Below are 288,358 nucleotides of genomic sequence, written 5' to 3'. Positions count from 1 at the left end.
ATTAATGTTTGTTTGAAACAATTTTCTAACGATTTTGGTTATGTTGAAATACATGTGCGGATAATGGTTTCTCAGAATTTCAGCGAGAGATATCAAATCAATGACCAGTTACGGATTGTTTTATAGATTGTCTTGAGTGATAGTTTTTTCAATATAATCATTGGCAAAATTTTATTAAAGCCTATAATCAAGTTACAGTACGAATTTTCTGAAAATATCAATTAATTGAGATATACCGCAAAACACGTATTAAATTTGACTGTTAAGAATTATTTGAGCGGAACTTTCTACACTGACGAGGAACGATTCATACAAGACCTAGTTAATCCTTTACAAATTATACAGGGCTCTTGGGTAACGTGATATTACAAATCATTTGTCATATGATTGTCATTTATTACTTCACTTCGGCTATTTTTATTATATAAAGCGCCTTGTTAATATAACTGTAATGTACAAACCAATTGAGTAATTTAGTTTTAGTGCAATCTCTTATATACTTACTATAAACAATTTATAAAAAACATGTAAAATACTACATATAATATATAGTGTCAGTGACAGTTTGCTAATTTGAAAAAAACTCCAACGTTGTCTTGTGATAAACTACGTGTTAAAGGATTAAAAATTAGTGTTTTTAAGTTAGTTACAGCTCACGTAAAATATCTTTTAAAAATTAATGAGGACACCTGCCTACAACTCTATGTTGTATTGCACAGATTAGAACACTTATGCCTCAGTCCAACATGCAGTGTTATACACTCCACTGTTGTTTGCATAACATTTTCTGAGGTCAAGTAAGGAATGTCAATAAAGTGTGATAAGTTTATAGATAAGAATATTTTGTACTTTTTGAGACTCCTATCACTCTCCTTAGTTTTTAGTTATTGATTGTATATGTCAAAATTAAAACATTACAAAATTAATAATGAATTATACTGCTAAAATCTGGAGATTCATCAGATGAACATAAACAAACCTATGTAATAGTTCTACTTTAATATATATATAATTTATGGTATAGTCTATTCGAAACAGTTACGTCCTCATAAATGGTATCTAGAGGGAACACCCTACCATCATGGGTCTGTAAGGATAAACAAATGACTTCTACAATTTTGTAATTAATAAATTCATCTATGTACTCACTTGATAAAACGATTTTCTTCCATTGTACCTCATGTGTCTGGTAGGTAGCAAGGTTTGGTAGTGTTCAGAATTACTCTTAGTTTACAAAATTGAATGATGTGATGTGCGCGACCACACTATTTGGTTTTTTTCAGAAACTAAATGAAGAACGGGGCCCAATCGATGCACCAAAGATACCTTAGTAACACAACTATTTAATCCGTATGGTAGTTATCTACCTATTAATGGATTTGTCTATAAAGTATTAATTCCCAATGCTCTATTTTGGGCTGCATCATTTAACAGTTTATAAGCTCGGCCTCTATCAGTTTAATGAATATCTCCAAAATTGAATTCACTTGTAACCACATCATAAACGGAAACTTGTTATCTACCGTACATGAGGCACTTAAAAAATTTGGAACATAACTCAATTTTAGCGTTTTATTCTGCATCACCATACACGTATAATAATTTATCCCTAAAATGGTGCTCAAATAAACAATTTAACTAATAATAAAAGGATATCTTTCATAGGCTATCTGAGATAAGTACTAAAGAAATACGCAACTTTGCACTGCATTTAAAGTGGCAATTTACAACACAATAACACTCAAGCCGAGATTGTTTCTAAAAATACAATAACACTTTACATTTTATTCAGTATCTCTAAGGTAAGTGACATACGTTGGAGGAAAGTAACATTTCTTACTTGGAGGAAATCTATGTCGTCTTACTTTCTTTTTTAACCACCCACAAGCACTCCTACTTGTACTTGCATTTAAAATATTTTCTCAACATCTTATTTAAATTCGTTTCATAAGTTCACTTATCGGTTATAATGGGTATCTAAAATGTCTGGAATTATCAAAATATATTTTGTAATAAATAAAATAACTACAGTTTTAATACCTTAGGCATATTCAATATGGTTCTTAATTGAACAGGCGCCAATGAGAAATAAGTAAAGCTTGTGTAGTGTGATCATATAATAATAATAATAAATTATATGTATATCGACATGGATTAAATTAACAATTTATAATGACTATCCCCATGGCCGATCCTACCAATGTATAAATGTAAGAATCAATAGATAAACATTCTATCAACACATTTTACAAGCTATGATCATAGGTACTTCATAAATTCAATAGCTCGATAAACACAGTACTTGTTTCAATGAACATCAGTGCAGAAGTATTAATATTATTATCATTTTTGTTGTAATAGTTAATATATAACAATTAGGTATGATAGGCTTATAAAATTGCGTCTAGTATGTGTATTTAATCTGATATAATTTGAAATATAGTAAAATAATAATACAAATTCTATAGTAAAACATGTCGGTCTTCGATACTTCTAGGAATTACTGAGGGACCGTTTATATACGCTCTTGGCACTCAAAGGGTTATAACGGTTTTAAAAATATTGTGCACATCATGCTTTAAATTTTGATTTGTATATTTTTGGCTGTAAATATCAACCATATATAAGCCTTATATATGTTTTAAATATATAAATTTTTTTATTTATGAAATTTATAGGGACTATCACACCCTAAGACACACCACAGATCATCATTTTAACCTCAAAGACAATAGCTTGCATCAACCCTTTAATTACTTTCCTAGTAGATCTTTGTTATCTCGCTTTATCTTAGACGTTTAACATGTTTATTGATAATATAAATAAAGACTTGTTACTGTATTTATTTTATATACTGGTATTATTAAATTTATTAATAATATTTTGTTTAATATAAAACACTTAATGGTAATGCAGTTTTTATAATGTTACGTATTCTTTATTTCATTATAAGCAAGTAGAATATTTTATTTTTCGTGTAATAAATGACGTAACGTAATTAAGCTTATTAGTTTAATACTTGGTCACAGTTTAATGTACAAGTTGGGGAATTCATTACGGGAAGTGCCCTTTTGGGGATTCAGGTGCGGTCGTTAGGATGTAACTATAACAGCGACATTATTGATGACTAATTTAACAACAAAGTTCCATGGTTCAGAACAGTAGATATTTTTGGAACGATCACGGAAAATCTTTACTGGACGTAAACATAGCATGTATGTTATGAGTAAACTCACACAGGGCTAGTTATTTATTTATTTTCTTAATAACACAACCATTTTCAGCAATATATATATTTTCCATGATCGTTCCAAAAATATCTACTGTTCTGAACCATGGAACTTTGTATGTATATATATTATATATATATATATATATATATATATATATATATATATATATATATATATATATATATATATAATATAACGATAGTAACAACACAAAATCCAGTCAAAAGTCATTTACGTACGATTCAAAAACTGGAAAACGCTCCTCTTTTCTTTACCTAAAAAAAGTCCTAATTAGTGGAAAGTTCATTGCCAAGGTGTTGCAGTCGAAGCACAGTAGGATACTCATAGTTTCCTGCGACCAAAGCTGCCTATAGAGCGAGTTCCAGTAGGGATGCGGAAATCGATCCTGCTGAGGACATTCGATAAAATACTAATATGCTTGATCAGAAATGTGGCGTGCCGAAGTCATATTTCACTGTATAAGGACATGAGTTCAAGATAATTAGCAAGGTTAAAGGATACGATAATACAGGGGAAACCAATTCTCATTCCATAAAAACGCAAAAATCCTTTGTATCCACTCTAAAAGCGAAATATGTTCATTATAGTAATGAGCTCGGACCACACAACAGTTTTCAAGGATTTTCCACATTAAGGTGACGTACAGCATTACGAGTGTCTGTATACTAAATGCAATTAAAGGAAGTCCCTAAAGGAAGCTGAGTTTCCTGTTAGCTCTGGAATACACATCCTCAATGTACCTCTGTGGACAGATAGACGTATACAAATATAATCACTATATCAGGAACTTCAGAATTGAGTAATATTGTTACCGACGCAGGAATAATTACGAGGAATAGCCTCTGTCCACCTATTAACATTGTCAATGTTATGCTGAAGACTACTGCAGTCCCAGGTATGAGATACCTTATTAAAAAAGCCTTGTGTAATCAGCAATACGTCCACATCGACTTTGGCCACAATATCAATAAAAATTAATTAATTAATTAAACATTTCAAATCGGAGGGGTCCTAAACGTAAGCCTTTAGGTACCCCTGAGGTGACAATAATAGCTGAAGAAGTAGATGCAGCAACTTTGAACAGCAGTTGTCAATCGGAAAGACTCCCAAAGAAGAAGAGACTAAAGAATTTCATAAGATAGAAGTTTGGCTTTGAGGTATAGATGTTAGGTTAGTTTTAAGTCCTCATTATTCAGGAGAGTTACATTGTTACAGAGGGAAACAGATTTGAGAGCGCTGCTGGGTTTAGTTTAGGGGTAGTTCTTGACTCTGTGGTCCTCGGAGTGTGTGTCATATCTCTTTTGTGGTCCTATCTCTCCCTCTCTTTAACTAAACTAATATTTGGTCGAAAGAAAAAAATTACTGAAAGTAACTTGTACTTTTCAAATCTCTGTGTAAATGGTTATAGGCAAAGCCACATTTATGGATCCATCTAGAACATATTTTGTACTAGTATAGAGATACTAATAATATTTTAGTGCTTTATGATAATTGACTTCAGTAATAATAGTGAGGAAGTTAAAAAACAGTATTGTTTTGAAATAAAACGTATTGAAAATACAACACATTGCTCAGTATGCTACTTTTATAAGTTAGCTTTCATTTAATTAAATATACACGTAATTATTATATACCACGAAGAATTAATTTTCACTAACCGCAGCTCCCGGTCGGATAAGCACCACAATTCCCTAAGCTGACATTAACATGATCGTCTGTATTCGAATTATTAACAATAGATAGTTATTAATTACTCAATGTGTTTTTCCCTTTCAACTCAAAACGACAAAGTCACATGAATGTTTTAAAATTTAATAGACTATACAGTAAACATCTACTTTGTCATTTTAATATGTTATCTCCGGATTAAAAATCTAAAGGTGAGAAATTTAGAGTAATAATATGATGGCTTTATTTGATTTAACACTGTAGGATAATACTTTCATAGAAACGACTAAAATTTTGATGGGAACCATTACATAAATTATGTTACAGAAACATAACTATTAACAGTCTATTTTAATAATTTATTTACATTCAAGGAAGGTAAATAGCAATTTATGCCAAAAACTTCAATTAACAGAACACTGCAAATGGTCCTTATTTCGTTCCATTTGCGAAGAAAGTAAGAAAATATCTAAAAAAGCTCAGATACTGTAACTGTAGTATAAGATGAGAACAAGAACACATATTGAAGAATTATTATGTTATGAAAAGTAACGTCAGAAGTTGAGAAGCTCAAGAGGTCTGGGTAATGTTAGGCGCAGAAAAGAAGAATCCACAGATAAAAATACGAGTAATATGCAAAGATATGATATAGAAATATAAATTAAAGAATGTTTTTCGTGATCTGAAATATAATTTGAATAAAGAGTGAATAATCAAAAGTACTTGCTCCGCCTGGATTCAAACCCGGATCTCACACTTGCTTGTTGAGCATGGTACTAGTACACCATATACATTTAAAGTAAAAAAATTCAGGTATTTAACCCCTTGAGGCCGGCTGCCGATTATAGGACGACCAGATATTATCATAACTCACAGGACAATTTACAAATTAAAATTTATATAACTCCAGCCATACAATCCAGTTGAATCGAGTGTGTGTCCTAAGGACAGTATATTTAATTATACTCTATGAGGCATTTATTATAAAACCATGTCTCTCATAATACTTTTAAAAGTTAAAAATCAGTTATAGTGCTTATACACTGTAGGTACCGCAACTTTGCACTTAAATATAGTCTTTTTCTTTCTATAGTCCAGTAGAAAAAATAGTCTTTAGCTAGTCCTCATATAGAGAATTGTAATAGACCGTCCAGCCTAGCTTGTAACATTAATTGGATTTCCGATCATCAATCTTTATTATCGTCATCCTTTAGTTACAGATTTAAATTAGTCGTTATTTTTTCATTCTACTATTATATACCTCTATTATATATTTATTTTACACGTGTTGTTAAATAAAAAACTGCAGTATGATCGGAAGTTATTAATGTATATATTTATTTCATTTGTATAAATATTATGTTTTAATCAGTTGATCCACAAAAATGTTCAAATACTAAGATAATTGAAAAGTTAAAAATTTTTATTTTACGTGCAACATATAGAGAGAAATTAAATAAACGTATGTGTCTTTTAATTTCGTCTGCAGAATTGCTAAATATTACCAAATAGGTTTTTAAGTAATGTTTTTCAGGGAGTTTTTATAACAAAATGTCAATGGGCAAGAGGACAAAAGCTGCACAAGGGATTATAACTCCCAAAGCTCATTCTAGTTGGACAGTGTTTACAGTAAATATCTTTACTTTAGCTTTTGTCTTTAAACTGCATTATTTACATTTCATTGAATAAAACTTCAAATAATAAAACAGAACTTTTATTGGAAAATGTCAAATAAGTAGAGTTAAAATATTAAATATAATATTACTATGAAAGTATTAATATTATGACAAGGTGGCCAGTTGTATAAATGTCATTTCTGTTGAACAATTAAAGTTTATTAATGATTGCTTTTGAGCTTTCATGTAATAGTATCTGAAAAAAAAACAAGTTGAACTAAAAAACTTAGGCCTGAATATTTGTATATACCTTTCACTGTTATACAGTAGTTTTAGTTATTAAAACGTTTACACAAGCATAATGTTCTACTTTATATTTACCTTGTTAGTAAAACAATTGAGTATGCAAATGTAATGATAGTACGTTGTGCTACGCAATATAATTTTTTGGATATGTCTCCAAGGTGATTCATTTTTATATGTCACTTACATCTGGGCAATAAAATGGATATCAAGAAGCAGCACATCACAAATTGCAAATTTCGGAATAACGAGTTAACATGAGTTAATCGGTCTATTTTATTATATAGGAGGACTGTTTAGTGTGAATGTTCTTTAATTTTAGTGCGTTTTAAGCCTAAATGTGAATGATTGTGGCTTCTCATGCTTGCTTTGACTGAAAGCGGAATAGAACTACCTTCCCCTTCTTTGATAGTGACAAGACACAGATAGAGCCCGTTATCACTCCTCATGAGATCTCAGCATAAGGCAGCTCCTACCAACAACGTTAACCCATTCTAAATATGCTTTCACTCATGAAGTGGTACGAAGGTCCGTTTAGGACTAAGTGCAATGAGGGGTTTCCTCATCAAATGAACTGTAAATATGAAGTAAATCCTCTGTGGAGAAGTATAGTAATGCCTTTTTTTTGCTATGTCTATCAGTATTCAGAATGAAACCTATACAAGGTCATGATAATAACTAAATTCTATAGTACAGTTACAGGAGATCCTACATTTGTCTATTTTTCGTCTTTGTTTTTGTCTGTGTTTTGTTTTTTTTGTTTTTTGTTTATGTTTTTTGGGGGCATATAATGGATGCTGACCGTTATAATAATAAAGTTACTGTTTACGATATTAATTTTATATTGCTCATTGTGATTAAAATCGTTGCCGTAGATATCGTTGGTTTGCAATGTACTTCAACAAAGAATTACTGAATCTTGCACGTTTCTTTTATGCTGATTATTCTGTCTGTCTCACTTCAGTCAGAGATTGATTGAAAACTTTTGGCATGAGTGCCACGTAAAGTTTCCCATTTCTTTCAAAATATCTGGATTCGTAGCTTCAAAAAATCATCCTATTTTTCCAAAACATAAAGAATAACACGAATGACGTATAAACTGAGTAATCCAAAAAATGTAAAAAGTAAAAAAGTAAAAGTAAAAAAGTAAAGAATGTCTTATTTTACCAGGCGAAGTTAGGGCTAAGAAGCCCTCTCTCTAACACTTAACCTGGAAATTGTCAACGAAAATCAAACTGGAACAAAATTAACGACTCAACTAGCATTATCTGCAGCACGCAAAGTGCATTCTAATTCAGAAAATTAGAAAATTCTAATTTTAAAAAGACACATAAATTGTTATATAGTACCAAATTCTATTACAATTTTGAAAGAAGTCAATACATATTTACTTATGAAGACACAAAAATCAATCCTATCTAATGTACTTTCAATTTATTCTCCAAGGCCTTAAAATTTTAATAATACAGTAAATAATATATTATTTACACATTAAATAATATATTTCTGAAAATGAATTGTTAACTATAATATATTTAATGAACTATAATGAAGAATTTACATTAAAATATATAATGTCATTCCTCCTGAATCAGTTAATGTCTTAACTACTAAACCAAACAGTTCTGTAAACAAGACTGACCAAAAAGTTTTATAACGTCGTCGACAGGCGAGAAGACAAACGCAGCTCGGGGATTATTATTCCCTAAACTCATTATATTTGAACAACGTTTCACAGTAAATATCTCTGTTCTGTACAATTGTTGATATGTTTATTATAAATATGATTTAATGTAAAATACGATAAATACTTTTTTACTTCAAATATGATTATTAGTAATCATAAATATATTTAAAATTGTATATGTTATAATAATATAAAAAACTCAGAAATGGTGTTTTTGAGAATTGCCTTTTTGCTGCTTTCCAACAATCTCCTCTACAATGTAAACCAACTCACAGTCCTAGCGTAACCAGAAGTCGGTGACATCATTAGTGCCAGCATACCTATAATACTTATTTCTATATACTCCGATCAAGGAAAGTGGCACTTAGGTTATAGATCGAGTCAGATGTGCTTTTTCTGCGTAATAGTGAAATTTTTCTTGGCTTTCATTGAGTTGGCTTTGTTCTTTGCCATTTTTCTTCATTGTAGAAGTAGAATTATAATATGAATTATTAAATACAGGACGATTTTAGATGTTAATGTAGATATTCATCTTGTAAGGTTCGCAGGTTAGGTATTGTTGATCGTAATAAAATATTAAAAATATATGAAGCACACATCACAACTAGGAATGAAACCAATTATTTAAGATTATTCTTGTGTAATAAAACAAAAACGAAATAAAGTATTAATTTTTAAATTATCTTCCGTTAAAAGTAAAGATTTTTTTTTCAATTTACCAGTATAACATATACCAACTTAGTAATGGAAAGCTATAATTTCATGCAGAAGTATAGGGACGTTGTGATAAGTGGAGGTCGTCCCACAGGAGATCATTAATCTTACAGTATAATATTTAGGCCTAAAGTGTGTGCAACAAATGTCCCAGAGGGACAGATTGGTTTCAATGCTCTGTTAGGGACAACTTAATATGATTTAGCTATCTTGCCTTGGAAGTTAACTCCTGAAAATTTTGGCAATTTATATGTTATATATTTTACAAAAGGGTATATTTTACCTATAGGATAGGTAAAAAAAGAAAACAAAACACGTTTCTTCAACTCGAAATGCTTAATATTTTCGTTACTTTTCAGTATCATTATCAAAAAGCATGTAAAAATAAAATATAAACAAATATATGAATTGAAGGTTATATAATTCAATATAATAATATATATATATATATATATATATATAACTGTAACTATATTATATAACTATATACAATTATATTGATATTGTAATTGGATTATAAATAGTATAAGCGCAGACCGAATAACCAAAGTTTTTAATGTTATAATACCAGACTTTTTATCAAGCATCGGGTCAGGGAATACACCCCTTTTGAAAACCAAGCACTTTCTTGAGAAAAAACCTTTTGCAACCAATGATACATTTTAATTGATTCATACCACCAGCTTATAAATAAATGATTTCCTTACACTAGGTCCTAAATAAAATCTCTCCGTCAAAGTATACCAAAATGATACTGTTCATTGTAATAGAAATGTCCTTCGCTCACCTTCCCGTACAACCGGGAGACATTTACGTTTGGATATTTGGATATCTTTTGAATATTTGAAGCGTATCGAATTTTAAAATTAGACAGTAATGAATATGGAACTATTCAAAACTCACTATTAACACATCAATTGAAGTAAAACTGTGAGGACTCGACTGCTTTGGTATAAAGAAGCACAATCGTAACAATTTACTCATTCTGTTTCTCATAAATGCTATGAAACTACTTTATATTTACTTTAATGTACATTCGAGTATATGTCACAGCATTAAATTGGCGAACATTTCAAAATTTAATTGTATTATAGCCGTTCTGCATTAATTTACAATTGTGTAGTTCTAGTCTTGTAGTATTGAGCAGCGTTTTCCCTTATATAGTATTTACTATTACACGGATGAACAAAGTTAGCAGTCCGTAAAAAGGTTCCTTAATTAACTTCTATATGGCCATGGGGTAAGCATCGAACTCTTACAAATAGAGTCTGCTAACTAGCTCTACATTCTGAGTATATATGGCTCAAATTCTCAATAAAGTAAAATATTTATTTGAAACACTTGTCAATTAATGCACACAACATCAGGAAATGTATATATATATATATATATATATATTATATATATATATATATATATATGAATATAAAAGTAATGATTCTTTACTTTTAACTCGCGCATTATATTTAAATAATGATTGCATTTGAGTAGCTCACTTTTAATAGTATCAAAATTTTTACATTGTGTCAATAAAAATATTTATTAGTGAATTTGTATATACATAATTCCAGTATGCTTTGATCGAATTCCATTCCTATTTTCACTATTTAAAAATTATTTATTAAAAGCAACAGCAAAATCCTGAAACATGAATATCCTGACTATTATTTTAATTCAAAGTATTTTAAATCTATCAAAGTTATGTTTTGTCGAAAACCTGGGTAAATTAAAAAGAACTTTAAAATAATAATTATTTTTAAATTTATATTTTCTATAAAAGAATTAAAAACATTTGTATATAATCATTTGAAAATAATAGCCTAAATAATAATTAGAATCCGTTTTAGGTCGTAAAAGTTATTAACTACAATCATAGAACACCCCATGGTAGCCACTTTAAGTATCAAAAGAATCACACACACATATATATATATATATATATATATATGTATATGTGATTCTTATGGACTCTATGGACTCTTAATCCGTTAGTAACGTGGAAACTCTTCTTGAGGTGGTCAGTGGCTTATAAATGTACTGGAGTTAGCTCGATACCCTCTGTTATACTCCGTTAGTAGTGTAATGAAGAAGCTCTTTTCAAGGTGGTCCGTGACTCATCAATATACGGGTGTTGTCTCGATTGCCACTTTATATACTGTTAGTAGTGTAACGTGGAAGCTCTTCTCGGGGTGGTCCGTGACTCATCAATGCACGGGAGTTGTCTCGATTGCCACTTTATATCCTGTTAGTAGTGTAACGTGGAAGCTCTTCTCGGGGTGGTCCGTGACTCATAAATGCACGGGAGTTGTCTCGATTGTCACTTTATATGCTGTTAGTAGTGTAACGTGGAAGCTCTTCTCGGGGTGGTCCGTGACTCATCAATGTACGGGAGTTGTCTCGATTGCCACTTTATATCCTGTTAGTAGTGTAACGTGGAAGCTCTTCTCGGGGTGGTCCGTGACTCATCAATGTACGGGAGTTGTCTCGATTGCCACTTTATATCCTGTTAGTAGTGTAACGTGGAAGCTCTTCTCGAAGTGGTCCGTGGTTCATCAATGTACGGGAGTTGTCTCGATTGCCACTTTATATCCGGTTAGTAGTGTAATGTGGAAGCTCTTCTCGGGGCGGTCCGTGTTTCATCAATGTACTGAAGTTGTATCCTTCGTCCTATTAAAAAGGGTTTGTAGTCATAGAGAGGTTTCTTTGTCTACCCATGGATATCTGTCGACCCATGGAGACCCTGAAGATTTGAGTCGGGTTAACCGCTCCGTGTGCTTAGTCTGAACCGAAATAACATCAGTGATTTAGGTTTGCTCTACAAAACTCTCCATCCAACCAATTCAAAATCTAAATCCCAATTATTTTTGACCTTGAAGGACCAATTATGTGTTGACCTTGATCCTATATTAAATATAAGGAAAATTGCCACACCTCGCCCTTTATAATTTACTCAGTTAAATTTCAAGCTAATTGGTTGAATTTTTTAGCTCGGTTTGAATTGTAATCAGCAGAGCTGAAAATAAGTGGAATGACGTATATTGAAATAATGTATACAGTTAAATTGTATTTTATTCTATACATATTTGTATATTGACTATTGTATACAATTTGTCTTAATTTATGAACGCAATAAAGATTTGTTATTATTGTTATAAATGACTTTCCTTACAATCAATCTGGGCTCTTCCCTCCACTATGTTTTATATAATATAATAATTTAATGGTCTTTCGAATCGGATTTAACTCTTTTTTATTTTTATTATTAACTAAAAAAAACATATTATTCACGAGGCATGGTACGATTTAAATACGTCCATGTAGGACCTTTATTAGCTACAGGATAATTAATAAATTAATAGTTTTTATTTCATTTTCAGTAACTTTAAATTCACGTTCCTGGACATTAAACTTGTACTCATAATCGGAGCATAAACTTACCTATGATAATACCACGGTTTTGCATATAATATTTTCATTAATTACATACTTTAAATATTATTCCACGATTTACTATTCAATACATTTTCCACACACAGTATTGTTACGCTAAGAGTACACTATGACCCATCAAGTCGTTTAAAGTGTACACGGAATATTTTTTTTCAATATCATTCTGGGGAGTGAAATATTGACTACAGCTCACAAATGTTAAATATTAAAAATATTTCGAGAACATACTTTTGAGATTGTTTTAAAGTTAATACTACAACGCCAAATTCTTATTAAAGGAAAGTAAATTTTGCTTCAATGGCAGGAAACCCTTCAGAAACAAAGTATTTTTGTTAAATAAATACCCGGTGAAGTATGAGGCATTGTTAGTAGTATATCACATGAAACAGAAAAAACTACAGATAAAACTACATTGAATGAGAGTAGGTGGTTTAAGTGGCTTGATAGCCTTCAGCTGTAACTAGTTACTGGTGTAATTAACTAATGGGACTTAAAAATAAATACAGGTAACACATGTAAGGTACAAATAGGGTACAATATTTTCCGGCTAGACGTAGCATTTTCACTTTCGAGAAATTCTAGATCGAGATGTCCGTAATTAAACCTTTATGAATTCAATAAAAGTATCGTAGCAATTCAAAATTAAATAACAATTTAAGCGTATCTATTCACCACGTTACTTCGGGCTAATATTAGATGAATTTTGTTAGCGTGCAAAAATTAAAAACCCATTTTAAGATTCAAACCCATGTCCTTGTCACGGTAAATTTAAATAGTAGGCACTCAGTTTCTATTGATGGCTTTATAGAAATTCGTAATGATTGTCTGTTACAAAAAAGTACAACACTAAGTTTGCAGATTTAAACTCAACCTCTCCTTCCAAAGTAAAAAAACACAATAAAATAATTACGAATAATTATGAACTACCAAAGAAGGCTTTGGACGAACGGCATTAAGTCGAGACGGAAGAGAATAACCGAGGTGATATTACTGCAAAGGAGTCAGATCACAAGGGGAAGTAACCCATCAGCAGGGGAGTCAGATCACAAGCAACCCATCACATCCGAAGTAACGAAGGTGGAACACCGATGATTAATTAATTGTCAGAATTTTCAGTAGTATCGCGGCGCGTCACCTGATACAATGAGAACAGGATTATCGTCGGGATGGGGAGGGGTAAATTGCAGCCGGTGTCGACCTTCGTTGTTGACCTCAATGTTTATGGATTACACCATTAATTTTTTGTCGATAAGTAGATGAATTTTAGACATATTCTCAAGTATCCTTCCAGTATTTTAAGTAAGCTATAGTCTTATATTAAGATATGTGAATACAATATATTACCATAATTTGGTTAGATATTTTGAAAATCTGACATTTTGAAATATTTTTAAGGCATTGGAGAACATGCAAGAAATTTTCCCAGCTACCAGTTTTTATACCCTCAAGTTATTTTATAATTGAGTATAGCATATTATTAGTGCCATACAGATATAGTATTTTAAATTATGTTACGATGATGTAACCCATAATTAGAAATATAGTTGCCCAGTTTAAGAGTTAATTTATGTAACACAATATTATGTTCACATAACTGCATTAGTTAGGAGTTTTTAATACACCTTCAGCGACATGTTTGCATTATTTTATATTAGCCAACAATTGCGCAATAAAACTCTAACACAGCTGTTCTATTTGAAAACTCCGTTACAATTGTATTATCTAATATCTCCATCACATAACTACACTTTTTTTTAATTTATTTGTGATTGCGTAACCCACCATCAAGTCCACACAGCTGCACTATGTTCTTCGAATGTCATTAATATCTTTTACAACAGTTCCTGGTATTGATATTTAAAAAAAAGTAAGTTAAATAATCTCTTATATTTCGGATCATAAACAGTAAGATGTATGGTACTAATATGTGGGAAGAACGCCAAGTTCTGTCAGCCAATAAAAAGTCACCCGGGCTTACAGCGCAGTTTCTTGAGTGAACTTATTGGGACAGTTAAAAACTTTTAAGGTTGAAATAACGTTTGTAAGACAAATTGTTAGCTTTATTAAACAGTTCTGATAAAGTACCATTTCAGATAAAAATTAAAGCACGGGCCCTTAAGAAGATTAAAAGCTCCAAAGTAACTGAAGTACGTTTCCAAACTAAATGCATAATTTAAAATAAATAATGGATACTTATTAAAATAATACGATGATTAAAAGTATTTTCACGTACTCATCCATAATATAAATTATTGTATATGTTTATAAAACAGACGTGTAAAAAAAAACAACATTTATATAATGATTATATTAGCTTAAATGTTGGCAATCCTATTAGTCAACATTTCTCTATTTGTGTTGGAGCTACTGCCTCTGTATGATTTGATTGCGTATTGATTTTGTAAGCTAATCTACACTTATTTATAAATAAAAAAATTAAATCAATTTTTTTTGTCAAGTTAGCTTATAAAAGACGTGAAAACCCTTTGTTAACACGTAGATAATATGTAATAAACTATTACAGCCGTACATGATTTGGGTTTAGATACACGTAATGATAGTATATACCTATCTATTAAATAACAGTTGTCTAAATTATATAAATATGTAATATAAAAAAAGCTCTGTAAAATATTGACTTTCACAAATTTCAGTTTTTGACTTAACAAAGTAAAAAACCTGTTTACTACAACCTGACTTTAATGTGACCCAAACCAAACTTCATTACATATCAGTTATAAATATTGCAGTATTGTTAGGGTAACATGTCTCATTTATAAGAAATTGGTATAATGAGTAATTATTCATGGATAGTTTCGCAGCTCAGAGCGTTGTTTAGGCTACTTTGTTTTAACTACACGCAGTTGATTGTAGTAAAATATTATTAATTCATAACCTAGGCTTTCATGCAGCGGTTTAGAAACGTTAAAAGTTCGAACAATATTTAGTTTTAGTATCATATATACAAATTCAACTTGTATATTACTTTTAGTTGAAACGTTACCTGAAAATATAGTTATTTTTACTGTATTGTTCAAGAACTATAAACATAATTTACTCTACAGGTATAAAATATAGTTTTTTAAGAGTGCATATTCATAATACGCTTTTCCAGATGTTCCTAATAATTTCATAAAATAAATAAAATAATTGTTAGAGATGTAGCCTTGAAACGTTTTTATAAATATGTATAATACAATATAAATAAACCTTTTAACACTTTTTTAAAAATTTTAATTTTGTTACTATGTACATTTCGAAATCTGTGATTTCATCTTCAGGTATTAAGGTTAAGTTATGAAAATAAATAATTAAAACCAATTTGTCATGTGTTTTTTTCACTACCTTGGTGGCTAAATTTGTTGTATTTAATTTTATGTGTGATCAATGTATATTGTTTAAAAGTCTATCGAATAATACATTTTTTGTTATAAAATCTTTGCCATTTAATAATATATTATGATTAATCTTGGCACTTTTGTAGATTTCAAAATGTTCTAAAGTAGATAATAAGCGACTTTTTTGCTTGTGTGTAAAATTTCAAGATTGTTTTCGGTGTTAGTGTATGTATGGCCGGTGTTATTTAAATGGTCTGCATATTTTGAATTTGACGAGGTTTTCAATGCCTTTATGTGTTCATTAAATCTAATTTTGAAGGATCGGCCGGTTTGTCCTATATAGTGGGATTGACAATCGTTGCAATTTAATTTGTATACACCAATATTGTTGAATTTTGAATTTTGATTTTGGTTTGTTGATTTGCTTTTGTTTTTGATTAGAATTCCAAGGTTGTTCGAGGTTTTGAAAGCCAATTGATATCCTTGTTTATAAAATGATTTGTTAATTTTGTGACAATGTTTACCAAGGTAGTCTGATTGAATGTATTTGATATCTGTTTCTTCTTTTTTTCTTTCTTTCTGTAGTTCTTCGTTAATATATCAATTATACTTGGTTAATATCCATTATTTTTGGCTATGTATTTAATAATGTTTAATTCTTTATAAAAATCTTCAGTGTTCATAGGAATTTTGTGTAATCTGTCGATCATTGATTTGAATGCAGCCATTTTTTGGTGATGTGGGTGATTCGATGAGGAAGGAATAACTAAATCTGTGTATGTCGGTTTTCTGTAAATTTTGAAATTTTCTGTTGATCTTTGTTATAGTCAAATCAAGGTAGTTTATTGCATTATTTTCTTCAATTTCATTGGTAAAATTTAGACTATAATGAATTTGGTTTAAGTAATTTTTGAACATGTCCATTTGTCTTTCATTTCCTTTGAATAGACATATTATATCATCAACATATCTGTAATAATAAATGATTTGTGTTAGATGTTTGTTTTTATCGCATAGTATGAATTTGTCTTCTATTATGTCAAGGAATATATCAGCCAATATTCCGGATAGTGGTGATCCCATTGGTAATACTTCATGTTGTATTTAGTAATTGTTGTTAAATGTAAAGTAATTTTATCTTAGAGTTACTTTTGTGAGTTCAAGTATTTCTTCAATTTCTTGTGTACTCGTATTTAGAATGATCTGTTCTGTTAAATTATTTTTAATTATAAGCATTGTTTCTTGGATCGGAACATTTGTGTATAAATTTGTTATATCGAAGGATACAAACTTACTGTTGTTGGGTATATCTATATCATTAATTTTGTTTACTAGGCCATTGTTGTTTTTAGTCTTATGTCTTTTAATTATTTATTTTCATAACTTAACCTTAGTACCTGAAGATGAAATCACAGATTTCGAAATGTACATAGTAACAAAAATAAAAGTTTACAAAAAAGTGTTAAAAGGTTTATTTATATTGTATTATACATAAAATAATTGTTTTCGACTGCAAAATGTCAATACCCAAAGGAATTAATGAAAGTGTTTCTTTTTTCTTTTGTCTGTATGATCATAAGGTAACGTTTGCATTGTTTAAGTGTTTATAGCCCTAATAATCACAATGAAATTCAATAATTACTATTTAGCATTATATTTAACCTTTTTACATGGGAAGTCTATATTCAACTGTTCTCAAATTAAACTGATAGGTCCATACCGTTCATTTACATCATCAATTTAGTTTTTTTAAATTGTCAGGTACGTGATCGAAACAAATAATACTAATATGCTGTACAAAATACTAGAGGGTTTCGGTTGATATAAAAAATACACACAGCTACACGGTATAGGGCATTTTTGCCAACAAAACACAAACAATATAATTCGTTGTCACATCCAGTGCCGCCAATACAACGGTCAAGAAACGAAATTGAGTTTCCTTATATATTTAAAACTTGTAACAGCAACTTAAGTCACAACAGGATATACGATTAATTTATTTATAACTTAAAATTTACTCAAAATATATATAGTAGTATTAAAATGAATAAACATTTATTTAAAATGCTTTATAACTAATAACTCATTGTGAAGGGTTGTGCTTAAAATAATAATAGAAACGACTAGATTTAATTCGTATAATTATTTTTTAAACCTCAAATTATTTCACTTGCTTTCACCCCTGTTGATCATAAAGAGGCATTTATGTCTTGGCAACATTTCGACGTTGTTTTATCATAATGTTATAAATTTAAAACATTATAAATGTTACTCATGCACAAGCATTAGTAATAAATATAATATAACATTCACTTACCTACCAAATAATAGTGTTACGAGAGGCGCTTGCATTAATTAATATATTATATTACTTAAGTAACGTTACAATTGTGACACTATATTATGGTTTCACATAATGTGCTTATAAGATATCAAACAGATCTAGGAAGACACGGTGCTTTCTGATAGTTTTGCCATGTTAAACTGCGACACTTTTGTGTGGTATTTATGTGTAAAGCGAAAATGCAATTTAAAGATTTTGTATTTAGGGGAAATAAAAGAAAAACTCTGCCCTATATTTATAGCAAAAATATCTGAGTATATTGCCTTTATTGAATGTATTTTCAAATGTTTTGGATGACAAACATGAAACAAATTAGAAAAAAATTTTGATTGTAGAATAGTTATGAATAAATGTGTTCCATTTGTTTCGGTTTTCAAATATTTATAATGTTTTATCAACAGGCCGTGGAGGATTTTAATACAACTCAAAAATTATTATACAAAACAATGGAAATTTATGTTTATTAAATGAACGTACTTTGTAAAAACAAAACATTTATAGATGTTTTTGCGATCAAATAAATACGTACAAAACATTTACGGTATAGAGCATTGCAGGTTGGGTCACAAATTTTAAAAATAAATCGTAAATTTAAATGTTTAATTTATTGAAAATCGAGAGTTATTATTATACAGCTGTGCAACAATTCAGCTGTTACAGTAACTCGTGTATCATCTTTGGTTTGTACAGTGTACTTGTATTAATTCCCAAGGTTCCATTTACAAATCAAGAGTACGTAGATATTGTTTTCGTCTATGGGTATGCCAATGGAAATAGTAGAGAAGCTAAACGTGAATATAAAAGACGGTTTCCGTACAGAAGAACAACTACTCCTGTAAAATTTGCATTGGTTTTCAATAACTTAAAAACAAATGGAGCTTTTCCAACTGAATTGTTCAAGAGAACGTTATGTAATACAGCTTGTACGCGAACAAGATAATATCGTTGACATGATACAACGCAGTTCTAAACTTAGCATTCGCCGACTTTCAAATAGATTAAACATATCTCGTAGTACAGTCTGGATAACATTAAAAGAAATTTTATCCATATCACGTACAAGTAGTTCAAAATATTCAGCCAGGTGATGGTGCTTTACGATTAGAACTTTGTCGAAGGGTGTTAGAAAATCCTGCTACCATGAGGACAGACGAAAATAGCTCGTCCCTATAGTATCTATATAAAACATACGTTAAGGAAGTCACTAACAAAGCCTCAAAATAAATATATAAATAAATATTTGGAAAAAAGTAATTTGCTACGGTAACAAAAAAAAATATGTGTGAAATTGTTTACTTACCAGATGGTTAATTTAATCCTTACGGAACTCATCTCAGAATTATACTTAGTTGGTGGAAAATTTTGAATTTTATTTACCTGCCTGATAACAGTCATAATAATATTATTATTAGTTTTGTATTGCTAATAAAAATACTGCAGTACTGTCCTCTATATGTACAGTTCTTGAAAATATTTTAATATTAAGTGTTTTTTACTATTTGTATTCCCAGTTTATGTCATGAATTTTATTGTAACTCTAAAGCACCCAGTGTAAAAATAACTGTGTTTTCATTACAGAATATCTAAACAGCGTGGAAAGAATCATTTTAAATAATAGTATAGAGTTATATAGAATATTATGCAGAATCAATATTTCACTGATTAAAGCTGTAATTCGTAGAGGTCTGAAATTTTAAAGTTGGTTAATGATTTTTACAAACAATATTTACCGTTATCTTCCATGTTTTTTGTCCTGTTTGTAGTATTTTATTATAAGCTTGTAAAAGATTATTTATATTTAACTGTCTCATACGTTTTATAAAACTAAAATTTATACTTACAATCAGATTTACGTCACCAAACAGTTTATGATGGAATTTAAACGGTGGTGAATCATGAATATTTGTGTTCTCGTCACCATACAAAGCTATGCATGCATAAAATATCACACTGTTTTATGGTGCTTGGTTTTATCGTATTCATGTACCTACGTGCTGTATAGAACTCGTTAAAAAACATTTCGAGTATTATAAAATTCTACAATATAAGGGGATATAAGTAAAATTCACTCTTGTTGAGTTATTTTAAGAAACATATATAAATGCCACATAAATCAATAATGATTTGTAATTTAGAAAAAAATTACCGTTATTTTGTGAAATTTAAGCAACAATTGAAATATTGGATATGTATTGAAATTGCTCTTTTTATATTGATTGAATTTTAAAATTATTAAAACTAGAGATGTATAATTTATGACATTTACACCGAATACATACGACAAACTATAATCAAAATAGCATCTTTATATTTTGGTTTTTGTTTGATATACGAGTTTGTTTTGTTTTATAATACTATATATTTACCTAGAATAGACAATAATGTAAGTCGTGTACAGTTAATTACGTTTTTTTTACTGCTTAAAATACTAATCATTAATCAATATCTTATGCTGAAATTGATTAAAACTGTGACCGAAGATCAAATTGACTCATCTTACTTAATATGAGGGAGTAATTTATCTCATGAAAATTTTAACCCCTGTGCTGATGGAAGTATTTGGTTTAGAATTAATATGGTTTGTAACAATTTAAAATAAACCAAAGTATATAAATAGTCTATAATTTTACAAGTCGGGTAAATCAGTAAGTATTGACTTTTACACTATGGTTTATCATTAAGTACAAGGTACATTAGTGTAATTGAATCTATTAAATATTTGTGATGAGTCTTCGAAATTACTACGACTTATAAATTTAGCATTGTTATAACCTAGAATGCCACTTTCAGCATTTTATTTTTTTGAGGGCAAAGTAGGATTTATTGTTCCATAAGAGATGAATGAAGGAAACAGGATTTCTTTCGGGCAATTACCATCGTTCAGTGAAACAAAAAATCAGGAACACTACGTTTCGAGATCTGCTATATGATCTCTTCTTCAGGTATAAATAACTAACCTAACACTTCCAACTTCCATTGTAAAAAATAAACCTCAAACAAAGAAGAGATAAATCTTATTCCTTGGTTCAAACTAAACTAAAAAGACCTTGATGGAAAATTGCTCATGTTGAATGAAAAAGCTAACATTCATAGGAGATAAATTGAACAGTGTTGGCGTAAATTTCAAGAAAAAGAACACATTTGTACAAGGCTGATTTTTAGATTATTACAAACTGTTGAACTATGTCATTAACAGTAACTACTCATGTATTGCTCAACTACAGGAAAATTATCAGGCTGTTGCCATCCAATAACTCTTAAAATATTATGATATTTAATTCATTCGTTTTCATAACACTCTAGAACTTTTTTCTAATATTGGGACACAAGTCAAGTTTTATGTCCCTTAAATGATATTTTCTTATTGTTTTAATAGGCACCGCTGTTCTTATTTGTAAATATAAGATGTTTAGTTATCATAGAAATAAAAATAAATCGCTAATTGCTGCTATTGCCTAATCTATAGAAATATGGACCAATTCGGCTAAATATTTTTCCTAAATATACGTTTGAAGTGGAAGGAAGATTGTAGGAAGACAAATATTGGATAATTTTACCAGAATACTTTGTAATTTGAAAACATATTGATAGTGATTATGCTTCTCAATACAAATTTAATTGACATTTAACATCTGTGGACACTTTGAAAATTAATTTTATGTTTTAGTTGTAGCCCGTCAAATAGGCTGACATATTTGGTAACAATGTATTTTATAAAATATAAATATACAAATTGCCTGATAAATGGGTCAATGCAGATAACAGAAAAAGTCGAAAGAAAACAGAAAAATACATTTTTCTAGGTTGCGCCAATGATGAATAAAAATTGTCTAATGCAATGAATATTCTTTTTTGTTTCCTTTTGTAAATATTAATAAATCATTGCTATAACATTTATCTTTATGTGTGAATGCATTAAAGTAAGTCAAAACTGGTTGGTTTCCATGATATTTAAATATTGTATGTATACAGTAATAAAAAAAGACGGATTGAACACTAACGTACGTCAAAAAGTACTTCTTTATGTCCCAGAACTGTACGTCCGAAAAACAGCAAGACTTTTATAACGCAAACTTTATTAACTATGGTTATTTTTAAATTTTGCATGAAATTAGCAAGGATTTTACCTTTACATGGTTAGTAAATGATTTTTAATCGTAGTAGGCTTCTCAGTCTAAAGTATCTATGCAAGTTCCTTCATTAGGACATTAAGGCAAACTCAACCACAGCACTGGAATATCTTAGAACAATAGAAGATTGGAAGTGTCAACAATAGTCCATTTTTGGGGACTGAAGTAGATTTCCAATACCTCCAAATGAATTTTACAACTAAATAAATTACAGTAAAAGTAAATTCAAATACAATTTTTAACCACAGTAGGCATTTTATCTTACATGTATAAATATATTTTATTTTTTTAGAAAACATGGTAAACTATTCTATGGCACTGTATGTATCTTAGACAAAAGAAGATTAAATAAGCCAAAAGTAGGCACACTTTGACCAATATAGATCCTCGATATGTACGTATATTTTTCTTTATCAAGACAACAAGGTAAACACATATAGCACTAAGAATATCTAAGACCAAGAAAAGTATACAAGGGTTGGATGTGAACAGTTTTTTTAAGGAATATATGTATAATGTCTATGTTTATATCTTCTAAAGAGCAAAAAATTTTGAGGCAATGTTGGGTTGAAACAAATTCGAAATCCTTTTATAATGAGTTCGGTTTTATTCAGGTAATACATAGAAAATGTCCACATCTAACGTGCAGTAATTTAATAAATGCAAAGAGAAATTAAACTACAAATTGAGAGTATATTATAAAAGTTACTCATTCTTATTGATTACATTACATCCATTATTTTAGACTTTTGAGTTCGCGAACTTATGCTTGTCGCATGCAATGCAACAGTGATATCAAAACGAAAGTGTCCTTCGTTTGTTGGTCGTTCTGGCAATTTTGTATAAGTCCACTGTGCATTCCATTCCAATCCAGAGTTCTGATACCCTCAGTATGCATCAAATTATTACATGAATGAAATTGATGTATCTTGATAGTAATATGATCAGTATAATGGTCTCCATATGACCAGTATGACGTAGTACCCGATATTGGAAGCTCCGATGCTCAAATCTAGTTAGAAACATTTCAGGTTTATTGTTAGATGTAATAGAGGACTCATAGCCCTAAACTCGCTACGCCTATTGAATATGTTCTTCTTTGTGTTCAATAAAGACATCCTTTATTTAATTTTACAGGTAAAAATACTGTGTGTGAGCGAAGCAATTCTTATCAGAAACATCTTATTGATATTGCGTATATATAATATAAGAATATTATTACAGTAGTAAATAGAAATAGAAATAAAACTATATACAGATTTATTTCAGTTTTCAATTATTACCTATACAGTATATTCTTGAACGTTATAATTATAGTTTACCGAATTGCGTTACAAAATGAGAGAAAAGTATTAAGTTTTTTTATAGTTTATATATTTTATTGCAGTATTGATATAATGTAGAAATACAGGTATAAGATTGATAAGATACTACATTATCATAGATAAGATCCTCGCACAGACTAGTGACCCATGAGGACAAGCGATATATAGATTTTTACTTTATAATGTATCTTTAAATAGTTGTCGCCAAGCCAGCAATAATCCACCTCACAATCATCAGATTTAAACTCTTGTCTCAATGAGAATTACACAGATAAAAATTTAAATTAATGAAAAAAATTAACAAAACTAAACCCTAAATACATTCTAGAGCCGTCTGGAGTGTCCATTCTTTTCTAAAAAGCCAGTGGTAAATATGTTCTTGCAATATTCTGACCATGTCACCGCGTCAACTTCCTTATACGTCTAATAGAGGTCTTGGTTTTGTCCAATTTGAATGGCAATGGGTGATTGCCTTATATGATATACAATTTCTTTTTAATCTAAACTAACATTTCCAAACCAAACCTATAAGATTCTACATTTAATGAAACTTTGCGATTTGAGTTCGCTCATAGGCAGATAAGCAACTGGCCATGATTCTTTCTATGATACATGAGAGAAATTAGTTTTTTATCAAAGTTCAACTAAAGTTACCAGACGCTAAAGATTATTTCAGTGTTAATCAATGGATAACAACTAAATAAATCTCTTTGTATAAATTTATAAAAATAATTAAATTTTTCTCCCACGCGGGAGCCTATATCAATAAACATAAACGTTAAGAATCAAGAACATGGATTATAAATAAAAAATATTTATATAAGGTTTAAGTGGATTTCAGTAAATAAATCTTAATTTGTAATCATATATATTTGAGAGGATGTTAGTTTATAGCCAAGGCTCTAGCAAAATGTTGCCCAAGTGTTGTTATGGTAAACCCTAGGGATGTGCACCACTTCTCTTGTTATTACTGAACTAACCGCTGGGCACAGGTGGGCTACGACGGCCAATACAAACACTAAGCCTTGTCTAATGACGTCATTGTCTCGATATGTACATTTTACTTGTACTTACGATGACATAAATGTACTAATAATAACTGTAGGTGGGTTTTTAAAAGTCAATGTATAATTTTAAACAAAACTATGAAGAATTAATGTAGGAAAGACATCAAATATATCAAACCTTAATATTTGCTTATCTATTGGGAAAAATAAAATTTTCTTAAACTGCTTGCTAGGTATTTGCTTTTTAAAATTAAAAAAGTCATAAAAATACAATTTGGTTACCTAGATACTTGTGTAGACGTTTATAATTTCCTATTCTGGTCATAAAAATTATCAACCTAAAATGTTTTACTATACAATAAACCCGGAGCCTCCAAACTTTTGTTCGAGGACTAAAATGTAAGATCTTTGGAGACACGCAGGCCATGAAATTTTACAAGCATTTAATTGAAAGACAATGTTCTTCAGTAACTGGGACAATGTAGTTGGAGATTTTATAATATAAATATCAAAAATATTCATACTAAATACAATAATATCTCATGATGTATCAAAATTACAATTATTATTTGTTGAAAATATATTATTTACCACTTTATATTGAGTCATCACTTGTTTTTCTTGTGTTTGTGAGATATTTTACCTGTTGATTTTTAACAACAACGTCAGTCTATCTTAAATTTATATCTGCCTAATAACTATAATATACCCCGTGTCCCAAAAAAAACTGAACAACTTTATTAGATTGTAATTATTTTAATAACACACATATAAAAGAATTTTTTGATTTAAAGTAACACGCATAATCTTAAGTTATTTTGGGTACAACCTTTATTTGTGAACCTCAACATGGTTTCCATTGTTGGCAAAAAGATAGTCGATTCGGCTATCTAACTCTGCCCACACTCGATGACGCATTTCCTCATTAATTTTGGAAAAGGCCGTGATAATCCTTAGTCTCAATTCTTGAATGTTTAACACTTTAGACTTGAAAACCTGGTCTTTTACAAATCCCCAGACAAAAAAATCACATGGTGTTATGTCTGGGGACCGTGGGGGCCAGGCTATGGAACCACCGCGCCCAATCCACCGACGAGGGAAAGTGTCATCAAGTGATTCTCTTACAAATAAGTTCCAGTGCGGAGGGGCACCATCTTGTTGAAAAAAAACGTTGGGCTGTAGGTCTTCTAGCTGTGGGTAAGCGTAGTTTTCTAGCATGTCTAGATAAATGTTACCATTAATTGTTTTTTCATTGAAGAAAAACGGGCCAATAAGTCTGTCATAGGAAATAGCACACCACACATTAACTTGGGACTGTCTCGAACATGTTCCCGAACTTGATATGGTCTTTCTGTACCCCAAATACGCACGTTATGTTTATTCACTTTTCCACATACATGGAACGTGGCCTCATCAGAAAACACTACCTTCTTTAGAAAGTTCTCATCAGCAGTTAAACGATCAAGCACAGTAACTGCAAAGTGTTTACGTTTAAGTTTGTCATCTGGAGTAATTTGCTGCAAAATTTTGCAGCTTATAAGGTTTCATTTTCAAATTTTTCTTTAAAATTCTTTGAACACTGGATTTTGATAAATTTAACTCACGTGCTGCAGTGCGAATAGATTTTTGAGGACTCCGTAGAAATGTTTGTTGCACGTTCTCAATAGCTTCATTTGGCAGTTTAGGCCTACCATTGTTTTTTGAATGTTTTATGCTGCCAGTTAACATGAACTTATCATACCAGGCTCGAATGCTGTTCCTTGATGGTGGATGGCGACCATAGCGTGTTCTAAACCTTCTTTGCACTACAATATCTGATTTGGTTTCAATGTACCACTCAACACACTGCGCTTTCTCCTGTGCATTCATAGTGACTGCTTTATTGTAGGTTATGTTTTGGGGTTAAGCAGTTTGAGCAAACAACAATGAAACAGCTGATCTTTACAACTAACATTAAAAAAAAACTTTATAAACTCTACCTTCATGTGGTCATGCTTATAATAATCTAAATTTAACTTTGCGGATTTTATTAGGCTTTAAAGTTGTTCAGTTTTTTTTGGGACACGGTGTATTTTAAACGTTCATAGAAAAAAAAAATTATGGTTGCCTGTAAAGTCGGTTTTACGGGCGAAGATTTTACGTGACAACGTCTTTTTCTCGGTAGAATATTTATTGATATGAATATTAATTAATTACACAATAGGAACAAGGAATTGAATGAAAATAAGAATTGCACAAATTTTAACTATAGAAATATATTTTGTTTACTAAAACATTGTACATAATTTGAAATTAATTCAAATTTGTTATTGTAAATGGTAAAGTTGAATAAAACATTTACTTAAATTGGAATTTGAAATTCTTGCTAAACACAGTTAAATTCTAACTCCGCGCGTGGTGATTGGTCGGTTTAGTCCGTTTGTTTGGTCGCACTGTTATGACAGGTTAGAGGTTATAATTTGTTATTTTAAATGTTTGACTAGCAATACGCGCTGTTTCTTCTCAATCGACTGAATTACGATTGATTGCAGAGTGATTTAAACTAATAATTTACTTAACACTATCAACATTTGTCAATAGTATGACATAACCTATAAACTCAGTTTCTCAACTTTTGTGTCAATCTAACAATTAATCAATCAATCATAGTTTACGATAATGAAATATCAGTGTACAATTATTTACCTTTATTGTTGTAGTTGTTGTAAATGACGAATCTAAGCACTCCAAATTTTCACGAATAAACATAGTTATCTGCTTTATCCCGTGCGGCGGACCCACAGTTATCTGCTTTATCCCGTGCGGATCCCGTGCGGCGGACCCACTGGACGGGCATCGTAACGTTACCGGGCGTTACACTTTTTCATGAGTGACTCCGAGCCGCAACCTAATTTAAGACGTTGTCACGTCAAAAACCGCTTGAAAATCTGTAAAGTTGGTTAACAGATATGATACGTCTATCCAAATAGTTGTAAAAATCTTCTAAGAAAATACTTTTGTAACACACAATTCAATAGTTTACACGTGTTTGTGCGTGATAATATTGTGTATAGTATAAAATTTGATAAAAATGTATAAAAACACCTTTATTAACCAACAAAATAAAGCCAATTACTTGTAAAAATTCATGTAGGATTAGTTAAAACAAGAAATACAGTGATCATTAGAGCCAAACCCAGATCTATTCACGAGGATACCATATGTGTTACTGTGTATTTACAAGCTTGTATATGGACTTTTAATGGTTCCAGAGATGTCCTGGATTTCGCACCTCTGTTCCGAATTCAGGATGTCAGTTAAATAAGTATGTAATTATAGCATGAAAGAAACATTTTGTTATTATGTTTGGAGACCATGTTGTAATGGAGAGGAATCCATAAGTAGTTTTATGCCAGAAACTACAAACATTATTATAATAGACTGTCATCACCTCTTTATTAATACATGATGCCTAACAGATACTACAAAACATGACAATATAACCGTTCCATTTATACATTAAAGGAACGTAATAAATATGGTACACTTTCTCCATATGCAAAGCGTATGTATGTATGCATGAATAGAACGTAAGCAAAATATGAATATAGAACATGTATAGTTTTATTACTATAACAAAGATAATGGTAATTCCTATTTATATTCTCGCTGGAAATTTTGAAAATTAGCCTTTTTGTTGAAAACGAAGAGACAAAACACATAACAGAACCTGGCCCTTAATTCTTGAATTGGATTCCATATGTCATTTCAATTAATCAACTAATGTTTGGATATTATCTCACGGAATACACTACTACGAACTACCCTGCACCTTATTCGGTCCATTGGACCCTAAAGTTTATCCTTTTGTTGCTCGGCCGGTGCAGGCGTTGAGCAATGCTTGTGTGCGTGTGGTGTTTGAATGTGTGCTGTCTGTCCGCCTGCCTGACTTCCTGTCCGCCCGTCAGTTTATGTGCTTGTATGTCTGTTTATCTGTGTTAAAAGAAGTATAAGTAATGTAATTTTTATACTCATTAAATTAAATTGTGAAGGAATTTGCATTATTTAAGAGCTGAGTGGAAGAGTAAGTGTTCAAAACCTATTTTAATTTAATTATGCGTGAAGCTTATAACTTGAGGTCAATTACATTTTCCTCCTGATTAAAAATAAGTGACGAACTAGTTGTGCATTGGCTATTAGTTGATGAGTTCAGATTGTGTTACAAAGGTACAGTTCTATAGTAGCAATGAATCAATACCCTTAAACACTGCAGGAAAGCGGTACTTTCTTCAAATGCTTCTCTTGTCTTCTGTCTTGGCAGTATTTAAGAAACTGTGAACGTAGCACTACTAGTTGCCAGCAAGTCATGACGTGCGGGGAATGGTTTAGCTTCTGGCTGGCAAAAACTGCAATCTCCTGAAGTTTCATTTGGGTTTTCTATTTCAAAAACATCCGAGATATGTTTTTTAGATATAATTAATAATAAGCAATTTAGAAGCATTATGAAACCTTATAAATGATTGTATACACTCTCTTTATTTGCTTCAATAATCTTTAATTGTATAGAACTGGCCTATCCTTATGTTATCTCCATGAGGACAATATTAAAGCCTAGACTCTTTAACACCCATAGTTTTATTTACAAATGTATGGAAGGTACTGCATTTAATAATAAATACGGCTGATCATATTTTGATATGATTTATACATTTTATTATTTTTGGAGTACAATATCATAAACTAGCAATTACACTCCAACTTCAGGTGTAAAATAATTCCTCTTAAAAAAATATCAATTAGTAAATGCAAAACATTAGTGTAATTAATATTTCGAAACTAATATTTGTTCAATTTAAAATTTAGATGAAAGAGAGTACATTTTGTGTAGTGTGCCATATTTCTTGACAAACTAATTAAGACCATATTGATATACATAGCGCAAATTAGAGAAAAACGTTTTTTTATGCTTAACATATTTGAACTTTAAAAAAACATACAGAAGTAAGAGTTTTCGATACAATATGATTTCGATCCATACAGTGTTTACCTCATCTAAAGACAGTACATTTTCTCATTTGTCTGCCGAAATGTTTTCTCACCTACAAATTAACACTTTCCTTCATAACGATTATTAGGTATAATACATTTAAATTCTTCAAATTATAAATTTAAATTTAAATTGATTAACCTGTATTGAAAGTGACACATATTTTAATGCTACCCATTTTTCCATTACCGTTAATATCAATTCTTTTAAAGAATGGCTCCCAGATTATACATTTTAAGAACACTTGCTAAATATAACAAAAATACCATGAATGGTGATACGTGAGTCAGTTATGCGTGGTATTCCTAAGAGGATACAAAAAACAGTTTTGATTATGTTTTGATAAGTTATATGTTGATTAAACGGTACAGCCGAAATATTGAATACTCTGCTTCACCGTGCATCTAATTTGAGAATGGAAGTGCCGTAAATTTTACCCAAATAGTCCGTGCAGTTAATAAAATAGTACTTAATTAAACGATATAAGTACTAACAGTATTTGGGTATATCATTAATTTTGCAATTCATTTACCTACAAACAATCTTTATATTGCGGCGCCATTTAAGATAGAAAACACTTAGGCGTTGTTCTTAAGGTGTCTTAAATATCCACTGCAGAATCCGCAATGCAGCAGGTATTAACACTTAATGTAGTTACCTTAAATGCTGATAATCTTAACATTGTTTTGTTATATCCATAAAAGTAATACTGATGATATTTTCAGGCCTTAAACGAACAATATCTACAATGCGGAAGCAGGTATAAACACTGTCGTAATAGAAAAGTTGAATTTACATCTAAATAGTTTTTTCCTTCATACGTTTATTGGCTGAGCCGTTTGTACATCGTCACTACGCAATTACTCGATGAGATATATGGACGTACATTTTTAGTATTTAGCAACTTGTGATGCATTTTGATTAAAATTCATTGCTTGAAATGAAAAATTTCACTACGATTTTTATAGAGTGCAATTTTATCCAACATTTTTATGTTAACGGATATAAACACGGTGTTCCGCAAATACTCGGTACGTCTATGAGTAAATGTATTTCATTTGTAATAAGTTATGTAACAGATTATAATAGAAACAAAATTATGAATAGTGGATATCGATGTGGATTTTTATTTCATTGAAAACTGTGGATGTAGAAAAAATAGATAATAACTAATACTGATCTAAGTGTAATAGGCTGAAGTAGTGTAGACGGTAGGTTACAATTCGGGAGTAACGTAATTAATTAGGATAAATATAGGTTACAATAAATGTGTACAGTGAATAAATATTAATTAATATACAACAAAACTTTTTCAGAAATAAAACGCCCGGACTGCATAATATCTACATTACCAAGGTATCAATGAAATGATTTATTATCCAACAAAATAGCCAAATCAGTCATTTTCTTATTCAAAATTTTCTATTTTTCTCATACATATTTTAATATCTGCTTCCATTAGCTGTATAAGTTTAAAATAGCACGTAATATATAAACTTTAACGGATAACGATATAGATAACTATTTACTTTAATTAGGACAAATTATAATAGCAAAATTTAATTTCCATAATAATTTGATTAGAAAAAGTTTTTGCTCCACAGGGAATCGAATCAGGAAATGTCTCTTGCGCTTCCACTATACTACAGAGCCCTTATTCCTTTCGATTAAATTATTTTGTACTTAGACGTTTTTGCCACATATGCGTTTAAATAACCCAACTAAAAAGGTATGATCTGTATGACAAAATATGTATGAAATTGTATGACTATGAAATTTCAATAAACATTGAATTAAAAAAAAAAATTATGACCTGGGAGGAGCAAACTAATTGTAGGTTAGTTAATCAAGTGTGCACTTGGGAAGAACTTTTCTATTCGAATTAGGAGCAACGGCTTAATTTCTAACAATCAATATAACTATGGTCAACAATAATGTTTTTTTTTTACTGTAATTAAAGATAATAAGTAGGTACCCATTCCGTCAAATATCCCATTCTTAGGAAGCAAAATTAGGTAATATATCTGTATCTTTAAAATGTAAAAATTATAATTTTATTATTGCTTATATTGCGGTAGCTATGGTAGTAGTCCTGAAAGAATATGAATATGAAACTAAGATCAATAACTCATACTTTATAATTTGTATGAGTAGATTATACGTTTAAATACGTACACAGATTGTAAATTTCTTTAACCTGCTCATACGAGTTAACAATAGTGAAATTTACAGTCTAATTTTATCTTTTACTAACTAAATATCCCAAACCAATTTATAGAACTAAATATTATTTCAATAACAATAAACATGGTTTTGTCAAATTCTATACAAATATTACACTTAGAGACTATAATTCAAAGAGCAATAAAAAAACTATTTGTAAAAATATATAGGTTATTGCTTCAAAGATATTATTATTTAAGTAAATTTTAATAAATAACTGGTTTCTAATAAATGCCAAAATATTTTATTTTCATATGGATTCCTAGATTAAAAAATGAATTTAATACAAAATTTCGCATTTCTTTGTGCAGAGAGTTCGCATTTAATATACTTTTATGTTTATAAATTGGATGTAAATAAATTTCTAATCAAAAGTAGTATACCTAAAAAATAATTAACTAAATAACTAACTGGGCTGTTTGAATTATTTGTTTATGTCTAAAGTTATACTTTACGAAAAGAATAATCAATTCAAATGGAACACGTACAGGAAACTAATGAAACAGATGGATACACTTTTTTCGTTACTTTTTAATGATTTGTTTTTCCGTAATTTTTTTCTTTACACGTATTGTCTTATTTCATAGCCACTATTCTTTTTTTCTTTGGCTATACTAAGTAAAATATAAATACCTATGTATTGAAGATCCTGAAAAAGATATTACTTGCAATCTGAATTCAAAATTCTTCATCGAAAGAGATATCAATACTATTCTACAAAATGTTGCCAAAAAGTATATATCGTAGTGAACTAATTTTCAGAAGTACTCCAACATCGAGCCTTAGACTATACCTTTAGAATTTTTGTAACCGATTGAATTACCGTAGGCGGTAGCTATTTTACTTAGTTTCTACCTTCTTGCATAACCTACAAAGAGGACAGCAATCCATTGGGTCACCCAAACTTGAGTAACCCTATTAAGGCCCAGGGGTTGCACATCAGTAACCGCGAATGTAAAGTCGTTGGTTTTCAAGGGTAAGTGTAGTCTAACGCGGAGAATTAATTTTCGACTGGATGGAGCTCTTTTATTATTATATACATAAGAGCGTACTATCCCTGGCCGTTTATCTAGAGTGTCTCCTACCAAGGTGACATGATTGACAGATAGTAGATAGAGACACGTAAATCTCGTCGAGAGCTCTTCCTCCTAACCTCACCTCTCTTGAATATATTTCCACCCAGGGAGGTAATGCAAAATACCTATTAGGACTAAGATCAATGCAATGTTTCTTAGCTCCTTGTCAAAACAGAACAAATAAAGTAACAAAAATCACATTATTTTAATGGCATTTAGTTTAAACAATATTTTAGCAGCTTTATATCATTGAAAAAAAGAAGAAGAATAGAATATTTTGCACATGATGTAACAATTTAACAATAAAAAATATTACGTCATAGGAGATATAGAAAAAACATATACGTATTTGTTGACACAAATTTCTGCAATGCATAGAATAGATTTAAACAATCAACATATACGTATAGCTTTGTATCAGTCCTTACACACTGTTAAATTGGTATTCTAGAATTACATGATTACAGTTTGATTAATTTAAATATAAGAATTAATAACTAATATAATTACATATTTAATTTAAGATTAAAACTAAAAATTTGCCATTTTAAAAGTAACTGTTGTCGTCTTTGTGAAATCAATGCAGCAATAACGATAAGGGAATACATAAATTACATTTTAAAATCCAGTTAAATTATTTTAATTAATTTATTTCAATAACAACGTTACTACAATATATACATACATAAAGTGAGATGAAACGTTTTAGAATGTGATACAATATGAAGAGGTGTGAAAGAAAGAAAGGGTATCATTGCTATGTAAATATTCTCAACCCACCACGCCATTACCAGTGTTTATGACGGTCTCTTTCAACCATTGTAACTATGATACTATAGTATTATCTAAATTCTGCCAAAATAAGCTTTACTATCTTCCAAGAACTTAAAGTAACTATGTCTCCTACGTCACGCTCACTTTTACTCGTATCTATAGATTCTCATTTATGTTTTACCTTGTAAGAGGATATGTCAGGGCTACCCATTCTGACATTGTGTGAGAGCTAGCTTAGTCAGACTATAATCAGTCAACAAAGGGTTAAATTTTAATGGATATGTCCTCTTAAATACTTGTAAATTGGTTGCATACCGGACTGCTTAGTTTCTAAGAAACAGTTTCGAGTAGGAAGCACTGGAGTAAAAAAAGGTGGAATTTGTAATAAACGATATCATTGTTTGTATCGTTGTTGTTTGTAGGTTTTGTACAAGACATCTCTAGGCTCACTGGCTTGGGAGATACTTGTAACGTATTCAAACGAAGTTTCGTGCTCGGTAAAGTGTGTAAGTCCATCTGTATGTTAGTGGTATCTGTATGATACCTCGTGATAGACCTCGGTCGTAGAGGATGAAATTAATTACAAGGATTCCTCTTAATACAATGAAAAAGCCTAATTCTTTTGGGATCAATCAATCTTTGGATAGTCCTAATGTGTCATAATTTCGATCGTTAGTTCCCGAGACTACTGTAATGCCACTTCTAAACTACTGAAGGGCAACTTGAGTGTAAATTATAACAGGCATACATTGTGTATAATATTTTACTTAACGATTCCAAAATAACGCTATACCTATTTTTGCTGTATTTTGTGTTAAGGTGAACGTTCAATAAATGGTAGATTTCATGTAAACATAAAATTATTACTTTTAGTGATATTTACGTAAAGTTAAAAAACGTGTTTGTTTCCTATAACTAGTTCAAGTTTTCTATTTCAGTTTATAGTTACACTTTCCTTCCTAAACATAACTGAGTTTGTTTTCTACTTTAGGCAAACACTCTGCAGTAAAATGTGTTCTGTAATCTAATACTATTAAACTGTACGCTCTGGAAACATCCTTTGTCTTTTTGGTAATCACAAAGTGAACTAAAATGTAATTTGAATGTATTTGTCGAAATATATTATCGAAAACACAAACAACTTAACGTTAAAAAATTAAACAAAAGAAGGTTAGAAAGATTAAATATTTCTATATTCATAATTTATTATCATTTTCACAAGCGATGATATTTGGGGCATAGAAATACGATATAAAAAATATCTATTGCTAATTGCTATTTTGGGCAAAATTTATTTTTATGCCACTCCCGTAAACAACCGAATATGATGCAGTTAGTTGATATCGGGTAAAACCAAGGTTAGGACACATCGTCATTAAGCTATGCTACTAAAAACTACTAACAGTGCTATGATGCTTATGTAATCCACATACCCTACAGATGTGCACGGATAGAGGAGAAAGGTGAGATTATTGCTGAGCTGGCAGCTGCTCGAAATTTTACCACAGATGACTTTTTAGAGTCTGACCTAAAGTGGCTAAGAGGGGAGATGCAGTAAGGAGAATCGCGATATTCGGTGGGAGTGGATCTGCTCTTTTGTCTTCTAGGAAATAAGAACGGTAATAACAGTTCTCACACACCTGCACTAGTTTCAGTCACACCATTAACTCGGAGAAGTATCGCATGTTGAAACCTAAATATGCCTACATATTGCCTCTTAAGGTCAGAGTGGATTGATGTGGTCCAGATTAAAGCGGTCATTATTAAAGATTAACTATTGTTTAACATGCTGACTGCGGCATATACATCACAGTGTGCAACTTACCTGGGGTGTACCTACTCAATATTATTTGTATAAAGCTGCAATAAATGTGTTATACATATTACGATAATTATATTTTAATATTACTATTATTGAAAGGAGTAACTATGGCAATTAAATATTAAACAAAACTTCCCTAAACATTTTAAGTTTGACCAATTTACTTGTATCAAAATGTCAAAAGTGATCATCTTTACTAATCTCCACACAACATTATTACAAAATTAAACAACCATGAAATGCCTCCACTACATACTGACTGCTTAAAATTCTAAAAGAAATAAGCAATTAGATGTCTACAATTCTAAATTATTCATGAAAGAGGGATGAAATTCTAAAACGTCAATCTTTACACGGAAACAACTCTTAATGGACAAGTACCTGCAGTCTAGAAGTCATTCCAAGAACCTGAAATCATCAGTTCATGAAGCAGTTTTTGGGATTCCAATGCAACGAAAATATTTTAAGTCTCTGGATTATTTCTAAGGACCTAAGATCAGTGTGGTAAGAGAAAGTTTTTTACTCGATTACGCTAAATTTATTGACCAAGATATCACTAAAAAGTCCTAAACATCTAGTTTTCTTCTAGAAAATAATAATGGAAACATTTTTAAATCTACCTCGAATGCATCACAAATACCTAACCTCATAATTTAAAGAGGCATTTATATTAATCTAAATCATCTGAGTTGTGTTAGCCGCCTAGAAGTCTGTATTAAGAAAGGCCTGAAATTAAAAACGAATTAAATTAATTTGTATGAATTGTGCATACCATCAATGGTCAAAATGTCATACATAAGATCTCATATTTTCAAAGTAGGGAAACGATGTCACTTTAAACACCGGAAATTTTTATGGCAGCAAATAAATAATTCTTATACATGGCAATAACACTTAAATTCATTTCTCTGGATGACATTCCTTGACCTTGCATTGTTGATACTTATTATATTCTGAACAATGATTCTCAATTACCATCCTCTTAACCTAGTAATAAATCTTCATCTATATCCGGTAATAATTTTAAATATTTAAATATATTTCTTACAATAAAGGGCACAGACGTGATATAACACTTTACAATGTGATACTTTAACTCTTTTCGGAAACAACAACATAAATTGAAGTAGGTATATATAGAAATAGGCAAAGGATAAAAGCTGATAATCTATACTGACATTCTAATTTTATGTATTACAAAAATATTTTGTAACATAAACATATATTAATGATTGAAAACACCCCTTATTCAACCTAATAATTTTTTTCGCTACATAAACGCCAATACTATTCTAAAATACCACGAAAAGTGGTACAGACAAATTTGACCTATTGTGTCACAGTTATTTTTCTTTCATATGCTGGAGGATGTAAGTTTTCTGTATATAATTCTTTGACTCACTCTATGTCTTCAGAACATATAAAGACTGAAATGAGATGTATTTTAAATTCTGTACGTAAATTAAGCGAAGTCTGTAACGAGGTGTACTCCTACCTATTTAAAGTTAATTGCATATCCTAACTAAAATTCCTTCATGTAATGCTAATTAATAAAAGTATACTCCCTTAAGTATTATGAAAACAGTTGTATGTATTTTTATAATGAAAAATGGATTGTTAAGGTTGTTAGATACTTATTTATTAGCTCTGATGATATGAGCACTGGATACCCTTGTAAACTAGATATACCAAAACCAATTTAAAAAAATCAATTGTTGATTTACGATTGTAAAATAATTAAGTAAAAAAAACATACATTTGCATATTAATCGCATATGTGCTGCTTTCTGTAAGGCTAATGTATTATTTGATAGAAAAATGTACTAAGTCATACATGGTTTAAACGAAGTAAAGTATAAAAGTTTTAGAGGTAAAATATTAGTAATAACACAATTTATTTTTTAGATTTACTGGAATATTTATCACATTAAATTATTCTAAATATTTAATAATAAATAACAATATCCTTAATTTGAACAACTGTTTTTATCACTTAGTACTAAGAGTGCACTTACTACATAATCAAATTTATTGTAATGAGGTTTTATATCAGATTTGGAACTCAAAGAGTGGCGGCAAGATATTTGGTATTGTAATAAGCAACTACCACTGAAATTTCCATGGTAAGGACCTCACAGAGATGCATTTATTCATGAAAACTGTGTTCATTTATGTCTAATACTGCTCAGTTTCTTCTCAGTAGTAGCTTTGAATATCACTAAACAGTTTCAAAGTAAGTAGATCCAACAATCTCACTATTTCTGAATATTAGTGTACATCGCAGAAATGTTGAAAGTAGGAAGAATGTTCATTAATTTTGTAATGCTAAAAATATTGTAAGGACAGAATGAACAAATTGTTTGAATAAAATCAAATAAAAATTATAATATATTAAATTTAGATGTATATATAGAGAAAAAACTATAATGGAAGAGGCAAAACCAATGTAATAAATTCAAATTGAATATTTCGACTTAAATTATTTATATTATTATGTAACTGGAAGAAATAAATGGAAAGCATTATATTGAAATGGAAAATAAGCAGGGCAATTATTATTACTTTACTATATATCATTGAACTGTTTCCCCCTTATGTAATAATTTAAGCCAACCTCATGTATTTGTATACGTACATATTTAAATGTTATTTTTATGTGCTTACTTAGAGAGAACAAATTAATATGAAAATTCACATAATTTAATTATGTTTCACAAATTCAACTTGTTTTTGTCAATCAGTTTTTAAAAATAATTAGAAAATACTACAAAGTTTCTGAAACACAAAAAAATGTTTAGTAAAAACTTTCCAAAACATAAATAAATCGAGACAAGACGTTCCAAATCTTTGTATTTTTTTGTATACTTTCTTTGTGGATTGGTTCGTAAACTAATTGTTATATTCTTTGAAAATATTGTTCACAATTTAGTTTTTAATATGGCTAATTACCACAATTGAAGTTTCCAACTATGTTCTAGTGAAAGTGTAAGTAATTGTCCACAAACGTTTAGTTAAATTTTAGAAATAAGTACTCTATTATTGGTTATACCTATTATAAAGTGTGTATTAGCAGAATCGATATTCTCTGAAATTAATTAATCTTAAATTAACTACCATTTACCTTAACAATTTAGAATCACATTGACCTTCAGAGGCAGAAGACTTTGTTTTTGATAAGAATGAAGTAAATTATATCATGGACGAACTACTTCATCCCTTCACAGTAATATACAGAGTGTCATTTAAGTCCTGACACACCTGGATATATTACAAACGGGTTGAGATATCGATATGCAACCTACACCATAACTATTAAAATACTTTTTTTAGTTTTTTAATTTTAAGAAATCCCCCCTCTTTTCAAAAGGTGGTACTGGGGTTAACTTTACATTTTATAATTGCAACCCCTATCTTTTGACATGAATAAAACCACAAAATTACATGAATAAAACTTCTCTACGATGTTCCTAACAAAAGTTATGGGTAAATAACCCTTTACATCTCGGGGTGTAAATTGAGTCCTGGTACGTCTGGATATATTCCAAACATATTGAGATTTCGATTCTTACTGACATGTTTTGGTTATTTTTTATGATAGACAATAGCCATATAAACATGTCCATATAGACCGCAAACGAGTCCGAGCGTGCAGATAATTTGTCGGTTTGCGGCTGTAACTTAATATAAAAGCGTCATCTTAAGTGATGTCGCGTCGCTGCTCCCAGTCGAGAATCCAATTTAACAAATTTACACTTCACGGTTAAGCACGCAGCTTTTATTTGAAACCGCCTTTTCAATTACATTATACATCAGGTTATTCTGCCCATTTATTAAATAATTTGAAATATTTCATAAACACTATTGAAAGTATTATTTCAACATTAACACGAAAATTTCTGATTTGGAATTCATTGTATAATCTGAACTGCTTTGGAAAAGTTATTAGAAATCATTTTGTATATCACAGTTTCCGAAGTACTCAATAAAGGTTCTTCTGTATAAAATAGGATACAAAATATAAAACGTATTAAGTCAAATCTCAAAGGTTTCGAAAAAAGCACTATAACTATAATACTATATTTGATTTATTTGTAGTATAGTAAATATTAAATATTTTCTTTTATATTTAATTATTTTCTTAGTTTTGTGTTGATTACCAGACACAGTTTGCAATCCATTAACAAAAACTTTATAAATTTCTGTGTTCTTTAATAAACTTATTCATTTGAGGTATTATCAAACTGATTATCTGTATTTTATTTGCTTTAATATTATTATTTGAGCCATGATATCTCATATAATGGAAACAATATATTTGAACAAATATAAAAGAAAAATAATGCAAATTTTTCATTATTTTGTTACGAAACCAGCTACTATGTTAGTAAAAACCAATAGTAATATTCTTCTTTGCGTCATGTAGACAATTGATGTTTTTGTACTGTAAACTTCTGAGTTTCTCCCAGAACACGTTGTACTATTTATTGCTAGGTTTTTACTATTAGTCAATTTAATTGAACAGAATAGTATTGACAAAAAACTTGGCATGACATGGTGAGATTCACTCTGTATTTTGATATTTAAAAAAAAGTTATAACTGAATATTTGGTTCTATTTTTAAAATAATGTTTTATTAAAAATAAGCATATTTTTATAGATACTAACACTATATCAGTAATTAAATAATAAACAACACCTGTGAAAACAGGATGCGTTGTATATAAGTTATAATCGTGAAACATTGAGTTTATTATTAAATAAAACCACATACTGATTTCAAATTTTTTCCCACACGTAGCAAATCCTCGAAAAAATGCAAACTTTGTAGACTAAAAGTAAACTGGTGAACTAATACACCGATTAGGGGAGTTCAGTTCTACTTATTAACCGGAAGTTCTCTATCCACCTCACGTATCCGCTACAGAGATCACTAGCAGACCACGCTATCTACTTCTGAAACACCATTTACTCTATGGTACATTAATTATTTTGTAAAATGATCTATGAAAAATGTCAAAATTTCTTATAAACCAAACATTGATTCCATAAAATGCATGTAGAAATTCGCCCTTTAAAATTAGAAAAACTGTTTTACGACAACCTCAAATCCTTACTAAAATTAATTGAGTAAAATCTTATAAACTAAGTTACAGAAAAATAAATAGAAGTACGACCAGAAAAAAATATTTATTATCTTTATCTATGTGAAATTTTGTTGTATAATGATACATGTGAGCATCTTTGTATTTAAAAATACTTCAACCGGAGTTTTATTCCAGTTTAAATTATTTTTAAGCTATTTTTTTTAAATTGAATCATATTATTTCTTGTTTAGTATAATATATAAAAACATTTTATATAGTATTTCATAACCATGAAATTTGTATTAATAGAATTTTTAAATAAATGATAAAATTTAGAAAAACATAACACGACTATTGCACAATTACCTAGCCATATTAGCTATATATTAAACAAGCCTCTCCTGTGTTTCCGCCGAGAGTAGTAGGCCCGAATAAATAAATATTATTTTTATCATGAAGGAATTTCACTACCTAGTTTAAAGATAAACTGGTAGAAACGTTATACAAAATTTGGCGTAGTTTTATGGTAAATACAAATAAACACGGTGAGGCAAAAGCCCGACGTGAAATATATGTGCTAGAAAACAATAAGGACTTTTAAAATTGTTTGCTTGGAAAAAGAAAGCTAGACACAACTCAATCAATGCTTTTATTTGAAGAAACATTTGCGTTTGCTTCCGGAGTTATAGCATATGCAGGGTGGAAAGTTTGGGGAAGAGAGTAGGCATTCATGGTTTCCCAAATGCAATATTACATTAGTTTAAAACCAAATAATTCTTAAACATTTTATAATTTGAAACATTTTATTTCTCAATAGATATATGATCTCATAAATTTGTAAAACAATAAATGCTTATTGGTAATATAAAAAAATGAATTAATGTTACAATTAACTGTTTTTTTTTTAAACTTACAAAGGGTAATAATTTGTATATAAGGTTATAATTTGTAATAAACAACTGCTCTATAATTTATCAGCTGATGAGTTCAATATAAATAATAAAATTGTTTCTACGTAATTAGTTTTTTTGGTGTTTGCTGTTACAGGCACGCAGTAAACAAGAAGTGCTGTTAAAATATAAACAGTAAACAACGGTCTATTGCATTGTATATTTGTATTTTAGTTGTGGAAACACATAACCGTCCAACGTAGCTACAATATATCAACGCTTTTACATCTAAATGCATTTGTTTCGTAAGGATGATGTTAATAAATAATAAAAATAAATAACTTAAGTATTATATATAAGGTTGGAACTTATATAAAAATTATTTTTGTATAATTTGTAATAAACAACTGCTCTATAATATTACACTAATGTATGCGTAAAAACGCTTCTAGTTATTTATGTTTATTAATTATTAATTACTTATAATGAGTGTGCTAGGTACAGGTAAGGAAGATGTGCTGTTAGTTAAAAATCGATATTATTATAAATACAAATTTTAGCAACAGAAATCACTATAAGCAAATACGTTAATAAGAGTTCCCTTTTACAGTTGATGAAAATAATTCATAAACTAGAGATGGAGTTCAGTGCTTTTGAGCAAGCAAGTTGCATGTTATTACGTTAAACATAGTTCATAGTTTATTAGAAAAGTTAGATCGACCACGTTGTTACTGCCCCCAAGGTAGAGTTGTTAAAGCCGTCCAGTTTAATGTTCGCAGTGCATAAATTAAACAGCTTATTACAAACGGCATCCTGCGGTAATTTATGTTATTACACGTTAATAGTCCGTCAAATAAGTTTACGTGTGTTTATTAAGGAATAAGGAAATAGATTTAAAATAGGTAAACGCTTAAGTACACTTAAGTACTTATTTTCCTTACACGATTTAAAACTTGCAAACGACTATATAATTCCTGATAAAACTTTAGTAATCGGTACAATATAGTGTATGACATTACTCAACCAATTCAGCTAAGTAATCTCACGACAGGAATATAGAATCACTACAGTGCACCGTGTTCTACAATGTCAAGACATATATTGATCAAGCAACTTCGAGCGTGTCTATTCGAACCTGTCCTTGCAAGCATCCTGGCTGGCCGGCCATTGGTGGTCAAATTTAGACCCTTGGTTTCCAGTTCTTGTCTGAATAAGCCTCTTGGCGCTCACTAAATGGATATAAGACGGTCGCTTATAAGTTTGTAAACTGGATGTTGACTTCTTTGTTCAGTCTTCAACTTTCTCTTCGTTGGCATAGTGATCGGTAAGACAAATGTTCAAAAAATCAGAACTTGTTTCACCTTAAAATAAATGTTTAAAGTCTAGGACCACTCTATTAAGTGCTGTAGCAAGGACGGACCTATTCACAAATCGATACATATAATATGTATTTAAGTAGAGCCTATGGTATTCTTACAACGTAGTCCCGTCATTCTTTTATGATAAGGAAATATAGACATATACATATATCCATCTTATCATCTATTGAACTTGTATTGTTTTTAGCTTTATCAGTTAGTTTTGTACAATTATATATTTAATTTGTATCAAACAAATCTAGTTCTTTAGTAAAAGCTTAATTTGCTTCTATTAATGTGTTTGCTGCGATGATGGTTGATGCGATCAGTTATTGCAAATATTTACTGCAAAAGCAGTGAAGGCATAATACCTAGGCTTAAACCAATGCTGTAGAAAGGTTTATTCTGTAAAAAATCATAAATTTTTATTAGTAGGTACAAACTAAAAGGAGTTAGTTTAAAGATAGTTGTACTTAATAAGGTTATCATAAGAACTTCTGGTTAAATGGCCTATTTTAGATATTTCCAGAATTATTTCTTTCAATGACATGATTGGTAAAACCTACTTTTTATAATTTTGGCTTATTCATAAAAATTTCATGTGACCCCTCCAAAATAAATCTGTCTTTTTAAATATAAGTCCAATATATTATTTATAACGGAAATACTTTATATCAATAACGTATGGCCATTGTCACAGAATTGAAAACTATAAAAAAAAAGTTCGATCTAATATTAAATATAAGATTTAAATAAAAAATATATTAATATCTATACGAGTTAATTGCAAGTTATATAATTTATATATTTTTTGGGATGATAATGAATGCGAATAATAATTTCTTGTATCCTTTTAGTACATATTTCTAATAACCGAAAGCAACGAATTATCAAATAATCCGTCAAAACGAAATTTTATAGTTATCGAAGCACAGACAGACGGATGGTTACACGTTCGATTTGGCCTTTGATTTCGTACACTAAACTCAATATGATTCTTCTTGGATAACGATGAATCTATTTTCAGAGTTTCAAATATTTGATACATTTATACAGTGAGGTATCACATAGGCACTAAGGAGACAAAGGGATGGAACGCTCTTTAATCTTGTGTCCCTAAAATAATACAATTCTTCTTTGAACAAAATGGAACCTACAAACCAAGTTTTAAAGGTCTAGAATAATCATATCGAGATTTATAGTAGAGACGGACTTTTGCAAGGTTCTATAAATCCTGATAAAATTTTAGTAACCGGTACAATATAGTGTACGACATTACTCAACCAATTCAACTAAGTTATCTCAAGACAGGAATATAGCATCAATACAGTGCACCGTGTTCTACAACGTCAAGACGTATATTAATCAAGCAACTTCGAGCGTGTCTATTCTCTGGATGGGTGACCGTTAGGCGATCCTGTCCTTGTAAGCAGCCTGACTACCGGCCATTGGTGGTCAAATTTAGGCCCTTGGTTTCCAGGTTTTGTCTGAATAAGCCTCTTGGCGCTCACTAAATGGATATTTGACGTTCGCTTATAAGATTTTGGTTGTACGATGGATGTCTACTTCTTTGTTTAGTCCTCAACTTTCTCTTCGTTGGCGTAGATCTAGAATAATTATATCGAGATTTATAGTAGGGACGGTCTGACGGACAACATCATAGTCTAATAAAGCCTTAATAAATAATAACAATCAATTTTAAAAACTATAATTTTGTGTTGTGTAATTGTTTTGTATATATAATTGTGATAAAGAACTTTATTTCCTACACTATACTTTTGTATTGATAGTCACAAACAATCTGATCTCGGGATGAGTAATTTATTCCAAGTTCAAAGTTAAACGAAGAGCCAACTAAATTTCATTTCACGTGACCAGGTGCTCTGTTACCCTGAAAGCCTTTGGATGTAACCGGACGGTGAAATGGGCTGAGTAGTCAACTTGAAATGGCGCACTGTTGAATTGTATGGAATGGCCTCACAGTTACAAGTTACGTCACGTGAAACAAAATAAATGGCCTATAATTCTCTATCAGACAAGAGCAGGTGGTCTGAGTAGCTTGATAGCTCTATGCTGTAACTCAACAATAAGACGAATCTGATACATTACAGAGATTAATGTGCTACTAATGCTTCTTTAAAGTAGTACTAGTTACGTTTAAATCTTTATTTAGTAAATAATAAATTACTTTCTTTTATTTTGTTAACTCAAATATAAAAAATCTATGTATATCTATATATTTATATGAATATAATGTAAATATGTGGAAACTGCTAAGAAACTAATGGACGCCAATTCATTCGAAATGAAAATAGTACTATAAACTTAAATGGCATAAATTAAATCCATTACTAACAATTACATTATATTTAGTGTACAGAGTGTGGCAAAATTATAGAATATTTTTACATTTTATCAAACATATGAATACAAGAGCCCTGTATATAATTTTATAATTTAAAATTGTATAACAATATTACTGTATTTAATATAGATACAATTCATAAGACAGTCCAAGATAACATTTATTACAATTAAAGCATTAGGAAGCTTAGGTATGTATTGCATAAACATATTGGCAAATTTCACATTTCATAATGAATTGATTTATTAATTCAAACTGTAGATTAATACAATTACTTTAAACAGTTTAATACTAAATTCACTTTTTTGTAATAAATATTGATATCTTATTAATAAGATTTATCAACCACAAATTATACTATTCTACTGAAAAATAACAAAAGCGTTAGAAAATATCATATTACTTTTTAATTTTAAATACTAAATCTAAATTCAAGATGGCATATTTCAGTTGAACACAAATCAATCTGCAGGTAACTAATATTTTATGGACTTATAGAAACTAATATTTTGATTGCAGTTTTATGTTTAAATGTTGTTGCACCTGTTCCTTCATTTTGACACTCCGTCTAGAACTAAATGGTACCAAAAAAGTTTTTTCTATTAAGATTTATCTCTAACGCTACAGTATTTAGTTATAACTTTTGTGCAGTTTATAAGACTCGTATATAAACCACACGGTTCCGAAAAAGCCACACGACTTTACATTAGACTAACTCCGTAACACTGTAAACTTCCGTTGTTTTGGGGTTTTCTGGCCTGTCAGGTACTTGAATTAAAACTTCTTGAGTTACAGCCTCTAGGAGATTCTTATATTTGGCAGATTTCGGCATCAAGCAGGCACCAGCTTATAGTATATATGGGCAACAACTAAAAGCATTTAGCCTCTAGAACATCCTAGTAACTGAAAATTCATGGAGTCTACCAGTGCTAAATATTGAAAATTTTCTAAACTTTGAGTCTTTTAAGCTTTTAGATACACCAGGCCCCTAGATTTTCCAGTTCTTGGCAGAAAACAATCTCCAGACGGCCCGGGTTCTTAAACATTCTTCTCCTTTTGAAGCTCTTTGATTAAAAACCTACCAGACCCTTGTAAGTACCCTGGTCTCTACGAGATCCCCACTTTTTCAGTTCCTGGACTATATAAGCTCTCAGCCTCTACGAGATCCTGCAGTATGGCAGATCTTGGACTCTTGCAAGCTCCACTCTCTAGCCAGACCCAGTCTCCAATGGTTTTTTTAATCTTGTAGGTCACTTCATTTCGCAATTGCTAGCCGTTAGGGCTCCATATTCTATACTAAGCCCCGGCCTGCAGCATGCCTTGGTTTCTAATATGTGTCAGCCAATGGTACCTGTAAGAGTATGATAGCTCTCAAACTCTGGAACCTAGCCTCTAGGAGGCCTAGATTTCTGGCAGTACTCGAACTTTTGTAGCACTCAGTATCCAGCACAGTGTGGACTCACTCATGCTCCGGGCTCAATAATAACATAGGTTTTTTCTTCTCACCTCTTTAAGGCCCGGCCTCTAGCAGAACGTAACCTCTGGCAATCTATAGGCTTATGTGAAATACCTCCTCGTCCTGCTACGATAGAACTAAGACTATGACAAAAGTGGAACCAAGTCTTCGATCGTATCTTAACCTGTGATGAGACTTGAGTAAAATAAACTTTAACTGTAAAATAAAACGGCTATTTCTAATTTTGTCGTATATTTCAAAACCGTTTACTGGTGCAAGAAGATTATGTTTATAGTGGTTTTCTGATACGATGTTTAAAACACATCGAGAAAAAAAACACATGGTAACCAACTTTACCAACTACACTTTCACGACAAAAATTCTATAAAATATTCTGAGTCTTCCATAATCGTGAAATGATGACATAAACGGATTGTTTTCTTGATTTTCGCCACGAATTCATCACTCACATGACTTAGCCTACCACTGCGATGCTTATCGTAAATACTAATTATTAAATCTTTTTGAAATTATAGCACCAATGCCTCACTCTGTTTTTACTTATTATTTCTTGACCGAACGCATCACAAATATTAAGATAAACTTCAATTGGTTTGTGACATATTTCACCAACAAAACCCATTTCAGTACAAATCCCTCATAAAGATAACCGATACAACGAAATATCGAAAGGCGCGATAGAATTTAATGTAGCCTTACCAACAAACCTACTCTATATCAACATATAACAACTCATGGCATAGTTTTATATCTTTATGTTTGTAAGTATTAAAATATGAGTATATTTGTTTACATATTAACAGCCCGTCATTTGTTTATAGGTATTTTTCCATCACAATATTAGCAAATGTAGATCATGAGACGGATCTATGTAACTGATTAAAATATATAATAAATACATGGTTGTGCCAAGATTTAACTGTGAATTGCTGTGCCAATACTTATAGTAAAAATTAAATTAACATTGTAGAAATAACACTGAAAGTCTTCTCGGTACGATATTGTGTAAATAAACCTTAGTCGTAATGTTACATAATGTTATTAAACATTACGTGGTTGAATCTGGGACCCAGGTGTACCAAGATAACAGGGATTGTAGTTGGTAATGTATCGCAAAGTACTACTGCATACTAAGTTTCTACGGTAAGGACAGTGTATATCAAATACACATTTTCTACTGCAGATAGTTATTTAACGATGTAGGATTTAAATGTTTCTACAGCTAAGGACAATTTAGTTTCTTCATAGAGTTCCGTATCTTAGTTATTAAAATAAGTTACAGTATAATATAATGGAGCCCTCTGTTATTTTTAAAAGAAAGTAGTTATACATCAGGGACATACTACGTTTATGGTTAATACGATGAGGTAAAGGGAAATTGTCACGAAATCTTATATAAAGTTTAGGAGTGTTAAAGTTTTTCTATATGTATGAGGTATATTTATGATGCCAACCTGAGATTGATTTGTAGATCAAGATCAAGAAATATATAAATATATCCAGGAAAGAAACCTCGATCATATATAATTACTTTAGGTCTTGTAATCTAGTTACATACCAAGATTTAAAATATCTACATACAATAGCATAATTTACCTTACTGTTCCGATGATGAATATATATATATATATATATATATATATATATAATATATATATATATATATATATACGTATGTATGTACGTGTGTGTGTGTGTGTTTTTTTTTTATTAACTCACCATTACTCTACAGTATTTTTAGGAATTATGCCTTTACACGGCATGAGCCGAAAGTTGGCGCATTGCAGTTTCCATAACTTTTAACGAAGGCATGATTTGATTGAAATACTGAGAGCTAACACATGTTATAGCAATACATGTTATATTCTTTAATTATTGATAGTTGTAGAAAAAAAGTTGTATTAACTGGGTCTAAATTTATATATAAGTAGAAATTAATTAGTCTATGACTTTTGGAAAACATTACTTCTAGATATGCGCTGAAAGATTACTATTGTAGTGTGGGTATGCTACTTATAAACGACTTGAAAGTGATTTGAAACAAAAGTTATAAAAATAATTTGAAATCTCTAAATTTTAAAGAGAACATATGCAAAAAATGTTATAAATCGATGTTTTATCTTTACCATTTAATTAAAATATTTTAAACTCTATAAGTTGATATTCAACTTAAACCAATAAGGAAAATAAACACTTAGACATTTTTTTACTATTTAAATTTATACTAATACATAAATAAATTCTACATAGTAGCTGAACAGTTTAAGAAAAAGCAAAACAAACCTAACAAAGTGGGATTTATATTACAATCAGTATGTAGCTCTAACGGCCCTATTTCAGTCAAAACCCTCTACTTCCGGTTCTTGTAATCTATTTTCATTCTGATAAACTGAGATTGCAATAGTTTATTTTGCCTTGTGCTTGTTAGGAAATTGTTTCAAAAAAATCATTATGGATATTCGTTAAAGAAGTCTCGTTTTTTTTACGGGCTGTCAGTATTAATAAGAATAGCTCATTAAGTAGCTCATTAACAGCATGGTCGTGTTCATTCCACAATACCAAAATGTTCGCCGTAAAATTCCCTTATGAATTGGTCGTAGAAGACAAATAAATTGAATTACTTTATTAGGTTTCCTTTTTAATAAATCTGGATAATTGGTTGGATGGTAGGCCTAACTTATATTGTTGTATCCATAATACTATCCTTTTGTGCACTGCATGTGTAATATTTTGTAAAACATTGTACGTAAAGAAAACTTCTGGCGCTCCGGCGAACTCAATTTACTTCACAGAAATTAACCGCTGTACAACGTCAGTTAGCTTTGGATTGTAAAACATAAAACAATTACAATATTTTTTCAAATTTGAATTGTTTTAAAGACTTTATTTACCGCATGGTCGAAAGACATGGGGTTGGATACAGCTGAGGTCGTAGTAATGAATACTGGACTTGCAAAGTTTACTAATATGTTTGATTGTGGCAGATAAACATAAAAGCACAACTTCTAGAAGTTAAAAATAAAGTAATGTATTGCCACGTTGCTGCAAATAAAGTGATAATGAACTAAATAATAATCGATACATACATGCTGCAATATTATTCGTAGAGCTCAAATTTATAACATAACGTTTCTTCCTTTACTTATTCAATACATCCAGTATTCTTATAAATGAAGTGAGTACAGGTGCAATTCATTCAATACGTTCTTAGACTTTGATACTTTATAAATAAAAAAAAAACTATGTATATTACGCGATAAAAAAAACTATTTAGAAAACACTGTTTCACCCCGGCTGGAAATTAACTTCCATCCTAATACTACACTAAGAGTAAGGAACTATATTATGTTTAATTTTAAGACAAAATAAGAAATTTACTAAAATAGTGGAAAATGTTTTACCGAAAATAGTACTATTTTGAATTATATGTTTTATTTTTTTATAATTTAAATGAATTTTTTATAAAAATTGCTGGTAATGTTAAATAAATAATATTGAAATATTTTGTTCAAATGCATATTTAATTTATTTGTGTTAAAGAGGTTTCAGAAAGAAAATTTATTACATTCGAAGGGATAACATACTATACTAATGAGTGGTATTATTATACCACTGTATTAGAAATTTCCTTTTTTTTATGCAATGCTATAGTTTGAAAATGTATTAGTAAAAAATTTTTAATAGTTACATTAAAAAGTTATAGTGTCCATTTTTCTGGCTTAGTAATAGTTTAAATCAATTTATAAATATTTAAATATTTTCATTATTTTTACAGTTCTTTTAAATTTTTTAGAAAAAAAACTTCTTTATTAGATGCATTGGCTTAGGTGCTATGATTTACTAACGGAAAAGTTATAAAATTTAGGTACATTAAATTTACAAATTAGATGCACGAAAAACAACTTGCTTGTAGGTTGAACTGTTTATTTATCCCCATTTGTATAATATTATAAATATTTGAAAGGAATTAGTACGTATTATTAAAGGATATAGTAATTCAATTATATTAACTTTAAATAACACCTATCCTACTCGTTTAAAATATATTAAGTGATGTAAAATGTTACACAGTCTTTAAAATTTAGGTTGCCATATAGTTTTAAAACTTTTGTTTCAACGCACTTTCAACTCATTTAGTACAATCAATAGCATATCGAACCAGCAATATACTTTGTATAATAGTCTTGAAGATGATAGTTATAAGTGGTGTTTTTTCTAATAGTGTTAAAGTAATTAAATTATACTTATATGCAAATTTAGTCTAAGTTAATATAGTCTTTTATCCTACAACAATCTATAATAAATTCATATAAAATATATTTCTGTAACATGTAAAGCTCTGTGTTCAATCAGATCAATCCCTCTATAAACACACTGGAAACTGCAATGCACCAAACTTCCCCTCTTCCCGCTTAAGCAAATAATCCTAACAATACTGGAGTACTATCGTACAGTACTAACAAGCTCTCTTGTTTTCATTACACAGTAACTACAATGCAGAAATTCACTTTGTTGTATCTTTATAAAAACATTTCATTGCATTATAAATTTGACTTTACTTAGGGATGAGATGTCTTTTATCAAATACGATCTGCAAATTGTCTTTATATACATGCACATTCTTTTACTTTACAAAAAAAATTATAAAACACTTATAAGCCTGTTGGGTACACATAACATACCTAATGGAAAGATCAGGTTTAATAAAAATGTTGAGTTTACGTTTAATTATTTACGGTTTTCTCATTGTTTACAGTATTGCAATTCTACGTATTCTAGTGTTAGGACATTTTAATGACAAGTTTAGAGTGGTATTTTGTACTACTCATTCTAGATAGCTGACTATTTACTTATAAATATTACGTCAAATCGAATAGCTCATGAGTAAATGGAAACAGATTAGTAACCATTTCAAAATATTTAGGCCTAAACTAGTGCAAAAATATTGGGCCTGCTGAGTACAAAGTTTTGTTTGTGGGAAGGTTTATTTAAACGTCTAGATTTGTCCACTAATATTTTAGATTTAGTTATTGGTTTAAAATTTGGTGCTTAATATGTTCTTGCTGTAGGTCATGTATTGATAAAGTTTGAGTAATACTTATACTTGTCATGGTTGATTGCGGACTACTTACATAAAACATATTACATGTAATCGTGAGTTATACATGAAAATAGAAACGAGTTACAAATTTCATTAAAACGTATTTTGGCCTTTTATATTTTCATTCTGTATGTTTTGTGAAAATTACATAATAGTTATAAATCAACTGTGTAAATTTATTCGTACTTTATATGCTCTCTAGAAACAGTGTTTTCTACGACTATTAACCTATTTTGATTTATTCAAACCTCAGTTTAGGCAAAGTATTTCTTAAATACTAACAATCATTTGTGTCTAGCCTATAGTAGTGCAGTAAATTATGTTGTGATACAGCCTATAATCATCTACACGTATTAAAATTACAAAAAATTTCAGCCAATTACATATACTAATTGGATAAATTTCAAATTCATAAATATACTGCTTACTCCCCTTAGTAATGCTAGGAGACCTTTTAAATTTCAAAAAACATTTCCTAGTAACTCTCTGTGCAGGAATAAAACGAGCAATTCAATATAGCAGTCGAAATTGAATATAAATGGGGCTTTTATTCCAGCAGTAGTGGCTTTAACCGGTAGGGCAATGAACTATTTAACCATTATATTTTTTATTATTTAAAGTATCTCACGTTTTCCGAATACATTTTTAACATCAGGTCCAGTTAAGAAATAGCTGAAATATAGAGTGACATACATTTGAATTTATATGCAACTGATTATATATTTTACCAAATGCTTCCAAACTCACTAAAATATAAGTATGAAATTTATAAAAAAATTACAATTGTTAAGTATTATTTTGTTTCTAGTAGTGTGTGTATAGATCCGCAAAACCCATACAATTTCTCAACATAATTTTTTGATTAGTTTATCTACATTTATTTTTAGGTTATCTTACTCATTACCGATAACCAATTGATTAGCTTCCAACTACCTAATCACAAGGTTAGATAAATTAATTGTTAACTAAAAACCCCTGGTGTACCTTTTATCAAAGTTTATTTCTAAAAAAACTCCTGTCTTACTATCGGGGACCATTTCTTAAGAAATTGTATTATTAATTTTATCTATGTTTTGAAAAGAGTACTTTAATTGTAAAATAGGTTTTGCCATCATTAAGTAATTTTAAGATTATTAAGAGCTGTTTTAAGAGCAGCACGTGACCTGCCAAATATATTATTGTATTCATAAGTACTATGCGTTACACGAATACTCTTATGGTTATTGCAGGTATTGTAGAAGTACCTTTGTATAAATCCATTCATGTTTTTGAATCATAATCTTCAAATAAACCTTTATAAAAACAACTAATATACATGAATTAGTCAATTATCTACTATACTATTGACTAAGTTCATGTTGTTTCTAAATCTATCTTCATTTCAATTTGAACAGGTGTTTTAAATAGTCAACAGTGTGCAGTTGGTGTAACGTTTAGACAATACGAATAGATTTTGCAGGGAACGAAATGTAAGAAATACTATAATACGATTTGTATTACCCGGAAAAACAAATCAACTATTATTCAATTATAACTACTTTATTCAGCATATAAAATGATTACGATCACATTGAAATAATTAAATATGGGGTTATATTGTGGCAATAATTTAATTTCACAAACTTTATTTAGTTGCTGTATAGATTTAATCATATGAGTATTTTTTTAGGTTTTCTTCTTGAGATTGTTTAAACGTAGGCAAGATAAAAATAATTATAGTTATACATTATTTAAGTTAGTACGAAAATTCATGATAATTACTATGAACAGATTATATTGGAAAACGTTTAAAAATAATAGACGTTGGATTTCAAAGTCAGACAAACTGTGGTAGTCATAAGGACACATATACTGCTTCCGTGCTGAAATTTTATTGCGTGATATATTTTTTATATCTGGCTTGTATATTTAAACACAGTAACTGTCTATGAAAATATATTTTTAAGGTAACATAAACCATTAAGGCAACAATGGCTAACGAAACCAATGGCTAACATGTCGAATAGCCAATACGGACAGATTGACGTATAGACAGCGAATGGATTGCGTGTAGAGTGAGATGAAGCCCCAATACAAATGGAGGAAACGTGTTGCGAATTGAAATCGTAGGAATGCCTGTTTACCCTGATAAATGATGGATTGTAAAATTCGAAACTATAAAAAAGCGATGTGTTTACAGTGATTCCAAAACTACAACATTATTTTAAATCTTGACCGAAGTGTAGTGGGTAGAGTAGATTTTTAATATAAAAATATTATAACATTATTTATTGTTTTACAAATTCCAAAAGGATGCCAATTAATTCTCTGATTTTTTAAACTCCACCAATGAAAAAGTCTTATTAGAGTTTTATAATGAAATTTAAATATAATAAAATGATAGAAATATATTTTTGATAGGTGTTTAAAATAGTGCATATCAGGTATATAACACAAAACAAACTACCACCTAAATGTTTTAAATGTGTTTTTCATGAATCACCCAAAATATTCTAAAATAATATTTTGATTATGAAACTAGTTAGTTGTGAACTTCATGCTGCGATTTTAAGTGTGTCAACCTTTGAAAAATATAACATGAGGAACATTGACGGTTTACTTTTTTTTCTTGTTTTAATTCCCTCTTAATTAGATGAACATAAGAATTAGATTCACTTATTTAATTCAAATAAAATTAATCCTGAATGAAAGTTCAAAAAAGTCCATGTTCTTTACATAATAAGTAAAAAATAGCTCTTGGATTGTAGTCTTTTTTAGGCTTATATGTACAGAAAGTGCCAGGTTTTATTGATCAATAGTTTAGGAAATTTAATTATTTTAATAAAGAAAATTTATAAAATAAAATAATAACTAATAATATTTGTACAGCCACTTTAAATTTTTATAAATAAAAATCATTATATCTTTCTTCAGCCATCTTTCTTGCAAATTACATGAGATATATAAAACCTCATCATCAAACTTCCTTTTTAGCCTTGATTATAGATGGCTTGCAATTTTGATTTAAATGAGTACATCCAGCTTCTTAATGAATATAAAAAGTATTTTTTTTCTATTCTGAAATGGTTTTTGTAAAAGTTTTTTTAATAAAATCCAAGACACTTTTCCAACTGATATTAGATTTGCTATGCGCCTTCAGTAGATACGTAGTGTAAGGAACTGATAACGTGAGCAGTAATGATAGGTCACCGGGTACGTGCAGAGGATACAGATGCAGAAGTTAATAATTAGTCTACGTCTCTTCAGCAAGATGTATTTACTTTTTACCTTACTATATTTTACCTCTCAAATTAAACTCTAAATAAACCTTAATGTCTATATAATAAACATGGATTCAATTTCAGTGCAATTGGAATTTGGCTGAATATTATAGAAAGTTTAAAAAAAATATCATTGTACCTATTATGGAAACGTTCAAATCTTAGAGCAAATTAATTAGTAATTAAACTGAAAACAAAGGTACGACACTTTATCACGTGATACAAGACATACTACTTATGAGTTTAAGTAAAGTAAGTTGTAAACCCAGTTTGAGCATGGGTTACTCTTACCCTGCACGAGCATAGAGTTGCTTTGTTTTGTTGAGTTGGTTTGCTAAACAGTGCTAGTAACTGGGGACTTTTAGAGTTTTAAAAATTAGCCTTATATCCCTAATATTTAACTGTTCACCTTAGGACATACGTACATTTTGTGTCGATCTATTTCATCTATCACTATTGAAGGACGAACTTGAAATACGCCACGTCAAGTGCCACGTAAAAGAATCTGTGAGACTGTGTGCAACTTTTTTATCTGTAGCTCACTCAATTAATTCAATATTCTTTTTAATGGATAGGCAAAGAGGCATTCATAATGGGAAAGGAATTTTGTACATAACCTTTGCAAATAGAAGACACAATAATTGTGTCAAATTACTGAGTGATAGGATTCAGTGCCGCTTAGCTAAATTCTATGCATAATAATCGAAAACATTCTTGGGTATGTGAATGAATTTTCATAGAAATTTTAAGGTCTAATATGTTGTTTACCTACATAAAATAGTCAGCTACAGGATAATTTACCCTTTCTGTACTTCATTTAGGTAATTAAATTTATACTATTGCTTAAGTTTAAGTTCCTGTGAATTTATTATCGCGAATAAAAATTAACTACACTTAATGCATATTACCGCAGGAAATACACAATAATACAACGTTAGATTTCAACGGATCAGAATCAGTGTCTAAGATCTTATTTCATAGAGTAGCGTTAATAAGTAAATTCCAATACTCCTAACGAGAAAAGATAACTTGCAAGCCATGAATCAGTGCAATATCATAGATTAGATAATTTAGCGCCAAGAGACGATTCGGTTTAATCGGTATGCTGTCTCATAACATAAAACTATGTCCAATTTATATTGTACGTATTTTACGTTATTACATTTAAAAACATTTAAAATTTACCTGTTTATGTAACATTTTATTAATATGGACTAAGTTTGTTTGTTTGTCTACGTCTCAAATATTTTACAAGGACGTTATAACGTAAAAAAGGAAATAAAAAATCTCATGATTACCAATTAAATGTATTTTAAATAAGTTGTGTCGACACGGATACCATTTTTCATTAAGTAAAATGAACGCTTTTAATGAAAAATGGTCCAAACTGCCTTGCTAATATTTATTGACTTGCTCAGAAATAAAATACGTGGGCTTAATTAGAGAGCCACAGCCTTACATCTACGCTACAGTAATGTTCATATTCTATGCACTGACGGAATATTGCGCAAGAAACATGCCTTTAGTGCAATCAAGGATAAGCTTGTCAAATTCATAACGATATACATCCGATTACATCGGAATATAAGTTATTTGTCCTTGAAAGATTATGAAAATGATCAAATAGGATCTTATTAAAAATTTGGTAGTTCAAAAAATTTTAAAAAATTAATTTAAAATTGTATACTGATAAAATAAGATATATGATTGCTGAGAATAAAATATTAGAGCTAACAGTTTTCTAACTGTAATTTATGACCATTGTGAGTATTCAGAATGAAGATAGAAAAAGTCCTACAGGACAGATGTTTTTATAATTATCCATTCAAATCACTTTGTTTAAGCAGTTCTAGGATTATAATTTGAGGATTAGAAGTAAAAGTGCAAGATTTCAAAACGTATAGGTTATCGATTCAAGCGAAATTAGTAAAAATATAATGTGTTTGTATTATTGCAGTACATTTTAGTAATATTTTTATTTTCCATTCCTGAGTTCTCCTTGAAACGGTTCAATAGAACTTTACAATTTATAGTCTCTTCTGAACAATTATCAGTCAAGGCAAGGATGTTGCGTTTTTTACCAAAACATTCATGCATTTTATACCTGCGTTACTAACGTAAAAAATAACAATAAAATCCACTGAATCAGTTACTGCGAGATAGCTCCTACAACACTTACTAATGCATTGTAGCACAAAGAAATTAGTATTTATGTATGCGTTTCAGTGTTAATTAATCGTTTTCAATCTTAATTAAAATGAAAACATTTAAAACATGGCTGGCTCAGGTCTTGAATCAAAAGTTCCTTGTTTTAATTAAAAGTTGCAAAAATATCGTCTAGTTTGCAGGAATTCGTCGTTATTGCGTTTTACTTTGCATCTCAAGAATTTAACTAAAGAGGGAGAGAAGTTTGGACTTTTAAGGCTAGTAATACTACAGTTTTGTAATAAAATTGATTGAAGAAACTATGTATAAATACATTTTTCAGATTAAAATGCAAAAAATTTAATAATGTACGTAAATTTATTTATATATCAAAACAATTTTATAGGCATCATTAAAGAAAATTATCCAATTAAGTTTCTTATTTAAAACACTGTTATACCTATGTATATAAGGGGTTTGTGGAAAATAAAATTCTTTTTCAGTAAAAAATACAATGTAAAGATATTTTTTCTATTATATAACAGGAAAGAAAACATTTGAAATCCTAGAAAATTTACATCAGCTTTTATTATTGATTAATGTTATATTTTCCGAGATATTTTAAACACAATGCTAGTTTACACTATCTGGTCTAGTGTTGTTGAGTTCCTACGTCATAAATAAAGTTGCGGGACCCAAACTAGATTGAAATATTTTCTTTGTAATGCACTTGGTTGAGACTTCTTGGCATCTATTTAATAGTGTATAGTTTATTCATTTGTATAACGATTATTACCCTTCTTATTTGCCTAAACGCTTTTCTTTCATTACTGAAACAAGCAATTTGAAAACTCAACATGGAGCCTCTTTGTTATTTACTCCTGTTCATAGATATTCTATTTACAGTAAATCATTCACGAGAAGTTACATTATTTACGTTATACACAAGATTGTATTCGATTGATACCTATTGATTCCGATACTGACAATAGGATGGCAGTTTTAGATACGTAAAGAAATTTTAAACATTTACTGTCACTTTAATTTAAACTAAAATGCAGATAGAACTACCATGTCTTGTACAAGGAAGCAATGTAATAATTTACAGTTTCCTTACAAGCTAGGTTATCAGTATGCACAACAAGTAGCTGGTTGTAAACACAGGATTACCATAATACCCGGCTTTGCGGGTCCCACATTATGGTGTATACTCATAAAAGTGTGGGGGTATCTTATCAATCACTGATAACAAATTTTGTTCAAATAAAGTTATTGCATATTTCAAATTACCCCTTTTAGAGCTTAATTCATGTCATGATACAAAGTATAGATGGGTTAATTAAACTATAAAAGTTCGATTTCGGAAATATTTGGAAACCCAAATAAATACTTATTTAGTTAAGAAGAACATTCTACATGATGGAAAAAAAGCATTTTAAAATTAGTAAATAACTTATTCAGGTAGGAACTGGTTCTCATTTCCTTTATTGCATTGACGGCTGATTCAGTGATGACTGTATATATTCATTATACATAATTTATGCAAACACTCATTGCAGTTTCTTTTCAAAGAAATTTACAAGTACTCCTGATAGTTAATTTAATTTAAAATTTCATTTCTTTGTTTAAAATTAATTTTTAACGATGGAAGGGTTGTGATGGAAACAGGAATTTGCCATCGTTCAGTGAAACAAAAAATCAGTAATACTACGTGAGTCGTAGGTGGTTGTTAGGACGAATACAGACGTATTGTGACCTATATTCTGTAGTTCATGTTTTAATGAATTAGTGTTTTGTATGGTTTTTTATTAAGTGCATGTTTTAGAGTTAGTGAAGATGACACACAACATGGGGGTTGTGATTCCTGCCTTAGGCGTGCCACAACCCTTTGGTATGTTTTTGTATATTTTAACCTAGTTTGTAATTATGTATTAGGTATTGTTAGTTATTTACCAGAAGAATAGACCAAATTGCAGATCTAGAAACTTAAGTGTTACTGATTTTTTCGTTTCGCTGAACGATGACAAATGTGCGGAAAAATCCTGTTTCCTGAAAATTTCAAGTACATTCCAGAGCCTTATAAATGTGAAACCGTACTTTGTTACAATAAAAATTATTAAAATAATGAAAGAGTTGTAACGATTACAGTAACTATTAAAATTACGGAAATACCAACAGTAACAGGTATGGAAGAAAAGATTCAAACAATGTCATGCCCAAGGCAATTGCCTATCAGCCCAATTAATTATTAATAAAAACAACTTAAAATTAATTGATTGTACGTTTGATTACTCAGTAACAACATTTAGCTGACTAATTTAACCTATTTAGTCAACTGGAGTTAGTAATGATGTTTAGATAAACATAGTGCAAGTGATAATAATTAATAAGGGTCGAGAAATTTAACATATCATAATAATAATATATAAGCTGTAACATACACCAGCTGTTATATAGAAAAGTGTATCGCTTGTTGTACGTTGTGTTAATATTGCGAAGAGTGTTCTACTATTTTTCATATAATTTGTTAAAAACCTAAAGATATTTATTTGAAAATAAAATGACAGGTTTACTGGAATATTTTTTTTTACTCAATATATAATATCCACTCTCAATGTGTGACAAACATTACTACTGGTGCGTACTGTGAAATTAGGAGTAATTTATATCACTTAGCCCTGCGCTACTCGCGTGATGTTTTGTTACACCAATCCTCGCATGGGCTACAGTTGTAGCCCACGACTTTTTTTTTGTTTTTTGTACAAGGACATTTTAACTTAAGCACTGTTTTAGATTATTTTTTATTATTTAAAACATATATTCTTACTTAAATTAATATTTCAATGTATTACACAACAACAATTTTTAAATCAAAAATAAAATTGTAAAGTTACGTTATTTTGTATTTTGCTGGTTTTGAAAATTGCCTATCTTTAAGGTCGTAAAACCTAAAAAAAGGTTCAGGACATGAATGATGGAAAAATACTTCACTTATTAAACATGTTTATTACAAAATCAATAAAATATATAAATTAGTTTTAAATTGCTTATTTACATAAAAGTCAATATCTTACCATTATTTATGTACATTTCTGAATATTTTTCATTTTACAAAAAACTCTTGAATTTACATTATAAGGTTCATTTGTTGTAGACTATAACATAAAACTCTTCATTCACTGTTGCGACAGGAATGACAAACAAGCGAAGAGTGGTCAGGGCAAATCTTGTAGCCACATTTGTCACAGCATTTCCACGCAGATTTATCACGTGCTCTTCCACATAAATAGCAACGGCCCACTCTGATGTCTTGTGGGATAGGTTGACGTCTAAGTTCTTTATATTCCCAAAATTCGCCTAGCTCGAATTTTCATTTCAGTGGGTAACTCTGAGGATTCCAGGCGTTTTTCTGATCTGGGGATGAAAAAGTTCCCAAGCAAGATGGTCTAGAAATTCCCTTATAGGCATTGAAGTATTCCATATTGTTGAAACTTGTAGATGCGTGAAGCATTTATTGCTTCATTATTCACAAGCCCAAAAAAAATTACCATAGGTCAGCGCTTGGTTTTTCTTGATACATCATACTTAGCACACATTTGGTCAACTACATCGACTCCAACCTATGTATGATTGTAGAATGTAACTATTCTCTGGCTTTTTTCTAACTCCCATTGTCTAGACCAATGGTTTGGTCACTGTGCATTGTCGAGAGTAGGACGACTGCCCTTTTTTTCTTCGGGCAATAAGATACAAGTCTTTTTTTTGTGGTGTGCAAATATTGAGGAATATAATTCTCGGCTTTTATTTGCCCTAAGATCTTCGGGTATGCCAATTCTGTTAGACCTCAACGTACCAACAATAGTCAACTTTTTCTTCAAATAATTTTTCAGCCAAAGATATTGAAGTAAACCAGTTGTCCATTGTAATATTCCGATTTGTTCCTGCAACTAGCTCAAAAATTCGAATTATTACGTCCTCTGCAGACTGTGACACATTGAAAGGTCCTAGAGGCTGCTTAGCCACATAAACTTATAAATTACACACATGCATGGTTTTTGCACAAACTAAGGCAAAAACCTTGATCCCATATTTTTCCTGGTTTACTTGGAATGTAAATCTTGAATTGGCAGTTGCCTGTAAACTTGAACAATTGTTCGTCAACAGTGCAATACTCACTGGGTGTGAAGAACGTCCTAAAATTCTGCACAATTACCTCAAAAAACGATCTAATAGGTGCTAGATTATCTACAGCTTTTCTTTGTGGACGATCTCGAATATCATCAAATAGCATACACCTCATTAGAAAATGAAAACGATTTTCACTCATTGTCAAGTAAAAAGATTCTACGCCACTTCCACGATTATTGTCCCAAATATGCTTTGTGTGTTGCCCTTTAACTGCCCAAACCAACCAGAGAGAAGTAGAATTCCTATAAAAGCATGAATTTCAGTCTTATATATTGGTCTTGCATCTCTTTCACGCTCAAATTGGTCTTTTATACCTAATATGTAAATGTTAGTTCCATTTACTATCATTTCTATAATATCATCATCAAAATATAAATTAAAACAATCAATCTCAGTTTTAGTGTTCCGAGCCTCACCTCTAGGCCCGGGCAATCGCAACACAATGTTTGATGCCCTTTGTACGAATGTTAGATGGATCAAGAGGACACTTATTCCACTTCATCACTCTCTTCTGTTTGTCCTTTTGAATAAAAAACATTACCTAAAGGAGTATTATCTTCATTATCACACTCACTCATGTCCTGTGGACTGGAAGGGGAAGTAGGCGCCATTTCTGCATCTTCTTCATGGGGTAAATGGATTTCTTCTTCCACATGATCTACTTCTCCATCATCACTGTCCACGGCAACACAATCCTCCTCATCAGAACTTAAAGGATTGTCAAACTCATCAAGAATATCTCGTTTGGTCAATCTGGCACACTTCGGATTTACTCATGACACAAACAACCGCGCGGGCTACAGTTGTAGCCCAGATCACTTTGAAGTAAAACCACACGGACACCTTTACTCTATGCAGTGCAAGAGCACACTGACTGGACTGAGCAGCTATTGGTTTGAAGGTACTGAGGCTCCGACCCTCCTAGGAACACATCACTCCTAGTAGTAGGTGAACAAATTACACTGGGCTACACATGTAGCCCGCGCGAGCTACCGCAGGGTTAGTACAGTAAAGATCTACATTTTATGAACTACAATCAAATTTAACATTATTTAACAATTTTAACTTATACGAGTATTTATATTGTTTAGTAAATATAAATTTACTATATACTGCATAAATGACTAATTTACTCTATTTACGTCTTTTTACCAACAATTGTTTCACAATTGTAAATAAAAATTATTGAACAAAGCCGTTAACGTTTGATAATAATTAACTCTTGATCTCGTAGGCCTTCTTGACATTGTGATTTTATATTTCGGCAGTGACGAAAATGGAATGGATGTTTGCAGAATTCTATTACACAAAAGGAATAAATACAAATATTTCAATATGTTTTATGAAGTAGGTGAGAGTTGCATTTTTTTCCTAATACCAGAGGTAAATTTAAATTTCATAAAATATCTTCTTTTAAGTCTACTCACGCATATATATATATTACTATTATATAATATATTACTATTATATATACTATTATACAATAATATATATTATTTTTGCATGGGTTGGGCAAATAATAAACAAACGCACATAGGATAATTTCAGAAACAAATTTAGATTATAAGGCGTCGACTGCCTGATTCAGAAAGTAGACATTATTTTGCTTTGTTTCATACATTAAGATATATATATATTATATATATACTAGCAGACCCGACAGACGTGTCCTGTACAGACGTCTTTAATTCGAAAATTGTAAACTTTGATTAATCTGTAACAATCTGGGCTGTTTTGATACAAATGTCTATTAAAAAGTTATTTACAATATCTAACTTCATGACATGTACATTTAATCACACTTCCACCAACCGATAGTGTGTGAGTATAACATAAGTGATGTGAAATGTAGAGGATGTTTTAAATGAAAACTTACTTAATCTGAAGGTAAAAAAGATGAAAACAAACTATTTTATAACAGGTATATTTTTTCAATTTACAACTTAATTTATCGGTTTGCCATTGAATGTACAATATTTTTTTGTTAATCCTTCAGGAGTATACACAAACAAATTAGATGATTTTCCGATAGGGCTTGAAGTATAATAAGTGGCCTCCATCACAATCGAATTATTGATATTGGGGGGGGGGGGGTGGGGGGGGGGGGGGGTGGGGGGGGGGGGGGGTGGGGGGGGGGGGGGGTGGGGGGGGGGGGGGGTGGGGGGGGGGGGGGGTGGGGGATATATATATTATACTATAAATACATATATATACATAAATATATACATAATATATAAATTATAGTATATAATATATTACTTAATTATATATAATATATATATATATATATTTATACTTTATATATAATTATTATTGAAAAAATTAAATTATATTTATTAATTATGACGCCATTTTTGAGTAATATTTGGTGTTTGTGGGTAAATGATATATAAGATTTAAAAAGTAATGATAAATTTTAATCTATATCCAACATTTTGTACCTAAAAAAAACAGCTGAAAAGTGAGATATGTTACAATCATTGTCAAACAATATGGTGCTGATAAACAAATATATTGTACTGTTTGCAAACGTTTTAAAGAAAACAAAAGAGATTTAATTAGAATGAGTTTGGGACATATTACAAAAAAAACAATATTTTCAAGTAATTTTTCTCATAATTATGGTATTAAAAAGTTGTTACAACATCCAAAAAGGATCACATAAACTACACAGGATACTATACGTCTCTATACCTTCAGGATTAATCTAAGCTACCTTATGATTTGAAGGGGTAAGAGAAATGAGATATAGAAAATTAATCCTTCTAGAATTATAAGTAGTTATAAGTAAATCAAGATAATCTTTGTTAATTGGAAGAAGAAAGGTTTAATAAATCCTCTGACCTCTGGTGCGGAGATTTGGTAGATACAACAACAACAGTCCTCGACCGTTAAAAGACATCTCCTAATTTGCACAGGCGACATGTCTTTAAAACGTCCCACACACTGTTTTTTGTTTCTTAGTTGTGAGCAACCAGTATACCTTTTTTACCCTGTAACGTATCTTATTTTATCTTGTGCTCCAAATATTAATAATTCTTTTATTTTATATAAAAAAAATACAACAATTAATAGATTTGAATTTACTTTTAGTGTGCCTGAATTTTGTCTGTTTGAATTAACTATTGTATCACTATCTTAGAAATTGGTTAAGGTGATAACAGTTATAGCGATCAAGACAAGTTATAGATAGTAAATTGTGTTGAACTGTAAGTATTAATAAATTTATAACTAGGCTTTATACGCATTAATGATGGGAAGAATTTTAAATGGAAACAGGATTTTTACTGGAAGTTTATATTTGGGTGGCAAGAGGGAATCGGGGGTAATCGTGAGGCAAGTTGCAATACAGACAATCTGTAAACACTACGTGTATGAGTATCTCGCATTCGTTTCTCTTCAAAATTAATCAATTAAATTTAAATTTACTCTAATCTTAATGCACAATCTCTATAAATCGTGCGGAATCAATAAAAACACCACACAAATTCAAAAATACTGAAAACTTTTAGCTATAAATTTTAGAGGAGAGTTTTTTAATCCTTTTTAATATTGTTTATCCTGCCCAGTATACATTAAAATAAGAATTTGAAGGGCCAAAAAATACTAACCTTTTCATGAACGTGTATTTAATTGCAGTTTGTTAAGATACAGGATAATATTTAATTCGGACGACCAATAAAAAAAACTAAAATATATCGGAAGGTTATACTGTTTGTTAGTGACATACACAAGACACTACAGTGGCCTACTCCATTTTAATTGAAGTTGAAATGTGGATTGTTAGACTTAATGGATACCCCTTAGCGAGTGGTAAATAAGTTGAAAATGAAAAAGAAGAATCATTTTCCGAGTTAGAAAATTAGAATGAAAGAATTGTTATTTTTAACATCTAAATATGTACAGTAATGTAATTCTTGAAAAAGGGAAAATATTTGAGACCGTAGGGAAGAATACAGAACTAAAACTGCGTTTTATACTCGTAAAAACACAATACTCTAGTAAACAAATGTACTTGTTACGCCTACACATTTTGTACCGTATAACGATGGCTAATCTCCAAAACACTATTTATCCTAAATAACCCTTTCCTCTCGTCGATAGCAAAAACTAAAACACAGATTAGAATGTTAGTGTATTTATTAAAGTGAGTAATTAATTGCGTAACAAGAGAATAAAATTTTAGACGGAAAAACCCAACCACTAACTAAGTGCCGTTAGGTTAAAGGTTTCATATACTCGGAACCATTGCAGATAATGCATTAATATTTTACATGTAATGTTTAATGTTACATGTTATATAAAATAGATACATATGTTTATGGTGTAAACGTTGTATTAGTTATTATATAATTGGACTGCCAAATAAAATTAAGAAGAACATCTTAAATGAGACAATAGGACACATAACTATATTATGAATCAAATATGTATAATATTTCGTTGAAATTTAGTTCTATACTTAGTAAATCGTTTATTAAAAAAAAATTTATAAATAAAATGTGTCTTTGTTGTATCTACTATAATTTGCGTACTTCATGGTTGTTACAGTTGCAATTTGTTTCGTTTTTGTTATTATAGTTCAATAATCTGCTTTCAAAGCAGGCTTTATTTAAATTTTGTATTACAATATTGCTAACCTTAATGAAAACATTTAGAGTATTTAATCTAAATCATCCCATGCATCCAAAAGAAAACTTTAATCGAAAAACAATTTATCATTAAAAAAATTTGAGCAATTTTCACAGCAAGAACTTTACACCAATGCATCTTTTAAAGAAATAAGATAATCATATATACTCTGAATACATACACATATATAAAATTTTACTTTTTTAATGCATATAAATGGTGGTAGCAGACTGAGTATCATTTTTAAGGTTAGGCCTAAAAATTCATAGAATAGTTTTTAAACGTTACATTAAATACCAACCGGGATCTCAGAAACAAACGCAAGAACATAGTAGTTTGGTATAACAGCTGAAAACCTTGTTGTCACATAAAGTTTTTCATAATATTTTCCCATGTTACACGGAGGTATTAGTGCAATATGTTTCACAGGTGTAATAACATAGTCATGGTGTCAAATTGGAAACCACGGTTTAATGAAACCTAAATTTATTGAAATAACAGTTTTTGGGAAAATTAAGAGTTTTGAACTCGTTTTTTTTGTAGATATTGACAATTATTTGTCCGTTGATTCCTGTCCAGTAATTCCTGTTTTTAACTCTTTCGTTTAATACTTTTTTAAAATTAATAGTATACAAAAATGTATATAATAGAAAACTGTGCACCAAAATTGTCCGTCTGGCATTCGAAGTGGTGTTGCAGAATTGCTCGTAAACCATCAGCAGCAGTGATGTTGAGACTAGTTCAGTAGTTTTTCAAGAAGTTTTTAGTGTAAAAGTGGCAAACAGTTTTGCGTGTGGGGAGTAGATGAAGCAACCAACCTGCATTTGACTGTTAATTTGTACAATTATTCACATTTGACCTGATATCCAGCATAAAGTCTTCATAATTTTTAGATTAGTATACTTTATTTATAACATAAAATATGCTGTCTTGTGTTTGTTTTGTTTTTTGCAGCTTACACTCCAAAATGATGTGACTGAAAAAGGTACCTGTTCCATATATAATCTTCGAATATGGTTTTATCTGGCATCAATCCTTAAAAATATTGAAATTAAAGTCTAGTATCCTAGGACTAATGGCAGGATACAGGGTTACATTGTGGTAACTGTTATCCAGATAATGAGATTAACATCCCAATCCTTTGATCACACTTGGGTGTTGTTGAGAGCTACACAAACACACACACACCACACACACACAACACACACACACACACACACACACACACACACACACTCAAACACACATACTTTTATATATACATTTATATATATATATATATATATATATATATATATATATATATATATATATATATTAGATATGTTTAGTTTATTGCATACCATGCTTATAACAATAACTATTGTTGTTACAACATTTTACGTAATTGTAGTTTGCTATTTTTAGGCAATTACGTTAATAATACGACATACACATCACTTTTTATTGTACTTGTACAAACAGAGTTGCATGTTAATTGCGACGAATGCCTTATCTCGAAAGGGTAATTTTGAAAAGACTTTATTGTATATTCAGGGTAATTGCTATAGTCAAATTTGTCAGTAAAATAGCACGAAGTAATTATATTGTAGGATATAACCTAAACACGTTTTATTCTACGGACACTCTCGAGAAACAGCTTAACCTAAGCAATGGTGAGAAGTTACATCGATATGTTCCACTTGGAAGCACTGAATATGATAACTCTGTAACGTATATTACTCGAATACTATTCAACTTGTGTATAATATTAATGTTATTAATTGTTTTTTCACGTCACATACTCTTTTATCATAGATCAACCTACTAGCTCAGCGTTAACGAAACCTATTACTCAAGTTATTAGTCTCATTGTTAACCTAATAAAGTGACAAAGTCTTATTCGTTAAGCACAGAATCTCATAGAAAATTTCACCTGTTGATTTTAAATTTTGCATTACATTTTATTAATTGTATAGTCCAGAATGAGGTATGTTATGGTGGATATCCAACCACTAAATTTAATCTGCGTCATGGAAACCCGAGCACTCAGTTATGCTAGCCTGTCCCCTTTGGTCTGCTAAGGGGTAAAGACACTTCATTATTCACAATTATGTGTCTACCTGCAGGATATTTCCGTAATGGAAATAAGCTGTAGACTCGAAATTGTGCATAGAGCTTCAATGAAGCATGTTACGCGATACGTGGCTTGGCGAAATCCTACCTTGCATTATACAGTAAAAATTAACCATTTAACGGTTGTAGTGGTATATGAATGGAAGGGAAAGTGGATGTTTGTATTTCTTAAGCTCTATATTCAATCTGTAATAGCGATTCTGACCATCAAAATATTCATTAGAGGTGGTAAAAGTCTCCTCGAGTATCTGTAGAGTCTCTTTTCTCCGCATAGTGATACTAAGTGGTTCTGTTCCCTCGTGTGAGTTAACAGAATTCAGTGTTGTGGGTAATATCGCTCATTGGTAAAATTTACTTCATTTTCCTTTATTTTCCATTCCGATATTTTGTTTACGACTTTTCGCAAGTCACGTAAAAATTGCTCCAAAATAAATAACTGTGATATATTATTATTTGAATAAACCGTTATTCTTCTTTGAATAAATTAATTAGTTCAAAATAGACCTAACCTATCAACCAATTCGTGAATTGACTTAGTTTACGATAATTATGAACATAGTTTGAAATTAGTATGAAGTTAGTCACAAAGATGTATTATATTATGTTCCCTCTAGATATATAAGCATTCATAATTTGTCTAGTCTGCACTGGACTGCAAGTATAATATATACTGCAAAACGTTCTAACTACCGTGGTAAGTTATATATTATAATATCCTTAACTATAAGGTTTTTGCAAGTTCATGTTATAAATAAGATCAATTAATTTCAAAACCAACCTAATGTAATAAGTTTAGTTGCCCATGTACGTAGTTTAATAATATTTAAAAATCACAAAATTAAAAAAATACGGCCTACACAAAGTTATTAGAAGACTGAATATTCTTTCTACCTTCCACAGAGTACAATGTAAAGAGCGTGAAGTGAATTGCTAATACTCAGTAAACAGCTACTTATTCACGATAGAGTGGCCGTGCTTTGGTCTGCATACTACTTTCATTTCAATCCACTTTTTTCGTTTAAACCAAGTTTGAGGACGTTAAGTTCTACGTTTCCTTTCACTGGTAGGAACTGAATCAGAGTTACCCTTCCTGCCGTCTAACGTGATAAGGACTAAGAAACGAGTATAGTGCATCTTATCCCTCCTCAAGTCAGATACAGCACAACATTTTTACAGAACGCAGTTACTACCCATAACTTTTTTAACCCGGGAAGTAAACGTAAAAAAGAAAATCAATACGATAATTATTTCTATTAAGGCAAAAAGTACTGTTATGAAAGTTATTCAGCAGGAACAAGTTGATTTGGCCACGTCAGTTGAGCTCTGTTATAATAACAATTAAGGATCTATCAGAGTCTATTAAGAAAAGCAAGACACGAGAGTCGATATGTGTGTTTAGTGAGGTTGGTGGTGTGTTAAAAACGAGAACATTAAATTAAGTCTAAGGTTCGTGATTTAGAACGGAAGTTAAACGATCTTGAACCAATACCTCACACCGGGAACAATTTAGTACAGTGTGAACGGTTATATTAGAAGTAAAAAACGAAGTGGTATTAAACGTGATTAAACGATTGGCGATGGCAATAAACTTCAAGGACTGGTCCACAAATCTTGTGGATGTTGCTCATCGGATGGGTACAGTAGGCGAAGATGGTGAAAGGCCTATTATAAGTTAAATTTATCAGCCGACTGGACAAGAGATGAATTTTTACTGAAGAGAAAGGCTAAGAAGCACTTAAACGTGGCGGCTGACTTGGGTTTATGCCAGTGAATCTAGTATCTATGTTAAGGGAACCTTGTAGTCAAAATAATAAAAAAAATAAATAAATTTTATAGTTTTATATTTTTTTAGATTCTTAAATATATTTCCGAGCATTTTGATATATAACACTTTGATAACTAATTTGAATTTACACTTAAAAAAATATTTAAAAGAATGCCATACCGACCTAGATTTTCCTTACCTCTCAAATCTCACTTAGCCATCGTGTCAGAACAATATAATATATATATATAAATATATATATATATATATATATATATATATTATAATATATATAGGTGGTGGTGACAGCTCTGCTTTTTCATCTGTTGAGCAGGCCAAGCCATATGGTGTATAGTATCAAAATCAGTAAGTTGGAGTGTATAAGGACACGGACCAAAAAGGATGGGTAGTTCGTTTACGTAGATTGCATCAGATAGTTTACTGATGCAATTATTGACAGTATTCAAACAAATTATGGTAAAGCAATCTGAGACAACCTTGAAAATGTTGATAAATCGAGAAAGGCGGTTGTAGGCGATATATTTTCATCTGCTTTCGGACCGACAACTTCCCCAGCACGAACATTGCCCAAAGGGTGAATCGTCACGGTGCAAATACCAAAAGTGCCTGTTTTCAGGTGATGAATATACCCATAAAAATGCAGTGCCTGAGCCTATTATGCTGGAAATAAAACATATTTTTAAGGACCTTTCAAATACACAATTTTACTTCAAAAATGTCTTTATGGCCGCACACAAAAATCCCAAATGAGTCATTAAATAACGTCATCTGGACGAGAATTCCCAAAAACAACTTTGTTTGAATAAAAACATTAAAAGTTGGAGTTTTAGATGCCATAATTGCTTGTAACTGAGGTGCTCTGGGTAAGGTGCAAGTTATTCAGAAAGTATGTGGTAATGCTGGAGAAAATTGTTAGTGGCCTAAAACAAATTGATCCAAAATAGGGTTTTTAAATGCCAACAAAGCAACCTTCAGAGAATGCTTTAAAAATAAAAGAAAACTAAAACGAAATGCCAAAAAGAAAAAGGGGAAGATATGAGCCTGCGGGGCTCAGTTTGGATAATTTATTTTTTGTCTTTACCTTTTCTCCCAACCTCGGCCACTCCTTGTCAGTCGGTGGGGGAGTCACGCCGTCAAGTATTGATTTTCTGCCTGGTTGGACTGTTTTGGTTGAGGTCAGCTGGTTGACCTTGACTAGTTTACTCGACCAGCTGTTCACCGGAGCCACCGGCTACTGTTCGGAGCGGTCAGAACACGGTTCGGAGAAGCTACTGTTTTTCTGCTGGCTGTTCTCTGCTCTTCCCGTTTCCCCATGGCTGGCCTAGCTCCTCTACTTTTGGCAGGTAATTGGTCTCTCTCACCTTCTTAACTTATTATTTTGTTTGGCGGTTTTTCTCTCCCACGCAGAACATATATTATCGTAGTTATAGTTAAAATAGTATTTATATATTATTTTTTGTAACTTGTGTTCCTCGTGTACGTTGTTCGTGTCGCAAAGTGTTCTTTCCTGTCTTTCGTACGTTTCTAAATTTTGTTAATTAATTATCTTGCCGGTTAAGTTTATTTATATTTTGCGCGCCGTGCTTTCTAATTTAAATTTATTTATTTATTTATTTATTTATTTAACTTCCAACGGTCAAAAGACCCAATTTAACAACGGGTTTACAGTTTTACAAGTTTTCTCAAGATGACTATAGTACTTATAAACACAGAGGCCCACAGCCAAACATGCAATTGGACCTTTAAACTAATTTAGGTGCTAAGCCCTAGCTCAAGCACCAAGCCAAAACATGCAGGGACACATAACAGCCAAACCCTTATCAACAATAACAATAATAAAGCTAATGAATTTACAATAAATATAACTATACTAGTATAAGGTTAAAATAAGAATCTACACTTATATGGTAATAAATATTAACAGTATTTAGAGTAACAAAATAGAAATCTATAGAATACATAACAAATTTTAACAACGATACAAAATAAATAACAAAAATTATAATAAATATTTGGGGATCGTGAATAAGTAAATAGAATTTGGAAAAAAAAAAAAACTAAATGAAACATGCACCATATGTTTATACTAATAACTACAGTTTTTGATTGCCGAATACAGATTCCAATGCAGTGCCCTCCAGTCCAAAAACTATCTTTTGAAGGCCTCCTCACCTGTACAAAACAGATCAATGCGTCCGGCAAGCTGTTGGTCGCCAGCAGCTGGAGAGCGAGGAAAGGTGCTGTGGAACAAGTACTGGTCGAATACTGACGTCTAGCGAAAGGATGGGTGTGGAGCGCAGTGTGTCGAGAAGTGCGGAATTCCCAGCTGACAAGTTAGATCAGGGGGCATCAATGTTCCGAGTTTAATCAGCTTCCTCAGGAACAGTAGGTTCATTGATTATTCTGAATGTGATCCGTTCGGCGAACGGAATTTATTTATTTAGTATCACCTTGTTTTTATTTAGTGTAAGCGAGACGGTACAGACTTTGCAAATTTTTGTGACCTCGTGTTTTTTGTGTTGCGTGCAAAATTGGGTGGACAACATTCATGATTTTCATTTTATTGTTTAAATTAATTGATTGCCTTATAGTAGCGTGAACGGATTATAATTTAATTTATTGTTATTTTGGGAAATAATGTACTGTTATTATTTGTAAATTATATAATTATTATTAGGCCCTACCTTACACAATTCATATTTTAAAATAATAAAATCTAAATTATTGTAATATTATAATTAGAATGATTAAAATCCAGCGAATTATAGTTACTTGTAAATGTTATCACCACTTAATCATTTAGTATGGCTGTTTCTAGCCAATGTAATATTTAATGTTGTCACCCAAGTAGTGTATCTTAAAATACTTTGGTGTTTTGAGTTATTTTTAGGAAACATTTTTTCAATACTTAAAAAGGTACTGTTAGTTACAGATCGTTATTTTTTAAATTTGTTAAATTTAAATATTTTATATATACTTTGTGGCAAACATAATTAAGTTTTTATTATTTCTCAGGTTACAATAAACATTTTTCTAAATATCTACTGGTTATGTTTTGGGCTTCATTAGGGTCCCACGTGAGTGCCGTCAGCGGGACTGGTGCGGCGAGTCTGCCCAATGAAACCACTGAAACCAAAACTGAATGCCCGGTGCCCTGCCTAGCGCTCCTGTACCGGCATCCAACCGGAGTGTTAAATGTGCTCATATTCCATTTTCATCTGGAACAAGGTTTGGATCCAAAATGGTTTTTTACTTGTTCTTATACTGAACCTTGCGAGGATTGGGGTGCAGGGAGCGCTGCCAGATATTAGATCTGGAGGAGGGGCCAGTGTTAAGACTAGTGTGTATTTAGTTTAGTTACATGAACTGAAGGGGAGGATTTCATCTTTAATTCGGATTCGTGGAGGGCAACTAAGCCCCCGCCTCCTTCCGAAAATCGGCTTTTAAAAATGCTTTTTTTTCTTACTTTTTGGGGCTACAAACCTGAAATCACAAATTACTTTTTAAAAAATAGTGGGCCTAGAAAATTCTACGCAACCTTTATCCCTCCCCTCAGTTCATTAACACTTACCAGTTAAAGATAATTTTTCCTACATGCCGTACCTGAAATTGGTTATTTATATATCAAATTCTCTATATTATATTATTTATTTATTATGTTATTATTTCTATTTATTATGTTTATTGTCTATATTTGGAATTTATTCCTTTTTGTTATTTAGTTTTTAAGTTATAACGCGGTGGCACCGTGGTGCTGAAGTAATTGTATTTTTTGTATAAAAATGCTCGCCACCTCTCTTAATTATAAATCACGTTCCTCGAAGTCGATTGTCTCTCTTTGTCTCTCTTCCCACTAGTGGCAAATGTGGTTTTTTTTATGCTTTGCTCCGAGTTTGGGGAGGGGCGCGCTTCCGAGACCTCCTGTCTATTTCGCTTACTCGGGACAAAATGGTAGCAGAGCTTGGTTACGTGTTTTCTTACCCTCTGCGGGCCCGGGGTTTTTGTTTTGGTGGTGAGAGGGATGAATCGAAATTGTTATTTTGTAACTTCCTGCGCCTGTGCCGTCTCGCTGTGCTTTTTTTCGCGCCGATCGACAGGAAGTGTGTGAACTTGTTTATTTATTTTTCTGATTATTGTTAAGTAGAGAGAAAACCCGCCCGGATCTTGCCCCGCGCTCTGATTGGTCGAGAGGGGGTCACGTGAACCAAGATTGGCGGCGCCCATGGTATCACGTGATCAAAAAAAAGTGGTGTGGGAGAAATTCCCTCATGTGCCGGGAGAAATTTCCCCTGCATTCACACCTCTTATCCTAGTGTTTTGGGGTGTGAATTTCTGGGGATGTCCAAAACCTGTTTTTTCTGTAAAATTCGTGATTTTTGGGTGTGAAAATCGGTGTTTTTTTTCGGTAAAATCGGTGATTTGTTGGGTCCGGTGAGGGAGAAACGAGGGACGGGAGTGGAATTCCAATATGGCTGCGCCCATGATGAATTTGGCGGGAACAAGTAGAACATCACCCTCAAATTGTGGAAATTTGCGGGAACAGTAGAACATAACCTCAATTGTGAAATTGGCGGGAAACAGTAGAACATAACCTCAATTGTGAAATTGGCGGGAACAGTAGAACATAACCTCCAAATTAGTGAAAAATTGGCGGAAACCGGGAAACATAACCTCAAATAAACAAAGGGCGGGAAAAGTAAACTAAACAGAGAGAAATAAAGGACGAAACGTACCTTATAATTGTGTGATTGATTTAGAGCTGAGCATAGGGGTTTCCAGGAGTTTAAATAAAACAATTTTTTTGGGTAAAAAAAACTAATTAATTATACTAGTTTTCTAAACAACTATCCACATTGGCACTCTTCACTCCCCGCCACACAGATAGCAAATATTTGGTGGGTACGTCATCAGAGGGAAGTCTGTAACATAAATAGACCATGATTAGAGCCAGTTCTGAACAAGAAAATTTCCGCGCTTCCCCCACTGGCTGGAATAAGCGCCGTCCTTGAATTTTGGATGGTAAATAGTATCTAAGCGCTCTGAATTGGTGGAACCTGAAAGGCCGGCACTGAACCTTCCTCTCCTCTCTCTCCCGTCAGATCCGTGCGGGAGGTCAAGGGAGAAAGGACCTGTTGTGTCCGCTCTGAGTTTAACACAAATATTTAAAACAATTACCGATCTTTTGATATTACTCGAGTAAAATTAATTCACTCTAAAACGTTGAAAATATATTTTACTTTTACTAAATACTTATTTCAATTACCGTTAATACTATTCTTGTAATTATTTTCTTTAATCTAAATAGAAATTATCGTTACCTAATAGCAAGTTTAAGCTTTTTAATCATCTTAGTTCTTGCTTTCTAACGTAAATATCGTTTTTTCTATATCATACCATATTGTAAAACATGTCCCTTAACGAAAATATTGAAGTAGATTCCGAACCTGTAAATATGGATAGTGGATTTTGATCCTGTAAAAACGCTAGGTAAAAAACGAGACTTAAAACATAAAAAAATATAGGGTAATACTGTTACTAAAGACCACCTTTAATTTTTTACAATCCCCGTCCCCTGAAAAGCATTCAATGAAGATCGATTGGCTAAAGTGGACGGGATTTTCTAAAATTGTAAAATGAAATGAAAAGCACAATTGCACTGATTCGGACTACCCTCGGATTTACACTTCATAGAGTCATAAATTTTAAAACGTAAAAGAACGGGGCTAACGTGTCATTTTCGAACCTTGCTGCTCAGGTCAAAGACGATTTCCTATTTGAAAGTATTCGGGGGATAAATTCAAAGTAACTGCCGGACTCTGTACAAATCTACCGAAACGTTCAAAGTCGAATGTACGCCGTGTCAATCTCCCTGTTGGTAGTGGTGGTTCCAGAAGACCTCTGGCTGTACAATAATTTTCACAACGAAGAATGTAAAAGCACGAACAGGTATTTGTATCGATAGAAAAATGTGGACAATCTGTGTCTGCCCCGACTATAGTGGTTAGCAAAAAGCCTACGACGCCAAAAAATATCCTCAGTTCAACAAAGCAATTAAGGCAGCAGGACAAGGGTAAGCGACACAACTCTTAGAGCCCAAAAATTGATGACCAACAGAGCCGGGTCCAAATTTTTCTCAGAACCAGGGAGCGGCTGGTGTTCCACGAACTTTCAAAATTTCAAGAGCAACCTCAAAAAATAATAATATTACATTTTACCCTATAACAGTAAGGGGTAGGGACGTGTAATTTTAACGGTAATAAATGAAAGTGCTCTGTATAAAATTAACCCTACTTTATCATCAATAAACGGCCACTACAATGTGATCCACAATCCCTCACGTGCAGCCAGTTTGCTGTTAAACCTCTTAAAATTGTGAGGGCGTGGCCATGTCCCTTACGACCACAAAGGTGATCACAAGATGGCACAAGACTTCTGTCCTGGCGTATCAGACAGTTTCTTCTTCCTTCCCGCCCTGGTAAATAGGAGCATGGAGGAATAGTTTTTGTTCCAAGATTGTAACATAACTGCTAAAAAAAAAATCAAATATGTTTCGCGGCTCACCAGGGTGAACGGTGTAAATCTGTTAATAAATGCAAACAATGTCAAAGACTCGTATTTCTCTGAAACAGCCGTAAAATCGAAACACGTGTGCGGGGAAGTTTTCTGTAAAAAATCTGTAATTTTTTCAAAAGGCCGCCAAAAAACCACCAGTGCTACATGCGAGTCGACACTGGCAAGCCCAAAACAGAAGATTAACTATTCATATTTTTCGATCTGGAAACAAGCACAGGACGAGTACATTGATGATAAAAAAGTTTCATAAAGTAAAATCTATGTGTTCTCCGCAACAATTCTGTTTCAAATGTATCGGTGGTGGAAATTGGTGAACATTGTAATCCCCGCACTCGAGTCTTCAGACAAGAATCCGTACGTGTTAAATTCATGGTTATTGTATGGTATGTTAGAAAAAAATTTCAAAAACGTTTGTGTAATGGCTCCATAAACGGTCAGGCTTTGATTTTTCAGATTCATCATTAAAATACGTACTGGAACAGACACATAAATCAGTCCAGAGCTAATTATGCTGTGTGCACCAAAGTCAATGTCTCATGGAATTGGACAAACGTGAGACTTTATCGACTCACTGAACTATTTCCCCAATGGCCCTCTCAGCAACTCAACAAAGCCTTTGATCTACCCCCAGAGAAGAAGAAGGGTTAGCTTTTCCCTCACTTGTTTAACAACCTCTGGCAAACCAAAACATATGTAGGCCCCATCCCACCCCAAGGAATACTACTGCCCTGAATCGATGTTCGAGAAAAAAGTTATACAGATTTTGAAATTTGGCATAATGAACCAAAAGGTCGACAAAAACGTAGTGTTTTTGATTTCCAAAAAGAACTTATTGGAATATTGTATTTCAGATGTAGACATATTGGCGCAGGCGTGTATAAAATTCAGAGGCAATGTTTCTCGAAGAATGTACAACGTAGACCCCGTTTCATGGAAGCCGTGACCATGTACCAGCGCCCTGTAACTTGGTGTTTAGACGTAAGTTTCTTAAAACACCCCAATACTATTGGCAGGTCCCTAACAAATGGATACAAGACTTGGTTGACCAAGCAATCTCCCATCCGCTTTGCAGTGGCTGACATTGGGAGGAGGATCAGCGCGGCGTCCCGAATTCAGCATGCAGGGCGGTAAAGAGAAGTTCAAAATTTGCCGTTATGAAATTAGAACGGTTTCGCGACGGTTGAACGCGTGTATGAAATTCAAGTGGTTGTTATTTCCACGGGTGCCCCCTAAATGTTACAAGTATGAGAGGGGCAAGTGCCCTTAATCTAGATGATCCCTCAGACTCTTTGCATCTTCTGAAGTACGAAAGGACCAAATCCAAAATAGCTAAACTCCAAAATTCCGGATATGAAGTTATCTGAGGAGATGGGTGAGAGTGTGAATTTACAGAAAAGTGAAAAAAAAGATCCTAGATTGGCAGGCATACCAAAATACATTACCAATTCTAAACACGCCCCCGGGAAGGCTCCCACTTAATCCATGAGACCGCCTTCATTTGGTGGTAAAACCGGCAACGCAAGAACATACTCACAAGTGTGCAGAGGGGGAGTCTATAATACAGTTATGTGGATCGTATGCTCTCTCTCTATCCTTTTGTTAATAGAATTATTTAAAATGTACGTAAAATCTCATCCAAAAATCTATGTGGGTGACAGAGAATGTAGGGGGCGAAGGCATGCAGGCTGAAGGTCTTCTTAAATGGTAAAAGTCCTGCCTCCGCTTAAAGTTGTAACACCCGGTTCTTCTCCCTACACGCATTGAACGATTTTAAATTTTAAATGTTTTGTTTTAAGTAGGACGTGTGGGGGAGGACAGTGTACTCGGGTGACTGAGTGCCCACACCACCAACGGAAGGAGAAGAAGCATTGACAGGTGACATGGACGATGCAGAAAATTAGAAAAGCTGAAGAAAAAAAAGGCTATACCATTTTAGAAAGTAAACGAATTATGGGAAATACGAGGTAGTGACCTATGAGGATTGGCGGACTCGTCAACAGACCTTGTGTAAATAAATTTTTAAAAATCAAGCAGGAGGCATCGGCTAGATAAACCCTTCCTGGTGTCTCACTGAAATCCAGGACAAAGAATCGTACATTAAAAAATCTTTTGAACATGAAGGTATCAGACTTGACCAAAACAAAAATTGTGAAAAGAACGCGGGCAATCCGCTTCTCTCCTAAGCACAAATTACATGCTAAATTCGTTTTTGGGGGAAAATTCGGACAGAAGAGAGAACCAGACAAAGAACATCATCGATAATAACGAATCACCCGACACATTTTTCAAACTACTAAACAAACCAGTCCCGGTACACAAGTAAATACGGTTCAAGAAATTAACAAGAGAGGTTCTCCTCGAAAATTGGCAAAACATAGAAAGAGGTTAGCGAGTTCCCTCATGCAACCGTTCAACGTTCGTCCTTGGCCGCTTTTAAACCACAATCTCACGGCGAGGTTAAAACTGTATGAACACTTTGGAACAGCTACAATCTCAAGTCCTTTACTATGACACAGACAAGTGTATCCTGTACATACAAAAAAATCGCATGTATAAAGTTTCCTACCGGTGACTAACCTCGGGAGATGACCGGATGAGTTGGTCGCGACTACGGTCCCCGGGTCCATACATTGTAGAATTCCGTTTCTGTGTGGTGCCTAAAAACCTATGCCTACTTAGTGTGGTCCACAAATAAAAATTCGTTAGTTGAAGTCTGTAAAATTAAAGAAGGTTCTCACTCTAAAATTTAAAAACTAGTAAACGTCGTAAATTTTTGAAAAATTAAAAGAAATGGTGCTTAGTGTAAACGGATCCAAACTCTAGGAAATAACAGAACAAACCGTATTAGACGGGACAAAAGACAAAAACATATTTATACCCGTAGAAAGAGACTAAACTATTTAAAATTACCCGGGCCTAAGCGTAAGCGGGAAAGGAGAGTATGAGACACTACCGATGGCTATAGTAAAGTTTTCTAAATGATTAGTAATGAGTTGTAGTAAATACTCACAGTGGGTGTAAATATAAGCCTCCTTCACTCTTTCTAACCACAGACACCCCACAATCAATAACCTTTCGTAGGTCAATACTTTTTACGCACCCTCATCCTCTTTAAACTTCTCCCCGCGATTGATCGAGTAGATTGCTTGCTTCTCTTCCATTCACTGACCTGAGACTGAACGCTCTCACTCGCAACCGTGTAAACCCCCACTACCCAACCACAGCGTCCACTGACTTTCCTGTCACTGCGCTGCTACCCGGCCCTCCCGCAGACCGACACCAAAAGCCTGAGTGGGTGTGTGGTGTATGGGCCACTGAGGTCCCGGACGGATGGGTTGCGAATCCTTCAGGTGGCACCTAAACCTTCTCCATAATTCCTTGGGATTCATTTTTGTGAATGTGTGTGTGCAATCGAGGACGGGCTAAAACCCATAGATGTACTCTTATGCCGGGTGAATCTGTGCCGAGAGGTGTTTCGTGGCCCCTTAGGGGGTGTGAATGTGAATCCTCTCAGGTGGACTAAACCCCCATAATTTCCTTGGGATCAAGTGTGAATGTGTGGGAGATAGTGATGGGACCGGATCAGCCATGGCAGATTACAAATGTAATATAGTGTTGATATTACTGTAAAAATTGTAAATACTGTGGGTAAACACTTATCTTTGTGCAAAGTGTGGCGGTCATCAGCTGGGGGAGTCGGTGGTGGAGAGTAACCGTGGAGGCAGTGGTGGTGGGTTGGGAGAAGCACTTCATTCTCAAATCATGGCGTGGAACCCAAAGAGCCTTCTATGAACCTTTTTGTCTGCGGGCAAATTGCCCAACATCCTATTCGCTTCTTACGATTATATCACAGATTCCCCGAATTCCATCCGTCGGGAAAATTAAATCTAACACAATCGCCGAATGCCTGCTTTGCAATTGGTAGTCAGATACAAAGAAGTTTCACGGACGGACGCGACTACCGCAGTACTTTGTCATGATGTGTGCTCGTGACCGTTTCAGCTGTTTTGGCACAAAAAGAATCGTCGAGACCGCCGTATTACGTTCACGGGAAGATACATTATTACCAAAACAATGGCGTAGTTTAATGGGAGTGCACATCGTGTAACAATCGGCTCTTTTACTATAAGGCACGGGCGTTGCCATGTGCGCTTATTCCAGTCTGTCCCCTAAGCAACAAGGGATTGGAACAGTATTTGGTCACCGGGGCGACCAAAACTCAGGATTACTTCTGGACTGGCCCTCCAAAATCAAAATAACTGTTTAACCTGGGCATCGAGCATTTGCTAAGTGTTCGATGTGTGGGTGTCTCCAAACCATACCACACCATCTTATGACTAAATATGAAATAACCGGTAATACAGATTTTTTTCTTTCATTTAACAAGAATGGGACGCTATAGCGAAAGAACTGCACACCAACCGGCTAGGAAAAATAATCCCACGACGCAGGGTTACGGCTGAGAGGGACTCAAATGATCTATACCAGGCCTGACCTAGTAGAGAGTGATCCCGTATTCAAGGGGTGAACAAAGGTTACAAGTATATATTGACAATGATAAACTGCTTTTTAGTAAAAACCCCCTTTTTTGCGTTTCCGCCATTCCTTTAAAAAACAAGACCGGTGCAAGAAGTCGGCTGCCATCGGCACTAGAACCTATTACTGTCAAAAACACAAGATGAAAAACCTTCAGAACTGATTCAGGGTAAAGGAGTGGTACAGACACTCACGTCAAAAAGCTAGATGGACAGATAATCTAAAAATAAACCCTTTACTCGACCTAACCTCACATCTGAAAAGCTCTAATTGATAGAGCGCGTCTAAATCAGAACATTAAAAGAGAAAATTGTATAGAAAATTCACGGGACACGTGGAAGTAAACGAATGGTTGCAAGTAATTGCTATCTGAATATAAGTCAAGGAGTACACAATAAAAAATTCCCACAGAGAACAATCCGGTATGAAAAACCAAAAGGACGTTTAACCAGAAACACGTAAAAAACAAATCCTTGTCCGTTTTTAAAAACAAAACCACTAAAAAGAAAACAAAAAATTTAAAATCACTAAATTCAAGCTAAAAACGATAAAGGGTTAATGGATTAGCAAATACAAAGGAGTTTTTTTAAAAAAAGGTTATCTGCCTAATACCTGTGACAAATGAAGTATTTTACAGTATATTGCAAATAAAAACCCTACAAATACCCTGACCCGTTAACGTAACATTTTTACCAAGACTCTACAAGGTGAAGTCTATGAAAGGTGGTTTTTTATGAACAAGAACTCCCTCAGGTCCAAAACTGGTAATGTATTATCCTAGTTTTGAGAAAGTGTTTGAGGCGGAAAAGGAGACAAAGTAACTTGTGTTAGATGGCAAGGGTTTCGATAAAAACAGTGACACCATGGGTGAGCAGCAAGCATGACATCACCACACACTGGAGTGAGTAGTGACATTGCAAACTGGCAGTACGTGGGACCGGAATGCAGCTGCACCCAGGCCGCTGCGTGGGAGCGGAATGCAGCTGTGCGCTCCAACGTCCAGGAAGGGGCTACCAGTTCAGCCTCGTGTTTACTTATAATATATCTATGTCATAATAACTGTAGCACAAACTTAGTTTATCTTCGACAATGAGACCTGAATTCGTCAAAACTCTGTGAAATTACCAGTGAAAGACTTTTGACCGAGTTTGGTAGGTGGTGGTATGAATCGTACAAATAAATAAACGGTCCTCTGGCTACCTTACACGATTTCGCGGAATTAATTGTTGGAACCGTCCAATTGCGGTAAAACTGGAACGTACTGTTTTAACCCTATTGGTAGATCCTAAAAACGCTTTTGAGATTTGGAAAATGTTTTACGAGTGTTTTCAAAATCAACTCTACCAAGCCAAAGTACCAAGCTCACTATCCAACGATTTATGCCGAAAGAGATCGGGCATACAACACGCAGTAATGATGACAATGCAATTCTGTCCCATACACCCGAGTGAGGCTAAACAGAAATATTCAGTAATGGATATTCGCAACGACAATAGCGCTGTGAAAAACATAACAGATATAACGAAACTACTCTCACCATGGGGTAGACACACATACAAGAATATTGACACATTCTACCTAGGTCAGACCCTACAGCCATATACCCAAACTGAGCTCGTTAGAAGACAATGCCCAACTTTATCGTACTATTCAAACAAAGACGAAAACAAACCTTCACCGATTGCATACCAGTGACCACGTCAATACCGATAATAGACTTTTGAAAAGTTTAAAACAAATGGTGTGCTCTGGCGTTGGAAAGCACAGACACGGTCTATCCTGGTCCATATGCAAAGGACTGTGTGGACATTGAATAAAGGCAGGTAATCGTATCGGAAATCGATAGTTTTTTCATTTCAAGAATCCATGATGGTAACGGATATACCACTACAATACCCTCATAAGGTTTTCTCAACTCCAGAGATCCAACAAAGTGTCCATTCAAACCTGTGCACCTAGGTAACTCATGCCGATAAGAAAAGTTTATGCGGATAATTACTGTAGCAGACGCGGACCACGAATGGTTTTCTCTTCAATAAGTAGAGTGCTGGAGAACATACAAGCGTGGTAGGGATGTACAGTGCCTAGTTCCCTACCACCCGTAATCTTGTTAAATGATTTCAGCGAAGCGAACGGTTTTCTACAATCGCGATAAAGGGATTAGGAGTATTGTGAAAAAAGAAGAGTCAAAACAAAGGGTAACCAGCTCGTAACCTCGTGGTGTAACCACGAGGACAATGCATAAATAGTAAACGGTAAGAAATCCCACAGAACATGTTATCCAGATTCAGCACCGTTTTTTCCTCCCGATCAATTCGGTTCAAATCGTATCCCCGTTAGAGAAAACGCTCATGAGGGGGGGGGGGGGGGGGGGGTGGGGGGGGGGGGGGGGGGTAGTGTAAACTTTGACGCAAGACCTGTATAAGGATGCTCCCAGTAACGGGTGTAACATACCGCAAATGCCAGCTCGCTGTATTTCTCATTACAGAGAGAGAAAAATAACCAATCAGGAACCCTGATCAAAGATACACTACAATCCGTGCTCTCAGCTTCAAAGTGCTACATTGGACATTAGCTACAACGTAGGGTTACGGCCCCGTCCCCCAGACGGTTTAACCGCGAGGTTTCAAAGGAAGAAAGATTTTTGCTGGTTTGCGTAAAACCTATCTTTTGTCCAAAGTCTGTATTACGAACAGAATTTCTCAAAATTGGCTATTACCGGACCGTATAACCAATGTACTGCGAGTAAGTTTCCCGGAATAAACACTGCGTGAACGGGGACTTAACTCAATTACAAATACCAAACAGTTTTTTGAGGCTTGGAGGAGTTTTACCAGGAGCTAATCCCAAGTGAGAATTTCTGGTTACATCAAACTCTTACATGCATTCACAATACACAGTAGGGTGTAAACAGACCTATAGAGCAATCATGAAACAATATATGGATAAAGCACGCTGGAGAGTGACAAGTATAACTGCGTAGGCTGAGATAACCCACATTGAGAGAGACGGATGGAAAAAGGACCTTTGTGTTTCAGCGGACCTGATGGATAAGACCTGTACAGACATAACCGAGAACCAGTTTACCTAAGAGGGCTAGGTAACCGTGGGTTGTCACTAAAGCAGGTCGTACGCTTTTCTAAGAAAGCATAAAAAACGAGCCCTCTTCTTTAGTACAGTTGAACTGCCCAAGTAAAGTAGTTTAGTGTATTAGAAGTACTAAAACCGAGTCACATTTGTCAGTTTAAACAATGGCTTCAAAGGAGGAAGGACCTATACTCCCCCCCCCCCCCCCTTCAGTATAAACTCTCGTTTGTTAGGAAAGCTAAATAAAAGCAAAAGTATAAAAAACAGTTTCAGAGAAGGAACTCCTGGCCACAGGGCCGTAATTTCTAGAAAAAACAGTACAAAACCTATCCTGAGTCAGAGTTTACGAAAAACAACAGGGATCTGTAAAAACTGAAACCAGACAACCGAACCAACAAGCAAGAAGAAGAAGAGGAAAAATGACCAGATGAGGCAGCCGTAACAGGTTCACCTCCGGACGTTTGATGTTCAACCCCCAAAACACCTGCGTTCCTGCAGGACGATTGATGTTGCTTGAAGGCAGGACCGTCGTCACCAGACGTCAAGTGATATACTCACCCTGCACGACAAAGAAGGACCACAAGCTACTCTCAGCATCTGCAATGGATACAGAACACTCACGTTCTCCCCCATCCACTAAACCATAAGGTAACATGACAAGTATGATGTAAGGATATGTCAGGGTAAACATCGGTAAGATCGAACCATACGTATACGGAACCCACGCTATCGAACAACAATACGCTTAAATGGTATAGGAGATAAGAAAGTTATCATTTGGAGATGACGCGGTAAGCATAAACTCGTAGGTTGACCACGGTCCGCTAACAGACCTACACAGGGGACTTTTATGAGATTGCTTTGTTAATCGTCCTGCCCTGATGACAAATCGTGTACAACGTAAAACGATAACTGAGAGCTTACAAGGATATATTGACACTGTCGTCTGCTCACCAAGAGAAGTTTTAACACATTAATAAAAATCACGTGAACCCGTAACGCTTTCAAAACGAAATACAAAGTCATTATTTCTCCAACTCTTCCTCACCAGAGAACCGGTAGCGGGTTATAAGGATGTAGGAGCAAAACCAGACCCTATTCTACTATGATTGACACCAAACGAACTGTGTGCACAGACTCAGACTCCTCGAGGTCCCTCAGCAGAGTATCGGTAAACACGGACATAGGAAGGGGGGGGGGGAGGGGGAAAGGGGGGCGAAATAATAAAACATTTATCGAAAGAAATCAAAGAATCAAAGACTATATGGCTAAGGTGATGGTAACGCGAGATTCAGATCATTGATGAGCATGACCGTCAATAAGGTTTTGGGTCAGAGGCCACAATCTCTGAAGAAGCACAGGACATTCATTCATAGAGTTACGAAATACTGTAAACAAAAAGCTAAAGAAAAGATGTAAGAAGAAACTGTACTCTTCAAATTGCAATCCTTCAGAATCCAAGCGCTTATTCAGGCAGAATCAAATAAACAGCTTACAAAATACAAATGAAAGGAAGTTATAAGACGTCCCTAGCAGTTCAAACTATTTTCACTGGATCAAAGTAAGATACACACTACCGTACCTCCAGCTCGCTTCCACGGCGTCCTTAGATGTTGATGAAAACACATATATTGACTGGGAATAAGAGATATTTATAAAGAGCAATGTACAGAGGAGTAGTCCATCATCACTTGCACAATGAGTGTTGACGAAGTTTTGTGGTCATACGGTCCCGTGAAGGAAGTAAGAGAGGTCCGCCTGGACAAGGATTTCAGTCTCACAGTCGACTGGGCAACTACGATATCAAGGGGCAAGCGGTTTATGTAACGTGGGCCGACGCCCCCAGCACAGTCTAGACGCTATACAGAACCTGCAGACCTTGAAAAATAATGTGGATAGCGCCAGTCCTCCAAGACTGTGTCATGAACGTTTCATCACTTGTATCCAAGAAAAATGTGATGGAGGACGCTAAAAGGTAACAAGAATTAGCAACATAGGTGATGCCTCTTACTCTGGACCGATGCTCTGACTCTTCGTCGTCTTGCATAGTGCGAGTGTAACCCCTATAGAGGACACGAACAGCAAATATTACACGGTGTTTGACAACTACAGAGTATGCGCATGATAGGTGATCGCCCACTGCGGATACAGATAGCAGTGACGCTAAAAATATCTTAAAACGAACACTCTAAAAAGAAGTAGTGATGGTAAAGTCTGGGAATGTGAATAACAAAAAAGAACTCACGGCACAGATGGCTTGGATCCTCTTTCTCGCTCCTCGATGGCGACGGTGTAAACCTACAGACTTAGAAACAGGAAAACTGAATGAAAAAAACGCTGGGCGATAGACATCAGGGACAACCGATCCGACGCTAAAAAGAGCGAGACTAGTGAAATGTAGGCCGATGGTCCAAGGACCCAAACGATGAGCGTTACACTCTCTCAGTGTCCAAAAATTCTATTGCCTGCTTAGCTAAACAGTATTGCGGACAGGAACAGTTATATCTTCTAATAATTGACAGAGTTTCTAATGTTGCCCAGAACCTAAATGAAGGAACCCGAACGCTTGCACTGTAAATTATGTGAATGGAAAGAACACCCGGATACGGATAAGGGATAAACTGTTATATTTGGACCGTAAACGATGTAAGTCAAGTAGCTTCTCTCCCGCTGTATGAACGGAGCTGCCTTGTTAATAGAGCTGATACCTTAAAGTGAACACATTCCGGATACTCGAACGGTTGAAACACGTGGGAATTGTTAGGAATAAAAGCATTTGAAACTTGTGGGCGACCCTGTCGACATGAGTGAACGCTGAATGTCTGTTAATATATCTGGTGAGAAGTGGTGAGTGAAGTCCTTTTACGGGTATGTACAAACGTACTGGCTTTCCGACGCTAGACGCCTATACCACCATAACCGATAAAGACGAGTGGATTAGGTTCAACCATTGGTTCGCACGCCAATACTTTAAAGACCCAGTGAGCAGGTGAGATATCGAAAACCGTGGATGGTTTTAATTTATATGTGAAGCAGCTGACCAATTTTATTACCGCCAGTTTAATCTTTTGGAACCTGGCGAGGATGAGGTTTCTTGGTATTTTATTCTATGTGTGTAGCTCCCTCTGGATAGCTGCAAAATCGAAACTTTGATGTTGTACTTGGAGAGATCACCGGGCTATCTCGCGTATACTAATACCTCAGATGCTATATCCCACAGAACATTACACATGCGGTCATTAGGTTTCAGGATGACGTTCGGCACAGTTGAATTGGAAATTGAACCGGATATGTTAAATGAGGAGGATCGACTAACTTAATGAACCCAGCCCAGATGCGGCAAAATTCGGAACGAATTAAATAGCGACTTTCCAACTGCATAACCCAAACTAACGGATGGCGGAAAAACGATAGTTACCCTGGTTTATGTACGGTAAGTGTAATTATCAGTAATTGAAACCAACTATGTCCGGGATGCGTTCGCCCTATTCCTCAAACATTCCCAACCCTGAACCTTCCGGGCGTAAACACTAAAGCCCTATAAACCCCACAATCCATTTTAAGTATCGCTCCCAGGAAACATCTTTCGTAATTATCTAACGTGGAAAAAAATTGCCAGTAGAAGAGTTTGAATGTAGGGGGTGGTTATTAAGTGGTCACGCCTTTCTCCCCTATGAATTGGGGATGAACCAGACAGATAATCCAAATATCGGACGGGTGGACGAAGATTGGGATTATATACAATGGATCTAACCTGCAATCCAGGAAAAGTTTTTCATTCTTGTTGGTTTCTATTACACGAAATTGGACACGCTCTACCTAGGGTTTTGCAACATTTCATAACACTTATTTCGGTCGTCTATAATGTAGGCCTTTTTATTTATGTACCACATGGAGTATTTTCAAATCTTTTACCCAATATGATTTAGAACAGAGATGAATCAATATGGCAAATACAGGTATTATTTACGGACCAACACTGTTCCTCCATATCACGTCCACCACTACTACCTTACAACATCTATCAAACAATCCTCGAGCACGACTACCACTAATACCGAGTACCATGACCACAACCCAACGACAACCTCTAACGTCCCCCTACAATACCTACAGAGTTTGGAAACATTTGTAACATTGAGACATAGAATCAATTGCAATTTTTTTAATTGTAAAAAATAGAATTGTATACGCATTTTAATTTAAACGGCAAGTATGTAATGCGGCTCTGAGTCCTGAATCACGGCGCTTAGAACACGTGAGGGAGTTTACCATCCTCTAATAATCAACCGATTGGTTTGCCGCGTTTTTTTAAACACCCGTCAGACTTTTACACAAACCTTTCGGCTGCGTTGTACCAAAAGACTCGAAACGGAGAGGTGGCTTTGATTGTGGACAAGAACATTGTTACATTATTGAGTATCCGTCACTCGTACTTTTAAGACAGAAAAGAATTGATACAATTCTTACACTCCAGAATATAATAAAAGTGAGAACGTCCCATGGCGTTTGAACAGTAATAACAGGTAGGACACTTTATTTTTAACCCGATGACAAATTTGTTGTAGAACTTAAACCGAATGCACTACTCAGAAGGCACTATGTTGGGTATGACCAGTGAGCGTGTTGCCAGGAGTCCCTGATTGGAATTAGAGGATGGTTCAGATATATAAATGGCCGTCTGTACTTTATAACAGACAGTCCACGTTCTGGAGTTACGACGAGTTTACAGGAGTGGTTACAAAGATCCGAGGCGGATATCTTTGTACGTAACCTGCTAGGATTCACATGTTGTTAAGGGAGACCCTGCTCAGTGCAACCTCTATATACGTTATTACGGTATATAAGGGAATAAAATGGGAAAGCACACAAAGTAAAGCCAAACAGATTGAAACGAACCGTCAAGCGAGGAAGAGGTCCTATGGTTTCGAGCGCTTTGCAAAACCGCCGGATCGGTCGCTGGAAATTCTTTTGAACCGTGCAATTGACGCTCTAACCTGTCGAACTCCATTTACCTGGTGGGTACCGATACTGTGGTCCAGGTACGAAATTAGGGGTGAGATTGGCAAGGGGTGTGATAAGGGTATAAATCCCTTGGACGAATATTGTAAAAATCACGATATATGCGTACTCAAAATACAGGGATTCCGAACACCGAAGAGAAGACGACAAAGAATTAGCCAAAAGAGCCTGGGGAAAAGAGCAAAATCTGTAGACGCAAGTATTGGGGAAAGAGCCGCAGCCTTAGCTGTAACAGGAGCCATGAAGACCCAAAACAGCCTCGGTGGAGGGAAGAGGCGAAGAGCAAGCGAGGGAAGCCCAAACGTAAAGGTCAGGGTATGTACCTCAAGCCGTATCCAAAGAGAGGGCGGTGGGGTAAGAAAGAAGAGGAGGGTTTGCAATAGAAAAAAAACGTCGATATACCAGTAAAAACCGTGTTTATCAAATTACGAGCTAGTACACTACGCCGAAACTACTTAATATTCCGAATTTCCGTGGAGTTTTATATGAGAGACGCTCTACCCAAACGCCCGCGATCGTATGAATCGGCCATAATTAATCTGGATTAACTCGGCCCGGTGAAGGTACACATTGGGTGTGTTACAGGAAGTTATGGTAACAGGGTATACTACTTTGACAGTTTTGGGTAACCTAAGGACCACCAATAGAGCTTATATCATACCTAAGGACCAGACGTTAACGTACGGTATAATTACGAGAGAAGACCAAGCATATAGAGTGAGGGCTTCAGTAGTCTGCGGACACTTTGTGTTTAAAGTTTCTCAGCAGTAATGTTTTCACTTAGCGGTCCTGCTCCCACAGGTATCTAATGCGAGGTATTTCCTCCAATGGGGATCGGAGCGATGGTGATTACGAAAATCGGTCTAGTTGACCTCTCCACATACTATACGATTCCAAATATTGAAACGGGAATAAACGATATGTTTTATTACGGTGACAATAAACAAATCAAGATAGCAGAGGGGTCGTAACGAAATTGAATAATATCGAAGAATACATCAAATCCCATTTAGAGCGCGCGATGTGACATTTAGTCTGAAAGGAAACAAATTAATACGCTAAAATTCCGAAATCACTTGTAATAAAATCATAACACTTTGACAGAGAACAGACAATCGCTCCCCCCTACTAGGGGTTCAGTAAAAAACCACTTGAGCCAGGCAGGGTACATCTCAACACTATCCGATGTCCCCATAAACATAATGAATGTAAATACTATACGCGCTTTGAATGCAAATATCGCACGAGGATCCTTTCAAAACGGTTGTAGAAGGGGACACGTGCTGCATGAGTTTCTATCCTTGAAGATGGCCCCAGGCTATATAAAATAGTTGAGAAACCCCGCCAATGTAAAATCTATTTACCAGGTGTGGAAACGTTTTCGTAGAGTGAACAACATTTCCGTAACACTCAAGGACGCAGGACGGCAGATTGAATTAATTTCCGTAGACGAGATAGTCTCACTACGCTTGGCCATATAAGAAAACAATAATGGGTCTACGTATTTAGAGGAGTTGCCGAGCCACACACTGGTCAGTAATCATCCGAAAGGTGGCAGCGTTAACATCAAAAGAACATAAAGTTTCTAAAGTCTCTAGGCTTTAAGTATGGCGCTTCTATCGATAGAGTCCGGAGCTATTGTACGATGAAGTCGTAACTGGGTGGGAATTTCCATTACCCATAAAACCGTACGCGCCTCGTCTACGTTTAAGAACTAACGATGAAATCAGAATACCGATTAGTCAGCAAGATACATAATCACAGCACCGTTCGAAAGCTTCATACATGTTAAAGGGACGCTGCAGGCTAAAAAAGCTGACGGCAGTGCTTGCAATGTAAATCTAGTGGAACAACTCAATGGCACATTTATTTGATGAGATTCGTTTATCGAGTTGAACGGTCAAGTAATTCGATAAAACCAACACGCAGTGTCGGGCCATAACTACGACGAACAAAGGAACTGGTATCTTTTAAGGAAAATGAAAAAATGAAAGTCTGGCTAACGGAGGGTGGCTCGGGGCGAATAATTCCGCAGACGCTGTTTAAAGAGTTCAATTTACGCTCGCCGTTCCCGTTAGGACATTGATTGGGATATTTTCGAAGATTACAAAAAGGTAGTGGTTAACAGTAAAACAAGAGTTTGTGTTTCTTCTGAGAGCCGCCTCTCGATAGACAATGCTTGTAAATTCAGCTGACGCTGCTACTTGTTGATCTTGATATAACTGACCTTGTACTGGAAGTGGGTTCCTTACATTACAATAATCAGACAGAGCCACAGGTTAAAGCTGTTTGCGTATGGTCGAGAAAGATACACTGATTCACCTTCCGTTTCGATCATGGGAAATTCACGAGTACCCCCAGTTTGCCGGTTGACAACAAGTCAATACGGTTTGGACAATAAAAACGAGTACACCAAATTGAAAAACCTCGTTACGTGATTTTAGGTTTCCAGTGACTGGAAGGAAGAACAATTTGAAATAAAGACGCTTCCCAAGCTTTGATCCACTACACTGCGATCCTATCTCAATATCAAAACTGTTTCTTCTGTAATTCACAGTACTTCCCGTACGGATAACATCCATGGTGGACCTACGCATTTTCTACGTACATGTTTACCAGATTCCAGAGCTCATACTACCAGATACAAGGTGCCCCTACAGTTGATTTCAACACAAAACGTTATAAAAGTAACGTACCTCTCTATGTTATTGACTGCTCCAAAGCAGAATGATATTCAATAAAAACTGTGCCGGCCGCGTAGACGTGCGTCTGGATTTGAGACTAAAAACGCTATTGCTGCAAACACTGCGGCCTTACTGCTTAGTACTATATGACTCACACCTGCATACACTCTGCTCACGGGTGTAAACGTTAAGCGGATGGTTGTAGGAGCGGTGGTGGGGTAAACACTTATAAGTAGCTAAATTTTGTACATGTGTCTCATTCTGTGTCATGGAGAAGCCTAACAATTTTTCTAAAACGAGCCTCCTGACTCGGTTCGAGGCGACTCGATACCTAACATTAAGGAACGAACTAACCTCTACAAGGTTCCGAGGGCATGCGAAAGACTCTTTGCTCGCTTTAGACCTACAGTTAGAGTTGGCCAGTGACTCTTATAGATTACGGTCATTTCAATGGAATGCGCGTGGGCACGGCCCGACGCTACGTCAGGTCCTGACACTTGTCAGTGTCACTATATGGATTTCATACCATTAGGGGTTTCGATTACGATTTTGGATCAGTTAGCTGTAAATGAACGATCCGTTTCTTTCGAGATTACAAGGTTCTACTTGAACCCTTCCGTGATACCGCCAACACAGGGGCTGTGATATGTTAGGGTGGGGGTAATTGTTAGGGTGGGGGTGTAATTGTTAGGGTGGGGTAATTTGTAATAAATTGAGCGACTCCTACGCCGAACGTAACATTACCTACCCAGTGTTGATACCTCTTCGCAACCGATGGCGTTATTTACATTCTCAGTTATAAGGAAGACGAAGCAGAGGGGAAATTATTGGGATACGCTCGATGATGGTACTAATTGTACATCCTATGATACCGACTTTTATGATGTTAAGGACTTTAACAAAATTGAGGTTTGTTTTTGAGGTAGAACGATGAGCCCGAGGCCTAACGACACGGATGATGAGGATAATCCTGTTAAACAGGCTCTAAATAGGTATAGACAAGGGATAATAAAAAGCCGGAAGTGTACACTTCCTTGTGGAAGGACGGAGAGATGAAGACATGTAAATTACCTCGACTGTGCTAATTTCACACCTAAATAGTGCGTTTTATGATGTGGACGGGTTTTGACAAGAATTAGGGTTAGATTTTGCAGAGAGGATGATGTAAAGCTGAAAAGGGTATAAAAAGGGTATCAAAGCCGGAGTATACGCTTCCTTGTGGAAGGAACTGAAAAATTGAAAACAATTTAAAAACCATCAACTGTGCTAATTTAACATCCCATGGCGACGCCCTGGGATGGTGAGGGACTGTGACAAAATTTATGTCTCTTTTTTCGATAGATCCTTTCACATACGAATGGTAGGAGGAAGGTGGAGGGGGAAGAACCACCCCTGCTAAAAAATCTCATTGGTCAGAATAAGCGCGTCTGATTGGTCAAAAATTCTCCTGTCTAAAAGATTAAAATTTGAGAATTTACGTCATGACGTTGAGATGGAGTCGCAGACTATGGATCGTGGAACCCACGCGGATTCCCCAAAACGTAAAGAGGCGTATCAATGCGTTAACCGGGTTTTTCTTAGATCTGTCTACTTTTTGGATAGTGATCTTTCAAAATGCGTAATTGTAGGGTTTGTTAAGAATCGGGGTGACTCTCTCCGGGGTTCTCTTTAAGGGTAAAAAAGGGATGCGTTTTATTGGTCACACGATGTGTTCAATCAAATCACTCACTCCTCATTCTCAATTCCTCATAACCCTGGCTCTGGAGAATAATACCAAATTTTTTATATTAAATCGGACACGGAGGAGGATATCAAGGTCACAAATGTTTTCGGGTCGTATGCACGTGATTTCTCATTTTGACGGGGAGCATACTTTAACGCTTAACGAGGCCGAAATGGACTCAGTCTTTACAAACCAGCCTTCCTCTGATAATACACTTTGGCTCTCAGAGACAATTTTATTATCGAAGAGTCTGTACGTCTTTACCAATTCACGCACTAGCCATCCAGGGTTGGTAGAGGAGGAACGTATTTGCAAAAAGCAGATAGTCAGGGACTCCTCTGCTCCACAGCTCATAAATTAGCTCTTGAAGTGGCCTTGTACAAACGTTTGGCCCAATGGATGTGGCGGAAGTATTTAGAATTTCACAGCATTTCAAGGCAATAAGAGAGAACCTTTATTCTTAAAGAGCTCGCGATCGTGGGAAAACTCTTTTCAATGTCAAATTATATATTAAAACCACCTTTTTCCTAGGAGAACGGTTTGAAGCGCCCAAAAATCGAACAACAGCTTCCGCTGGCTTGAAGATAACTACCATAAGATCTTCTTGGAGGGAGGGTGATTATCCCTACAAGACGAGCTAATGTACTTTCGCACTCTATGCCATAAACACCCTTTGCCGTGATTTACACCGCGCGGTTGGGAGAAGGCAGAGTTCTTGAGAAAGTTTCACGGTGATTGTCCGTGAACTGGACGATATAGTGTGGCGAGGAGGCCGGCCAATTTCCGTGTAGCTGTAAAACAACACACAAGGTTTTGCATTGCTCGTTGCCACAACATACGTCAACCGAGGATCCCAATGTGAAATGCGCAATGATTGCAGCAAAGTGCCGGTTTCGAAGATCCTTAACAAACAGCTAGCACAATACCAACGCTTATTAATATCGGCCGAGTGATTAGTAAAGGGGGCGGAAGGGGTTCCGGCATTTAGTTTGAGAATCCCGGACGTGTTGGCATTGACAAGGGACTCGCCGACGGGTCACATTGAAAGGCTTCAACCGAGTAAAGTGACTTTTGAACTGTAGGTTAGATACGAAAAATTCTCGAGGCGGGGTGAATGATTGGTAAGCTCCTAAGGCTGGCGTAAAACCTGTAAGTCCTGGGGCTCTTTACTGCTCTTAACGGCAGGCCTAAACTCCGTAAGACCGGGAGCAGTTTGAGGTGTAGGTGTGTGTGAGGTGTGACAGATACCTCTAATGGCAGGCCTAAACTCCGTAAGTCCAGGGGTAAGATGTAACCTCGCTCTAGATGCTGTTAAAAAAATAAAAAAATTTAAAAAATGTAAAATTCTCCCGGTTAAGTTTTTGAGTCCACATTGAAAGGCTTCACCGAGTAAAGTGCTATGTGAAACTCTACAGGGAGACAAAAATATTGTTGAGGAAGCGATAACATTGTAATGGAGTGAATCGTCTATCGTGTACAGCGGTGGTTGGGGCAGTACACAAATACTGGTCACATTGAAAGGCTTTCCACCGAGGTAAGTGATTAGTAAAGTGAAAGAGTGAGAATAGGCCTACTGGGGAAACTCACTATAATCAAAAACGCACTGGGAACCCCTACGGCCTAGCCATTCTGGCTTACCGTGTGTGTGGTAAAACGTGGGTCACAAATTGCAGTTAATGCGGTGCTGCAATGTGCGAGTCCTCGGTGGGGGGAGAGGCTCCGCGTATAAAAGCGCGGTGCCAATCGGCTGCAGCTGCACTTTGCTGTGATAGCTTTGCTATGTCTGTGGCAACTAGTTTTACCGTTTTCGCCATGTTGCTGTTGGTGGTTGGGCTGGCCAACGACTCTCGAGGTAATTATTGTTTTTTTTGATTATTTATTGGTTCTATCGAGTTGTCCCTCAACACTGTTTCTAACTTTGTAAAGTGATTTTTTTAGGAACAGACCATTCCACTTCAAACGGTTTGCGTATGGAGTCAAACCGATCCCTGTGCCCGGGGCATCCGGGGATCGATACTTTTTACTACGGATATGCGGGTCTATAGTCCATCTGAATATGGTTAGCTCACATTTCAATACTCTAATTTTTTACTCCTTAGGTGTGGTGTGGCAGCTTTTCTAACTTTATTTTTTCTCATTTTTTCAGGAATAATGGTGATGATCGGGCTTACACTTCCTGTCCTTCAGCGTGAGGTTGGACTCCAGGGTCAGTACACTTATTGTTACCGTTGTATTGTACTAATTACGCATTACTGCAGTCCCTATAATCGAACTCTATTTCAGAACGAGTACGAGGCTCAGATCCAGAGGATGTTCAGGTCTGGGCAATGGGTGACCACTCGACGCGGGCCGACTGCATGTCATAAAGCGCCGGTATTGAAGAGGTGATTACCATTATCCTATTTTCCATTCGTGCAGTATTTCGTGTCTGCTAAGTCCCCGCAAAACCGGTGGCGGGACCCGCCAATGTATTAATTCACTTGTGCTTTAGGATTTATCTCAACCATCGACTCTCGGGTGGACCGGTGATGCTAACCCAAACATCACTCTCTCCCTCTGACATCTCTGAGGAGAGTCTAATACGCTGCTGCCGTATAGGGCTATAGCCGAGGCGTCGATACTTTTCACCCCGACGAGGCGACTCAAAGGGGTGGTGATGGAGGAATCTAAATTCCAGCTCAGATGAGGCGATTTCGGTTAGTATATATCAGGGCATTTCATATTATATTGCAGGTTTCGCTCTGTTTACAGAATCAAAAAATGGATTTATTTCTTGTTGACAGTTGAGTAATTCTCTGGGACTTCTCCGAACGCAACCCCTCGACCCGGAGACAGTCCTCTGAGGATCTCTCTCAGTTCCTATCGGAGGTCTTGAATCAGTCTACTCCACCAACAGTCTCGCCCATCAGTAGTGGCTCCCTTCCACTCTGGTTTCTTCTCCCCGACCCCACCTCACTCAGGAGTCCGCTCATATCCATGGAAGTGGCTGCCGGCTCGCCACCCCTCCTCTCTAGCCATCTGCAGTACGTTTCATTCATTCCTACATTATCCATGTCACTACGTAGTGTTTCATCTGTTTGAAATTACGTTACCTATGATATTACAGGACATAGATTCCCCAATGGGAGGCAATGAGGGGCGGTGTCAAGGTCCCTGAAGTATAGTCGCTCAGGTGCAGGGCATCAGTGAGGGGGGCCGTCTTACGACACCGAAACGGTGGAATGGTGCAGGAGGACCCGAGGAGGAGGAGTTCCGTGCCGCCGCTCCAGCCGCTTGGGAGGAAACCCGCGAACGGGTGGATGGTGCGGGAGACCCGAGGAGGAGTTCCGTGCGCGTCCGCTCCAGCCGCATTGGGAGGAAATCCTGTAGCATCCTCGCGGATTTCCTATACGAGACAGCTACCCCGCATGGAGGAGGACTCCCCGACGTTAAAATGAAAAAGAAACGACACCGCTGTGTCCAGTCCAACGGATCAACCCCTGCCACTCAAACCCACGCGAAGTGTCCTGCCGCCGTTTGCTTTGCGAATTCTACCAACAATCGCTCTTTCGACTGTAGTGGGCATACACTCTGCCGTCCATGCTCCCAAACAGAGTGGGGGATAGATGCCTCCACGTGCCGTGAGCTGATTGTGGGAAGATTATCACAATATATCTCCGCAGGTAGATCATCTCTCTACCTCTATCTTAATTATTCAATTGGCTTCACATTCGAAAAATTTATATTCCAAATTCCAAGGGGACGGGACATTATCCAGTCGTAGTGGATGTCTACCAGTATCTTTCCCCTGGACCGATTCTTATACTGGATAATGTTTAACCTGGGTAACTATAGCGTAGTGCGGATAGTTTCCGAAACCACATCCAGGCCCACATCGACTCACCGCATCACACAATAAGGTACGATTCGTCTTTATTTCTCTTGTTTAGTTTACTTTCCCGCCCCTTTTTACATTTGAGGTTATGTTCCCCTGTTCCCGCCAATTTCACAATTGAGGTTATGTTCTACTGTTCCCGCCAATTTCACAATTGAGGTTATGTTCTACTGTTCCCGGCCAATTTCACAATTGAGGTTATGTTCTACTGTTCCGCCAAACTGGGCGCAGCCATATTGAATACGCGGTGGAAACCAAGAAAGTGAGGTTAGGTTTCCCCTGTTCCCGCCAATTCATCATGGGCGCAGCCATATTGGAATTCCCTCCGTCCCCTCGTTTCTTCCCTCACCGGACCCCAACAAAATCACCGATTTTACCGAAAAAAACCGATTTTCACACCCAAAATCACCGATTTTACAGAAAAACACAGGTTTTGACACCCCAAAATCACCCCAAAACACTAGAAAAGAGTGTGAGCAGGGAATTTCTCCCGCACATGAGGGAATTTCTCCCACACCACTATTTTTTGATCACGTGATACATGGGCGCCGCCATCTTGGTTCACGTTGACCCCCTCTCGACCAATCAGAAGGGCGGGGCTAGATCCGGGCGAGGTCTACTTTGTTACTTGTGTGTTTTTGTTATACTTTGTCATCGTTGTTTTTTTTCTGGTTTGGTTCTGGTACGGCGTGGTGTTTTGTTGCGGTATTTTTTGGTTTCGCTGCCGTGTTTCGTGGACGGCAGGAATTCTGGGGACCCTGCTGAGAGTGTTGTCTCACTAAGTTATTCTCTTGTCGCCTTAGTTATCTTGCCTTGTTAGTTGTTGACTTTGAGTTAGTGTGTTGTTTGTTAGTTTTTTGTTACTCTTTGTTATCATGCCTGTCTCTCTGGTGCCTGAATACTTGTTGAAGGAGGATCTCCATTTTGAGTTGTTGGCTCGTGGGCTCACTCCGGGTTCCGACTGCGAGTCCATGCGAAAGCAACTGCGGGATAACATGGACCTGGACACTACCTGGCCTAGAGATTTGACATTCCAGAAGCAGAGGCTCTATTTTGGAGGCTAAGTTGGAGACGTTTGAGAATAGTCAGGAGGACGGGTTGGAGTCGCCGCCTACTGGCCGAGAGAGGGCTAGGTATTTGTCCCGGCTTAACCATCTACATATGAGGCTGTCGCTACTTAGAGCCAAGCTTACTAGTTCTGGTGATAAGGAGTGGTTGGAGGGACGCATCACCTTGGTTGACGGCCTGCTGACTTTACTCGAGAGGGACGAGGGGGCAAAGGCTCCTGAAAAAACTTTGTCTGCGATTGACTCTGCTGCGGCTGTTAAGGGTGAATGCCGGATCCCTGGGTCAGTTGTTGCTGATTTTGATGTGGGCGTGGCGTCGGAGGTGTCTGGTGTGGACGGGGCCCGGGGGCCTGTGACCCAAATGCCTGCTGGATCTGGAGGACTGGGGACTGTGGTGACGGGATCCTCTGTTCAGTATCACAAGCTTCCAAACCCACTTACCCCGTTGCTGCAGCGACTACCAACGGTGGATGGTCTAGATACTGAATCCTTGCTGCGGTTTCTTTCTGAGATTCTGCGACTGCATGACTTGCCTGGTCTTCAAGGAGCGAGCTTCCTGCATGTCATCTCTCCGTTTTGTAGGCCACCTTTGGGTGACTGTCTGGTTCGAGTTCTCCGGAGGGGTGGTACCCTGGATGATTTTCATAGGGAGGCATTGGATTTCTTTGTTCCTGGTCCGTTGAGGGAACGTCTCCGTGTGGAGAAATTCTTTAGGCCTCAGGGAAACGGAGAGAGTTTGGCAAAGTTTGTGGCCGAGGTGAGGGACACTGATAGGGTGTTAAGGCTCAGTTTGGCAAAGTTTGTGGCCGAGGTGAGGGACACTGATAGGGTGTTAAGGCTCGATATCCCCGAAAGTACTGTGGTCACCACCATTCTTGAGGGTCTCAATCCTGAAGAGAGGTCCCGTTTGGTTTTTGCTGGTCGCCCTTCCACCTTTTCTGAACTGGACCGTCTGTGCATTGCTTCGCGCAGCGTGCAGTTTGCTGACCGGGAGAGGACGGAGAGGAACAACCATCGTTCCATCCAGCCCTCCAGGGCTGTCACGGCCGTACAGAATCCCGTGGATGGGCCACATCACTCAGGTGGGCTTCGTCTACCCATCTACTATGCCTGTGGTGAACGAGGTCATACTCGTCGGGAGTGTCCTAGGAGATATCGCACTGGTCCAAAAAACTAGATCAAAGGGGGGTTTTATCTGAAGTTCCCCCGAGGTCTAAGGAAAAATTTCAAAAAATAGTACCTGTGCGAAAAATTTGATTAATAGTTTGGACACTATGAGCCTAGCAGAAAAGGGAAACCTACGGCTTAGGACAGCATCTTCGGCGTGCCCTTATATCAATATCTTAGTGGGAGACTCAGTGCATAAGGCCCTAGTTGATTCCGGGTCAGCCTGTAGCCTCATCTCTTGCCGTCTTTTTGAAGGCATTTCAAGGTTAGGTTTGGTGAAGCACACCGAGGAGTCTTCTTTAACTTGCTGGACTGCTTCTAATTCCCCTCTTCCAATTTCGAAGAAGGCTTCAATCAAGTTTAAGGTTGAATGTTTTTCATGGGTGTGGAGCTTCCTTGTGGCCCAGGACCTGAGTATGGATTGTATTTTGGCGGCGGATTTTATTCAAAAGACTGGTTTGGTGCTGGATCTTCAGGCGGGCCAGTCTTATTTCAAATTCAATCGGCGAGTGTCAGTCCCCTTTTCTGATAATTTCAAATCGACACCGCAGGTTGGTGAGGTGGAGTGTAAGGAAGGTTCTGCCCCTGGGGACCCGTTCGGTCACTTGGATGAGGAGCGACCTTTGCTCAAGATTTCCGGAGGTCCTCACACCCAAGCTCGGTTCTACCCATCTTATTGAATATGAAATTCGTCTGACTGACACTCAGCCAGTACGCTCCCACCCATACAAGTTGGCTCCTCCAAAGATGGAGGTTATGCGTGGTATCATCAAGGATCTCTTGGATCAAGGAGTTTATTGAGCCTTCAAACTCATCGTATGCCAGTCCAGCGTTCTTGGTTCCAAAGCCGAATGGAAAAAATCGTATGGTGGTCGACCTAAGAAAACTTAATGCCAAGATTGAAATAGACTCAGTGCCTCTCCCCGATCTCCATTCTGCTTTTGATTGGTTCGGTAAGGCCAAATTTTTTACTATATTTGATTTGAACCAAGCCTATCATCAGATTCCGTTGAAGAAGGAATCACGTCCTCTCACGGCCTTCTGTGTTCCGTGGAATTTGTATCAGTACCGATCCGTGCCGATGGGGCTAGCTGTGGGGGCCCAAACGTTAACTAGGTTGCTTGACTCCATCTTCCACGATGTGAAGTTCAGGTATGTCTTTAATTATCTTGATGACCTTCTGGTCTACAGTGAGTCTTTCACGGAACAGGTTAAACATCTTGAGGAGGTATTGGTTAGGTTGGGTAGGGCTGGCCTTACAGTCAATCCGGAGAAGGTGTCTTACGCCAAGTCTGAAATATCGTTTCTTGGTCACCTCGTGTCGTCTAGGGGGGTATCTATAGACCCTGCCAAGACCCAAGGCATTCGGGATTTTCCTCCTCCGAAGGATGCCAAGGGTGTTGCGAGATTCATCGGCATGGTTAATTTCTATCGTAGGTTTATTCCTGACTTTGCCGAGGTGGCCGCCCCTCTGAACGCTTTAAAAAGGAAAGAGGCAAAGTTCGTTTGGGGTGAAGATCAGGAACGAGCTTTTCAACTGCTTAGGGAGGCAATTATCCAACCTCCTGTGCTGCGAATACCGGACTTTAGTAGGCCCTTCATCTTGCAGACTGACTCCTCATCCTGTGCTGTAGGAGCTGTGATTTCTCAAGAGTTCGACGGCGCTCGGCAACCAATAGCTTTTGCATCTAGGACTTTGACCCTTCAGGAAAAGAAATCTTCTATTTATTAGCTGGAGTGTCTGGCGGTCGTTTTCGGCAGGAATACGTTTCGGAGGTTCCTAGAGCATTCCGAATTTCTGCTGGAAACTGACAATCAGGCTCTTTCCTGGCTATTGGCCCATCCTCGACAACTCGGGAAGATTGGTCGCTGGGTTGCAAAAATTGCGGCCTTTAAATTCAGGGTGCCGCACATTCGCGGCACACAAAACGTCGTCGCCGATGCTCTTTCTAGAATGTATCATCTACCCAGCGATCCTGTTGATTCTCAAGCACCGTTGTGAGGGACTGTGATGTTGGATTTCCCTGCTGCCTTTGAAAGTTTTGGCTCTCACCAACTTCAAGACCCCGAGTTGTCAAACATCATTGGTGAGCTCCAGGAGGGAGAAGCCCACTCTCCTTACTTCTTGTCCAAGGGTGTCCTCTGCTGTCGTGCCCGACGCGGAGGTGGTCCCAAGATTGTTCTGCCGATTGCCCTCATACCGATGGTCTTTTCCTATTTTCATGTTTCTCCCGTGGGCGGTCATTTAGGGATTCACAAGACCATCGCTAAAATCAGAGATAAGTTCATCTGGAAGAGTATGGACAAATACATTGCTGGTAGAGTACGAGCTTGTCATCTTTGCTCGGTCAGTAAACCAGCACAAAATACCAAATTAGGACTTCTTTCCTCCGAGGTGGCGGAGCGGCCTCTTGAAAAAGTGTTCATTGACTATGTGGGGCCCTTTCCCCGTACCAAGTCAGGGAACACCTCCCTGCTTGTCGCTGTGGATGCTTTCTCTAAGTTTTGCTGGTTGATTCCTCTTAGGAGTGCCACGGCGTCGCTCACCGTCAAGGCACTCAAGTCCCGCCTTCTACAAACTTTTTGAGTGCCCGCCACCTTTGTATCAGACAACGGCACACAATTCGTGTCGAGGGAGTTTCATCGCTTCTGTTTTGGGCATGGAATCAAACATGTTACGACATCTCCTTACTACCCCCAGCCTTCTCATGCTGAGCGGTTCAACCGCAATCTCAAAGCCGCCCTCATCGCTTATCACGCTGAGAAACAAACTACCTGGGATGAAAACCTGAGCTGGCTTCAGTTAGCCTTCAATTCTGCTCTTCACGAGAGTCATGATTCCACGCCTTTTCAGGTCATGTTTAGTCGTCCTCCTTCTGATCCATTGTCTAATCTCTGGAGTCTGGATAGTCTTCTACCAGTGCCTGGTACTCCCAATGTGAGTGACACTTGGGAAGCAGTCAGGGTTAAGCTCCTACAGTCTAGAGAAAGGGTGAGGAGAAAATTCAATAAGGGACGTATTGCTAACCCCTTCCAGGTGGGGGATCTTGTCTTTTGTAAGGCCCATCCGGTCAGTTCGGCCGTGGATAAACGGGCAGCCAAACTTTGCTATCGGTGGACAGGTCCCCACCGGATTCTTCGTTTTCTATCCCCAGTTACTGCTGAGTTGGTTGATCCCGTATCGGGGAGGTTGTGGCGGAAGGCCCACGTTTCTTATCTGAAGGCCTTCCGTGGTGATACCTCTGGTCATGCTCTGGATACTGGTGCGGCTGCGGGGGTGTCCGGGGACTGATCACCCCTGGTTTTCTCTGTAGTTTCGTTTGACTCTCTTTCTCTTTTCTTCTTTCTCCAAGAGAGGCGCCTCTCAAAATTTCAGGAGGATCGCGTTTTGTCTGCCTCCTGCTCAGGACTTCGTTTCCTGTTAGGGTTCTCGACTTCCCGTATCCTGTGCCGGAGCTTGTTGGTTCTTCTTTCAGTGGGGGAGAGGTTTTGTTTGGGGTTGCACCCTTTTTAGTGGGGGAGGTTGAGCCGGGGCTCAGTTTGGACAATTTATTTTTTTGTCTTTTACATTTTCCCACCTCGGCCACTCTTGTCAGTCGGTGGGGGAGTCACTCCGTCAAGTATTGATTTTCTGCCTGGTTGGACTGTTTGGTTGAGGTCAGCTGGTTGACCTTAACTAGTTTACCGACCAGCTGTTCACCAGCACCGGCTACTGTTCGGAGCGGTCAGACACGTTCGGAGAAGCTACTGTGTTTCTGGCTGTTCTCTGCTCTTCCCGTTTCCCCATGGCTGGCTAGCTCCTCTACTTTTGGCAGGTAATTGTCTCTCTCACCCTCTTAACTTTATTTTGTTGGCGGTTTTTCTCTCCCACGCAGACATATATTATCGTAGTTTAGTTATAAGTAGTTTATATATTATTTTGTAACTTGTGTTCCTCGTGTACGTTGTTCGTGTCGCAAAGTGTTCTTTCCTGTCTTTCGTACGTTCTAAATTTGTTAATTAATTATCTTGCCGGTTAAGTTTATTATATTTTTGCGCCGTGCTTTCTAATTAATCCGTTCGGCGAACGGAATTTATTTATTTATTTATTTAGTATCACCTTGTTTTTATTTAGTGTAAGCGAGACGGTACAGACTTTGCAAATTTTGTGACCTCGTGTTTTGTGTTGCGTGCAAAATTGGGTGGCAACATTCATGATTTTCATTTTATTGTTTAATTAATTGATTGCCTTATAGTAGCGTGAACGGATTATAATTTAATTATTGTTATTTGGGAAATAATGTACTGTTATTATTTGTAAATTATATAATTATTATTAGGCCTACCTTACAAATAATATTTAATAATAAAATGTAAATTATTGTCTTATTATAATAGAATGATTAAAATCCAGCGAATTATAGTTACCAGTAAATGTTATCACGCTTAATCATTTAGTATGGCTGTTCTAGCCTATGTAATATTTAATATTGTCACCAAGTAGTGTATCTTAAAATACTTGGTGTCTTGATTTATTTTTAGGAAACATTTTTTCAATACTTAAAAGGTACTGTTAGTTACAGATCGTTATTTTTAATTGTTAAATTTAAATATTTTATATATACTTTGTGGCAAACATAATTAAGTTTTTATTATTTCTCAGGTTACAATAACATTTTTCTAAATATCTACTGGTTATGTTGGGCTTCATTAGGGTCCCCGTGAGTGCCGTCAGCGGGACTGGTGCGGCGAGTCTGCCCGATGAAACCACTGAAACCAAAACTGAATGCCCCGTGCCCTGCCAGCGCTCCTGTACCGGCATCCAACCGGAGTGTATGTGCTCATATTCATTTCATCTGGAACAAGGTTGGTTCCAAAATGGTTTTTTTACTTTTCTTATACTGAACTTGCGAGGATTGGGGTGCAGGGAGCGCTGCCAGATATTAGATCTGGAGGAGAGCCAGTGTTAAGACTAGTGTGTATTTAGTTTAGTTACATGAATTGAAGGGGAGGATTTCATCTTTAATTCGGATTCGTGGAGGCAACTAAGCCCCCGCCTTCTTCGAAAATCGGCTTTAAATACTTTTTTTTACTTTTTGGCTACAAACCTGAAACCAAATTACTTTTTAAAAATAGTGGGCCTAGAAATTCTACAACCTTTTCCCTCCCCTCAGTTCATAACACTTACCAGTTAAAGATAATTTTTCCTACATGCCGTACCTGAAATTTTTATTTATATATCAAATCTCTATATTATATTATTTATTTATTATGTTATTATTTCTATTTATTATGTTATTGTCTATATTGGAATTTTATCTTTTGTTATTTAGTTTTTAAGTTACGCGGTGCACCGTGGTGCTGAAGTAATTGTATTTTTGTATAAAAATGTTCGCCTCCTCTTTAATTATAAATCACGTTCTCGAAGTCTTGTCTCTCTTTGTCTCTCTTCCCACTAGTGGCATGTGGTTTTTTTATGCTTTGCTCCGAGTTTGGGGAGGGGCGCGCTTCCGAGACCTCCTGTCTATTTCGCTTACTCGGGACAGATATTGAAGAAGAAAAAACTGTTGTGTATGGTGCTGGACTCTTTTAGTGTGACAAAAGGACAAGTTTGCAGTTTTTGGCACCTACCGGAAAATCACTTTTCTTGACACTCAGGTACACATTTTTCATTAACCTCTTTGGTTATCAGCCTGATTTTCTTTTAATGTTATGTATATTTGTGTGTCCTACAATGTTAACTATAATTAAATTGTTAAAACTGTCAGAAAAAAATTAAAAATAAATATTTATAAGCAAAAAATTTAAAGTTTGTGTGGTTTTTTTATTTTTAAATAATTTTTTTTTTTAAGTTATATTTACTTATGAATAATTAAAAATTATTCGGAAAGATACAAATAAGCAATGTACAAAGTTTTACATGTGTACACCAAGTAGTTCTTGTTCTAAGGGTACCTAAACATTACATTTTTAACATGCGTAGTATAGGGACTACAAGGTCCAGCCTATATCCCCTGAAGCCGGCCTAGATGGGCTTTGAGTGGAGGACCCTAGTGTTGGTGTCATGTCATTTTGGTTTGGTGATTATTGTGTATTTTATATCGAGAGTGAAATATGTTATTACCAAAAAGGTAGGCCTGCTTATTTATTTTATTCACTGCATGGAGCTAGTTATATTTATTCTAGGTTTGTTTACAAAGCTATTAGGTTAGACACTTTAAGCTTAAGCTAGGAACATATATTTAGAAGCTTGAACAATACTAGTTGTAATGTTTATTATTATTATTTATGTATGCCTATCATGAGCAGTATTATATTAATGTACAATACTTATACCGAAGTTAGTTGCCTGGTTGATATAGGCATAGTAGGCCTGTTATATGGTAGTATTATGTGGTTATTACTGAGTGAACCTTATACTGTTAAATTATATTTTCTATTTATTTTCTCCAAATGTGCTCTATGTCTAACATGAATAAGTGTAATAAAGTGCTTAATATATACTGCCAGAATGTAAGAGGGCTTAGGTAAAAAATTACTACTTTCAGAACTAATGTTTTAGCTTGTGATTATCACATAATTGCATCGACTGAAACCTGGTTACTTCCTGAAATAAATAATGGAGAAATGTTTAATAATGAGTTTAGTATTTTTCGTAGATATAGGGATAGGCTAGTGAGTGGAATGGGCAAGGGGGGAGGGGTTTTATTAGCTGTTAGGAATAATTGTTTACAGTCTAAGCATGTGTTAGTTGATAGGTCAGAAGAGATTATATGGGTTAAAGTTAGGGATGGTAAGGGGTTTACTTTATTTATTGGAGTGGTATACTTTAGGTGTAATTCTAATTTAGATGCTTATATTAGGTTTTTTTGAATTTTTAGAAAGGTTATGTAGTACCCATAAATGTAGAATTTGCTTTCTTTGGGATTTTAATTTAAGAATACTTCCTCATGAAGATTACGAAAAAGGTGACAACATTTTTAATGAGTTAAGTAATTTTATGAGTTTGGGAAATTTGTCTATGCATAGTTTTATACCTAATCACCAGGGCAGAACATTGGATCTTGCTATTTCAAATTGGCTGGAACTGGGTTTGGCCTATCATTCTGACAGCCCCATTGTTAATGAGGACAATTACCACCCTGCTTTATGTTTGGAAGCTAGAATGGTGCATTATGGTTGGAATAAGTCAGGAAATAGTAATAACAGCTGCATTAGTAGTTATAATTTTAAGAAAACTAATTTTGTAGAGTTGTATCATGGTCTTAGGAACATTGATTGGTCCTTTTTGTATAATATTAATGATCCTAATTTGGCTGTGGACTTATTTTACAAAGCAATTTATCAAGTTTTTGATAACTGTTGTCCGAAGAGGAACAAAGTGAAACGTGGATATCGAGTATGGTATAGTAGCGAACTAATAAATATTATTAAATTAAAAATAAGAATTAGAAGGAAGTTACCACGAAACTTTATTGAGATAGATTTAAGAGAGTTCAAAAGATTAAGGAAAGATATTAAATGTAGAATAAAATTGGATTATTATATTTATTTAAATAGTGTGGAAAGTAGCATCAATAAAGATGTGAGAAAATTTTGGGATTTTATAAAGAATTTAAAGAATCATAAGAATGCTAATAATCATATTTCAGATGGATGTCAGATTATTAAAGGGGATAGTAACATACCAGAAGCATTTCCTACATACTTTAAATCTACTTTCACTCCATCCTCTTTAACTGGAAAGTTCGCTGACACTGGAACTTGTCTATCCTCCCTAGCCTTAGTTATTGATAACATATTTGAGGGTGATGTAAGTGATGCTATTAAATACCTTAGTTTTAAACGATCTGCTGGCTCAGATTAAATCCCATCAAATATTTATAAGGGTGTAGTGAAATATTTGTAAAACCACTTTGCGTAATATTTAACATTTGTTTAATTAATTGTTATTTTCCTGATTTGTTTAAATTGACTCGAGTAACACCTATTTTTAAAAGTGGAAATTCTAAGCTAGTACAGAGTTATCGCCCAGTTGCAATTTTATCAACCCCTGCAAAAATATTTGAGATTATTATTTGTAAAAAGATTATAAATTTTATGACACCATTGATGTCTGATACGCAGCACGGGTTTCAAGCTAAAAAATCAATTGTTACAAATTTAATAAACTTTACGAAATATGTCTTATTTCAAATGGATAATAACTCTCATGTAGATGTAATATTTACAGATTTAACTAAGGCGTTTGATAGAGTGGATCACAGTTTAATTTTAAGGAAAATGCATAATTTAGGTTTCTCGTCTAAGTTGGTAAATTTCTTTTCTTCTTAATTTTCTAATGGGTTACAATATGTTTCTTATATGGGGCATAATTCTAGTCAATATTTAGTAACTTCAGGGGTTCCTCAGGGGTCAAACTTGGGCCCAGTACTTTTTAATTTGTTTATTAATGATATTTTTAACTGCACAAAAAATTCACAAGTTTTACTGTATGCAGATGACCTTAAACTTTATAAAGTAGTCAATAGCCCTCAGGATTCGAACGCATTACAGGGGGATTTGGATGCAATTGTAGATTGGACTAGTAAAAATAAGATCTTTTTTTTAATATTAGTAAGTGCAAAGTAATGTCATTCACAAGGAAAAAGATATAAATTTCGAATAAATATGCCATAAATGGTAGTAATCTTGAAAGGGTATTTGAATTAAAGGATTCAGGCGTAATTTTGGATCCTACTTTAACTTTCAATCCTCATATCTCATCTATTGTAAATAAGGCCTACAAAAATTTGGGATTTATTATTAGACAGTCTTCAAATTTTCATTCAATTTCAACTTTAAAAACATTGTATATATCACTTGTCCGATCAAATTTAGAATTTGCCAATATACTAGTATGGAATCCTTATTTTGCTAATCGCATTAATTTAATTGAAAAGGTACAAAAAAGGTTTTTACGATATTTATATTTTAAAGAAACTGGTCACTTTACTTTCGATATTTCATATAATCAACTTTTAAGTATTTTTGAAAAGAAAAGACTTCAAAAACGTAGAAAATTAGCGAATTTACTTTTTCTTTTTAAACTGCTGAGAGGTGAAGTAAAGGATTCATTTTGCTTGTCAAAAATTAATGTTTTACACTCCATCATTTTATAATATATCCCAAAATTTGTTTCACATTAATTTTTCTCGTACAGTGGCACATTTTTCATCACCTTTGAATACAATGATGAGATTGCATAATTCTTTGCCTGGGGAGATTGATATATTTTGAAATAATATTAATCAATATAAAAGACTTTGTCAGAGGGATATAAACTGAGCTAGACTATAACTAATACCTTACATATACACATTTAACAAATATACTGCACTACCAATATTTGTATTAAGATGTTTATACTTTTAACTACACACACACACACACACACACACACAAATATGTTCTTTTTGTTATGGCTTATCTTGACAGAGTTTGATTTGTTGTTTTTGTTAATATTAATGATTATGTATTATGGTTGTTATTTTGTTTATAATTATATTATAGTTACGTTGTTATATATATATATATATATATATATATATATATATATATATATATATATATATATATATATATATATGTAACTGTTATTTATCTTTAGGCTTAATTATCTATTTAATGGGAACTATTGTGGTGGAACACAGGACTGGACTGGATTATATTTGAATGTGTGGATATTATTGTATGTCATATTGATTTAAACAAGCACAATGTAATTGGGTGTGTAACCTGTATTTTTGGATGTAAATAAAATAAAATAATAAGTTCCTTTTTTGATTTACATTCAATGATATGAGAGGTTTCTCAGTTTCATATTCTATTCAAACAGATTAACTATCTATCTTATCAGTTAAATGATTAATTGGCGTTCATTGTATCTGATCGATTTTTCTATGTAACGAATGACCAGGTAATGTAGTATAAGGGGAATCAGCTCTTGGCTACCAGTGTAATTAAGGGGTTACTTTAATTGAGATTGATTTGTTATAGCTATATTCTGCTTCATTTAAAATCAAAATGTAAAAGAGACTATTCAATTTTAATAAAGTCATAATTCTATTACAGAGTGGCTGCACAAGTTACTGTACACTGAAACTAGTAATTGAAAAGTAAATTATGTTCAGTTTTAATTGAAAACATGTTGCTTCACTACGTTTAATGAGGTAAATCCTCTTAAAATATAATACACCTACTTCTAAATACAATGTTTTAGGGTGCATTTTAGTAATTTTCGTTTTTTTTTATCCCTACTATACATGTAATTTTGGTCAAATTTTTAATTCAAATTAGTGTTAAAAAATAACGTTAAGGTCTCCATGGTATTAATTTAAATTGTCGTTTTCCTATTATGACATTAGGGTTAAAATATAAATATATATATAACAACAAATTTTTAACAGTACATGTGAAATAAATGATGATATTAAACCAATAGATACCTTCATAATACACAAAACGTGGGTAATTTAACACAAAATTGGCTGTGAATTAGTGAATCCTATAATTGGAAGGGCTATAAAATGGTTTATTTCTGTCTGCCTGGTTTTTATCTGTATATCTATTTACATGATATCTCAAAAACCTATAAACTTGGAATATTGCATAAATCTTCACTTCTTTATAGCCAACATTGGTAAAGGAAATGGCGATGTCACGTCATGGGATCTTTCAGAGATTTAGCGTAAATACATTTAATTTTATTTTTATTAAGATTCCTTAACAAAAACAACATGAAAATGGCGTGCGCGCGCATACACACACACACACACATTACACCTCATCTTAAGTATTCAAAATTGTTATTATTTATCTGTTTGTTATTCTGATACATATACTTTTATCATTTTTATATTGTTACATATTTATCTCATTGTTACATTCTAATATATCTATATCGTTGCATGTTTTTATATTTTTATCTCATTGTTAAGTTATTATTATTATAATTGTTACATTGTTCTGTTTTTCTTTGCTAGTTGCTCCTGCATTATTTGGTATGATTGCTATGTATTGTTATAAATTATTGCATAATGTCTTCCTTGTGTTATCTGTTATCATTACTAGTTTTTTATGTTATTGGATTGTTGTTACCACAGTTATTAGTCATTGTATGCCATCTTGATTAGTTTATCCTTAGTTAAGTCAACTCATGTATAAATGGTGGAACCGTTGGAAATCAATAAATGACAAAATAAATAAATCTGGAACAGCGAGGCCTTGTTCTAATGCTTACTGAAAGATCTCTGTAATGGAAATGGCTAAGATATTTTATTTATACGTGTGATTGCGATCAATACTGTGACAGGTAAGCTATGAACCAATACCAATATAGGATTACATCAAATCGAAATAAAACCGTATAGAAGAGAATTAGCAAGAATTACTTATATTTTGGATTTGTTTGCGTACTAAAAGGATATATTTTCATTATGGTATTAATGTATTAATGTGTATTAATGTGTTAACGAGTTATGTAATCTTATTAAATTTTATATCGAAAATTTAAAATTTTCTGTAAAACTTATTAAAATACAAATGAATTTTGTTGTATCACATACACATAGTGTCCACAAAAGCGAATTTAGGGTTATTTTGTCTTTAAACTATTATTATATTCTATTAATTAATAATCAAATTCTGAAGTTCGAATCACAACCTAATAGATTTTTGAGTAATACATTAAAAAAAACCCGTCGACCGTTACCGTTAAAGTATTTAACTCGTAAAACATCAAAGGAAGATTTTGTTAGCCCAAAAAAAATGCCAGTTGCCTTTGACAGGCGCATAATTAGTTCGAGCTTAATTATAATTGTAGTTCAAAGTACAATAGAGGTTATACTTATATATTTTCCATTTATAACTAATGGAGAATAAGTAAATTTATATAATAAACATTCAGCAATGTAAGATTTATCTATGTGTAATATGGTAATCCTTTAAACTTTGTTCTCTCATGAAGCCAATAAACGTGTTTATTATCTCCAGTCTTGAATTACAGGTAAATACCAGGACTCTTTGTAGTTAAATGCCGAGTTCACTGTAACCCTTTTCATAATTTTAATTAACTTTAATGTCAGAATAATTAAACCTCATTCTTAATATTCCTTGGCACTAGAGGAAGATAATAGATTCTAATCCTTGAGTTATTTATATATGTCATTTGTAAATATCCAAAATTATGTTATTCTTTCGAATTTCTAATCCTTATTAAGAAATATTCTCAAACTATAAATAATGATAAGTATAATACCATTTTATGTTTATTCCTATTACGTAATCTCGGCATTCTAAATTAATAACTAAAAGTAACTTAAATTAGTAAATTTTATTAGCTGTAACTTACATTTTTCTTTCAATAAAGCGATCAGTTACAGAACTAACAAGTTTGGCATTATGTCTTGAACAGTATTGTGATTAATAAATTCATGAAGTGAAGAAAATATTCTTTCAACTATGAACCTAGACATTTCGGACATCATAAATCCCAATAAGTTACGAGGCTGGAGACATAAATCAGAGTTTAGTGACGTTTAATAACTTTACGGCACAGTTAACTTGATACGATACACTCTGCACACTTTACACATTACATGTGTAGAAATTACCATCAAATCATTACCTCATATTATCGTCAGTACGTTCTCGATATTTTGTGCAGTCAAACGGAAACACATATCTTTTCAAGTCTCCGTATAAATGGCATTGCTTTCGCTCAGCCAATTATTACATTGACCTTGTTTATTAAGTTATTGTCTATGTTACTTTGTGTTCTTTTTCCTTAAATGGAACTTGGCGTTATTTATATAAACACAGAATTAAAACAATACATTTTAAAGGTAATTTTATGCTCAAGATATCACGAGGACAGACGGAAAAACAGAAATGAAATTTTTCAGCCCTTTGACTTATACATTTAGATAACTCTGGCTAAACCGTCAATAGTAATAATACTTTACTAACTACTTTGTTTAGCTATTTGTGTTTTACAAAAATTACTGAGCTAGGCAATATCATAGTAAGAATAATGTATATGTAAGCAAATAAAGCGTAGTTTGTATCAGTCTTCCTACAAGTCATCTCAAGATTTAAATGAGCTACAGAATCTTTGAACGTATCCTCAGCGTACATGTTACGCATCAATTGGAATGGTACTCTAAACTTTGTATATACATTGTGCTGTTGGTTAAATCATAGGGAGGGGGAAAATACACCATAATCAAAATAACTAATCAGGTTATAGGTATAACAAGTTAGAAGGAAATATGTATTTAATTGTAAAAATATACATACAATGTAATTATTCATGTATTGTTATTGAGGGTATCTACATCGATATTGATTTTTTTACAATATCTGACTGAATTATATACAGATCTAAAGAAATGAATGATAGGTTTCAAATTGCTCAATCGGTTTTCCATTCCAGATGCATCAGAAGTGATGGATAAAACCAAGATAGTATACGCAAGTAATGCCAACCAGTCAAATACATTTATACCTTCGTGATGTAAATTATATTTGGCTGCTAAACTTTGTGTGTAGGTAATCAAATATATGAAACTTCTTTATGTTCTAGAGAATTATAGCAACGTATATCCTATATATATTTGACGTATGAAATATATATATTTATCATACGTCATAAACATGTTTATCACTTTTCTCTTTTTTATGGGCTAAAAAAATTTAAAGCTTGACATTTCTAATCTCCATTGTCTCTTAAGTGTTAAGGTTTAAAGGTTTTAAAGGAGTAGTATGTAAAATAATAAATACAAAAAAATATGGTACATGAACGTGTGTATAAAAACAAAGGGAAAGTAGTTTTGAAAATGTGTTTTCTTATCGTGATTCTCTTCGATATTTAAAACATAACAATTTCATATATAATAGCATCAATAATTTGGATAACATTTGAAGTTTTTCAAAATGAAATTTTATTAATCTAGCTAAATATCTAATATACCTATCTCCTGATTATTTCAGAATGACTATAATGGAAAAAGATTTAGTTTCTATTAGTCCATTTGCGTAACAGCAATTAAATGTTTGCGTATTACAACTGATGCAGTGATAAAGTCTACAAATCAACTGGCAAACCTAACCTGACCCTTATCAGTGACAATATCAACCAGTTCTACACTGTAGTACATTTGAGAGTCAATGTTTTTGAAGTAAAAGCAGTCTATTTTTATCGTTAAAAGTAGTTCGTTTTCTTTAACATTCAATTAATCTTGTTACTTATTAGTTTAGTGAACAACTGTGAACCGGCATGCAACTACGTCACGGCAGTGGTTGGCGTTGCTTCAACTCTCAGCGTTCGAAAGATTAAGCTAGTTATATAAGCAAGATTTGTTGTTGAGTATTATTTATTATTTATTTTTACCATGCAAGAACGAACAATTTAAATAAACCAATTTGATGGAAACGTTTTACTTATCTTTACTTAATATAATGTTGTATCTCAGAAAATAATGCATTACGAGAACTATTTATGAATTGGATTATATAACATTTATAAGAAATAAAATATAAACAAGGATTTTCCTCATATCCAATAATTTTAATAAGTTTGAATCATGTTTTAAAGCCGTTACTAAGTTTATGACGGGTTTTATGCACTTTATATTGACTCTTAAGCACGCAAGAGAAACACTTTTGAAACTTAGAGCACACGGTAAGAAAAAATATTCAAGATTATAATAATAAGCCCAAGAACGGACAAATATTTAATATTAAAAATATGACTGTTCTAGAAGGAAAAGGCAGTTTATGAATGTCTCTCCTAGAGTACTTATTGTCACATAAGGAGAAAAAGCTTAACCATATGGCATTGGCGTAAAGTTATGTCGTTGTGTTGCGCTTGTCTGCGGACAATATGATAACCTTAGATAATATTTCACTGTGTGGAATTTCAACGTCTGATATAAACAATTTTTATGATGCTTTCATAACAATGTTATGAAACAGCAGGAATATCTTGATCTTATAGATAAGAATATGAATGTTTTAATTTCTTTACTAATATATATATATATTTATATATATATATATATATATATATATATATATATATATATATATATATATATACAAAACCTGAAATATATAATGTATAAATACGTTCAGATTCTTTGACATGAGAAATGCAATAAAAAATACATGTATAAATCATAAAAGGTGCAAACAATAAGTTTAAACCAAATGTGTTATATCTTTAAATATAATGTACGTTATAAAAGTTCCAGGATCGGCTGAGGTTTTAACTCAAATGAATTGTAAAAACTAAAACTCTGAAAACTCGAAGAGAAAAGTTGGACCTTAAAGCTATGCCTCGATTGTGGCTCCATTAAATGTTTAATGGGCAAGAATCGTTAAGCGTATTAAGTAAAATATCCAACTTAACAAACCATGTGAATCCAGAGCTATGGAAAAGTGTTCTATTGGGTTAGTTTTTTATATTGTACTTTCTTAATATAAATTTAAAATTCATTTCCTGATAGGACGATACTTTTACGTGTTGGTTTAATACTAAAGTTACGGTAACAGAAAAAACTCAAGAGTAATACTCGAGAAAAAAAAGTTTTAGAAAATATTAAACTATTATTATTATTAGAGAATAAATAATTTTCATTCAATTAAGTATCCAGGAATAAAGTGAGCGATAAAATATAAAGAATTGAATTGACAAGATATTAAACACTAAAAATACACTTGCTGTCATTTAGAATCAGCTTATAATAATTATCTAGTGCACTGTAACTGCTCAATCTTTAATATTTCAATCTTAAGTAATTCAAATAAAACAATTTTCCTTTCTATAAAGAAAAAAATATTACTTTTACTTTACAAGAATGTTTTATGATTCTATAAATAAAAAAATAAACATTGTCCAATTTGAATAGTTATTTCTTATGCACTAAGCAATACATAACTTGACTGTTAGATTAAGTGATGTTATCAGAAATTTTATTGTATATTTTTTGTGCTAAAAATGTCCCAGGTCTCTGAAAAATTATATTCTGTGGTAATACAAAGTTTATGCAGTAAAAATTAAATAGGCTTAACACTCCTTGTTGAATTACTTCATTTCACTTAAAACTTAATTAATCCTGACATATAGCTTACTATTTATTATATAACTTTTGTACCAACTTTGTGGTACTTCTCGTAAATCCAATTTAATAGAGTATTTTTTAGCTAAAGCTAATGATATAAAAATTATCGAAAGTTTTTATAGTATCCAAAAATAAACACCTTACAAAACCCAAAGAGTTAAATCATCATACATTTTTGTCACGAACATTTATATAGACACGATTAAAATACAGAAAACATTTGAAAAAAACAAAGTAATCATAGAGAATAACACCTTCCCGACTCATTAATGAAGTAGGTTACTCGGTTAGTCCTGATTCCTTACATTGATAACTGCTTGATCGTCCTCTTTGTGCCGGGAGATCTTGTCGTTGCGCACCTAAAGCTACTTAAGGCTTTTTTAGGTTCTTTACCAACTTGGCCTTATCTTCCTCCAGGACGGTGACAAGCTCTCGCTGATGAAGATGGACTTGGCCATAGTCAAGTTTAAGTGAAGGGTTAAACAGTTAGAAAAACATCATTGTTAATGGAAATGTACTTTTTTACACAGTATCAAGTTAAGATGACAGATGTGAGAGTAAATATTTCCTAACTAAAATCTTACTTTCTAGCTATATAAACCATAAGGCCTTACAAATCTTTATGGTACTTCCTAAAGTTTTGTACTCATACATTTTTAAATTTTATACTGTATATTTACAAATTGTTTATATTTCAACAAAATACCAGATATTCAGATTCTAACAGTGTAAATGAGAGATCCGTCTCCCACAGATTTAGAGTGTTATAAATCATACCATATTGTGTTCTTCATTTTTAAATTTATTTTATGTTAAAATATAAATTCTGTTTAAGACGCACTTAAACAAAACAAAACTATGGAAGAGTTGTTATAAAATAGACAGTTCTTAAATTTTTGTTATTAACATTGCATTATTTTTAATTTTACACTTTTGTAAGTTTTACCACACTGACAAAAATAAATTTTAATTTTCTAATAAGGGTAAAAATTTTAAAAACGTCTAGTTCATTCTCATACCTGCTCTTGGGCTGTAACAATCTTTAAGCTCCGATAATGATTAAATGCTTAAAAGTTTATTATATTGGCTTACGGACCCCATTTTCATTGAAAATTATATTATTATTACATTAAACTGTGTTGATTACAAATTATGTAAGTCAGCCTAGGTTATCATATATGTTATTATATTTCATAACCGTAAAATATATTTATGTTTGTTTTAAATATAATTAAATATTTCTTTACCCAATTTTTGTTTTGCGAGTACATATGTAAAAATAACTGACGAGTGTATATTTTTGCCTCAAAAATTATATGTTTCTGTAATATATGTGTAAAAATTATAATTGAAGCAATTTCGTTTGATTAATTTTGAAGATGCATGTAGGTTAAGAATAGTATTGTTTAGTAACAGATCCTGCAATAATCTCAAAACTAGTCAAACAGATGCTGGACCTCTGATTTCTTTAAAACCCAGAACTCTAAGCTGCAGTCATTAATCCATAATTGTAGTAAGGAAAAAGGCCTTTTTCCAAGGGCAAACCTGTTTCTGAATTAACTTTCTTAACGGTAACTTAAGGTTTTATAAATTAACTCACTGCATAAAGATTAAATTAACCATAAAATGAGCTTTTTAAACTGAGATCACTGCTCTAACATTAGCTCAAGAAACAATCACATATTAAGCTAAATAACGTATAACTTCAATACGAAACGTAGTGTAAAACTAGTTAGAAAACTTTGTTGCCTGAATTATTTCCAGATTTACAAGCTTAGGCGACTGAGATGAAACAGTTTCTAACAAGACTAATACTAATACCGTTCATTGGATAATACCTTAACAAAAACAAAAAAATAATTTATAAAACATTTCTTCTGTAACGATACAATTATTAACAAACCACAACTCACTCGTAAAAATATTACTAACGCTTTTACAAGATCAGATAAATCGTAATCAGGGCATTAAATATGATATAAAAACCAAAAACATATCAAACGTTTCAATAAAGATACTATATAGTATTTATATTCCAATAAATTAGGAAGCAAACTCTTAAACATGTTCCATAACAGTCCATATTTTCCTCCTGTTCATAAATTTTATGATAAAGCTAACTAAGTGATAAATAGATTGCACCTCTTTGTAGTATAACACAGAAGTAGGAGTATAACACCACGTTCCACCTAACAAACTTTGCATGTAACATTTATAAAGCTGATTTTGATCTTGAGTTGTTTTTAGTTGTACAGATATTGATACAAAAAAGATATGTCTATACCTATCTGGCATTCAAAATATAAATAGATCGCAGTTAGAGTTATGGGATTCTAAAGCGGTCAGCCAAATTTGGATATGTACCACAAAAACCATATTATTTCTCACCAAAAAACTTATTTTCAAGATAATAAAATGTTATCTAGTCTGCATTTGTTATATAACACGTATTTTTGTAATTCGTTTGTTGTAAAATTTATATATTTCGATATTTCCATTTTCAACACAGTACTTATAAGACCTATATTAAAATGCTTGCAAGCCTAATATTCCTATGGAATGGCATATGCCATCTTAGAACTTGATATGGCCATTATATAAATGGGGGAATATGCAAAACTTTAAATCAATAAATCATGTTTGATCTCGGCACACTATATGACATTTGAAAAAACCGTACCGTTAAAGTATTTAACTTGTAAAACATCAAAGGAAGATTTAGTTAGCCCTAACAAATGGTCAGTTGCCCTTGACAGGCAGATAAGTGGTTGTTAGAGCGAGCAAAGTATTTTAATTAGTAAATATTATCATATTATCTTGATTATAATTGTAGTTTTAAAGTATAATAAAGGTTTTTACTTATATTTTGTCAATTTACAACTGTTGGAGAATAAGAAGATTTATATTATAAAAATGCAGCAATGAAAGATTTATCTATGTGTAATACGGTAATACAATAAACTTGATTCTGTTTTGAAGCCAATAAACGTGTTTATTATATCCAGTCTTGACTTATAGGTAAATATCAGGACTCTTTGTAGTTAAATGCCGAGTTCATTGTAACCCTCTTAATAATTTTTAATTAACTTTTATATCAGAACAATCAAACCTTATTCTTAAGATTTTTGGCACCAGAGGACGATAATAGATTCCAATCCTTGAGTTATTTCCATATGTCAATGATAAACATCCTAAATTATGTTACCCTTCCAAATTTTAAATCCTTAATTATAAACTATTCTCAAACTATAAATAATGATAAGAATAAATTCTTATATTTATTTCTAATACGTAAACCCGCCATTCTAAATTAATAACTAAAAGTAACTAAATTTAAATTAGTAACTTTAATTTGAATTAACCTAAACTTTTCTTTCACTAAAGCATATAAAACTAACAGGGTTGGTATTATGCCTTAACAGTATTGTGATTAACAGTATTGTGATGACTAAATTTATGAACTGAAGGAAATATCTTTTTAACTATGAACCAAGACAGTTCGGACATCATAAATCCCAATAACTTGCGAGGCTGGAGACATAAATCACACTTTAGTGGCGTTCAATAATAACTTTACGGTAGAGTTAACTTGATACGATACACTGTATACGTGTAGTTTTAGTAGCACATATTCAAGTTTATAAATCACCAACGCCTTCAAAAACTATAAAATTCAAGTTAGGAAATTAAAAACCTTCTTATTGTATATTATGTCGCACTAAATTGTGACCTAATACATATTCAGGGCTAATAATGATAGTTTATTATAAACACACTGAGAAATACGAGAAACAGAACTGAAATTCTGCTGGAGGACGTACAATGACGCGGCAACGGATGAACCGACATGACTTTTTTTTGGTCGTAATGTTTGGAATCCAAAACACAAATTTTCTAATGTATAAAAATTGCAGTATAGATGACTAAACTTTTACTGGACCATAAATTTTTCTCCACAATTTCTAATAACCACAAAATTTTGAACACGGATAAATTACCGCTACGAAATTTTTACCATTAACACGCCAGAACAACCCCAAACAAATATTTTTTAAGACCAGACATTATTTAATACAGAACACACTGCTTCACCAGAATGGTTAAGCATATTCATATATCACTGCAGGATTTAGATATTATAAATAAAATAGTAATAAATTAACACTTAATCATTTATTACATAAAGCCTTAAATTTAACGCTTAAAACAAATTTTCGGCTTAATAGATAATATAAAACGTTAAATTAATAACTTATCTACAGAGCCTACTGAATTTAATCTTCATGGTTGACAGGCCAAATTTGTTTAGGAATTCTCAACCCGTTTATGCCGGATGTGGGTGTTTAACTCATCGACGTATAAAAACAGTGGTGATCAGTTACGTTAGGTTTATTGTAATATTTTAAAAATAATATCTTGTAATAAGTATAATACTAAAGCAAATAAATTAAAACCAAACACTAATTGCTTAGTTATTTGTATTTAAGGTACAGTTTAAATGTTTTCCGTTTAAATTGTTACAAGCTAAGGATATTTATTTTGTGAGTAAAATTTCAAGGATAATTATTATCAGTTTAAAAATTTTGTAATTTCTTCTCGTGTATATATATATATATATACGTGTGTGTGTGTGTGTGTGTGTGTGTATGTGTGTGTTGATTTTTAATATTAATAGAGAAATCATGTGTAGTCGAGTCTCTAAAGGCTAAGAGTGAAGCAACGCCAACCACTGCCGTGACGTAGTTGCTTGCCGCTTCACACTTGTTCACTAACTAATAAATAAAAAGATGAATTGAATGTTAAAGAAAACGAGCTACTTTTTAACGATAAATATAGACTGTTTTAACTTGAAATTGTCACTGATAGGGGTCACGTTAGGTTTGCCACTTTATTTGTTGACTTTATCACAGCATCAATTGTAAAATGCAAACATTTAATTGCTGTTACGCAAATGGACTAATAGAAAGTGAAAAGTTTCCCATTATAGTCATTTTTGAAATCGTCAGGAGAAAAGGTATATTAGATACTTAGCTAGCATAATAAAATGTCAGTTTGAAACATTTCAAATGTTAAGCAAATTAACGATGTTATTATATATGAAATTATTATTTTTAAACATTGAAGACAATAACGGTAATAAAAAACATTTTCAAAACAACTTTACCTTTGTTTTATATACACGTTCATATACCATATTCTTTGTATTTATTATTTTACATACCACTGCCTTAAAACCTTAACACTTAAGAGACAATGGAGAGTAAAAAGATTTTTAATTTTTTTAGCCCATAAAAAGAGAAAAGTGATAAACATGTCTATGACGTATGAAATATAATGCTTTTTGTGATATGTTTGTTAAAAATTATTATTTGTTATTATTTTATTATTTGTCATAACTGCGGCTTTTTATGGATACATGTCTAATATTATTACTATAACCATACTTAAAAATGACTATATTTTAAAAATAAATTTTAAAATGTGTGTTATTGCAGTATTACGCAAGCTATTAAAATTAATGTATTATGTATAATTTTAAATTTAACTGCTGTCACATTATTTTGTAGCGATTTTCATAACACGCTTTTACAACACAAAATGTTTACAGTGCAACAAATAAATATATCTGCTTTTACAGCTAGTAAACACATACCCATATAGATATTTTATAATTAGTTTTTATACTGCGTGTTCCAAAATTACAGGATCAAACTTGAGGAGCGCGCAAGCAAAACCAAACAAATGCAAAAATTTAAAAATATCAGGTAAACAGTGGCTACCACTATTGTTTAATATTGGAATCCACTTTTAAACTTCAATTTGAGCAAAACCAAACATTTCCTATTAATTTTGCATGAACAAAATCACAAACCCATGCAAAAGCAAACTTCTGTCTGTGTGTAACTCCAGCAGAAACAAACATGTCATTTCAGCCAATCAGGACGTCATCATTCAGACTTCACTAGTAGTTTTGAAGTTAGTATTGTTTCTTCCCTTGTTTGTTTATGGTGCGATATCCTCAGTTTTTTTTGTTTAGTTAAAGTAAATAAAAAGTTTAAAAAAATGGATTTTGATGGAGAAGGCCTTATAACAGTTAAAGAAGGTTCTAAAGGCAGCCGGAAGAGACAGAAAAGTGAAAATCTTAGGGAAAAGTTAAAACAGAAACGTCAAAGTGCACCTTTAGGCTCTAATGTGTTTGTGGGTTGTAAACATAATAATACACGATTTTCATGCTGCAGAATTCGTCCTCCTGATGCACTTCGTATTCGTGAGTTGTTGTTTTCCTCTAAAAATAAGATAATTCAAGATAACAAAATTGCTGGATGGGTACACATATTAGATGTTAAACAGAGACAAAAACGTCATGTACAAGAAGGTAGCAAGGCGAAGCCTCATACATTTCAAGTAAAATATACAGTACCAACTAAGTTTGGGCAGACAATGTATGCATAAAAGTTTTTTATGCATTTAACAATCGGTTAAACAATATCTGCAAGATTGTAAAATCGGGAAAAGATATAAAAGAGAGGAGAGGAGGCGATCGTATCAGTAATAAGTCAGCAGCCAAGAAAGAAAGTGTGCTGGAATTCATAGGGAACTTGAAGGGCAGTGAATCACATTATAACAGGAAAAAATCTGTCCGAATCTACTTGCACAGTGATTTAACAAAGAATAAACTTCGTAAGATTTACAACAGCACAGTTTCTTCTGAACTACAAGTTTCAAGATCAATGTTTCAACGCATTTCCTCAGAGTTTAATGTGGGTTTAAATCTCCCTCATCTGACACCTGTAGCTATTGCACCCGACTCACATTTCAAATAAGAAATGAGAACAATGTAGTGAAACGATCTCAGTTAATGTTACAAAAGAGATGTCACAAAATGAGAGCAAAGGCCTTTTACGACCTACTTCGTACAGAAGATGATGATAAGACAACGACTATATGTTTTGACCTTCAACAGGTTCATCCACTCCCCAAAACCCCAATTCAGCAAGCCTATTATGCTCGACAAATAGGTTTTTATAATCTGTGTTGTGTTGACCCAGCGACTAAGAAGTCTTTTTTTTACTGTTGGACAGAGGATCAAGCAGGCAGAGGGTCTCTCGAGATCTCTTCAGCTCTAGTAGGCTTTTTAGATAAGAATATTAATGAATATGGAAAAGAAAACGTTAGACCTTTCTGTGATGGGTGTGGGGGGACAAAATAAGAACAACATTGTTGTTCATGCTCTAATGAACTTTTTGGAAAAATGATCACACAATACCCACATCCAAAACATTACTTTGTATTTTTCCAGTCCGTGGGCACACCTTCTTACCCGCAGACATAGTTTTTGGAAGGGTGGAGAGAGAATTAAAAGAAGCATGTGACAATCCACTCGAAAGAGGAGTACTTGAATGTCTACAGAATGTTTGGTACGGTAAGAGTGTTAGGCCAAGATTGGTTTATAAAAGATACAAAATCCCTTGCAACAGTATACAAAAACCTAACTAACATTAGTTCCTTCAAACGCATTGAGATTTGTAATAAAAGTACCGATACGCCCAATCAAACCAGAATTCTTGTGAAAGGACAGACATTTCTTAGATTTAATGAGGAAGTCACAGCTGTTACTCTTCTGAAAAGGGGTTTCTCATCAAAGAAAGCCAGGGAATTCATTTTACAAGTTGTCCCGTTGCAGCATAGTATTTCACACCCAAAAAAGAAGGATGAAAGTGTTCATATGTGACTTACTAATAATTAAATACTTGGACGTGTTTATGTTAGACTTACTAATTATTTTTAAAACAAAGTAGAACGATGATACTGATTACAGATAATTTCATCATTGATAAAGTAAGTAAGTACATGTTAATAAATAATTTTTTTTTCTTTAAACTAAACCTGTTTTATTTCTTTATTGGATAAAAAATTGAAACAAATATAAGTTTTTTTTTTTTCAACCAAAGAGATAGGCTATGTCACTAACCTACTCAATGACTCAGTCAAAACCAAACATGTCAACATAATACTCAACCAAAATCAAACATATCACTAAGATTCAATCAAAAGCAAACATGTCAATAATTAAAATTGTAATAACTCATTTAAATGGTTACTTAGATTTGAACAGCTAATGTAGCTCATATTCTTAGCCATATATGGTACTAAAATACAGTTTACATGGTTTAATCAGGTTATATATTAAGCAAAACAGGTTTTCCTCATTTACTGTAAATTTGCATTTGACTGACATGTTTGTTTTAGCGTGCGCACTCCTCACTTCACCACATTGTTTAGCAGGTCAAACTGAACGAAAAAATGTTATATAATGTATAGTCCTATCTTGCTTCGTTTATCTTAGATCGGCCGTTTTGTTTTTTTTTTATATACAATTAATTTTATTTTTAATACGGGTTTACCGATTTTGTTGAACTTTGTCACACATATTAAAAAACATGAACATAAGTTGTAAAAAAAATATTTATTTTAAATCTTATGTGTATTTTCAAAATGGCGGCCATTAAAAAACGGTTGGTTTTCAAGTTATTTAGGTTTTAATATTTTAAATGGCCGCCATTTTGATAATAAATTTAACATTTTTTTTAAATATTTTTTTTTACAACTTATGTTCATGTTTATAATATTCATGCCAAGTTTCAACAAAATCGGTAAACCCGTTTTCAAAATAAAATTACTTGTATGTAAAAAATAAAATGACCGTTCTGAGGTAAACGATGCTTGATATGACTATATATTATATGACATTTTTCGTTCAGTTTGACCTCCTGAACAAATTGGTGAAGTTTGGTCCTGTAATTTTGGGACACCTAGTATGTGAAGTTAAATGTAATTTAATTTTTATCAATATTTATATATTCATATCAAATAACAATTATATTTTCTAAATATATATATATATATATATATATATATATATATATATATATACTTTTATATAATTCTCTAGAAGATAAAGAAGTTCCATATATTTGATCACACACAAAGTTAGCAGTCAAATATGATTTACATCCCGGAGCTATAAACGTATTTGACTGGTTGGCATTACTTGCGTATTCTATCTTGACTTTATCCTTCCCTATGATTTAAACAAAAGCATAATTAATATATAAATCAAGTTTAGAGTACCACTGCAAGTTATGCGTAATATCTACGCTGAGGATACGTTCATAGACTCTATGGCTCATTTCATTCTTGAGATGACTTGTAGGCCTACAGATATACAAACGCTTTATTTGCTTAAATATACATTATTCTTAATTAAAATATGAAAATAATATTGACTAGCTCAGTAATTTTTGTGAAACACCAATAGCTAAACAATGTTGATAGTAAAGTATTATTACTATTGACGGTTTAGCCAGAGGTATCTAAGTGTATCACTCAAGATGCTGAAAAATTTAATTTCTTTTTCTTCCGTCTGTCTACATGATATCTTGAGCATAACCAGCATAAACCTGACCTTTAAAATTGATTTTTTTAACTCAGTATTTATACAACTAACACTATAGTACATCATATAACTAACTAAATTCCTTTTAAAGAAAAAATAACACAAAGTAATACAGACCAAAACTTAACAAACATGGTCAATGTAATAATTGGCTGAATGAAAGCGAAGCATTAATACGGAAAAAATATTTGTTTCCCTTTGATCGCACAAAATATCGAGAACGTACTGACGATAATATGATGTAATGAAGTGTTTTGATCAAAATAAAAGTACTAAATTTCTGCACACTTAATGTTTGAAGGGTCATTTATATAAGCAAGATTTGTTGTTAAGGATTATTTTATTATTTATTTTTACTATGCAAGTACGGATAGGTTAAATAAATCTCTGTACTGGCAACGTTGTACTTATCTTTAATATAATTTTGGCTCTAAGAAAATAATTCATTATGAAAACTCTTTATGAATTGGATTATATAACATTTATATGAAATAAAAAATAAGGATTTTCCACGTATCCCGTAATTTAAATAAGTTTGAACCATGTTTTTAAAGCTGTTACTAAGTAGCACGTAAGAGAAACACTACTGAAAATTTGAGCACACGGTAGGATAAAATATTCAAGACTATAATAATAAGCCCAAGAAAATATAAATATTTAATATTAAAAATAAGCCTGTTCTTGAAGGAACAGGCAGTTTATGAATATCTCTCCTAGACAACTTATTGCAGTCATATAAGGAAAAAAAGCTAAACCATATGGCATTGGCGTAAAGTTATGTCGTTGTGTTGCGCTTGACTGCGGACAATATAATAACCTTAGATAATATTTCACTGTGTGGAATTTCAAAGTCTGAGTTGAAAAATTATTATGATGCTTTCATAACAGTTTTATGAAACAGAGGGAATATCTTGATCTTATAGATAAGAATATGAATGTTTTAATTTCTTTTCTAATATATATATATAATGTATAAATACGTTCAGATTCTTTTACATAAGGAATGCCATAAAAATATACAACATATTGATAATTAATACTAAAAGTCATAATCCTCTTTTCTAATAGGAAAAGAATAGCAGGAAGGAAGTTGAACCAAAATAGATTTCGTGAAACATTGCCCAAGATTAGGGATGATAAAATTATTCGTATGAATAGTAAAAAATATTAGTAAAGTTAGTTTTTGTTATATGTAAATAATTTAAAAGGTTTGCATTTAAACGTAGGATTTGTCTTGCCAACCATATTTTGAAGCAATTCAAATATTTCAGAAAAATGCTTATTTATGAAAAATGCTTATTTGTACGTATCAAAATTGTACTTTTGTCTACAAACAATTTTAAAACATGCAATACAGGAAAGACTTGTTACATTACGTGGCACTTACAAATTCTTTTAATAAAACCTATTCTTCTAATATTTGAAGAAAATACTCGAAATAATTTTTAAAACAAAAATCTACCACGTTTGTCATTTTGTTTAATTATATACAACTCATTTAGTAAAAAAACATTAAACTTTATGTTTTTTTATAGAGTTACCTTTAGTATTTGATTGATTGACCATTTACCATTACAATATATATACTTATAGTAAGTAGTGAGTAACTACACGATCTGTTTCTTGTTATTAAAACATTAAAAAATCCCAGCTAAGCAAGCATAAAAACGTATCACTGTACTTAATTTATTTAATCTAGATATTGATAAAAATTTGGAATACGGCAGTCTATTTTGGACTTCCCTAGTGTACCATTATGGGACCTATGTTTTTGTAGTGCTAACAAAGACATTTTTAAGGTATCAGGAATATTTAGTAAAAGTACTAGGTAGTAGATATGATTAATTTAACAGAATATACAATTTTATAAAAGCAAACAGTTTAACTTTTAATACCAAAAGAACAAACCCTATTCACCTTGTAAACAAATTTAACCTCCTGCATCAATACATAACAATACTATAAGAACAAGATATTTGAGTAATACATAATTTACATTCTCGGAATTAAGTTTAAAGGATATTTGATTTGAATCATTATTAGGTATTAGAAACCATAGAAAATTAAGCGTTCTTTTGTCTTCATTACTGGCTAGGTAATAATACACATGAATTATATTACACTCATATGTACAAACTGCATATAATATCAAATCATTACAATTTATAAAAACCGATACAAATAAAGATCTGATAGTAAGTAAAAGACCAGTAGAATAATTTCAAAATAAAAATACCATTTCAGTACGTAATTAGAATATTCTTACATTAAAAAGACTAGAAATACTTAAATATTTATTGATAACAAGAATTAATTATTACAACTATCACACTAAATCAATTATGTATGAAAGTTGGTTTTTTAATTATTGTATGAACTCTTTAGATGCATGCCCTTACACACATGTACTCTGGAATAAAGGAGGATTAAGAGTTCCTAACTTTATTATTTCGTGCTTGCAAAGATGTGTTATTTATTGCGTGGGACGTACGCAGGAATGATGAGAAATACAGGAATCCTGCAGATAGAATTCTACTCCGTATTCCGGAGAGAGGTTATGGCAGTAATTGCTTTCTTTACTGGACCCAAGTTATTCCAAACTGTTTTCACTAATGTTTCTTTACTGTAATGCAATGATTTAAACAAATAGTTATTGACTGTCGCATTCAAAGTATATTTATATTTGGCTGTAAATATTGTTTATTATAAATATAAATTGTTTTTCATGTGCGTTTTTAATTATTTTTTGGTTAACAGCTCATGTTAATCATGTTACTTAATCCTTGTTAAATATTCTAAGAAGATTACCACGGACAGTGTTAAAAATAACTATTGTCGAAATATTTCGAAACCATTACAAGATTTTTTATCTTGTATAATCAGATAATAATGCAAACTTATTTTCTTATAGATAGTTTCACATTCATTATTTTTCGATATAAAAATTATTAAATTTTTATTGTTGTACTTAAGACAAACATATTAATGAAATAGTCACGTCCATGAAAGTTCCAACTCTCTTATAAACGGTTAGGCTAATCGCAATTGTTCCAAACTTATGGTGGCCAGTCTAGGTAGCGTCAGATATATGCTGAATCTTGTAGGTATCACTGTATTTGATCTGTATATATATTGTATAATTTTTAATTGCAATACTTATGGAAAATACAAACAACAAGGAGTTTTGGTAATAATTGGTAACTTTGAGTCAATGAGTTTAATTATAGGGTTTAATTATTTTTTACAAACAATTACAATACTGGACTCTTTATTATTTAACCGTTAGATATGGATATTATTAAACTGTTAAATTCCAAATTATAATCTCTACCCTTCTTAAGTATGCGGAGTTGAATTCTCTTATAATTCCTTTTTTGTCATATGTATATATATATATATATATATATATATATATATATATATATAATAGGATTTTGAGTTTTTAAATAATGCAATAAACCCATAAAGGAAAGCAATATACGTAGCACTAACAATATATCTCATTAAAACTGTTATGTTATTTTTTAACTTTCCTCGTTTTTAGTTGCAAAAGTTTAGGAGACCACATATACAATAAGGCGTGTAATATATTGTATACTGGAATCTAAAATCTCTTCCATCATAGCGATAGAAAGTTGCAGCAGTTTAGAAAGTTTGTCAGAAAACTGTTAAGGAATAACAGGCAAGAAAGTTCCTATCGAGACATATTACGTTACCAAGTGTCTGAACAATAATGATACTAGAATAATCCAACTTGCATGTATTTATTGATTCATTTATTTATTGATTAAATCTCATAATTGCACAGACTACGTTGCTTATCAGGGTCCCTTATGTAAGCACAAGGTATATAATATTAGCTAGTAATCTTTACACAGATTAAGTTTTCCTAATATGATAAACATTCTCGGCGTGAACAACATAAACAAAGTGTCATTAACATGTTTTCCACAAGTTGTAGTTTGCATATTAATAACTTTAGCATATATTCCGACCTTTTAAGGAATAGCAGTAAGATGAGATTCCCATAAGGATATAATAATGTCAAATTCATGAAAACTCTTTAGACATGGAAGTCTTGTAGAAGTTTATTTTTTTTTATAAAATGATTTGACATGTACAATTTAATGCTTATTATCCTCCAGATTGTTTAAATGGTGATATAAATGTTAACCTACCTTAAAATCTTTTATTTTTGTTTGAATTTTTTAGAGTCGTCAATGGTGTTTAAATAGGGCCTTAATAAATAACACAAATAAAAAACAATATAAATACATCATGATAATAAAACCATGATTAAAAGTGTCTACATTTTAAATTATTTTAAAAATAAAAATCTACCATTTCGATATCAATAAATTTTTTTACAATTATGTAAACGTTTAGTAAGAAAGGTAATACTTTACGTATGTTTATATAGTTACTTATAGTATTGGCCAACCATTGCTGACCTAATTCATTGATGTCAGTTATGCAAACGGATTAATTATTCCTGTCGATAATTGAATTAGTTGTTTTCTACTTTTTTACTCCTAATTCTTAATTTTATTACCTGTCTATCATACTAATACGATTAAGGTATTAACGTGTTCTTTGAAGCTCCATAAAGTATAATATCAATACGAGGAAATATTTAACGAGAAGATCAGTCACGATCCGTTAAGTACATTATTCATCGCAGAAAGTTCAGAGCATAAGATGAAATAATTAAGTGTCCCACACCATCATACTCTTGTGCCTAAATATACAAGAGGAATACAAATTTACTGTTTGATTAAAATTGGATTTAAATTAGGTGAAAAGCTGAAAATTGAATTTAACCTTATTTATAACATAGTAACTGTTTTAAATCAATTCAGTATTACGTAAATTTTCTGATTTACCTTTAAAAGTGATAATTTTGGATTTGGCTCACATAAATCACTCCATCTTACTCACATACATAATTTTTTATATTGTAAGCTGTGACACTGTATTTAAAATCTTTCATCATTTAAGTACACGTCGAGAAGAACCAAACCACAGAATGGGTTCTCAATGAAGCATAAGATTTCCACAGTGAAAAGTCCCAGTTATTAGTGGAATAGTACGAAATTATCCATGAGAGTGATATTTAAATTATTATCAAGACGCTCTAATAAATGATTTATTATAAACGTCATATCTGGCAGTTCTGGCTACACTTTTGGCAGTAGTTTAAATTTTTTAACAGTTTCTATTACTTAAAATTTTTTATAATTGATTAAACTCATGCTTGCTATACACGTAATCGGTATCAAACTAAGTTTAGACACGCATTGCCACGTTCCCGAGTGTTATGCTTCCATTAAGAACTGAAAGTGGTTTTTTGTTTATAAATATCTTGAAATAAGTTATACATAACGTAGCTCTTAATGTGCTATATTTATAGTGGCTATATTAAGAGCCAGCAATAGTTGCTAGTAAATGAACTATGAATTACTTCATGGTAAAGGATGTTGGAAATCCACATCTGAAGCCTCTAGAAAATTGTTTTAATAATTGTATAAGTAAAGGACACTAAACAAAAATATAAATGTCGGTACAAACAATAAATGAAATTATTCATATATAATACAAATTGCGTCAATGAATAAATAGTAGTGTTAAAATAATCGAAACTCTTGAAATAAAGATAAATGCTAATATTTGATTTGTTTAATTTTTTACTGTTATAGAAAATAAAGAAATGCATCTGCACAATTTACATAACATTTCCACAAAACTTCCCGCATTTCAGTTATTATGGTTTGAAGACTTTGTATGGCCGCCATTAAATAAACCTGAAATTAGATTTCCTACACTCAATAATATTTGTAAACATATTTAGTAATGTCTATCCAGAACTACACTCGAAAATTTAACATTTTTTTGGCAGAGAAACTACATGTTACATTCTCCTAATATCCTAACACATAAGTACATACCTTTCGGGCAAAAGTTTACTTCGAATACGTGACTTTAAATTACTCTTTAGTTTGCCATATATACTCAATTGGTTTAAGAATTTATTTACTCTCTTATGCTATCTTGGTCAACCACCAAGTTAATGAAAAATATATCAGCTAACGCTCAGTTAATACACATAGAGCATTATTGATTGTAGTTTTCCTTATGTACAGGTGACGATTTATAACTAAATGTAAATTTTGTAAAAATGTAGAAGTCAGTTTGTTTTTAAGATATCACGAGGACAGACAGAGAAGAAGGTTTAGTTTCAAACCCTTTCAAGCTTATAATAAGCTCCGCAATTTATGAGCCCCTTCACTCGTCATGAATCAACATAAACAGAATTCTGCAAACAGAAATTTCACTTTAAAATAAAAGGAATATAATAATTTACATTGGTTTTATCACATACAGATGGTGTATACATATGAGTAGAAAGCCAGGTATGGAAGAGGAGCGCCTTCTTGATTGCATAATTCATACAACTTACTCAAGTTAAAACCCGTACATGTGGCGCAGTTAAGTTTACTCAAACAGTCCTCTTATACTGTTGTCGGATGAACCACACGACTGTGTATTGATTCTTTGATTCCAGATTCCGCCTTTGTAAACAATGCAAGTTACTTTTGTTGGCAACTTTACTTTAAGTTTATTGCCGTCTGAACCATATGATAATTTGGTAATTATGGTTTGATTCGAGATTCTGCCCGTGTAATTAATACAATATACTTTTATTGACATCTGTACATACAGTTTTAACTAAGTTTGCCCCGTATTCTTCAAGTATTGTTAACACATTATGTTAATGATTGTTGGATACACTTAAAAACAAAATAAAGCCATATCTTAAAAATCTTGAAACCGCTAATCGTAAGAGGGTTCTTATAGCAATTTTAAGCTATTCTCTTTATGTATACATTTTACAAACAATTGGGTGGGGGGGGGGGGGGGTGGGGGGGGGGGGGGGTGGGGGGGGGGGGGGGTGGGGGGGGGGGGGGGTGGGGGGGGGGGGGGGTGGGGGGGGGGGGGGGTGCACATTTAACAACATCTACTATGTAGACGCTGCGGCACTCAAAGGGTTAATACTAGAATATTGGCAGTGTCGTAATTTGTCTTTTTTTGGGGTAGGGGATGAAGAAATCTCATTGAAGCACACCCACACCAAGAGGAGGGACATGGAATAAATCTAAATTAAAAAAAATAGGACTAATTCAAAGTAAAACATGTAACTGTTGTTCAAATAAAATGGATTGCTGTTATAAGTATATTTTTAAAAAGGTTTAGGACTTTGTGGGGAGGGTGTCTAATCCCTCATACTAACTGCTCTTAGTTTACACCACTAAACCTTGCTATTTCAAATTATATAGTACCTTGCAGTGTTTATTATTTCCTAATAAATGTGGCGTGATGTGTCAAAAGGTAAAGTGAAATGTTTTATAACAAGATTGATTGGAGGTGGCTGTAACATTCTCTGATATTGTTCATGATAGTAACTCTAGTAAACATTGAACTTTTTGCGACTTAAGACATCTCAGCTGCTGGTTCAATGTGGTTAGTTAAAGGGAAATTTTCCACATCCACACACGTTGTTGAAGTCATCCAGGTCCAAAGCCCAGACCATTGCTCCTTTCAGTATTCTTGGAAATGATGAAAGAAGACTGAAACAAAACGAAACAAAAGTTAAAAAATCATAGATTTTTTTACCATTTCAAAATTTGATGATAGAGGAGTTAATTAATTGTTTTGCATTTGAAAGATATATTCTTCCAGCACAATTGATCTACTTTAGAATTATATAGCCTAAGCAAATCTGACATTTTGTTGCATTTAATAATTTATTGATGTTGACAAAAATACAATTTTTAGTGCTAATGTCCAGTGTTATGGGACTAAGGTTTTAATTAAAAATATCAAACATCTCATTTTACATTAGTATAGAAAGTGGCTTTTCACATGGCAAAAAAGTTTAGAAAGATTTTGAACTGAGAGTACTGACAATGGAACAGACCATCAGATGAATCATCTTTAACCTCTATGGGTGACTTGTTACTTCATTTTTGTTTACCATTAAGACAATAAGCAGTTGTCTTGGAATATTTTAATGATATTAATTATTCTATTTTTTAACCCCTTCACAGTTTTGATTCTGTTATCTGCAGTAATGTTGTACCAGAAGCATTTCTATGACAATCGCATGTTGTGCAAGTAGTTCTGATGGTTTTCTACTAGATGTCAGCACTTCTTTGGTCCTTTGTCATGAGTGTTTGCACCTTGGTGAGTTCAATGTAGTCGCACAAAGCAGACAGATACCGTGTGTTATTGCATGTCACTTTTATATTGTCCCTGGAGTTTAATTCTAGTGTTTATAGTACAATTGAAATATCCTATGCACAAATAGACAATCTGCTTCTTTTGTGTTATGATGACATAGACAAAGATAGTGAAAATGACTTAGTGGACTAAAATATATATAAAATAACAAAAAATTTGAAAAAAAACACTAAAACTAAATAAAAAGAATATATTTAAACTCTATACAGCTGATTCTGAAAAAAAAAACAGCAAAACATTCATGATATTTTATAACAATTGGCTGAGGTTTAGCGAAGGCTATCACTCGAGGGTTTCGAAAAATTGTATTTCTGCCTGTCCGTCCACATGATATCTTGAATATGAACTGCCCTAATGACTTGAAAATGTGCATTCAGCTTCATTTCTATATGAGGAACACTGACTTTGATAATGAATGAAAGTCACTCCATGAGATGATTGGCTGAGCATTAGTGAATGTTTTTTAACATTGGTCTTATGTGTAATCATGATAGCAACGAGGAAAACAGCAGAATAAATAAATTTGTAAACAAACTAAATACACTCACAAGAGATTTTAGCATGTGACATATTAACACCTGTAGCCTAACTATCCCAACACATACACCGCTATTTTATGGTGACTTGTGTGTTGTTATTTAAATTATTATTAATGAACAAACAAATTGTAAACGTATTATGTGGCAAGATATCTCAAGAAAGATTGGGTCCGGTTCGATTATTCCCAACAGATCGTTGGCCCAACGACCCCAAACATTAGTTTAGTTTAAAATAAGAGGGTCGTTGGCCCAACGATCAGTGGTGTAATCGGACTGATTTGTTTCATAAAGTAAAACATAACTAAAATGGGTCGTTGGCCCAACGAACCGTATTTACAATTTAAAGAGTAAATTTACAATCAAGGTTCGTTGGCCCAACGATCAAAAATTTACTTACAAATACTAATAACGTATATGGTTCGTTGGGCCAACGACCCTATTGGAGTAACAAGTTAAATTGTAGAATGCAGGTTCGATTACACCACTGTTCGTTGGGCCAACGACCCGTTTTATAATTTATAGAGGTTCGATTAGTCCACTGGGTCGTTGGGCTCAACGACCCGATCAAATAAAACATTGCATTTCAAATGAAAAGGGTCGATTACTCCACTGACCGATTAGTCCACTATGGACAAGGGCAGGCGGTATGGCAGCTGCTCCTCCTGCACTGTAGTAATTTTATCTTCATTATGAGCGTGAATACATTTGATGAAAATATAAATATATATAACTATAAATTTTATTATAAATTATATATTAATTAAATGCAGGTATGAGGTAACTTGTACATTATTAATTTTTTTGTCGGTACAGAAAAAAATTACATTGGTTAATATAAACGTAATATATTTTTAGTTATAATTTATTCTACGTCATTGACGTGACTAAACAAATATATGTTTATATAAAATTTGTATAAACGGCAAAAGCGTGATTTAATCTTTATTGAAACTACATTAGTATCGATTTTTTATCATATACATATACATGTACAAGTAAAAGAACTGGCCAATTCTCTTCAAAAAGCCCAATGTATAATGTTCTGAAGCATTTAAATATTTTCGTGTATCTGGTACATTTCTTCAGATGGATATAAACTACATTTACAGTACATATTAAAGGTAACTATCAATCATTAAAGCTTAATTGAGAATATGTTGCCAACTTTTAAAATAGAAGCCTCTGAAGAAGTAGGTCTAATATTGATTGTTAATGGGATGTGAGAGAAGGCATTACATTATCCTAAACCGGGTATTCTATATGAGGTAATCTATAAACGTAATGCAGCTGTTAGACTCTTAGTTAAAAGTAGAATAGTGTAATTTGTGGTAATATATTAGAAATACAATTTTATTAGTGATATCGCAAAAAGAATTCAAATAACACATGCAACTGTGAAAGTACAGTACTACTAGAGCTTTAATTTTCCATAAGTTCAACATTATTCTTTTGATGGGGTCTTCTTCAGTTTATTTCCAAGTTGAAACATGCAAACTTGAATTGATGTATCCGTGACAAACCTTGTTATAATTATTAATAGTTTTAATGTGATGTAAAACGTTTTCTTTGGCGTCTTCATCGTAGCTTTGTACGTTGTGATGGCTGAGGAGAATAGTGATAACTATCGACCGTAACATGAAGTCGCAGTCATTTACATGATTTTATTCAGTTTTCATTGAGCCCTGTGGTTTACTTTTACAGTTAATTTACATAATAAAAGATGGTAAACGGATTAGGTCTTCGGTTTACACGGCCGGTGTCATAACCAAACTGTTTCGGCCTAACCGTGGAAAGCTACCCTCCGCCACAATATTGTTCCGGTTTAAGATCTGTTGTTTAAGATAGTTCCCCACATAAAAACCGATACATTGTAAAAATTTAATTGGGTAAGCATCGTTTCGACGAGGTGCAAACTGCACAACACATCAAATATTATCAAATCATATAGCTCGTGTTTTAGTGTTTAAGGTTATTTATCAACTATCGAGAAGTCTTCTATGAAATTTTTAAAACCTTCAAATTTGTGTACATTATTTACATTTACTCTATATCATTGTCCAGTATGACTTAGACAGTGAAGCAGTGGACCTGTACAGAAGGAGAATCAATCGTGGCCATTAGGCAAACTAGGCGGCCGCCGAGGACGGCAGCTTTAAGGGGTGGCCAAAGAAAAAAATTAAAAATAATATGTATAAATTACTTTACAGAATCCGAGCCAAAAAATACATAAAACAGGCTTGTGTCACTTTAAAATTCAACCTTTATCATATCAAACATTACTTAGAGTGTCAGCGTAAACCTTAGGTAAATTGAATATAGTACAATAAACCTTTGTAGTTACCCTCTATGTGAAATTGAAGACGGCAACAGTTTTAGTGTTGTGCTCGGAGTTGGGCGTGATGTGGCCTCGAAAAAGCATATTGTCGCATCGCTTCTATAACCCCATTACTACCACTTGTCTAAACCTTTACTCAAGTCGGATGATTGATCAATCATTAGGCTAGTTTTGAGGGTTTTTTATCGACTCTGTGTAATTTTTATTAACGGTATCTAATGTTGCTTGATTATGCGAGCATCCCGTACGTAAGAGGACACGCTAGTGTATGCTGCCTGCTCTTCCGGGGCTCTATATTTAACATGGAGCAAAAAATTGAATGGAAAATAGGCACTTGACTTGTCTCAAACTTGTTTTCTCAATCTTTCATTCCACAGACTTTATAGTGGAACGCCTGGGGGTTTTGACCTCGGATTACAACTACAGTAAATGCATTTATATGGTCGATGTGGGTATTTTGTTTTTCAGACTATAAATTGCAATTCTTTATCTAGATTTTTTCATTGTTTAAACAAATTACTATAAAAATTAATCTTTGAGCATCTAGTTTTGCTCTAAATTGTATTTTTCAAATTATATTTGAAATTTCACCTAAGTAGATGTAGAGAAACATCTATTAAGAACACCACTACTCTTGGTGTGTTTTTGTTTATATTTAGGGTTTGTCGGGCTCTTGAAATGTAGTAAAACGTGGAGGGAAGAGCGGAGCTGCAGGTGCAAAGTACAATGGAAATATGTAATATAAAAAATAATATACATGTCGCCTTATTTTCAGATTGTAGGACTGTACGTCCACGCCCAGTTTGACGAGGGTGGCTGACGTCACTTTTCTGCAGGGTAGGACAGTTAGTCCACGCCGAAACCTGTGGACTAACTGTCCTTTTCAAAACTGACCTGGCCGTGCATTAGTTTTTTCTACCTGCACTTATTCTTTATTCTAGTCAGTGATGCTTCCACTACATTCGCACAGCGTACTGCTAAAGCAGTAAATATTAACAAACAGTTTACTCAAGCTACCACATATCTTAACGGGATTATATCTTAACGAATTTCCATATAGCATTATATTACTCTCTGATTAATTTGGCATTGTCCTAATGAATCATAAACATCTACAGTAAGTTTGTATTAGTTATTCCTTATATTGGACCATCGTTTGTATAATACTGTACATACCAGTAGACACGTTACTCGTAGTACACGTTAATTGAAATGGATGGTTTATTGTTTTATTAACATTGTTAATAGTTAAAATAACAATTTAGTTCATATCTAATATATCAATTTTAAAGTTGTACCAAATTAAGTTAAATAGATACAAAGACAAAATATTTTATTGCCTTAAATAGTGGCTCTTGGCATATAATCCAAACAGTAAACAAAACATCTTCCTACACAGACATACTAACTTACATAATAGTGACCTGATGCCGCTAACGATACGTTGTAAATATCACTCAAACAGGAATTCGATGAACGGCTAAAAAATGTGTCTAGTTTCATTCAAACTTCCAATTGCTATTCATCTCTATATCCCACTGCGAAAAAATATTTAACGTTATTTCAAATAGTGATCCCGGAACGGACAGGAGATAACATGTTTAATTACTAGCAGTTATAAGAAATTCGAACGCTCCAAATTCTTAAATTTATTCTTAAACCCTATTAGTTTTATTCCCCTTTAAAATAAACCGTTAAGCATTAAAAGTTTTTAAAATTTGGTGTTTAGTTTAATAAAAAAGCCCTAGTTAATATTGCTTTGTTTTCTTTAACAAGGTACATACAAACTTCTGAGAAGCCTACTTCTGTCAAAAGTCAAATAAACTATGCGTTTTATAACTATATAACAGTTATATAGTACATTCCTTTGATGTATGCATACAGTACTCATCATGCATACTCAATATTTACTAAAGTGTACAGTTAAAAGTAGATTTGTAATAACACTTTTAGTTTTCTTATCTAAATATTTGTCTTACTTGTTCTCAACAGTGGTCGCAAAAAGTGTTTAAATAAGAAGTGTTGTTATTATCAAGCTTACTCTATGCTTTCACGACTAAATTTAAGGTAATTTATGATTGTGCTACTGTAAAACAATGTTTACACAGGACAATTGACTAAAATTAACAGGCTCTTATACTATTATATAAATGTCTTGTTCTCTTTACCTGATTTTTCTGTGCATTCTTACGATATTTTAATCGTTGTTCTCCTAGTCGGAGCGAAAACATATTCAATAAAGCAAAGACCACTATAATCGTTACAGATATACTACTATTTAGCAGATATAGAGTTTAGATCTCGAAACATCCATTCAAGTGCTGCAGTGTGAGTACGACGATCCTTTGTCAACCCCTCGTCAAAAGAAACCCGTGAGTCGGACAGTGGATCCCAGGCCGGGACCGCGGACCCACTGTCCACCCCTTAAGAAGTAGGTAAGAAATGCTTCCGGCAGTGTTATGACGTGGACCTATAGTCCGTTTACCTTATTTTCACATATTTCAGTGACTAGCAACGAGGGTTGCTATTATTAAGACAGTTTTTTGTCTAAATTGTAAGATTTTGAACAGTCTATCAATTGTATTCACATCTCATTAGCACTTATATACAAGTTTTGTTATTTAATAGAAATCAACCAAACCTTTTCCTATATTGGTGACCTCGACTTGATCTGAATACTTAACTTCTGATCTGGAAAAGGTTGATGCCTATCAAATAATAAAACTTGTATAATGAAGAACTCGTAAGATTAACGAGATGCGTATTTATTGAGTATAACTGATAGACTGTTCAAAAATATTACAAAGTAAACTGTCTTTATAATAACAACAACCCTCGTTACGAGGCACCGAACTATGTGGAACTATTGTCACATATACATATATCATCATAAACCTATTTCTTATTTCAAGTATAGTAAATCCCTCTAACTAAATCTATATTCGAACAATACTGCTGGACGGTGTTCTGATCCTTAGATTTTAACCAACACTGACATGGTCCAAATGTTGAACTACAGATACGAAGTTCTAGGGCCAACTCCACATTTCTTTACGACAATCCTAGAGGATTTAGGGACCCATGGATTTAAAAAAATCTTGACATGGAGATGCCTTGGGATAAATCACGATAATTATTTAATCCCCTTTCCCTTGGAGATAAGGGGCATAGTTCAAGATCATAAATGTTTTTCGGACAACTTCCTCTGCATGGCAATGGAGTGGGTGCATAAATGTTTGTGAGGATTAACTTACCTATTGACTTGAAATTTTGCTTGAATCCTCATTTCTGCATAAGGAACATTGGTTCGATGATGCATGCCATGGTATTTGCCTGAGCGTTAGGAAACATGTTTATATATTTATCGTATGAGAAACCACTATGAAAAAGAAAAAAAATATTTTTATAAGCAAAATTTGTTAATAGACTTGATTACAAATTAAAACACATAACTATTTTTAAGGCACAAAATTAATACAAAAATCTCGATGTTTTTTAACATTTCCATCACGTTTGTGCACGAGTTCACGGAACTGTTTATCGAGGAAACTGAAGTACTCGTATTTCCCTAGTCACCAATAAATTATAATGACGACATGTTCTGTCAATCAAACGAAGAAGAGCATATTGATTTAGAAGACAAGACAACAGCACAGATACCAGGAAGTAAGTGTAAGGCCACATGGATAAGCTGGCTTCCGGGAACGAGGGAATAATAATAATTTTTAGATCAATAACCTAAACTATGGCTGCTTTGAAAATTCTTTCCCTTCATTCATTCAATCTCAAGCATAAAGTCTGGAACTTCACAACCACTTCAATTGTTTGAAAACATTCCATTGCTATATTTTGAATCATATAATTGTCTTGAATAACAATTGAAATCAGTGATTGCCGTTGATAGATGTCGTAATTACAAAAAATACGTTTGGCTTCGTCAGCCCCTGAAATCCTTAGTTTCCAACAAAATTCAAAACAAAACTGACACCTATTTTCAAATGGCAAGATACACTGAAGTAAGATTTTAAACCAGTCTGTGGGTCTTGTACTGTATCGACTCTTCCCCTTATAATCTTTGTTAAGATCCTCGTAAAGGCCAATGGCACATAAGGAAGAGCAGAATAAGGATTCGAAAGAGACCAGCCTCTCCATAAAAATTAACGTCTATCATTTCATTTCTAAGATTAGTATTACAATTTTATATATGCATTGCAATCTTTTCTCCAGTTGATGTCAGTTTATGAATTAAAGCTTTTAAAAGAACTATATATTACTTAATTTTGTATATAAAAACTAAATCAGCGATTTCATTAATTTAAAATACAACACTGGTCTAACTGTTGATTTGAGCAGATTTAATATTAAATCGAGTTTAAAATGTAGTAGTCAGAAATATACAATGTGTATGATATTAAAACCAATAATCTGATATAATTCTTAAATTTAAAATTCAGTTTTCTTTTAAAATCTGTAATATTTTTTAAATTGCTTATACCCTGTTATTATGTTGTTATTCTCACTGCTTGATATTTCAAAAAACCATCAACAGTTTACACACATCACAGTTGATGTTTATATTTTGCTTGTATCCAATTCTCTTTTACCACAGACCTATGTTTAAAATAAAATTATATACTTCATTGCTTTCCAAATAATGGTCAGGCTTAACAAATAAAACTGTATTACCTGATTGTTTTGTATGCGTGAAAGTAAATTTATCAAATTATCGTAAGCAAAATATAAAATATTTATATTTCATAGAAATATTTTTGTGAATAAACTGGTATAAACAATCTGCACTAATTCTTGATCATTTAAAATATATTTTTATTTAGATTTTATCTCATATATTTCCAGTATCGATTTATTGTGGCCAAACAATAACACATCGTTAAATAGTGTAGATTTAGTGCATAATTATTTTCTATATCAATGAATAAGTGTTTGTATGAAGGAGGAGACCAGATTTAGTTTATAAAAGTTATTCATTATAGATTATTTCAAAAGAATATCCATCTTATTGAAATTATTTAAATTTAATTAATTGAATAATTCAGCTAACACCATAACGTCCTACCCAAAACCTCAGTCAACCTTAATTATTTTATGTCACAGGCAATGTAGTAATCGACAAATACTATATTTTCTTCTTTATGTATAAATCTTGTGTTATATTTTTCCATTGTGTGTCTTGTTATGCTGTTTGTATTTTATAATTTTTTGACTCCAAAGATTTAAGATTGCAAATTAAAATTATTACAAATATCTTTAAGTGAAAGTGGTTCATCTATCGAACTACACATAACGTTCATTTAAAATTGCATTCTTGTGTAATAATATGTTAATAACCTGTGTCAAATGTCAAACACCATAAAATATGTAAATAACGCTTCTAAATGTAGTTATAACTGTTTAACAATTATTAATTTTCACATGATATTAAGGATTATGGACCCTGAGAAATCTTACAATAATAGGTTTTTTAAATGCAAAATAATTCTCGATACATTTTATTATGAAAAATAATCGGGTTTGAAATAGTTTTTAAGGTGTTATATGATATTACTATTATAATTATTATTCCTAAACTTGTAAAACATATGCATCTAACAACGTTTACGGGATTTCAATACATTTTACCGACTTCTTATTAACCATGCAAAATATAACTATCAACGAAATTTAATAATATAATGTTTGGTTAAATATGAAACCACTTATACTTTTTATCAACCTTGTTATATAAATATTAAACAGGTAATGATAAAAACAAAATGTCATCTCATAATAGCATTTGTGGGTACTAATACTAATATAATAGTACATACTCCTACTAATATGTATATATTTGATTTTTTAGTATTTAATATATATGTGGTTACTTTATCAGTTATGACATATTTTCTACATACATTAGTATCTCGAGAACAACACTAAAACGACATATTAACTGGAGTGCTAAAAAAGTAAAACATTGCCTTGCAAGGGGACTTATAAGGAGAAGGAGAATGAAGTAGTGGACTAATCGACCCTCTGGCCGCTGAAATGAGCTAATGTAGCGGCGTGGGTCATTGGGCCAACGCCTGGTGGTGTAATCGGCCCTCTTTTGAACATCGTACGATTCATTTCACTTAGGTTCGTTGGCCCAACGACCCCCTTTAAATAATATTGCTTAATATTAATTCATGGTCCAATTACACCACTGATCGTTGGCCCAACAAACCTATACCAGTAAATAAAACATATAAGGTTCGTTGGGCCAACGACCCTTTATTTACAATTTACAGAAATGAAACAAATAGGGTCGTTGGGCCAACGAACCAGTGGAGTGATCGAACCTCTACATGTTTGTAAAATGGGTCGTTGGGCCAACGACCCTCTGTAAAAATTACATTTCTTCCAGGAGGGTCGTTGGGCCAACGATCAGTGGAGTAATTGAGCCGTCCCCGAAAGATTGCATCTGTAGACTTAATAATGTCCATGAAACTTCATTTCTACATATTCAGGAATGAGTTCTATGATGGTGCATGTCCAACCTTGGAATTTGGTTGAGCATCAATAAAGTCTATCACTCAGTAGCCTGTCACAATTTCGGTTGTTTGCCAGAAAATGTACACAGTTCTTTTCCATATGATTGTCTGTCATTTTATCTGTCAATATTGCAATGAGCTTTAGACTTGAAATTTTGAACACCTTTGAACCTCTGTGAAGTCTGTTACGTGACACGTTGTTGTGGCATACTTCTATCTTGTATTAATTTCAAATTCGAATTTAACAAAGGCTATAAACTATCTGTACCTCAACATTTATATACATTATTTATACAAACCATATACCACAGAGTTACAGACAGAGTAAACCACATACTTTCATTTTACAAACCACAACATATGTTTTACTAAAATGATCTTGTGGGAAAACCCACATAAATGCTGTTTTAAATATAAGTTAAACAGGTGCTCGTATAGCATAGTTTTTTTTTTTTTTTTTTTTTTCTATTAATGGAAAATAATAACAATAACTTTATACATACATAGTTTTTGGGCTGTGTAATGTTCCACTACAAAATTTATCAAAGAATTAGGTGCAACTATTTATTAAATAATTACATACTACATATAATAATATATATTTAATGTGTAAGTATAAGTTTTAAAGTAAACAATTTTAAATTTTCCTAATTAGTAATGGAAAAGATTGTATATTTTATGTTGTTAAATAATCATGATTATTTGGTTATTGTTTTAATAATGTTATATTAATTTGAGTTAGTACCACCCTCAATATGAGTTATTTTAGCTTAAAGTTTTTCGAAAAGCAATGTTTTTTTTAAATATATAAATTGGTTGCATTTATTTAAATAATTTTAATTGGGATACTTATGGTGTTGACCTTGTATTAACCCGTGTTGAAACCCTACTTCATGAAGTAACTTTTGTATTTTAGTAACAGTAGCTTTGTATTTTTATCAACAATTTAATGGGTTTTTTAGTAAGTTTAATTTAAATACTTTTGTTTAGTTTCCAAATGAAAACAATAATTCAACTATTCACAAAAAAGAAATGTATTGATAAAAATGTATAGAATCATGCAAAATTCTTAGATAAATCTTATGAAACCATTATGTGGTTAAATTAGATACCCTTTAATGTTGAACAAAATCAATATATCAAAACTGATCAAATGGTAGAAGTTATCAGCCATTCTTTGATGGTTTAAAAGGATTTGATCCGTCAGTTCATAAAGTGAAATTTAAATGCGGGTGTAATTTAATTTTTTCATTTTGGTTTACCGTGTGATAAAATAATATCAACAAGTACAAGGAACAATTTAAATGAGGTAATAGAACATAAAAATAACAATATAATAGAGTGCCATGATAAATTCATAAGTATTGAACTCTTAGTTCTTACTTTCTTGGCCAAGTCTGATGGACCATCGTAGCTGATGAATTGGGCATCCTTCCATGCGTAACTGCCATTGACTTCATCAATTCCTGAACTGTAACCACTTTTCATCAGCAAGCAAATCTGCAAATTAGAGAAAAAGAATGTAAAAATACCAAAATGTAGTCAAATCTTATGGGTAATAAGTAGTAGTTTAAACGTGATTATATCCTCACATATATGGCTAATTGAGCTAGCTGACTGCACTCGTCCAATGGAAAATGTCCATAAAATGTTGAAGACAAAATATGAGATACCTGATGAGACAATGAGAACACCTCTTCATCTAGATTACTGGATGGCTTCTGTGTAAACCAGACAGACCTCTTTTTTAGTCTAGTTGTCTCTGATATCAAAATTACACAAAGAGTTAGTGTTAAATATCTTCGTCCTCAACTTATTTTAGATCTCTTAAGACAGACATGGACTTCAGATTCCAGATTTCAAGTCTGTGACAAATTTCTGTTGTACAAAATAAAAATACAAAATGACAAATGCTGATTAAAAAACGAACAAAACTTAATAAATTTCAACATCTTTGTGTTGATTGAATATTTTATATTTCAATCTCAGATTTATATTTATATTTAACACTATGATCAATTGTGTTATTCAATCTTGTTTATCATGTCATGTGGTCAAAGGCATGTGACATTAATAAATTGTGCTTTGCACTAATTTTTATATTATGATAGTGAAAAGAACACTTGTGGATATTTTATTGGCTGAGTGTTAGCAAAGCCTGTCACTCAAGGGACTAGAAAATTTCATTTCCGTCTGTCTGCACGATATCTTGAGAACAAAATTACGAATAATGTTAAAATGCTGTATGGAATTTGAGTTCTTTATAAGCAACATTGAGTTTTGTTTTGGTCCATGTAATTCCATGGGATTTGGGCCTGAGCGTTAAGGAACATTTTTACATTGGTATCATGGGTAACCTGGAATATAATTAACCAGGAAAGAAAGTCTTGTACCTCAAACGTGCAGCTAGACACTCTCATCGTCAACAGGGAAACCATCTCTTCACCAACAGAAATAGCAAATCATCTCAATGAATTTTTTGCAACCACAGCTGAAAGAACACTCATGAACAGTACGCAGAATAACAAGCACACGAAAACAATAACCCAAGACACCTCAAAATCCAATTTGTACTTCTATAAAACAAACTGTGATGAAATTGGCAAAATTATCAATGGACTAAAACAAAAGTCCTCAGCAGGAGAAGATGATTTTTCATCAAAATTGGTTAAATATTGCAAAAATGAAATTCTCATACCACTAACAAATTTAATTAACAAATCTCTTTCCCAAGGAATATTTCCAAATTGTTTAAAAACTTCAAAAATATATCCTAAATATAAAGACTGTCAACCGAATGAACCATGCAACTACCGCCCCATTTCACTAATATCAACTTTCTCAAAGATTCTAGAACGTGTCATCTTGAAAAGACTTCTAGGCCATCTGAATCAAAATGAACTTCTTACTCCAAGACAGCATGGCTTCAAGAAGAATAAATCAACAACCACAGCAATAACTCAGCTAGTTGAATCTATCATAGACAAACTAGAAGAAGGTTGTATAGCCACAAGTATCTTCCTAGACTTCAGTAAGGCCTTTGACTGCCTAGAGCATGGCTTAGTAATTAAAAAACTCAGATCATTAGGAATTGAAAACAAAGAGGCAGACTGGTTCAAAAGCTACTTGAGCAACAGGAAACAACTTGTAGAGCTTACATCATCAAGCAACGGAATAATTCACAAAATAAAGTCAGAACTGTTACCAGTAACAAGAGGCGTACCTCAGGGATCTGTGCTTGGTCCAGTGCTTTACACTCTTTTGACAAATGACTTCCCACAATATCTGGAGAAATACTGCAAGGTTGTGATGTATGCTGATGACACTGCCCTTATTATTACTGAGAAAGACAAAGAACAACTTGACATCAATTCGTATATAGCTTTTGGTATGGCAAAGCAATACTGCCATATCAATGATCTGGTACTAAATGAGAAGAAAACAGCAGCTAATTTTCACTGCCTCCCGAAACCATTACAGGGGTCTCCCAGAGCTAGAGGTAACAACATCAACAAAATACCTAGGTCTGACTCTAGACAACAAACTATCCTGGGAGCCTCATGTGGATAAACTCTGCAAAAAACTTAGCTCCTGCCTTTATGTAGTACGACGAATTAAACAAATTAGCAATATAGATATGGGTAAATCAGCCTACCATTCTCTCTTTGAGTCCCATCTGAGATATGGATTAATTGTATGGGGAAGTACAACAGCAACACATTTACAAAGAGTATTAGTAATACAAAAGAGAACCATCAGAGTTCTTACTGGACTGAGACCACGAGACAGTTGCAGGGAAGCCTTCAGAGAACTGAGGATTTTAACAGTAGTAGCTCTTTATATAATTGATACTATTTTGCACTCTGTAACAACTGGACAGACTAGAACTGGAGACCATCACTGCTACAACACAAGAAATAGACACCACTTTGCTCTTGAAACATACCACCTAAGTTTATATGAGAGGAAACCATCATACAAAGGAGCGATCTATTTCAACATTCTACCAGACTCACTGAAGAAAACACCAGTCAAACACCTGAAGAACTCACTCAAAAGTTGGTTTCTCCAGCAACCCTTCTACACTATTCAAGAGTTCATAAACTGGAAATCAATTGCGTCATGAACTGATATTTTAAATTTTATGTTCTGTATGTCCTTTATTGTATTGACAAAAATTCTAAACTCAACGTTTATGAATAAAGAATATTGTCTATTGTCTATTGTCATGATGGCAACGAAAAAAATTGCACACTAAATTGTGTAACTATAGACAACTGTAAACTTAGCTTGAAAATTTTTACATGCAACCTCAGTGATGCATGTTATGGGACAAGTGGGCTATCATACTCCTACTCTGTAATTGATTCATGGACTACGTACAGGTTATAAAACTCACCTCATGATAAGCCAGTAAGCCACTTTCCCTGGTGTAAGTGCCAGGCGTGCCTGGTCCAGAGACTGGTACACCAAACTGTGGTCGGCCAGGGTTGGTCATGGTATATGTCCGCCCATGGAAAGGTATCCCCAACACGATTTTGTTAGATGGACACTTCAATTCATTAAGGTAGTACGTTATACTGTCCACCTAATAACAAGGAACATATACAATCTAACCACATCCTTAACACATTCTTAGAAAATATATAATAGCTTTTGGTAAACCTAGAAGAAATTAATTATGGTTTTACATACTGCTTGTTATATTTGATACAGGAAATAATTTTTCAGCATTAGTTAATAGAGGAATTGACATCATATTCAAGGGTACGCTGAGGTACTCTGAACACAGAGGGTGGCAGTGTATCCTGTTCACTATGCAAAAAAAGGAACACAATAGCTTGTTTTATGAAGAGCTATATTTTTTTCATAAATCAGTTTTATTATTTTAAGCGGCTAGATGGTCTCTGGCATACTCTGATCTTGGGTTACAATCTAAAATGATATGCCCCATTACCCACAGTAACATGTTAACAGTATACATGTTAAAACTAATTAAGCACTAATATCATGTAATCTCTTAACCCCTTAACTGCCACGCCCACGTTAACACAAGCGATTCCACTTTTGTGTGCAACTACCATGCCTGTGTTAACACGTTAAAACAGCTGCTTCGCTACACAACATCTGACAGCTGTACAATAATACACATTGGCCTCAAGTAGTATTTATTTGAACTACTACAAATCCATAGTAGTGCTATTTAATTGCTACTACACTCTGACAGTAAACTAAGGAATTATTCACATACGTTCCTGGACATTAAAAACAGAACGTTATTGTTTTCTAGTTTTTGAAGTTGCTATTGCAAGTTTTTGTTACTTTATATTTTGATTGTGGTTCAGTCGGTATGGCTGGAATGAGTTTTAATAACGTTAAGGACGTTTTATCAATTTTAGATTTGTCTGAATGCGTTGTGAGTTAAACATTTAGCAGTTTAACTTTACTGAGAAGGAGGGAGATCGGAATGTGGACTTAATTTATCAACGAGGACCTGTTGTGATGATTCAAGAAATTCTTATGGCAATTTAGTAAATAAAGATATTGCTAAAATTGATCATGTTGGGTGAGAAACATGCTACATTACACTGTCTGTGGAACTGCTCTGAGCACGGTCAATAAACCCAGTAGTAGCCTGTAACAACACTGTTGAAAAACTCTGCACTTAAAGGGTTAAATTATAATAACTAGCTTTTCAGACCTGATTCTGAAATATTTCATTTCAGTAATGGATAGGCTATAAGTGACCATTATTTAAAAGATAATAGGAATTTAGACTTTGTCATCATTATACATATAATAAAAATAAAACACTAGGTTTTGAAGATTGGGATTTTCCTCTTCAGGTATAAAACATCCTTAAGATATAAGGTTCAATATACACAAAAAATTAAAATCTAAGATGTGTGGCGATGAATTCACCAATGTCTAAACTATCATGTAAGTCCAGACTGGTGAGAATGAACTCATGTATCATACACTAGTAATGAATAAAATCAAACACAGAATCAAGAACACTACATAACATTTGCAACATGTACAAGGGAAAGTAGAAGACTGTATCAGACTGATTTTAAGATCCCAAACTATATGTTCTCTCGGTTCAATTGCTGCCGACTACAACTGAAATCAATGAAGCATTTTGTATGGGTAAATGTTGTAACTACCTCAGTTTTGTAGTAATTCAAAGGCATATTACTGATTGCACCTTACTCTTCAACAAAATCACTGGCTGATGGTAGAACCGAAATCACCTGCCACTACTTCTATAGGTAGAGAAAACATCACCAGCATAAAGTTGATGTCACAGTTTAGAATATATACCATGTCAAAATAAATAACAAGAAAATTATAAGTACTAATTAAAGGTTTGTTGTGTACATTACACAACACAATTACAAAACAGTATCTCGCCTCTTTGTTCTTCCATTGGCAACATGTCTGAGTCCCTTTAGAAGTCCTTTCGGTTCTAACCCGTTAGTGTGCGAAAGACAGATGGAATCCCTTGAAACATGTAACCAACCCCGATGCCATTGACAGCAATGCCCCTACTCATGGACATCGGTCGACCCCCCCTGGAAGGCTTGAGAATCCGAGCTAGATGTTCTGCCCCCTGTATCTGGTATGAAGCAAGAAAAACGTTGATGAGTTGGCATAATTCCCTATCACCTTCTTATTGTTATTATTGACCCCTCCTTTGCATCTGCATCTACATATTTTACTCTGTAACTTATTTTATTGTTAACTTGGTAACATTATAAATCCTTCAGAGCCCGGATGTAATTTTTTTAATTCTAATAATTAATTTCTCTTTCTGACAGTTTCATAGTTCCGAGCGAGATCTGTTTGTTTTTATTTTTAGTCTCTAAACAATACAGTTGTTTAATATCTTAAGAATGACAACTACAACAGATATTTGTCTAGAAATGGAGAGTCAGGTGCCCCTTTTGGATCACCCTGTTTCCAGATTTATATAAATAAATGTAAATAAACTTCATCTAAACAATGACATGAGTACAGCAACAAACAATATCCTCAAATATACCTTGAACAATATGCTAATGAACAATATTCCACAAATTGAGCAAATTTTTAAGTTCTTCACTGTAGATGGAACATAGCAAACCAATACTGGAAGAATGCTAATATTTGAACAATGAATATCTCCTATTCAGTTATCAAATCCAGTCAGAATCTCCTTAGGCACTCTTGGTTTAATTTTAGTCATGAACTGAATCTTTCCTTTTCCATTGATATTGAGTCCCAACAACTACATATCACCATTAAGGATGTGTTTTATCCTTTAAGTTTGTTGCTACTTAGACTGGTTTTTTTACCTGAAGGTTTCTCTAATTCCTAATCTGAATTCAACTGGCATTTTAACGGGATCGACTTGAATTTCAGCATTTCCATCAATTCCACCAAAATTGCTGTGGGACTTCTAGAGTAAAAGCTCGATTTCTAGCAATATCTCTCTGTGAACTGAATTGGGGGACTTGACAAATTAGAAAAAAAACAGCAGGGAGAAACAAGACAGACTGTTTAAGCTAGTAGAACCAAGATGTTTAGGCTAGTATTTCCTTTGGTGACTCATTCCACGGATTGCAAACTACTTATCAAAGTATTAAAAGATTCTTGTAATATCTTTCATTACGATCTCCGGAGCAACCAAAAGAAGCTCAGATAAAGGACTGAGTTCATTGGGTCAATATTTGGAAGAGAGTGATTTACTGGATGCATTTGTTGAAGGATATTAGTAGTAGCTTCAGAATTGACAGAAAGATAGACTGAAATATCTTTATTTATAGATTTTAATACTCATGTGTAAACATTAATTTTAAAGCACTCATATACAACATCATTTGATACAATTAGGATGCACCTGTTACTTGTAGGATCAAGATCTTTTATTGATCTTGTCTTTACACTCAGCACACATGACCATGCATGTTAGGCTAAAAGGTTGAACTACACTAAAATAAAATAACAAACAACAGAATTAACAAATAATCTTTTTAGTCAATACATACACATGTGAGAATTGTCAATTATAAGCTAACATTAAATTACTAAAGTTGTCTGTGGCCAGATCCAAGACAAAAGTATCACTTCTTAGACCACTTAACCAAAGACAGAAAAAACATAATCACCCAAATGAGTGGCTACTAGCATAAACACAGCTAGAAACCAGACTGAACCATGAGGGAGTAAAGAATGCAGTCTGGGACAGAGAAAGCCGAAAGAACCCATCATTAAAAAAAGTAACTAAAATCTCCGAACTGGAACCTCCAGAAGTTAAACAACTGGGTGTTAAGATCAAGGAGTCTTATCTTAATTCAAATGATACAGTTCTATTATAGAAACAAAGTCAAAGAGAAGCATGTCCTGATTCACACTATATGCTTAAGCTTGTACATAAAACTAAGTACCAGTAACAATAATTTCAATCATCTTTGTGTCAATCATAAAGAAGTTTGACATTTCAAACTAAATTATATCCATGAAAACTAAGTCTCTACAAGTGACATTTGCTTACTAAGCCGATGCATGATAATCAAGTGTCAACGATTGGCATCACCCATTTAACGTTGCACTCATACATATAAACAATTTATAGCAGTTGCTTAAGACTGCACAATAAACCCCAGTATCTAAAATTAACAATGGACATTTAAACCTTTGTACAAGAAAGGTGCCCTACAATTGACATCTATTATGCATTCATTAAAATCACAATTAAAATAAAAAATAAAGTCTTTTTTTACTAATTAACTAAACAGAGTACACAATTAAATCATGGACTCAAAACTGCTCTCAATGATTATAGACACATTTCATAATTTATTCTTTAACCATTACTCACCACTCCTGTAGAAGAACCATATGGTGCGTTGGCTCATTGTCACACCGTCAGCGTAACTGTGGTAATCATAGGTCATCACATTTACCCAGTCGACTAACTGACATAGTTCTGTCATGTGATAACCTGTGGATACAAAAAACACCTGTAGAAAGATCATTGGACCAAGTGACAAGCCCTAAGGTTGTCTATTATTTATAACTTCTAAATTTAGTCAATGGTCAATATAAAACCTATATTAGGAAATAAATTAAAATATTAAGTAGGGCTATGAGAACGATATACAATCATCCTATCTAAATAAAGATATAATTACAAAAATTCTTACATTCTTTGATGTTTGATTTTCCCGCAGCAGCAGCAACTGTAAGCAAATATTTGTTTCCAAGGGCTCTTCTCAGGCTAGACATTAGCTTGTTGAAACTTTTTGAATCGGTAGTCCGACTTGCTAATCTGTTACCCTATTAATAATACAAAAATAAATGTCTTTTTGTCTAGGTTAATTTTAAGCTAAGCTATCTTTAACTCCATTAGAGAAGTTTGAATGGAAAAATGTGATTGTTTACCTGAGGACATCCAGGGTACTCGTAATCCATATCAAGACCATCAAAGTTGTACTTTTTGAGGAACTTGACAACTGAAGTAATAAAGTTTGAATGTGCATGCACATTGCGGATAAGTCTTCTCCACTTTTCGTCCTCAGAGCTAACCCATCCTCCGATAGATAACAGGATTTTCAGTCCTTTCTTTTTTAATGCTGTCACTGACGCATAGAATCCTGTAAATGTATATGATGATAAAGTAAGAAGAATGGTGGAATATCGAACCATGGTGTAAACTAGCATTGTTATAAATGTCAACAAAAATTAAGTGATACAAGTTACTCACCTTTTGTAAAGTCAGCGTTACTGTCAAATGGAACAATTGTTAGAGTTGCATCATCCAAGGTTGCAAAAGCGTACAAGATGTGAGTACAGAGAGATGGGTCGATATTCCCTGGTGAAAAGTTTGCATGGCCAGTTCGATAACCAGCCCAGTTTGTAAAGTAGCACATTACAGCTTTTTCTTCATTACTCGCTGAAATCAAGAATAACTAATAACGTTTACTTTCCTGGGTATACTATCCTCATAAGATAGCCTAGTATTGTGTAAAAAGAATGATAAATATATAGGCCCACTCAGTGCTTAATTTCTAAAATTTTAGGTGTGGGAACTCTTAAAGCGGGAAGCTCAGACCGGTGGGTATGGAATACACCCCAGGAAGGAGGGGGGCCCTCACCCAGGAAAACTTTTGAAAATTATAACTGTAAACCTTTGTTTTTAGGCCACCCAGACATAATAATACATTCCTTTTTTTAAAATACCAAGTGATATTTTAATGCTGTTTATTTTCTTTAAGGTGCTTGATTAGGATGTAAGAAAATAAAAACATGAATTTAAATTATTGAGTTTACTCTCTACTCTACTCTACTCCATTAACACCTTGTTGCCTACATACTTTAAATTTCCCAGAAATATTTGGTTTGATTTCATTGACCATTTTGTTTGAATCAATGAAGCTCGCCAATATTAATTTTTTAATGAATGGTAAAATAAAAACAAATTGAGCCTTATTCACAGTTTTATTTATACACATTGCAGTAGTAATAATAATACATATTAATATGTAAATGGATGTTTGTTAATATAACAGCTTTTTTACAAGTTTGCATATTTTACAAAAAAATTGCATACCTTATGGGTACAAAACAATATTAATACATTCAAAATAAACCAACTTCTTGGAAAGGAAAAGGAAGCGTTTAATTACACACAAAATAAATGACACACAGAGTGGAGTAACACGGTTTCATTTTTTTAAATTTAGTGTAGTTTTAAAAAAGTTAAGGTTGATTATTTTATTTGCTTATTAGTTATTATAATAAATATGTACGGATTTGTAGTATAATATTGTAAGGCAATGCCAAGACTGTTGGTAAACTTAGTTTTAGTTGTTTGTTAATATTTTAAAGTGAAAACTACAAAAGAAACAAAACAACAATACACAAAACTAACTGTAAGTACAAAAAAGAACTCAGAAACTTGAGTTCAGAAACACAACTATAAGTTAGGCATAGGTGTAATGTATTGAATTACAATAATAATTATTATACATATTATAAATTGTTACTGGCAAGTTAAAGCCACAGCCAAAGACCAACTGTATGATCGTATGATGCTGTGACGTCATATGGGGTGATCAGTTTGAATAAATGCCATTGGCTGTTCTCATCACGCCACCAGATCATACCACCACTACCACTTCCAGTGTCCTGCCCTTGTCTCTCTCTCAGTTACCCTCCAACCTTAACCGAGCACAGTCGATGATGTAAACTAATTCAGTCTTTTATTCCGATTCCCCGTAACCCGTACACAACAATTGGCGACGAGGTATTAATGCGATCCCGCGAGTGCAATGCAACCTGTTCGATTGTGCGTAAATAATTTCTCCGAAAATTATAGTGGGAGGAAGTGTGTCTGTAGTTTGGCGTCACGTGGACTCAAAATCGGTACATTTTGATGTTGGAAGACAAGGTCGTAAATTGGAACATTTCGTCTTTGTTTAGTGAAACAGTAAAAATGGCGGGAATTATTGGCGGAATCGGTGACTTCGACAACAGTGCAGAAACTTGGAATTCGTATGTTGAACGATTTGAATTATTCGTTGACTGTAACAGTATTAGTGACGACAAAAAGGTTAGTACGTTACTAACAGTCGTGGGTGTGAAAACGTACAGTTTGTTACGAGATTTATGTACGCCGGAAAAACCTTCAGTGAAAAAGTTCGATGAATTAGTGAAGTTAATTCAGGACCATTTGTACCCGAAGCCATCATTCATAGCTGAAAGGTACAAGTTCAGCAAAAGGAATCAGCAGGAAGGAGAATCAGTCGCAGAGTACATCGCCAGCCTCAAGAAGTTGTCTGCATACTGCGAGTTTGGCGCATCCCTCAACGACTATCTCAGAGACAGACTGGTGAGCGGCATCAGGAGTGAGTCGACCAAGCAGAGGCTGTTGGGAGAGACCACCCTAACCTTCGACCAGGCTGTGAAAATCGTCTGCTCAGTGGAAGCGGCGGAGAAGAATGCGGCGGCATTGACAGTGAACGGCGGCAGCCGGGTCCAGCGGATGGCAGCGCATCACCACCCACATGTGAGAGTCGGCGGCAGCGGTGGCAGCGCGAGCTACAACGCAAGGCACGAAGTCAAGGTGCAGTGTACGTGCTGTGGGCAGTGTGGTCACTATAGGAAGCAGTGCAAATTGTTTGGTGTTGTGTGTCACAAATGTGGTAAAAGAAATCACATATCTAAGGTATCTAAGGTACTGAAATTAGTAAGTTACCAGACAATCAGCTTTCGAAAGTTAAGAAAGGTATATCTTATCAGTCTAATTTTCAAAACAAGAAAAACAAAGATTATAAGAAACATAATTTTGTAAATGATAGTTCAGAACTGTCAGATTCAAATAATTCTAAGAATTATGTTCAGAGTGATGAAAATCTTGAGAGTTATGTCGAGGACATACAGAATTTATTTAAAGTAAATGAAACTCACGGTGAAAGAATTAGAGTTGACCCAATTAAGATTAAAGTCCTAGTGCAAGGTCGAGAAACCATATTTGAAGTTGATACTGGAGCTAGTGTCACAGTGTGTAGTGAGGATTTTTATGAAAATAATTTTAGTTCTTGTAAATTGTTAGAAAACGACCTAACTTTGAGTTCGTACACTAATGAACCTATTATACCTGTGGGCAAAGTTAATGCTGATGTTTGCTATGAGAAAATACATAAATGCTTAGATTTGTATGTGATTAGAGGAGGTTCACATCCTTTAATGGGTCGTGATTGGCTTAAAGTACTGGGAGTTGACATTTCGTTTAAAAATAACTTGTGTGTTATAAACAGACCTATAGATAACTAGGCTAATTTCGAGACAATGACGTCCGAGCTAACTAATCAATTTCCAGAAGTGTTCACTGAGAAACTAGGTCAGTATACAGGCGAACCAGTAAAACTAAATCTAAAAGAAAATGCTAGACCTAGGTATTTTAAGCCAAGACCGATACCATTCTCATTGAAAAGTAAGGTAGAAAAAGAACTACAACGCTTAGTTGACGAACAAGTGTTAATTCCAGTAAGCAGCTCGGAATGGGGAACGCCCATTGTACCAGTATTAAAAAAGAACGGTGAAATTAGGCTATGTGGAGACTTTAAAGTTACTCTAAATCAGTATCTAGAAGTAGACAAGTACCCTATACCTAGAATAGAAGATTTATTTGCAAATTTACAGCATGGAGAACGTTTCTCCAAAATAGATCTTAGTCAAGCCTATATGCAATTAAAGTTAGACAGTGAGTCACAAAAAATTATGTACAATTAGCACGCATAAGGGTCTTTTCTCATATTGTAGAATGCCTTATGGAATCTCATCAGCCCCAGGCATATTTCAAAGAGTTATTGAACAATCTTTGCATAATTTAGAAGGCATATCAGTGTACATGGATGACATTCTTATCACCGCACCTAATAACGAAACTCATGTAAGTAGGTTGCAAGAGGTTTGTAAACGCCTGAGTGAAAAAGGATTTACCGTAAAGAAAGATAAATGTACGTTCTTTGTAGACAAAATCGAGTATCTTGGTTTTAGTATCGATAAAGATGGACTGCATACCTCTGAATCTAAAATTAAAGCTATAAATCAAGCACCTGTACCTAAATCTGTCACTCAAGTCAAAGCTTTTATTGGCTTGGTAAATTATTATGGAAAGTTTATCAATAATTTGTCAACAATCTTGAGTCCGTTGTACAACTTGTTAAAAAAGGACGTGCCATTTGATTTTGATGAAAAATGTCTCAAATCATTTAGCCATGTCAAGGATGTTTTGAGTAAAGCACCAGTTTTGGCGCATTATGATTCAAAGTTGCCTGTAAAACTAGCAGTAGACGCAAGCTCGACAGGGCTGGGCTGCGTACTTAGTATCATAACCCTTGAAGGCGTTGAGAAACCTATTGCATACCACTCTCGTACTTTATCACCAGCAGAATGTCAATATTCACAAATAGATAAGGAAGCTTTAGTAGTAGTATATGGAGTAAGGAAATTTCATCAATATTTGTATGGCCGAAAATTCACATTGTGTACTGATCACAAACCTTAATTAGCATATTTGGACCGAAAAAGGGTTTACCTGTTTTCGCAGCAAGCCGATTACAAAGATACGCATTATTTTTAAGTGGATACAATTTTGATGTACAGTATGTAAGGTCAGAAAAGCATGGTAACGCAGACGCATTATCACGCTTACCATTAAGCACTAAACACGTTGTAAATAATAACAATGAACCAAGGTGGAAAGGTACCTATTTACACTGTATCGCTGAAAGTTCAGTACCTTTAACTTTTGAAGATGTAAAAGCTGAAACCCAAAATGATCCTATTATAAAACAAATACATAACTATGTGATGTACGGATGGCCAAATCTTTTGTCAGGAGAGAATAGGGAATTGTTACCTTATTTCCAAAGGAAGGACGAGCTAACAGTTGAGCATGGCATTGTTATGTGGGGATATAAAATTGTTGTTCCTAACAAGTTGCGTAGCTACGTATTAAATGAGTTACACGCGAGTCACTTGGGAATTGTAAAAATGAAGTCAGTAGCAAGATCCTATATTTGGTGGCCAAATATAGATGAAAACATTGAAAGCCTAGCGAACAATTGCTCTTCCTGTCTTATGGAACGTTCTAGTCCTAGTAAGAGTAATCTACATGTTTGGCACTATCCATCTATGCCATGGGAAAGATTGCATATTGATTACTTGGGTCCTTTCAAAGATAAGACCTACTTGGTAGTAATTGATGCTTACACTAAGTGGTTGGAAGTATTTGAAGTAGGCTCTACTTCAGCTAAGCTAGCTATAGAAAAGTTAAGAGAACTATTTTCTAGATTTGGATTACCTGTCACTATCCATAGTGATAATGGACCACCATTTACCTCAGTTGAATTTAAAAGTTTCATGCAACTTAATGGTATAAAACATACATTTTCACCAGCTTATCATCCTCAGTCTAATGGTCAGGCTGAGAACTCAGTTAAGTATGCTAAACGTAAAATAAGATTGGCTTTTCAAGAAAATATTGATACTAAAGTAGCCTTGAATAGGATGTTATTTGATTACAGAAACTCCGTTCATAGTACTACTAACGAGACACCTGCCAAATTGATGTTCAATAGACCACTAAGATGCAGGCTAGATTTACTCAGACCAAATGTAGCCAGAACTGTGCAATTAAAACAGGACAAACAAAAAGAATATTTTGGCGGTAGAAAAACGAGAATTCTATTTCCTAATCAATCTGTATTAGTGAGAGATTATCGCTCTAAAGACAAATGGATAGAGGGCAATTTAATAAAACAGTTAAATAATGTGATGTATTCTGTTATGAAAAAAACTGGTTTAATTTGGAGTAGACATATTGATCAGCTGATAGGACTACACAGTAGTATTGTTGACAGTGACAGTCAAATTCCACCATCTCAGGACCGTACAGTTGCGGAGCGTGAGACAGGCGCTCAGTGTCCGCCAACTCCAAGCCCAGTCAGAATTAGTAACACTGACCTCACTAGATCAGCTGGTCTCTCCCCCTCCTCACCGCATCATACCTCTCCATGTCACATCACTACCCCTCATTCTAGACCACGTCTTTCTCTACCCTCAGCTGTTCCTTCTCCTGTCACTAGAACAGCTGATCATACAAACAGATACCCAACTCGTATTAGGAAACCTGTAGAGAAATTAAACTTGTAAATAACTTACAGTACTTAAGGATGACATTTACTAATGATATGTGTTATTTATATTTAAATGTGTTTATTATATATTTATTATTACACTTGTATTGTTTAATTTATCTATGACTTGTGTGAATTCAATTTATTTTGAAATTTGGAAGGGAGGAAATCTAATGTATTGAATTACAATAATAATTATAATAATAATTATTATACATATTATAAATTGTTACTGGCAAGTTAAAGCCACAGCCAAAGACCAACTGTATGATCGTATGATGCTGTGACGTCATATGGGGTGATCAGTTTGAATAAATGCCATTGGCTGTTCTCATCACGCCACCAGATCATACCATCACTACCACTTCCAGTGTCCTGCCCTTGTCTCTCTCTCAGTTACCCTCCAACTTTAACCGAGCACAGTCGATGATGTAAACTAATTCAGTCTTTTATTCCGATTCCCCGTAACCCGTACACAACAATAGGCTAGTTATTTTAATGAAAACTTAATGTTCTGAAATTCTAAAAGATATTTAAAAAACAGATTTAGGAAAAAAGTTCCCACAATGCAATGCTGTCTTCATGGTAAGTTTTCTGCCCTCGTTGTTTTGACTTGGTGTCAAGTGCAGAATGGTGTCCCTTCGCCAGCCAGGTTTTGACGTGTCGCTCGGGATTGTATCTAGCCACAGGAGGTCCTAGGAGCCTGATCCGCAATAAATCGCAAACAGTGCTAATGTAGAGTGAAGATCTAAGAGGAGACATAATTAGATTCATTGCAGAAAACCCACGTTCACATTCAGCACTAGACACTGCAATACTATTTATGATGGAAATCAGTTTCTTAAACGACGGCGGTTTGCTCTAGAATAGTAGGTTTCTCTCCACTTAACATAGGCTTCAGTCCCTGCTTGAAGTGTCTGAAGGAAACATCAAATCGTCAATAGCAATTTTAGCTTCCACTGAACGTCTACTCATGTTTTCAACTCGGTTTTCAAACACTTTGATTAACAGTGTTACATCACTGTGGGCTTGGATAAGGTTGAGGCTTGATTTTTGAAGCTGTAAGGACAAATCCGATAACTCTTCTAGAGCATCGAACATCAATGCCAGGTTGTGTACAAAAGTTGTAGAAGATAATGTACTACAAAGCCCTTTGTAAGTTGAACGTTGCTTCGAGTCCCTTTGTTTGTCTTCAGATGCTTCAATGAAATGATTGTACAAAGCTTTAAAATCTGTCCAAACTGCTTTCACCGCCATTAAGCTGGAGGCTACCCAACGAGTATCTAAAACACGGCCGATTTTCAACATTTGCTCCTCTAGTCCTTTAGCAACTTCTGCCAACTCCCTGCTGTTTTTCGGTGAACAACTAAACATGTTTCTAATGTTATCCATGAATATCTTAAAATGACTGATTCCAGCTACTTCTTCTATGGAATCGTGCACGGCAAGCTCTAAACGATGGTTCAAACAATGCCAAATGAACAAGTTGGGGAACGTTTCAGTAAGCTGTATAGCAAGGCCAGATTTCTTGCCTAGTAGCACTGAAGCACCATCACAAGTTAGAGCAATCATATGGTCTTTCATGAATTCAAAGCTTAGACCTAATGCTTGTAACTGATTTAAAAGTTCTTGTAATATACCAGCTGATGTTGTGCTATTTAGCTCAAAAAGTGTTAAGAACACTGTCATAGGGTTTTGCATTCCCTTTAGAACAGTTCTGATATAAACCACCAAAGCATTTTTGTTTGAAACTGAAGTGGCTTCATCCAAAAGCAGGGAAAATTTAGAGTCTGACTTGATTAGGCCATTTATCAAGTCTGATTTCATTTCATCAGGAATATGATGAATTATATTGGAGCAAGCAACATTTGAATGTAGGATTCGCCCCATATCTAAGCCATTCATTATTTGAAGATCAATTTCAGTTTCAAACTCAAAAAATGGCCTATTTAGTTTAGCTTGCTTATAAGCCGTGCGGAAAATGCGCTCAGTTACAATCTGCTGCTCTTTATGCATAGAAGCAACAGCTTTTTTTCATTGTATCTTTCTTAGCTTCAATGAGTATTTTTTCAGCTAAAGAATGAGCTCGAGACCCACGGTGTAAAAATATCTTTTTCCTAAGAGAGGATTGCTGGTCTTTTTTATTGTTTCCATAAGCGGTAACAGTTCCTAAAACCCACTCTTCGCTAATCTTTAGGCCCTTCGTTTTCTCTGCACCTAGAGTACTCACACTACGGCAAACGTTGCAACCTAGTTCTCTGTTCACAATTAACCATGGATTTTTAGCTTTAAATTCAACAATTTGTTCTTCAGACCAACAAACTGGCTGTTCACCCCTATTAACAAAATCATTATTTTCATTACTAACCTTAGCTTCGTCTGCATCAGATCCCAAACCCACCAACCTGGATACTATTTTGACCGACGAGGAAGTAGAAGGGGAATGGTAATCGCAATTATCCTCATTGATCCCGATTGCGTCTTCTTTTTTATCTTGATCAACAATTGAAGTTGTAGTCAATGCTTCCGAACTGCAGTTCTCATTATTCGCATAACCTTTTTGTTTCTTAGGGTTAGGTTTAAAGAAATCAACAATTTTTCTGGTAGTCATAGTCAATTAGGAAACTATTTAGCTGCACAAGCACTAATAAGCATAAACACGAACACAATCAACGACCTGCACCTCAAAAACGAACTTAAGCGTGATGGGATGCGATGCAACTTGTAACTTAAACGCGAAACACACCAAGGTCAAGTCAACTAGTCAACACACTTGTGATCACTGGGGCGGTGGCGCGGTGAAGGAATGGAGGGGGAAAGGAAGGGGGTGGGGTGGGTATTGCTTTGTTATTGAGAGGCGCAGCCGCGCATGCGCGAACTAGGATGACTCGCCCGTCACCTTCCTCCTGCCTGATTCCGTGCAAGACTCATCACAGCACAGCTCACAACTGCTTGTACGGGCGCTTACTATCTGCTTACGAGTCACTCGCAAACAAAGCATAGCATAATATTGATCCTACCTACAATTTTTTTTAACTAAAACTTGTACTCGTAGTTTTAAAAGCGTTTCCCTTGCGTTCCGGCACTCTTGGGAGGTAAGGGAACGCCGTTCCCTTGCGTTCCCACTGAAATTAACCACTGGGCCCACTATCAATAACTGCTTTCATCCTCATCTGATCAGATTTATGTCATTGTAGCTCGTGACGAGTTTGAATGTGTGAATTGCTCAAGAACTTTCACAACTAAGATAGACCTCAGTATTCGTCATTGAATAAAATATCCAGAAGAAGGTAATAATAAAGATGTTTATGTTAAAAAAGGACCAAAGTGAATATGGACTGTAGAGGATGTGCGTTTTCTCTGAGCTATCAGGAATGTCAAACTTACATGTTGGTGAAGTGCTCCCATCAAGACCTGCAACCAGCTGCAAACATTTTCTCTCCCTTATTTAATTTTCAAAACCCTGTCTTGGTGCAATTAATTGTAATAATTCGTGTCTTAGTAGTGATTCCTCACATATTTGTTTAACTGATGTGGATGTGGCAGAATGCATTATTCTCTGAGTAATCTCTCAAATAAGATAATATGATGGAAGTATGCAAGAGTCCAAAAGTTCACAGATATAGATTTAGTGCAGCAGAGAACAAAATTTTTCTTGTTACAGTGATGGTGGAGAATCGAAGTACATTTGTTTGTTTGTCCACTTGCTTTGCTCCACGTTGGTTAGTAAAATTATTTTTACTGCTAGAAAGTCAAAAGCTTTCAAAAGCAGAACATCAATTCATTGATATTCAAGGGTAGGACCTTGGCTCAGTGCCCTCTGTAAGTAAAAAGATTCACCTAGTTTTGTTTTGATAATGACTATGCTGAGAATATCACAGTCCTGTGTTGTCAGAGGTAAGGGCAGGTTAGGGCAGTCGGCTATTGGCAGATTTTATGTAAAATTATTTACATATTTTGTATTAAAGTTATTAGAGACTGAATTGAGATATCAATGCACAAAGTTTAAAAGGGCAAATGCATCTTTTAAATCCCAGCAACATTTGAAAGTTTTGTGTTTCTTTCTTGTTTGTTACAGTTTTCTTGCTTATTATAGTAAGTTTGGGAATTGGAGATTGTTGGACTGTTCCGTTCATGCTTCATGCTTCAGTTGGATAGTTGCTGCGAATACCAACAGCAATATGTTCATAATGGCTTTTACTGTACCACAATTTGGCTTCATAACTTTCATTTTAACCTTCCTGGCCCCAGTCTGATGCTTAAGATTTATAAATCATCAACTCCCGGTTGTTTTTAGTGGTTTTCCGTTTAAAGTGGTTTAAATAGCGGATCGCTTAGACTCGAGATGTCTTTACTTGTAATAGTAGAGAACAAATGAGATTTACATGTAATCCACGAAATATCTCAACAACCGTCTGAAATTTAAAATAAATTTATAACAAAAGTTTTAGGAATGATTTTGCTAGCCTTTAGTCAATTATTAATCAATGAAGAACATGCAAAAAGTCTAAACTTTTCAGTGTCCTGTACGCTCCATATATATTTTTCCATACATTATGGACACCTGAAAAATTAAGGCTTGAGTCATCAATCTCTTAATTTTTTATAAGTATTTCTCTCTTCAGTGCTTCTTTTGTTCCTGAGTTATAATTATGGTCCCACATCTCATCATACCTTACTATGCACTTCAAAAGCTACCCCATTCTTATTGAAATTGAGCCGAAAACATCTCAGTGATTTGCAATCTGAGCTATTTTTATTTTTGCTCAACAATTTGGGAACCATCAGATACAGACTTTTCTGATGCCAAGATGCTTTTATCTTCAACAATGTCTGACCTTCGTTAAGGTTAAAAACTGCATAAATATAGCGGCATCAGTGAGACCTTACTTTGGATGTCAACCCTGACTCAAATCTCCACACTTTCTCATCCTTGCTGTATCAATAAAACAATTGAGCCTATGATAAGGAATATTTCCTATCAGCCAATTCAAAATGTTCAATGGTTAACATCTTATTAATGGTTAACACCTGTTAAAAACTTAAAAATAATATGTTGCACAACAGATAATGCAACCTCATGCTCACTCATGTCTGAATTGGTAAAAACAGGCCACCAACTAGGTCCCCCAATTTTGTTAAAAACTGCATTTGTAACATTTATTTCAAAATACAAATATGAACACAAGTCACATTACTATTAATAATGTGCAGATTGTCGCTTCTTCTGGCACCACATGAAATTTATTAGAAAATTCCAATCACCAAAAACTGGCAAAAGTATCAAACTTCGTAAAAAAGTTTTATTGATCTTATAAATACCTCAGCTGAGTTCAATGACCAGCTTGGTTCACCATTTCATTCCAATATGGTGAGCTTTCTTAAAATAATTCACAAATCTGTTATTTTATAGATAGAGAAAAATTGTTTTCTGTACAAATGTAGGTGGAATCCTATATTTATAAAAAAAATTAATATTTCATTTGTCACAAAATCTACCTACTTCTTCCGACTGAGCCAGAATGATTATTTTATACTGTGGACAACATAACCATAAATAAAATACGTAATAAAAATGACACTGATAACTTACAGCAACCGGAAGCGGAAGTGGTATATCCTGAGTATATGAAGTCAAGCGTAAATAAAAACAGTAAAGTGGACATTACTCTAAATTTTATAAGACTGTTCATCTAAATTTTCTACCACTACCAAAATAGATATTGACTATGCTGATTTTTAGTCAGTCATTTGCAAAATAATAATTCCCTAGTCATATTTTATTACAAAATTAACATTTGATAATGAAATTATCAAGTTAAAGAAAGTGAACACTAAGCAATCATTACAATAATGGGCTATAATTATAGCTAAGAAATTTATTAAGCTTGAAAAATCACATTATTAAATAGAAAGCTTGAATAATTTAATTAATGTAAATGAAAACGATAACAGTTATAGTTTATGCTGGCAATGTCCCTTAATGACCCTTGCAAAACATGTTATCTAAATATTTTCAAACAAGAGAGGAATAAAGTTAGTTACACATCGTTAAAGTTAAAAGCCATAACACTATGTTCGAGATGTGCAATCTAATATTTTATTCAGATTTATCATCAGTAAATGTCATAGGGTAGCAACAATAATTATAAACTTTACTTCAAAACTTCAATTCTTTATGGCCATATGACGATAAATGAGTGAATATTGTGTATACATTTAAAGGCAATTTAACCCTTTGATATAATTCTTTTAGCATGTGCACTTTTTCCTACTGCGCACTTGCTAAAATACAGTACAACACACTTGATTATTATTTCACTAAAATGCTTATTGTAGAGCTAGTAATACATTTTTAATACCATTTTTGTATGCATAAGATTACTTATTACTGTATGAAAAACAAAGACACATTGTCCATGCAGTTGAGTTTCGCTATCAAAAGCTGACAGTTTTTACAACTTATAACAGCTTTGAGATAATCTATAACAATCTCAAACACTTTACTAAAAGAACAATCTATTTCACTAATGTAAGAAACTAACATTACTAATGTAGGGCCTTGTAACCAAGTCTTGACTCTTTTATTTACTCACGCCATGAAGTTATTATCTGCGATCAGCTGACAGAAGCCTGTTGAATATGCGATTATCTAATAAAATGAAACAACTAGAACATGAAGACAATACAAATATATGTTTTCTGCTTTGTCTATAACGTTTTCTGATCGTTATTTAGTTGAAATAATTCAAGAACTGATCGCAATGACGTCAAACCACAAAATGTGGTCATAAGTCGTTACAATCACATATGAGTGTCAAATCGTGTTCAAAGTTCAAAAAATCTTTATTCAATAAATTTATTACATGCATTTCATGTGCTTCACAAAGCACGTGTGAAATGAGAAAGAAAGTAATTGTATTATTTTAGTCTATCTTTCTCTCTTTGTATTGAGTGATGGCTACGATCTTACATTCCGATTGTCTTGACTTTTAACTTTTCCATACACTTTTTGCATTGTCTGTAATTCCCCCCACAACATAACTGTAAGCTTCTTGTCAAAAAAAACCAACACGCTACATCCCAATCATGTGAATCACCTTGAAATATATATTTGGTTCTTGACATCATAGTACTAAACATGGGCCAGATATAAGACTCATATAAGGAGCCAATAATATAATTGACCAATCCATCAATTCAGAATTTAAAAGTTATATTTGGCAAACCATTTTACTGTGCAAAACCAGAAACTGAAAGCCTCTGGATTTTTCTGTAAGTATATAAGTGACCTAAACAATCCTCATATTTGTGGTATTTGGTACCAGTTTCAATTCATGTTACATCATCTTCAGTTACAGAACAATATAGTCACGATAAGTGATCACAAAATGTACCTCCTATATGGTTCAGTGTCAGAAGATAATTTAACATAAATCAAAATTGTTCCAAAACCCACGAATAAGGACTTTGAAGGTGAGTAATCATTAATATAAAACAAAAAAACTTTTTGGCAATAAAAAATAACTAAACACTGTTAAGTTTTTCTTATAAATGTTACTTAGTCCATCCGTTTGAATTGTTATGAACGTTTGTGAGGTGTACCATTCACAAATGAAAAAGTAACCATGATTCAAACACTTTATTTCATTGGTTGTAACAATCTCTGCTATAATTAATGCTGGAGAATCAGTAACATTGGATTCTTGAGGAATTTAGACATCTCAGCTCTTGGTTCAGAGTAGTCAACAAGGGGTAGCTTCCACATCCACAAGCATCACTGAAGTCATCGTAGTCCAAAGTCCAAAACATAGCTCCTTTTAGATTAAACCACTTATTTATAAGGCAAGACTGAAACACAACAATCAGTGGTCAACAAGGGGTAGCTTCCACATCCACAAGCATCACTGAAGTCCAAAGTCCAAAACATAGCTCCTTTTAGATTAAACCACTTATTTATAAGGCAAGACTGAAAACACAACAATCAAGTGGTCAACAAGAGGTAGGTTCCATATCTAAAATGTAATTGGGATCAGTATTATAGTCCTAGGCCTAAGACATGCCTCCTCGAAGATTAACACATTTTTTATGGAGTAAGATTGAAATATAACATGAAATTACTCAATGCAATGACTTAATAATTTTTACCTTTCTGATTATGTCCGTTGGGCTATCATAACTGATGAACTGATTGCCACTCCATGCATAACTGTCATTTATTGGACTGTAGCCATAGTTGTAACCGCTTTTTATCAGCAGGCAAATCTGAAACAATACAGTTTACATGGATAAATATGACAGTAACATCTTCATGGAATATTATGAACACTTTCTAAGTCTGAATAAGTTTTTAATGAGTTAAAATGATCAAAGATAATTTAAAGAGAAAGTTACTAGAGATTAATGATTTTGAAAATGACATTCCCCTTCCTTCCCAAAATGGATACATGGGTTGCACCTCAAAAACCATTTATGACTGTAATTTTTGAAAAGACAATACCAATAACTTTATGACACAGTGGATGAGTTCTTGTCCTGTAGAAACTTTGAGAGATATATTTAATTAAAATAATGCAACTTTGTTCATATAAAATATAATATAATGTAATTTTTTACGCCTTTCAAATCTTAACGGTTATGACTAAAGTTATTCTTTCTCTCTCGGTTTTGAAATGTGTGACCCACTAATTACATACTGGCATTTGAAACAATTTTTAGATCACAATGTTTTTTTTTAAATTGCTTTGATAACACAATTTAAAAAAAGGATGTGAAAATTATATGAGCTATAACTGTGTGACTGATTTTCAAGTTGTGATCAACCCAGCGGTTAATTATTTATTAAATGTACTGTCATACAACACACACATAAATGACAGACTTTGTAAAACTAACTTTTACAGTATTTCTTAAAATAAAATTTTAATACAACTTGTAACAAGATGGATTTTGTACAGAAACAAAAGAGTTCTCAACAACTGGTTGTCTAAACCACTCTTCATACCAAATACGATTTATTACTACTTTTGTAAACAAAGTGTTCTCCAGTAGAAGAAATGAAACGGAATAATAGCAGTAGATACTAACAGTAGTCTTAATTTAACTAGCCAATCACTAGTTCTGTGAATGTTTATCAAGGAAGCCAATCACCTCATAGTATGCGAGAGTGCCTGCATTGCTGGTGTAAGTGCCTGCTGTGCCAGGGCCAGAAACCGGTACGCCAAACTGTGCTGGGGAAGTGTCAACCATTGTGAAGGTCTGACCATAGAACGGTATCCCCAACACAATCTTGTCAGCAGGGCATTCCAGCTCATTGATGTAATACTTGATAGTTTCGACCTAACAACAAATTAGGTCATTATCAGTTGCTGAAACTGAAAGTCCTTTCTCTTGGTCTAAATTACAGAATCACGTTCTTGAAATGGTAAGAGGATAACCATAAGGTTTAATAAGGTTTTGATTAGGTTTAATTACAGAATCAAAACTGAACAAATATGATGGAACTTTATAAGGAGAGCTTATTTAGTACTCACCGCACCCCAAGAAGAATTGGTACCACAAGTAGGAGCGTTGGCTCCTGTCTCCCCATCTGCGGAACTGTGGTAATCATATGCCATCACGTTCACCCAGTCAACAATCTGACATAGTTCTTTCATGTTATAACCTGCACATAGTGATTAAAGTCTAGTGTGAACACTGGGCCAAGTGATAAGCCCTGGAGTAGTTCACTAATCATCTAGAAACTATTAATTACAATCTGACATTGTTCTTTCATGTTATAACCTGCACATAGTGAGAAAAACACTGGGCCAAGTGATAAGCCTTGGAGTAGTTCACTAATCATCTAGAAACTATTAATTACAATCTGACATTGTTCTGTCATGTTATAACCTTCACATAGTGAGAAAAACACTGGGCCAAGTGATAAGCCCTGGAGTTCACTAATGACCTAATACACTAATTTATTAATTACAATCTGACATAGTTCTTTCATGATATAATCAGCACATAGTAATAAAAAAGTAGTGAAAAAAATACTGAACCAAGTGATAAGCCCTGGAGAAGTCCACTAATCACCTAAAAAGCTATTTTATTAACTACATACTATTATGTTTATTCAATTATTAGTTTAGTTAAACTAACCTTCTGAAAACCCTACACAACTAAACAGCTTTATATAAACTTGCAAAATGCTAACATTATGAACAATTCTATTAGTGGTTCAACTGATACATTTAACTAATGAAATAATTTTGTAATTCATACACTCATCGATAAGTTTTTTGCCACCAGCAGTAGCAGCTGTGAGCAAATATTTCTCTTCAAAGGCAGTTTTCAATTCAGACATAAGGCAGTTGAAGTTTTCTGAGTCAGTCGGGAGACCCGCTGTTCTATTGCCCTACAAAATAATACAGTAAATTTATTAAAATAAAGGCGCATTAAAATATTGAAAGCAAAATAAATTAAAATAATCACTATTTATTAAATGAATTTTAAATAAGTATACATGCAGACGTAATGTTGAGAGTTACATTAAAGAAACATATAGAATAAAAAATATTTTGACCAAATACCTGAGGGCAACCAGGATACTCATAATCCATGTCCAGACCATCAAAGTTGTACTTCTTCATGAAAGTGATGACAGATGCAACAAAAGCTGTTCGTGCTGTGGAGTTACTGAGAAGTCTACTCCACCTGTTGCCTGCCGAGTTGTTCCATCCTCCAATACCGATCAGTACTGTCAGTCCATACTCTTTGAGTGCAGTTACCAATTCAAAGAATTCTGTAAGAGTTGAATGAAGATGAAAGATATGAATGACTCACTCTGCTGGGAACTTTGGAGACAGATTTAAAAGTTCCTGGAATTGTTATCTTTATTCAAATAAAGTAAATTTATCTACCTGTTGTATACAACACTGATGACCATTAGGTATTATTTCCTTTACTATGTTGAAAGACATAGGTTGATTCTGACAAAATGTTGTGTTTATTCATATATTTGGTTTTCTTTCAGGTGAATGATGTATTATCCGAGGATTGAAAACAATAAAAAGTATCTCAAATTTAATTTCCCAAGCACTGCAATAATTTGATGTTAGAACACTGCTCCTAAAATAGGATTTCAAAATATCTGAAACACAGATCTTTGTCAAAAACAACTTGCAGTTTTCAATGGCAGTATCATAATGAACACTAGAAAGTTAGGTGCCTTCATTCACAGGATGAGAAATTTCTCAATAGATGAACCCTAGCTTGAATATAAACGTTTGGATTCTGTATTGTATAAAATACTCACTATTGTCAATATCTGCCCAAGAGTCAGATGGAACTATGGTCAGAGTTGTCTCATCCAGGGAAGCAAAAGCGTATATGATGTGAGTACATAGGGAGGCAGTTATATTTTCTGGTCTAAACTTCGCTATACCACTTCGATACCAAGCCCAGTTTGTGAAATAGCACACTACTGATTTTTCTTGTTTACCACCTGGAAAGAAGAAATAGCTTATCAAGAAGATATTTAAGGTTAAAACGATTAAGTAGATTGTTCTGGTGAAGAATAATATGACAAAGTTCAACACATTAAGTCTCTGAAAAATGTCCTATTAAATAAATTGATTTAAGTCACTCTTCAGAGAATCAAAATCATTTACAATATGGGTGATATATTAAGTACTGACTCTTCTGTAGGTGATCTTTTGTTTAGCCACGTACAAATAATGTTAAATTTCAAAAACTTTTACAACCTTATTTTAGTTTATTTACAGTCACAATTAAAATGCATCCAAACAATTTTTAGTTTTTTCAATATTTTTTATTTGTGATTTAGAAATATTAGAACTTTTTGTGTTTCATTGACAAAACATAAACATCTTACAAGAAACCTGGAAAAACATCTGGATACATATTTATCATAACTTAAAAAATGAGACATATCCCAAATTCTATGACCAAAAATAAGAGTGTAAAAGAGTTTGAAGTTTAACACAGTTCCTTTGAGGTACTAATAGAGAAGATAGGAAAACTCAATAGATGGATAAGAGCCCCCAACCCAAGTATGAGAGAGGCTAGTCAATCCACACTGAGTTCCAGATCTTGTCACAGGTACCAATGAACATAAAGAAAGGGATTAAGATGGTCTTGATGTTGGTACCCCTGCTTGCTGAACCTGTCTTTCTGTATCTGTCCAAAGAGTATGATAGGGACTGATTAGAGTTAGTGTAAGTGTAGTCCAGAATATTATTCACCTGTTTTACTATAATGTTACAACATGTTTATAACATACATGTTTTATTAACTTCTTCACAACACAAAACAAAATATGACTTTGCTACATTTGTTTATTCAAATAGTTGTCTATTTAATAAAGATAAAGCGATGTGATAATAGCGAATGTGCTTTTATTGTAAAAAATCTACCATATGTTAGTAATATACGAGGGGTATAAGAATCCTTTGAGGAATCGAATAACCTCTTCCTTGACTTCATCATCGGTACTGCAGCATTGGCCACCCTAGTGTTCCTTTAATTTTTGGGAATAAGTGATAAATCTCAGGAATAAGCAAAGCAAGTTCGTGAATGGTGATTCTCCGATATTCAAGCAATATTGTCTCAACTTTTTCAACAACTCCATCTGAAACTGAAGGCCGTCCACTTCGGTTTTTATCGTGAATTTCCATGCGGCCTTCACTGAATTCTCTACACTATTTCCGAACGAGTTGAACAGATATGCAGTTTTCCCCATAAACATCGATTAACTGACGATGAATTTCAATAGGTGAAATCTGTATTGCATTTAAAATACGTATCACAGCACGAATTTCGCATCTGGCGGTAACAACGAGCTCCATCTTTGAAGGCAGCTAGGCCGGCACTGATGGACGTAGCGAGGCGCGAGTGGTATAGATAGAGAGAGGGACAGCTGATGAGTAAGACAGTGTTGCCAGATTTCTCCCAACATATCTTAACCCTGCCTTTCTGTCTTTCATTGTTTCCTTATCCATATTCCATGATTGTATAATTGTACCAACACCAGTGTCGAAAAAGTTAATAAAAAACCATCCATTGGGTTGTTTTGTTTCTGGACAAATCTCATTTAGTCACACAGCTGGAATCGAGAGAAAATCTATCAGGATGTAGCTGGAACTCAGGTATAATAGCTGATTAACAGTGCTTAATCTGGAGAGCTCTATAAAGGGACCACTGTGATAACTTTGTTTGTTTGAATTTTAACTGTATATGGTATGTTTGTTTTGGATTACCTTATATTAACAAATAAAAAATTAACATATTTGTTTCATACAATGGTATTCACAATAAATTTACAAGGAATGTAAACATTTTTACATAAACTATTATATTCATTCACATTCCAAAAATATTCACGTTGTTGATTTTAAATATTATAACTTCCTCCCAAACTATTTAAGAAGCACACCACTAAAATCTTTCAAATATGAATTGAAGGGTTTACTACAAGCAAACCCCTTGTATACGGTTGATGAATTTTTCACCCTAGATTTTATACGGTTTTAAAATCAATTTTTAACCCATTCTATTCATAGTTACTTGTTTATTCTATTTTTTTTTCTATTTCTATTTATTCTATGTGTATAATTGTATTGTAAATTTTGCGGGAGTACTTTAGATAAGTTTTGAATTATGATATACTGGCATCAAAGGTAAATTTGTTTAGGATAGAAGTTAGCATCAACTGCTAATATAAAAACACAATTTATACTCAAAAGTAATAGATTTATTATTTATAAGTAACTACTGTAAAACTGACCCAAAAAAGTCTTTATCATAAAACTGGTTTTAGATCTTAAAACAAGTAACACCTACTGTATGGTATAAATACTACTACATGTATCAAACATTGTGTTTAGAAGAAAGAAAGATGTTCCATTATTGAAAAATCTTCTGACAAAGAAAACTCTTTTTGCTCAGAAAAGTGTCTAAAAGAAGAAAGGCTATTATTCTTGAACTTAATTTCTTTTTCAAGTTTTCTTCAATGCAGAATAGATTTTGTATTTGAGTTAGAAATAAAAGAGTTTTTTTATACAAACTTGAGAGAGATTTCTCCGTGAACTTCCACACAAGCCAACCACCATTAATTTATGGTGGGCCTTACCACCAGCTTGCCACAGACCAGTGACCCTTGTACACTAGACCGCAAATATCCCTAACGTAAGGTGTGGGACTGAAACCTGTTATTCTACAATCTGATTCTACTGGTAATAGGTTTGTGTGTAGTGTCAAGTCATAAGATCTTGAAGTGTTAGTTAGTATTGTCTCAAAAGTATCACATTGTATAAGGCAGATGCCTTAGGGCGTACCTACTGGCAGTAGGAGTACTCAAGGTCATTCAGTAGAGAGCCACAGTGAAGGCGTTTGTTAACTACTTATGTGTACCCAGTAGGGATCACTTCTGGCTGGTTTATACCTACCAGTTGAACCCACCACTGGGCACAGCAAAAACCGATGTGCCACTTCAATCTGGGCCACCTTATGGATGTCCAGTAGCGGCACATCACTAACTGCAAATGTTGAGATTCTGGGGTTCATGGGCAATTCGATAGGTCTAATCTACTGTGGAAGATGACTGTTGGAGTTGGTGGGGTTTGTTCCCTTACCTCAGAGGTTCTTGTTAACCTCAACAAGGGTGTGCCACCCCCTGCCTACTTTGACTGTAGAGGCTCATTCAGAGCTGGCCTCCCCTTCTTCTTCCAGGATGACTTTGAGATGTAGTGCCCTAATTCTTCCTCATGGATCTCGATAGTAGGCGACCCCTACCCCATAACCTTACCCATCCTGAATATCCTATCACTCCGGAAGCAGCGCAAAGGTTCTTACAGGACTAAGTGCAATTTTTAAGCTTCTTGTCCTAAGAAAAAAAAAAAAAAAAAAAAAAAAAAAAAAAAAACTACTTATGTGACAACTACATTTATCAATATATCATCCTCTCAATAAGCCAAGTACACAGAACAATCATTTGAGCAAAATCTGCGATCAATTTGAATGGTAACTTACACGTAACAATACAAGCATCACAGCTTTTTGTCAGTTTTACCAACATTTCCTTAGTGATACTCACATGCTCGTAGACAATATGTGCAGAGATCTGTGCGACAGTTCTGACAAGCATGGCAGGGAGGGTGACAGCAATGGTTACAATCACTGATGCCAGTAAAATTTCCAAACCCATCCTCATTGAACATTGACTACATCGGATACCCAACTAGGATGCGAAAGGCTCCCAATTGGGAAAACCACGTTAGTTGTAGTGACAGTGAAAAATAGTAGCTTTCAGTGAACAAGTAGTACAGATGTTATTTGATTAGTTGATTAATAGGCTATAATTTGGGTACTGTTTGCTCAAATATGGAAGACGGCACACATTTCAATCATTACTGAACTGACGTACGTCACTGTTCCTTTTTTGATGTCATCATGTACTTTCATTCTGACTTTCCAGAATGATTCCAAATCACCGTTTATGTTGACATCTTTTTGCTGAATTTACATGTCTTAACTATGTATACAAGTTACCTATAACAAGGCTTGAAGAGACTCCTTAAATTGGATTATTGTTTTCAACTCCTACCTTGATTTAATATCAAACAAACAAAAGAAAACATACATTTTTATACTAATTGGATAAACATCAGATCTGTTCTTATCACGGCCTGGTCAGAATCCTTGGTAGCTGAGCAATTAGCGTCTCAACTTATTACCTCAGGGACCCGGGTTCGAATCCTGGTTTGAGCACAGTATTTTGCATGTTAGAAAATAACTATCTGAGCTCAGCTTGAAGTATATTCTACACGGTTCTGAAGTAGTTTCAAATCATCCATTCACAAAAAGAATTACACACACAAACACACATATATCTATATATGTATATACACAACTACAACTGACTAGATTATGGAGAAAAGAGCTCAAATAATGAAATAAATAAATAAACCTTGAAAAGTGAGTAAACCAACACACCGAAATGTATGACAATGAGATGAAAATTCTGATTAGATGTTTAAACTTACTATAACTAATATTTGATCACTTTATATGTTGAATATAAAACTAGGCTTTGTCTTGCCTTAACTTGCTTTGCAATTTTAAGTGATTCATGCCAGGCAACTTCTACACTATTCTTAGTTTTGCAATGTAGAAGCATTTCTGGTTTGAATGAATTATATTTCTGGTGCCATAGATGAGTTTGCCTTGTTAACCCAATCTAGAATGCATATAAATTCATGTGTTTGAGAAGCCTACTTTGGTAAAACAAAAACATCCAAGGGGTGGAGTGAAAAATGCCAACTTCCAGCTGTCTACTAATCTACTATAGTTCCCAATGTGTCAACAAAGTTTATTGCTCACCAAAGTTCTGCTAGTAGGGCCTGCCTACCCGTGCTTCTACGAGATTTAACAGTTTCTTTCCAATGCTGAAATCGAACTTATCACCTGGCTGTGAGGTTCCAAATAGAATTATTTTCATAACCTCAAGCGTCTCACAATCCAAAATAATGAGTTTAACAATCTCCTCCGACTGATTACATACTCTATACCTAGGGTCTTCAGTAGTGAGTCCTAAGGTGTGCAATTATTTCCTGAATTTACTGTACTCAGAAATAAGCAGTTCTGTGCCCAAAGGTATTTGTTCAGCTTCATCAGCGAGTTAATGAATTGGATGTTAGTGCCTTTAATGAGCTTCTTACCAAATGATTGCTCAGAGTAACTCTGCCACAGATGACAGTGCTTATCTTGGAACTAATTCCTAATGGCCTGGTAAGCTCTTGCCTTGCTTATATCACAAGCCGGTTCAGGTCCAAGACAGTGCTTCTTTGAGCCATTTTTCCCAAATAAGTCTGAGTGGCCTACTTTGGTCAAAAAACTTCTAATCTGAAGTGGGGGAGTGAAAAATACTTCCAACTGTATCTAGTATTCAAAAGATAAACTTTTGTGCTGTCTTTCCCCTGTATTTAAAACCATTTCAAGATAATGTGCAAACAAATGTACATGGACATCCTCCACTCAGACAAGAATTTAGCAGACCTGCTCGATTTACTAAAATTAATTTTCTTATATATACCATGGTTTTCTTTACTGCTTGAAGTAGAAGATGAATCGGAGTCTTCTTCACTATTTGAGCTTGAATCTTCATCTCCATCTTCATCTGAACTGCAGTCTTCTTCACTGTTTGAGCTTGAATCATCATCATCTTCATCTGAACTGGAGTCTTCTTCACTGTTTAAATCTTCATCTGAATTGTAATCTTCTTTACTATTTGAATGTGAAGACCAGTCAGAATCACCAAGATCTGCTGGCTTTACAAGGTAAGCAACAAGTAACAAAAGCAAAACGGATTTCAACATGTCTTTTTCGGGACTGAATGTAAGTTACTTAAGAAATATTTCAAAAGGGGAATAATACTGTCAGTTCCGAGACCACTTAAGATACAGGATGAATACTAATGTGACTAATATGAAGTAAAAGGAACCAATTAATCATATTATGTGAATGTGTCACCAATTGGTCACCCCCTGACAGCCATGATGAAAAGTGTTTAAAAGTGGAACTGTCATCATAAATTTTATATTCACTTCTACGCCTAAATGTGTAACACTTTAACTGATGTTTTTGTATGTTTAATAAAAACTGTGTATTTAGTTTGTATTCATGCACTACATATAATGTCATACTATAGTAAAATGTTTAAAAAGTTAATTTGTATATAGAGTAGTTTGATTAATTGATTCAGAGAACTCAGTGTGCTATAATAAAGTCAAATAAATAATTATTTCTTCATCAAGAATCTTGTGTGACAAATTACACATATTAATTATTACAGTATTTATATATGAGTAATAACAAATTTTAACATTAACATCTATAACATTAAAAATGAATAACAGGTAAATTGCTATAACAAATAAAATAATTAAAGCTATTTAATAGTTTTAAACTATACAAAGATTCTAAATTAAAAGTTAAATAGTTATACACTTAGACTAGTTCAATATTGAAAATTGACATTTACGAGTAATACGTTTTATCTGTAAAATTGTTTCTAGTTTTATCTAAACTATCTGCACACAATTATTAGAAAAAACATTATGAAACACAATGAAAACTCTTCATTTCTGTAAAAAATATTTTTGTTTAAATGTTTTGATACATTCACAATGCATTTGAAGACAAAACCTTTACTCGGGTCACTTGTTGTGATTTTATTAGAGCATTTTATTGTGTTGTATACAAAAAAGTTATGATATTTTTATTTATGTAAGTGTGGTAAAAAGGTTTTGTTGATTTTTACAAATACTCATTTATTTTCTTTGTAAACTTCTATGTTCATAGGATTAAATCATATAACTAAATTATGTAAAACAGTTTTGTCTATTTTTTATATTATAAAAAATGGTTTTAGCATATTTTAAATGTTGGTATATATTTTATTTTAAAATTAAATACAAAATGAATTAAAAAAGTAATTGGATTGGTATCACATTCTGTTATATTGCACCTATTGTTCATTACTGTAGGTTCAGTTACTAAATAATACTATCGTGAAATGTTACATTGGTCACGGAATACCATTTGCTGATAGGCATGAAAGAAGCAGTTGACAACTCCATCATGATAATGCTGCAGTTCAAACATCACACCTTGTCCAGAAGTTGTTGGCTAAGCTTCAACTTTACAGAGGTTAACCAGGCTCTCACACATCTGATATTCCTCCTTGTAACTTTTTTTTTCAGAAAAATAAAACATCAGTTGAAAGGACACTGATTTTAGGATGTAGCAGAGATACAACACAATGCGTTACAGGCAGCAAATTCTCAAGGTTTTAAAAAGTGCATGCACAGGACATGTACATGTATGAACATAGATAATATACAAATCCTATTTTGAGCAATGGAAAAGGCACTGAGTTATGTATATGACATCAGGAAGGAATTACTTAGAGGGATTATAAGTCTCAAAGCCTTAAGTCAAACCCTTCTCTTTCAACCCTTTGAATGCCAAGCACTTTTGAGGTGGTGGTGCTGTCAGAGCCAACCATTTATGACAGGTCACTTCTCTCGGTGCTACGCACTCTTTTGGTGTTTTTTATTATGTAGAGGAGAAAGAAGGCTATAACATAATATTTATTTAAATGATGAAACATGTTAACATTTTTAAAATAAAAAGAACAAAAAAATTAAATTTAAAAAAACTTTGGAATAGGTACACAAATTGTAATTTTATGATCTTGATTTATTTGTAAACAATTTTTTATTGTGCCTTATGTACAATGGAACAAACATACAAAATTTAGAAAAATAAGCATCTGTATAACTGGTTTTAATTTTTTTTATAACTGAGTTTGATTTTTGTATATTTGGTATTTGTGTAGTGTTTCACAAAACAATTCACAAGTAGTCCAAAAACAAACATAATGGGATAATTTTTATTTTACTGAGTGTAGGGAGGGGAGAAGTACCACGTGACTTATAATATTTATTTTAATGATAAAATCTGTTAACATTTTTAAATAAAAAAGTGACAAAATATACTAATACATTTTGTATGCAACTTTATTATTGTTCCCTATGTAAGTACGAACAAGTATAACTTATAAAGTTAGCAGCTAATGTTTGTACAGAGATGCAACAAAAGGCATGAAATGCCTCAACATAGACAAAAAAATGAAAAAAAACTAACAAACTTCCATAGTTTTTACATACTAATGATATTTTTTATTGTGTTTATACATCTACAGTTTTGAATGGACAAAGAATGACAAAAACATGTTTAAGCATTATTGTTTGTTTATAATTGAGCAGCTGTTACAGTTTTGTTTTGAAAAGTTAATAGTTCATATTATTTTATGTTTGTTTATAAAAGATTAATAAATAACTTAGGAGTTTATAACACACGCACGCACGCACGCACGCACGCACACACACACACACACACACACACACACACACACAGGAATCCATACAAGAAGAAGAACATACACCCATGCAATTTTGATAACTTACAATAAACATATATAAATCAATAGATTTTAAATTTAATAAAAAACTAGCAACCTATTTTAGAGTTAAAATTAACATAAAACAAATTATCATACATATAAGATAGAAATACATAAACTATTGTAAAATTGAATCATCAGATGAAAAAAATAATTTCTTTAGACAAATACCACAGAATACATTAAATCTTAATATCAAGGAGATTGTTATGCAAAGTAAGTTTACAACACCTGGAGTTATAAAGTGAATTTAGATCAGCTGGTGACTTTACAATAATGGAATTTTTATTCTTTTGAATGATGGCTTAATAGGATACTGAGAAGAAGCATTTCTCATCAAAGTTAATAAACATTTGAGTTATTAAATACAGTAATACTTTTATTATTTGTATTAAATTGGCGAATCTCGATTTTTGAACCCAAGAACAGAAAAGACATTTACTAGATGGTGAACACTTGAATATTGGATGACAACCAGAACTCTCAGATCTGCAAAGCTTACTACTACCAATATTAAATCTACACTAAGCTGACAAGGATGATTGGAAGATCAATAAGTGTCAATGGAACATACAAAGTAAAACTGGATTTGAACTCAAGTAAGATCTACCCAATTTATGATTCCAAATTTTTCAAAATTTAAACCTATTTTTGTATAAATTCAAATTTAACATGTACCACAATTTTTCCTATGTTGGATATAATTTTTTTTATGTGCCCATGGCAGTATAATCAACGAAACCCTGTATGTGACAAATAAACTCAATAGCAGTTATTGTAAATCAAACGTTCATTTATTTATGTCAATAGCTAGTTAAGCAAGGGCAAAGTACGAGTTAAATAAATAAATAAAGCAAAAAGATCAAATTTAACACAGCTTTGGTTGATACATTTGCATAGGACATGTACATGCATGAACATAGATATACAAACTTAAAGTCAAATATTTACAAAACCACGTTGTTTTGTTACTTACTTTGGCTATCCATTTATGGTTTTTGTTAGAACTCTTAATCCAAAAATTTCATTGAATAAATATAAAAATTTGACTCTGATGTATCAGAGGTTTGCCGCCAAAGGGATAAACACTATTTTATAAACTACTGATTACTTTTTAATTCTACAACAATAATAATAGAGATAATAATAACTATATATATATTAGAATAATGAATAGTCAACTAGAACCCTTTAAAAATTTTTTTTATTTCCAGAACGTGTTTTGGTATTAAATCATATGTCAAATCTTGTTAGACAATCATAAATAATGAGAATCATACTTCTAGAAGCGGAACTATTGGATTTCCAATGATCCTGTACTATTTCACTTTAATTCATGATTTAATTTTTAAGAATACAGAATTAGGTGTAATTCTTAATTAGGGTGCTAACATATAAAAACAAGATTTTCATCATTATTTGTTGTATATAAAACATAACTGTCTGTTGTTTAATTGGCTACAAATATTAAAAGAAAACCTATAATAATTTGTTGAAGTCATGATTTACGGCAGTTATACTGTTGCATCCACAAAATTCTATAACTTTTAAAAATTCCATAGGAGTTAATATTTTATGTAGAAACTTCAGAGTAGCATCACTGAAAAGTTCCATTTCTGGAGCAACTATGGTCAATTGAGTAGCTTACTGAAGAAGCAAATGAGAAGTTTACTGAGAATACAAACTTGCTTTGAAGTCAGGCTGATGAACTTAAGTCCTTCAGAGAAGATTTTGAACGACTACAGGCTGAGAATTTATTATTAAAAAACTAAGTGTGAAGATCTGGAGCGACGTCTAATTGACTGTGAGCAATACTCAAGACAAAATTGTATTGAAATTCAAGGAATCCCGGTTGAACCAAACGAAGATGTGCTTAGTGTAGTGAAAAAGGTTGGTGATGCACTAAATATTAAAATTGAAAACTCTATGATTGATGCCTGTCACAGACTTGGAAAGAAACAGCACAATAATGGACCGCCTGGCATTATCGTAAAATTCGTAAGGAGACTGGATGCAGAGGAAGTGCTAAGAAAACGGCGTGTAAAGAGAGATTTTTCGACACGCCACATGAACATGCCATCGGATACCACAGTCCACATTAATGAATCACTATGTCCAACAATGAGGATCCTACATGGCCGGGTTCGAGAGTTAAAGCGTGAAAGAGGCTTGAAGTATGTCTGGGTGCGAGGTGGAAAGATTTTTGTTAGAAAGGAGGAAAACGCTCCAGTGATAGTGATTGGTTGCCAGGCTGACCTTGAAAAGTAAAAAATTTAAAAAGGTAGGCCTAGTCTTTATATGTTTTCCTTTATATTAGATCAATTTTTTTTTAGGTTGTGGTATTTATGTTGTAAATTTTTGTTATGTATATACGGATGAGGAGCTTAAATTGGTTCAAAGTGCAATGCTATTAGTGTCAGGTGTATTTTTTATTCTCTGTAGTAGGCCTACTGTAATATTGTATCATGTTTTAGCTTTTATGTATGTAGATAAAAATTTATGAATGTGTCAAATCTGAAAGATGTATTTAATAGTAGTAAAAAAATTGTTTATTTATTGCGAATCAAAATATCAGAAGTCTAAGATGTACGAGGGGGTACACAAAAGTAACCGGAATTGTATTGCTGGCAGCCGGCAGCGTGTAGTACACATTCCTGCCGCTAGGCGTGTGTCGCGCAACCCATTGCGAGCTCAGTGACCCCAGTTCCGTTGTCCTAGTGCATTCTGTTCGTTCGTAGTGACTGTTTTCGCTAATCCTGTTTTGTTCTTGTTTCGTTTTTTGTCATGGCAAGTTTAAGTGAACAACGTGCAGCTGTGAAATTTTGTTTTTTACTTGGTAAAAATGCTGCAGAAACTATTTTAATGTTGAATACAGCTTACAAAGATGATGCTATGGGGAAAACTCAGGTCTACGAGTGGTTCACTCGATTTAAAAATGGCGACATGTCGATTGAAGACAAACCTCGTTCTGGACGTCCATCAACCTCTCGAACGGACGAAAATGTTGAGAAAATTCGTGAACTTGTGCTCACCGACCGTCGACAGACAATTGAGGAACTATCAGAGAGTAGTGGGTTAACTTGGAGCTCGGTTCAGTGAATTTTAACAGGATATTTAGGACTGAAAAGTTGCCAAATTTGTTCCTCGACTTCTGACTGACCATCAAAAGGCACATCGAGTTGAAACTTGCCGCCTTCTGAAAGAACATCTCGAAAATGATCCCGATTTTCTGGAAAAGGTAATTACTGGTGATGAGTCATGGTGCTATGGTTATGACCCAGAAACGAAGCAACAGTCAAGCCAATGGAAGTCGCCATCTTCACCTCGTCCAAAAAAATGTCGGCAAGTCAAATCAAACATCAAAACCATATTGATTTGCTTTTTTGATGCTAAAGGCATTGTTCATTCTGAGTTTGTTCCTCCAGGTCAGACTGTCAACCAAACATTTTATTTGGAGATTTTAAGAAGATTGCGCAACAGTGTTCGCCAGAAAAGACCCGATTTGTGGCAGACTGGAGACTGGTTCTTCCACCACGACAACGCACCGGCACACACAGCCATCTCAGTTAGGCAGTTTTTAGCCAGAAACGGCATGTTTCCGCTGCCCCACGCACCTTACTCGCCTGACCTGCTCCATGCGACTTTTTTTTATTTCCACACATGAAAAGAGGCTTGAAAGGTCAACGATTTGACAGCGTTGAAGAGGTTAAGAAAAAAACAAAGCTCGAGCTTGCAGCCATTTCTAAAGATGACTACAAAAAATGTTTTGATCAATGGAAATACCGTTGGGACAAGTGTATTAGTTGTAATGGAGATTATTTTGAAGGAGATAAGGTCGTATTGTAAAAAATTTGATAATATATAATTTTTATAAAATAATTCCGGTTTTTTTTTGGTACCCCCTCGTAATTTTAATAAATTTGTTAGTGAGCTGTCTGTGTGTGAAAGAATTCCTGACTTGATTGTTCTGACTGAAATATGGATAACTAGCAGTGAAACAAGTTTTTATCAGATAAATAATTATAAATTAGTAACAAATTGTAATGATGATAGTAAGGGGTAAGGAGTAGCTGTTTATTGTCATTTAAAAATGATAACAATAATGGATGTTTTTATTGAAAAATTTAATACTGCTGATGTTATTCGAATTGATTTCGAAGCAATAAACTATAAATTTAATATTCTTGTACTGTACAGATATCACCAGTTTAAAAAATTGGATTTTATAGATGAATTTCAATCTTACTTAGAAAATAATCAAACTTTTAAAAGTGCAAGAAATTGTATAATTGCTGGTGACATGAATATTAATCTTTTGGCTAATGATATTATAACTGATAAGTATAAGTTGTGCCTAGCAAGTAATGGTTTCAGCTCCTTTATAAATGAACCAACTAGGATTGCAGGTGCAGGTTTTACATGTCTGGACCACATGTTCGTCAGGGTAAAGGATGTCAGTCTTGATATGATTGGATCAGTAGTTATTGATGCTCAGATAACAGATCACTGTATGTCTGTTGTCTGGTTTCAGGCACAATTGAAGGAGCAAACTTCTGAATGTCTCTACTCATTTATTGATTATAATAAATTAAATAATTTACTTGAAGGGCAGGATTGGTCAACATTGTTTTGTTCATGTGACACCAATTATGCGTTTGATCTATTTACATCTACTTTGTGTGGGCTTATTGAAAAAAGTAAAACTATTCATAATAGAGAAATTAAAGTTAAAAAACTAAAATGCTGGATTACTGAGTCAATATGTAATCGAATAAACAAAAGAAATCAACTGTATAAAAAATGCAAACTTCACCCTCATAATGTTAAGCTTTATAACTACTATGTAAAATATAGGAACAAGTTAAATTCAGAGATAAGAGAACTTAAACATGATTATTATAGAAAGTTGTTTAAAAGACTGTGCAGGAGATTCTAAGAAAACTTGGTCAGTAATAAACAATGTTACAGGTATAAATAGTAATAAAAATTATACAAATTTGTATTTGAATGTGAATAATGTTCTAATTAAAGATAAGCTACAGATTGCAAATGCCTTTAATAACTATTTCATTTCTGTTGTTGATATGTTAAATCAGCACGAAAAAAAAACATGACAGCTTTTATAACCTGGAAGCAGGAAAAGTGTTTAATAGTAATCTACAGGGGCAGTCTATGTTTGTTGATTATGTGTCTGAAGAGGAAGTGGTTAGTCTAATTCACAATCTAAAAAAAGTAATACTACAGGGGTTGATGGAATAAGTTCTGTGCTTGTTAAAAACATTTCCTCAAACATAAAAAAAAATTCTTGCATTTATTATAAATTTGTCTGTCTACAGGAGTTTTCCCTGATGCATTAAAAACAGCCATTTTGATTCCTATCTTTAAAAAAGGGGCAAAGCAAGACTACAGTAATTATCGTCCAATTTCGTTGTTAAGCACCTTTTCAAAAATTTTTGAGAAAGCTATTAAAAAAAGAGTGTTAAGGTTTCTGGAAAAAAAAACAAGTTTCTTTAGCAAAAATCAATTTGGTTTCCAAGCGGGTATAAGCACAGAGACTGCATTATTGCATTTTATGAATAATGTTACAAATAACATCAATTTGGGTCAAAAGGTTAGTTGTTTATTTTTGGACATAAAGAAAGCGTTTGATTGTGTGAATCATGATGTACTGTTAGATAAATTATATAAGTATGGTTTTTCGGGGTAAAATACATGATTGGTTTAAAAGTTATCTCCAAAACAGAATGCAATGTGTAAAACTTCAAAATTTTACTAGTAATATTAGTGTGCTAAAAATGGGGTGCCACAGGGTTCTGTTTTGGGTCCAATTTTGTTTTTAATATTTATTAACGATTTGTGTGATGGGAAGTTTAGAGGGCATGTTACTTCATTTGCTGATGATACAGCTCTTACGTATGTTGCTAGGAATTTGAATCAAATTGAGTTGGATATGAATTATGATTTAGCGTCTCTAAAATGGTGGTTTACTGAAAACAAATTACTGCTAAGCCCTGAGAAAACTGTGTATATAAATTTCTCTCTTGTAGGAGCAAAGTCAGATTGTTTTAGTATAACTTACCCTTGCATTGATTGTTTGGGTAGGTCAAGTAAATGTAACAAAAACTGTGTAAACATTGTTGATTGTGAGTATATTAAATATTTGGGGCTATATGTAGACAGAAGATTAAATTGGAGTATACAAATTAAAAATAAACTAAATAATGTTATAAGAACTATGTATATTTTGAGAGATCTGTCCTCCAGATATTTTAAGATCTGTTTACTTCTCGTTAGCACAAAGTAGGTTAGAGTATGCATTGGTATGCTGGGGTGGAACTTACATCAGCAACCTTATGCCACTGATAATCCAGCAAACATATCTAATAGAGTTATGACAAGAAAAAAAGTTTCTGACCATTCATGGCCATTGTACCTTAGCTTGAGAATTCTACCATTAAGACATCTTTTTGTTTTTAAAGTTATGGCAGCATTTTACAAGCACAGTGGTAATTCCCCAAAAAATTTGAATATGTTAAGAAATAAATTAAGAAGTAGGAAAAATATTTATGTCCCTAGACCATTCATAACCTTTTACAAAAAGAATTATATGTTTATTGCACCAAAAATGTACAATTTGCTACCATATGATTTAAAAAGTGCAAGAAGTTTTAACAAATTTAAGAAGGGCATTTTAAAATGGCTGTTTACCATAAGCAATATAGAAGATCTGCTGAATTAAATATAACTTCTTAGGTGATAAAATTATTATTTATTGTTTTTTGGTCATTGTATCTGTTATATAAATTGTTTGTATTGTATTGTTATGTAAATTGTATTTATCTATTTGTGTCTAGTTTGAGTTTTACAAAGACAAATTGTTATTTAAGACTGCACTGATTATATCTAAAGAGTATAATACTTACTCTTACTCCCATGGCCATGGATACCGTAGGTGGTATTTGGCCTCGCCAACCAGCTGCCTCCATCTCTCCCTGTCTTCACAATCCCCCTGACCCGCTCTCAATTTCCGCAAGTCCTTCTCCACCTGGTCCTTCCAGCGATTTTTGGGTCTACCTCGAGGTCTTCTTCCAACTGGATTGTGTTTCCAAACCTCTTTAATCAATTTATCATCCTCCCTCCTCATCACATGGCCTGCCCACCGAAGTCTCTTGCTCTTTGCTTCTCCTACAACGTCTGGAGAATGAAACATCTCTCTGATTTCTTGGTTGTGCCTGATTCTCCATCCATCTCCATCTCTAATAGGTCCGAAAATTTTCCTCAAAATTTTATTCTCGAATGTAACCAATCTCTTTTCTGCCTGTTTATCTATAATCCATGTCTCTGCTCCATAGAGAAGAACTGGTCTTATAACAGTCTTATATATTCTTAATTTTGTTTTGTAAGACAGTAATTTTGATTTAAAAATATTATTTAATGCGTACATGCTTCTATTTGCCAAATTTATTCTATTTTGGATTTCTATTAGTTCATTACTCTTTGAATTAACTATTGCTCCGAGGTATTCGAATCTTTCAACCTGTTCGAATTTATGGTTCAGTATTTCCAAATCTTCTCTACCATTATTTCCTCGCCTAAAATAAATCAACTTTGTCTTAGCGTCGTTAATTTCTAGTCCTATTGACCGGGTTTTGAATATTAATATTCCTGTCATCTCCATCAGTTCATCTCTGTCATTGGAAACTAACACCACGTCATCCGCAAATGCCAGTGCGGTATTATGGTATAATGGTATTATACTCTTTAATTATGGACTGGGAGGAAGCCATAATTAAAGAGTATAATACCATTATTTAATTCTGATGACAGCAGGTTATGCTATTAAATATGAAGGAACCTCATAACAGGCTTGCCTTTGAGGCCCTATTGTTTTCCCTTTGTGTGGGTAAATTTTTGGTATAAAATGGAATTATTGTAAGCTATGTATTGTTTATACCTACATTTTAGGAAAATAAATTATTCTTGATTCTTGAGTATATTTATGTAGGGGTTATAGTTTTAATGTAACAAATTTTTGAAATTATATGTTTATTTGGATAACTACAAACAAACAAAAGTTTCAGTATTCAGAAAACCGATGAATCTTATTTCATTTTCACATATGATATAACACTTTTTTTAGTCATGTTAATTACACAAAATGAAAGCCTATGATCTGTAATGTCTTTTAATTACCTTTATAATTTTTATTGGTTACCAGTCATTATGGCACAGCTGTAACTGACTCAGTCAGTTTGGGTTATTTATTGTTTGGTGCGGATGTTGACGTTGTAATAAAACAGTAATATATCACTTTCTTTTTTTATGACACGTAATTTGAAGTGTGAAATCATATTGTTTAACATACAAGGTGTAACAAAACTCTATATAAACTTTACGATGTTGTTCCATGGAACATGAGGAGCTAAAAGCTAAATGCAATCTCTTTTTGTTTACTGGCTGTCTCTTAGTTTGGTTTTTATTTTTCATTTCAAAAACCACTAAAGATATAAAACTGAAATTTGGTACAATTATTTTTCTTATAGTCTCAAATCATGAGAAAAATTAATATTTAATATATATTTTTATTACAATTTTTATTTTAATATTATATAATATCTTATTGTTTCAAGATGACAGATGGTTAAGTATTTAGCACTGTAATAAAATTATAAAAATGTTTACAGAATAAAAAAGTTGCTACACCTAATTATATAGATTTCAACACTTAGACCATAAAGATTGATCAGTAAATAATGCAGATATTAGCTTTTAATAGTTGTAATGCAAGGTTAATGATCACGTAAACATACAAGCAATGAAAATATTGCTGTACATTTCAGCACAATTGTTGTTTCAGCATTTTGTGTTGCTGTATAAATTGTTATTTTTAAGATTTTAAACATTAGCTAAAAATTAAGTTGTGAAATGGCAACTTTATTTACCACCCACATTTTTTGAATAGTCAAACATTTGTATTGGGCTATTCTTATCTATTTTTTAAGCGTACCTATTATTTACTGATTGATTTATGGCGTTACCATCGATTGACAGCAAGTTTGATGTTTCTTATCTGGTGAATAAACTATTTGCTCATTCTTTCCACAAATACAATTACAAATAACAGGATCGCAAATACTGTAATACTTACTGCATTTTTGGTTTGCACAATTTTTAAAATGTACTTTTCCCGATATTCCATGATTCTCTTCACTGTCTTCCTCACTGCTTGAACTTGAAGATGAACTGGAGTCTTCAAGAGCAGCTGGTTTTAGGAGGAACGCAACAAGAAACAAAAGTAAAACGTACTTATACATGTCTCTTTCGGGACTGAGCACGGCACAAGTGTATTTTACTAATATTTAATCAGGTGGACAGCACCAACTGTTGATTTGGAAACCACTGCCAATACACAGTGTGAATACCTAACTAGGTATGAAGAATGAAAATCACAAGTGAATCACTAATTAATTGTTTAGTCATTAACGTAAGAGTTAATGAGGGATCAAATTGTAAGGTTCTAAATTACTCAATTTACAATGTTTGTGTAAACTCTTGACACATCTCAATCACAAGAAATGGTTATGAAATGATTAATATGATTCATACACTAATGTCTGTCTTGTTTAGATTTTATCACAAGTATTATAAATGCATGTAGCAGGGACAAGTATGACTCAAGGAAGACTTTAATTCATTTTTATGTATTCATTTTTGTGTGTTTTTTTTGTATGTATTACTCACCTTTTACAACATTCACATGACTTGAATATTTAAGTTTTAAACTACTGATTGCTACTATTTTTAAAAGAGATTGAAAATTATCAACTACGACAATAAAGGATGAATAAAAAAATTTTGTTCTGTATCAATCAATTTTATTTAAAAAGAGTTCTTGTTCAAGACATTTCAGCTGCTTGACAAAACCCTCATTCGGTTTAATACAAGGCCTCACGTTTTTCAAAGCAAAATACGCATCAACACAGTTTCTCACGTTTCATCAAAAAAGCGATCACGATTGAAGCTGATCTCGAAACACCAGCATTACAATGAACAAAAATTCTACCCCCGGATTCAATTTCATCAGCAATTAATTTTATTGCTGTTTCGAAAACTGGTCTCATACCGAACTCTGGTAGATCGAGTGCCTTTAATAGTGTATACTTGACACTCGGAAACTTGTGAACCTCAACTCCGACACTGAGAATATGAGTAATACCGTGTTCTTGTAGAAGATCTGAGTCCTGAGTGACATCCTGCGAACCCATAAACAACCCTGGGACAACCCCAGCCACTTGCAAATCCGGTTTCAAATCCACAATGTATCCCACATCAGAATCAATTTTATGCAAAGTTATACTCCCGGCTGCATTGTGGCTTTCCAAAAACACGTCACCGGCTGAAGTTTTCACGAGTGTATCAGTCTGCTTGAGATCACTCTTCTTTTTCTGAAGCGCTTCAAGAAAACTCATCTTAACGTTTGACCACTTAAATACACTATTATTTTTTATAACTTCAGGAATTCAACACGAAAACCGTGCAAGCGAATTCTTAATCTTTATTAGCCTTGTTTTTAGGTTGATCTTGTCCATGACGGTACCATCAAACTCGGTAAGTTGCTTCATTATTTGTGCTGCCTCCTCTTCTAGGGCTTGGACCTTGCGCTGCTCAGCGGTGAGCTCCTCGTTGTACGACAAGTCCTCTGCGTGATACAACACGTCCACCAGGTATAGACCGCAAGCTCCCAATGTCTGGTAAACAGGAGTCCAGCTGTCCTGGACAGGTTTGTCTATTAACCGCTGGATATCAGCGAGATCAACTCTTCCCTGGCCATACGTAACCAGCGCAGACACCATTCGTCTCACCTGCATAAATCAAAAGATAACACACTCACTTCATGCGGTTTTAGAACACAAGCAATAAATATTTTTATGTTGTTAAATCTTGTTCTATTTAAAAAAAATTCAAAGCTAGGCCACTTTATTGTTGTTTGAATTCCATTTCTTTTATCACTGCATGCACTGCCAGATATATTTATTACATATTTCAAGTGACCTCATATGTGAGCTGATGGTATTATATACCCGACTATTCAGAATAATGTGGTGAAAAATTATAAAAAAGTTATTTTAATGCATAATGCTTTGTTTTAAAAATAAAAAATAAATTTGTTTATTTAAATATTGCTACATCATGAAAAACATTTTTTGAATCTGACAAAGACATAATTATATAAACAAATGCAACGAAGTATAGACTGACCTGACAGAAAACGAAAGTCATCACTCAGAGGGCAGACTGCCTTTTTACCTTTTGCCCCAAAATAGAGTTCCATTATATATATATGTCTGCCCTCTGAGTGATGACTCTTTCGTTCTGTCAGGTCATTCTATATATATTTTCAAGTATCTTTCTATTAAGAGTTATCACAAAGTCGGAAGACAGAAGGACGTACTACTCTTTGATGTAAACAAATTTAGAACAAAAAATACTATAGAATATTTTATAAATATTACACAACTTTTTTTACTTGTTTTTAACTTTTTTAGTATTGCTAAGTTTGCACAATATTTACTAGAATTATAATAAATATTAGTTTGCATAATTCATCCTATGCATCAGTAAATAAAACAATATAATCTTATATGATAATCAAAATAAAATATAAAACACAATGTTATAATTGTTTACAAACACATCAGAACTGACACAACAATGCCAACAGCTGACCTATGCTGGGTAAATTATCATATGTTTTGAATAGAAAATAATGTGTTAAAATAGTAAAAACAATTCAAAAGTAACTCCTTACAGAAATAAACTTAAATGTGGCGCTCATGAACTGTAGATATGAAAGGAATAAACTGGAAGAGAAATACGAGACCGAGAACGTATGAATGTAATTTAGTATGCCTAAGGAGTGGAATGGCCATTTATAAATCTTGGACTAAGTTCGGCTATTTATAAATCTTGGACTAAGTTTGCCCATAGAGTGCAAAAGGTTTAAGTTGGTCTTTTTACAACTTAAAATACTTATATTTCTTAAAGAGAGAGCCAAGAATTCAATTTTACCAGACAAGAACAACGCTAAATCAGAAATAAAGTTTACTCCCTTATTTTTATTGTAGAATTATGTGGAGGTATATCACTATTAAGATATGTCTAATATGCATCAAAATAACTTTCAGTTTTCCTAAATTATTGCGTTATTTAACAACAAAATCTCTAAGACTTAAAAATAATGGGAATTGTTTGAATACTTCAGACTATTTCTAAATGTTTTAAAACGTATAAGCCATACTGTTAAAATGAGATGTTTTTCCAAACTATGCAACCAAAAATAAGGTAGGACAATGGTTTGAAGTTTAACAATGTTCTAAAGGGACAAAACTCAAGGTCTGTTAATTAATATTGGCTCTTAAGTTCTACTCATAAAATTTTCTTCAAATATTTAACTCAGAGTGGCACAGGTAAAAAGTGCTCAGTTGCAAACAGTTTTTTTTTTGTTGCAAAATGAAAACACATTTTCAAGAATTTAAAACAGTGTTTTACTTATACATACTGGAAGAAAGGGCAAATTTTTTAATGAATAGATAAATTTAAGTTTTGGTACTTAATATTAGTGATTATGACAATAAAAAAAATATTTACCTGTGTTTTTACCTAGACAAGTGTAAAAATTGTTCTTTTAGAAAAAATACTATGAAAAAGTTTTGGATTACATTAGGTTAAAGAAGGGGTTATAAAATATTCTTAATTCCTAACATGTCTGTGCACTCTAAGTTCCACTAGTAGGACCTGCCTACCCTTGTATCTTTAAGGAGATCCAAGAGCTTCTGCTCAATTCTGATGTTAATTTCATCACCTGGCTGTGAGGTTCCAAATAGTGTTCTTCTCCAAATCTCACACTTCTCACAATCCAAAATAATGTACTTAGGAGTCTTTTTCGGCTGATTACATAGTGTACAACTTGGTTCTTCAGTAGTGAGTCCTAAAGTGTGCAAATGTTTCCTGAAGTGACCGTGTTCAGTAATAAGGGAAATCATCTGTTAGTGAATCGGATGTTAGTGCCTCTAATGAATTTCTTACCAAATGATTGCCCAGAGAAATTCTGCCACAGATGATAGTGTTTATCTTGGAACCATTTCCTAATGGTCTGGTAAGCAGTTGACTTACAGTGGAACCTCGATAAGTCGGATTAATCGGGACCGCGGCCGATCCGGGTTAACGAAAATCCGGGTTAGCCGAAGAATTAATAAAATACGGTATACTTACAGATAAACTCCATTATAATTGTAAAAAACATCAAACATATGCACATTTAATTATTATTAATCCTTACAGTACATTTATAACTGTTCATTTCCTGGTAAAAAACTCAGTCAGCTTTGGTTGTGCCAATGTCGTCTGCCGCTTGCGTGCTGTGCGATCCCGCAGTCTCTTCAACATGAGCAATTCAGCCGGCGATGTTTCTGCCTGCCGCTCGAAATAAACCATTAGATCGTTTAGTTTGGTCACTGCATCTCTCCATGACTCATCACAGGATCTTCAATGTCCCCGTCTGCCTCCTCAGCGTCAGATTCATTAGCATCAGGTAAAAACGACGCGATCACTTCCTCGTCAGTAAGTGGCTCATAGCCTCCGTTATTGTCTGCCCCTAACCACAGATTAATGTCATTTTCATCTACTTCAGAGAGGATTTGGGGAAATACGCGTTTGTTATTGTTTTCCGAGAATCCGGGACAATGACCGCCACTCGGCCGCCGTGTGCCATGAGTCACACACTCACTGTCGTACAGTCCCATCAAATACTGATGCGACATCGATTCACGGATACTATACCACTCAAAAATATTACTTTTTTATTATTGAAATGTTTGTCTGATTTTTCATTTTTTAATTGAAAATCGGTCCGGGTTAGCCGGACTTCCGGATTAACGGGGGCCGACTTATCGGGGTTGTACTGTACTTATACAACAAGCCGGTTCAGGTCCAAGAAAGGGCTCCTTTGAGCCATAATTTTTAGCCTACTTGGGTCACAAAGCTTCTATTTCTATTACCTTTGAAGTAAATTCTGTCAAATTGAGGACTGTAAGAGTGGCCTGGCTACCTAATTCCTAGTCAATCCTATATTAGCGCAAGCTAGAATAGTGTATGTTTCAGCCTGAAAGACTGTAATGCTCTCCCAAACTCAATGAGTGCTGTTCTGGATAATGAACTTCACACCCCATAGCCAGATCTGCCCTCAATCAAGGAGCCATCTGTGCGCCAAACTTGTTCCCCTTTACATAACTTTACTTCCTCCTTCCTTCTTCAGTCCATCCAGGATCATGTGGTTACGATACAGGGTTTCCTAAATACAGATTCTTTTGCCATAGTGTCTGATGTAATATTGGATCACGTACCGCTATGGCAAAAGTTGCATATTATACGTCAATCAAATATTGCATATTTGTATACAAAAATTAAGACTATGCTTTATATGACTAATAATACAATATTCAGCAGTTTAACATTGTTTTAATATAATGTATTCGAAAATAAGCTGATATTTGGCTGAGAGTGTTGGTTCTCGCCACTCTGATGGTTAAATACATGTCTTTCTTTTTATAACAATGGGTAATATTTTAAATATCTGTTTATTTTCATATCCACTTATACCCAATCAGCATAAACAAATTTTGAAATACATGGACGAAAGATTATAAGAATAATAGGTTTGAACTCACGTATTATGCTAAAAATATTTAATAATTTGGTATTAATATAACATATCTTTGAGAGAAATGATCTTTTAAAACTTGTGAGTGCGGATTCTGAAATTTTACAAAAGGCTAGAACTTACAAAAAATATGGATTACGTCATTTTACAAAATCAAAGATTTAAATTTTACTGTATCATATAATCACTAATTATACTTCACAATTGTGTTTTTCATAGTTTTACGTTGTTAGTAGCACAATTCTCCGCTAAAACAGGTGCGCTGTATTAATTTAGCTTGTTTACAAAGTAACAGCTAGTTACTGATATTGCTTATTTTTTTTGGTTGCTCATGCTTACATTATCTTGCATTGACGAAACAATCTACAGAAAATTCTATTTATACATCATTACACTTTTTTAAAATATTGTAAAATAATTGGTTTGCTAATTGGTTGTAAGGAAAAACTTTGTTGATGACTTTTTTTAAAGTGATATCAAATAGTTTTATATACTAATAATAATAAAAAAATATTATTTACAATAAAGCAGAAACCAACAGGATTTCATCTATTAATAATTGATTTTCTACCTTAACTAGTTTCTGACTTATGATTTTTTTAAAAAACACTAAATGGTCAACAATCTATGGATGGTCACATATTTCAGCACCACCACCCAAAGTGTCAAGCTTGTTTTTTAAAGTGATGAAAATATCGAATTCTCTCATGGAATAAAACAAAATTTAACTATCAAACATTTTACAATTTTAAAAGACTCTGCCATTTAACCACTTAGCCTTTCTAAAACGTCTGTCCTAAATTACCTGATGGTACAGAAATGATTTCCCAATGCACGAGAATTGCCAGAAGGTGTAGTCCTCAGTAAGCTGACGGTTGGGGATGAATGGAGCGGAAGGGGACAGCTCTAGGCTGCGTATATCCCTCACAGTCGTAACATTTCTCCCTAATTTCTCTCTTGATTTTGAGCAGAGTGCACCAAAGTCCTTCACACCAACAAAAATGCCACAAGCTGCCTTTATCGCTTCCGAGTCAAATGTGGAATCCCTGAGAAGAAATAAAATTATCAATGAATATAAGAAAGATCAATCTGTGTTGTTTTGCAATGAAGCTTCATGCAAAATTTCAAGCCTATGGCACAGTTCGTTTGAAAGATATTGTAACAAACACAAATTAAATTTGTCCAGCCTTTCAAGTGATCGACTTTACTATTGCTCAGACAATTATAAACATTCAGACAGCTTGTTAATGTTTATACAGTACCTCATCAAAATATATAAAATTAGTGGTCACAATTTTGAATCACCAACTTCTGATGGTTTCAGAGTAAAACAATAAACTATTCAACAATATACTGTGGTATTTCTGTAAAGCTAAAACAGAATACTAACTGGAGGAAACAGCAACGATTGTGCTCAGTGAGAGGAGACGGTACTAGTGGTCGCTGCCGCCATAACGCGCCGGCACGTGGCACTGCCAGCCGGTACAGGTACTGTCTCTCATAGGCCTGGTGGCGGCTGTGGAATTGGTCAGGCACTTGCTGCACTCTCAGGATCCTGTGGACAATTATTTATATCTATAACTACCCTAAATATGAAAACAGATCAGCTACAACAAACATTAACATTAGCAATAATATTGTGGGTATAAAATAATGAGACTTATGCTGTAACAGAATAAGTAGACATGCACCAAAGACAAATGAATAATAGCTATGTAGTGTGAAACATTTTATTCTTAGAGTGCCTCCAATATTTGTAATCATACAATATAATATATTGTAGCCTCCATTTGTTTAAGACCTATTGTTTAGTTTTGCTGGAAAATAATGTCTAACAATACGCATGAGTATATTTCATTAAAGTAAGAGTACAGCAATGATTTTGTATCACAATATGTCTATTGCCTAAGTGTTTTGGTGGTTTATATGCACTTCAAAGATTACTGAGAAGACATTATTCATAGCCATACCTCATATCACTTCATTCTCCATTAAACTTAACATACGAGTAGCTTTACTTTTATGAAGTAACTGAAAAGTCGACTAAACTCTTTCTACTTTGACTTATTTAATTAAATTTTTCAGTTAAGCAAATTCTATAATAAACTGTTATGTTTTTTTTCTCTTTTTTTTAAAAAAAAAGGAGAAGCCGATCCCCTTTTAAGCCTTACTCTATCCGTCCTCATAGGCCACTGGCCTATGCGAGGATCTTATCAAACAGAATAAGGGGAAGAGTTGATACAATACAAAGTCGAGGTGGTTTGGTAAAGGACAAAATACTTTAAATATTTCCACGATGGAATCAGTTACTGTACAATAATTAAAAATATATTATTGCATTTAAATTCATGTTCGGGTAGAAAACTATGAAATTTACTAAAGGACAAAATACTTTATTAGGTAGAAAAATTATGAAATTTGCTAATTTTTAATAACAGGTATAAAAGTTTTTTTTATGGTACTGTGACTTCTAAGTATTATAATCAATTATTTTAATTTTCTTAAGATTCATTTTCCACCATGCTTCTGATTCTGGTGTGAAATTCATAGAAGATATAATATATTCAATTGATATTGGAAAAAAAGTTATAGGCATTGTCACGCGCATTTGACAGCGTTTCTCACAACTTTCTAAAAACTAAATTAAAAGAACTGGGAATATAAAAAACAGAGCTTGCTTGGTTTACTTCATACTTGAACAATAGAAAACAGTATGTAGAAATACATTTCACATAATATATAATGTGCAATAACTATATTCGGAAAGTTGCCTCTACACAGCAAGTAGTAAAGCACGGGGTGCCACAAGGGTCTATATTGGGACCTCTACTTTTTATATGGTATCTTGAAGGAATAGCTAAAAGGACCAATTTCAGTAAAATGTGCTTTTATGTGGATGATACAAATTTGGTAGTAACAGGAAAATCACAGGACAAAAATTGAAATATCAGCTTTTATAGACTTAGCTAATATCGAACAATTCCTTAATCAACACAATTTGTTACTGAACTCAACAAAAACAAATTTCATAAGATTCTCATCAAAACAAAATAGGCAAAGTTTGGAAATATCTATACCAATTAGCGTTAATTACATAGATCAGGAAAATGTTTCAACATTTCTGGGACTAATCATAGATGAAAACCTGACTTGGAACCAACATGTGGAACATGTATTAAACAAGACTTTATCAGGGATTTATGCATTGTGACACATGTCGGAATTGTGTGATTTGGATGCTCTGAAAAAAGTATACTTTGTGTTGATACATTCACACCTAGCATACGGAATATGTATATACAGCGCAATATCGAAGCAAAATCTGGATAAAATATTGATAAAACAAAAAAAGCAATAAATAAGAATTATGCTAAAATTGAATAGATTAGACTCTGTGAAACACCTTTTCGGTGAACTTAAGATCCCTACCATTTAAAGTTTATATATAATGGAAGTAATACAATTTGTAACAAAAAAAACTCAATGAATCTCTAAAATCTACACATATTTACAATACATGTAACAAAATCACAACTGACAGGCACAATCTGAAATTATATAAAATGAAAACAAGCTTTACTGGCAAAAAATACTACTGTATAATCAGTTACCTAAGGAAATAAAAATAACTGACAGGAAGATATTTAAAAGTTCAGTAAAATATTGCCTTACCAATAAGGCATTGTACACCACTCAGGAGTTTTTTAAACCCAGATGACTATATTATATACTGTATCGTTTAGTTAGATAGTAAAGTTCTATTTAAAAAATGTGTAAATTTTGACTTTATTTTTTTAAATAGACTGGTGTGGTGATGACGCTATTCAAATGCATCCTGTAAAATGTGTATTAATCTCTCCCTTCCTACCTACCTTCTTCGGTTTAATGAAAACTCGCATAATTAGTATTTTTGGCACCGTTTCTCAACATTCCAAGATACAGTCAAACTTTAAATACAAAACATTTTAGCATTTAAAAGAGCTATTGATAGGTGTAATGAGGTCATACTTTGTTATTTAAAGTTTTTTAGGCTTCATGAGTTTGAAATATCCTAAATTTGAACTATTTAAAACAAATTGGAAATGTGCTGAAAAGTGACAACCAAAACATATTTTTAGAAGGGGTAATCCTTTCATAACTTTGTATACAAATTTTTAATGAGGTTAACAGTAAAAAAAAACCAACAAAACCGTACAACTTTGACATTCTGTACCACCCTGCATACAAGAAGTGAAATAAATTAAAACTTTGTTCAAAACCATAAGTGAATAGATTAATGTAATGAGATATGGTTTGATCTATCTTTACATTTCAAAATCTTTTAAAAGTGACCTACTCCTCTCCCCCTCAAGTGCCATGGGATATTTTTGGGAGTTTCAAATTATTTTCCCAAATTATTTGGGGTTAAAATATTGGGTTTACGTTAAAAAAAAGAAGGTAGGTTTCTGGTTCAGTCGATATACATCGTGGATGGGTGGTGTTCCCCACCCTATACATATCAGAAGTTGATGTTCTCTATTACATGGTGAATGCGTTTACTGATTGATGTTCAAGTCATGTCAGTCTACAAAAATGGCTACCTGATGTCGTGGTCATTGAACGTAAAGAATCGGTTCAAATGCAGATGGATTGAACGTGAGCAGATCTTCCTTGGGTCTCCGTCTAAGTCTACGTGGACTGTGTTGCAGAGGGCATGAACTCCCTTGTCTGTCCTGTGAACAATAACCAAACGTAATATATAATGGAAGATGATTACTAACATCATTATCAAAGAAAATAAATTGATCAATGTTCAAAGCTTATTTCCATTATTTCAGTGTCAAGATAAAAGACTCTGAAATAGGATTTTTCCGGACATTTGGCATCGTTCAGAGATACAATACAATCAGTAATACTATGTACTGATTGTATAATACAATCAACAACACATTGTATTGCTCAATGGCAAGTGTCCGAAAAAAATCCTATTTCCTTAAAAATCCTTCTTTCCTCAAAAACAAACTTCAAACAAAGGACTCTGAAATGTTTGTCATGGAAATATTGGCAGCACCAGACTACACAAAGTCAAAAAGAAAAGAATACTCAAAGCTTTCTTAAAATTTCTTAACTTCATTACATAATTCCTGTTTAAAGTTATTAGTGATTATTTGAAACAGTAAGATCAAACATTGGTCATCATTACAAAGGGTGTGTAAAACGTCTGAAAACGGTTTAATGCTTTTCAACCCAAGCAAAACTAAAATCTAATAAAATTAAAAGGTGAAGCTAATAATGTATAGTTTTAAATTTTGAGATAACAGCCACCTGTGAAAATTACCTTACCTCTGACTGAACTGGAAGGTATATTTATAATTAAGATCGGTTTCTTGGTTTGGGTGTTCATATACATTTTTACACTGTATTTATTACAAATACCTTTTAAACCCTATAATTTACAATATTTTAAAAATATATTGACATGTCATTTACCATAGGGTATTTTCTGATATTTATGGTGTTATATGACAGCGTTAAAAATAATAAGATACTAGAAGGAATTCGTAAAATATGGCTGAATATTGCTGTATAAAATGTTTTTTTTTTTGTACCACAATTTAACTCTCTAGGTTATCAACATGAAGAGTGTTATTTTAAATAGATCAATAAGTAAGTCAGTAAGGAACTGGACAGTAATATTTATTTATTCATATAAATGAAATACATAAAAAGCAATAACTAGATTTTTATAATAAAGTTTTTATGACCAAGCACGTTTTTAAAACAGCAATTAATAAATTTCAAACATATTCACTTCACTTTGATCGAGGCTGCAAATAATATTAACGAATCAGAACAAAAACAATTTATGTAATAGCAGTCTTCATTTCTCTCTTATCAATATTGGCATTGAAGACTGTTGTTAATCAAAACAGTTTTATTCATGGCTGTCTTTTATTATATACCCACTGGTATGAATATTAAGTCCTAAAAATATTTTTTCTATTATTGTTCAGGTATTACTGCTCCTTTTGTACTTCAGAATCAATGTTTTCGCGAAGAAAAATATTGGGTTGACACTGATTACACTAGACACAATAATCAGTTAAAACAGTAACAATAATTTCTTTCAATGCACCAATACATTATAGGAAGACAATAAACAATTTAATTTGATGGAAATACATGGAGTGAAACACTTTGCTAAAATACCAGAATCTCCAGTTTATGAGGAGCCATTAGTCTAACATGAAGATTATACTGAGTAAGACAGCAATTCTTGGTCCGTCCTTCTACTTCTCTTATGTACTCTTCAGTCTTCCGTTCAAGTTTACAAGAGCTAAGGAAGGTAAAATGATCAAACTAAAATATTTAAAGGGATTGTTTTAGTAAAAGATCAACTTTACACAATATACTGCTTGGTCTAAATGTCTGTAAGACCATAAGAACTATTGGAGAGGACTTTCACACCTGGAGGTCTTGTACGTCTACAGGCTACGGTACTAGTGAAGAAGTCTAGATAGAAGAGTACTGGAGAGGTTTTGCACATTTGAGTTGACTAGGAAATTAGTTAGTGAAGAGTTTTTAGATGTCTGAGCTAGCTAGAGGACTCCTAAAGAGATCTTCGACGCCTAAGTTGGCTAGGAAACTAGTGAAGAAGTTTTGGAAGCCTAGGGGAGTTCTTGTATGCCTAAGTTACTTACATTGGGGGAATCATTCGAATGTGATTGCATCAAGAAGAGAGAAAATGGCTTAAACGAACAATATTTGGTATTTGAGTCTGGTTTATCAATAGAGAAATAATTGCACCAATATGTTTTCCTGCATTACTCACTGATTCATTTGGATATTGAATTCTGACTTATATCACAAAAAAACTAACTTTGTAATTCCTTTTCTTTGTTTGCTTTTTTTGTACTGCTATGGTTTTTTTCACACAAACACAACTCAAACATAAAATTATTAAATAACTGTCATGTGGTCTCCTGTGAATTTTCTAGTTTAATTTATTAATTTCAACTAACTTCCTATGGATTTTGCTAAAAAGAATTTCTTTCTCAAAATAAAGGTTAATCTATAAGCTACATTATACCAGTTGTGGTTTTAGAAAGAAGCGTTCTTGGTTTAAGCCCTCCCTTCCATGTATAATAAGAAAAAAATAGTTGGTGTTAAAAGGAGTTTAAACTAAATTTGTAGTTAAAATATTGCTAAATATGTGTATCAATGTATTTTAACTAAACACCAATCGGTTCCATTAGTATAGAAGGGGGAGGTTTTGTAACTCATCATATTCAAAATCAAACCAAGCATTATTCACAAATGAAACACTTCAATGTTCTGTCGGGATTATTATTAAGCTAAAAAAAAAAAACACACAACATAATAGCCAAAAAATCATATAAATGATCTCAATGTAATTAGTATTTGTATACTACACATTAATTTTCGCAATTATTTGTAATCAGATTTTACATTATTAAATATAATACTAATCAAATTATTTGAAGACTTTATTCTACAATCGTTGATAACATCCAACCTAAAAACATTCCTTAAAATTATCAACCAGACCAATGTAAAAGAACACTGAATATATAAATGAGTTCCCATCCACAATAAACACCCTTAAACCAAACTAAATAAAAAATACTAACCTCATTAGTGATGACATTTAGAGAAATTTAAAACATACAAAACGGTAATATAGCACAATTAAAGGTATAAAAATATAGTTGAATCTTTTTTACATGATATAGTATATTAAAATATTATAAATATAGAGTGAAAAAAATTAGAACCTAATGTCACTTGCAAAAAAATCTTCTATTGCATAAAACAGTTTCCATAAGCCAGATGTAGTTAGACAAAAATATATTTCTATTGGGTAATTGTTTATTTAGGGTCTAATTTATTGTACAATTTCATTGATAAACCAATAAAATAATTGTTTAGTGATTTCGTGAGTCTATTGTAACCTATGGAAAACATTATTCTTATTTCATGTATTATAGGTATAGATATTCTGGTTGAAGGTTAAATTATGTGAATTATTGAGAGCAATCAGGTCAAACAGGTATAAATTTATAATAGTTTTGTATTTTTAAATACAATAGCCTTAGGTGAAATTCTATCGAAGGCTGAGAAACACTATGCAAACGAACATTTATAATTAACACTCCTTACATTTATGATTGGCAAAATGTTTACACATCAACATTTTGCATCTGCCATCAGGGTACAACAAGCAGACCACAAAATTATAGACCAATATCATTTATATATACATTTTCTAAGATTCTGGAAAAAAAATATTGTACCAGAATAATACCACACCTGGAGCAAGAAGGCCTCATAACCACAAAAACAGGATAGATTTATAAAAGCCAGATTCACTAACAGTGCTAATAGAATTGTCCAATTAATAGAATCTATAATACACCAATTGAATGATCAAGAATATGTAATGGATATCCTCTTTGACTACTCTATGACTTTTGATTGTTTATACATAGAGATATATAAAATGGTGATCTCTCACATTTAGACAAATATTCCAAGAGGATAAAGAAAAATATGAATAATAATAGTAATTCTTTGTAAAAGTGTTACAATATTGTACCTACAACATTTGAAGATTCATCCTTGTTAGTACCAAAGATTGTAATCACACTTTACACTATTTTTGTGTATAAAACTGAAATGTGTTTTAACTGTTTTAGGACCAGTGTTCCGAGTGGTGACAACTCAAATGATTTTTGGTCTCATTGCCTGTTTGGGTCTAACATTTTTCTTCTGGTATGTCCCTGGGTACAAAGGGTTCACAAAAATAATCCTTCCAATGAATATCGTACTGTCCTACTTTTTCACACTGATCTTCTCTCGGACCGATATCCTCCGATGTTTCAACTCCACCTACTTCTTGTTGCAAGAGACCCAACACTCCCACAACATCCTTGGTCCCTTCTTCTTAATTTTCTCTATAGGTGTCTTAGACTATCTGTTCCATACCTTTCACATGATTTACTTTTCCAAATTTGACGAGAACTATTTCTTTCCCACTGCCTACTTGATCTCCAGTGCACCAAGATTGACCTTTTGCTCGCTCTGCTTTGCTGTGTCTTTTGTCCTAAAGGATGTCCACTACCAGCTGAACGCTCTACAATGCTTCTCTCCCACATCGGAAAGACTCCAGATGCTGGCACGTCTCCAGTGGCAGGCTCATCGACAAGTGGAACTGATATCCCAAGCGTTCGGCCCGTACCTGCTAATCTTCTTGCTCTTCAACTCCGCCTGGTTGTTGAGCTACGTTGTGACTCTATCTAAGTCTCAGTATGCTATCCGGCTAATCTTTCCACTGATCACTTCACAATGGGAATTTATTGTGCTATGTGTCAGTAGTTACTCCATCAGCTATCAGGTCAGTAATCACTCAATTTGTAGTGCAATGCTTTCCTTTCTCAGATGTACTAATCCCTTTCAGTCAATTACAACAAAAAACTAGATATCACACTTTGATACTATTAGGTTAAAATGTGTACAAGGTATATGAAAATAAAATAAGAATAACTACAGATCAGACAGAAAAGCTTAATTTTTTTTTAAAAGGAGAAGCCGATCTCCATTTTTGCCTTATTCTGCCCATCCTCATGGGCCACTGGCCTGTGCGAGGATATTATCAAACAGAATAAGGGTGAGAGTCGATACAGTACAAGGTCGATGGTACTGATAAAGACAGGATTCGAACCTGCGCTATCTCTAACTCAGACTCAAAGTCCAACGTCTTAGACCACTCGACCATCGGCACTCCCAATTGATAAGCATCTTTGTTAAAATAAACTTGGCACATACAAAATTTGTTCTTCACCAAAGTTATTTTTAAAGTCATATTCTTTCCACACGTTTTGTCCTTTTTCCATTTTGATAATTAGACAAACAATAAAATTATCATGTATTCAATCATATTAAAAACCTAGGGTAACTAGTACAATCAATTTTGGTTGTAGTTTTTTTGTAGTCTTGTGCAGACGTCGCGGAGAGCAGTCTGTTGACCTTTTAGTTTTTTTTTTTTTTATGTGAGAGCGAGCTATAAAACTGTTTATTTGTGTATCTGGTACACTGACCAGCTACTTGTTTTTGGTCAGTGACTTCCTAAGTTTATTTATTTATTTAATCATACACAGACAAAGTTTTATGTAGAAAAATCTTCAGGTGATCCAAGTCCTCAAAAAGAATGGTAAGATTTAAACAAGTGGGAAAACAATGGTAAAACATAAAGAATGCAAGGATTTACTTCTGACTGGTTTACACCTTCCAGTTGAACCTACAATAGGTACAGCAAAACTGATGTGTCACTTATATCTGAGCAACCCTATGGATGTTCAGGAGCAGCACATAACTAACTGCAAGTGTCAAGATGATGTATGGGGTACAAGATTGATAGGTCTTGACTACTCTGAAGGATGGTCTTGTCTACTCCGAGAGGCTGGTCTCCATTTCTTCTAAGTTGACATAACTGAGATAGTACTCAATATTCCTCCTTATGTATCTCGACAGAAGGTACCACCTACCTCCAACATTACCCATCCCGAATATCTGTAATTACGGACAGCACAAAGGTTCGGACAGCAAAAAACCTATCCAAGATGGCCGACAAGTAACATTTAGTGAAAGTGACCTCTTATTTAAGTGCAGTATTAGTAGTGATTAATCCAACAAAAAATCACCACGGTGCTCACACAACACTACAACTAACAACTGTAAGTTTGTTCCATTAAGAAAAACAACATTTTACTCACCAGAAAAAACACAATTTCCAATACAAGCCAGGGAAGTTTCTTTCCAACAGATTTAAGCATAATTCTAATAAAAAGCAACTACACTCAAGAAAAAGTACTATTCAAACTATTATAAACTTCAGACAAAGCTGTTTTAAGCAGAATTAATTAAGACAAATTTTTCAATACAAATAATTACTTAGATATAAAAAATATGACACATTGGCAGTGACGTAGTGCCAGCAACATACTCATCAACTCCAACTCATCACTTCCTCCAACACAAACAAGTGTGGATGCCGACAGACTGCTGGACAAAGTGTGTCACTGCTGAGCGTGAGTGACCTGACACCTGCTGACACAACAGCCCTGACCTTGTCGTACATACTGCACACACAGCTGACTGTACAATCTCATTGACAACAGAAGTAGCCTCTTTTACAACTTAAGGATTATTTCTCATAACACACTACAGCATGACCACTTTTAGACTGCCAAAATTAGTCATAGTCAGACAAAGTTATTAAAACTGTATTCCAGTATCTATTTTAACAATCAATAATCAAAAAAATTGACAGATAATCAGACAAGTCTTTAAAACTGTTTTCCTACTACACCAATTTTCAATTAAGAATCCAGTATTTTTATTTAAAAAAATGACTAAATATCCTTGTGGAATGTGCACAGTAGGAGTCAAGCACAAAGGAATTTTGTGCACTGGTGTTTGTAACCAGTGGTACCATTCAAAATGCTTGGATTGGCCAGAAAAAAAGTTCTCAAAAGCTTTCTAAATTTGAAATAGAGAACTGGAAATGCAATAAATGTAAACTGAAAATTTCAACCACAAATCTTACTTTGGATACAGTTAATGACCAACTGAACAACTCTGCTATAGGAGTAATACAAGAGAAATTACTTAAAGTTCACAACTTAGAAGAAACGGATTTGGAAACTTCTCTTTCGTTAGCTGCTGAAGTTGGTAATGCCCTACTAACGGAAAACCAAAAATTAAAGCAGGACTTACTTGATATGACACTTAAAAAAACAAAACTAACACAGGACTTTGAAGAATTAAAAAACCTACTCTGAAATAAACTACCAATCACAGATTGAAGAGCTAGAAAATGACAGGGAAAATTACTAAACAAATACAACAAACTAGTAGAAAATTTAACTTGTATTGAAAACCAATTAGAAAAAGAAAAAGAAATCCGGATGGACCTCACTAAATTATTTGAAGAACAAGATAAAGAAAAGGAAGTGACCATCTGCAAACTTCTAAATGAAGTCAAATCCCTCACTCAGTTCAAAACAAATCGGACTAGCCAGGATCGGGAACCTAAAACTCTCAAAGATATGGAATCCCAAACTAGCAACACTGAGACACCCGATATAAGTCCTAAAAGCCTAATCTTTGTAGAACTAGTTCATATAAAGAGACGGCAAGACCAAGCTGAGGAATTTATGAAGACTATACAAGCACAACTGCAATATACCACTTCGTATCCTAACTGTCCTAGTAACTCAATATCACAAAACTGCTCAGCCAATGATGACAAAGTTAGTGATGGACAAATCAATTGTAAAATATACAACCACTCAGATTTTCAGAGCCTGACAGCAGATAGAGACTCAAACACTACCCCAGGAATCAGCCAAACCTGTAGACAAAAACTGAATACTTCTGTAAAAAATACTGTGACTAAAATTATCAGACCATCAACCCCAGGAACCAGCCAAACCTGTAGAAAAAAACTGAATACCTCTGTGACAAAAGACGTGACTAAAAATATCAAAACTGCAACCCCAGGAATCAGCCAAACCTGTAGACAAAAACTGAATACTTCTGTAAAAAATACTGTGACTAAAATTATTAGACCATCAACCCCAGGAACCAGCCAAACCTGTAGAAAAAAACTGAATACCTCTGTGACAAAAGACGTGACTAAAAATATCAAAACTGCAACCCCAGGAACCAGCCAAACCTGTAGACAAAAACTGAATACTTCTGTGACAAAAAGCATGACAGAAAACAACAAAACATCAACCCCAGGAACCAGCCAAACCTGTAGACAAAAACTGAAGAAAACTAACACAACATCATCAGTTAGGAACAAAACCAACTATTTTAGCATCTCTTTACAAGCTGCTAAATATGCTGCGGGTAAAAATACCTCTCTAACCAAGTCCAACCTAACACCGCTAACATTAGAAAAGAAACCACCAATGACCGCAATAATTCGTCCAGACAACGAAAGTATTGAGGAATTCTTCATGAAAAACATAGATTTTTTTAAAAGAATCAATCAAAATTTCCTGAACAAACCAATCACACTGCACCGTACCCATGACATGGCCTCTGCTACTTCACAAGCAACATCAGTGACTCCCCATACTGAACTAGACCAACACCACATAACAGCTGAGACAGAAATACATCGGTCCAACCCTTTTTTAGACCATGTAAGCTCAATAAATCACCATCCATAACAAAACTCAAAGCAAAATCAGGACAACTACTTTTCTTCCACCAAAATATGGATAGAATGGCAAGCAAAATTGAGCGGCTAGAACACCTGCTGCACAATACAAATCCAGATTTTATAATACTGACAGAACATGGTCTAAAAAAGGGCACAATAGATCAAGCCATAATAGCTGACTACAAACTAATCAGTGCTTATGGCAGAAGTGAACACATTAAAGGAGGAGTCGCCATATATAAACATAACCAAGTTTCCTATAAAACCGAAAGCGTAAGGTTAGAACAATACAGTATTGAGATGACTTGTGAAGTATCAGCTATTAAAATAAGAATGACCAAGAAAAAATGCTTATACTTACTTGGAGTGTACCGACCACCAGGATCAAATTTTGACAATGTACTTAAAGTCCTGTCTGAAGCTCTGGACAAACTACCGCTGAGTGCTAAAAAACTTGTTATGGGGGATGTAAACATTGATAATCTTGATGAGACATCAAGAGAACGCAGTGCATTTAACGAACTGCTAAGGGGATATAACATCCAGAGATTAGACCTCCCACCTACCAGAATCACCGAAATCTCTATATCCTCAATAGACATAGTATGCTCAGATCTGGATCAAGACATGATAAGTGTAGAAGTGACTATCACTGGGCTATCAGACCACACTGGACAATACTGTACAATAGACATGCCAAAAGAGACCATAGGAAACATATATAATTCACAAAGAAATCTTACACATAATAATCTCCTTAACTTAAAGAACCGACTGTCTATGGAAACTTGGGACCCTGTCATTAATTCAAATGAGGTAGACGAAGCATATTTCCACTTTAGCACATCTTTCCAGTTTGCACTTGACTGGACTTGCCCTAAGGTGAGATCTCGTGCTAAGCAAAAAAAAGGGAAAAAAAATGATTACTTATACCAGAGAAATGTCCATCCTTAAAGAAGAATTCCTGAAAGCACAAGATAAGTTTTTCCTAACTGGAAATCCAGATGACAAACAGGCTGCCACTGAACTTAAGAAAACATATGACCAAAAACTTAACACGTTAGATGCCAAGCCTAAATATTCTGTTTTAGCGTTAGAGTGCCAAAATTATCCGTGGCTAAAACTAGGAACTATTCATGTTTTTTCTGTTAGTTGGTCACTTACCATTGTGATTTGATAATTTTTTTGTATATATAACGTTTTTACATCGTCGGTCATTCCTGGCCGACACGATCATTTACAGTTACATAGTACACTATAAAATATGCCGTCGGTCGTACATGACCGACACAATATTAGGTGTGGGATATTACGTTTTTGTGGTTGGTAGTGCAGAATAGCTCACTGGATTGTACTGCAGCTGTAGTCAGCTGTGTATTACATCACTCTCGGACGACACCTCACTGTACTTTCGCGCCTTTTCCTCATCAACCTGCTATTGTTTTGAAGCTTTAGCCTAGAAAGTGGAAGTGCGTTCGTAAAATGGGCGATCCTTTGCGACAATCGGAAATTGACAGAATAATTGACCTTCCCTCATCTCAAGGTGATTTATTTGCGGGATTAAGTGAAGATGAAAGTGTTGAGGACATGGACTATAGGCCTAGTGTGGTTGACGACACGGATTCAGACCCTGACTTTCAACCAAGTGATGGCTCGGACGAAGCTGCTGAAAATGAGTTTATGGTTGCAAACGAAGACACAGACGCCGATGTTGATAATACCATAACGACAGTTAACAGTACTCCTGACGAAAGTGACAATTGGCATAGTTTTGAAGGTAAACAGCAGATCTTTGAGTTTAACTCTAGGCCTACATTCAAATTTATTACCACTAATGATTCAAAACCGATCGACTTCTTTGAACAGTGTCTTAATGCCGATGTCATTGATCTGATGGTCACAGAAACAAATCGGAATGCTCACGATGTAATTTCTAAATTACGATTGAGCCGTAAGAGTAGGCTTAAAGATTGGCGAGACACCAATCCAGAAGAAATGAAAAAGTTTATAGGCCTACTTTTGTACATGGGCCTAGTAACACTTCCCCGAATAAGTGATTATTGGTCCACAAATGCTTTATACAGCTTCTCAGGTGCCTCAAAAGTAATGAGCCGAAAATAGATTCCAATTAATTTTACGCTTTTGGCACTTCAATGATAACAACAATCTGCAAAGAGATGGGCGTATCGGCAAAATAAAACCCTTGCTTTCTATTATAAATGGTATGTTTTTTAACCTAAAAGAAGCCGAACAAGACCTTGTCATCGATGAGACAATGATACCATTCCGTGGTAGGTTACTTTTCCACCAGTACATACCTGGCAAAGCTCATAAGTACGGTATTAAAATATTTAAACTTTGTGACAAAACTGGCTATACTTATGGTATAAAAGTTTATATGGGGAAAGGTACCGTTGCTGCAACAGACAACTCAGTAGCTACCTCTGTAGTAATGGAGCTCATGGCAAACCATTTGAACAGTGGCCACAACCTATATGTTGACAATTATTATACCTCTGTTCAACTAGCAAACTCTTTGTTATCGAGACAAACTCATCTTTGTGGAACCTTAAGACGAAACCGAAAGGGCATTCCAAAAGACTTGACAAAAGAAAAAATCCAGAAAGGAGAAATGATTTGTTTAGAAAATGATGAAGGGGTCCTTATAACTAAGTGGCAGGATAAACGAGAAGTTTTAATGTTGTCAACTGTGCACAAACCGGAATATGTAGAAATTCCATCCAAAAACCCAGACAAGCCGTCTGTACTAAAGCCACTTGTTGTCACAGCCTACAATAAGGCTAAAGTAGGCATAGATCTTTCTGATCAGATGTCTTCATACAGCACCGCTGTGAGAAAGACTATGAGATGGTACCACAAAGTAGGTGAAGAACTCGTTCTTGGTACTTCTGTGGTTAACAGCTGGTTGGCATACAATACATTTTTGAAAACAAAAAAACCTCCCAATGCTAAAAAGAAGCACTTAATTTCGATTACAAAATTCAAAGAACAGCTAGCTTGCTCCTTAATGTGTTTGCAGGAAACGCCACGCATTCCTGAAGTATCAAGGACTGGGCATCACTATCTAACATCATCTGCTATGGTTGGAGAAGGTGCAAAAAAACACAGAGTTAGGAAAGTTTGCAAAATGTGTTATCAAAAACTGTCCGAACAGAAAGGCCGCAGTGTAGCAAGAAATATGACAAAAGTCACTACATTTTGTAGCGTGTGTCCTGACAAACCATTTTTATGTGAAACATGTTTCAAGGACATTCACAAATGAAAAATTTACTATGTAATACAGAAATGACATTAAAAATTAGATCATTCATTTGTGGTAAGTTAACAAAAACCTTATGTCACAAAGTGTTAATTATATTTGTAATTTAGGTATAAGGAAGCCAACTTTACAAGAAGCTATAAGAAAGCTTGTAGTAATGTTCTGAATTATGTATGAATATTTTATTCCTGACAGTATAATTCTAAATAATACTGTACATTATGATATTCATGTAAGTAACCTTCTCGGTTACAGATTAATAATTAATTAACACTTTTTGTGTGGTAATAATAAAACGTATATTTTATTACAGCATAATACGTATATTATTTTACAAACAACATCTTTAAATCTTAAAAAACAAGAAAAGCACCATACAAATTGCTGATTTCCTTTAAATTTTATAATGCAACACAGGGTAATAGTATTTGCTATAATCACTACTATTTTTACAATAAAATAACAAAAATTATGTTACACCAAAATTACAAAAACATCTGTCGGTCATCTTTGGCCGACGAGATGCTAAAGAAATACTCTATCTTTCGAGCCATATAACAGCACTTTATTGTAGCGTATCTGAACTGAAACAGTGTTCTGTAAATAGCCAATGTCATTCTAGGTCACGTAGTTTTGATAATTTCCGCTAGAGTGTAGTGCATTATACAGGACGGGCATAATGGTTGTCTGTTGCGTAGCAACGCTGTCGGTCAGGTATGGCCGACAGTTATCTGTACAAACATCATAGGCGTCGGTCAACTCTGACCGACTTGGCATTTAAAGTGTTAAACAGTCAAGACAGGAGGCAAATGCTACATACATACAACAAGCAGATAATAAATCCAAAGCTATCTGGAACACTGTAAACAACGAGAGGCAAAGGAAGATAGGCGCTGAAACTACTAAAATAGAAATATATCATGACGGAGAACTGTTGACAGATACTGAAAGAATAGCTAATTGTTTTCAAACGAGTATTTTGCAAACATAGCTGAAGAAACACTTAAAATAAATTACATAAACAATGATTCAGTCCCAGCCACTCAACATGTCGAAGCAGTTCTAAGAGAAACTCTAACAACTTTGGAACCAACCACAGCTGATGAAATGTACAAAATTGTAAGGTCTCTAAGGAGTTCATCTTCTTCTGGAGTAGATGAAATATCAACCAAGATCCTTAAATGTTGTGCTGATGAACTAATAACACCCCTTGTAAAAATCACAAATTTGTCCATTCAAAAAGGCATCTTCCCATCAAAATTAAAAATTGCTAAAATCTATCCGAAATTTAAACAAGGTGACCCTCAAAACATTGCCAATTACAGACCTATCTCTCTTCTCCCATCAATCTCAAAACTTATTGAAAAAGTAACTCTTATTAGACTCCTAAAGTATCTAAGAGAGAACCAAATACTAACTGACAAGCAGCATGGATTCATCTCTGGAAAATCTACCACAACTGCAATTATTGACCTAGCTGAATATATAATTGACAATATGGAGATCAGCAACACTATCACCAGCTTATACCTTGATCTCAGTAAAGCCTTTGATTGCCTTGGACATGAACTCATATTGACTAAACTTCAAAATGTTGGTATTAGACAAACAGCACTCAGTTGGTTTGAAAGCTATCTCAAAGGACGAAAGCAAATAGTGGAACTAAAGGAAACAACCAAGGGACTCACACAATCACTACAATCTCACCCCTTACCAGTGAGAAGAGGAGTTCCACAAGGCTCGGTCCTTGGACCAGTTTTGTTTATTTTATTTATAAATGACTTTCCAGAACACTTGAGAGAATATTGTCAAATGATCATGTACGCAGACGACACAGTTCTGCTTGCAGCAAATAGAAATACTGAACAACTGGAAATTAACACATACATAGCTTTCAACATGGCTCAAGAATATACAATGAGAAACGACCTCGTTCTCAATGAGAAAAAAACAAAACAAATGACTCTAGGCAGTAAAAAGGCCCTTGTAACTGAACTACCAAATATCCAAGCAGCTGATGAAGTTAAACATCTTGGCATAATACTTGACGAGAACATGCGCTGGAAAAACCATATAGACAGCCTCTGCCTAAAGCTTAACTCAGCATTGTTTGCATTAAAGAGAACCAAGACAACTAGTACTCATGAAGCCACGAGAACAGCATATCATGCGTTATTCGAAAGCCACCTGCGTTATGGAATAGCAGTCTGGGGTGCTTCTTCAGCTGGCAATCTCCACAGAGTTCTGGTGATGCAGAAAAAAGCAATAAGGTTAATGGCTGGAATAGGTCCTAGAGAGAGCTGCAGAAACATCTTCAAAAACTGGAAAATATTGACAGTAACATCCATTTACATAATAGAAACCGTACTTTACTGCATAACTAAGAATCCTCCAAAACAAAGAGATCTCCACGGCCACTACACCAGACAAGCAGGGGATTACACTCTACCAGTCCATAGAACAGCATTATACGAGAAAAAACCATCATATGCTGGAATGAAACTGTTCAACAAGCTACCAGATCATCTGAAAGACAACCCAAGAGCTATAAAGAGAACCTTACGGTGTTGGCTGCAAGACCACGCATACTACACGCTCGATGAGTTCTTCTCATGGAATGATGAATTTTAAAAAGACCTCTCATTTAATAATACAATTCACTTTTAAAAACTGTTTGACTCTGTAACATGTCTTGATGATGTTGTTAATAAAGAATATTGTCTATTGTCTATTGTTCTTTAAGAACTAAAAGCAATAAGTGGTTTTTCAGCTTCTAGTCATAAAAGAATGAAAAAAAAAGATGGTGGGCAAATTGTGTGGTATCAGAAGGCACAATGATGCTGGGCTAGGTTTGTAGTCACAAGGAAACTACTTAGATTGATGTAAGAGTCTCAAAACTGTAAGGCAAAAAACTGTTCATATATAGAAAAAACAGACCTGATACTTTTTTTAACTAACTTTGTATTTAACACTTATAAAGTATTCTTGTAATGATTCTCATCATTTATATTACATGTAATTTAATGAATTTACTTAAAGAAAAAATGTATTAAATAATATATATATCGTAATAATCTTTTCAGAACATGACCATTTTGTGGCTGTTCAATTTCTCATACTAACAAGTAGTCAGCATACTAACAAGGAACGTCCATGTTTAACGCAGTGGCTTTTGTTAACATGTTTGGCCGTCATCAGGGGTCAGACAAATAAAACAGAAATTTAATCTCAACAAAGACCTGCACATTAATGAGAATTTACATTTGCTTAAACACTCACGAGATCAAGAATTGAATAACTTGATTCCAGAAAGAGCAACTTGCTTATAGTTAGAATCCAATCTTGTAATCCTCAGTACAATATTTAAAACATATGAGGTTTTTATTATTAAAGAGGGTAAACAGCATGGTTTTAGAATGTTTTTTTATAAGATAGGAAGAGCAGGTTTGCTTTTGCCAGATTGTAGGGATAATTCTTCTCTTCTTAACATAGAGACATTACAAAAAAACTCACAGAAAAGGACATTTTGTGTCCACTACGTTAACCATTTTGCTGTGTGTCATGAAATATCCCATTTTTGTGAGTTCCTTTAAATATCTCATTATTAAGAAGAGGAGGAATCTCACAATCCAAAAGAAATAGGATTATTCTTCCAATACGGTAAAGGTAGCCCTGCTCTTCTTATCCTATCAAAACTCTCATGTTTAAAATAATGTTTTTCTCAGTCTGCTCAGTTCAAGTTTTTATTTAATTCCACCCATTACTGGATTATGAAATTTCCTCAGGGTTTAAATCCCTCATAGCAACCCTCTATTTATCAAACATCTGTCGGAATAACACAATACTTACAAACAACTTATATTATTTCTAGTAATTGTGGTCAATTTTCATGCGTCTTATTAATTTCAAATCTCAACTTTCAGGGATCTAAATCAACACTACTGGTGCACAAGATGATTTCTAAGGCTGAGGCATCCGGTCAAAACTGCAAAACGGTAATTTACACCCTGTTACTACAGTAGTATTTACAAATACAAATGTATTTACAGTAGGTCAGACTGAGGAACACCATATTAGTAAACCAATATGTAGTCCTTATACATAGTATGTTATTATTATCAGCAATTGATCAACATGGATAGCTAGGGTTATTGGAACTATGATTGAGCAGTAACAAACTCGAATCAACAAATATCGATGTCAATATAGTATTAGTTGCTAATTCATTCTACATAATGAACACAACTAAAACACATACCATAGCATCAAATGGGACAGGCACGTTGAAATGTTATGCAATAAAGTGTCTAAGGGTATTTTTATATTAATTAGGCTAAGATATATTGTAACTACAAACATCCTCATTACTGTCTACTATGCATACCTTCATAGTTTTTTGTCTTATGGAATTATTGTATGGGGCAATGATTGTAACACAAAAAAATTATTAATTTTACAAAAACGTGCTATTAAGATTATAGCTAATGTAAACATAAGGACTCACTGTAAACCTTTATTTAAAAAGTATGGTATTCTTACAGTACCTGCAATTTATATTTTGGATTGCCTATTGTATATAAAAAGAAATTTAAATGCCATACCTACAAATAGATCTGTACATAGCCATATAACTAGAAACTCAAATTCTCTTAGAATATCTCAATGTAGTTTGTCAATGTAGGTTTTACCACTTTAAATTGTTTTGCTGAAACAGGTATTAAACTGTACAACTCTCCTCCTTCTCATCTTAAATCTCTTGAAATTAACTGTTTCAAGAAAAGTGTAAAAAGGCTATTGATTAATATCAGCCCATATGACATCAGTGATTATTATGCTGTAATTGGATAGACACTTGTTACTAGGCCTAGGCAAAGCATGTAATAGATGATAGTTCATGCTGAATTTGTTTCTGACACTGCTATACATTGTAAACATGTTCTGGCAATAAAGAATTTGATTTGATTTGACGACATATATTGATGTTACACCTAACATCAAGATGCGCTTCTATACACCTAAGTAAGTAAGTTCCTATTAACACTTAACCTAAAGAGTTTGGGTGATTTACCAGTCTGTATGTGTTTTTAACTTAAAAATTGATAACTTACAAACGCTGTAAGTTACACCATTGTTACTTTGTTTACTTATTTGACTTAATAAGACTAGAGTTAAAAGTATAAATAAAGGAAATAATTTTCAAAATTATGGTTGTTTACACACTTTTACATCATTAAATCTAATTTCACAATATATGAAGTAACAAGAAACTTAAAAGACACATAAAAATATACCATGAAACTAATGAAAATTTGGTATCTTATTCCTTACACTAATTGGATAGAATGTAACTGATAAATTACATATTAACCGATATCATGTTTTTTACCAGTAAGTGCACTTATAAATGATTTGTTCATTTAACACTTTCAGAGGTTCTACAAAAGTCTAAATATCCTTACTGTGAATGTTGACATTGTGATGAGAGTGTTAGCTGAGAGTTATTTTGTCAAGTTATCACTAAACAGTGGAAAAATAATTGATCAAGTACAATCATTCTACTAATGCTAAATTATGTTTTAGTGTTAGTAAAAGTAAAAAGATAATTAAAATAAACCACCTCCAGTCAGTACATCATGTATTTTTGTGCCAATGTTTAAATTGCTTTACTTGTTTCACCCTTTAACTGTATCATACAAAGTTAAAAATCATGTCACATTAAAATTTTTCAACTTTTGAAGAAAGAATTATAAATTCACTGTTCGAATTAAAATAAAATAAAAGATTTTGTTTCTTCTATATAAATTATATAAATATGACATATTTTCCATACATAATGTATCAAAGTTTATAAGTTTATTCTGTAAAACTTTGCTCCAAAAAAATTCTTACACTATCACGTACAATTTATAATGAAATATGTAACTTCTCTTCAAATGCCAAAAATGTATAAATCTAACCAAAATGAAAAAGAAACTAATCTTTTGCCCTGTATATTCAATACTTTTTTTACATCTATCTAAAACCATCTGATTGTGTATATCACAATATTCTCTCAAATAAACTGTATCTATCTGACATTAGAAGAGCTAAAGCCCTACAACAAATAACATGATACCTCAAAATTAGATCTTAACAGGGGCAGGTTTGTGACAAGCTATCACAGACAATTTTTTTTAGTATGGGTCACAGGGATCAATACTAGGTCCTGTTTTACTTAGGACTGCCTCTACTTCTCATAGTTTGTAATTTGTCTGCAGCTGCTGGTGATGATGAAACAGTCGCATCTAAGTGAGCTACAGATCTCTGTGCTCGACTGCTTTCACCTACGACTGCCTCTACTTCTCATAGTTTGTAATTTGTCTGCAGCTGTTGGTGATGATGAAACAGTCGCATCTAAGTGAGCTACAGATCTCTGTGCTCGACTGCTTCCACCTAGGACTGCCTCTACTTCTCATGGTTTGTAATTTGTGCTAGATATATCTGTCTTGTGCCAAATGATTTTCCATCAGCTCATCTTCTCTTTTCAATTGAATGTTTTGGTTATTATATTTTGTAGAATAGACAGTTTCATTAAGTACGTCAATTGATATCTCTAAAGATCGTCAAAAGACTTAGTCTGTGATTTTGCAAAATGCAGTACAAAAGCAAAAGTAATGTTATTTTCTTACACACAACTACATCCTATCCCAACGTGTGTGTGTGTGTGTTTTGCAGTGGAAATTGGAGATCTGCTGCTTCTATATTAACAACTTATTTACTGAAGAGACAAACTGTTGTTGAAACAGGCAAATCACCTTAAATATATCAGAGCGTTGGCTCAAGGATAAAGTTTGCATGCTGATGAGTTACGAATACAAACTAATACAGGATCAGGTGCAACTGGAAAGGATCTTCTACAAAGACTAGTATTAATTGTGTAGGATGTGGATGGTAAAAGTTAATTCTAACTAATGAGCTGTTATATTAACAACTTAGAACCGGGCACCAAGTGCGCATAGCACTCAAAGCAATAGAGAAAAATTTTTATGATATTTTATTAACATGCGCTTAAAAAGTAACAAAGAAATTACAATATTGGGTAGACTACTATTTATGGTAAGAAACTGAGGTTTGTGTATTTATTACTAAAATGGGTAATGCTTTGAAATCAAACTTCATTTAATAAATATTTATAAAAAAAATAAAAGATCTAATGTTTTTTTTGGTAAATGTTTGTACCGTATGGACAAAACACATGGGGTTGGATACTGCTGAGGTCATAGTAATGAATACTCAATTTGCAAAGTTTACTTATATGTTTTAAGTGTGGTGAATAAACATAAAAGCACCACTTCTAGATGTTAAGAATAAAATAATGTATTGCCACGTTGCTGCCAAATAGTGATAGTGAACTAAATTATATCATGAAGGTGGGCCTAATGGTTCCAATGTTTTGCATACGAACTTAATAATTATAAAACTTTAAAATTGACTTCCCTTCACGTTGATGTCAACTCACAAGTGCGGGCTCAGCATTTTGGTTCAACATTGCAGCAGTAGTCGGAAAAAGTGAAGATTAGTAGATTAAAAGTTGTACTCATAGTTAAAATCAAACTCAAGAGACTCGAAGTTGAAATCAGAGACTCGGCTAAACTTGTGCACATTGGCACACAAGATGTTGCTCAGCAGCAGGAACGGCAGCAACAAAGTTCATGAGAGAAAATATTAATACACGTGCCAACTATGTCATTAATTCGCCAAGAATTTAGTTCCAAGAACATCGCATGTAACTTATATTAACCAGTAACGAGTAATAGGGTTGCGAGAATATGTATTATATAAAATATAATTAAATAACGGTACATGTTGATCCACATGAGTGGTGCACGAAAATGATGTTTGATTTTCATTTTGGATAATTTTTTAGTTATTGTGAAATAAGATTAAATGTATTGGATTCTATTACTATAAAGAGGAGAAGTTAATAACAGTAGGGAATCAAGATTACAGATATAAAATAAGGTGACAAATATCCCTGTAGACACATTGAAAAGAGACCAACATTTGATAATTGTCTGCGTCAATCTTAATTTATGTTATCACCTATCAACTACAGTCTATTATGAGAAACATCATGTCATCTATATATTTCATCTTTAGATGTTGAATGATATTAATGATTTTATACAAATGCTAATAGTCAACGTGTAATGAAACATTAACTAATAACTTATTATGTTATCATTGAGTTTCAGATGGGTAATGTTTTCGTCACATACTTTGTAGTGTTTGTTCAGCTGCAGTGAGTCTACAAGAGAACTTCAAAATCATCACATCAGCTCCAATCAATCTTAGAAAATCAGTGTACTTATTTACAAAATATATAAATACTTAAAATTAAATATTAAAAATAATACTGTTTTTAATATTTTACATTTTCATGTGCTTATGATAACACTGTTATTTCAATTAACAGATTACAGCTGAATTCAATCAATTGCTTAATTTAACTGCTTTTTGTTTAATTAATCAACAATTTTGGAGCTAATCAAAAAGCTGAAACAAGTCTATAACTAAATTTTTTTCCAATTCATAGACTTCCTGTACTGGAGTTACGCCAGTTACCAAAACTTGAAACTAATCAGGCATAGTATTACACTCGTGGATTAAAAATTTTATAAACTTACTGACTGATATCTCGATTAAAATGGCACTTTTCCAATATCGGAGTGTGTCAGGAGAAACGTACATTTTCACTAAAAATGGTATAAATATCACAGTCAAGTAAACTGATTTCATGCTGTCAAAATTCACACTTGAGTTTGATGTCATGTATATGGACACAGGCAATGGACAGAATTGTATGGCGTGTGACCACCACTGTATAATATTTGCAACATCCAGTAGAGTAGGTTTTAGTTTTTAGTATTTAGTAAAAGACTCTTTGATAGCAGTAGAAATAGTTTAGGGCATTCCTATGCCAAATAAATAAACCAGAGAGGTTATCCAGTAACCATTAGGCCTATTGTCAGATTTAACCCATTGGCTTATACATATTAACACGCTTTTTTTTACTATCAGCTCAACTCGAGTTATCCTATTAAAAATGCTAAAAAGTAAGAGTTTTGTTATATGTTTATAAAAAATTTATTTTTCAAGTTATTTGGTTATATTTGATATCTTTTTGGATTAACATGAAATGGGCTTTAATAATAAATAGATAGTGATATATTTGATCATAATTTAAAAATAATAATGCTGTACAAACTAAAAACGTTTTGGAATTTTTTTAATTAAAAAATTTTTTTTACTCAAATAATATAAAATAAAATACCCCATTGTTGCTTTTATTTTATTGGAAATGTATTTCTCTACCTAGCAATACTAGAATATGTGTATATACATATATATATATATATATATATATATATATATATATATATATATGCATAGTTTGTTTTTTCTAAATACTGAAAATTCCAAGAATATTGATTTTTTTCTCTTGTAGTACACTAATATTCTTATAGTAACTTATTATTCATTTAAATTTCCATTAATTTGTAGTATTGCAGTTTTTCTTATGTGTTGCAACAATATTAGTCTAATTTATACTAACATTTGGTTGAAAAAGGAGTTTAAAAAAATTATTTAGATGGCGCTGTACTTGTCACGGAACGGTTCCGTGATATAAATTTTGAGCCCAGACTAGCTGTCATGGAACCGTTCCGTGATACAAGGCCAATGGGTTAACAGCTGCCTCTCATTGGTGGACACATCACGTGGTCCCATCTGTCTGTCTGTCCATTGTCCCGGTAAGTCCCTTAAATGCCTGAGCAATCAGTTGTATCGTCACACCATCGCAGCTATTCTGGAGATATGGTCCGGTCGCGGTCACTGACAAAGTCTCGTACTTGGTTCACTCTTAGACAGAGTAGTGCCATCTTGGGCCTCAATGCCCTCTTTTCTTGTACTCGTTAGAAGTTGTACAGTTGGAGTCAATCTGAACATCACATGCTCCGGTTGTGGTTGCTCACAATGGTCCAGCCCTTTGTCCTCGTGGTAGTGGAAGTGTCGCCTCGGGTCCCACACAGGTGATTCCTCTCTGAACTTGCTTCCTACCCCGATGCCAGTGACTGTTCTTAGTGACAACAGAAAATGACCCGTTCTTCCATGGATCCCACTGCATTCCTTGACTAGCTGAAAGTTCCCCCCTCAGATGAAGCGAGGCAAGAAACTACATCATAACCAGTGAGTTGGCATCTATCCTCAATACATGCACCTTTCACTTCCTAATGCTCAATACCATCCTTCCATTTCCAGGTGTAAATGTTTTCCATTTTAATTTTATTTGTGATCCCTCAAACTTAAATTTTGGTTGCTTCCGAACAGGATTTTCTGTTATCTCTTTCTCATAATTAACATTTTGATAGAGACAAGAACAAAGAGTAAATTACAAATTTAATGAGTTACAACAGATGACAAAGATCAGATATGATTGGGTTGCTCAGTGTGAAAGGTACAGTCAGCCAATCTTTGACAGAGGATCAAGACTGGTTGCAATCAGTCTGTTTGTCAGTGGACGCAGTTTTGCCAAAACGGACGTATAGCGAGTGTGGTCGTAAACACTCTCTGACCCTTGTAGCAGGATGGGTATTCCTTGAGTCTTAATAATTATTTTAATTAATTATCTTGGGTAGTATTATTGTACATTAGTTAAAAATTTATTATAAGGGGCTAATTGGGTTAAACGGAGATTAGAGGGTTTCTGGTCTTAGTCAACAGGACAACTGGATGCAGGAAATCTATATCTTATGATTTGACAAAAGCTTTTGATATAGTATACATCCTGGCATTTTGGTTTCTAAGCTGAAGTTTTATGGGTTTGACAAAATTGACATGTTGATTTTTTTGTCTTACCTCAAAGACAGGAAACAATTTGTATTTTAAATGTAAAATTCACTACTCAGTCCTTGGTAAGAAACGTTCCACAGGGATCAGTTATGGGACCTCTTTTATTTATAATTTATATAAATTACCTGCCATCAAACCTTAATTGCCTGAACACCTCCTGCTTTTTGCAGATGACATCGCTTAGAATTCAAACTAAAATAATTTATTTGAATTAGATAGTTTACAAAAAACTGTGGAAAACTGATGCACAGCCAACAAACTATGTATTAAAAAACTCAAAACACAATTTTCCTTTAAACATGGTCATCAGTATGACACAATAAATTTTTTGGGCATTACATACAGTCGAATCTTAATTGCGATAACCATATAAAGTTAGTTGCAGATAGAGTTTCCAAAGGAATTTTTATACTTCTGCGATTAAGTTGGAGAATTAAAATTAATATTTTAAAGAGCTTGTATTATGCCCATGTCCATAGCAGTATTAGATTTTTAACTTTTTGCTTAAAGAAATAAAATAACTCTCTCTTCATTAATTTAAAAGATACAGTAAAAATAAACTAACTGAAAACTTTTAATACTCCATTTGGAAACTTTTTTCATAAAGGTTTTAATTGCTATTTGTTGATTTTTATTTATCGATTGTTATATGTTGATTGTTTGTTATTGGTTAATTAACTTTTACTATTATTTTGCTTTTACCAATGTTAATGTAATATACATTGTTTTTTCCATATTACAGAAAATATATTAGAATATAGATAGTAATATATAACAGATAGAAGTGTCAAAACTTTAGTATTAGTATTTAGTGTAAAAGGATAGTTTTAGCACAAAAACTGTAAATATCTTAAGGAAAAAACATGCCGGTTGCCTATACTAAAAAGATGTTTGGCAATAAAAGATTTAATTTGAATAAATCTCCAGAAGAGGACCGGTTTTTCAAGGTGAGAAACATTAGGGCCAAACCAGCTATGATTGATTTAAATATATTGCCAATTATCTCCCCAAAATATTTCCCCACCTCGGATATTAGGCACTGCTCCTATATACCCTTGCATTAAAATATTATTTCACAATATAGCTTGAATTCTCAGCATGTATCAGATAAAATATGAAAATAGTAGCTAGGCATTTATCGCTATCCTGTCTACTGAACTTTCCTACCTAGAACCGAATACAATCAGTTCCCACTGCATACAGACCAACTGCCCGCTTCCTTGCTTATCACTTATCAGATCTATGATGGATCTATTATTAACGTAGCTGGCATATAATTGCTAGGAATAAGGGAAGGATCATGTTAAAAACAAGTGGTGCCAGAACGCCACAAGTACAGCTACACTACAGACCCTGACATTTACCTTGACTTACAGGTCTCTTAAGAACAGCAACATTAAAAACCAATGACATTTACCTTGACTTACAGAAATACTGATCTCTTAACAACAGCAACACTACAGACCTGTGGCATTTACCTTGACTTACAGGTCTCTTAAGAACAGCAACATTAAAAACCAATGACATTTACCTTGACTTACAAAAATACTGATCTCTTAACAACAGCAACACTACAGACCCGTGACATTTACCTTGACTTACAGGTCTCTTAAGAACAGCAACATTAAAAACCAATGACATTTACCTTGACTTACAGAAATACTGATCTCTTAACAACAGCAACACTACAGACCTGTGGCATTTGCCTTGAATTATAAGAATTCTGATCTCTTGAGAAGAGCTATACTACAGATCTGATGACAATTATCTCCGATAATAGGAATTCTGATCTCTTAAGAAGAGCTATACTACAGATCTGATGACAATTATCTCCGATAATAGGAATTCTGATCTCTTGAGAAGAGCTATACATATCTATAACATATTAGAAGAATAATGAATAAAGTATTTCTTTGTTTGTCATAATTGTTATGTAATGGTTACTGACATTATGTTGCTTGTATCTTACCTGCTAGAAGGAATTATAGTTGGATGATTGAGTGGTTCACACCCTTTTAGAGCAATCTCCAACAAACCACAAATTGTGTGGGGGTCGTCATACGTTGGCTTTCCACTCACATTTTGCTTTTGAAATCCTCTGTAAAAAATCAATTTTAGAAGTAATATATTTTTGTCAAACAACAAATAATTAATAATACAATAATGGTACTATCATTTATTGTATAGTAAAGAACTGCTATTTATGTAAATCCTCATTCACTGTGTAGAAGAGTGAATTTATAAGTTGACACTTTCATGTTCCTCATGTTATCGTTGACCGATAAAGTTAAAATGATCTAATAGGACAAAGGTGTCCCGTATAAACTTAGTGAAAGGTTGGAACATCAACAATATCAGACATTAACCCTTTTCGTGTCAGGAATCTCGCTAAGAGACGATTTAATAAACACGCTTGAGTGCCGAGAGTCTCGTTCCGAGACGAAACGTTCCTACGTGTAAAGTGCAAAAGTCAAAGAACAAGAGGATTTCTATTTCATTTTAGTACCTCTAAACTTATTCCATACAGGCTGATATCATACCAAATGCCAATACATGAACTAAAATAACTTTTTTAACTACTATTTCTACTTTGTACTGCTGTTAGGAGACGTAAATAACTAACTAAAATACAACACGTTCTCAGTTAGATCACAGTGTCGTGATGTCTAGCCGAGTGCTTTTTATGTTTTATAATTGTGCATTTTTAATAATTTATAATTGTGTTCATCTACAATATTAGGTTATTACACATGATATTTGGGTGTTTTAAAATGCTATTTATCATAAAAGTATTAGAAATAGTAAATCTTTCTTATAGTAGTTATTTTACATTAAACTGGATTTTTATTTTGTTTCCGTAGAAATGTTGCTTTCTAAAGCGATTTTTTAATTTTAAAAATTATGTAAAAATTTGAATGTTAATTAGTTTTTGATACATAATTTATTTACCTTTAAAAAGAATTAAAAATGGGCTATTTTTTATCCAAAATAAATTGTAGGTAAATATTTTTCTAAAACCTTGCATTTTCATCCAAAACCCTCTGGCACTTTTCACAGTCATACAAAAAATAACTCGGCACTTTTCAATATGGATTTGTTTTAATCTCCATATATATCTTTTTATATCATGGCCATCCTCGAGAATTAAGATGGAAGTTCATTGAGAAAGTCTATGAAAACAGTGGAGAATAAAGAACTGGAAAAAGCAGTGTTTTAAGTGGTTCATGCAGGAGCAAACATTGGGAAGCCTCTTTTAGGCCTGATTATTTTCAAAAAGTTATGCTTTTTGCAGAGAAAATGAAAAGTGTCAGTTCATTTAAAGCGAGTAATGGGTGGCAATGGAATTTTTAACGCCAGTCACAGAATCCTGCAACTACTCACCATCAAACAGATGAGACACTTGGTGGCGCAGACTTGATTTAAGGAAGCAAAACAGCTAACTTTCTGGTATTTCAGGTAACTTTCTGGTATTTTAAAGAATGATGTATTTTACTGTGGTTTAGTACTGTTTGTCAATATCACGTACCGTAATGTAAACATTGTCATTGATATTGTGTTTTCATAATAAATACTATAAATATTCTCTATTGGTTTGTTTAGTTTTTCCTAAAATTATCTTTTTTTGAACCAATTATGCGGATTTTTGATTATCTGGATTGGGTCCGCTCTCAATTATCTGGATAATTGGAATTCTACTGTATCCATAATGTAATTTGGTTCGACATTCTGGTTTCAGTAACTTTACTTTAATCATGAATATCAAGGATTCGATAGGCTAATCATGAATATCAATGATTTGATTATCATGGTAGCCGCTTATTATACTGCAGCCATGATTGGCCCCTTCTAAAATCATATACAGTTTTGTTCGGGGGGACAAGCCGAATACGTTAATAGTTAAATTTTGGGGTAGGGTACGATAAGCGGACCCGGTTTTTTATATCGAAGAATATAGTCACCGATACCTTATATTCGCATCTCAAATCCTAGACTATCAATCGAGATAAAAGTACCTATAGTCCTCAATAACAATCATATGTTTTAAATTAAAATATGAATTTAATATTTACAGTGATCAAACAAATTAGTATAACCAAAATTAGGAAAACTGAAGTCGACCATATTACTCCTCTCACAGTTATAGTGGTTTCTTTCCCACAAATTTCACATAATGGGTTTTTCGGTACGAGTCCAACATGTTGAAGCCACAAAGAAGCAACGTCGTGTAGTTTTCTAAAATTGACTGCCATTTTTAATAATCAGAATTACTTATGTAAAATTGAAATATTATCCTGCGTGTATTATTTCCGAGTGTTTACAGCTGTTGATATAGATTATTTAAGTTAATAGTTCAAAACAATTAATCAGTATCGATTGATTATATCGATGGTTATGATTAAGTAATATCGTTTGCCAATTTCGATATAAAAAACCGGGTCCGCTTATCGTACCCTACCCAAATTTTGATTGATAACTGTGATCACTAACTTCACTGATACCATTCCTGTATATTTTACAAAAAGAACCTTGCAAACCAAACCACTCGTTAACTGTCTACCGTGACAGAAAAGCCAATTCTAGATTTCAATCCATAGTCCCAATCCCTAAGATTCATGCCGGTTCATTCAAACCTAAAAACACTACATTCTATTATTGACTTACAGGAAATTACATACTGGAATACCTATATCGTGTTCCAAAGTAGGACAAATGTAGTAAATAACGTCTCATAACTACTGTATTTCAACGATTTCAAAATATAAAAGTCATATAAATCTGAATTCTTATCAACAATAAGAACCTTAACCTCAACTTATAATAGCAGACAGGTTTTTGATTTTATTGCCTCATGCCTGGCGAGTCGATTAGCACATGTCCCGGACCCGACCAAGTTCGTTGGTCCCGACCGGCTCTTTTTTCTGATTTACTTATAATAAGAGGGCTTTGTTGACGTCATAAAGCCCCGAGGTGCATTTCCATGTTGGTTGCTCCTATGAATGTGGATGTGATAGGAGTTGTGCGACATTCAATACAACGTGCAATATTATGAATAAGTTTATAGGTTTTCCTTAACCGCTCGGCCACCTTGGCTTTCTTACTTGTAGTGAAAATATTAAAAGGTGTCCTACCAATGTAGTGTTAGTCAGAGACAGAAGATTCTAAGGACGGGTGTCATAAAGCAGGAACTCAGAATTGAAAATTGCTTCTTGTCTGGGAACGTCAGCCGTTCCTAACCACCCGAAATGAGTTGGGGGCCACGGACAAAAGAATCCTGTCAATAACAACTTCATGTTTTCTAATGTATTTCATGTATCGTTCCTATATAGTTCAATTCATTATTCCTAAAAACGTATTAATGTCAAAGATACGTGATTTAATAGGACTTCTAATATCTCGATTAAATTTCTTTAAAGTTACGGTATATTAAGAGAATTATTTCTAAAATATTCATGAGGACATAGCATAATTAAAAGTTATATTGTTTCTTCTACTTCTTGAGTACAATATAAGCAAAGGTGAGAAAATAAATCTTTTTCAGTGTCTTATACGTATATGTATGGTCTATTGTTAAACAGCTTATGTTAACTATACAGTATATAATCTGTTCATCTTAATACTTTTAAACCATGCCCGTGGGTACCATATCTTCTGAATATTACAATACCATCGTGATTTAAAGGACTACAAAATAATACTATTAATTTGTCTAATATAGACTTTTTATTTACAAAATGATGTACAGTCTTCCACTGGGACTGTTAAATCCAAAACATCATCTCATCCATTATGGCTGACCTCTTCGGCTAATTTATTGACATTCTCGTTACCCTCGATGATTATATGAGTTGGGGTTCACTGGAAAACAATATCTTAGTCAGAATGTATAAGTTCTAAGCATATCTTAATGTTTAGCTCAGTTAGAAGTTTGATACATTGCAGATTTTCGATTGTTTTAATAGCTAACCGAGAATCACAGCACATTGTGAATGATTTTTTTTACGTTATTAAGATATTCAATCTTTCGAATATTTTATATAGTTTTGCTGTGAAGCTGGGACATACTGAGCTCAGTTTGAACATACGAGACCACCTGTTCCTTTAGCAGAGTCGGAATGTTATCCAGTGTCGCCAAGTAGCAAACGTCTATAAACTTACCTACCTAACTATACTCATATACCAAAATCCCAGCGTTTGTTCATAATTTTTGTGTGTTTCTAGTGTGCTTTATTGTGTTATTCGATACACTAAACCTTTTTAAGTGAATATAGTGCAAAAACTCTACTAATTTTTGTTGATTTTCAAATGATTTAAGCTCTTTAACTCTTCATTATAGAGCCTTAGCCTCATCCTTAAACTAGTCTCTGTTATATTTTTTATTATTTACTTATAGTTTATGTACAGTTAAAGGCTTGACTATGATAAGTAGAATACTACCGTATTACGGGGTGAATAGGAACGCCGAGGTGATTAGGGACAAAAACGGAAAAAGTTTTGTTTTATTTTGTTACATACATGTTTTTTTATCAAATAGTGTTAAACAAAGTGTCAATTTAGTTAAGCCATAACATACCCTACGAAAACGTGTCTGAAACTTTGTTTACATTTATTACTCTATGTTTACAACTTCTGAGTTTTGTTGACTTTTTAGGAATTTGTCATAACCTCAAAAGTTTGTTGTGGTGTGAACCAAGTTGATGTTTCTATGAAACAAGAATAATCTAGCCTTTTTAAATACCTCAGGGTGAGTAAAATAACGTAATATAAGTAGAAATAGGATAATAATTTATTATACAAATTTTAAAACAAAAAAAGTGTACTTCGAAGAAAAAAGGGGTGAATGGGGACATTGTTTGTGGTCAAAGCCAAGTGATCTAACATAAAATAGTTTGTTGCTTAGGTTACCTTCAATGAAAGAAATTGCTTATTAGATGTTTTTATAATGATATTTATGCAGTCTTAAAGTATATTTTTAAGACTTAGCCTAATCTGTGTCGTTTGATTTCAGATGCCGAGGACTTATAAAAGAGATCCAAGGGCCAAACATCACCGCCCTGTTAATGAAGAAGCCATAAAACGAGCACTAGATGCCGTGGCAAAAGGCAGGTCTATTAGAAAAGCTGAAGAGCAGTTTAAAATCTCAAAATCAGCGCTGCACCGATACGCAAAAAAAGCAAGAAGTGGACGAGAGTTGACTTTTAAAAAGAAAGGGGGACAGACCGCGTTGGACTCAAAGTTAGAGCAAGAAATCAGTGCTAGCCTATCTAAGTGTGGTGAATGGGGTTATCCTCTGAGTACATTTGATGTCCGGTGTTTTGTTAAGTATCATTTGGATAGAGAAGGGAAGAATGTATCAAAATTTAAAAATAACTTTCCTGGTGCAGACTGGGCTGATGGGTTTTTATCAAGACACAAGGCCATTCTGTCCCAAAGAATGTGCCAAAACATTAAAAGAAGTAGAGCGAAATTATCTCCAAAAGTAATCAATGACTATTTTGATGAGTTGAAGGACACTGTTACAGATGTTCCTCCCGATATGATAATCAATTATGATGAGACTGCGTTGTCCGATGACCCAGGCCGTCGCAAACTAATTTTTAAAAGGGGTTGTAAATACCCTGAGCGAGTTATGAACGAAAGTAAGAGCAATGTGTCTGTGATGTTTGCTGCCACTGTTTTCTGGCAAAATGCTGGCTCCTTACATAATTTATAAAGCCACTAACTTGTACGATTTATGGTGCCAAGGTGGACCTCCAGGATGCTTTTACAACCGCACCAAGTCAGGTTGGATTGACGGAAACACATTTTTAGATTGGTTTCAGAGAGTTGTCATCCCGTACTGTCGCAGATCAAATGGGAAAAAAGTTGTAATAGGTGACAACCTAAGTTCACATTTGTCACCGGTTGTTATTCGGCTAAGTGAACAAAACAACATCCAGTTTGTTTTTCTGCCGGCTAATTCAACCCATTTGACGCAGCCCCTGGATATAGCACTGTTCGGTCCCATGAAAAAATGCTGGCGTAATGTTATGGAAGAAGCAAAATTTCATGAAAGGAATAGCAATGCCTTTGATAAGAGATATTTTCCATCTCATGTGAGGAAAGCCCTACAAAAACTAGAGCCTAACTTACAAAAAGACATCATTGCAGGTTTTGACAAGGCAGGAATTTTTCCTCTTAACCGAAAACGTGTGTTGGACCGGCTGCCCCCTGAGCTGTGTGAGGATGAAGATGTTGATGGCAGTCAGGCTAATAGCAGCACTAGTGTAAATGACAGTTTAACAACTTTCTTGAAAGAGATGCGTTATGGTGATGGGAGTGAAAAACAAGCAGTAGGCCGAAAAAAGAAAGTGAACATTCTGGCTGGCCGCAGCGTCACTCTTGCAGATTTTGATGACCCTGACGAGGAAGAAACAGAAAATGAAAGATCTGAAAATGAAGATGTACCAGACAATCAAGAATTTTCTAATTATGATTCTAATGAAGAAGGTTTTGATATGGAAAAGAGCGATGAAGAGCGTTTCTGAAGATTTAGCGGAGTGCATCAGTGAAGGAGACTGGGTGAAAGTGAGATTTACGTATGATAAGGGGGTAAAGGTTTTTATTGGGAAGGTTTTAGGAATCGAAGATGCAAAATTTATTGGGACATTCCTTCGGCAGTCCAGTAAATGTGACAATATTTTTTATTTTCCCAATGTGCCTGATGAGTTCCCATTTAACAAGGATGACGTTTTGGCAGTTTTAAAACCGCCACACTCACAGAGGGGACGGTATATTTTTGAATCCGACCCCCCAAAGTAGGCCAAAACAAATGTAAAAAGTGTGTCTTCATAAATTTTATTATTTTATATAGGCCTATTTAAAAACCATTGAAATGTAAGTAGCCTACTGTAAAACTTTGTTACTTTACAAATAAAAACTTTGTACTTTGCAACGATTTTCAAAATCATTTATCCTTATTTATGACAATATGTTTACAAAATAATGGTTAACAGAATATCTAATCATGTTTAATAACTAAAATGGAATAAAAAAAAAACATAATAAGTGTCCCTATACACTCCATAGTAACACCCAATAGGCATTTTAATGTAAAATAAATAGGTGTCCCTATCGACCCCAACCCTGGGGTGAATAGGGACAGTATTAATAAATTAAATATAAAAATCGGTATTACTGATTGAGAAAGGAGAGGGGTGTGATTAGATGCCTAGACGTTAGTACCAACTATTAACCATGTGAGTTATGTCAGATGTCATTTTGATGTTAAAATATTGTTAAATAACTTTAAAAACTGTCCCTATTCACCCTGTATTAGTATCTGTAGTCTTTGATTGCCAAGATATTCTGAAGTCTGGTTCTGATCCTGGAAACGTTGTCCTTCAATTTCAAGAATATTATTATTCTAGAGTGACATGACTACAATTAAAGAAAATTGACCATTATTAACCACATATCTTCACCAATTGTGTAGGTATTCTCTACCTTCTCACGATCTCACCAAGACTGGCTTTTCAACCGAGACTTTTGTTTAATGATTTAGATAAGGTTAGTCATCTTCACTTGGATTTACTGCTCCTCTAGGACTCGGTCTTGAGTAGGTAGAATGAATCTGATCAAAGAACACTCGAGCTGAGGAGTATTGCATGAATCTGAATAAATCTAAAATTTAATAAACTATGATTAATCCAAAGTAACACTACCACTTTATTTCTAACAAGTTCGATTGCTGTCATATAAATATTTTTAGGGCCCTTGGGTGGGTTCTATACCCCTAATACCTCTCCATTGTTACATCACCCAGATATAGTTAGAGCGATATCTGACAGAACCTACGCCTCGGGTCAAGATGTATTTATTAAATAACTTGTTTGCAAGTAGATCCTCTTTACTGATCACTGATATGGTCCGATGAGATGTCATCACACTCATGACAGTAGCTTGAGGTTCAGGATGATAGTCTACAATATAATATTTTTATGCATAAAGAGACAACAATGCTGTGTTATGTATCAGGTTATGACTTGTTTTAAGTCTAAAAATCTTCTTAATTTTAAATACCACATCAAAAACACATACTAATGTGTTTAATGTGCATATGCCACCTGGCCTGAAATCTGGTTTACACTTTGCAAAAATGTATGCTAGGCCACCTATCCTTGGACTTGTTGGTACTATCTTTAGTAATGCATTTTCTCTAGTATCCAGTACTGGAGTGCTAGAATATTGTACGTCATTTGGATACCCCATCAGATAGGCCACAGAAATGTCCTTGACATGGTTCAGAAGTCGGTTGATGAGTGTCAGAAGCTGCATAGATTTTCTTTATGTAGATATTCAAGGCATTGCACAATACCAGCTCTTACAGCTCTCATTTACAAGAGAAACTTTTGATCTCTTCTTTTTCTTTAAGATAGTCAGTGGCTTGATCGATTACCATGATACTGGAAATGATTTCACATACATCTCTGAACTTGTCTTGTTCATTAGTTCTCCTTAATTGTAAAGCAATCCTCAAAATGAAATCAATGAAGAAGTTCAAAATGAACTCTACATCATTTCGACAACAGAGACACATAGACTGCAAAAAATAGTATAATCTACGTGAAGAGGTATTCTCATTGTATCATTAGGTGCACAATTGAGTGCGCTACGATGTTTTAGACACGATCTATAAGCAAGGTGGAGTAACCGAGTTGTCGACATATAACGTAGTTAAAATGGAAAGGGTTGATTCAATGTTTAGTTCCAGTTCATCTTCCTCTTAGTGCAGTGTCTAGAACCTAACGTTATTACAGATTTGACTCCTGGAATCTGGAGTAATGTTCATATGAAGAATACAAATAAGGTCGGCGACAAAGAAGTTCAAAATGAACCTGACACCAGAGTTACATATACTATAAAATATAGTGTAATCTAGGTGTTCTTATTGTCTTATCAGGTGTATAATTGAGTGCATTTCGATGTTTTAGACACAATCTCTAAGCACAGTGGAATAACCGTTAGCTATGATATGAAGGGTTAATTCAATATGAATGTTGAGTTTAGCTCCAGTTCATCTTCCTTTTTCAACTCCTGATGAATCTGATACGGAAACGATGTAAATAGTGCAGTTTGTACTTCTTGTAACCGATGTTTTTGGGGTTTTCAGAATAACATGACTCTCGATTCCAGGAGTAAGATCTGTGACAGTGTTCAATTCCAAACGCTGCATTAAGAAGAAGGTCGACTGAAGCTAAACTCAACATTCACACTGAATCAACCCTTCCCACCATAACTATGTTATTATTGAGCTATTCTTTAAGAAAGTGTGGTTGGAGCACTATTTGCTCAAACTTTAAGAATACAAAAACCTAAAATTCAAAGTTTTTAAATAGCAATATATAATAAATTGTATATCTAACTAGCGGGCCCGGCGCGCTTTGCTGCGCATTTCAATAATTTTTTGCAAAAGTTGCCCGCGGCTTCGCACGCAATTTCCCGTTGAAAACAGTACACTATATTCACTTATTCTTTTTCTATCACATTCTAAACATTGCTGAGATAATTGATAGTCGTTCCATCGTGAGCCTCTTGGGCGTATTATGAAGGTATGTACCATATTCCTGCCTCTATCTAGCTGTTACCCACGGCTTCGCACGCAAATCTTAAGAACCGAAGTCCTTATATTACTTAGTAATTTTTTTTTTTACTATAATAAATTTTAGATTAAATTAGTTATATCTCCGATGCCACGATTGAGCTTGCTTTGTTGTCTCGATCGAGAGAATATGTACACACGGAGTTTTGAGAACCATACTTCTGTCAAAAAAAACAACTAAGGTTGATTTTATAACATTCTTTATATTTGTAGCCAACGTAAGATAGTAATTATGATATCTGCATTACTCTTCTGATCAAGCATGAGCATGGTTTATATTAAATAAATATTGCAGTTAAAGGTGAATTTTTACGTCAAATTTGAATTGTATTATCTGGATAGTAAAGTCTATGTTTAACAGTGATTGCAAAAACAGTTTAAACAAAATTTGTCGTTTCTCTTAAGCTTACTCTATGCTTTAAAACTATAAGTGTAACATATGTTTACAAAGAACAGCTGATTAAAAATTTGAAAAGACGTTAACATATGTTTGCTGCAATGCATTTCTTATGGGTATTTCTGTAACCAGTGGGGCGGAATCCTGAATCGGGAAAGGGATGGGCATAGCTTATAAACCTTCTCCGTGGAAAAATACATATACGTACAAATTTTCATCATGATCGGTCCAATAGTTCACGATTCCATAAAGGACAAACATTCATTTTTATATATATATAGATAAAAGGTCCTTTTCAAAGAAAGTCATTTCACATTTTAACTTTTTGTCTGTTACTGTTTGAAAACGGAAGCAAAAAATAAAAACATAATTATAATACAGATCAGCATTTTAGTACAAAGTATATTACAGCGTATAGTCACTGATAGTTCAATATTAGTGGTACATATTAAGCAGCAATCAGTGTTGGTCTAAGAAATGTTTCAAATTACTTTTGTATTGAATTAAATTAAAACATTTTTTAATGTTTATATAGCCTATTAGCTCTGTATGTCCTCTCAAATAGCCACAATCGATATTTTACTGGTTTTAATAGTTTGCAGTCTTCACCTTTACGTTTAGAAAACAATAAAAAGCGCTCCTACCACACTCTCTTACAGAATGCTTAGTAATAAGCTTGGAGAACAATTGGTGTTGTTCCATTTTTATTATGCTAACATAGTTTAAAGGCCTATTTAAAACATTTTGGTACACTCTGTAAATATGGTTAAAGATATTTTAGTTTTTGCCAAAAATATCAGTGTAAATAAACCTTTAAATTGATGTGTCACACAATCTAGGGTTACATTTTAAAATTCCTCAATAAAACCCTTTATCCCACAGCTGGACTCTTTTGAGGCATTTTACAAAGTTAAAAATAATTGCATTGGATTCTGTGCTGTAAAATTAGGGGAGGATGAGAAAGAAAGAGTGTTAAAGTTAGTTTCTGTGATAACTTTATATCACAGGCAGTCTACACCACCCTGTTTATCAAGTTTCAATCTCTCATAACCTTTCTATCAAGAGATGCTGCACAGATCAGATGAATAGACAGATAGACACGATTTTAAGAAGGGCCTGTCAGGTCCTTAATACACATGAATAAATGGGATATTTCATAATCAGTGAGTAGGCCGGTTTTTTTGGACAATTTTACAGGGACCTGGGCCCTCAGGGAGTCCAGGCCAGCCCCGCCAAGCTTGTAGGGGTGAGGGGGTAGTATATGAAGGGGTCCGGCTGATCATCTCTTTGGGACTCGCTAAAGCTGAGTTCGACCCTGAGTATGAACGCCTATTTTAGGAATGGCTAGTACGAGGAATTCACTCGAATCTACCCCGCTATACCACACGTGAGATACCTACAGTACACAATAATAAATTATTTAATTGATTATGTATGTTTCAATACTTATCCTACACTTTTGGAAATGTAAAGATCTTAAGTATGTAATTATGTCTTTGATTTATAAAATATATGTTTTAAGAATTTGAATTGAAAATCAGAGTAGGATACGCTGAGAGCTACAAAGTTTATCAGTGCAGATTTATTTATAATTCCTAACATTTTATTTCTAGATCTTCCTCAACAGTTTTAGACCAGTGAGTGACGAGTTATGTGAATTTGTCACTACAACTGAAATGCTGGCTTTGCACAAATCTTCATCAATAGGTAAAATGTCTTCGCTCAGTGAACCAGATTTGGTCCTAGCTATTGCTGTGAGTTCTAACTTTAAAAAAGAGAAGATTTAGTGTTCTCATAGTAAATACAGTGAGTCTCACTAAAGGCCAGTACCATACAGTAGGAGGATGTAGCTGTGTGCGTGACTGAAGCAGGTCAAATTGTACAGCCATATGTAAAAATATAGGTCTTTGTATAATCACCTGCGAGCGGGAAGGTAAGTGGTGGCAGTGCTTAGTCTGTTTTCAAAAACGCAAGCAGTTCTACCCGTGCTATGCCTTACCACCATCCACAAAGGCACAGGCACAACTACATGCCTCCTACTGAACATACTTTAATAAATTAGTTAAATGTGAGAAATTGATTTACCTATACTACATAAAGCTACTAACAAGGATACCAAGTTACAATTATATGTATACCAGCAAGAGAACAACTGGCAGTAATCTTAAGAGGCAATCTTGATTTTGGTCCCATAAGAAAAATTATAACACAAATAAGTAAGTATTTTTACTCTCTTATTTGTGGTTGTAGAGTAATGGGAGGTGTCTCAATTTTAAGTATAATTAGTATGGATCCAAACTTTTTTCTTGATTATTTTTGTATGATATTATATTTATTTTTATGTATATTATTATATTCCGAATAACATCTCAAACTTGTTTGTATTTTATTGTTTAAATACCTACTCAAAATGTATACACTTTACCAGAAAAACATTGTACTGTAAATATGTGACAAAAAAGTGATTAAAAGACTTTTAAGTCATTGTTCTTATGGGATAAAACTTACAATCGTAGCATTCCTTAAAGTAGTAAACTTGTAACTCCTAGCAAAGAATCATAAAATTCTGTTAGTAAAAATTTAAATATTATGTAGGCCTACTAATTTGATCTGTAAATTAAGCTGTAATTTAACTGTTTTCCAAACTGTTTACACAAACAGTTTGGAAAGCTAAAAAAAATAAAGACTGGCACAAATAACCAGGTGTTTTGACAAAATAGCTTATTGAGACTGACTAACACATTGAATGAAGGAAGAAGGATCCAGTGGGAGGAGAGGAATTGATTTGTAGTGACAAGAACGCTAAACGTGACACAGCTTTCACAAGTTGAGCAAATTTGTCATGAAGACTGAGAATGCTCCAAGTTACGTTTTAAATGCTGTCGCTGAACGCAAAATGTGACTGTCTTTATTTTAATGGTGAGTGTTTATAAATTCAGTTGCCGCATTCAGATTACAGCTAAAAATATGCATAATGTGATACTCGCCTTAACTTTGGAACAAAATTCAGAAACAGCCAGAATTCTGCTGAAACCAGATAATCTAGGTATTATAACTTTAGCATGAAACCTGATTAAGAGAAAAATATTAACCTAAAAGTAAACTTGCTTAGTAAATAACCACATACAAAACAAATTTCACATATTTTATTTCAACAATAACAAAAAACATCAGAAAATTATTAGATAAATAGAAAATCACACTTTTGATACATAATGATAAAAAAGTCTTCCACTCTTTAAGATACAACATATTAAGTTATCATTATCATTCTAATGAAGTATTAAATAATAATAAGATATTTCCTTTGCACAATTAAATTATCAGTTAATACATATTTGGGCAACATTTTGATACAATTATTGGTACACATCACTGCTTATTAATCATTATTGTAACTCTACGGCTATAGATTATGAGCAATAAAAATATGAAACTATATTCTTCCCAAAGCTTTCACACTGTAATTTCCCTCAGAAATATTGACAACTAAACAAAGATTTCAATATATATATATATACGTTTTAATATTTCATACCAATAAAGAGGAAAAAGATACAAGCATTACAACTGCAAATAACCCTGGTCACCAAATAAGGCAAGTGGCTTGAAATGTGCAGTTAGTGCATTTAAGGTAAATATATAAATAATTTATTAATTACATATATATCAGAATCAGAGATATTTTATTTTCTTCTGATTCCACCACAGAGTTAAAATTTACACCACCAGTATCAGAAACAACTTTTGAATATAACTCTGTATTTTGATTTCATATAAACATTAAAGTATATAATAAAATACTAAAACTAAGAGGAAAAATTTAAATCTTTAACTTAATTTACTGGAGATTTCAGTTATATTTAAATCATATATTTGTTCTTATCTGCAGGCAAGGGTCTTCAACATTTTTTGCTTCAGATATTTTGTTAAGTACCTATATTCATTGAGTTAGGAATAGTATACAAATTTGAATTATTGACTGTGTTTACGGACCAAGCTTTACACTATTAGCCAATGTTAACTATGATAGCCTACTTATTTTTGGCAACCTTCAGTAAGTAATATGTTTAGCAATTTAAGCTTCATTAATTTTTTTATCTAGATAAGAACCCATAATGTTTTATTAATAAGAAAAAAATTTAACAATTTCCAAGCAATTATTGCAATTTTAAAAATGTTGGATTAAACAAAGCATTTGTCAGCAGAGCTTGGGTATGACACAAGTAAACAAGTCACATACATATATTAATTCCTTTACATTACATTACACATTTAGAATGATTTATAAATTATTGTACTTTTAATGTTACACTCCTACATTTTAGTAAGTTACTGGTAATAAACATTAAATTATTAGCAGTGTATCAAATACTGAGTGAACCATACATACCACACCTAAATTTTGAACGAGAATTTTCAAACCTTTTTAAGGATATGTAATAACATAACTCAAGGAATTTATTGATGGATTTCAAAATTATCTCTCACTTTCCAAATGGGAGTAAAAGGACAACTCTTAAATTTTTAAGTGGGGCAACCTATTGAGTAACATGTCAAATAAGATATATTGTCTTGATCAGACAAAACCATCCACACCACACAAACCATTATTCTTCTTTTATAAAGATTTGAAAAATGAGGTGTTATATGATAGGTTTACTATTAGAAAACGATTACCTCTCATAAAATAATTGGAATTTGTAGAAGTAAAAGATTTTAAACAGTAATCCCAATGTGTGACACCCCATTTTAAAGGGCTTGATAAAAAACAATAACGGTTAAAATTAGAGATCTTCAAGTGAACTCTATACTATCCAACATAGCACACGATCAAAGTAAGATCTTCATTTAAATGGTACCAATTTTGGCCATAGTAGGCAGAAATTAGTTTTTTTTTTAGTATTGTTAGATTTATACAGGAGTGCTTTTAGTTTGAGGTATTAATCTATAGTTAATCTCATTAAAAATTTATAAGATGCCACTACAATATATTTTCAAGGATAGTGGGTAATTTAGAAATTTGCCAAAATATTCTAATGTGTTGTTATTACAAATACCTGAAGATTTGAAAATTCTGAACTGTTTGAAGTTAACAGATGGGGATGGAGAAGATAGACTTGGAATATCCCATAAAAACCTCAGGATAATCCACTATACTTGCTAGGAATTTTCCACAACTTTTTTCTTGAAAAAAAAAAAAAAAAACAACAGATTTCACTTCATTAGTACTTTTCTAAACAATCAAGAGTACATCTATAAATTCTTGTCTTGATTCTGTTAAACTTTGGAGCATCTGGTAACTGGAGATTTTATAAAACAACTAATTCGCATCTCATTTAAATTATTTCTAGGATACAAAAATCATTTGGCCACACAGCATAGAGGGCTCTGTCAACGTAATAAAACTACATTGTATGTGTTAATGTTTACTGTTACAATGTTGAAATAGTATTTTACCTTTTTATTTTTCTAGCTCACCTGTTTTAGAAGCCAAGTTCTGACCTATAACTGAAAGTAACACGCTACAAACTGAAAATCTCTATAATAATTCCATTCAAAAACAATTTAACCTACAACCGAACTGGTCTGTTAATTACTAACCTAATAAACTGATGGAGTATAATATGGATACCAAAGATTGGAAGGACAACAACTTAACTAAATCAATAATGAGAAGCGGAAAACAAGGTTCGAATGTAAATAAAAATGAAATTAATACAGTGACGATGATTTAACATTTACTCTCATATTCGTGTCATCCACACAAGAATGCAGTATATACAAAACAATGAGATAAATTCGATCTGAGACCAGTGTATCGGTAGGAACGAGCACAGTGCTGTCACATCATGTCTCCTCACGGGTTGTTTGGATCTTTGACGATCTCCAGACTACTGTCACTGCCGTTGGTGTTGGCGGGCGACCCAGACCCGCCTGAGCCTCCTTCCTCCCGTTCACGAGGTTCTATGTGGGTGGAATCCTCTCCTCTTAGCTGCCAGGCAGGAATCCCCAGCGGAGCTGGAGTTGCAGGAAACTGACTTCTAAACCAAACAGCCATAAGATTGATTAGTTGTGAACGGTAAAGATTAAAGTGAAGAAGTAGAGCATCAAAATTTCTTTCAAGTCATGGTTTAGTATTGTCTTTTTTATAATCCTATTATAAAAAATTAGGATTATATTATCCTTGTATATAATCCTATTATGATTTTAAATCAATTTAAAATTTAATTAAATATAACGTAATGAAAAAATTATCACATTTTAAAAATTAACTCAACAGCTACTTACTACTACACAATAACAATACGTAGAAGATAATTTACTATCAGGAAAAATAAATCCATAAATAAGATATGATTTTTAGTATGGAAGAAATCAAATATTATTTATTGCCATGATACGTAATGGCGTATATGAGGGCTATCCAGAAAGTTACAGACGTTTTGACATGGGGCAGTAGTGGGCGGGACTAGCGCCATCTCGTTGGTGTCAGAGTGTTTCTATAGTCAGTATGCAACCAACTGTGGTACATTGTGCATTTTGCCTATTGTAATAATGAGTGACAGAGTAGAGTGAGGTAGTGGTTTATTGATTTTTTAAATGGATGAACCAGTGTTCATGATGAGCACTGTAGTGGTAGGCCTAGTCTTATGAGTGATCAGTCTGTGTTGAAATCAAAGAAACAATCCATGAAAATTGTCATTTCAAGATTACGGAACTCTCAGAATATTTCCCCCCAATTTCACATAAACTTGGATAGGCCTACCACAAATTTTGTGCCAGTTGGATTCCGAAAATCCTAACGGAAGACCACAAAAAACAGAGACTTGCTGCAGCATTGACATTTCTGGAAGACTACGACAAAAGTGGAAACCAAGTCATCTATTGTATTGTAACCAGTGATGAGATTTGGGTAAAGTACATCAACTGTAAAACCAAACGGCAGTCAATGAAATGGGGACACATACACTCACTCAAAAACCAAGGAAGTGTTTTAAAACACTGTTAGCAAGAAAAATCATGGCTACTGTGTTTTGGGACGCTCATGGAGTGATTTACATTGATTTTCTTGAATGTGGCCAGATTGTCAATTAAGCAAGGTATTGGCAAACACTCAGAAACTTAAGATGCGTGATACAAAACAAGCGTCGGGAAAAACTAAAGAAGAAAATTTTGTTTCTCCATGACAACGGTTGTCCACACATGGCCAATCATACCCAAGAGCTCTTGAATGGGAAGTTTTGAATTCAATATCTGTATACAGCTCGTATTTGGCCCTGAGCCAATATCACCTGTTCCCAGCAATGAAGACATGGTTCCTCACACAACGACTTGACACTGAACTGCGTGCTGGTGTAGTAAACCAGTAGTTTAACTCGCAGGCGGCAGATTTCGACAGAGATGGTATTGAAAAGCTTGTACCACGTTAAGAAAAACGTCTTAATTTAAATCGCGATGATGTAGAAAAATAGTCTAAGAGTTTACCTTCAAAAGGTAAATAATAAAAATTGTTATTCTCTCCATTTCGTTAATTTTTTAGTTTAGCGTCAAACCCTGACCAAAAAACTGTCCACAACATCTTTGACAGAGGACCCCAGCCAGTCGACAACCCCACAGGCTACACCTACTGCGTTTGCTCCAAGTAATGAGAAAGACGCCAGCATCGTTGTAGGCGAGACAGATGTTCATTGTTTCAACTCTATAATTAAAACAAACAGACAAAATTATCATATTATCACATATCCTTTCAGCTGCAAACCACCCTTAAATTCAAAGAAATTTTCAGAGGGCCAAACTGTAGATGACTTTTTCAATAAAAATATAACTTTTTACAAAGAACACATGGCCAAAAACTATAACATGATACCAGCCCAAAATGTTCAAAAGAATTTTTTAGAAACAGTGCCCAGGAAAAAATCCAAATTGAAACAATTTCAAAAAACAAAAACCTTCATAAATTCTTTCCGGAAAACAAAGCAACTGGTTTAAAAAACCAACTAAGTGAACGTCCTCACAATACGAATCCCAAGAAAAATCAAAATAGAACACATGGAGGAAAAAATTGTCAAATGACAATTCTTCACCAGAATGTAGATTCATTATCAAACAAGGTAAATAGATTGAGTCACATGCTTGAGAACACAAATCCTGGTCTGGTAATTCTTACTGAACATGGATTAAAAAATGAACATCTTGAAAATACCAGAATCCCAAATTATGATCTCATTGCAGGTTTTCCAGGGACACACATAAGAAAGGAGGAGTTGCCATTTATAAGAACAATAAATTTGGATATAAAATAGAACCAATCATTGCAAAACCATCAATAGAAATGGTGTGTGAAACGCAACTAGTTGCTATCTCAGAGGGACAGGAATGCACTTATGTCTTGGGAATCTACAGGCCACCTGGAGGAGATCTTGACGTAGCCCTTGACCATGTATCTGACATTTTGGACACTGTACCTGTATGGAAGTCACGTATTATAATCATGGGGGATATAAATATTGATTGTCTAAAACAAGAAAGGGACAACGCAAAGCTAACTAATACTTTGGCAGCATACAATATTCACCGTTTACAACTCCCACCTACCAGAGAGACAAATACTACATCTTCATCCATAGACTGTGTATGTAGTAATATCACTCCTCAAGAAATCAATGTCTCTACATTCACTACTGGGATTTCAGATCATAAAGCACAGCTAAGCTCAATCTACAAGTGTTCAGCTCCTCTGCCCATCGTAAATTCAGAAAGAAGGCACTTAAACAAGAAAAATTTGGACCACCTAAAAGAAATTCTCTGTGATCAGGAATGGGATGAAATCATAAATATAGAATATGTAAACACAGCGTACAAAAAACTTAATGGCATCCTCACCTCAGCAATGAACACAGCCTGCCCTTACAAAAAATCTAGATCCAAACAGAGGCATAACTTTAGAAGCATGTCAGACCCTGTTGCTAGCAGACTTCAAAAAGATTTTCTTGAGGCTCTTGAGCAAGAAAAATTAAAGACCTGGGGTTGAGGCAAAAAGATTAACAGCAGAAAGGAAAAAAGCATATGATTTGAGATTGAAATTTTGTAGAAGACAAGCAACTGCCGACTTTATTAACAATGCTGATAACAAGCCTAAAGCAATCTGGGACACTATAAACAGTGAACGACAAAAAAAATGCACGGAATCAGCAATTGAACTGGAAGTAGACGGAAAGAAAACTCAGAATCCACTCCAAATAGCAGAACACCTAAATACTTATTTCACAACTGTAGCGGAGAAAACACTGAAAGAAGCCGGTCAAAATCTTGACCTCACTGACAACCAAATAGATATAATCAACAATGTTTCTGATTTTAAGTTCGAAATGACAAATCTAACCGAGGTTGAAAAAACTATTCTTTCACTGAAATCAAAACCCTCAGCTGGAATTGACGATATATCATCCACTGTATTGAAACAGGGTTGCTACAGGAGTCCAATAATGAAATTCCCTGACTTTTCCCTGATTTCCAGACCAAGTTTTTCATTTTTCCCTGACTTTTTTTGACGCAATCCCCAGGGTTTTTGGCAATTAATGGGTGGAAAAAGCGGTGTTGAGGCTAAAAAGTGGTCGTCTGCAGGCTTGGACTCGGCGCGGCGGCAGTAAGTTTATTTTGTGTAAAGGGATTTTATATTTTTCCCTGACCAACGTCGAAATTCCCTGACTTTTTCCCTGACTTGAGACCGGATTCCCTGACTTTTCCCTGATTTCCAGTCCTGTTTATTTTTCCCTGACTTTTCCCTGACTTCCCTGATTTCCCTGACCTGTAGCATCCCTGTGAAATATAGTCGAAGAAATCAGGCTTCCATTGACAAACATAATTAACAAGTCTCTTTTACAAGGCATTTTTCCAGACGATCTTAAAGTAGCTAAGGTTATCCCGATAAATAAACAAAAGACATGCAAAGTTGCAAGTGATTATAGACCTATATCTCTTATTCCTACGATTTCTAAAATAATTGAAAAAATTGTTTTAACAAGATTGATGAGACACCTCTCTTCTAACAATCTCTTATCTGAACACCAACACAGCTTCCTACCTGGAAGATCCACCACTACAGCCATCATAAGTTTTGTTGAAGGTGTAATAGACCAGTTGGAAGAAGGAAACTTGCCCACAGCTTTGTTCTTAGATTTTTCTAAAGCATTTGACAGTCTGGGACATAACTTACTCATTAAAAAGCTTAAAACATTGGGAATTCACAATACAGAAGAAAGCTGGTTTTCAAGCTACTTGAAAAATAGAACTCAATTGGTTGAGATCAAATATACAGTGAACAACACAACTTACCATGCAAGATCTGATCAACTTCCTATCAGTAGAGGGGTTCCTCAAGGATCCGTCCTTGGACCAGTACTCTATATACTGTTCACTAATGACTTACCCAATCATCTCAGTGAGTATGCCTCTTCTACAATGTATGCAGACGATACTGCTTTGATGTTGGCAGAAAAGCAACCTGATAATTTAGACTGTAAGGCCTTCATTGCTTTAAATGTAGCCAAACAATACTGTCATGTTAACAACTTGGCATTAAACGAAGGAAAAACAAAGCAAGTACTGTTTAGTAGAGCACAAAATGAAAATGTTGGGCTCCCGATGTTAGAGGTGGAGGAAGAAACTAAGTACTTGGGAATTATTGTAGACAGTGCTCTATCTTGGACACCTCATGTTGATTTGGTCTGCAACAAATTGAGTACTGCCCTGTATGTGCTCAAAAGAGTTAGAGCTGTCACAGACCTCGCAACAGCTAAAGTTGCTTATTTCTCACTATTTGAATCCCACATAAGATATGGACTGCTTGTTTGGGGTGGATCAACTGCAGGAAATCTGAATAGAGTCCTAATAATGCAAAAAAAGGCTGTGAGAGTGCTAGCAAGCTTGGGACCAAGAGACACTTGTAGAAGTGCCTTTAAAGACCTTGGTATCCAAACTGTTACTGCCTTGTTTATCTTTCAGTCCATCATTCACATTCTCACAAGCAATGCTGAACGATTCATTGACATCCATACCCACAACACCAGAAACGCAGTAAATTTCAACCTTCAATCTCACAGACTTGCAATGTTTGCCAAAAAACCTTCCTATGCAGGAGCAAAATTTTTCAATCTACTGCCAAGACATCTCAAAGAAGAGAAGAGACTATTCCCATTCAGGACACGTCTCACCACCTGGCTGGCCGACAAGACATTCTACTCCGTTGAAGAATTTTCAAATTGGAGAGATTTGACAACCTAATTTATAATTACTTTTATGTATTGACACATATTCTGTACTCTACGTTCACGAATAAAGTTTGCTTTGACTTTGACTAGTGTCTGTTACTTTCTCGACTGCCCTCGTATTTAAACATACACTATTTACTATTGTAAAAATACTGGTGGTGGGAAATCTTTGAACAAAACCGTACGTTAATAATTGATCTCTAATCTACATAACTCTAGCCTAATGTTTCTTGTTTGTTCCTGGAAATTCTTTTTACTCTAATGATTTGAAGATTAATAGTCATTAACACAGGGGGAATGTATTTATGTACTTGGGAACCCTTGTGGATGACTTTATCCCTGGCTACGTGTTTTGCGCCCCAATATAAAGAATTACTTTATTGTTTGCACTTCAGGCACAGTCAGGCATGCATTTCAAATACATAACTGCGTAGAAATGGAAAACAACTGCCTTCCATGCACAGCTGAAGCATGATCAGGAGAATGTTATGGCTAGATGCGGCAGATGCTTTACTGAGCAGAATAGTATGGAGAGTAGTTTGTGTCATTCAATATACAACCACAGTGAAGGTGTTAAAAATTAATATTGGATTTCAGATAAACATAAAGAAAATAGGTAACATTAAAAAGTGTACAATTACAATAGTTTATGGGACTATATTATTGTATAAAGACTTGATAAAGATTCATTATAACAATATTTAATAGATTAATGATACAGTTCATAACTGGCATCACACTGGGAACACGTAATATGTGTGTTTTACCACAGTGAAAGTTTCACATCAAAGCAAAATAAACTAGACGTTGACGTATTTGTATTCATGGGATAAATGCTCCTACCATCAGTAAACTGATGAGCATTCAAAGGAGATCAATTAATAGTTGTAAATAAAGCATAAACTCTACAGATATTGTCTCAAATTCGTAAATAATTTATAAACTCACCTGTTCAACAACAGCGTCTTGAGGCTTCCAATCTCGGACTTGACCTCCTGTATCCGTGACACGACGACTCCCTGTGTCAACTCTGCAGCCTTCTGTTCCGCCAGAGTATCCAGGCTAGTGCGGATAATCTGTATATCAGTTACGCAGTTGCCTACTGCGGCTTCCAGATCTGACAGTGAAGCTTCTATTGGCTTCTTCTTTGGCTTACGGCCAAATAACCAAGGTGATATGTAAGTCTGAAACATGCACAACTGAGTCAATAAAACGTTAAATGATTCAAACGAGCACTACTTACAGTACAAATAATCTAATATGGCCAACAACCGGTGTCATTTCGCCCAGGAAACCTACTAACTTAAAATACTTTTAAAACGCTGAAGGACTCCCTGACTTTGCAAGGGCTTATCAAACGGCTCTTGAACATTACAGACTGATCTACTTACTTTCCAAAGCCAGTAGAGGGCGTACAAGATTCCCCCTATAGACGTGACTGTGGTGATGATATTATGAACGGTTGACCAAACCGATGTCACTGGAGCAGGGGGGAGTAGAGGAGGCGGCAGCTGCGGATGAACAAGAGACTGGGAGTACTCAGCTTGCACACTTTGCTGGAATACAAACGAATCTGTCAATGTTGATGCAAATATCAGCCACGCCAATTTGATGACTAGAAACAGCTTCTGTTATTTGCCATTAGAGTGAACACAGATTAAGATAACAATTATAACAGATTAGATTAGAAAGCCATCTCTTAGACCAGGGCGTGGTAGCTTGTGTTGTGTTGGCAGGTATTGTCTTGTCTTAACGTTGGACACTTATGGAGCTCCATGAATTCTAAAATACACTAGACCTATCGATCTACCTTTGGAAACCAATATCTCTACATATGAGTTAATATGCTGCTCCTGTACATCCATAGGATCGTCTTAGATTTAGGTGACACACGTTTTTTCTGTACTCTTTATATGTTTAAGTGGAAGGTATAAACCAGCTAGAAGTGAACCCCCCTGAGGAGTGTAGCTCACTTAGGTATAGGCTGTTATTAGCCTATATATGAGGGAGTGCTGGCCCATGCCCGCTTTGAACACATAGGCTGGAACAGAGCAGGTCTCTCCTTCAGAGGTGACATAATTAATATACAATTCTCACCATCCTTCCTCTTGGGATCTCAACAGGAGGCGGCTCCTATCCTCTACTTACCAATCCTAAGCGAACTGAACATCTTTACAAGATGAAATGTTTTTAGTTAACCCTTTAAGGAGAGTGTGTAAACTCTACATAGTGAGTAAGGACGTCATATGACATTAAGCCTCTGTATTTTTGTATTATCGTAAATGCATTGCTATTACTGATTGCCTTTAGGTATATTTGTCTGTAAAGTGGTTTCATCTATCGGTAACATACTTAACTTCCATGTTTGTGCTTGCATTCACTTGTAATCTGGTTTTACCACCAGATCATAGTAGAGACCAGGTAGAAGCCACTGACTCAAGGTCGCATCGCGCGCGCATCAATCACTTTGCTGTCAGAATATGCCGCCACATTATACTAGCCATTCCTTGTATACTGCATACTGTGGCCATATTTATCTTGTGAAAGTGACATATTTGTTGAGCAACCATCCAGTTTGTTACTGTTGTCCAAATGGCAGACAATACTGATTAAGTCTGCTGTAGTGAGGAAATAAGACATTTGATTTTGAAAAAAGTACTGAAATATTGACTTGTAGAACACGTAATCCTTTTTTTATTAAGCTTTGAAATGTAAATAAACATTTTTTAAGAGATTTTTAAGATTTCAATTTTTTACTTCTTTTGGTTTTTTTTTTTGGATTTCACCCAGGACTCATTTTAGCCTATCAAAGGAAGACGTCATATGACATCCATACGCCTTAAAGGGTTAAAAATAAGTGACTGATTTTAAGTTCACCACTCAGAGTAAGACCTGAAACTAATTTACTCATCAGTTTAAAAATACTCAATAAATTCTTAATTTAAATATTATCATATCTCTCTTTATAAATGGGTACAATATTTTCAATAACAGTCACAAAACCAATTGATATTATATAGAGTGTTATCTTACGAGTCTACAGGTCATCTAGGGTTCAGGTGTCAGTGGAGTACAGACCTATTAACCCCACATTCATTCATAAATATACATACAATGTCAAATTACACACAAGTCCATAAACAGAGATTGACTGGTTTTTTAATTTTTACACTGCTACTTACGGATTTTATGACTTCTGCTCGCTGGAATGCCATTGAGGCTTCATCTTCTGTTAATCCTTTCTTTAATAAGAACATCCTCAGATGGTGTGGATCTTGCTGGACCAGTTTCTTATTAGTCAGGAATAACACGGCTTTGCTAATCTGTAAAATACAAAATTCCCTCATCAAGTGTTTGCACTTGAATTTGCAAGGTGCAAATTACCTGTAATACTATAAAATCCTGAAGTATAACATTTTATCTTTTAGATAATTTAAATTAAGATTCAAGTTTTGCGACCATGAACAGAATAAGTACATGAAAGCAGTACATTAAAACGTAAAAGGCTGAGATTGCTTGAAAAATTTCAAATCCAGAGCTCCTTTATTCTTGAGATATCTTGTGGAGAGACAGACAGACAATCAAGGAGAAAAGATATTTTTACATCTCCTCTCCTTAGGCATGTAAAATAGAAATTGTGTCAGCCTACTGAGCGATAAGTTTCTTTGCGCTCAGCCAAATCCCATGGAATGACATGCACCATTATCGAACTCGATATTGCCTAAATAGAAATGAAACTGCATTCTTGATTTCAGTTTCTAGGTCAGTTCGTTCTCTAACTATAGTTGGATAGACAGATCGAAATTACATTTCTCCAGTTCCTCGAGTGATGTAATGCTCAGCCAATTACCAGTACTCTATTATCTTTACTGATGAAACATATAATAAAGTGATATGTATTATTTTATTTTATACTGTGCTTTTAAAAATCAACAATCAATTTTTATTTATAATTGAGTCAACAAATATACAAATATGATTTCTAAAAATTATACATTATTATTTATGTCAAATAAATAAAATGCATAAACATTTATAAGTATTACAGTTTAAAAATGCATAAACTCAAAATAAATTAACAGCATGTAAAAGATAATGTTAGTTGGCAACATAAAACTACATGATATACAGAAGTATTGATGTTAAGTAATTTTTAAAGGAAAATTAACAGCCAACTTGTTGCAACAAGTTTAGATTATCATTTTAAAATTCAAGAGAAAATAATATGGATTTGATCATAGACTGTGTAGAGAATTTTTTTAAAGCGGAACTGAACCAGTAGAAACTAGAGGAGGAGACAAAAATCAGGTCAGATCCTAACTAGGAAGCAAGCTATAAAGGCTTTTATAGAATCTGTTCCTGTTCTAGAGAGCCATTATTGCAGAGGGAAAAATGTCCACCGGCAATACCTTTCAAGTGACTTGAGCTTTCATAAACTATGTAATCAGTATGAAGCTACATGTACAGATGATTTTAATGTACAATATGATTTTTTTCGTAACTTTTGTAACACCCATTACAATATCGGTTTTGGGGCTCCAGTGATCAATTGTTGCGCAACTTGTTTGTCTCTGAAAGCAGAAATGAAAATCTGTACAGACCTTGATAGGAATCAAACCCTTAAAACACAGTTAATTATACACAAAAAAAGGCTGATGCTTTTTATGAGCAAGTAAGAACTGAAAATGATTATGAAATTAAAAGTTTTGACTGTCAGAAAAATCAAGTAATACCTAAATTCCAGATCAGTCTGCATATTATCCATGGCAAATGTATATTTACAATTTTTGCATTTGTCAGGGACCTTCTGAAGGACCTGAGCGTCTTTCAAAAGACAATGTATTTTCGTATATTTGGCTTGAAAATGAATTCAAAAAGGGGTCTTGCCAAGTAGCATCCGCTGTGTATCACAGATTAAAGGTGCTTGACCTGACAGGTATCCGCACCATTAAGCTACTTGCTGATGGTCGCGGAGGTCAAAATAAAAATGCAATAATGATTGGCGTGATGTCAAAGTTTTTATTATGTGATGCTCCACCTACTCTTAAAATTATATTCCCTGTTGTTGGCCATTCATTTATCCCTCCGGACAAAGTCTTTGGGAAAATTGAAAAAGATATAAAAAATATGATACCTTACTGACTGATGAAGACTATATCCAAATTTTTCAAAAACACACAACAGTTATTCGTTTGGGGCATGACTGTCCTGTTCTAGATTGGAAGAGTACTGTTGCAGAGGCAATAAAAAAACCTGCAAGCTGGCATTTTAAAATGCAGCCTTGTAAACGGATTGTTGTGTCAAGAACAAAAAACAATCCTGATAGATGCGTAGTAAGAGGGGAATTGCACTACAACCAAAATACAGGAGAAGGCAAAAGTATAGCTAAGCGAGGGAAAACTGTAAAGAATTTGAACCCTACAGTTATTGAAAAAGGAGTCCTTCTAAAAGAAGCAAAGTTGAATGATATTAAAACACTGATATGATATGATATTTCAGAACATTTCACGAAAAATTGGTGTGGAAGAGACGACTTGAGATTTTTCTGTAATGTTTTAAATCAGCAAGAACAGCTACGGTTAACTGCTGCACAACACGTAGAAACTGATAATTCAGATTGTGGGGACATCCAAGAGGAAAATGCGGACATTCCAATTTAATTACATTAACATAAATGCATCTTATTGTAAATAAATTATATTTTTTAATAAATCTATCTTTACTGTATTATTTTGTTTTTGTTTTTTTTTTCGCCACAAATTCCATTTTAAGAGTATAATAACTACTCACCTATATTTTTACAAAATATTACTAGTATTATAAAAACTGAATCAAAACTGATTTAATCAAAAAAAATGCTGCAAAAGTGATTTTGTCCAGCAAACTGCTGCAAAACGCATTATGTCCAAAGGTTTTTACACAGGTCTACAATTAATATATAAAATGAAGTATTTTTCTGTAGATGTTTTAGTATAATAATGAAATTTACCAAATGCAACATAAATAAATGACAGTTTTTTCATTTCTGAAAATTTAGTTTAGATGGACATAATGCCTTTTGAAACTGGATGACTCAAGTAATATATTTGAATAAATACATAAATCAGGTATTTTTCATAATTCATTTATTATAGCCTTTATATGTTTCAATTAACCAATGAGGTATACTATTTATTAAACAATACAATTTTATAAAAAAATTGTCTAACACCGGTAGCCAAATGACTTAAAAGCTAAATCATGACATTTTACTAAAATACATATAATATGGTCAAGATCTTCCCCAATATCTCTCATAATTCTTTGATTCAAGAACTGGCCACAAAACCTATCCTCTAGCACTTGGTCTTCGAGCAGTCCTATTATATCATTATAACGACTTGGATTGTGGATATTAATATTCCAGAGTATTAATATTTAATTTATCAATAAGACATCCAAGACGATATAAAATATTTTTTGATTAGTAAGCTCCTAGTGTATATTAAGTACAATTTATTACTAAATTTGTTAACTATTAAATATTATCTGGTTTGTCTAAAATAAAAATCACAATTATAAATAAAAACAATGGATTTATTTTAAACTGGCAAATTAATAAGTTCAACGTTTCAGAATTTGTATCACTCAATTTTCCACAAAGAATTGACAAACCTTTTAGTAAATTTAAAAATTCCTTTGGCAAGAAATAAAAATATTAATCAAATATATCAAACTAAAAATCAGAGCTCTCTTCTAAAATAAAATAATAAAGTTTTAAAATAAAAATGAAATACCACTTGGAAATAACTAAAATAAAAATGTTCACTTCTAAGTTCACTAAAAATTCAAAAATAAAAATTTAAACTTCTCTTTAGACTGTTTGAACCTTAACTTTCAAGTCTCTACAATTCAAATTACAACTCTCTCAAACAATTATTAAAGTTCAATTAATTTCCAATTAATAATTCACAATAAAACAGTTCCAGTTAAATATTAATAAATTACTACTTTTCCAAATCTCAATTAAAGTTATTAACAAAGTTCAATTTTAATTCACTTTTCTTGCAAGCATGAACCAAATGTAACTTGTATGATTCTATTATCCTCTATTGTTCTTCGAGAATAAGTTATTCAGATTGCTCTATAGTTTCTATGAATTTAATTTTTTCCTATAAAAAAGACAACAAAAATTAATTTAATATCAAATCAGGAAGACTATTTCAATAAAACGTACAATAAATTTGGTGCTTACCTCAAAATCCCTCGCGGAAAAAAAATTTAAGTAACACGGCGCACTGTAATTAACTTTACTCATGAAAATAACCAAAAGAAGGGCGAAAATTATGAGCGGGCGCTTAAATACTTCCCTTTCCAATCAACTTTGCAGGGCATCCGTGGTGCTCTCTCATTGGTCCAGCTGTTTCTCAAACAAGGAGAACAATACTCGCAACAAGACAAGTTCTAATCAATTCAAGGCAGTCCACCTGCCTTCCTAACAATTTAAAACTACCAGTACTAACTTGCCAAAGGATTACATGTTCGTTTTTATCCTGACATTTCACAATCTAATCTAAAATTAAATCCCAATATTTCGATCCCAAAATTTTTATTTAATTTAAGTTTTAATTCAAAAGATAAATCAATGTAGCTTTAAAAACGCTACAATAATACTTCATGGAAAAATAGTACAGTTTAAAAACATCACCAGAAGGTATATTACATGGTAATAATTCCAACAGTTCTTTCATAATGAAGTCTATTACTTTGTTTTATGAGTAATCTACATTCATGAAACTCTGAGTTTGCTGTCAACTCTTAAAACCGGATGTAATATAGGCCTATATAGTATAATATTTATAATGCTTTGACAAATTTGGATGCGACTTAGTACATCAAGAGTTTTAATTGTATATTTGATACAACCTAAACAAGCAATAAATATTGATCATATTAAGTAATATGGGGAGAGTATGATCAGTGGAACAGGTTTTTTTATATCAAAATTGGCAAACAATATTACTTAATTATTTTGAACAATTAACTTAAAAATAATCTATATCAACAGCTGTAAACACCTTCAGATAATACATGTAATATTTGAATTTTACATACATGACTTTGTATTATTAAAAATGGCAGTCAATTTTAGAAAACTATACGACATTGCTTTAAAAGATGATACAACATGTTTTTCGTGGTTTCAAGATGGAAGACTAGTACCGAAAAACCCATTATTAGAAATTTGTGGGAAAGAAACTAATTTAACTATGAGAGCAGCAAATATGGCCGTCTTCAGATGCAAAAAAGAAGGTAAAGGTGGACATAATTTTAGTAAAAATGCACTGAAGTATCGTTTCTTTCAAGGATCAAAGTTTGGACTGCGCAACATTGTGAGTTTGATGTACTTTTTCCAGAAATCAGACAAACTATAACTTTTTAATTCTTGAGTGTAGTTTGGATTTACATAGCCCATCAAGAAGAACCTGACTGGCTGTCGTTTTGTATGGGTTGATGAACAGTTTAATAGGGAAGAAAAGCTTGGAGGTCCTGGAGTGGTAGTGGAATTTGATAATGCAAAATCGGAAAACGAAAACATAACAAAGGGAGATTGGTATAAGGAATCTGGATGTTAGGTTTAATTGAAACCATACAAGGACAAAAACGTGGTGGTAGGTAGAGAATTGAGATTTGTCCTGAAAACAAACGAGAGCTGCAGTATAGTAAGAGGCCACCATTGCAATCATATCAGGGTACCAAATTATCAATTAGAAATACTTAAACTATGAAATAGAAAACCAATTTAATTACAGTTATTTACAATTAATGTTAGGGAATCGGAAGGCGACCACATACACTGTGAAACCGATTATATATATATATATATATACAATTAATGTTTATCAGCTCTTTTTAATGTATTAAATAACAATATTGTTCCAAATTAATTCAATCCAAGTATAATCACTTATATGGTATTTGAGTAAAAACATCACATTTATCCTTAAAAACAGTAAAACGTAATTAAATGTTAAACTGTTTTGTTACATTGTATAACAAAACAGTTATACATACAGTATACAGTAGGTTTACACGTAACGAGATAGTTTTTTATTCATCAATAAATTATTAATATTTTAGATTTAGAACAGCTAAATTATATTATAACTTAAAGTATCTATAACGTAATTCGTGTCAACATTTTTTCTTTTCATAATTTAGATGATCAAAAATATGATTCTATTGTGGTGGTGACCTCTCATTATACTGCAACCCAAACGAGATGCAAAAACCCTCATTCCACTCGTATTAAAACATGTAAAGCCTGGAACAACCATAGTCACAGACATGTGGAAAACGTATTTTAGATTGAGTGACTATGGTTTTGTCCATTTTACCATTAATCATAACAAAAACCTTTTAAACCCAGCAATTGGTGCCAACACTCAGACAGTTGAAAGCTTGTGGAGAGTGATAAAACGCAGTTTGAAAAGTGGTATAGCCTACCAGCTCACCTTCTCGCAGATTATCTCTGCGAATATTTATGTAAAAGAGAGGTACAGTATGATTTTTTGAAGAGGACGCGTTCAACCATTTCTTAAAAGCAGTTAAAAATTGCTACCCAGGAGAAAACGGGTAGGGTACGATAAGCGGACCCGGTTTTTATATCGAAGAATGTAGTCATCGATACCTAATATTCGCATCTCAGATCCTAGACTAACTTACCAATCAATATGGTATCTACAGTCCTCAATATAGCAATCATATGTTTTAAATTAAAATATAAATTTAATACTTACAATGATCAACAAATTATTATAACCAAAATTAGGAAAACTGAAGACGACCATATTTGCTCCTCTCACAGTTATAGTTGTTTCTTTCCCACAAATTTCACATAATGGGTTTTTTGGTACGAGTCCAACATCTTGAAGCCACGAAAAACATGTCTTATCATCTTTCAAAGCAATGTGGTGTAGTTTTCTAAAATTGACTGAAATTTGTAATAATTATAATTACTTATGTAATACTACCCTACATGTATTATTTGAAAGTGTTTACAGCTGTTGGTATAGATTATTTAAGTTAACATTTCAAAATAATTGATCAAGATCGATTGATTATATTGATGGTTATGATTAAGTAATATCGTTTGCCAATTTCGATACAAAAACCAGGTCCGCTTATCGTACCCTACCCGAGAAAACATATAGATAGTTCGAAAAGTTTCCATTTTCTATTCTAATTATTGTCATGTTATCATTTATTTTTCGATTTGTTATCAATTTCTTTATGAGTTTTCTTATTTTTGGATGTAATAATTTGTTTGGTTGTTCTGGTTCATTTATTATTTTGATATTATTACTGTAAATATTAAATTCATATTTTAATTTCAAACATATGATTGTTATTGAGGACTATAGATACTGTTATATTGATTGATTCTTCTTGTTATGGTAATTTAATATAACTCTTATTGTGCATGAATTTTACATATGGAAGTTGGATAATATAACAAATTGTTCAATAATAGCAATTGAATAAGAGTGTAGGCCCCTTATTAAAGTCTCCCCCATTGGGGCGTTTATAAGACAAGTTTTAATGCTACTTTTTTATGAACTATTTTGTTCCTTGTGTAAATAGTTACTTTGTGTTTTGAAGTAACTTACTTTTAGCTTTAGGAGTTAACTAAAACGGTTTATAAAATGTCCAACATTGCAAAAATATTATCTTGTATTTTGCCCTTTTAAACATTTTACAATTTATTATTAGTTTTACTTACCAACGCTTCTCTTGGCTGGAAATCTTTGTCTACATCTTTATTTTTAATGTTTTCATTATCTTCATTATGAGAATCACTGTCAGGGTTTCCCATGTCTAAAACTGTTGATTAAGGAAAATGATCAATCATATCCTAATTAACATAGATTGTTAGGCAGTTTGCGAGTCACTGTTACAATCAAACAAACACCCAAATACAACTGAAAGACTAGACAACATAACCAACAAAACCAACTGACAATGACAATAAAAGCCTAGGAGTTTGAGCTGCTAACAGATGATCACCTGCTCGAGTGTAGGCTACTCAGTGTAGCCACTATTCTTTTATAGATTGTCTTTTATGTATGTGTATATTCATTTTTTATATTGAAACCAGCGCCATGTGCTGTAGTTTTTACGTATTAATTATTTCATTTAAATTTGTTGAAAAAATCATTATCACTGAGCGGTAACACGTTTTATGAATGTACTTCGTCACTATTTTATATGTTGTTTTAATTTACTTTGCTGGCATGGCATAACTTGACGATGGATTTGTTCCACGTTCTGAGCACGGCGTTTAGGCCGTCCGGAACCTCCTGAAATGTAGGATCCTTATGCAAGAGTGGTAGAGCATTATAGACAAGTTTACCACTTGCCAATGCTGGACAAGAATCTTTCTCATTTCTCATCTAAAATAAAGGATTCTGAAAAAAATTGCTTATCAAAGATTTTATGTGCATGACTATCTTCTCTTGTGGCCAATTAATTTTAATTTTATTTATCATTGAAAATATGAAAACAGGTGTGGTAATTACTACGAGCCTGTATATACTGTTAGGCCATTGAGTCTAGAGAAAACAAGACTGCAATACTCATAGTAGCCAGAAGATATCACAGAAGGTCCTAGACAATTTCAAACATACATTGTTTATAAAACCCAAAAAAGCTTTAGGTACAAGATCCTCCAGAGTTTCACACTGTCCACTGTTTTATCGTTTTCAAAATTATTTTGTGTGTCTTTTTTTGTCTATTACAAGCTGTTAACCACACCCGAGCTTTGCCAATTTTTCCTTGTTTACCGTAGCATTTTTCGTTAGTTTAATGTGAAAAAGTAACGCACTTAGTAATATCATGATTTTTATCTCAAAATATAGCCGGGGACCTATCACTTACCCTTACGGTACACAATATTATATTGGAAGGGTCTGGGGAGCAATCTCTTGATTAATGTGACCTCTTCCTGTCTTTTAAATACGTATTAGCAAAATGTCTCCAGGAGCATCCTCTCCATTCTGTAATATTGAAGATTTTTATAAGGTTTATAATTTATATTTTATGCTAAAAGTACTGCACTGTGTAGTTTTACTTGTACACAAGAAAAAAATGTTCACGCTTAGGATTGGTATAATTTTTATAGCACCAAACTTGTTCCGGGACTTTGAGACATGCTAAAGTGAGGATATAAAGATTCTAATGTCTTTAAATTATTTGATTGATTCTGACACATAAAAAAATTGAAATTTGGAAGTACAAGGTAAAAAATATTTGGCCACTCTGGCTTACATGGTGTGTCCGTATAATCTGCTGGGATTAGGCTATATTTACCTTAATGAATTATAAGTTTTGAGTGAGAATAAATTATTAATTTCCTTGAGTTTAACTGAGACATTAAGGAAAAATTATCTATCCACTTGTACCTACTCTTTCTTTTTCAAAATATAACATTTTTGGATTTAATAGCCAAAGCAATATGTATCAAATGAGACATCAAAATTTGTATCCTTAAAGATGTTGTTTTAACAACAAACGTATATATAAGATGTTTGAAAAGTCTGGGTACGGCTTAATATTTTACAAACCATAACAGATAACATGATAATTAAAAATAAGTCAGTGAAAACACATCGGTGAAACGCCGCCTACCGCATCAAAACACGACGATCCAGTAAAAAATGGCAGCGCATAATGTACTTCACAATGTGTACCTAAAACAACCCGCCATTCCTGATTGGATAAACCTTTTGAGATACGGTTTGCGGCATTCACTCTACTAAGTGAGCTCTTTAAAATGAGGTATCACTCGACCCATGCTTTAGTTTACGATTTCCATGTTTTCCTCTGTGGGCCGTCCCCCCATGGTTGGCATGTCATGGTAATAGCAACGAAAACTAGTTTACATAGCCATATGACACTGTGCAAAATTTATAGATGTTATCTGCTATGGTTTGTAAAATATTAAGCCGTACCCAGACTTTTCAAACACCTTGTATACAACAACAACAACAACAACAACAACAACACACACACACACACACACACACACACACACACACATATTTATGTGTATATATATATATATATGTATATATTATTTATCTATAAAAGCCAAACCTCCTTACACACTCATCACTAATTCTACAACTTCCCGATATCTAAGAAAGTTCTAGTTTGGTACACGTATGCCTCATGTGTTAAACAGAAAAACTAAAGAATTTTCATAACGATCAAACATCAATAGGGGTTGAAAGGTTGCAACCACAAGAGGATCTATATTTTGTTTTTCACCTACTCGATATCCTAGGAAATATGACATTTGATGGTGTTTCATGTTCGCAATAGATAAATGAAATGTCTTTCATGGAAATCAACCATCTATAGGGTTTAAAATGGAGTTTGCATTCCTTGGAAGAATTATATTTTTAATGGATATATTTCATTGATCATGGCTAGAAGACAACTATACTGTACTATGTGAAATATAGTTGATTCAAACTAGGAATGCTTCTTCACACGCAAAATCTAAAATAAGAACCAGTGACAATTTTGTTTAACTTTAAAATCTCTAAACCACGAACACTGAAATATATACACCTTAAACAAGTTAACTTCCGATTCAAAACTGTCATAGAGTTACATGATATTGCATTAAGATTAAAGGATATAAGATATATTGCATTATGCTTTCATTAAGATTACTACACACGTATTCTTCCACATTGAACTAAGATGGTTTAAGTGTTACTGAAGTTGTTGGAGGTATTCAATGAAATATGGAATGTTTGCGCATAAAATAAATTTGCTTATTTCGTAGGCACTCATAAAGCTCGTTTCATTCTCTAATTTCAGGGCCCCAAACTATTGCTCTTTAAACTGAAATAATTATTCTAAAAAATAATCTGAAGGTTATAATATTTTCCAGCAACCATGACTTATCTCAGTGTTTATTATGCCATTTACCAAAGATATTCCTATGGCGAACCTGTTGTTCAATAAGAAATTACGTACAAAGCCGCGGATAGCTGCTATTTTTTAATATAGAATGACTCGTAACACATCACAACACTCATATCATTTCGAAGATTGTAAGCTCTTCTAGTCTATATTGTGATATAAAATTAGAACAATTGTATCAACAAAGTGTTTGATAAAAACCTAAACATTAAATAATTCATATAATTCTGACTGAAGTGTGAAATGATTCTCATTTCGAAGATTATATCTTAATAATATACATTCACCTTAAAGTAATACACGCCATAAATAAATACATAATTCTTCTTGTTTTGATAGATAACAAACTATAGATAAAATACAGGGTGTCTCAGAACTTTCTACCAATACATTCAAGCATAATTTCCTGGACCAAAGATAAAACAAAATATCATATTAAAACTCTGGAAAACTCAATAATTCGCTTTTTGGTTTTAACTGTAACTGTTTTCTATCTGAGAACGGCTTGTTGTAAAAAGCTGAAATGTGGGATTTACCCTTATAACACAACGATTAAATTTTTTTTTAGAACCTTCCTTTTAAATTGGCGGCTTCCTAAGATATTTAAGCCTAAATATCTTAAAAAACGACAAATGATAAAAAGTCATAGTTATTACATTTTAATCAAAAAATACAAAGATACAAAGTTTAAGAACATCGGTTGATAAGTAAGGGAGATATTGCGTTTTTAAAAAACCGAGTACTATCCATATCCATGTCATTATATAACAGCACTATTTGTGGACACAACAATCAGCTGTTTTAAGTTTAGCTGTTCTAATCAGCTGATTATGTTACATCGTTTAAGCGTGGTCATAATATCCCTTCCTATTGCAGGAAGTAGTCCTCCTCCGTAGATTAATGGTTATAGTCTCGGCTCCCTAACCGAGAGATCACGGGTTCAAATCCCGGAGAGGTCCAATCATGTACTTTGTACTTTAATAAAAAACCAGTGCACTTCGAAGCCGACATAGCTGACGCTGATGCTTAAATGAGACAAAAAAAATTGCAAGATGTAGGATTATTTTGATAAAAACATAAGAAAATACAGATTTTTATAATCTACAAATAATTTGAACCGGTGTGCTTAAAATTGATATCACTGGATTTGTAATTAAATTTTCTGACTAAAATGAAATAACTGTGACTTTGATCACATGTCGTTTTTAAGATATTTAAAGATTTTAGGTAGCCGTCATTTTGAAAATAAAGGGTACAAAAATTAAATTTTTCTGTTATTTAGGCTTTTACGTTATAAAGGTATATATTAATTTTAAACTTATTTCGACAAGCCGTTCACAAATTAAAAATAGTTAAATGAAAAAAAACCAAATGGCGAAAATTCTGTTTGAGTTTTCAAAAGTTTTAATATAATATTTTGGTTTGCCTTTGGTCCAAGAATGATCCCTGAAAATATTGGTAGAGAGATCTAGGACAAGCTGTATACACAGTATTTTATCATCAATGCACACAGAGTATTCCCTAATAATGACAGTATTAAGATTACGAGGCTACCTTTTCCTGAATTGTATTAAAGACTCGTTTTTGTGTAATATGAGTTGATATAAAGTTTTGGTGAAATTGATCAGTGAAATGTACTTTATAATTTGCGCATGATCAACACACAAAGCTTATTATGTAGTTTTTCAGGTTTAATAATACTTTATCATGCGTTCAATGACCCTGTTAACGAAAGAAAGAATACATTTCTATTTCAATATATTAGTAACCTAAGGATATGGTAAACTACTGAACACATTTGTTCAAACATAAAAAGTTAACGCTGTACGAAATTAATATATATATATATAAATATTATATTATAGTTTTATTTTCAATCGTGTTCTAATATTATCCAGTATTTTGCATTTAACTTACGTTAGAATCAGTCGAATTCAAAGAAGAAACTTGTAAAAGGCATAATGTAGATTCGTTAAATATTGTAATAGATCAATTTTAGTACTGAATATTAGATTGTAAAGAAATTGCATGGGAAGAATACGAATGAATACGAATCCTTACTTTATAAAGGGAAGATTCGCTAATTGTATGAGTAATAGAATACTGCAAAGGTTGACTAGGATTACCAAACAAAAATAACACTCTTTGTGATGTTGACCTTTTATCTCGCGAATCCTTTGAAGATGCACATAGTTGTTCTTATAATTGCATTAAAAGGTCAAACTGAATGTAATTACTGCACGTTATTTTGCTCTTGAAACACTCCGGCCAATTTAGGTTTAATTTATTGTTATTCGATTCACTCATGGAGAAAAGTAATTATGGACGTAATTAGATTAAACTTATTTTGTTCCTTTTAACAAACATGCTTCAGATTTCAAAGAGAACACTGTGTGTGTAAATGCATCTGTATTCACAAGTGTTTAATACTTAAACTCCCAAAGTAAAACTCTGCTTATAAAAATGATACAACAGTATACTTTTAAACTATCAGTTGTATTTCGTCTCCTCAGGAGGGAGAACAGTTAACAAAGATCATCGGACATCTCTAAGTGTAAAAAATCTTAAATAGCTCGTTAGCTTAAAGTTACGTTTAGTTTTTAAGTACATAATGATACAATGAAGATGCTATTTGAGAATTCAACTGCTGCTTGTTCTGTATAGAAGCAAACTTTACTATTTTGACATTCCAGGTAATTAATTATTAGTAAAGAAGTAACACTAATTAGCCTAAGAATGATGTGTAACATGCAAACTGAACGAAATTAAAAAGAAAAATCCATCAAAGCGATATAGTAAAAAAACTAAAATTGGGAGTCAAATTTGAGTTGTAATTAAACCTTAGAAAGTAGCATGTATTTACATAAAATGGAGGTCAATTAACAAATCTTGACAATGTAAAGAATGAAAATTCTTCAAAATTAAGTCTAAACATCGAGATATAAATTATTTGAGGTAGTTCTTTTTGGCGGATTTTTTCAATTGTGGATATAATTTAACTCTCACCACTTTAAAATTCCTTTTCTGAAGACATGAAAAATGTTTACAAAATTTAGGTTTAAAACGAAAATTCTTCCCCAGATTATATTTTTCCTAGCTTGATTAATTTAGAACCAATCGTTAGAATCACAAGTAATAGTTATATTACCGTTAGACAACTAGACAAAGAAACTGAAAGTCGGCACCTTATTGTATATGTTAAGCTGACACTTATCTGACACTGTGATCTGAGAAAAGATTTTGTTTTTTGTTTTAATTTTTTTTTTAACCCTTTTGACATCCTCCCATTTTGATCTCCACCTAAACGTGCAATTTCTCAGCTTCTTGTCCTAAGAGAACACAAAAAGGAAAAGTCTAATCATTGCGTACAGTTTATTGTGAACCAGTAAGAAATTTCGTAGATATCGTGTTTAAAAGTATGTATACATAAACTTTTGTATGGACTGATGGTTTTGATTATCTGGAAATTATGTTACAAAAGGAATTCAGAGATTATTGTGATATCCTTCTGAAATTGTTCTGATCATGTAATTTCGTGGGAACCATGTCCTACTTAATATTAAACAGCCAAAACATGCTATCACCTAAAGGACCTGTTGTAGTAAAACCTCCCTGGATTTACACTATAAGAACACTACGGTTAACTCAGACCTTTTATTCCCATATTTTGGTCGTAAAATAATGGAAGATGTCTCATTTTACAGGACCCAGCCTTCTTGAAATGATAAAAATGCGAAAGGATAAAAGTTGTTTATAATTATTTAACGTTTTTAAATGTGTCATTTTAGATAAGTATTGGGAATAAATAAAATTTTGGTTGCGACAAATGCGAATCGTCACCATCTTGAAACATTTTATTGGCTAAGACTACTTTACGAACTCATCCAATATGTATGCAAATACTTAGTCTGTATTAAGTCCACTTTAGATATATTAAATATTAGGCAGTTGTGTACACAAGCTCGCGTTATATTACATAACCCCATATATACATATATTTTTTATTTTTGGTGTCTGTATTTCCGGAAGTTTTGGGAGGCACGATTGGAAAAAGTGCAAAGAATCTCCCGACAATTCCCCCAATAAGTGGAATTTACAAAAAACTTTAGTTGCGTATTGCCATATCTTTAAAACTCCACATGCCTCATTATTCTCCGACAAAACTAAGAGTGCAAAAGAGGTTCAAATTAAAACATTGTGCTAACAGGTTCAAGGTGACCGCCAGTACAACCGGCTCTGAAGGATGAACCTGATTAGGAGAAATTCCTGTGGGGAAATGCAACTCAATAAGGTTAGGGAAAGTTCATCTGTTGTTTAATTCACGTAATCCATAGTATGGTTGTGGATAGAAGCCTAGTACTTTGCAAATGTTACGAGCCAGGTTAGAACACCAGGAGAACTCTAATGTAACCTTGGAAACCTCTTTGATTCTCATCACGATCTCTCCTGCGATACTAAACATCATCTAAAAAAGGCGTTTCTTTCCTTGAGAAGGTTGGATAATGGTTGTGCATTTGTTATGCTGGTGTTTTACACTTAATACCACTATTTGTCTGTTACCGTTACCTCAATTAATTACAAGGCAAGAGTACGCCACACCTCGTGTTGTAAAAGGCTTCACTGAGGTTGTATGCAAAATTTCAAATCTATTACTCATTTAATTTTGGAGATGTCTAGTGGACAGATAGGAGACATGCAATCGCACAGAAAAGAAATGTTTATATCCTTCCAGCATACAAAAGAGAAATGGTGTTAGCTACTGAATGACAGGCATCAATGATACTCAGCTAAATTCCGTGGTTGGATATGCACCGTCATAGAACTCAGTGTTCCTCATATATAAATGAAGCTACATGCAAGATTTCAAGTCTATAGGTGAGTTTGTTTTCGAGATACCGTGCAAACAGACAAACAGATAGGCAGACAGAGATACAGATATAGTTTTTTCTAGCCCCACTAAATATTAAAAAAAACTAAGATTGGCTATACTTTTTTAACACACACACACACACACACACACACACACACACACACACACACACACACACACACACCACACACACACACACACACACACACACACACACACACACACACACACACACAATATTAAAATAATATCATTCAAATATTTGTTAGTGTTATTCTAAATAAAGTATATATTTATTATTGCTGTTGAATAAAATTAATGTACAAATTGTTATTGAACTAGTTGTATTACGTTTTTTAATAGATGTTTATAAATTGCAGTAGATTTTAGATTGTAATTATGCTGGCATTGCTTTTTTTGTTATATTACGCCGTTATAAATTTATATTATTACTCACAATATTCAACACATAGGCATATCCTTTTTAATTTACGTACCAAACATTGCTTTAATAAGTGGAATATAGTGAACAACATAACTTGCGGATGTGCCTTACTCTTCAATAGATCAACGTTGGTAATAAATCTCTCCTAAATATTTAGCATTATTTAGATTACAAAGAATGAAATGCATGTCCGCTATGCAGCTCATCCAGGTCGCTTTCTTTATCTGTACCCTCGTTATTAGTTCTTCAATCTTACAATCTAGTTAGGTGTGACTATTTGTATACCTAATGCCCATGCTTTCCAATGTCTGTTCGTTATATCATCCTATTTTCTTGCTTCAGTCTAGGAACATTTTTATATACCCAATCAGTATAGAATGTATCTTCAGAGCAAAACAGATCCACCTCCCACTTAATGGTTTTCTGCCATAAAGTTTGCACTTTGTTTCTGGTGCATTGCTTGGTGATTTCATTTGCAATGTTCACGAGATTACTCGCTCGTTTGTTTCCTCAAATTGTAGTCACAGAATGAATGGTTTGTTGAATTACATTAATGCCAGGTCCTTCATTTTTTGTCTCTTTAGCTACTGTAAAAATGCTGTCCCACAATACCAAATGAAACTAATTTCAAGTTGCCAAAATAAAGTAAATGGTTTGAATTCACTACTGGTGTTATTTAAATCAGGCTTTACTACTGTCATAACTATATGTAGAACAATGCACAAAGATTTATTTTGTTCATTCAATTAATAATTACGGAATAAGCACTTTACATTGAATAGTATTTAGGGATAAAATATGTCTATGTATTATTATAATGTTTAAACCATGCTAAAATTTCTTCTAAATCTGTCCACAAGAATTTTGAGTGATTGAGTACCAAACACCCGATCACGTAAACATACAAATATCTAAACATAATTGTTCACAAAACCTTTCGAATTGATAATAATAACATGATCTCCTCAAATATTTACCTATACCATGTTGAATTAATATAGGTATTTATGAGCCAGTTTTGAATATGTTGAATTATTGTTGATAATTGGTGTTGATTTACACTGTGGTTTATCTGTACAGTTTACAAATGGATCTGGTTCAAATGTAGTGTATTGTATTATTGCTAACTAATTGCAAACGTAGCACGTTGTTAGTTTAATTCTATTAATGAGTCATTTTGGTTCGTATTGATGTGGACTTCCTGTACATTGGCGTTGTCGTTAATAAATAAATAAATAAATAAATGTAGAGGAAAACTTTTTGTTTATTACAGTCCATTTTCCCTCTATATGTAGTTTTGAGCCATATTTTCTAACACATGATGTATACTAAACATATATTAGGCTATTTAGAATAATTAATATATTGATATTTTTATTTTTTTCTTTATAAATATTGTCAGTTTTTGCTTTTTAAGTTTCTTTTTCCCCTGCTTTTTCCGTAATTGTTTCTTGTCTTTTATATTAGTAGTCCATTACATTTTTATTATCTACTAGTATTTTCTATTATTATTGTATGTATTTAGACTATACTGTTATTAAGTACCATTATCAACTTTACCATTTGTTAGCTAGTATTGATATGGATACCTATTATTATTGTTATCTATGTCAAGTTACAATTTGTATCATCGATCAATACATAGTATAAATAAAAGTCGCTTTTTTGTTGGTCTGTTTATGCAATGATATTTTTTAAACTACTCAAAGGATTTTGGTACGGTTTTCACTGTCGGCTTCGTTATGAACTAGTGTAGGTTCGATACATTAATATTTTAATCATTGAAAACAGAGAAAGGTTTGCATAATGCGAAAATTGATATTTTGAGCGCTTTCACTGTTAATAATGACTAAGCATTACGACTTATAACAAAATAATATACTACGGAATTGGACATTTCAAAAAGGCCTACAGAAAGTTCACGGTGGCATATATCTGTCTCCAAAGAATAACCCAGAATGACCATATCTCTCTTTTAAAGTATACATTTCTATTAACATTTTTTCTTGATCGACGTAAAAATAAATATTACTAATAGCACCAGAAAAATCGCAGACCGCAAATAAACGCTTTAAAATTTAAGTTGAATACCAAAACCCAAATACGTGTTTATTTTCTTGGATAGTGCACCAACGTAAAATCAAATGTGGAACCGTAAATAAATTAGAGCGGAATTGTATTTAATCCTCTCTTTTGCACCGCAGAAACGTTTCGATCGTTTTTTTATTTATCGGGATAAAAAAGCAAACTATTACTATAACTCTTGAAAAAGTTTAGACATACAGTAAATTCAAAGAGTCAAAGTTTTTGGTGGTACACATTTAATTTTGGGCCCAAGGCAAACTCAAATATGGCACTTGAAAAACTTTAGATAGAACGTTAATCTAAACAGGCATTAGTTGACATGTTTTGGTAAAATTAGGCTTTCGATACTTGTGTTGTGTATTCGTACAACAAAACCTAAAATAGAACCAGTCAAAATTTATATTTACGTTTTGAATCTCTCAACCATGGGTGCTGAAATAATATGTACCTGATATGTCTAATTATGTTTAAAACAATTGTAGGGCTCCATTATATTACATCACGAATGCTTTTACTAAGAAAGCTACGGCCTTCGATTTTCAAACTTGCGTGTGAAGCCGCGTGTATGTAGTATGCTGATGACGACTGTGTATCCGTCTTGATGTTATATGAATGTTGTAAGTGTTTAAAAAAATGGGCGTTGGAAATAAATAAATAAAAGAAACCACGAGAACGCTCTGACTTCTATTCGAGTTTTTGGGTTTACTGTGTTTGTCATCCCCAAACTGAAAAAACCTGCTTGTGCATTTCGCTCAGTTCGCTGTGCTAGTCAGTGGAACCTGGAAACTGGACAAATGATTGACCTTGAGCAGTCTGGCTAGTCCTGTTCCTCCGTTCCTCGTAGTATGCAGCGGTAACAGTGATCGGAACTGGTGCCACGAAGATGGCAAAGATTGCGCTCCTGATTAGGCGGAAACGCGACGGATTTCCCCGTAATTAATCCCCGCCGCGGCGGTAAGTAGCTACGAGTAGTTGAAGAACGGCTCGCGGGGAGGCCAGTCGGTCCTTGGGAGGTGTTACTCACACGGGTCAGGAGTTTTGTGTTTTAAGTCAACTTATTTCATAGCTATGATTGTATTTTTCTGCGTTATTTTTGTTGCCGGTGCTTTAGGCCACGGCCATCAGTTTATAGGTTAGTATTACTTTGTATAGAAATTTAATTTTAAAACGCTAACTAATAAGATAGAAAATAAACTAAACATGTTTTATATACAATTCCAACACCACAAAGGATTTTATAACTAAACAATTTAAAGAAACTAGTTTCGCAATGAACAAATTTAAATATTAATCCAGAAGAGATTCTTTAATGATGTCGAAAAATAACTTTTTTATACTTTATAAAATGAGTTGTCTAATTTATATCATTGATGCTGTGCTGTATAGCTTATTTTATTTTGAGTAAGAAAATATTCAATATAAAATATATTTATGTTCAATTGTTTTACCAAAACGAGTATTATCATACTCTTACATACACACCCGATTTTCATAATTTATGCGCATAACTGCTTTTTTGTTTTATAGGTTCATTATGATGGCATATGTGTGTATAAAGTATTTTTTTCTGAAACTAAATTGTACACAAAATAGCTATATCACATTTACATTTTTCACAATAATTTGATTTGATGGGGATGGGCACCCCAAATTTTAAATTTATTTGCATAACATTTTCATTTATTTTTTTATTTCGTTATTTCAAAAGCTTTTTAATACAATTTTTAAATCCTAATTTTCAAAAAAGGGTTTTAGTTCACCATTAATTATTCTAACATAAAGATGACCCTATAATGTGGAGTAAGTAATAACATAATATATAGTCGTATATAGCTCTTAATTTATATTTTAAATAAAATCTTGCGTGAAGCTCTAAAACAGCCCGACACTACAGGATGAAATGGTCCGAAACCGTCAGTTGTAGGGTTAAGATCAGGGGCGGATTTAGCATACGGTGCTCCGGGGTCCCTTCTTTGAAAAGTCTTTTTATGAATTATGGATTTTTAATTTACTTGTTTATGAACCAAAACATATATAGGCCTAGGTACGTAGAATATATTTGGAAATAAGCCATTATCCCTGTAACCTCACTATTGTAACCTCACTTTGTGGTGTATTTACAAGGAATCAAATCATACTTAACAATAGTGTTAATTACAACATTTAAAAATGCAAGTATAAACTTACAGATAAAATAATTATTTATGTGTGTAATATTTTATTTTAAGCAATAAAAATAGTGACACAACAACTACACATTAAAATACATTAAGAAAACTTGAAGAATATCGTTCAAAGATAAAAGAAATATAACACTTTGCACTTTGCACTACACCGAAACCAGCCGCCCCAATTACAGGGTCAAAAACCCCTATTACAGGGGCACCTATTGACTAAATTAAAAATTTTATCAAAAAATGTACATGCCAACTCATCCAGTTACATAGAAGTATGAGGGTCGAATATATTATGCTCAGCTTTGTAAAACTATAAAAACGAAATATGCGATAATACTCCTGGAGAAATAAAGACAACATATCTACTATAATAAAACTGATGTTTAATATTGAATGTTTATAATCAAAATAATTTAATTTTCCAAATTATATTGTGAAGATATACAAGATGACTGTAGTATTGGCTATAAACAATTATTCAATTGCTAATTAAATAAAAGGGGGGGGGGACAGGGGTCCGGTGACCCCTAAATGACAATCATCAAATTTGCATTATTAAGTTAGTATCATTAAGAGCAGCGACGCAATACTTCCTGATCTCAGACAGGCTTCATGTCAGTCTCATCCGGAACTGACTTATATAGAGGATATATAGTGTGGAATTTAGGTTTTACTCAATTTAAAAAATAGAATATTATTTGAGTGCTATTGCAACTTTGAGTGCTTTGCTAGTTTGACAAAACTGTTTTTGTAATGCTATGAAGCAAAGACAATTTAAATCTGTTCGTTCCACTGAAGTTAGTTACATACCATGAGCAGAAAACGGAATTAGCGCTACGTCCAACCGCTGATAGTACTAGGTCTGGCCATCGGATAGTGCTGTGAACAGTCGTTCCAGTGAAACGTCCATGTGTAATATTTTTTCTGTCCTGAGAAGGTACAAGGCACATGTAAACAATTAATTGGCACCGACTATACCGGGTGGGACGTGTGTGGCGGTAATAGCTTTATAACAGTAAACCTGTTTCTGACATATACAAATCACTGGGGCAAGGAAACCTTCAACTCTGACATATTTGTGAGTGCTGTTAAACTGCGCATTTTAAGGTTAAGATTTGTTAGTATGTATCATAATGCTTGGAATGAATGAATATGGCCTTGAGTTTTGGATTTGAGTTCAATGTATGGCACTTTCATTTAGGCTTTGCCAATATAAAGGAGGTTTTACTTCTAGCACTGGACATATAAGACATTTTACGCTCTATCTATTTATACAGATTCACTGTTTTACAATTTTACGTGTAACGTTTCAGGTCAAGTGAATTAAAGAAATTTACGAAGAGAAAATGTACATTTAACCTAAAAATTATCTTAACGTATTTAAATAATTAAACATATTTTAATTATATACAAAATTTATATATATATATATATATATATATATATATATATATACAAATACATACAATTAACCTAAATATGATAGATTAATGAAGTTTAAAAAATAAATAATGAAGTTACAGAATTGTAATTTGAGATAGCGGTACTTGTCACGCTGGTGTCTAATTTAGTAACTAACGAAACAAAAGTAATCTCTGAACAAAACATAACCCCAAAAAAAGGTCGGTTCATTATTTTTAGGATTAGGTTACGCGTAAAAAATGTTTCAATAAAAACAATATTTACAGTTATTTCTCCATTTTAAGTTATTTTTATGCGATCTTAAATGAGAAAAAAACCTTTCGCATCTAACTGAAGATACTGTTTTGGCACTTTCTTAAGTTTACTCGAATGTTACTTGTCATGAAATGTGAAATAAACACTATAAGTTAGAGGCACGTTATAAAAAAATTATCAACCCGTATTTTAGTTAAAAGCCGATAATTTTTAAACGATCAGATTTAGCATTTTGCGTTCATGATTGCATTATAGAGTCTTCATTACGTCACTGGAAAAAGTCCCCTGTAATTTTAAAACTAATGGCGGCCATTTAACATTTTTGATTATGGATTTCAAAACCAGCTTAGAGCACATTATTTCGGTGTTTTGTTAGTCGAATAAAGAATTACCTAATTAGTGATTTAAAATATCAAATTGAAAACACACATACATTTCTTTACCTGTACTTGTGAAAAACTACGAGATAATATTATAATAATTTATTGTCGTTGGAATCCTAGAATATAAACCATTTTTCTTCTATTTAGAGTTCACTTTTTATATTTATTTTTCTTATATGCCCGTTATTGAGGAAATCTGATGAATATTATTTTTATTTTATTTTCAAAGGTAAGACCCAATAATTCAAATAGGCCACACATCTAAAAATACATTGCTTAAGGTAGATCGATTACGACTTAACGGTTTCCAACTGGAACTAGGCAACGGACATCACCGGGCACAAGTCTTGCGTGTCAAGAAGTTGCTGGACAAAGTTCGACTGTATATTTAGATGATGTACTATTTATGGAGTCATCAGGGGTCCTGTTTTTGTTTGTACAATAACAATGTCACCTGAACGAGTAATGTGGATTACCACGCTAAAATTCAGCAAGCAAAATCAGGAGAAATGCTTCTTGTACATCTCCGTCACGCATCATGTTGTACTTGCTTTTTCATCTGTTTTCCGAGTATTACAGGAAATTAAAAAAAGTCGAGGACGCTTGTTTTGCCACTGTTGGATCTAAATCTTTCAACATCGAAGCTAATCCAAGGTTTACTACTTGAGTATGACAAAGTTACATTAATAACACCAGAGTATTCAACGGCACATGATAGCATCAATTATTTGAAAATAAAAATATATAATAATACAAATTATTTATTTTTAACCAAATTCAGGCATTTAATGATGTCAAATCTTAGGCTTCAACGGCTGGTGTAATTACCTAACACCTAAGTTTTTCGATTTACACCGAAACGAATCATTGCTAATAAAATTAAAATGTTGGAAACCTCATTTCGGCCTCGATGAAAATAGCCATCTTCTTCATTACCCAATATGAGCCAAACCACGAAGGACCAGTAACGTCATTTCGCATTTTAACGAAGTTCGCGGAGCTTCTTCGTGATTGGTTGATATCTTGGAACCAATAAACGATCAACCTGACCAATCAGATATAAGATTTTTAATGCCATTGCGTATAGACCTAAATTGGAAGTAAACCTAAACAGAGAAGGCCTATAACAAACTTTCGCAGTAAATGAAGGGGGCTTCGTCGTGATTGGTTGATATCTTGGAAGCAATAACCGATCAACCTGACCAATCAGATATAAGATTTTTAATGTCATTGCGTATAGACCTAAATTGGAAGTAAACCTAAACAGAGAAGGCCTATAACAAACTTTCGCAGTAAATGAAGGGGGCTTCGTCGTGATTGGTTGATATGGTGAACCAATAACTCATCAATTTGACAAATCAGAGATTCACTATGTTCTTTATTACATGTTCCAATGTTTTCCATTAACTCCTTTGTTTGAAACTAGAAGGTAGGTTTGTACGATGTTGTAGTTTAATAGAAGTTTCTCTCAAGGAATTCTTTAGTAATATAAATTTTTCACGCTATGAAATTAATTAATACATTTAGTACTTTGAAGAACCCATGATTAGTTCCAATGAAATTCACTGTGTACTAATTTTAGAATCAAAATAAATCTGAAAATGTGTTTTTCAACAAGATTTTGTTGACTAGGTTTCACTTAGTAAATACAGATCTTTTCTGTAGGACCCAGCCCAGCAGTTAAAGGTGCTTGGGGACAATCTTCCCCACGCGGTGGTTCTTGGTCCGCTCCTTTGAGTTCCACCAATCCAGGGGCGTACTCTGCAGCTACCAAGGGTGCCTGGGGAGCAAACTCTGGAAATACTGGACCTTATCCGCCACCCTGGAATACAGCTTACAATAAACCTCCACCTCGCCAAGGATCTTGGGGTTCTGCCTCTTTAAATGGTCCAAAGGGAACCTTACCTTACCAGTCCTCTAAGGGCCCTCCTCCTCGCTTTACTCCTGCCTCTCGCAACCCTGGTATAGTTTCCGCTCCTTACCCGCCTCCTGCCGGCTTCCAGACGGACTTGAACAGATTTGGAGGGAACCAAGCGGATCTTCGGTCTCAGAAGCGGAATAAAGGTTTGGTTATAATATATATTTATTTATTCTTCCAAAGGAATTACACCATTAGTGCACTAATAATATTTACTTATATAATTAAATAACAAACAGTGGTAAAAATAAATAATCGACTAAAAGGAAAAAAAAGACAAAGACAATAATAGATAGTTTAATAAAAAAACGAGCAACAGTAATAAATTTGTGATGTGCGATAAGAAATAAACAACAACAAAGTCATAACAAATTAAAAAAATAACCATATGCAAAAATAACAATATTTAACCAGCAACATGCAAGAAAATGTAAATAATCAGATACATGTGTAAACATAAAAAATAATCAACAACAATACACTTTTCTTCTAAATGATGCGACATCACTTCCAGTTCTGAGAAGTCAAATGTTTTTAATCTAGTACAAGTATTTACACTAGTCTATAAATATCTATTATGTCAACGTGACAACATAAAACTGAAAGAACAACATACCATAAAACACATTTATCTTTGCTAGTTTTGTACGGAAAATTCTGAACACAGAAGTAATTATAGAAAGTATTTTATAGTAAAACCTTTCACAAAAAAGGTGTAGTACCATGTTAATTTACAGTTATTTTTATAAATGGTCACCAATACCAATACATTTTACAATAAGGTGGACATAGATAGATTAGACGCAACCTCATCTCATTACCTTAAATAAGTAACATAAAATAACTTTTCCTTTTGTTATAATGCCGCCTGCAGCTATTTTTACTGGGCCTCTAGGCTTTCTGTAGCGAACATTCCTTCTTCTTTGAAACTTTTATCGGCGTTTTGTTTTGATAATGGTTTTGACAGATACATTAGTTTTTATTGTTATGCTTGACTCAAACGAATTTATTCTTGTTTGTCATTTTGTAAACTTTTATGCACGTATAATCTTTTATTTCAGAGATTAAAACTCAAAGGAGAGTGGATATATAAGGTCGTATAATATTTTTTTATTTTGTAAAACCTAGCTTTTGTAAATCACCTAACATTTATATTCAGATCTCAACTGTTCAAACAGTTGCAGGATGAAGTCCATGTTTAATATTGCTAGTATTATCGTAATCCCATCTTTCCAGTTTAGAACATTAAAAATAGCATTTAAGCACGAATTTCCATTTGAGTATAGATATTTCTACCGTAATTCTCCTATTATTCCAGTCTAAAAAAAGCTTTTAAGGATTAATTCTGTAATTTAATATGGCTAATCATTCCGTAATCTTACTATCCTTCCTGTGTCTAATACGAGGGTTGTTCAATAAAGACTGAGACTGTGTCTATAAAACATTTATTATTTAATTCTGATCTACATCAAATTTTTCACCTTCAAAGTATTCCCCATTAAGTGAAATGCACTTGTCCCAGCGCCTTTGCCATGCCTGGAAAACGTTAGAGAAGCCATCCTTTGACATGTTCTTCAGGATCACCTCCAAAGCCTTTACTGCATCCTGTTCCGAATCAAAACGACGTCCCTTTAATTCCTTTTTTGCAGTAGGAAACAAAAAAAGTCACAGGGCGCAAGGTCAGGACTATAAGGTGGGTGGGGCACGACCTTAATGTTTCGTTTGGCCAAATATTCTGTCACAACGTGTGCAATGTGAGGCCGCGCATTGTCGTGATGAAGTTTCCAGTTTCCTCGAAGTTCTGGACGCTTTCGAGAAATGTGATCATTCATTAATGTAGCCAAAACTTGTTTGTAATAGTCTCCATTGATTGTCTGTCCACGTGGAACTGAATGAGTGTACAACATTCCTTTATAGTCAAAAAAAGTAATGACCATTGCTTTGTTTGCAAATTTGGTTGCCCTAGCTTTCTTCGGGCGACCTTCATTTTTTTCTACCCACTCAGTGCTTTGTATTTTCATTGCAGGGTCATACTGATAAACCCAGGACTCATCAGCAGTGATTACACTCTTCCACCAATCCCTATCATCTTCAACGAACCGCTTCCACTCAAGGCAAACATCGACACGGTTTTGGTTTTGTTCAGGTGTGAGTAAACGAGGAATCCAACGAGCACACACTCTAGACATGTTAAGATTGTCTTTTAAAATTGTGTGAGCACTACCTACCGATATGTCAAGGAGTTCAGCAATCTGTCTGACGGTCAGACGTCGGTCGGTTTTGATCATTGCCGCTGCTGTATTGATGATTTCCTCAGTGAGAGCAGTAACTGGGGCACCATCTCCTCCCTGCAACTCTGGGTCCTCTCTTCCCTCCTTAAAATCTTTGAACCAGCGAAAACATGAAGCACGAGACATTGCGTCATCCCCAAAAGCTTGCTTTATGTCTTCATAAGTGTTAGTCGCAGTTTTGTTGAGTCTAACACAAAACTTAATCGCATATCGTTGTTCACGCAAACTGGACATGATAAAACGTTGGAGGCGGCACTTACCAAGCTGATGTTCAAATGAGCACTGATGGCTTTGTGATAGAGATAAAGCAATTCAATGTCTGTTGGTAAACAATAGGGTCCAAAGGTATTGGAAAAACCTGGCATCATGTCTTATCAGAGCAGTATGGGGAAATCCCGGGCCCAGTCTCAGTCTTTATTGAACAACCCTCGTATTAAAGAAAAGAAACAGTTCAGCAGTAAGATTCCAAAATGTATTTTTTTTATATGAAACCTAACTTGGTTTACAAATTCCAACAGTTATTAACTAAGTCAATATTTAGTATTGCTAGTCTTATCGTAAACTTATCCTTCCAATTTCTTAACTAAAAAAGTCTGTTTTAAGGATGAATCTTCAGTTTAATATGGCTAGTCCTGCTGTAATCCTATCATCCTTTTAGTTTCTACTATTTTATACAACTATCGAGAATAAACCTCTAGTTGAACAATGACCAGCCTTAACGTATTTAACTGATTTTTTCTAGTTTCTAGAGCAGTTGAAAGTTTCTTGAAGACTGCCTGTAACGGATGTTTCTGTGTTGCAGTTCAGTCGAATAAGTGCCGCGCGGGAAGCAAAGTGTACAAAGTGGGAGAGAAGTGGACTCCGGAAGGAAGCTGTGGACGCCATTCCTGTGTCGACGGTGGGAAGATATCTGTTCTGGGGTAGGTTATAACATGGTTGAAACTGTTATACCTTGAGAAACGTGTTAAAATACAAACAAATACTCGAACAGTTTAAATTAGAAACATATCACATCACAAAACAAGCCAACTAAAATCATATCCGTACAGTATTAATTAAAACTTGATGGCATGGTTCTATAGGTCGATTCATTTTCTTGGTGATCGGATTCTGGCATAGTTTTGTTCACGGTTTTTATTACAACATAGATACTGCAGGTATACAAATAACCTTTGTCATTACAATAGTTTTGAAAACTAGATAGCAGTATATCTATTAATTTCAATTTCAATACCATACTAATATGGCCAATACAAAAAAAATGTGATCGGGTTCTACAAAAAATCTGTTTGTTACTGGCACTTTTCTATTAACTAGACATACACCTGAGTACACCAAAACCCAAAGTTTTCCTTTTGGGAAACCCCATGGAGGAGAGGCACCGAAATGGCTATCACCAAACACAAATGTCAAGATAATGGGGTAAAAGGGTTGACTGATACGCCTAGTTTGTTGCGGAGAATGATTAATGAAGAGGCTCTCTCAACGTTAAAGGTTTTACAAGTCTAAACATGAAGTGCCATACTCCGCCTGCTTTTGACTGGAAGAGGTTGAACAGAGCTAGCCTTCCCTACTTCCAAACCGGATGTGACATGAAATATCGACAGGAGACGGTCCTTTCTTCCAAATTTACTTGTCCTAATATCCTGTTACTTTGAAAGCATCACAAAGATCTTAAGACTAATGCGAAATTTTCTCACCTTCATATTCTAAGTAAACAGAACAGATCTAAAACACACTTGGCAGGATACTGACTAACACATCTGACACCTATAAAGTTATATCTTAATCGTGCATGATATATACTACCAAGTTACGTATTTCAGATATTATCATTATATTTCTGAAGTTGAGTACATAATATTCTATAGTTTTACGGATGTTATTCAAGATATAAATAAAATGCAATACACGTAGGCCCCCAACAATATTGGATAGATTCAGCTAAACTGTTCTTTATATAACTTAGTCTCTACTTCGGGGTTTATTTGTTAGAGGTGCCCTAACCAGAAGCAACCCATATCTTCAGGGGACCGAAAAGAATCCAAGTTTAAACATTTACAAGATAAATATTTTTACAGATAAAATAACCTGGAAGGCTCCCCAAATTGTATCCTAAGTGAGGAAATGCTCTAACTTGTTACAGATGCTCTAACCTGGACGGCTACAGCAAGGACTCTCGTGCTGTCCTCAGTTCCTGTGTTCTCCACGAGCCATTTCTTTCAGGAAACCGAAAATAACCTTAGTTACAACTTTGATATATATATATATATATATATATATATATATATATATATATATTGTTACAGATGCCCTAATCTAGAAGGCACCACAGAATGTTTCCTGAGTGCAGAGGACCCTCGCCAGCCCTGGCCGTCGTGTTGTCCTCAGCTGTAGTATTTTCGATAATAAATTTCTTCAAGGAAACCGAAAATAATCTTAGTTACAACTTTAATATCTATATTGTTACAGATGCACTAACCCAAAAGGCACCACAGACTGTTTCCTGAGCGCAGAGGACACTTGCCAGGCCTAGCCGTCGTGCTGTACTCAGCTGCAGTGTTTTAGATAATACGAGTACATTTCTTCTAGAAAACAGAAAATAATCTTAGTTACAACTTTAATATCTATATTGTTACAGATGCCCTAATCTGGAAGGTACCACAGACTGTTTCCTGAGCGCAGAGGACACTTGCCAGGCCTGGCCGTCGTGCTGTCCTCAGCTGCAGTGTTTTCGATAATACAAGTGCATTTCTTCTAGAAAACCGAAAATAATCTTAGTTACAACTTTGATATCTATATTGTTACAGATGCCCTAATCTGGAAGGTACCACAGACTGTTTCCTGAGCGCAGAGGATCCTCGCCAGCCCTGGCCGTCGTGTTGTCCTCAGCTGCAGTGTTTTCGATGATACATTTCGTCTAGGAAATCGGAAATATAAGTTACATTTTAAAGAATTCGATGTTCTTTATCATACCAGAAAAAGACTGATTAAAATATTAAGAAATGATTATCAATTTAGAAATGTGAACATTGACTGAGGTTCTCTTATAAAATAGTTTTCCCCTCCATTTACCAAGAAATAAAACTTATGAAGTAGTTGTTATTTATATACATTACATTGTTAATTTTATAAATACAAAGTAACTTTACTAATATACATTTCACTATTATGACCAAATGTTCTCTATTGTTCAAGATTTTTTATAGTTTAGTGCCATATCACAAAACAGATAATGTTATTGGCTGAGAGTTAGCGAAGTCTGTCACTTGATAGGGTGGAATACTTTAATTCTGTCTGCCTGTCAGTCCACACGTTTCTCAAAAAATAACTGACCTATAAGTTTGAAATGTTCATGAAGCTTCATTTCTACATAGGCAGCACTGAGTTCGGTGGTAGTGGATATCACTCCATGCGATTTGACAGAGCGTTAGTGAAAATCTTTACAATGGTATTTTGATTAACCAGTTGGCAAGTAGAACACAGTAGAATAATCCATTTTTTTAAACAAACTGAGTAAAATAATATGAGATTTTAACACGTTATATCTTAAAATATATATCCTAACTACTCCAACATTATGTAACATAATATTTTGGTAACTAGTTGTAGATATTTATTATTTAAACATGCTATGAAACTCAGCTAAAAAATAAAAAATATGATTTATTATGTGCAAGATATTTTAAGAAAGATTTTATCTGTAAACGTTTTGCTTCAAACTCTGTTTTTACATAGACAAGAATAACTTATATGATGGTGCAGGTCCAAAAACGGGATTTAGGCTGTCATTAAAGTATATAATTTGAAAGGCTGGTAATTTCTTTTCTGTTAGTCCAAGGTGAGTTTACTCAGTTGCAGGACTAATGAGATATAAATGAACCTATCGGCATTGAGACAGACAGATAACGCATCGTTAAGTCTTACATTAGTATCCCTTTTGTAAGTACCGACCAGTCCACAAGTGTGGGAATTTCCAAAAAGGCAGACAGAATTATGTAACACACCATGTGGTTTCTGATGTAAATGATACGTTGAAATCAAATTGAGTCGTATATTTTCAAAACCAGATAATTTTTTCGATTTTCAGATTATGATATTTACTGTATTGTAGCATTAAGTGTATTAAAGATAAAACTTTTATAACCTGGTATATTTCCTTTATTTGTATGTTGTACAAAGAAGGGATTGTTTTCAAACCCAGATAGGTATATCAGTTTCAAAAGCAGATATACCCAGAAAATAAGTGTACTGAGGCTCTTACGGCCGAGAGATTTTTTTCGATATGTTGGCTACACTGTCTTGTAACCGGATTCCTCCCATCTGCAATGAGACCGGTTAGAGGTCAGTACGTTGAGAAGTGATCATCATACTTTTCGTGAAAAATGCCAATCCAATCTCCCGCCGAGTGCGAAATACGCGTGTTACCCTTTATATTTTTATCTTACTTTCTGGAAATGTCTCGTATTTATTGTTGCTGCCGCTACGTCGTTGGTTGGACATTAGCACCATAAGTGCTCGTATTTCACAAGGAACCATAATTCCATTATCAGGAAAGAACTACAATATTGAGAAGTCTCTAAAAGCACTGTATGTTCACAAAAAAACACGTTAATTTGTAAAAAAAACTTAAATTTTGTAACAGTTTGTAAGTACAAGTTACTTAATTTGAATCAATTGTATAATCTTTTTTGAATTCCTATTACAATAGATAGCTTATTTTACTTAGCAAATATATTTTTTACCTTGTTAGTTTTAAGTTTCTAGTAAAATCTAACTAGCTCCATTACTCGTACTATTTTTTCTATCATTGATTATGCCAAACCAATTATTTTCAAACATAAAAACACTATAAATTTGAAAGTAAGATGCTCTCGGCTTTGATGAAAACACACAATGGATCACAGGGTTCTTTTATATAACAAAAAAATAATAAAAGATTCTGTTGAAAAACCAGATAGACCGAAAAAAAAACTTATTTTATTAAACGTGTTTTACATGAACAGTTTACTCTTGTGCTAATCCTGTGTATATTCTGTATGTTCTTTTAGAAAAAACACATTTTTATTCTGCAACAAATAATGAATTTTATTTTGTAACTTTCCCAAAAGTTATAAGTTATGATGAGACATAATGCTTTAAAAGTAAAAATATGTTTAGCCAAAATTGTAGTAGTAAACTGTGCTGGTGTTTCCGTAAAAGAGATTTGAGTAATGAAAGGCGGGCTGGGGACGGAGTGGAAGAAATGTGAGAGCGGTGGGGGAAATGTGATTGAGCTGAGGGATGAGAAGAAGTGGAAATGAAGACGACATTTAGTGAAACGTCTTAATAAACAAAATGAATTAAAATTATTATTAAATATATCCAATTCATTTTTATACATGTTTAACAACCTAATACCTCTAAAAAATGAAAAGTTATAAAACTGCAATGTATGAAAACGTGGTGTAAAAAACCAAGGAGGGTCTCAGATTACTTCTTGGAACGTGCAGAAAAACCTTTCCATCAAAAAAGAGCTACAAAATAAGTTTTGTAAAATTTCATAAATGTATAAAATAATAGATCCGTCTCGTCTTGTTAACAAAGTTTCAGAAGAAAAAAATACTTCTTAAGACAGCTGTTGACAGGTTTCGCTGACATGAAACATTAAATCTTTTAAGATATAAATACCTTAAAAACTTGTTTTGAATTAGCTCCAGAGAAGCAATGCTATTAAACATTATTGCACAATATTCCAGCCTACTTCTTACGAATGCATTATATATTTTAATGATAGAAATAATTGAATGGAAAAACTTTGTGTTTCTAATAAATTACAAAGCCCAACATCCCATGGCATCCATTTATGATAAAATTAAGGTGATTGTCAAACGTAAAAGTCGAGTCAAAGATCTTTAACATGAGTCACTAATTGTAGCTAAGTGCCATTACGAGAGCATTCTGGTGGTGTTAAAAATATTTTTCTAGAATAAGTAATCGAAAACACTTCTTTACATTTAGAAACAAGTTGTTGTTTAAGCACCAAAGGCTAAGTAGATTTAGCGTTGATTGCAGTTCAGAAACGTAGTTATTGTCTCGAATTTTTCTATATAGTTTCAAATCATCAGCATACAAAACACTGTAAATAACCTGTACACGAGTTCATAAACTTCTAGACACATAGAGGGTGGGTTTACAATAACTGGAAACGCTCATAATATGTTATTCGCTAATTGCAAATGTTATTCTGGGCTCTGTGTCCAGCTCCGTCTATGGCGGCGGCGGACAGACCGGCTTGGGGCAGCAGTCGGGGTAGCTCTTGGTCAGATCTCCTCGAGTCAAGTAGCAGCCCTCTCGGAGCTTGTATTTTGGACACCTGTACACGAAGTGGTAGAACTGTAGTTGGAGACACGAGAGAAAGAGGGGGAGAAGAAAAAACATAGTTTGGAAGTGATGGAAAGATGAGAAACGAGAAGAGAGGAAAGAGAGGGAAATAGTCAGGCAATGATGAAAAAGAAGGATGAGGAGAGGAAATGAAGAAATATAAGAAGCAGAGAGCCAATACAATTTGTAATTCTAAAAAATAACGTAAAATTAGAACTTTTCAAAACTTCATAAATTAAATTTACCCTCTAATGAAAGCAACATGTTAAAATATCGTTTCTACAATTGAATAATGGTAATTCGTGTAATTGAAAGTTGTAATCAAAAGGAATAATCGAGTTCCAATTAACCACCACACAGTAACGTTTAAAAAAGTTCTGGTATCGGATTACAAAGATTTAGAGTTCGAGTAGCTGTTTTAAATTTAAATTAATTGGACTAATGTTTTAAAGTACATTAGTTTTAATAGTTATTCAGCTGGATAGTTACCTGAGTATTGATTCGTTTATATAGCTAGGGTTTATTTTGGGGTTTACATTTTTTTAAGAAAACGGAGAATCCGATCTACTTACTATAACTCTTCTACTACCCTCTTTGTATAACATAATATTATTTTAATGTTACAATAATACATTCTGACTACAATAAAATAATTTTTACCTAGTCATATACTATTAACATATTAATAGTAAGAGTTTAATTATTACAGAAAATACCAAATTATGAAACAGATCTTTTGAAAGAACAAAATAATAATTAAGCCAAGAATAATTTAATAATTAACAAATATTTAGAATTACATAATGCAACTTTACAGCTATGTCTTTACCAGTGTAAAAAATATTTCATTGATATATTTCCATTGTTTTGACTACAATGAAGGAACGGTTCAAGCAGGGAGTAAAGCATTTCAGTTGTAAGCCTAGTTTTAAAGTCCTTTATTAGAGGAATATGAACAACAGTGTAAAATTGACATCAGCGATTTATCCAGAAGCCACACTTACTGAGATTTTAATTTTATAAATGCTGATTAATGATCTGTCACAAAAAAGGTTAAAAAAATCCATAACAGTTATGTGATCTTGACAGTATGAAAGTGAATGTTCAAACACATGAAATTACAATCAATTTAAATCAAATTGAGCTAAAACTCTCTGTCGCTTGACATTATTTAGCTGAAAATCACAATCGAGATTTAGTCATAAACTTGTATGTTCAATTACTTACCTTAACCTAAAAATGTACCTGATGATGAATTCTTAAAATTTGAAATGTACATATTACGAAATAAAAAAAATATATCAAAAGTGTTAAAAAGGTTTATTATTGTATATAACTTTATCATAACCTTTTTGAGGCTACATCTCTAAATTGTATGTTTAGGTTTATCTATTATCTATATACCGCTTACCCTGACATGGACAGTTCACCAGTTCGTGAGCAGCTTCTTCCCTCACATTCTCCATTGACCACCACCGTCCACTTCGCCCCTGGAGGGTATTCCTGGCCGTCTTCCACACATGGAGGAGGAACTAAACACAGAGGTAGTGGGTCATAATGATTACTGATTCGTCAGAGAATTCTTAAAATAGTGTCACTGTAAAGTAAAGTAAAGATGTCCCTGAGAAGCCCTTTTTAACACTGAACCTGGGGACAAACAGCTATAAGGTGACTTCCGAGCCACCGCCAATGGCCGGGCAGCCATCCTGCGCAAAGACAGGATCGCTCAGCGGTCACCCATCCAAGCAGCAGACTCGCTCGACGTTGCTTGATGTGGTTATCTTACGATAACCGTTGTACCCCCTATACTGCGCTATTGGTCGCTGTATGTTCGACTGTGATATAACTATGGATAGAATGGTTATAGAGATTGGAAACGTAGTGCATAGATTCCACTTGGGGCAAGAAAGAAGGCTATAGATTTTGGGGTTAAAAAGCATTTAGTCTGTGTGGCAACTCGTAATAGACACAGCATAGAGGCTTGAAACTTGGTACAGCTATAGGTTTCTCATGAGAACTTTAATGATTTTGGGATTAAAACGTCAATGGACAATCCGTCCGTCTGCTCGATAACTATGTCTTTAAGCTCTGTTGGACCTTTCGATACTCCGTCGTATAGATTTTATCTAGTTAAATACTATTGTCAGAGAACCTTGACGCCTGTAAGATTACGGATCCTCGCCGACTCACCCCACACTCCCGTACGCCCATTTAGAATCCTAATGGTCGACTGATAGTATTCCGGTTGTGTATGTCTAGTTTGTTCCCTTTTTTTCCAATTCAACTGAATTTTATATAAGAAAACCACTAGTTAATCACGGCTTCACACGCAATTACGTAGGCAGTGTACGTGTATGAGCATTTCTAGTTCGAGGGAATTCAATTTACCATACTAGTGTTGTGTTTGCCTTGTGTTGATGACCAAGAAAATATGTAAACAGTGTACATTTATGGCCACTGTAATTTACTCCGGTCTCAGTATCCATAGTTGAGTATTCCTTGTTTTCCAATCAAGAAGAATATACACACACAGACAAATATGTTCTCAGACTTCTGCCTACTTCTGTCAAAAGAACTAATTTGGGCTTATAACAGTCTGTATATAGCTATTATAGTCAAAGTTAGGTAGTAACTTCTTTGATATCTGCATTACGGTACTGACTAAGCACTGCGTTCTTGGTATTTGCCGAAATCTAAGTTTAAAGCACAATAAAACTTAATCTGTTTATCTGGATATTTTCTTAATGTTTGTTCAAAAGTGGTAGCAGAAAAGGTTGAAATAATAAGTTTTGTTTCTATCAAGTTTACTTTACGCTTTCAAGGCTATAAATGTAAACAAATTAAAATATTGGTTAAATTAATGAAAAATGTGATTGTGATTAACTGAAAATATTTACATAGAACAGTTGATTACATATAACAGGCTTTTTAAATTGTATACTATTATATAAAAACTAGTGGTGTCTGTCTGTGTGCTCGTATAGGTTTTATTCAATCAAATAATAAAATACTAGACCGATTGTACTGAAATGGTTATTCTTAGGGTCCCTGGTTAACATATAGGTCTATTTTTATTGTATAATGCATGAAACTCCGTTGAATTTGGCGGGCCTTAATTAGTATTTTTACATTGGTGTTATAACCACGGGGGCAACGAGACAATACGAGTAGTATTATTAATAAATTTGTAAATAAGCTGAGTAGACTCATATACGATTTTAACATATTTAACACACGTGGCTGATTCATGTAATAAAAAGGGGAAAAAATAATGTGGAAAGTAAATTTATAAATATGGTAACGAGATTTAATTTCAGTACATTCTTCAGCTGTAGTGCCTCCCCCTAACTCATCTGAACATTTACTTTTTAAAAACTGCTATGAAACGTAACTCAATAAAATGTAAGTGAATCTTGAAACATACATCCATACATACATACTACATACATACATACATACATACTACATACATACTATCTGTAGACTTAAAATTTTACAAGAAACGAAGTTTATTGATAGACGAAGAGTTCTAGTATCAACCCATTTGAATTTGGCTGTGCGCCATTAAAGATTATCACTCATTAAGCTGACACAAGTTTGACTTTGTCTGCCGGCAAATGTAAACATTTCTTTTCTCAATGATGCATGGTTGTTAACTAAAGTTTCAGTTGTTTCTCTGTTTGATTGTAACTGTTTCTGTGTTCTTTGTAACAGATTAGTTGTGTTTGAACTCCAGCTACTATATTATTGTGGTTTGATTATGTTTCTTCCCTACAAGTCCTAAGAAAATCCTTCAAAAATTGATCGTATATAATTCAGACAGTATTCTGGTTAGGCAAGAAAATTGTGAACAGATAAGTCTGCCCAGGACCAATACACTAAATTGAAAATTTCAAACTCGACTGTCCGCATTATTTTATACAAAAATTAAGTTAAGATATCCTTTTTGACTCATTCGAAATAAATGTAGATTGTATGTGCGATTGTCATCAAACAATGTCATGTTGAAGATAGATTAGAGTAGAAAGTTGAATGACACATAGTCGTTGTTATGACAGCTCTTTAATGTCTGGTATGTTAATATACCATCTTACCATAATATCGTCTTAAAATATGATAAAATATTTAATGGACAAGAATGTTACAGAAATAGTCTAAAAATGTAAAGCTTTTCAACTATGTAAGCTCAACATTCTGTCATGTAATTGATGATCGTACTCTTCAACCATAAAGTAACCAAGAAATGTATTTTATATTAATATTATGGAGCGCCGTACTAAAACTTTTAATTGAACGAAGATTGGTAGGAACTTCTTAACGGCATAATACTGTCATGCCAACTTTGGTTGGAATTAGTTAAGTCTAGAGTAGTCACTTGAATTGCATGATTTCATACTAATAGGAATATAATTAATTATATATAATATAATTACACACAAGAAATTTTTAAAAATGGAATGAAGAAGTTAAATCTCTTTTAAATTGTATTTAAAGGTAAATACTTTCCTGTTGTTTATTAGAGAAATCCCAAGAAAATATTTTACATTTTTTCTATCTGAAGTCATATTTATTAAGGATAATGAAATTGCTATTTTCAAAGTAAATGTATGGTCCCATAAAACTTTTTAAAAATATAAACAGTGCAAATAACGCATTAGTATTTAACTTTATCTTGCATTCCTGTAGCCCCCTAAGAAGAAATTGTACTACATATTACTATAAATAATTTTATATAAATATTGTATATTATAACACGCTAGTTAAGATATGAATAATCATTATTTGGAGTTGTTTTATTGTACCTTTATTTCCATACTTTTACGTGCAACAGCTATCCAAAATTTCACAAATTATAAAAATATATGAGTCCAATTTCTCTTCGATTTGTTTATCTATTTAGAGCAGTATTCCGCAAATAATTATTTATTGTACTAAAGTTAAGATTTCCTACGGAACTATCAGTAATGGATCGAAAAAACAGGTGAAACGTATTCATCACTTTGAAATGGGAAATTTTGAACAAGTCTGACAGAAATTAAAGAAAGAAAGCAGTTAAAATATGGAATTGTTTATATCGAATAAGATGAAACAAGAGTTAAGATTGCACTCAAGATTTCTTAGGCATCGCGTAGACAGTTAGGAACTATTTATCCATTTATATTGAGCATTATCTAGATAAATTAACAGCATTTATCAGTATAAACACTCTGTAAATAGGCAAAAAGGGGTCTGTAAACTACAAACATTATATACAGTATACTGTATATACATTAATGTTAGGTTATAAACTATCAATCATGATTTACTCAGTTAATTATCTGAATTAGTTAAACGATCTATTAAGACATTTTCTTACCGCAAACCATTTCTAAGGTCTCATTCTAACGGAAATTAAAACTAAACATTTTTATATTCTTGCAAACAATTCAATTTTGCAAAGGAATATAAAAGTATAGACTTACCTGACACAGTAGGATGTAAGTAGTAAATCACTACAAGAACACAAAAAAATATAATTTTCATGACGCACACAATTTAAACTTTTTGTTTTAAAACAAAGCTTTTAGCAAAAGAAAGAAGAGAAAGTGGAGAGTAAAACCTGGTGACAAGCAGGCGATGCAGAACGAAATGAAGACTACCGACCGGAAAGCCCAGCACAACACAGATGTGCGAACAAGGTCAAGGTCTCAAGGTCACCAGGGAGGAAAACTGTAACGGTGACTCGAAATAGCCAAACATTGTGACAAAATGTATCAACACAAGTCATTTCAGCTCTAAAAGTCAACAAAAATGATGGAACTAACAAAAAATGCAATATCCACATGAACGAGTTCTAACATTACGAGGCATAAATTATCTTTATCAGTGGAGAATTCATGAGAAAATTTGGGGGGGGGAGAGGATAAGGAAAAATAATGAAATCCATGAGGAAGGGTTTATCATTCAACTTATAACTATCCATTAAATCGCAATATATATTTCACAAACTTAGATGCTTAAGAAACCAAAATTAAAACTTGTATTTTATAAATGTGCATTAGTTACTGTTACCTAAGCCTGAGTTAAAATCTGTTCAGAACAGTGGAGTGACATGGTAAGGGGGCCTTACATTGCATCATAATAAGTGCAAGCCAAATTATTTATAGTCTTAATGTAGTCTTGTAATAATTGTAATTAGCTGAGCGTTAGCCAATTACTCGTGGGACTCGAAAACCTATCTGTCCGCACGATATCTCGAAAACGAACTGACCTTGAGACTTAAATGTTTGAATGAAACTACGATTATCTATGATAAACACAGAGTTCGATTATGGCGCTTGTCATTCCATGGGTTTTGACTGAGCGTTAGTGAATATCTCTACATTGATCTTATGGGTAACCTTGTCGGCAACAAGAATAGCAGAATACATAAATTTCTAAACAAATTCAATATAATAATTCGAGATTTTGTCATGTTACATTAAGAATATTTATGTAGCCTAATTATTTCAATTCATCCACCACCATTTTATGGTGACTTGGTGTGTAGACTTCAATCATTTAAATACTGATATAAAACCCAGTTTAGTTAACACAAGTTGTGAATGTATGACGTGACAAGATATATCGAGAAAGCTTTCATCTCCATTCATACTTGAAAGTTTTCATGAATCTTCATTTCTACATATACAATAATAAGTTCTGTTTTGCCGCATCTTCAACTTAGGAATTTGGATGAGCGTCGGTGAAGTCGTTCAGTAGGCTAATAAAATTTCACTTTTGTTTGTCGGGGTATGAAAAATGTTTTTGCCGTACTATTGTCTGTCGTTCTATCTTTCAATAGCTATACACTTTAAATTTGGCATTAAGCAACAAGTGCTCCCTTGTTATTAAATTAGGAGCTTCTCTCTTGTTATTATAAGAATATTTACGAATATAATACAAATATGTGCAAATAAACCTATAGATATATTTAAACTTGGCATCATTTATAGCCTGCTTGTATAAAGCTTATACCTTGCATGTGTTAATGATAGGGATTTTCCTTCCAGCTCGGATCTGATTGTGAGATATTTATAGGAATGATTAGTTCTTATATCAGATAAGAGTAGATACATAGCAAAATAGTGTATTGAAACTATAAAATATACTATATATACTCGTATATAGTACCTGTTTAGTAAAGCCCTAAATTAAAGAGGACACACTGATCCGAATATAGTACAGAAGAGCAATGTTGAACCTTCAGCTAACTGCCCTGATTTAACAGATGAGAAATAAGTGTAAGAATATTCTGACTAGCGCAATTGAAAGGATAATAGGATTTCGGACATTTACCATCGTTATATGTTTTGCTAAAAAGTACAACACTATTACATAAACATAGTTTATAATTTTTGTCAATTTTGTGTTTTTATACTGCACAAATAAGAGAAATATACGCTTATACGAGTATCGTCAAGACTGTCGTAGCACTATGCAGTAATTGACCGCTTGACGACCTTGACCAAGCATTGCTTTGTGAGAGGGGGGAGGGGTTTGCGATCCAATCCTGATATTTATCGACTAAAGATTGCTCTACACTACTCCAGTAAATACATCAACCAAATTTTCACAAGGCGTTTATTGTCAGGGTGTGGTCTGTATAATATCAAATTACCAACTAAAATTACAAAGCGTCTTTATACTGAATAAATAAGACAAGTATATACTCCTAAAAATTGGTTTTTTTAGTACTGGTATTTGAAGGTTAGTAACATAATGATATAACCCCTACAAGGTTACCCGGTGGGTAGTATCTCACGATAAATTGGAAATGTAAAAAATAAATATTAACGGGTTTGTTTAATAC

The 288,358-nt window shown here is 33.5% G+C and overlaps 7 protein-coding genes across 10 annotated transcripts; 1 reads left to right on the top strand and 6 right to left on the bottom strand.

Moving 5' to 3' along the window:
• Positions 1-62,116: 62,116 nt before the first annotated feature.
• Positions 62,117-164,728, bottom strand: LOC124366708 (acidic mammalian chitinase-like). The gene is given in 9 exon segments (XM_046823307.1): positions 62,117-62,353; positions 144,579-144,695; positions 147,595-147,783; positions 152,059-152,093; positions 152,095-152,181; positions 152,384-152,516; positions 152,622-152,833; positions 152,944-153,132; positions 164,478-164,728. Coding segments are annotated over 9 exon segments (1,272 nt in total). The 5' UTR covers positions 164,551-164,728.
• Positions 164,729-166,511: 1,783 nt separating this feature from the next.
• LOC124365822 (probable chitinase 10) lies at positions 166,512-188,459 on the bottom strand. 3 transcript variants are annotated; one of them, XM_046821863.1, is made up of 8 exons: positions 188,062-188,459; positions 170,184-170,372; positions 169,459-169,670; positions 169,151-169,283; positions 168,418-168,548; positions 168,035-168,223; positions 167,033-167,149; positions 166,512-166,735 (listed from the first exon to the last, which is right to left on the bottom strand). In XM_046821863.1, the coding sequence occupies exons 1-8, from the start codon at positions 188,225-188,227 to the stop codon at positions 166,574-166,576; spliced, it is 1,299 nt and encodes a 432-aa protein (XP_046677819.1). In that variant the 5' UTR covers positions 188,228-188,459; the 3' UTR covers positions 166,512-166,573. The 3 variants fall into 3 exon arrangements, with proteins under 3 accessions (XP_046677819.1, XP_046677818.1, XP_046677820.1); XM_046821862.1 differs by lacking the exon at positions 188,062-188,459 and adding an exon at positions 175,980-176,357; XM_046821864.1 differs by lacking the exon at positions 188,062-188,459 and adding an exon at positions 173,982-174,144.
• Positions 188,460-188,887: 428 nt separating this feature from the next.
• LOC124366707 (dual specificity protein phosphatase 19-like) lies at positions 188,888-189,382 on the bottom strand. Its single transcript, XM_046823306.1, has one exon. The coding sequence runs from the start codon at positions 189,380-189,382 to the stop codon at positions 188,888-188,890; it is 495 nt and encodes a 164-aa protein (XP_046679262.1).
• Positions 189,383-189,433: 51 nt separating this feature from the next.
• On the bottom strand, positions 189,434-228,363 carry LOC124366706 (tRNA pseudouridine synthase-like 1). Its single transcript, XM_046823305.1, has 7 exons — positions 228,333-228,363; positions 225,699-225,762; positions 223,006-223,134; positions 198,213-198,344; positions 195,023-195,187; positions 194,438-194,678; positions 189,434-189,775 (listed from the first exon to the last, which is right to left on the bottom strand). The coding sequence occupies exons 1-7, from the start codon at positions 228,361-228,363 to the stop codon at positions 189,434-189,436; spliced, it is 1,104 nt and encodes a 367-aa protein (XP_046679261.1).
• Positions 228,364-236,202: 7,839 nt separating this feature from the next.
• Positions 236,203-255,373, bottom strand: LOC124365821 (peroxisomal membrane protein PEX14-like). Its single transcript, XM_046821860.1, has 5 exons — positions 255,107-255,373; positions 247,527-247,667; positions 245,736-245,900; positions 245,293-245,528; positions 236,203-239,115 (listed from the first exon to the last, which is right to left on the bottom strand). The coding sequence occupies exons 1-5, from the start codon at positions 255,197-255,199 to the stop codon at positions 238,932-238,934; spliced, it is 819 nt and encodes a 272-aa protein (XP_046677816.1). The 5' UTR covers positions 255,200-255,373; the 3' UTR covers positions 236,203-238,931.
• Positions 255,374-266,575: 11,202 nt separating this feature from the next.
• Positions 266,576-277,262, top strand: LOC124365819. Of its 2 annotated transcripts, none has more exons than XM_046821857.1 (4): positions 266,576-266,850; positions 271,621-272,019; positions 274,967-275,084; positions 276,975-277,262. In XM_046821857.1, the coding sequence occupies exons 1-4, from the start codon at positions 266,787-266,789 to the stop codon at positions 277,072-277,074; spliced, it is 681 nt and encodes a 226-aa protein (XP_046677813.1). In that variant the 5' UTR covers positions 266,576-266,786; the 3' UTR covers positions 277,075-277,262. The 2 variants fall into 2 exon arrangements, with proteins under 2 accessions (XP_046677813.1, XP_046677814.1); XM_046821858.1 differs by lacking the exon at positions 276,975-277,262 and adding an exon at positions 276,474-276,598.
• A 3,088-nt stretch (positions 277,263-280,350) lies between these two features.
• Positions 280,351-286,236, bottom strand: LOC124365820 (la1-like protein 13). The gene is made up of 3 exons (XM_046821859.1): positions 285,990-286,236; positions 281,939-282,059; positions 280,351-280,519 (listed from the first exon to the last, which is right to left on the bottom strand). The coding sequence occupies exons 1-3, from the start codon at positions 286,048-286,050 to the stop codon at positions 280,414-280,416; spliced, it is 288 nt and encodes a 95-aa protein (XP_046677815.1). The 5' UTR covers positions 286,051-286,236; the 3' UTR covers positions 280,351-280,413.
• Positions 286,237-288,358: the final 2,122 nt, after the last annotated feature.

Source organism: Homalodisca vitripennis, chromosome 7 (assembly GCF_021130785.1).
Source record: "Homalodisca vitripennis isolate AUS2020 chromosome 7, UT_GWSS_2.1, whole genome shotgun sequence".
In the NCBI taxonomy this organism is placed as follows: domain Eukaryota; kingdom Metazoa; phylum Arthropoda; class Insecta; order Hemiptera; family Cicadellidae; genus Homalodisca; species Homalodisca vitripennis.
Note: the sequence above shows the minus strand (reverse complement) of the source record. Positions and strands in the feature narration are given on the sequence as shown.

What these genes read in the sequence shown, in the direction of transcription:
- LOC124365822 (XM_046821862.1), bottom strand. Translation starts at nt 176,262, where the DNA reads ATGTTGAAATCCGTTTTGCTTTTGTTACTTGTTGCTTACCTTGTAAAG. An exon ending in AGTATCCTGGTTGCCCTCAG is followed by an intron (nt 169,284 to 169,458) that starts GTATTTGGTCAA and finishes ATTATTTTGTAG; the next exon opens with GGCAATAGAACAGCGGGTCT. An exon ending in CAAAAAACTTATCGATGAGT is followed by an intron (nt 168,549 to 169,150) that starts GTATGAATTACA and finishes CACTATGTGCAG; the next exon opens with GTTATAACATGAAAGAACTA.
- LOC124366707 (XM_046823306.1), bottom strand. Translation starts at nt 189,382, where the DNA reads ATGAGTTTTCTTGAAGCGCTTCAGAAAAAGAAGAGTGATCTCAAGCAG.
- LOC124366706 (XM_046823305.1), bottom strand. Translation starts at nt 228,363, where the DNA reads ATGATACTTAACAAAACACCGGACATCAAAT. An exon ending in CAAAACACCGGACATCAAAT is followed by an intron (nt 225,763 to 228,332) that starts GTACTCAGAGGA and finishes AGTAGTTATGAG; the next exon opens with ACGTTATTTACTACATTTGT. An exon ending in AATCGTTGCTGTTTCCTCCA is followed by an intron (nt 194,679 to 195,022) that starts GTTAGTATTCTG and finishes ATTTCTTCTCAG; the next exon opens with GGATTCCACATTTGACTCGG.
- LOC124365821 (XM_046821860.1), bottom strand. Translation starts at nt 255,199, where the DNA reads ATGGGAAACCCTGACAGTGATTCTCATAATGAAGATAATGAAAACATT. An exon ending in TCCAGCCAAGAGAAGCGTTG is followed by an intron (nt 247,668 to 255,106) that starts GTAAGTAAAACT and finishes TGTATTTTACAG; the next exon opens with ATTAGCAAAGCCGTGTTATT. An exon ending in AAGACGCTGTTGTTGAACAG is followed by an intron (nt 239,116 to 245,292) that starts GTGAGTTTATAA and finishes TGTTTGGTTTAG; the next exon opens with AAGTCAGTTTCCTGCAACTC.
- LOC124365819 (XM_046821857.1), top strand. Translation starts at nt 266,787, where the DNA reads ATGATTGTATTTTTCTGCGTTATTTTTGTTGCCGGTGCTTTAGGCCAC. An exon ending in CCACGGCCATCAGTTTATAG is followed by an intron (nt 266,851 to 271,620) that starts GTTAGTATTACT and finishes TCTTTTCTGTAG; the next exon opens with GACCCAGCCCAGCAGTTAAA. An exon ending in GTCTCAGAAGCGGAATAAAG is followed by an intron (nt 272,020 to 274,966) that starts GTTTGGTTATAA and finishes TCTGTGTTGCAG; the next exon opens with TTCAGTCGAATAAGTGCCGC.
- LOC124365820 (XM_046821859.1), bottom strand. Translation starts at nt 286,050, where the DNA reads ATGAAAATTATATTTTTTTGTGTTCTTGTAGTGATTTACTACTTACAT. An exon ending in CTTACATCCTACTGTGTCAG is followed by an intron (nt 282,060 to 285,989) that starts GTAAGTCTATAC and finishes CTCTGTGTTTAG; the next exon opens with TTCCTCCTCCATGTGTGGAA. An exon ending in GGTGAACTGTCCATGTCAGG is followed by an intron (nt 280,520 to 281,938) that starts GTAAGCGGTATA and finishes CTTCGTGTACAG; the next exon opens with GTGTCCAAAATACAAGCTCC.